At 46.0% G+C, this 288,358-nt stretch overlaps 1 protein-coding gene across 2 annotated transcripts; it reads right to left on the bottom strand.

Moving 5' to 3' along the window:
* Window positions 1-130,912: 130,912 nt before the first annotated feature.
* GGA1 (golgi associated, gamma adaptin ear containing, ARF binding protein 1) lies at window positions 130,913-267,037 on the bottom strand. 2 transcript variants are annotated; one of them, XM_078684067.1, is made up of 17 exons: window positions 266,965-267,037; window positions 250,334-250,418; window positions 249,769-249,844; window positions 245,575-245,673; window positions 244,936-245,059; window positions 243,218-243,321; window positions 242,253-242,333; window positions 241,164-241,301; window positions 238,010-238,091; window positions 235,495-235,602; window positions 234,888-235,043; window positions 234,479-234,543; window positions 222,806-222,993; window positions 193,471-193,736; window positions 170,817-170,986; window positions 170,210-170,320; window positions 130,913-132,668 (listed from the first exon to the last, which is right to left on the bottom strand). In XM_078684067.1, the coding sequence occupies exons 1-17, from the start codon at window positions 266,993-266,995 to the stop codon at window positions 132,558-132,560; spliced, it is 1,995 nt and encodes a 664-aa protein (XP_078540193.1). In that variant the 5' UTR covers window positions 266,996-267,037; the 3' UTR covers window positions 130,913-132,557. The 2 variants fall into 2 exon arrangements, with proteins under 2 accessions (XP_078540193.1, XP_078540199.1); XM_078684073.1 differs by lacking the exon at window positions 266,965-267,037 and adding an exon at window positions 266,726-266,902.
* Between the last annotated feature and the right edge of the window lie 21,321 nt (window positions 267,038-288,358).

Here is a 288,358-nt window from a genome sequence, read left to right as displayed (position 1 = left end):
CCAAAAACTCTCTTTAATAAACTGAAAACAGCTGTGGACAAGTGGCTCAAACCTCAAGAACACACTAAAGAGGAAATAATGTCATTTATCTATCTCGAGCAGTTTCTGGAAGCCCTACTGTATCCCACCCAGAGGTGGTTAAAACAGCACACTGGCCTTTCGTTGGAACAGACCGTAGAAATGGCCACTACATACTCTAGAGCCCAACCAAGGACCTCCATTTGGGAAGGAGAGAATAAACAACGTACCATAACTAACAAACAAGATAAGAAAAATACTGGCAGACCGCCGGTCGAAGTTGCTAAAATACGCCCCTCCAAACCAGTAGCGCCTACCACAAAAGGGCCTCAGTGTTTTGAATGTGGGGCTTGGGGACATATAGCCCGCTTCTGTCCCCAGAAACGGAACACTGACGAACCCATGGATGTTGGCTACCTTACACGCCATGTTATGTACACTGAAGAAATGGGCACAGGATTGTATGTAAGTCTGGTCATTGATGGGGTGCACATTAGGGCTCTCTTAGACTCCGGGTGCAGACAATCCGTCATCCAGAGTTCCTTAGTCAAACCCGAGGATGTCCTAATCCAACACCAAATACCCATTAGGTGCGTCATGGAGACGGTAAAGTCTACCCAGCAGCTTCCATAAAAGTTTGAGTGCCCGATAGGAGGGAACTGCTGACTATCGTAGGGGTCCTTCCGAATTTACCTGAGAAACTCATACTAGGAATCAACCATCCTGAGTTTATGAAATACCTTAGTTTGAAGGTTAAAAACTATACCCATAAATCCTCTGTTTTTCTCACCCAGGCTCCATGGCAAGGGGATAAAAACTTTCATTATGCCCATAGAAATGACCCTACACTCCAAATAGCATGGTAACAGGCGACCCTTCCTATTACGACCTACCCAGCTTTTCTAAAAGAAAACGATCTGCTGTATAGAAAAGGTAGCCCAACAGGTCCCACACAACTTTTAGTTCCCCAAAGTTTTAGGGAACAGGTCATGTTGTTTGCACACGCCCAACTTCTAGCAGGCCACACAGGTGCACAGAAAACTAGCCAGACCATCCTAGAGCATTTTTATTGGCCCGGCATACACGCCCAGATAACTAAATACTGTCGGGAATGTGAAGTATGCCAGCGAAAAAATCCCTATAGACCACCCGCTGCCCCTTAACAGCCTCTACCGATCATCGGGAAACCGTTTGATCGCTTAGGTATGGACCTTATTGGCCCTTACCTAAATCCCGAAAGGGTAACCAATATGCCCTTGTTGTTATCGACTATGCCACCAGGTACCCTGAGGCTTTTCCTTTAAGAACACCAAATACCGTGATTATCTGTGAAAAACTGATGGATCTCTTTTCGAGGGTGGGGTTTCCTCGTGAGATCCTCACGGATCAAGGTACACCATTTGTCTCGCGTTTGATGGGTCAGGTGTGCAAAAGTCTAGACATAACTCAAATAAGAACATCATTTTACCACCCGCAGACAGACAGATTATGCGAGAGGTATAACGGCACGATAAAATTGACCCTTAAAAAGCTGATGACGGCCGAAGGGGGAGATTGGGATGCATTATTGTCTTTGGCACTGTTTGTCATCCACTGCCAAAAACAGAGCAGTCTGGGTTGCTCTCCATTCGAACTCCTGTACGGGCAACAGCCTCGTACTCTCCTCGAGATGACCAAGGAAGCTTGGGAAAAGGAAACTCCGGAAGAAAACCAAGCTTTACTGGATTATTCAAGAGCATTGAGGACAAGGTTGTCCAAATTACGGGAGTTCGCCCATAACAACCTGGAGAAAGCTCATGGGAAGCAGCAGGTGTTCTATGACAAAGGAAAAAAATGGCGCCATCTACAAATCCATGATTGGGCTTTGGTATTATTACCCTCCACTATCCCTAAGGGTCGGTCCGAGTGGAAAGGACCCTATGAAATTATAGAGAAATTGGGTCTCACTACGTACAAACTTCGCCTTTCTAAAAATAAAACCCATATATTTCATATAAATCTATTGAAGAAGTGGCTGGGTCCTCTCCCGAAACCCAACCTCGTTGCGATAACAACAGAGACTACTCTACCCCTCCTTGACATAAATAGGGACCTACCAAGAGACGAGAGAGAGACCCAAGACTCCTTGCTTTCCTCTTTCGCTAAAATCTTCTCTGACAAGCCCGGACAGACCTCTTTAGTAGGCACTCCATCCCTTCTATACCTGGGAAGGTAATACGACAACGACCTTATAGGATTCCCGCTGCTCGACGAGCAGCTGTAGAGAATGAGGTACAGAACATGCTTGCTTCTGGTATCATAAAACCCTCCAAAAGTGAATGGTCCTCACCTATTGTCCTGGTCCCGAAACTTGACGGTACCATAAGATTTTGCATAGACTATAGAGCAGTAAACTCCATCACCCAGTTCGATTCCTACCCATTGCCACGAGTGGATGAACTAGTCGAACGATTGGGAGAAGCCAGATACATTACGACCTTGGATCTGATCAAAGGTTATTGGCAAGTGCCCCTTTCCCCACAGGACCAACACAAAACAGCCTTCTCCACACCATCTGGTCTGTATGAATTCACAGTTTTACCATTCAGCCTACACGGGGCACCTGCCACCTTTCAGCGCCTCATGGATATTGTTGTAAGAGATCATCAGGGGTATGCATCAGCATACCTCGATGACATCATTATTTACAACTCTAACTGAGAACAACATCTGTTACACTGCCAAAATGTTCTCCAGGCCCTTCAAATTGCTGGATTGCACATTAACTCAAAAAAATCCAAGGTCGCATACCAGAAAGTCCGATATCTAGGGTATCTCCTAGGAGATGGACTCATAGAGCCCCAGCAGAAAAAAGTCAAGGCCATCATCAACACCCCGTTTCCCACAACAAAGAAAGGGATCCGAGCGTTTCTGGGGTTGCCTGGATATTATCGGAGGTTCATTTCCCGTTATTCCCAAATAACCGCAGCACTCACTGATTTTCTTCGGAAGGGAATCAGAGAAAAGGACCTCCTATCACCTTCCCCCCAAGTCCTCCAGGCCTTTTTCGAGTTGAAAAAAAGCATCACCTCCAGCCCAGTGTTAATTTCCCCTAATTTCAACCGCCCCTTTATTCTCCAGACCGATGCCTCCGACACAGGTCTGAGTGCTGTACTTTCTCAGGAGACAGAGAATGGGGTTAAACAACCAGTAGCCTTTATCAGTCGTAAATTGTTCCCACGAGAGAAGAACTATCCGACTACTGAAAAGGAGTGTCTGGCGGTCAAGTGGGCGATTGATAATTTGAAATACTACCTGGAGGGGTCTCCCTTTCTTCTATATACTGACCATGCCCCCCTCCAATGGTTGTGTCACAACAAAGGGAACAATGCTAGGGTTCTTAGGTGGTTCCTGTCCCTTCAACCCTACTCCTTTGAAATTCGCCATCGGAAGGGGAGCTGCAATACAAATGCTGACTTTCTGTCCCGTGTATCTCAGTTCCCCGAACCGGAACTGCCTAGGGGAGGGATGTGTCAGAAGACGCTCACCTGGGACACGTTGAGTGAAGGGGAGGATGACCAACTACCTCCTTACGTCTCTCCTTTGTTTCTCTTACAGTCACCATGGGACAAGCTAAACCAGGATTGTAGCGGTCCCTTTAATTCAACGTCCTTTTTCTTCCGGGAGGAGCGGCCGTCTCAGATGACAGTGTCACATGCACCTATGGGAGTACCGGAGGACGAGGAAGCGGTCTTTTTAACCAATGCGGGACCTGAGGAGGACGTTGCGTTTTGGAACCACGGAAGCTGTGAGACCCGACGGAGCCAGAGAAGAATCACAGAACCAGGGGAAGACGCCGACCAAGCCTCGTTGCACCTCGAAGAGCAGGAGACGCTGGAACCTCAGAACAGCCATCCGCGAAGGGACCAAGAGCGGGAGCCGGACCCGATCCGGTACCACGAGACCGCCAGCCACGCTCACAGGGGAGCATGGCTCCCAGAGGTACGTTCCAGAGTGCGGGGCTGGTTCAAAAAGGGGTCCCCAGCCAGTAGCCATAAACTAGGGGAGGGAGGAGAGCTTTAAAACACCCCCAAAGACCTCCAAAAAGAACGTATTGTGTTCTCTCTTTTTGTTATTTATTTACACCACTTATTTTTGGCATACGATGGTTCGGGTGCTCTTCCCTCACACCTTCCCCCTCAGCACACAAGTATAAAAAAAGAGTCCAGAGTGACAGTTGTTTTTCTTTCATTTTTTGGTACCCTGATCTCCACCTGGCTGAAGTGGAGGACCGACCACTGGAAGCTCACTGCCGACTTCCTGACGATAAGGAAACGTGAAATCAAACGGACTGGTATAGATTCAAAGTTTATTTTGGACTTTTTCTTTACTTCAAAAGAAGACTGAAGAAACAAATCTTCGTAACACAAAAACGTGTGTCTCTGGCTGGAATTCCACAGTCTGCCAGTCCCCTGTAACCAGGTCCTTCACCTATACATATGTAATGTGACATGGATGTCATGCATGTATACTTATCTGTGTGTATAAAGGATAAGTGAGGAGCATTGAGGTGGATGAGCCATTGACAGCTCAAATTAGGCTTGCGCCAGATGCCAGGGGCATACCTACCATTGGTGCAGCAGGTGCAATGGAACCGGGGTCCAGAGCTTTGAGGGGCCCATTGAACTCTGACAGTGCTGCATTTTATTACCACAACAACATTAAAAGAGGCAATTTTCCTTGCTTACACTAGGGCCCATGGTATCCTTGCTACACTACTGCCAGATGTCTGGGTATGGCTCACCTTGATGTCCCCTTGGACCCTCGAACTCGACACAAGAAGAGCTTACATGTAGCTTCTGTCTGTCACTCACAACCTCAGGCACCATAAATAAAGACAAAGCAGTGACTTCTGATGTAAAGCAGGCGGGAGGAAGAGATACACATCTAATGGATGATTTGCACAATATGAAACCAGAAAATCTGAGCTCAGTCTAGGCTTTCTTGCTTTGTGTGATCCTAGGCAAATATGTGATTTTACAGAGCCTCCTTTTTCTTCATTATCACATAAAAGAGCACGTTCAAATGCTTAGGTTCTAGATGGTCGCTGAACAAAAACTTCTTGTGTTTGAATTAGTTGACTATAATGTTGGTCCATTGAAGGCCCCCACTAGTGATATTACATAAAACCACAAGACTAATCCTAGTGACCAATAATAACCACTGGACATTTGTTGCAAAGTTTACATGACAAAACATTTTCATGATTCAGCTCATGCAAAGGGCTCTAAGAGCAAACTGCGGAGGATTCTGGAGATAAAGATTTTTAAGTAAAATTTAGATCTCAGCATTTTAGTCAAAAACACAAACAAGTATTGGTAACCGTAAAATTTACAAACTTTTAAAAAGTTTAAAAGAGTTGTGTTTGCCTACTCCGGCCAGAGTTTGGCGACCAATTCCAACAGGGGGAAGGTCAGGGGGGCAATAAGAAGTATTTGGACAGTTAGCTTGGCTCAGCTCAGCTCTGGGTTGGCTCTCCCTGATAATTTGTGGGCTCCTCTAGTGGAGCGTGCGTGACACATATGGCTGTATCCACAATGGAATCTATTTTGTAAGTGTTACACCGAAGTGGTACCAGACATAGGGAGTTGGAGCGAAGGCAACAAATGCATATTGGAGGGCCCCTTTAAGACATTCCAGGAATCTGTCGGAGCGATGGTCGGACGCAGAAGCGAGGAGGCCGTATGGGGTTAATAGTGAGGCTTTTATTTGGGTATTTAAGAGTATACAGGTGGAAGGTTGGGTATCACAGTAAAGGTGGAAGCAGGACGGCGTAGTTGACAGGCGTGAGATGGGGTCTCCTTTCTTCAGGGTGTGAGAGTTCACGTAGGGTTGTCTAGTCGTCTTCACCGGTCTTGAAACCTATTACGGGTTTCTGATGTCTGTTCTGTTGGGAGAAACCTATTACGGGTTTCTGGTGGTTACCCGGTTCCAGAGACACCTCAAATAAAGAAAAGAGAGTGGCGTCAGGGTCTGTCCTTTTGTATTAGTGGTTACCGTCACCAAAACCACGGGAGTGAGTAGGGTGTTCCGGCAGGGAAGACCCTAGGTATAGCAGGGTAATGATTAGTCGGACCCGCCTGTTGTAACAGCGGTCAAGATTAAGGAAAAGTCATGTCAGGGATAGGGATGAGGGAGGAATGCAGCAGGGTAGTGATATCAGGCAAACCAGGGTGTAGGAGCGAAGCAGGCTAATCAGCTGGTGGCGATTAGGGTACAAAGCATTAAAAAAAAAATGCAGCCCGAAAATCCTACCCTTTTGGCCTCTATCGCAACGTTCCACCCCTTCCCTAAGCCCTTGTCAGCCACGTACTGCTAGTAGCCACAACTCTCCTGAGTTGTGGCGGCTCGTGCATGCTCCGGGCTCCACCAATCTTCGCTCCAGCTTTCGTCGTCTTCTTCGGTTTCTTTGGTCCCGGCGTCTGTCCCAGCGTCGGCGTTCTTCCTCGGCAGCTTCAGGGTTTTCCAGTCATCTTCTTCCGGGGTCTCCTCTGCAGGCGCCACCCATGGGATGCGTCCTTCCTTTTCTAGTAGTGATTGTACACCTGTGTAGACCTCTGATTGGTCGTGAAGCTCGTCCGTCCCGCCTATCCTTGGGCGTTGTGTTTCCGGGTCAATTGCCGAAGGCTGTGAGAGGAGGGAAGAATCGCGCGTTAGCGATGGCAATCCAGTACAAGCGTCCTCGTCAGCCTCATACCGGTAGGGAATCCAACATGTGTCCTTGGGGCTTTGTTCACGGGCGCTGACGGGGGCAGGGTCACCCTCACAGAATCCTTTGCATATGGAAGGAATTTTGGATGTGAAGGACAGAAGGCAGGAGAGAACTTTGAAGCGTAGGTAGTTTACCGTTCCCTTTCCTGGCGTGCACCAGAAGATCTATCCCCACAGGTTAACAGGTAGATAAATGAGGCAACCTCTCTCTTTTATACTCTTGTTTTGCGTTTCTCATGAGAGGAGACTCCCAGCTCCAACTCACCTTCCACCTAGCACCATGAAACCTTGGTTGGATCAGAGTGGGGTAAGCAAAAGTGCCAGAACAGACCAGAACCAGTTTTGGCGCTGAGTGGCGGAACACACAACTGCTGTCTGTAACTTTGTTATAAAGAAGGGACAATAGCTTCCAGCCAGGGTGCCAAGATTTCTCTACCAGAATCCGAGGATTCCACACCAGTTGTGACCAAGAAGCTCTCTGTGCTCCAGAACTGGAGCATTCACTGCCAGCTCCCCATGCCGGGTTCAGGACCAGAAACCTGAAAACTTCAATTAAGACTGCCAGTAGGGGCTGCCTGGACCCTGCTTCAAGCGAGAGAGATGACTGACTGCTCTGGGGGGTGCCAGAGATGCCCTGGCATGAGGAAGACACTACTCAAAAGGATAGGCCAAAGACTTTCTCAGCAGCACCAAGACCTGCACCACTATGTAATGGTGACCACTAGAAGTTCTAAAGTGCATCCGCAGCGTGGACATAACTGTGTGCCCCATGATAGAGAATACTGAGGAAGTCATGTTAACCTATGCACCCAGAAACTACGATTCGTGAAAAGAAGCCAGTCCTCAGTCTGAGGTTCCACTAGAGGAAAATCCAGAGTGCTGGATGCAAACCTACATCAAATGAGGATTGTACTAGGACAAAAGTTCTTGCTATTATGACCATGGATGGGCACCTAGCTTGTTTGAGTCGTGGGTTTGGTGACTAGGTCCCAGAAAGAAACCACGGTTCAAGATCTGTTGTGAGCACCTCATCATTCTCAACAAGTGCTGATGCCGCCTCTGCTTCCCTGTTAACCTTGCCAACACCGTAACTACTGATGTGCTCCATGGACCGAGTAGCAATTGTCCAAACAGTGGCTCTTGAGCAATACTCATACACACCATAATTGAATACCCATAAATGTACATCAGACAAACAAGAACAATTAAAGAAAAGAAACAGATAAAGAGAGGCCTGAAAGGAACATGATATCAAAGAAAGCCATGTACAATGTATAAATAAATGTAATCATAAACAAAACACATTAAAACAATTACACTCCTACACAATGTAAAACACAAAACATATAAAAAATCAAAAGACACACGATGTTAGAATAAAATAATTCTACAACAATCAACACAGAATACAATCAAAGCATTAATGTCCTCAGCGACTTAGGCCATGTTGGAAGCGTCAACGGCGTTTCAACCCCAGGTGGTTTATAGGGCCATCATCAGGACTAGACGCTTCAGGAGTGGGAAGCAGCCACTTAACACAAATTCTAGATGGCCGCTGACCAGCCGTAGGAGTAGTCGCATCTGCCCACTCTCCCTGTAAATTGAGATGGCTGTGGTGAAAGTGCAGAATGCTCGGTGAATTTGGATGGATACGACGCTTTGCAACTGGATTGCTGACCCCAATATACCGCCATGTGCTCCCAAAAGCTTTTGTGCGATCCTGGGCTTCAACAGCTGCAGCAGTAAGGGCCGGATTTCTAAGAGTCGCTATGGCGCCAAGGGGACCAAAACCCAAAGAGACAAAGGAGCCAAGGGATGCCTCGAACATCACGACCGACCCCACATCACTGCCTGGAGGTCCCGCAGTGGTGACGAGGAAACAAATAGCAAAGAACACAGGCACCGCGGAGGCAAGGGACCGAAGCAAATGGATGCCGAGGCGGCCGTGGCCGTGAAAAATACATTAAAGGAAAACAGAAGGATACGCAAACCAGCGCGATTACACTGAGCGGGAGCTCACTCAGGAGTCCTTCTCCGCGGCTGTGGTCAGTGTGGCAGGTCTCGAGGCTCATGGCGGCACTGTATCGGGCATCACCGTTCAACCAGGCAGCCCTTTACTGACGGAGGCGGAGAACACGCACGCATACGGACACCGAGCAGGATGGTCCCGATGAACGGCTAACAGAACAATCATCCCAGTGTGCGGGAAGCGAGACAGAACAGCTGCCGCCACAAACAAATCTCTGCAAAGCGTGCAATGAGGTAAGCCGCGCTGACCCCGCGCTTGAGGTCTTGGCGGAATGGGGCTTGGAGCAGGACGAGACGCAGGGGCAGGAAAGCAGCAAATCAGGGCTGGCAGGCGATGGCATGACCATGCAGCTGCTCCCTAATGCGACCTTTACCGATAAAAATATACTATAACAGAGTGGATGCTACGGGATAGGTGAAGGAATGATTGATAGGACTAACATCGGACCAAGCCCCCCTGAAAAAGAACGCAGCACGAAGGGAGTAGAGGGGTCAGCTGAGATAGAGGCAGGCGCAGAGGGCTCATTACCAGGAAGGCAGAAAGGCATCTCCCTTCTGAATGCAGAGCCAGACACAGACCTACTCCCAGCTCCTGGTTCACCGAGTGATGACTGCTTCTCAGTCAACAACGATACAGGCTCAACATCGGAGAAAGCAGTGGGAAGGGGGAGAGCTACACCGGCAGCACAGAATCTGAATCTGACTTATCAGCCGCTTAGAGCACAATTCAGAGGGCCTCCCGAAATCAAAGGGCGAAGCATCAGAAGAGCCGACCGCGCTTAAAACATAAGGTCCCCAGCAGCCCCATACAATTAGAAGTGGCAAAAAAACTAGACTGGGACTACTCTGCCACCTCTCATCTATATCTGGAGGATGGAGGAATGAGTAGCCAACAGCGTCAGCAGATACCTACTTCATCCACCACTTCTCAGGACCAGGCTCCAACTATGGATTTACTCTTCGCTACACTTAAGCAAATGCAAGTCGGAGGCCAGAACCGAAAGCAGAAGAGCCAAGCAGGCAAACAAAAAAATTCAAGGCTCCTTAAGTAAAATGAACAAACTATATGCAGAGATGGCGGGCAGGGTCACGGAGGTGGAAGAGAGGACTGGGAAACTGGAGGACGAAGTGACAAGATGGCAGGAGTTTAAAGAGACCCAGGAGAAAGCAGCAGAGGACATGCAGTGGAAGTTGGAAGACTTTGAAAACCGGCAGCGGCGCAACAACATCAGGCTCCTGGGAATTCCGGAGGGTGCAGAGGGACAGGATGCACGGGCCTTTGTTATATCACTGTTAAAGGGGGCTTTCCCTGAACTAGCAGCTTGGAACTGGGAGACGGAAGTCCAACGTGCACATAGATTTCCTCTAACGCAGAGGAAGGCCCACGCCACATCTAAGCCAGACAGGCCCAGGGCAATGCTGGTTTTCGTGGGGAACTTTCTAGTCATGCAGGAGATCATGGATAAGGCTAAACCTCAGTCCCGGTGCAACTTTAACGGAATATCTTTCTTTGCACGTCCAGACTTTTGCCACGTCACAGTAGAAAGGAGGTGGCGTTTAAGACAATTGATCTCCCCTTTCCAGAAGACGGGATGCGAAGCTTACCTGCTGTTCCCAGCCCGACTTAAAGTACTAAGGGAGGGGCAAACTAGGATGTTTTTCTCTGAGGTTAAAGCTCAGGCATTCCTATCGGAGCAAACTAGGATGTTTTTCTCGGAGGTTAAAGCTCAGGCATTCCTATCAGAGTTAAAGGAAAGAAGGGGTCTGAGGAGTTCTAATCTAGCTCAGAGGTAGCCAAAGATAAAGCTATAGGGCTGTAGTTTTAGGGTATCCGTGTGAGTATTTTACTAGCATTATGAGTTGCAGAGCGTCAGTTGGACTTTGATGGTATAGCCACAGCTGGGTGTGTTTTTTTGTGTCAGCAGGGTGGAGGGGTGGCAGCGACGTCCCACGGTCTAAGAAGCCATCACACATAGTTCAGGATTGACTTATTTGCCTGTAAGGGGGGGGGTGGGAGTCTGAGGGAGGGGGCTGGAGGGAGGGGGGACGCGAGCATAGGGCACTTTTGCAACTTTTCACGAATAAAGGCCACGGAGAGGGGTCAATGCAACTAAAGGTAGCAAGCCGACCGGTCAGGTTTTTTGTAAGAGGTGGAAAGAAGGTTTGGGTAGGTTGGGAGCAAATGGTTTAGTAGATGGTTTAGTAGGATCTGAATAAATGAATATGAACGTAAAAATAATAACGCTCAATGTGTGCGGGCTAAATGATAGGTTGAAAAGACAACGAGTAGCGCTTCTGCTTAAAAATACACGTGGAGACTTTGTATGCCTCCAAAAGACCCATATCGAGGGTACCAAGGCTTTCTTGCTGGAACAACTGAGGTTCCATCTGCTAGCGCATTCAAGGCAAGGGGCCAAGACTAGAGGAGTGGCTATTCTACCAAGGCTCAGCAATGTGACGGTAAGGAAGAAATTAGAAGATCAGTGGGGTAGGTGGGTCTTGATAGAGTGTTTGATTGGTGTGGATTGGGTTACACTGGGCTCAATTTATGGCTCTACTAAAGATGACCTAGAACTGTTTGATTTCTTAGACCTAGAACTAGCTACATGGGCCCCACAAGTTATTCTAGCAAGAGATGTTAACATCAATGGTGCAGCAGGGCTAGGCCTGGACTCTAGAGGGATATATCAGGGCCGCAAAAAGAGAGTCTGTCGTGCAATTCTGAGTCTGGCTAACAATAAGTCGCTGGTGAATGTATGGGCAAGCTAAGTCAAAAGATCCAGGGTTTACCTATTACTCTGCCCCCCACGAACTGTGTGTTAGGTTAGACTATTTTCTGGTATCTTGCTCCTTATTATCCAAATTGCAGGTAGAAAGACTTCCGCGAATTGTATCTGACCACAACCCGTTAATATTATCAATAGAGGCTGGGGCAACGCGAAGGCAGGAGCGGGGTTGGACGTTTGAGAGGGGTTTGTTGGTAGATGCTGACTATGTTAAACATATGAACTCATGGATAAAAGAATTCTGGGAGATCAATAGAGGGAGCACTGCATCAGGAAATGCTTGGGACGCTTTCAAGGTGGGGGTTCGAGAAGAGACACTTAGCTTTAGCCTGTCTAAACAAAAAAAGAGCGGTTAAGGTCAGAATAATTAAAGGCAGCTCTACCGAACAGAATCTGGCACAATGTACGATAACCGGGGAATTACTCGAGCAGGGGCTACTTGCGGTTGCCAGGGCGAAAGCAGAGGCAGAGGAAAGAATAGCAACCAGAGCAGCCAATATTTTTTTAACTCAAAGGGAAAAATGCCATGATTGTAGTGAAAGGGTGGGCCATACACTAGCGATACGGGCTAGACAGAAGGTAGCCTCTCGGGAAATTAAAGAAATAACGGACTCCATTGGGAATCTTGTTTCAGATACGGAGGAAATTCGGGAAGTCTTTCGCCAGTTTTATTGTAAATTGTATAAAGAGAAGCAAGTTAGAGACCTCAGAGAAATCCACAGATATTTGCGTGTTCAACCCAGTAATATATTATCCGAGGAGGACAGAGAACTATTGGATGCTCCTCTGGGGAAGGAGGAGATTACTGCCGCCATGTTAGGTTTACCCTCAGGCAAGGCCGCAGGACCGGACCAGATCCCGGGGGAATTTGATAAGGTTTTCTTTGAGGCAATCAAACTTGACCTAGTTAGGACAATTCAGGAGGCACAAGTAGGCGTGTCTATACCGGCTAGTTGGGCAGGCGCAGATCTAATAATTATTCTAAAAAAGGGAAAACATCTACTGAGCCAGGCTCCTACCGGCCAATAACCCTGATAAATTCAGACGTAAAATCTTTTCAAAGGCTTTGGCAGTAAGATTTTCAAGAGTCATAGGCACACTGGTCAGTACGAACCAACACGGTTTTATACCAGGTAGAGGTACTACTCAGCACATCCGAAAGGTGATCACACTGTTTGACGCCACGGAGATCCCAAGAGACCCGATGGTAGTTATGCTTCTGGACGCCGAAAAAGCATTTGATCGGGTCTCTTGGGATTTTCTGTGGACAGTCCTAAGGCGGGCGGGCTGTGGGGAGGGCTTTATCAAAGCGATCCAAACACTGTATATTGCACCCACAGCTAGTATTCGGGTGAATGCGGGTCGCACCGCTCCTTTTGAAATTACCCGTGGCACACGACAGGGGTGCCCATGCTCACCACTACTGTTCGCTATGTACATTGACCCTCTGATCCGCAAACTGGAACAAAAACCCCGGATACCCCCATTGGTAACTAAGGGGGGTCTTTGCAAGGTGCTCGCCTACGACGATGATGTGGCGGTTATTAAACCCTTATCCACAGAGGCTATTAGAGCAGTAGAGGAGGAAGCAGAGCAGTTTGGGCGGGTCGCAGGGTACGCCCTGAACAAGTCTAAAACCCAAATCATCAAAAATGACCAGGCAAAATGCACAGATTTACAGGTGGTTCAGGCTGGAGTTTATCTAGGGGTGAACATCACGGCGGAGCTCGATAAACTAGTAGAAATTAATATAAGCCCAGTAGTCAACAAGGCGAAGAAGGATCTGGATAGGGTTCATAACCTTCACATGTCAATAGTAGGGCGGGTCAATATTGTAAAAATGACCCTTCTACCCAAATTTCTATACTTGTTCAGGGCAATCCCGCTCATGTTCGATGCCAAATGGTTTAACATAATAGAGCAAATGATAAACAGATGTGTCTGGGAGCACGGAAAAACAAGAAGAGCTCTGAGATTCATGTCACTACCAAGGGATAGAGGGGGGTGGACTTTGCCTGATCTTAGATTATACTACTGGGCAGCAGCCCTTCAGCAAATTACGGGGCTTATAGGGGGGCGGAGTCTGAATCAGAGTTCCCTTCTGGGTCTGTCTCTATTTACGCACTAGTACTCGTGGATGTAGTAGAGAACGCTTTCTTGAAGTTCACCGAAACCCAGCTACTTCAAGAGGACTAGATTCAAAACGGTGATGGCAGCATACAAGGTTTGGAAGGCGTTTACGAAAAGATTTGGGTTGGGAAGATTTAACGCCTACACTAGGCTATTTCAGAACCCTACACTACTGCAGAAGATCTTTTTAGATATGGTATTTCTAGAGTGGGGAAGTCGGGGTTGAAAAAAGTAGGGGATGTGATCGGGCCTGAAGGAATGCGCCAATTCACTGAAATACAATCAACATTTGATCTCAGTTCGGGGCATTTCTTTAAGTATTTGCAGGTTAGGAGTTTCCTTTCTAGTAAAAAAGGGGGATCAAGGGGGTTCGACGAAAACATAATTTTGGGGCTCATCGAGGGGGGACATGGCTGTACAATCAAAAAACTGTATGCCGAGCTGATTGTAAATAGAGAGGACGACCTTGTGAAATTTGAATCTAAATGGGCAAACAAGCTAGGAATAGAGCAGGAGGTATTTCGGCGGTTAGTGCAGCTAGGCCAGGAAATTCTCTGCTCGGCAGCCCTCAAAGCACAACATTATAAGACCATTTATATGTTATATTACACGCCGGCAAGAATTGCACAATGGGGAGGGACTCAGGGGACCACCTGCCCACGATGTGATAGTTCAGAGGCAGATATAACACATATATTCGCCACTTGCCCCCACTTACAACCTCTAATTAAATCCATTGAATTATTCTTGGAAGGATCGTTAAGAATAGAGGTTAAGCTAACTCCAGTTAGGATATTACTAGGGTTGGCTGAGGACTCCCATCACGACTATTTCCTATTTGTTGCCATGGCCGTGCTCCGAATCTGTATTGCATCGGCTTGGCTTGATCGTCTCCCACCCACTTTGCATCAGTGGGTAGCTAGGCTGCTAAGTGTCTATAATTTAGAAAAGGGGATCTATGCTAGAAAGGGTAAGAGGGGAAGAGCACTAGGGCTACAAATATGGGATCCAATCAATAAATGGTAAGAAAAGTAACCAAGCTCCGTTTAACGTATTCAACCTAATTTAGGTGTTCAATCTTACTACTTACACTAAGCCAGGGCTTTAAGAGGGTCTAAGGGCCCTTTTTGTTCTAACAGGACCAAGGACACGGATTTATATTTTTTGTTGCTATTGTTTTGCTTTTCCTCTTTTACATGACTTAAGAATGTATAAGTAGTCTTAATTAACACGGCTTTGCTTAAGTAGTTTAAACTTTGGTCTAACCTAGCTACGGATAATGATTTAATGTGATATATATGGATGAATGTATATTGTGTTTTCAGGTGTTTGTTTTTCTTTTATTTTTCTCCTCTCTCTTTCTAATTTAAAATGTCAAAGCATTAATGTCCTCAGTGATTTAGGCCATGTTGGAAGCGTCGACGGCGTTTCAAACCCAGGTGGTTTATAGGGCCATCATCAGGACTAGAAGCTTCAGGAGTGGGAAGCAGCCACTTAACACAAATTCTAGACAGATAAAAACATGTACATGGTATTGATAAAGGATAATACAAAACTTACCTGGTCAGACCTCAAGACACACCTCGAAAATAGTAGAATTGGTGAACTAATCAGAGAAGATTAAAAATAGATTAGAAAGAAAAGAAAAGGCCATCATCCAGACAATGAGACCGAGTGTGACTAATGACATGAAAAAGTGAATTATTAAAAAGAACAAAGAACAAGAAGGAAAACCTTTAAAAAGCTGTTCAGCATGGGACTACTCCTTGTATCCAGTGAGAAAATTATTTTTAATTAACAAGAGGGTCCAAGAGCTAAGAAGAAATAGAACAGAGTAGAGCACACAATGTGCAGTGGTGCTGCCCTGCTAAACAACACGGAGTGTCGGTGGGCCTGCACCCTTTAATGACCAAATGAACAACAACTGTACTGTGCGACCTAGGAAAAGCCAAAAGAGGAGGTACGAAGCCCATACTAAGCAGGTAGGAAGTACAAAACATGAGCCGGACCTCAACCAGGCCGATCTGCCCAAAGACTTACCGCATTCCTAACGTTCTTTCAGGAAAATCCAGAAAAACTGCCAGGAACAGCTACACGCAGGGCACCATAACAGGTTGCCCCATGGGACCAGCACACGCTCTCTACACGGTAACCGCTGAAAGTTCTTGAAACATCAGTATAACATGCTGCTTCCTGATTTATTATGTACAGTATTACTGATGTATGATTGAATATACTAAGCATGGACTGGAGATTGAGTTGTTGACTTGCATTTCTCGTCTTATTGATTTCTCAGTCTCTAAGCCGCCGCCGCCACTTTGAGTAAGCCATGGACTTCTCGGATTTACTACCCTGAGAGTCAAGTGCTACTTGTGGACTCGAAAATAAGCTTCAGGCCCAGGATACCAGTGTAAAGAAGCTCTGCTTGTAAATGTCTGAGCCCAGTAACACCTATCTGCTCTGAAAATAGTTCCCACGGTGTCAGTATATTCCATTAGTTTCATCAAATTGGCTTAAATTCTTTTCTCTTTTTACGTCTGGCCTTTCTTGCCAGTCTCTCGTTTTACAAGACAGACAGGGTTGTCAGGCAGGCTATTTTAGCATAACGCACTAAAACTGAAAAGTCCACTGTCAGACAGCCCCCACACATAGGGGTTGGAGAAAGATCTGGTAAGATCAATGCAAGCTTATATTCACATTAGTCAAAAGGTACCAGATGTAAACCTTTAAGAAACTGCCAACTACTAGCCTGGCGTGAGCAAACAGCAAGAAAAAACCAGAAAAAAACTAATGGTTTACCCAGGCACTCATGAAAGAATGCCATAACAAAGCTAGTTAGTGCTACGAACCCTAACCACTGTCGGTAGCACTATATAAAATGTTAATGATATACAGCTCTGCCCTGGCTTGCAGGAGCCCTACTGCTATTCTATTACACAGATCCATCTGCAGCCCCCCCCCCCCTTCCCAGAACTGGTGGAACTGGGGCTGTTGGAGGTTCTGTGGCACCTCATAACACTTGAAAGAGTTTAAATAGAAAATTAGCAATCAATCAAAGGATGTGGCTTCAGACACTTTTTTTTCACTGGACCAACGGCATTTTTATGTTTTCAAACAAACACAGTGAAATGTCCCCTAAGCCTTTCGTGATGTGACGTTATTAGCCGCCACCCCCACCCCGTGGGTCCGACACTGCGTTGTCTACGGACCCCAACGCCCCCGCCCTGCCCCCGGGGGAGGAAGGATCCCGGGGTTTCCGTTTGCACTCGGGTGCTGAGCTGCAGCTCGTGCAGGGCGTTGCGCAAGGCCGCAGCGCGGACCGCAGAGCTCGTGCACGACGGAGGAGAGCGCATGTCCGGAACCGGCAGGAAGTGGTGCAGGAGGGCTGCAGGCCGCTGGGTGCCGGGTACGGCCCTGCGTTCTGCTAGGCACGCACCGGGGAATTCACTGGTTGAGCAAGAGAGGCGGCGCGAATCACCCCCGCCTTACAAGAAGCTATACTAGCGACCCGAAGTCTTCTCGGACACCGAGGAAGTGGCCAGCGAGCGTTACGTCTGATTTATATGGCTTTTGTGTGGGCTGGGCTCATCAACCGTATGGCCATGTTATAGATTTTGTCAAGATGTTTTTATGAGTTGGAGAATACGGAGTGCTTCAAGGCTCCTGTGAGGACTATTAATTTCAAAATATAGAAGGGAAAGTTTATGACAGCTCAGTGTCCCTGAGTTTGATATCTCTTTGCTTGGATCGACTCAACGTTGCTTACGTGGGAGCAACTTTTAAATGTCTAGGGGCATTTTCATGGCTCGCAAGTGGCTCATTTTCGAGGCTCACAAAGAGGAAAATCCATGACTGGAGGTACATTTCTGGCTTCGTAGTTAAGAGTTTTATGGTTTGTGGGGCCAACTTCATGTCTAGTGTGAGGGAAATTAGATGGCTTCCATGACGTTGGCCTATGTGGAAGTTTTCATGGCCTCGTGATCAGTTCAGAACCAGATGGATCCTACTTACTCAGCAGGGGCTTGTCGCAATAAATCTTTTTGAATATGTCCTGATGCAGCATACTGACTGAGACACATACAGGCATACACACACTTTCATTTAGTGTTTCTGTGTACAGCATCCATCTGTAGGAGGCACAGCCAGCAGTAAAAGGCTAATTTCTGCCGCAAATATTCAAGATGAGTGTCCAACTGGGAGCAGTTGGAGGTTAAATGGATCAGCACAGCTGCACCTTTACCTCTAGATTCAGCGACATACAAAGATACTTTCTAGGTGACACTTCACAAGCTTTCAAGAGATAAGTGAAGAGAGCTTGACTGAAATCGTGATGCTTAGCGCACCAGAAACCAAGGCTCCTTTCCTCCTGTTAGCCTTCAAACCTAGGCACACCGCCTTCCACTGCTTTGAAAGTAAATGTTTTTGACACACACTTTTCTTTGGAGCCACATCTTAACTCTAGGCCTCGGCAAAATGTAAATTAAGGGGCTTGATTTGCAAAATTTCAGGAGTTTCACATTAGGCTTGTTATGCGAAAGACAACATAACACAAAAGAATGGCTATGGGGAGTTTATAGACCAGTCCGGTGTATCCCCTGGAAACTTAATTCAAAGCACAATAGAAACCCTGGGTCTATAAAAAAAGGAAAGCAGAAAGAAGGCAATGCTAATGGGATATCCCTTTTATAGGACGGTTTCGCTCACCCACCCGAAGGTGGCATGCTTCATCAAAGGCCACCTCCTTGCACTCTAACCTAGTCAGAGTGTGGGCTACAAGCTCCTCTCTGAGAGAGAGGAGCTCAGAGATGTTTAATTTGGTTTGAAAGATGTATACTAAATATCCTATGTGGGACCGGTGTGGTGACGGATAGAAAAAGTCAATGTGAATTTAAAACTAGTTTAGAGGTATGCACATTATTTATTCAGGCATCCTCCAACCAGGATCAAAACCCACAAAGACTGGAATTAAATCTGTCAGAGTGCATGGGTGATCATCGGATAACATGTTTCAGCATAATGCCCTCATAGGCGTGCAGCGGCCTTCTTCAGGACCTTATGATAATTACTAACAGTGTAGATAACTTAGATAATAAATAAAAAAGATGAATATACCTCAGACTATTCAATCAGTAATCCCCTGGTCGGTACTGATTACAAAAGAAGATAAAAGTGACAGTACTCAATCATATGAATCATCAATGCATTCACCAATCGACCCTGGAACAAACTTAATTTGGAACATTAGAAACACAACAAATATCTAGTCCAGATCTAGACACAATAAATTCTGTTAAACAGCTAGATGAATCGCCACAGGAAGCTTTTGATCTCCTGATACCACTAAAAACCACACAACAGAACAAAAGAAAACAAGCACCTTGGAGAAATACAGAGATAAAAGAGATAAAACAACAAATTAGAAAGATGCAACGTGCCTGGCTCAGAACAAACCCCAATCAAGACAAAGTTCGCCTACAGAAAATTAACAGATTTTACAAGTCAGCTATCAAAAAAGCTAAGAAAAGATACTACTCAGACAGAATTCAAAATGCTAAATGCACAAATAAAGAATTCTATAAATAATTTCATAAACCAAATTGCCTAGAAGGAGCTCATCCCATTACTCAAGATTTCACAGACAAACTGGCAAATCATTACATGGCCAAAGCAGTCACATTGGATTCATACTTAAAACAAAGACAGAACACCTGCATTGACCCTAATCCAAAACACCAATCCAAGAATACTCTAATCCAGCCTCTTTGTTCCTTCCAACACATTTCATATGATGAATTTATGGGTCTGGTCAAAGCAAGCAGGCTTGTCGGCAGCCCTTCTGACCCATGTCCACTGCAAACGTTCTAGACAATTCTTCTAACAATCTCTGCTGCCACACCAGTAAGAAGAATCATCAACAATTCCTTAACTACCGGAATATTTCCAGAAGAACTAAAAAAATCATACATGTGCCCATTACTGAAGAAAACAATCTAGGACCCTCTGAACCCTGACACCTACAGACCGATAAAAATGGACCTTTCCTGGTCAAACAGATAGAAAGAGCAGCATTCGCCCAGATGCCACAATTCATTGAAGATAATGCCATACTTTCAGACTTCCAAACGGGATTCCGTCTGGCAAGAGGCAAAGACTCTGCCCTCGTTGCCCTCTGGGATGACCTGAAAAACGCAGTTGACCCCACCAGGGTTGCTGTGGTACTTCTCTTGGACCTCTCAGCTGCCTTTGACCTGGGTTGACCATGACACTCTTATACAAAGACTCTGCAAAGCTGGCATAGAGGGGACTGCTCTAGACTGGATTGCATCCTACCTTCGCAACAGAACTAATATCATCCATACCCTGCCTTTCTCGTCCAAACTGTGTACTTAACAAAAGCAGGGGTCCCTCAAAGCTCTATCATCTCACCTATGCTTTTCAACATCTACATGAAGTTATTACCAGCACTGATCAATCAATTTCACCTCATGTGCTATAACTATGCAGATGACACAGTTGTCTCAGAGAAGTGGAGCCATCTCAAATTGAATGCTTCCAAAACGGAACTCACGTGTGGCGATTGGGAAAATTATGACCCGCTCACCACCTGACCTGATGATCTGGGAACACTTCTTAAAGTACCTAAGGAAGTAAGAAACCTCGGAATGACCATGGACTCCAAGCTATCAATGAATGCCCAAGTGAAAAAACTAGCAGGATCTAGCTTTGTTGCTATAAAAACTCTGCGACTAAACTTCCCACATCTGGGATTTCCACACAAAGTCCAGGCTACCCTCTCTCTTTTTCTGTCCAAACTCGATTACACCAGTAGCCTCTACCACAGATCACCTTTAATGACTATGAAAAAACTACAACTGATTCAGAAGTCGGCTACCAGACTACTCTTGAATATCAATCCATGAGTCCACATATCCCCTGCCTTGAAAGCCCTGCATTGGTTACCGGTTGCCAGAAGATCCTCGTTGAAGCTGCTTTGTATCGCCACAAAGCGATATATATAACTGGACCGCTCTTCATCAGGAATACAATCACCAAACACATTCAACAAAGGAACCTCCGCTCTATAGTGGCACCTCGCCTCAAAATCCCAATGCACAAGAAAAAACCATGGGTGGCACATCCCTCTCTGTTAAAGCAGGCAAACTATGGAACCCTTTACCCCCCCAACGTAAGATCCACGGATAATCACTTTATCTTCAGAAAACTACTCAAGAATTTGCTTTCCCCACATAACCACCATACACAAACAGAAATATAAAGCTTATCCCTCTGTATATTAGCATTTATTTGTACTATAGATATGTACCAGGTAAGTAAAGGACATAATTAGTAAACAATAGGATATCTACTGCCCTCAAGTGATCAACATATCGTTTTCATATAACAAGTGACGTTCAAATAGAGCACATGATAAATGCAATATGAGTTTGAAATATCATTTATTTTTGATATTTTTAGAAAATTATTATTTTATCCATTTTTTCTTATTTCATTAAAAATTTTGAGACATAAATTTTATATACAAAAAAACACAAAAAAACATTTACATAACGTAATTTTGGTCGATGTATTTACATATGTAGGCAATATGCTGTTAAATATGTACCTACATATGTTATATTGCTTTGTATGAACATTTAGAATACTTATGTTTAAAAAAATAAATATTCATTAGTTCTGCTTAACAAATGTACATATTTCTGATAGTTACATTAATATATGTTTTAACATGTATATAAGTAACTGCATAAATAAGTAAATATTTTATTATAACTATCTACAATTGCTTCACTATTGAATTGCACAAAAAAAAGATTATTTTTCTATCAAATATGAACAACACTTGAAAGCCGGAGTTTATTTAATGCATCTTTGATCTACATATACTACCTTCCATTATGCATCATATACCTTCCATGTAGTTATGGATCTATATATTTATTACTTTTCTTCTAATTCAGCATATCCAATGCACTACCCCATTTCTCACCCTATACCTCTCAATATATCCTCTACCTCAACTCTCTCACTCATCTCAAACCTCTTTCTACTACCCTTTCCAATGCATTCCCCTATTTCTCACCCTATAACTCTATCAATATATCCTCTACCTACTCTCTCATTCAGCCCAAACCTCATACCACTACTATGATCCCCAAAATAACCCTCTCTAGGCTCTTCCCTACTCTACACCTCTTTGCATTATCTGATACCTCTTTTACTACTCCGATCTACCAAAAGAACCCTTCATAAACCCTTCCCTGACTCTTCCCACTCCATCTCCCTTTTACTCATCCCAAGCCTCTTCCTACTGCTTCAGTAAGTATATATAAAAAAGTAAAATAAAATCCTTACCTCTTCTATCTCTTCTATCTCTCCACTATCATTTTCAATCCAAATAACAGACTAACATTTCCACCACTCAAATTAATTTCATATTTCACTATACTAATTCACCACTATTCCTTTATGGTTTACCGAAAAAGCACTTCAACACCTCATCAGTGGTAGCAAGCGCCTTATCAAAGCAAACTTTTTTCCATCTTCTGTCCATCCACTATCCTTCTTAATCCAAATAACTGACTAACATAGCCACCACTCAAATTACTTTCATATTTCACAATATCAATTCACCACTAATCCTTTATGGGTTCCACAGTAGAGAGCTACTCGCCCAAAAAGCACTTCAACACCTCGTATGGGGTAGTAAGAGCTATATAAATGCAATTACAATACAATTACAATGTATAACTAAGCATCTCATTACTTTCCTATAGGGAAAGAGGGAAAAGCGGGGGTTCCCCTCCACAGGGGATTACTGTGGCCCTTTATGCATATCTAAACTAGATGGTACCAATACATCCAAAAACAATGAGGTGTTTGTCAAACACCAATGTATTAGCTGACCTGCTGTAGTCAGGCAAGTAACGCCATCTATACCTTGGCACAAAGCTCAAGGATACCCAGAGTCCTGTAATTCCAAAAGGACAGGGGAGAACTTTGAAACACTTGATTCACTGTAACACGAAAAACTAGTTATGGTTCACAATAAAAGCAAACTAAGGTAGGGTAGTAACGTTGATTATAATAGTATGATAAACTGGGTGGAAGTATCTATAGGGCTTTGTGTCAGTTCTTTCTTTAACCACATGAATGCTACAGCAATTCATCCTCTATGCTGCAGATCCTTGATTCCCATTGTTCATGACGAGCTCAGCTCGTCATGCGCACACAAGCAGTGTACTGCATGACGAGCTGAGCTCGTCATGAGCTTGGAAGGGGTTAAGAGCCATGTTTTGCTATGGGCTATATCTGGAGTACCAACAGACAGAAGTATCACTTGTCTAATTCTTGAATATATCCTAGAAGTTACAAGCCAAAAACTCAGTAGAGTTTTAAAAGACTCCTAGGAAATCTCGTCACTGAATCTCACGGGATGCGGTAATATCCGTGAAAGTGGGCGGACTTGGGTCCTTAGGTGCAAGCCTGTTGTGTGCAGCTAAGTAAGGGAGGCCCAATTGATATCATCATTCAATCCCCATTTGTCACTGCCCATTCTGAAAACCCATTTCTGTTCCATCTCGAATAGATACTGAGAGACATCAGGAACAGATTGAGGAATGAGAGGCTTGTCCAGTACAGTCCAGGTGAGATCATCAGCCTGGTGTTCCTCCTCTAAAAAGTGTGAAGTCAACTTAGTAACCGGTTTGTTGCACCTAATAGTGCTTTTGTGCTCCATTACGCGGATCTTCACCTTACGTGTAGTCATACCCACATACTTCAAACCACAGGGACAGGAGATCAGATATATCACTTGTTCACTAATGCAGTTGGAGTGGTGTTTCTGTTCCAAAGGTGTAGTTGTGCCTATATCAACATGTGTGCACCTACTGAGCATGAACCACATGGGAAGTGTCCCCTTACAGGTGGTAAACTCCATAAGGTGTTCTGTTGTTGGCCACTCATGGGTCTTGGTCTTGTGTGGACTAGTTTATCCTTTAGATTCGTGCTCCTCTTAAAGGCAAAAAGTAGTTTTGGAAGAGTCGCTGACCCTTTGTTAAAGATATGCCAATTCTTGTTAATAGATTTCTGGATCGTACCAGAGGCATTACAGAATGTGGTAACACACACTACTCATTCGGAAGGTTCCTTAGATGGATGCTGCTCAAGTAGGGCTTCCCGATTATTATTCCAGTACTTTTTAGTGCCTTCCATATTAATGATGGCGGATATTGGCGATCCAAAAGTTGGGATTAAAGTTTGGTCGCATGGGCCTCAAAACTCTGTATGTCCTAGCAATTCCGTTGAATCTAAGAAACAGGCCAAAAGGGAGGTTATCCCTAAGGGGCTTAGGCTGGAAACTTGTATATGCAAGTAAAGCATTACTAGCCATTGGTTTTCTATATAGCTCAGTCTTTAATGTTCCAGTAGAGGTGGAGTATTTCCGTAGGTCTAGAAAGGGAAGATGTTCTTTGCTATATTCACAAGTAAGCCTCAGGGACGAATTATGCGGGTTCGCAGTGCTTTTGTTTTGTTACAATTATTAAGCATGAAATGGGTCCTCTTGTCAAACATTGACAAAAGGAAGTATTTTGGACTAAAATATAGTGTGAAATGATGGATTTGCATTTTGTGTAAATTTAGCAACATTTCACATATTCATGCAAAAGTAAATTACACAAATTTCGCACACCCCTACTTAATCCAGTAACCAAGGGAATCAACCTGCAACATTCCCTTCTTGAAAGAATTCTCCCATTCATTCCACCACACCAGTGTGTGGAGCTGACAAGAACCCTGTATAGAAGACTTCCGAAAAAGCTTATTGTCAGAATGTAAAGGCTCTGCCTGAACCTGAAGATGTGGGACCAATAAAGTTAGCTTTGAAAGCTCTACACTGGCTCCAAGTAGATGTCCGTGTAATGACACAATTAAACTGACAATAATTTATATAGCACTCAATACAAAGTGAATGTTTTCAAAACGTAATATTATTTATTACTACTCTTATAATAACCTTAAATAACAGAGTTAAAACCTGCAAAGATTCCAAGTACATGTAGGCTAAACAAAAATGTCTGCAACAAAAGCATTAGCCCACTAGGATATCTTACTTAAAATAGAAATCTTTAAACTCCACATTACATGGCATTGGAGGTATGGATTAAAGTGGGGAATATTTTAATTTTCTAGCTACTCCCTTCATTATAACTCTGAATTGCTTTACTGGTTTATTCCCTACAACATTAATTTTTGCAGCAAGGGCTTTAACCTGCTAAATGTTTGTTCCCTATAACGTGCATTTTTGCAGCATGTGCATTAACCTACTAATATACCTTAAAATGCTGTCTTTTCGTGATTAATTAAGACAGAATAGCTTTATTCCAACTTTTTCCATACTACTAATTTCTGCTTATAAGCTTGAGTTATGGATTTTACCGTCATTGCACCAAAGGCTATGCTTCTATTCCTGTGCTTCCCAAACTTTTTAGACCCGCAATACACTTTTTACTATGAAAGCATCGTGTGGAAGTGCACTGACTTTTACAGACAAAATATTTTCCATTGAAATAGACACTAAATTTGCATGGACATACGGTTTTACAGATAAACCTATATTGCACAGAAATGATAATCTGTGGAAATCAGATTTCAGTGAAAATTTATTATTGGTGCATCACCAGGTAAAGTGTCCAGATTTGATCTGCTCCTATTATAATCGTTTTTTCATTACACTTTAAAATTACAAAAAAGTGCAACATTTTTGCTTTCCTAACTGCTGAATGTGTACAGTTAATTTAGCGGTATTTACATTTTGTTCTGCGTTACAAAAAAAAATTATATTTTACAGCATTTTCTCAGACTTCCTGTACCCTAGCAAGATTGTCACATAATTGACTTTACTTTTCTTTCTCCGACTGCAAAGTGAGAGGAGTTTTTAAACACCAATCCTGATGTTAAAAAACATAAGAGGCAGAAGACTTGGCCTGACATTTGACCTCTGTCTTTGAAGCACAGCAAATGTGACCAGAAGCAAACAGAATTTTCAGACACTGGGACACATTCAGCAGTGCCTGCACCTTGTCAGCTTTCCTTCTGAGCAGCAATGGTGAAGGTGTGGGGAGGGGACTTTTTATTTTAAGTTCCAGCTGGGCCCAAAACAAAGGCAGAAGGTAAGAGGCTATCAGGCCTCTTTTTGTTTGAGTATTCTGTCTGGGAGCTATCTAGAGCCTCACACCTAGATGCAAATGTAAAGGAGGAGAAAGAAAAGGCACATACATAGCTTGTTATTACTTCACAAGTAGTAAGAGAGGCATGGTTCTAACTTTGTTCAGTCCCTATTTATAAGAGGTATGCATGCAGTGTGAAAATGTCAGATGTGTTGGTTTGTCCCAGTATTTATTAGAACAACATGAAAGGGCAGTTCCCAACAATGTAAAGAACTAGAGAATTCCAAAAAATATAAAATACCAAGTGCCACAGACAAGCTAGTGATATTTAGATTATTTTATTTTCATTTATATTTATAGAAAAATCTCTATCAAAAGTGCATAGTACAAAAAATACATAGATCATTAAATGAAGACTGCTAATAATTCATGTAACATGAGCCCAGAAACAATAAGAATAAAAAACGGCACATACATCCCTCACTCATACTCCCAAAGACATACTCACTCCCAATTCATACATATAGACTCAACCACCTAATACAAGTCCGCTAAACAACCCGACAAAAGAAGCGCCGACGCGCGTTTCGGAATAGTGCCACAGAATGGAATTCCTTCATCAGGGCGCAATTCATCACAGTAATTTAAGCAGGGCACGGAGTTCCCAGGTATCCAAGTCAATAGGGAAGGTTCCTGTTCAAAATTTCTGGGCAGGCAAAAGCATATCAGGCCGGCAAGTCCCCAGTGTGTAGAAACGAAGAAACTGAACGGACAGTCTTAGGATGTTCAATGTCAAACACATAAGGGACTTTCAGAGAATTCTGAATAGTCAAAGCAGAATAGTAGGTTGTTTTTAAAGTTGTTAAGATAATTTCGACCAGGAGGTGTAGGTACAGATTTTCGGCGATCCAAAAAAATAATAAAATGAGCACAGTGAATACTTGAAATAGGCAACAGGCGTATTTTCGAATTTCTTTGGAGCCTCACAGCTCTCGTCTACCAATATCGGACAGGCCACCGGGGTCAGGGGAGATAGAATGGAAACATGGTCCTCGCCGACCGGATCAAAAAAATCCACACCTCCACACTGCACGGATCTAAACACCGCGCTGACACACGCATTTTTTGGAATTCTCTAGTTCTTTACATTGTTGGGAACTGCCCTTTCATGTTGTTCTAATTCATTAATTCCCTGGTGGGTTGTTCCCCTTATCCTTTTTAGGTACAGGGTCCCTCTTATGTTCTAGATATTGTCCCAGTATTTAGACAAATAACTTAAATACCACTATTCTGTTTTATTTCTTTTATAGTGATACTTATCCCAGTGCAGGGTGTCAGAGTGCTTTACATCATGTATACATTGACAATAAATCATATATGTGTAAATCAATGTACAGGTTGTGTTACATAGGACTGTGACGGTTAGAAGGTGTAGGAGTCACATGTCCTGCATTGTTTACTGTGCTATATGAGATGGATCACTATTTATGAACTGCAAGTAAAAAATATGATCTCTGTGTTAAACGTTGTAGCTACTTCCCTACTTACTTAAAATAAAAATCTATCATCTGTGTGTTACATTATGTGCTTTGCAGGAGACACATTAACCTCCTATGCTATTTTGTTTCAAAACTGGGGCAAAAAAAACACAGATCTCTCCAGCTAATGAGTTAACCTCCAGAGTTAGCATACTATTATTATTATTCAATGAGATTTGCTGTGCCCACGAAGCTCTCTGCAGCAGGTGCCTTACCCCTTAAGGTATTTTAAAATGCAGACGTTGCTGCCAATTAAGCAGAATAGATGTATTGCCACGTGTCTCCTTGTTGCCAATTTCTTTATGGCACAGTTTCAAAAAAAATTATAAATTGATGCCCAGATTTTGCGTCAGGGTTGTGTCAATTGTTAGCACAACCTTGATGCACAATCTAATTTGTTAAATCTTGTAATGCGCTCAAATGTCAATTCTTGTTATGTCACATCCTGTCAGGTCATGGGTTGTGACGACCCTTCCTGTGATGTTACGTCCGATGTCACATGCTGTGATCTCACTCGCCGTGGTGCCACTTGCATACTAACTTTGTTCGCCCACCCCCTTCTTTGTTTAGGACTTGTGCCCTGATATCAGACCGTCAGTTAACTGCCTCCCACACCCTGAACACCGCACTTCAGAAAAACACGTAGCCATACCAAGGACCCTAAATAAATACAGACATTTAAACAAGAGTTAAGCTATTAAATCCACGAGATAAGAAAGATATTACATTTCCAAAATTCTCCATCCACTAAAGGAGTTTTGGAAACCTTCCACCACCTCGTGGTTGAAATGAAAACTGCCCCTCTTCAGGTATTTATATTTTTTCTCCACTAAAGTTGTAGAACGTTGGTTTCAGGAGAGAGACCTGGAGGTATGATCTTTACATACATTTACATAAATGAATCTACATGAAATTCGTGTATACAGTGGTTATCCTGAAACTCTGGCATCTACAACTCTCCTGGACCAACGATGAACGCCCCTGTTATATTCCCAATGTGCAGTGGTGTTCTTTGGACAGATAGGGCCATCGGAGGAACCAAATTTGGCGCTTCTTCCTAACCATGTGTTGGAAAAATTAGTGGGGTATGGGAGGGTTATAAAAGAAAAGAGGTCCATGACAAGGAAAACCGACAAAGTATGGACACGGGTGCCAGTGATTAATACACTTTTCTTTGCAGCCAGCTCAGAGGGAGACTGCTGCAGGCAGCTCCAGTAACTTTCTGAAGGTCGGCGCCCTAGGCGTTGGCCCAGCTCCCCCCGCTAAAGGCCGTCACTGTCTATCCATGCACGTCTTAGTATCCTTCTTTCATGCTTCGTGTGAGCACACATCACCATTCACAAGTTGAAGTGTGGAAGTACATGTCTTGTGCAGCAGATCTCGTGCACGTCCGGTAATTCCTCTGAATTTATTCTCTGGTTTAGGATGGTCACTATTCAAAAAATATTTCAGGGGGAGGGGCACGCTTAGTTTAATTAGGTCAAATTCAGGCTCTAGACACTTGTCTCCGTGTCATGAAATAACACTTGCAGTTACATTTCTCTAATGTTAGTTTGTTTTCGACTAAACAAAGGCTAGATAAGTTGTAGCATATACAGTCATATATTCTTAAAAAATAACTTTCCTTCAATAGCACTTTTTCTGGTTGATTATCTATTTAACTGCGTGCTCCTCACGTTGTGAAAAAGCCTTCTTAAAGTACCATGCAGGGCTAGGAAAGAGGCAAGTGAGACTACTAGAAAGAGATGTAGGTTTAGGCTTGGGCAATCTTAATATAGTAATAAGTAACTCTGCTCTGGAGGATTTCTGGAAGAATTGAAGCCTTAGTACTAGTCCCCCAGGGCCTTCCCAGTGTTACTTAGAGGAATTCAATGGGTATGGGCCCCTTAGTGATGTAGAATAGGTAATGGGGCTTCCACATGGCTTAAAAATGGTCTCTTGGAATATAAATGGATTAGGAAATCAAATAAAGTATAAACTGATAAAAGAACTGGCAAAAGATAATGAGATCATTTGTATCCAAGAGACCTGGCTAAGTGGCGAGACCCCGTTAGTTGAAGGGTTTCGCCAAGTCTATTTATCCGGCAGTAAAATCTAGGTCCGGCCGCCCCGCAGGTGGCTTACTGACATTGTTATCCACAAAACTAGTGAAAAATGTACTCCAGCTCACTGTAACATGCAAATGGTTGCTTTGTTGTAGAATAACCCTAATTGCTGCTGGTAATAAGAAGGAAAATGTGTTGATTTAAAATGTATACATGCAATGGGGTTCTCAGGAGAAATGTGATGTTGAAATGGGATATTTTAAGAATGATTTAGATCTAAAGTGCACCAGAAGGAGCTGGAAAAGTGGCAATTATCCGTAACATGGCCACATTAAAGGCTTCAATCAGCTGTGGTGTCACTTATGTACCAACTGAGGAATCAGCAATGTATTTGGAAACCGAGTGACATTGTGATGCCCTTGCACCTTTTCTTTGAATAGAGTGGCGAGGAAGGGTCGAGTCCCACTTTGCCTTCTTGTGTTCATTGTTGAACTTCAACTTACTGGACGACTTTGACTGCAAAGTTGACTTCTCATGAGAGCAACCTTTGGAGAAAATCTGACCTCTTAGTTTTCAAAGTAAGCAAGACTTACAAGAGACCTGTGACCATCTCATGTTTTACAATGTACAGCTTTGCTTCCCAGATATCCTTAAGATGCATGGTATATGACATTGATATTGGGGGTCTTTTTTTTTTTTAATGAGCCCTAGGAGACCAGATCTAAAAGCAATATAGGTCTGATAAGAGGTTTTTTCACAGTTTTTGTTGTTTCCTCCTCTTGGACCTGAAAATATATAGGGGGTTTGTGACTGACATCTATTTTCTACACGGCATGGTTTGAAATCTGTAGTTTTAGGAGGGGACATCGTTCCCTAGCACAACGGATTGTCTTGTTTTAGGGTTCATCTGAACACCGAGGAAACTGGGAGCCAAGCTCCAGATCTGCATCGGAAGGCACAGAAAGAAAGGAACTGATGTCCGCGCAAAAGGATATATGCAGCTCTTCTCTGTCATTCCAGGGGTCATACAGAGCAAGAGCTGAGCTGCCTAGCGGCACGGAGGAGCATAATTGAACAGTTTTTGGATCCAGTCTGACACCTGGGAAATATTCTAAAAGTGAGAAATCTGCTGTTAGAGTATTCATCAGAAAACTCCACCAACATCACCTCTAAGCCCTATCGGTTTCCGGATGGCCCTCACATACAAAGCCTACTGACCTTGCGGACCACCATTTTTACAACTCAATCCACACCCAGCACCATAGTTTGGAAGAAGGTCTGCACTGTCTTTTACATGTTGTCTGTTTCTTCTATTGGAGTGGAGCCAAGTATTCGGAGGCGGGAAGTGTAAGCTTTATTTTACAAGAATTCAATTTCGACTTGACTGGATTAGAAAGGCCGCAGTCCACTGTTCATGGCGCTTTCTGCATTTAGTCTCGGACCTCATATCATCCCTCACAGATTCCAAAACAGAGACCTCGCGTCTAAGTGGCCCACCACCTTCTCATTTCTTTCCATGCATATTTTAATTTCCTCCATGACACCCCCCCAATGACATTATTTTAGACTCAATACACTGAATCGAATTCTTTTAACATTAACTTCCTCAAGGGTTTACCATGTTTCAAATTCATAGCTCCCTCAGAGAAAGAGGGATTTGGTGAAAATAAGTCTATTATTTCTTCCAGATTTCTCTGCTTGCATTCCTTAGGGCATCATAGACGCCTACTAGCTGTCGCTAACTAGAATCAAAACCTCACCCTGAGTGGATAAGGAAAGCCGTGAAAAGGGCATCAGGCTGACCTGAAAATAACTGGCCTTTCTTTTTGGCTCCCCTATTAACGGGAGAAGCCCAGGCCGCTTATCAAGCGGCCAATCCTACCGGCACTGCTAGCTATACAGAAATAAAGGAGGTCATTCTGGATCACCTGGGGCTTGATGCCGAAGCTTACCGGGTGCGTTTTAGGAGGGAGAAGGGTAACCCCGGAGATGCACCAAAAACTCTCTTTAATAAACTGAAAACAGCTGTGGAGAAGTGGCTCAAACCTCAAGAACACACTAAAGAGGAAATAATGTCATTTATCTATATCGAGCAGTTTCTGGAAGCCCTACTGTATCCCACCCAGAGGTGGTTAAAACAGCACACTGGCCGTTCGGTGGAACAGACCGTAGAAATGGCCACTACATACTCTAGAGCCCAACCAAGGACCTCCATTTGGGAAGGAGAGAATAAACAACGTACCATAATTAACAAACAAGATAAGAAAAATACTGGCAGACCCCCGGTCGAAGTTGCTAAAATACGCCCCTCCAAACCAGTAGCGCCTACCACAAAAGGGCCTCAGTGTTTTGAATGTGGGGCTTGGGGACATATAGCCCGCTTCTGTCCCCAGAAACGGAACACTGACGAACCCATGGATGTTGGCTACCTTACACGCCATGTTATGTACACCGAAGAAATGGGCACAGGATTGTATTTCAGTCTGGTCATTGATGGGGTGCACATTAGGGCTCTCTTAGACTCCGGGTGCAGACAATCCGTCATCCAGAGTTCCTTAGTCAAACCCGAGGATGTCTTAATCCAACACCAAATACCCATTAGGTGCGTCATGGAGACGGTAAAGTCTACCCAGCAGCTTCCATAAAAGTTTGAGTGCCCGATAGGAGGGAACTGCCGGCTATCGTAGGGGTCCTTCCGAATTTACCTGAGAAACTCATACTAGGAATCGACCATCCTGAGTTTATGAAATACCTTAGTTTGAAGGTTAAAAACTATACCCATAAATGCTCTGTTTTTCTCACCCAGGCTCCATGGCAAGGGGATAAAAACTTTCATTATGCCCACAGAAATGACCCTACACTCCAAATAGCATGGTAACAGGCGACCCTTCCTATTATGACCTACCCAGCTTTTCTAAAAGATCTGCTGTATAGAAAAGGTAGCCCAACAGGTCCCACACAACTTTTAGTTCCCCAAAGTTTTAGGGAACAGGTCATGTTGTTTGCGCACGCCCAACTTCTAGCAGGCCACACAGGTGCACAGAAAACTAGCCAGACCATCCTAGAGCATTTTTATTGGCCCGGCATACACGCCCAGATAACTAAATACTGTTGGGAATGTGAAGTATGCCAGCGAAAAAATCCCTATAGACCACCCGCTGCCCCTTAACAGCCTCTACCGATCATCGGGAAACCGTTTGATCGCTTAGGTATGGACCTTATTGGCCCTTACCTAAATCCCGAAAGGGTAACCAATATGCCCTTGTTGTTATCGACTATGCCACCAGGTACCCTGAGGCTTTTCCTTTAACACCAAATACCGTGATTATCTGTGAAAAACTGATGGATCTCTTTTCGAGGGTGGGGTTTCCTCGTGAGATCCTCACGGATCAAGGTACACCATTTGTCTCGCGTTTGATGGGTCAGGTGTGCAAAAGTCTAGACATAACTCAAATAAGAACATCATTTTACCACCCCCAGACAGACAGATTATGCGAGAGGTATAACAGCACGATAAAATTGACCCTTAAAAAGCTGATGACGGCCGAAGGGGGAGATTGGGATGCATTATTGTCTTTGGCACTGTTTGTCATCCACTGCCAAAAACAGAGCAGTCTGGGTTGCTCTCCATTCGAACTCCTGTACGGGCAACAGCCTCGTACTCTCCTCGAGATGACCAAGGAAGCTTGGGAAAAGAAAACTCCGGAAGAAAACCAAGCTTTACTGGATTATTCAAGAGCATTGAGGACAAGGTTGTCCAAATTACGGGAGTTCGCCCATAACAACCTGGAGAAAGCTCATGGGAAGCAGCAGGTGTTCTATGACAAAGGAAAAAAATGGCGCCATCTACAAATCCATGATTGGGCTTTGGTATTATTACCCTCCACTATCCCTAAGGGTCGGTCCGAGTGGAAAGGACCCTATGAAATTATAGAGAAATTGGGTCTCACTACGTACAAACTTCGCCTTTCTAAAAATAAAACCCATATATTTCATATAAATCTATTGAAGAAGTGGCTGGGTCCTCTCCCAAAACCCAACTTCGTTGCGATAACAACAGAGACTACTCTACCCCCTCCTTGACATAAATAGGGACCTACCAAGAGACGAGAGAGAGACCCTAGACTCCTTGCTTTCCTCTTTCGCTAAAATCTTCTGACAAGCCCGGACAGACCTCTTTAGTAGGCACTCCATCCCTTCTATACCCGGGAAGGTAATACGACAACGATCTTATAGGATTCCCGCTGCTCGACGAGCAGCTGTGGAGAATGAGGTACAGAACATGCTTGCTTCTGGTATCATAAAACCCTCCAAAAGTGAATGGTCCTCACCTATTGTCCTGGTCCCGAAACCCGACGGTACCATAAGATTTTGGATAGACTTTAGAGCAGTAAACTCCATCACCCAGTTCGATTCCTACCCATTGCCACGAGTGGATGAACTAGTCGAATGATTGGGAGAAGCCAGATACATTACGACCTTGGATCTGATCAAAGGTTATTGGCAAGTGCCCCTTTCCCCACAGGACCAACACAAAACAGCCTTCTCCACACCATCTGGCCTGTATGAATTCACAGTTTTACCATTCAGCCTACACGGGGCACCTGCCACCTTTCAGCGCCTCATGGATATTGTTGTAAGAGATCATCAGGGGTATGCATCAGCATACCTCGATGACATCATTATTTACAACTCTAACTGGGAACAACATCTGTTACACTGCCAAAATGTTCTCCATGCCCTTCAAATTGCTGGATTGCACATTAACTCGAAAAAATCCAAGGTCGCATACCAGAAAGTCCGATATCTAGGGTATCTCCTAGGATATGGACTCATAGAGCTCCAGCAGAAAAAAGTCAAGGCCATCATCAACACCCCGTTTCCGACAACAAAGAAAGGGATCCGAGCGTTTCTGGGGTTGCTTGTCTATTTCTGGAGGTTCATTCCCCGTTATTCCCAAATAACCGCAGTACTCACTGATCTTCTTCGGAAGGGAATCAGAGAAAAGGACCTCCTATCACCTTCCCCCCAAGTCCTCCAGGCCTTTTTCGAGTTGAAAAAAAGCATCACCTCCAGCCCAGTGTTAATTTCCCCTAATTTCAACCGCCCCTTCATTCTCCAGACCGATGCCTCCGACACAGGTCTGAGTGCTGTACTTTCTCAGGAGACAGAGAACGGGGTTAAACAACCAGTAGCCTTTATCAGTCGTAAATTGTTCCCACGAGAGAAAAACTATCCGACTATTGAAAAGGAGTGTCTGGCGGTCAAGTGGGCGATTGATAATTTGAAATACTACCTGGAGGGGTCTCCCTTTCTTCTATATACTGACCATGCCCCCTCCAATGGTTGTGTCACAACAAAGGGAACAATGCTAGGGTTCTTAGGTGGTTCCTGTCCCTTCAACCCTACTCCTTTGAAATTCGCCATCGGAAGGGGAACTGCAATACAAATGCTGACTTTCTGTCCCGTGTATCTCAGTTCCCCGAACCGGAACTGCCTAGGGGAGGGATGTGTCAGAAGACGCTCACCTGGGACACGTTGAGTGAAGGGGAGGATGACCAACTACCTCCTTACGTCTCTCCTGTGTTTCTCTTACAGTCACCATGGGACATGCTAAACCAGGATTGTAGCGGTCCCTTTAATTCAACGTCCTTTTTCTTCCGGGAGGAGCGGCCGTCTCAGATGACAGTGTCACATGCACCTATGGGAGTACCGGAGGACGAGGAAGCGGTCTTTTTAACCAATGCGGGACCTGAGGAGGACGTTGCGTTTTGGAACCACGGAAGCTGTGAGACCCGACGGAGCCGGAGAAGAATCACAGAACCAGGGGAAGACGCCGACCAAGCCTCGTTGCACCTCGAAGAGCAGGAGACGCTGGAACCTCAGAACAGCCATCCGCGAAGGGACCAAGAGCGGGAGCCGGACCCGATCCGGTACCACGAGACCGCCAGCCACGCTCACAGGGGAGCATGGCTCCCAGAGGTACGTTCCAGAGAGCGGGGCTGTTTCAAAAAGGGGTCCCCAGCCAGTAGCCATAAACTAGGGGAGGGAGGAGAGCTTTAAAACACCCCCAAAGACCTCCAAAAAGAACGTATTGTGTTCTCTCTTTTTGTTTTTTATTTACACCACTTATTTTTGGCATACGACGGTTCGGGTGCTCTTCCCTCACACCTTCCCCCTCAGCACACAAGTATAAAAAAGAGTCCAGAGTGACAGTTGTTTTTCTTTCATTTTTTGGTACCCTGATCTCCACCTGGCTGAAGTGGAGGACCGACCACTGGAAGCTCACTGCCGACTTCCTGACGATAAGGAAACGTGAAATCAAACGGACTGGTATAGATTCAAAGTTTATTTTTGACTTTTTCTTTACTTCAAAAGAAGACTGAAGAAACAAATCTTCGTAACACAAAAATGTGTGTCTCTGGCTGGAATTCCACAGTCTGCCAGTCCCCTGTAACCAGGTCCTTCACCTATACATATGTAACGTGACATGGATGTCATGCATGTATACTTATCTGTGTGTATAAAGGATAAGCGAGGAGCATTGAGGTAGGTGAGCCATTGACAGCTCAAATTAGGCTTGCGCCAGATGCCAGGGGCATACCTACCATTGATGCAGCAGGTGCAATGGAACCGGGGTCCAGAGCTTTGAGGGGCCCATTGAACTCTGACAGTGCTGCATTTTATTACCACAACAACATTAAAAGAGGCAATTTTCCTTGCTTACACTAGGGCCCATGGAATCCTTGCTACGCTACTGCCAGAGGTCTGGGTATGGCTCACCTTGATGTCCCCTTGGACCCTCGAACTCGACACAAGAGCTTACATGTAGCTTCTGTCTGTCACTCACAACCTCAGGCACCATAAATAAAGACAAAGCAGTGACTTCTGATGTAAAGCAGGCGGGAGGAAGAGATACACATCTAATGGATGATTTGCACAATATGAAACCAGAAAATCTGAGCTCAGTCTAGGCTTTCTTGCTTTTCGACATTGTGTGATCCTAGGCAAATATGTGATTTTACAGAGCCTCCTTTTTCTTCATTATCACATAAAAGAGCACCTTCAAATGCTTAGGTTCTAGATGGTCGCAGAACAAAAACTTCTTGTGTTTGAATTAGTTGACTATAATGTTGGTCCATTGCAGGCCCCCACTAGTGATATTACATAAAACCACAAGACTAATCCTAGTGACCAATAATAACCACTGGACATTTGTTGCAAAGTTTACATGACAAAACATTTTCATGATTCAGCTCATTCAAAGGGCTCTAAGAGCAAACTGCGGAGGATTCTGGAGATCTAGATTTTTAAGTAAAATTTAGATCTCAGCATTTTAGTCAAAAACACAAACAAGTATTGGTAACCGTAAAATGTACAAACTTTTAAAAAGTTTAAAAGAGTTGTGTTTGCCTACTCCGGCCAGAGTTTGGCGACCAATTCCAACAGGGGGAAGGTCAGGGGGGCAATAAGAAGTGTTTGGACAGTTAGCTTGGCTCAACTCAGCTCTGGGTTGGCTCTCCCTGATAATTTGTGGGCTCCTCTAGTGGAGCGTACGTGACACACATGGCTGTATCCACAATGGAATCTATTTTGTAAGTGTTACACCGAAGTGGTACCAGACATAGGGAGTTGGAGCGAAGGCAACAAATGCATATTGGAGGGCCCCTTTAAGACATTCCAGGAATCTGTCGGAGCGATGGTCGGAAGCAGAAGCGAGGAGGCCGTATGGGGTTAATAGTGAGGCTTTTATTTGGGTATTTAAGAGTATACAGGTGGAAGGTTGGGTATCACAGTAAAGGTGGAAGCAGGCGGCGTAGTTGACAGGCGTGAGATGGGGTCTCCTTTCTTCAGGGTGTGAGAGTTCACGTAGGGTTGTCTAGTCGTCTTCACCGGTCTTGAAACCTATTACGGCTTTCTTATGTCTGTTCTGTTGGGAGAAACCTATTACGGGTTTCTGGTGGTTACTTGGTTTCAGAGACACCTCAAATAAAGAAAAGAGAGTGGCGTCAGGGTCTGTCCTTTTGTATTAGTGGTTACCGTCACCAAAACCACGGGAGTGAGTAGGGTGTTCCGGCAGGGAAGACCCTAGGTATAGCAGGGTAATGATTAGTCGGACCCGCCTGTTGTAACAGCGGTCAAGATTAAGGAAAAGTCATGTCAGGGAGAGGGATGAGGGAGGAATGCAGCAGGGTAGCGATATCAGGCAAACCAGGGGGTAGGAGCGAAGCAGGCTAATCAGCTGGTGGCGATTAGGGTACAAAGCATTAAAAAAAAAATGCAGCCCGAAAATCCCACCCTTTTGGCCTCTATCGCAACGTTCCACCCCTTCCCTAAGCCCTTGTCCGCCACGTACTGCTAGTAGCCACAACTCTCCTGAGTTGTGGCGGCTCGTGCATCCTCCGGGCTCCACCAATCTTCGCTCCAGCTTTCGTCGTCTTCTTCGGTTTCTTTGGTCCCGGCGTCTGTCCCAGCGTCGGCGTTCTTCCTCGGCAGCTTCAGGGTCTTCCGGTCATCTTCTTCCGGGGTCTCCTCTGCAGGCGCCACCCATGGGATGCCTCCTTCCTTTTCTAGTAGTGATTGTACACCTGTGTAGACCTCTGATTGGTCGTGAATCTCGTCCGTCCCGCCTATCCTTGGGCGTTGTGTTTCCGGGTCAATTGCCGAAGGCTGTGAGAGGAGGGAAGACTCGCGCGATGGCAATCCAGTACAAGCGTCCTCGTCAGCCTCATACCGGTAGGGAATCCAACATGTGTCCTTGGGGCTTTGTTCACGGCGCTGACGGGGGCGGGGTCACCCTCACAGAATCCTTTGCATATGGAAGGAATTTTGGATGTGAAGGACAGAAGGCAGGAGAGAACTTTGAAGCGTAGGTAGTTTACCGTTCCCTTTCCTGGCGTGCACCAGAAGATCTATCCCCACAGGTTAACAGGTAGATAAATGAGGCAACCTCTCTCTTTTATACTCTTGTTTTGCGTTTCTCATGAGAGGAGACTCCCAGCTCCAACTCACCTTTCACCTAGCACCATGAAACCTTGGTTGGATCAGAGTGGGGTAAGCAAAAGTGCCAGAACAGACCAGAACCAGTTTTGGCGCTGAGTGGCGGAACACACAACTGCTGTCTGTAACTTTGTTATAAAGAAGGGACAATAGCTTCCAGCCAGGGTGCCAAGATTTCTCTACCAGAATCCGAGGATTCCACACCAGTTGTGACCAAGAAGCTCTCTGTGCTCCAGAACTGGAGCATTCACTGCCAGCTCCCCATGCCGGGTTCAGGACCAGAAACCTGAAAACTTCAATTAAGACGGCCAGTAGGGGCTGCCTGGACCCTGCTTCAAGCGAGAGAGATGACTGACTGCTCTGGGGGGTGCCAGAGATGCCCTGGCATGAGGAAGACACTACTCAAAAGGATAGGCCAAAGACTTTCTCAGCAGCACCAAGACCTGCACCACTATGTAATGGTGACCACTAGAAGTTCTAAAGTGCATCCGCAGCGTGGACACAACTGTGTGCCCCATGATAGAGAATACTGAGGAAGTCATGTTAACCTATGCACCCAGAAACTACGATTCGTGAAAAGAAGCCAGTCCTCAGTCTGAGGTTCCACTGGAGGAAAATCCAGAGTGCTGGATGCAAACCTACATCAAATGAGGATTGTACTAGGACAAAAGTTCTTGCTATTATGACCATGGATGGGCACCTAGCTAGTTTGAGTCGTGGGTTTGGTGACTAGGTCCCAGAAAGAAACCACGCTTCAAGATCTGTTGTGAGCACCTCATCATTCTCAACAAGTGCTGATGCCGCCTCTGCTTCCCTGTTAACCTTGCCAACACCGTAACTACTGATGTGCTCCATGGACCGAGTAGCAATTGTCCAAACAGTGGCTCTTGAGCAATACTCATACACACCATAATTGAATACCCATAAATGTACATCAGACAAACAAGAACAATTAAAGAAAAGAAACAGATAAAGAGAGGCCTGAAAGGAACATGATATCAAAGAAAGCCATGTACAATGTATAAATAAATGTAATCATAAACAAAACACATTAAAACAATTACACTCCTACACAATGTAAAACACAAAACATATAAAAAATCAAAAGACACACGATGTTAGAATAAAATAATTCTACAACAATCAACACAGAATACAATCAAAGCATTAATGTCCTCAGTGATTCAGGCCATGTTGGAAGCGTCAACGGCATTTCAACCCCAGGTGGTTTATAGGGCCATCATCAGGACTAGACGCTTCAGGAGTGGGAAGCAGCCACTTAACACAAATTCTAGATGGCCGCTGACCAGCCGTAGGAGTAGTCGCATCTGCCCACTCACCCTGTAAATTGAGATGGCTGTGGTGAAAGTGCAGAATGCTCGGTGAATTTGGATGGATACGACGCTTTGCAACTGGATTGCTGACCCCAATATACCGCCATGTGCTCCAAAAAGCTTTTGTGCGATCCTGGGCTTCAACAGCTGCAGCAGTAAGGGCCGGATTTCTAAGAGTCGCTATGGCGCCAAGGGGACCAAAACCCAAAGATACAAAGGAGCCAAGGGATGCCTCGAACATCACGACCGACCCCACATCACTGCCTGGAGGTCCCGCAGTGGTGACGAGGAAACAAATAGCAAAGAACACAGGCACCGCGGAGGCAAGGGACCGAAGCAAATGGATGCCGAGGCGGCCGTGGCCGTGAAAAATACATTAAAGGAAAACAGAAGGATACGCAAACCAGCGCGATTACACTGAGCGGGAGCTCACTCAGGAGTCCTTCTCCGCGGCTGTGGTCAGTGTGGCAGGTCTCGAAGCTCATGGCGGCACTGTATCGGGCATCACCGTTCAACCAGGCAGCCCTTTACTGACGGAGGCGGAGAACACGCACGCATACGGACACCGAGCAGGATGGTCCCGATGAACGGCTAACAGAACAATCATCCCAGTGTGCGGGAAGCGAGACAGAACAGCTGCCGCCACAAACAAATCTCTGCAAAGCGTGCAATGAGGTAAGCCGCGCTGACCCCGCGCTTGAGGTCTTGGCGGAATGGGGCTTGGAGCAGGACGAGACGCAGGGGCAGGAAAGCGGCAAATCAGGGCTGGCAGGCGATGGCATGACCATGCAGCTGCTCCCTAATGCGACCTTTACCGATAAAAATATACTATAACAGAGTGGATGCTACGGGATAGGTGAAGGAATGATTGATAGGACTAACATCGGACCAAGCCCCCCTGAAAAAGAACGCAGCACGAAGGGAGTAGAGGGGTCAGCTGAGATAGAGGCAGGCGCAGAGGGCTCATTACCAGGAAGGCAGAAAGGCATCTCCCTTCTGAATGCAGAGCCAGACACAGACCTACTCCCAGCTCCTGGTTCACCGAGTGATGACTGCTTCTCAGTCAACAACGATACAGGCTCAACATCGGAGAAAGCAGTGGGAAGGGGGAGAGCTACACCGGCAGCACAGAATCTGACTCTGACTTGTCAGCCGCTGAGAGCACAATTCAGAGGGCCTCCCTAAATCAAAGGGCGAAGCATCAGAAGAGCCGACCGCGCTTAAAACATAAGGTCCCCAGCAGCCCCATACAATTAGAAGTGGCAAAAAAACTAGACTGGGACTACTCTGTCACCTCTCATCTATATCTGGAGGATGGAGGAATGAGTAGCCAACAGCGTCAGCAGATACCTACTTCATCCACCACTTCTCAGGACCAGGCTCCAACTATGGATTTACTCTTCGCTACACTTAAGCAAATGCAAGGGGGAGGCCAGAACCGAAAGCAGAAGAGCCAAGCAGGCAAACAAAAAAATTCAAGGCTCCTTAAGTAAAATGAACAAACTATATGCAGAGATGGCGGGCAGGGTCACGGAGGTGGAAGAGAGGACTGGGAAACTGGAGGACGAAGTGACAAGATGGCAGGAGTTTAAAGAGACCCAGGAGAAAGCAGCAGAGGACATGCAGTGGAAGTTGGAAGACTTTGAAAACCGGCAGCGGCGCAACAACATCAGGCTCCTGGGAATTCCGGAGGGTGCAGAGGGACAGGATGCACGGGCCTTTGTTATATCACTGTTAAAGGGGGCTTTCCCTGAACTAGCAGCTTGGAACTGGGAGACGGAAGTCCAACGTGCACATAGATTTCCTCTAACGCAGAGGAAGGCCCACGCCACATCTAAGCCAGACAGGCCCAGGGCAATGCTGGTTTTCGTGGGGAACTTTCTAGTCATGCAGGAGATCATGGATAAGGCTAAACCTCAGTCCCGGTGCAACTTTAACGGAATATCTTTCTTTGCACGTCCAGACTTTTGCCACGTCACAGTAGAAAGGAGGTGGCGTTTAAGACAATTGATCTCCCCTTTCCAGAAGACGGGATGCGAAGCTTACCTGCTGTTCCCAGCCCGACTTAAAGTACTAAGGGAGGGGCAAACTAGGATGTTTTTCTCGGAGGTTAAAGGTCAGGCATTCCTATCGGAGCAAACTAGGATGTTTTTCTCGGAGGTTAAAGCTCAGGCATTCCTATCGGAGTTAAAGGAAAGAAGGGGTCTGAGGAGTTCTAATCTAGCTCAGAGGTAGCCAAAGATAAAGCTATAGGGCTGTAGTTTTAGGGTATCCGTGTGAGTATTTTACTAGCATTATGAGTTGCAGAGCGTCAGTTGGACTTTGATGGTATAGCCACAGCTGGGTGTGTTTTTTTGTGTCAGCAGGGTGGAGGGGTGGCAGCGACGTCAGACGGTCTAAGAAGCCATCACACATAGTTCAGGATTGACCTATTTGCCTGTAAGGGGGGGGGGTGGGAGTCTGAGGGAGGGGGCTGGAGGGAGGGGGGACGCGAGCACAGGACATAGGGCACTTTTGCAACTTTTCACGAATAAAGGTCACGGAGAGGGGTCAATGCAACTAAAGGTAGCAAGCCGACCGGTCAGGTTTTTTGTAAGAGGTGGAAAGAAGGTTTGGGTAGGTTGGGAGCAAATGGTTTAGTAGATGGTTTAGTAGGATCTGAATAAATGAATATGAACGTAAAAATAATAACGCTCAATGTGTGCGGGCTAAATGATAGGTTGAAAAGACAACGAGTAGCGCTTCTGCTTAAAAATACACGTGCAGACTTTGTATGCCTCCAAAAGACCCATATCGAGGGTACCAAGGCTTTCTTGCTGGATCAACTGAGGTTCCATCTGCTAGCGCATTCAAGGCAAGGGGCCAAGACTAGAGGAGTGGCTATTCTACCAAGGCTCAGCAATGTGACGGTAAGGAAGAAATTAGAAGATCAGTGGGGTAGGTGGGTCTTGATAGAGTGTTTGATTGGTGTGGATTGGGTTACACTGGGCTCAATTTATGGCTCTACTAAAGATGACCTAGAACTGTTTGATTTCTTAGACCTAGAACTAGCTACATGGGCCCCACAAGTTATTCTAGCAAGAGATGTTAACATCAATGGTGCAGCAGGGCTAGGCCTGGACTCTAGAGGGATATATCAGGGCCGCAAAAAGAGAGTCTGTCGTGCAATTCTGAGTCTGGCTAACAATAAGTCGCTGGTGAATGTATGGGCAAGCTAAGTCAAAAGATCCAGGGTTTACCTATTACTCTGCCCCCCACGAACTGTGTGTTAGGTTAGACTATTTTCTGGTATCTTGCTCCTTATTATCCAAATTGCAGGTAGAAAGACTTCCGCGAATTGTATCTGACCACAACCCGTTAATATTATCAATAGAGGCTGGGGCAACGCGAAGGCAGGAGCGGGGTTGGACGTTTGAGAGGGGTTTGTTGGTAGATGCTGACTATGTTAAACATATGAACTCATGGATAAAAGAATTCTGGGAGATCAATAGAGGGAGCACTGCATCAGGAAATGCTTGGGACGCTTTCAAGGTGGGGGTTCGAGAAGAGACACTTAGCTTTAGCCTGTCTAAACAAAAAAAGAGCGGTTAAGGTCAGAATAATTAAAGGCAGCTCTACCGAACAGAATCTGGCACAATGTACGATAACCGGGGAATTACTCGAGCAGGGGCTACTTGCGGTTGCCAGGGCGAAAGCAGAGGCAGAGGAAAGAATAGCAACCAGAGCAGCCAATATTTTTTTAACTCAAAGGGAAAAATGCCATGATTGTAGTGAAAGGGTGGGCCATACACTAGCGATACGGGCTAGACAGAAGGTAGCCTCTCGGGAAATTAAAGAAATAACGGACTCCATTGGGAATCTTGTTTCAGATACGGAGGAAATTCGGGAAGTCTTTCGCCAGTTTTATTGTAAATTGTATAAAGAGAAGCAAGTTAGAGACCTCAGAGAAATCCACAGATATTTGCAGGTTCAACCCAGTAATATATTATCCGAGGAGGACAGAGAACTATTGGATGCTCCTCTGGGGGAAGAGGAGATTACTGCCGCCATGTTAGGTTTACCCTCAGGCAAGGCCGCAGGACCGGACCAGATCCCGGGGGAATTTGATAAGGTTTTCTTTGAGACAATCAAACTTGACCTAGTTAGGACAATTCAGGAGGCACAAGTAGGCCTGTCTATCCCGGCTAGTTGGGCAGGCGCAGATCTAATAATTATTCTAAAAAAGGGAAAACATCTACTGAGCCAGGTTCCTACCGGCCAATAACCCTGATAAATTCAGACGTAAAATCTTTTCAAAGGCTTTGGCAGTAAGATTTTTAAGAGTCATAGGCACACTGGTCAGTACGAACCAACACGGTGTTATACCAGGTAGAGGTACTACTCAGCACATCCGAAAGGTGATCACACTGTTTGACGCCACGGAGATCCCAAGAGACCCGATGGCAGTTATGCTTCTGGACGCCGAAAAAGCATTTGATCGGGTCTCTTGGGATTTTCTGTGGACAGTCCTAAGGCGGGCGGGCTGTGGGGAGGGCTTTATCAAAGCGATCCAAACACTGTATATTGCACCCACAGCTAGTATTCGGGTGAATGCGGGTCGCACCGCTCCTTTTGAAATTACCCGTGGCACACGACAGGGGTGCCCATGCTCACCACTACTGTTCGCTATGTACATTGACCCTCTGATCCGCAAACTGGAACAAAACCCCCGGATACCCCCATTGGTAACTAAGGGGGGTCTTTGCAAGGTGCTCGCCTACGACGATGATGTGGCGGTTATTAAACCCTTATCCACAGAGGCTATTAGAGCAGTAGAGGAGGAAGCAGAGCAGTTTGGGCGGGTCGCAGGGTACGCCCTGAAAAAGTCTAAAACCCAAATCATCAAAAATGACCAGGCAAAATGCACTGATTTACAGGTGGTTCAGGCTGGAGTTTATCTAGGGGTGAACATCACGGCGGAGCTCGATAAACTAGTAGAAATTAATATAAGCCCAGTAGTCAACAAGGCGAAGAAGGATCTGGATAGGGTTCATAACCTTCACATGTCAATAGTAGGGCGGGTCAATATTGTAAAAATGACCCTTCTACCCAAATTTCTATACTTGTTCAGGGCAATCCCGCTCATGTTCGATGCCAAATGGTTTAACATAATAGAGCAAATGATAAACAGATGTGTCTGGGCGCACGGAAAAACAAGAAGAGCTCTGAGATTCATGTCACTACCAAGGGATAGAGGGGGGTGGACTTTGCCTGATCTTAGATTATACTACTGGGCAGCAGCCCTTCAGCAAATTACGGGGCTTATAGGGGGGCGGAGTCTGAATCAGAGTTCCCTTCTGGGTCTGTCTCTATTTACGCACTAGTACTCGTGGATGTAGTAGAGAACGCTTTCTTGGAAGTTCACCGAAACCCAGCTACTTCAAGAGGACTAGATTCAAAACGGTGATGGCAGCATACAAGGTTTGGAAGGCGTTTACGAAAAGATTTGGGTTGGGAAGATTTAACGCCTACACTAGGCTATTTCAGAACCCTACACTACTGCAGGAGATCTTTTTAGATATGGTATTTCTAGAGTGGGGAAGTCGGGGTTGAAAAAAGTAGGGGATGTGATCGGGCCTGAAGGAATGCGCCAATTCACTGAAATACAATCAACATTTGATCTCAGTTCAGGGCACTTCTTTAAGTATTTGCAGGTTAGGAGTTTCCTTTCTAGTAAAAAAGGGGGATCAAGGGGGTTCGACGAAAACATAATTTTGGGGCTCATCGAGGGGGGACATGGCTGTACAATCAAAAAACTGTATGCCGAGCTGATTGTAAATAGAGAGGACGACCTTGTGAAATTTGAATCTAAATGGGCAAACAAGCTAGGAATAGAGCAGGAGGTATTTCGGCGGTTAGTGCAGCTAGGCCAGGAAATTCTCTGCTCGGCAGCCCTCAAAGCACAACATTATAAGACCATTTATATGTTATATTACACGCCGGCAAGAATTGCACAATGGGGAGGGACTCAGGGGACCACCTGCCCACGATGTGATAGTTCAGAGGCAGATATAACACATATATTCGCCACTTGCCCCCACTTACAACCTCTAATTAAATCCATTGAATTATTCTTGGAAGGATCGTTAAGAATAGAGGTTAAGCTAACTCCAGTTAGGATATTACTAGGGTTGGCTGAGGACTCCCATCACGACTATTTCCTATTTGTTGCCATGGCCGTGCTCCGAATCTGTATTGCATCGGCTTGGCTTGATCGTCTCCCACCCACTTTGCATCAGTGGGTAGCTAGGCTGCTAAGTGTCTATAATTTAGAAAAGGGGATCTATGCTAGAAAGGGTAAGAGGGGAAGAGCACTAGGGCTACAAATATGGGATCCAATCAATAAATGGTAAGAAAAGTAACCAAGCTCCGTTTAACGTATTCAACCTAATTTAGGTGTTCAATCTTACTACTTACACTAAGCCAGGGCTTTAAGAGGGTCTAAGGGCCCTTTTTGTTCTAACAGGACCAAGGACACGGATTTATATTTTTTGTTGCTATTGTTTTGCTTTTCCTCTTTTACATGACTTAAGAATGTATAAGTAGTCTTAATTAACACGGCTTTGCTTAAGTAGTTTAAACTTTGGTCTAACCTAGCTACGGATAATGATTTAATGTGATATATATGGATGTATGTATATTGTGTTTTCAGGTGTTTGTTTTTCTTTTATTTTTCTCCTCTCTCTTTCTAATTTAAAATGTCAAAGCATTAATGTCCTCAGTGATTTAGGCCATGTTGGAAGCGTCGACGGCGTTTCAAACCCAGGTGGTTTATAGGGCCATCATCAGGACTAGAAGCTTCAGGAGTGGGAAGCAGCCACTTAACACAAATTCTAGACAGATAAAAACATGTACATGGTATTGATAAAGGATAATACAAAACTTACCTCGTCAGACCTCAAGACACACCTCGAAAATAGTAGAATTGGTGAACTAATCAGAGAAGATTAAAAATAGATTAGAAAGAAAAGAAAAGGCCATCATCCAGACAATGAGACCGAGTGTGACTAATGACATGAAAAAGTGAATTATTAAAAAAAACAAAGAACAAGAAGGAAAACCTTTAAAAAGCTGTTCAGCATGGGACTACTCCTTGTATCCAGTGAGAAAATTATTTTTAATTAACAAGAGGGTCCAAGAGCTAAGAAGAAATAGAACAGAGTAGAGCACACAATGTGCAGTGGTGCTGCCCTGCTAAACAACACGGAGTGTCGGTGGGCCTGCACCCTTTAATGACCAAATGAACAACAACTGTACTGTGCGACCTAGGAAAAGCCAAAAGAGGAGGTACGAAGCCCATACTAAGCAGGTAGGAAGTACAAAACATGAGCCGGACCTCAACCAGGCCGATCTGCCCAAAGACTTACCGCATTCCTAACGTTCTTTCAGGAAAATCCAGAAAAACTGCCAGGAACAGCTACACGCAGGGCACCATAACAGGTTGCCCCATGGGACCAGCACACGCTCTCTACACGGTAACCGCTGAAAGTTCTTGAAACATCAGTATAACATGCTGCTTCCTGATTTATTATGTACAGTATTACTGATGTATGATTGAATATACTAAGCATGGACTGGAGATTGAGTTGTTGACTTGCATTTCTCGTCTTATTGATTTCTCAGTCTCTAAGCCGCCGCCGCCACTTTGAGTAAGCCATGGACTTCTCGGATTTACTACCCTGAGAGTCAAGTGCTACTTGTGGACTCGAAAATAAGCTTCAGGCCCAGGATACCAGTGTAAAGAAGCTCTGCTTGTAAATGTCTGAGCCCAGTAACACCTATCTGCTCTGAAAATAGTTCCCACGGTGTCAGTATATTCCATTAGTTTCATCAAATTGGCTTAAATTCTTTTCTCTTTTTACGTCTGGCCTTTCTTGCCAGTCTCTCGTTTTACAAGACAGACAGGGTTGTCAGGCAGGCTATTTTAGCATAACGCACTAAAACTGAAAAGTCCACTGTCAGACAGCCCCCACACATAGGGCTGGAGAAAGATCTGGTAAGATCAATGCAAGCTTATATTCACATTAGTCAAAAGGTACCAGATGTAAACCTTTAAGAAACTGCCAACTACTAGCCTGGGGTGAGCAAACAGCAAGAAAAAAACAGAAAAAAACTAATGGTTTACCCAGGCACTCATGAAAGAATGCCATAACAAAGCTAGTTAGTGCTACAAACCCTAACCACTGTCGGTAGCACTATATAAAATGTTAATGATATACAGCTCTGCCCTGGCTTCATGGTCTTGGACTGCCGGCCACCTCCCCCCTTAACACACTGACTGAATTACCCAATTCAACCAGTCAACACATGGGGGTCTTTGGAAGTCAGGGGGTACAGGGCCCCCCCCCCCTGGCCGTATTTATTAAAATATAAAAACAAATCAAAAATTTTAATAAAATAAACATTTCTGACAATTATTAAAATGCATATTTCAGAACATTAGATTGACAACCGTTTCGACATGGTATGATGGGCTAACCTTAACAAATATCTAGTACAGCGTGTTTCCTAACCGAATCTAAACATCCTGAAAATTAAACTGCATTCTAATAATAAAGTCGTACGGCAAGGTCGCCAACCGGTGTCAGATCCTTTTACAGCTGCGCTCTCACGTTCGAGATGCGCATGCGCAACCCAGGGCACGTTTCGCCCACGTGCGCTCCCTGAACTCCATTTAACCATAACAGGAGGGCCCAGACACTCGCGCACCTTAGTGACGTCATAGTGTTGTGAGGGGTGGCTACCAGCCTGAGGAAAGCGTAGACTCCCTCCCCCGCACCCTTTAAAATACGGGATATCATATCCTGCCCCTGAAGTTCTGAGAGAGACCAATGGCCCCTCCCGCGGGCGGCCCCTTTCGTGAATGGGTCCGCCCCCCCGTAAGGACCTTAAAATGCTGCTCACCGATTAATGACCTTACCGCCAGACACACATAATAAATACGACATTGCTATACTAAAAGGGGAAAAAAGGCCTAAGGAGAAATTTGTTAATACACAGCAAAGTACAACACATATACATATACAGATATTCCTGTAAGCGGAAAAAAGGCCTAAGGAGAAATTAGTTATAATATCACAGCAATGCACAAAACATTTACATCTGCTAAACCTTCCAGTAAACGGGAAAAAAGGCCTACTGGATCAAGCATCCTATTCCTATAATCCGGCACCTTGCCAAGACATTATACCTACCATTGGCCGGCCCCAAGGTCTGCTAAAAAAGGGGATGGAGGGCGGGGAAAATTACACAGCCCCACGGTGGGGCGAGGAGCGAGCCTGGGAGCGCGGGCACAAAGAGGCCGCTTCCCGCGCTCCCCAGGCTTTTAACCCTTTCGCCGCCGCGGCCCCGCCCCCTCACCCCGGAAGTGCACAATTACTTCCGGGGTGAGGGCGCGGGGCAAGCGACCCCGAAAGGACCGGGGTGTGGGAGGGGCCGGGCCCCGCCATGCTTGCGTGGGGGCCGATTGGCCCCCCCTTCTCTCATGGTCTTGGACTGCCGGCCACCTCCCCCCTTAACACACTGACTGAATTACCCAATTCAACCAGTCAACACATGGGGGTCTTTGGAAGTCAGGGGGTACAGGGCCCCCCCCTGGCCGTATTTATTAAAATATAAAAACAAATCAAAAATTTTAATAAAATAAACATTTCTGATAATTATTAAAATGCATATTTCAGAACATTAGATTGACAACCGTTTCGACATGGTATGATGGGCTAACCTTAACAAATATCTAGTACAGCGTGTTTCCTAACCGAATCTAAACATCCTGAAAATTAAACTGCATTCTAATAATAAAGTCGTACGGCAAGGTCGCCAACCGGTGTCAGATCCTTTTACAGCTGCGCTCTCACGTTCGAGATGCGCATGCGCAACCCAGGGCACGTTTCGCCCACGTGCGCTCCCTGAACTCCATTTAACCATAACAGGAGGGCCCAGACACTCGCGCACCTTAGTGACGTCATAGTGTTGTGAGGGGTGGCTACCAGCCTGAGGAAAGCGTAGACTCCCTCCCCCGCACCCTTTAAAATACGGGATATCATATCCTGCCCCTGAAGTTCTGAGAGAGACCAATGGCCCCTCCCGCGGGCGGCCCCTTTCGTGAATGGGTCCGCCCCCCCGTAAGGACCTTAAAATGCTGCTCACCGATTAATGACCTTACCGCCACAGGCCAGGTAGTTGACACAGCCCCACGGTGGGGCGAGGAGCGAGCCTGGGAGCGCGGGCACAAAGAGGCCGCTTCCCGCGCTCCCCAGGCTTTTAACCCTTTCGCCGCCGCGGCCCCGCCCCCTCACCCCGGAAGTGCACAATTACTTCCGGGGTGAGGGCGCGGGGCAAGCGACCCCGAAAGGACCGGGGTGTGGGAGGGGCCGGGCCCCGCCATGCTTGCGTGGGGGCCGATTGGCCCCCCCTTCTCTCATGGTCTTGGACTGCCGGCCACCTCCCCCCTTAACACACTGACTGAATTACCCAATTCAACCAGTCAACACATGGGGGTCTTTGGAAGTCAGGGGGTACAGGGCCCCCCCCTGGCCGTATTTATTAAAATATAAAAACAAATCAAAAATTTTAATAAAATAAACATTTCTGACAATTATTAAAATGCATATTTCAGAACATTAGATTGACAACCGTTTCGACATGGTATGATGGGCTAACCTTAACAAATATCTAGTACAGCGTGTTTCCTAACCGAATCTAAACATCCTGAAAATTAAACTGCATTCTAATAATAAAGTCGTACGGCAAGGTCGCCAACCGGTGTCAGATCCTTTTACAGCTGCGCTCTCACGTTCGAGATGCGCATGCGCAACCCAGGGCACGTTTCGCCCACGTGCGCTCCCTGAACTCCATTTAACCATAACAGGAGGGCCCAGACACTCGCGCACCTTAGTGACGTCATAGTGTTGTGAGGGGTGGCTACCAGCCTGAGGAAAGCGTAGACTCCCTCCCCCGCACCCTTTAAAATACGGGATATCATATCCTGCCCCTGAAGTTCTGAGAGAGACCAATGGCCCCTCCCGCGGGCGGCCCCTTTCGTGAATGGGTCCGCCCCCCCGTAAGGACCTTAAAATGCTGCTCACCGATTAATGACCTTACCGCCACAGGCCAGGTAGTTGACACAGCCCCACGGTGGGGCGAGGAGCGAGCCTGGGAGCGCGGGCACAAAGAGGCCGCTTCCCGCGCTCCCCAGGCTTTTAACCCTTTCGCCGCCGCGGCCCCGCCCCCTCACCCCGGAAGTGCACAATTACTTCCGGGGTGAGGGCGCGGGGCAAGCGACCCCGAAAGGACCGGGGTGTGGGAGGGGCCGGGCCCCGCCATGCTTGCGTGGGGGCCGATTGGCCCCCCCTTCTCTCATGGTCTTGGACTGCCGGCCACCTCCCCCCTTAACACACTGACTGAATTACCCAATTCAACCAGTCAACACATGGGGGTCTTTGGAAGTCAGGGGGTACAGGGCCCCCCCCTGGCCGTATTTATTAAAATATAAAAACAAATCAAAAATTTTAATAAAATAAACATTTCTGACAATTATTAAAATGCATATTTCAGAACATTAGATTGACAACCGTTTCGACATGGTATGATGGGCTAACCTTAACAAATATCTAGTACAGCGTGTTTCCTAACCGAATCTAAACATCCTGAAAATTAAACTGCATTCTAATAATAAAGTCGTACGGCAAGGTCGCCAACCGGTGTCAGATCCTTTTACAGCTGCGCTCTCACGTTCGAGATGCGCATGCGCAACCCAGGGCACGTTTCGCCCACGTGCGCTCCCTGAACTCCATTTAACCATAACAGGAGGGCCCAGACACTCGCGCACCTTAGTGACGTCATAGTGTTGTGAGGGGTGGCTACCAGCCTGAGGAAAGCGTAGACTCCCTCCCCCGCACCCTTTAAAATACGGGATATCATATCCTGCCCCTGAAGTTCTGAGAGAGACCAATGGCCCCTCCCGCGGGCGGCCCCTTTCGTGAATGGGTCCGCCCCCCCGTAAGGACCTTAAAATGCTGCTCACCGATTAATGACCTTACCGCCACAGGCCAGGTAGTTGACACAGCCCCACGGTGGGGCGAGGAGCGAGCCTGGGAGCGCGGGCACAAAGAGGCCGCTTCCCGCGCTCCCCAGGCTTTTAACCCTTTCGCCGCCGCGGCCCCGCCCCCTCACCCCGGAAGTGCACAATTACTTCCGGGGTGAGGGCGCGGGGCAAGCGACCCCGAAAGGACCGGGGTGTGGGAGGGGCCGGGCCCCGCCATGCTTGCGTGGGGGCCGATTGGCCCCCCCTTCTCTGCAGGAGCCCTACTGCTATTCTATTACACAGATCCATCTGCAGCCCCCCCCTTCCCAGAACTGGTGGAACTGGGGCTGTTGGAGGTTCTGTGGCACCCCATAACACTTGAAAGAGTGTGAATAGAAAATTAACAATCAATCAAAGGATGTGGATTCAGACACTTTTTCACTGGACCAACGGCATTTTTATGTTTTCAAACAAACACAGTGAAATGTCCCCTAAGCCTTTCGTGATGTGACGTTATTAGCCGCCACCCCCACCCCGTGGGTCCGACACTGCGTTGTCTACGGACCCCAACGCCCCCGCCCTGTCCCCGAGGGAGGAAGGATCCCGGGGTTTCCGTTTGCACTCGGGTTCTGAGCTGCAGCTCGTGCAGGGCGTTGCGCAAGGCCGCAGCGCGGACCGCAGAGCTCGTGCACGACTGAGGAGAGCGCATGTCCGGAACCGGCAGGAAGTGGTGCAGGAGGGCTGCAGGCCGCTGGGTGCCGGGTACGGCCCTGCGTTCTGCTAGGCACGCACCGGGGAATTCACTGGTTGAGCAAGAGAGGCGGCGCGAATCACCCCCGCCTTACAAGAAGCCATACTAGCGACCCGCAGTCTTCTCGGACACCGAGGGAGTGGCCAGCGAGCGTTACGTCTGAATTATATGGCTTTTGTGTGGACTGGGCTCATCAACCGTATGGCCATGTTATAGATTTTGTCAAGATGTTTTTATGAGTTGGAGAATACGGAGTGCTTCAAGGCTCCTGTGAGGACTATTAATTTCAAAATATAGAAGGGAAAGTTTATGACAGCTCAGTGTCCCTGAGTTTGATATCTCTTTGCTTGGATAGACTCAACGTTGCTTACTTGGGAGCAACTTTGAAATGTCTAGGAACATTTTCATGGCTCGCAAGTGGCTCATTTTCGAGGCTCACAAAGAGGAAAATCCATGACTGGAGGTACATTTCTGGCTTCGTAGTTTAGAGTTTCATGGTTTGTGGGGCCAACTTCATGTCTAGTGTGAGGGAAATTAGATGGCTTCCATGAGGTTGGCCTATGTGGAAGTTTTCATGGCCTCGTGATCAGTTCAGAACCAGATGGATCCTACTTACTCAGCAGGGGCTTGTCGCAATAAATCTTTTTGAATATGTCCTGATGCAGCATACTGACTGAGACACATACAGGCATACACACACTTTCATTTAGTGTTTCTGTGTACAGCATCCATCTGTAGGAGGCACAGCCAGCAGTAAAAGGCCAATTTCTGCCGCAAATATTCAAGATGAGTGTCCAACTGGGAGCAGTTGGAGGTTAAATGGATCAGCACAGCTGCACCTTTACCTCTAGATTCAGCGACATACAAAGATACTTTCTAGGTGACACTTCACAAGTTTTCAAGAGATAAGTGAAGAGAGCTTGACTGAAATCGTGATGCTTAGCGCACCAGAAACCAAGGCTCCTTTCCTCCTGTTAGCCTTCAAACCTAGGCACACCGCCTTCCACTGCTTTGAAAGTAAATCGTTTTTGACACACACTTTTCTTTGGAGCCACATCTTAACTCTAGGCCTCGGCAAAATGTAAATTAAGGGGCTTGATTTGCAAAATTTCAGGAGTTTCACATTAGGCTTGTTATGCGAAAGACAATATAACACAAAAGAATGGCTATGGGGAGTTTATAGACCAGTCCGGGTTGTATCCCCTGGAAACTTAATTCAAAGCACAATAGAAACCCTGGGTCTATAAAAAAGGAAAGCAGAAAGAAGGCAATGCTAATGGGATATCCCTTTTATAGGACGGTTTCGCTCACCCACCCGAAGGTGGCATGCTTCATCAAAGGCCACCTCCTTGCACTCTAACCTAGTCAGAGTGTGGGCTACAAGCTCCTCTCTGAGAGAGAGGAGCTCAGAGATGTTTAATTTGGTTTGAAAGATGTATACTAAATATCCTATGTGGGACCGGTGTGGTGACGGATAGAAAAAGTCAATGTGAATTTAAAACTAGTTTAGAGGTATGCACATTATTTATTCAGGCATCCTCCAACCAGGATCAAAACCCACAAAGACTGGAATTAAATCTGTCAGAGTGCATGGGTGATCATCGGATAACATGTTTCAGCATAATGCCCTCATAGGAGGTGCAGCGGCCTTCTTCAGGACCTTATGATAATTACTAACAGTGTAGATAACTTAGATAATAAATAAAAAAGATGAATATACCTCAGACTATTCAATCAGTAATCCCCTGGTCGGTACTGATTACAAAAGAAGATAAAAGTGACAGTACTCAATCATATGAATCATCAATGCATTCACCTATCGACCCTGGAACAAACTTAATTTGGAACATTAGAAACACAACAAATATCTAGTCCAGATCTAGACACAATAAATTCTGTTAAACAGCTAGATGAGTCGCCACAGGAAGCTTTTGATATCCTGATACCACTAAAAACCACACAACAGAACAAAAGAAAACAAGCACCTTGGAGAAATACAGAGATAAAAGAGATAAAACAACAAATTAGAAAGATACAACGTCCCTGGCTCAGAACAAACCCCAATCAAGACAAAGTTCGCCTACAGAAAATTAACAGATTTTACAAGTCAGCTATCAAAAAAGCAAAAAAAAAAAGATACTACTCAGACAGAATTCAAAATGCTAAATGCACAAATAAAGAATTCTATAAATAATTTCATAAACCAAATTGCCTAGAAGGAGCTCATCCCATTACTCAAGATTTCACAGACAAACTGGCAAATCATTACATGGCCAAAGCAGTCACATTGGATTCATACTTAAAACAAAGACAGAGCACCTGCATTGACCCTTTTCCAAAACAACAATCCAAGAATACTCTAATCCAGCCTCTTTGTTCCTTCCAACACATTTCATATGATGAATTTATGGGTCTGTTCAAAGCAAGCAGGCTTGTCGGCAGCCCTTCTGACCCATGTCCACTGCAAACGTTCTAGACAATTCTTCTAACAATCTCTGCTGCCACACCAGTAAGAAGAATCATCAACAATTCCTTAACTACCGGAATATTTCCAGAAGAACTCAAAAAATCATACATGTGCCCATTACTGAAGAAAACAATCTAGGACCCTCTGAACCCTGACACCTACAGACCGATAACAAATGGACCTTTCCTGGTCAAACAGATAGAAAGAGCAGCATTCGCCCAGATGCCACAATTCATTGAAGATAATGCCATACTGTCAGACTTCCAAACGGGATTCCGTCTGGGAAGAGGCAAAGACTCTGCCCTCGTTGCCCTCTGGGATGACCTGAAGAGCGCAGTTGGCCCCATCAGGGTTGCTGTGGTACTTCTCTTGGACCTCTCAGCTGCCTTTGACCTGGGTTGACCATGACACTCTTATACAAAGACTCTGCAAAGCTGGCATAGAGGGGACTGCTCTAGACTGGATTGCATCCTACCTTCGCAACAGAACTAATATCATCCATACCCTGCCTTTCTCGTCCAAACTGTGTACTTAACAAAAGCAGGGGTCCCTCAAAGCTCTATCATCTCACCTATGCTTTTCAACATCTACATGAAGTTATTACCAGCACTGATCAATCAATTTCACCTCATGTGCTATAACTATGCAGATGACACAGTTGTCTCAGAGAAGTGGAGCCATCTCAAATTGAATGCTTCCAAAACGGAACTCACGTGTGGCGATTGGGAAAATTATGACCCGCTCACCACCTGACCTGATGATCTGGGAACACTTCTTAAAGTACCTAAGGAAGTAAGAAACCTCGGAATGACCATGGACTCCAAGCTATCAATGAATGCCCAAGTGAAAAAACTAGCAGGATCTAGCTTTGTTGCTATAAAAACTCTGCGACTAAACTTTCCACATCTGGGATTTCCACACAAAGTCCAGGCTACCATCTCTCTTTTTCTGTCCAAACTCGATTACACCAGTAGCCTCTACCACAGATCACCTTTAATGACTACGAAAAAACTACAACTGATTCAGAAGTCGGCTACCAGACTACTCTTGAATATCAATCCATGAGTCCACATATCCCCTGCCTTGAAAGCCCTGCATTGGTTACCGGTTGCCAGAAGATCCTCGTTGAAGCTGCTTTGTATCGCCACAAAGCGATATATATAACCGGACCGCTCTTCATCAGGAATACAATCACCAAACACATTCAACAAAGGAACCTCCGCTCTATAGTGGCACCTCGCCTCAAAATCCCAACGCACAAGAAAAAAACCATGGATGGCACATCCCTCTCTGTTAAAGCAGGCAAACTATGGAACCCTTTACCCCCCCCAACGTAAGATCCACGAATAATCACTTTATCTTCAGAAAACTACTCAAGAATTTGCTTTCCCCACATAACCACCATACACAAACAGAAATATAAAGCTTATCCCTTTGTATATTAGCATTTATTTGTACTATAGATATGTACCAGGCAAGTAAAGGACATAATTAGCAAACAATAGGATATCTACTGCCCTAAAGTGATCAACATATCGTTTTCATATAACAAGTGACGTTCAAATAGAGCACATGATAAATGCAATATGAGTTTAAAATCTAGTTTATTTTTGATATTTTTAGAAAATTATTATTTTATCCATTTTTTCTTTCTTATTTCATAAAACATTTTGAGACAAATTTTATATAAACAAAAAACCACAAAAAAACATTTACATAACGTAATTTTGGTCGATGTATTTACAGATGTAGGCAATATGCTGTTAAACCACACCTATAGATATGTACCTACATATGTTATATTGCTTTGTATGAACATTTAGAATACTTATGTTTAAAAAAAAAATATTCATTAGTTCTGCTTAACAAATGTACATATTTCTGATAGTTACATTAATATATGTTTTTAACATGTATATAACTAACTGCATAAATAAGTAAATATTTTATTATAACTATTTATCTACAATTGCTTCACTATTGAATTGCACAAAAAAAAATATTATTTTTCTATCAAATATGAACAACACTTGAAAGCCGGAGTTTATTTAATGCATCTTTGATCTACATATACTACCTTCCATTATGCATCATATACCTTCCATGTAGTTATGGATCTATATATTTATTACTTTTCTTCTAATTCAGCATATCCAATGCACTACCCCATTTCTCACCCTATACCTCTCTCAATATATCCTCTACCTCAACTCTCTCACTCATCTCAAACCTCTTTCTACTACCCTTTCCAATGCATTCCCCTATTTCTCACCCTATAACTCTATCAATATATCCTCTACCTACTCTCTCATTCAGCCCAAACCTCATACCACTACTATGATCCCCAAAATAACCCTATCTAGGCTCTTCCCTCCTCTACACCTCTTTGCATTATCTGATACCTCTTTTACTACTCCGATCTACCAAAAGAATCCTTCATAAACCCTTCCCTGACTCTTCCCATTCCATCTCCCTTTTACTCATCCCAAGCCTCTTCCTACTGCTTCAATAAGTATATATAAAAAAGTAAAATAAAATCCTTACCTCTTCTATCTCTCCACTATCATTTTCAATCCAAATAACAGACTAACATTTCCACCACTCAAATGAATTTCATATTTCACTATACTAATTCACCACTATTCCTTTATGGTTTACCGAAAAAGCACTTCAACACCTCATCAGTGGTAGCAAGCGCCTTATCAAAGCAAACTTTTTTCCATCTTCTGTCCATCCACTATCCTTCTTAATCCTAATAACTGACTAACATAGCCACCACTCAAATTACTTTCATATTTCACAATATCAATTCACCACTAATCCTTTATGGGTTCCGCAGTAGAGAGCTACTCGCCGAAAAAGCACTTCAACACCTCGTATGGGGTAGTAAGAGCTATATAAATGCAATTACAATACAATTACAATGTATAACTAAGCATCTCATTACTTTCCTATGGGGAAAGAGGGAAAAGCGGGGGTTCCCCTCCACAGGGGATTACTGTGGCCCTTTATGCATATCTAAACTAGATGGTACCAATACATCCAAAAACAATGAGGTGTTTGTCAAACACCAATGTATTAGCTGACCTGCTGTAGTCAGGCAAGTAACCCCATCTATACCTTGGCACAAAGCTCAAGGATACCCAGAGTCCTGTAATTCCAAAAGGACAGGGGAGAACTTTGAAACACTTGATTCACTGTAACACGAAAAACGAGTTATGGTTCACAATAAAAGCAAACTAAGGTAGGGTAGTAACGTTGATTATAATAGTATGATAAACTGGGTGGAAGTATCTATAGGGCTTTGTGTCAGTTCTTTCTTTAACCACATGAATGCTACAGCAATTCATCCTCTATGCTGCAGATCCTTGATTCCCATTGTTCATGACGAGCTCAGCTCGTCATGCGCACACAAGCAGTGTACTGCATGACGAGCTGAGCTCGTCATGAGCTTGGAAGGGGTTAAGAGCCATGTTTTGCTATGGGCTATATCTGGAGTACCAACAGACAGAAGTATCACTTGTCTAATTCTTGAATATATCCTAGAAGTTACAAGCCAAAAACTCAGTAGAGTTTTAAAAGATTCCTAGGAAATCTCGTCACTGAATCTCACGGGATGCGGTAATATCCGTGAAAGTGGGCGGACTTGGGTCCTTAGGTGCAAGCCTGTTGTGTGCAGCTAAGTAAGGGAGGCCCAATTGATATCATCATTCAATCCCCATTTGTCACTGCCCATTCTGAAAACCCATTTCTGTTCCATCTCGAATAGATACTGAGAGACATCAGGAACAGATTGAGGAATGAGAGGCTTGTCCAGTACAGTCCAGGTGAGATCATCAGCCTGGTGTTCCTCCTCTAAAAAGTGTGAAGTCAACTTAGTAACCGGTTTGTTGCACCTAATAGTGCTTTTGTGCTCCATTACGCGGATCTTCACCTTACGTGTAGTCATACCCACATACTTCAAACCACAGGGACAGGAGATCAGATATATCACTTGTTCACTAATGCAGTTGGAGTGGTGTTTCTGTTCCAAAGGTGTAGTTGTGCCTATATCAACATGTGTGCACCTACTGAGCATGAACCACATGGGAAGTGTCCCCTTACAGGTGGAAAACTCCATAAGGTGTTCTGATGTTGGCCACTCATGGGTCTTGGTCTTGTGTGGACTAGTTTATCCTTTAGATTCGTGCTCCTCTTAAAGGCAAAAAGTAGTTTTGGAAGAGTCGCTGACCCTTTGTTAAAGATATGCCAATTCTTGTTAATAGATTTCTGGATCGTACCAGAGGCATTACAGAATGTGGTAACACACACTACTCATTCGGAAGGTTCCTTAGATGGATGCTGCTCAAGTAGGGCTTCCCGATTATTATTCCAGTACTTTTTAGTGCCTTCCATTTTAATGATGGCGGATATTGGCGATCCAAAAGTTGGGATTAAAGTTTGGTCGCATGGGCCTCAAAACTCTGTATGTCCTAGCAATTCCGTTGAATCTAAGAAACAGGCCAAAAGGGAGGTTATCCCTAAGGGGCTTAGGCTGGAAACTTGTATATGCAAGTAAAGCATTCCTAGCCATTGGTTTTCTATATAGCTCAGTCTTTAATGTTCCAGTAGAGGTGGAGTATTTCCGTAGGTCTAGGAAGGGAAGATGTTCTTTGCTATATTCACAAGTAAGCCTCAGGGACGAATTATGCGGGTTCGCAGTGCTTTTGTTTTGTTACAATTATTAAGCATGAAATGGGTCCTCTTGTCAAACATTGACAAAAGGAAGTATTTTGTACTAAAATATAGTGTGAAATGATGGATTTGCATTTTGTGTAAATTTGTCAACATTTCACATATTTATGCAAAAGTAAATTACACAAATTTCGCACACCCCTACTTAATCCAGTAACCAAGGGAATCAACCTGCAACATTCCCTTCTTGAAAGAATTCTCCCATTCCTTCCACCACACCAGTGTGACACCAGAGCTGACAAGAACCCTGTATAGAAGACTTCCGAAAAAGCTTTGTCAGAATGTAAAGGCTCTGCCTGAACCTGAAGATGTGGGACCAATAAAGTTAGCTTTGAAAGCTCTACACTGGCTACAAGTAGATGTCCGTGTAATGACACAATTAAACTGACAATTTATATAGCACTCAATACAAAGTGAATGTTTTCAAAACATAATATTATTTATTACTACCCAACCCTTATAATAACCTTAAATAGCAGAGTTAAAACCTGCAAAGATTCCAAGTACATGTAGGCTAAACAAAAATGTCTGCAACAAAAGCATTAGCCCACTAGGATATCTTACTTAAAATAGAAATCTTTAAACTCCACATTACATGGCATTGGAGGTATGGATTAAAGTGGGGAATATTTAAATTTTCTAGCTACTCCCTTCATTATAACTCTGAATTCCTTTCTATTCCCTACAACGTGCATTTTTGCAGCAAGGGCATTAACCTGCTAAATGTTTGTTCCCTACAACGTGCATTTTTGCAGCATGTGCATTAACCAACTAATATACCTTAAACTGCTGTCTTTTTGTGATTAATTAAGACAGAATAGCTTTATTCCAACTTTTTCCATACTACCAATTTCTGCTTATAAGCTTGAGTTATGGATTTTACCGTCATTGCACCAAAGGCTATGCTTCTATTTCGGTGCTTCCCAAACTTTTCAGAGCCACAACCCACTTTTTACTATGACAAACGTTCGCTACCCATGTAGCGAGGGGTTGATTTTTTAATGTAACAAAAGCATCGTGTGGAAGTGCACTGACTTTTAGACAAAATATTTTCCATTGAAATGTTCACTAAATTTGCATGGACATACGGTTTTACTGATAAACCTATATTGCACAGAAATGATAATGTGTGGAAATCAGATTTCAGTGAATATTTATTATTGGTGCATCACCAGGTAAAGTGTCTAGATTTGATCTGCTCCTATTATAATCGTTTTTTATCACACTTTAAAATTACAAAAAAGTGCTAAATTTTTGCTTTCCTAACTGCTGAATGTGTACAGTTAATTAGGCGGTATTTACATTTTGTTCTGCATTACAAAACAAATATATGTTTTACACCCTTTTCTCAGACTTCCTGTACCCTAGCAAGATTGTCACATAATTGACTTTACTTTTCTTTCTCTGACTGCAAAGTGAGAGGAGTTTTTAAACACCAATCCTGATGTTAAAAAACATAAGCAGCAGAAGACTTGGCCTGACATTTGACCTCTGTCTTTGAAGCACAGCAAATGTGACCAGAAGCAAACAGAATTTTCAGACACTGGGACACATTCAGCAGTGCCTGCACCTTGTCAGCTTTCCTTCTGAGCAGCAATGGTGAAGGTGTGGGGAGGGGACTTTTTTATTTTAAGTTCCAGCTGGGCCCAAAACAAAGGCAGAAGGTAAGAGGCTATAGGCCTCCTTTTGTTTGAGTATTCTGTCTGGGAGCTATCTAGAGCCTCACTCCTAGATGCAAATGTAAAGGAGGAGAAACAAAGGCACATACATAGCTTGTTATTACTTCACAAGTAGTAGGAGAGGCATGTTTTTAACTTTGTTCAGTCCCTATTTATAAGAGGTATGCATGCAGTGTTAAAATGTCAGATGTGTTGGTTTGTCCCAGTATTTAAACAAATAACTTAAATACCACTATTTTGTTTTATTTCTTTTATACTGATACTTATCCCAGTGCATGGCGTCAGAGTGCTTTACATCATGTATACATTGACAATAAATCATACGTGTGTAAATCCATGTACAGGTTGTGTTACATAGGACTGTGAGGGTTACAAGGTGTAGGAGTCACATGTCCTTCATAGTTTACGAGAGATGAGATGGATCACTATTTATGAACTGCAAGTAAAAAATATGATCTCTGTGTTAAAAGTTGTAGCTACTTCCCTACTTACTTGAAATAAAAATATATCATCTGTGTGTTACATTATGTGCTTTGCAGGAGACACATTAACCTCCTATGCTATTTTGTTTCAAAACTGGGGGAAAAAACACAGATCTCTACAGCAAATGAGTTAACCTCCAGAGTTAGCATACTATTATTATTATTCAATGAGATTTGCTGTGCACACGAAGCTCTCTGCAGCAGGTGCCTTACCCCTTAAGGTATTTTAAAATGCAGACTTTGCTGCCAATTAAGCAGAATAGATGTATTGCCACGTGTCTCCTTGCTGCCAATTTTTTTATGGCACAGTTTCAAAAAAATGTATAAATTGATGCCCAGATTTTGCGTCAGGGTTGTGTCAATTGTTAGCACAACCTTGATGCACAATCTAATTTGTTAAATCTTGTAATGCGCTCAAATGTCAATTCTTGTTATGTCACATCCTGTCAGGTCATGGGTTGTGACGACCCTTCCTGTGATGTTACGTCCGATGTCACATGCTGTGATCTCACTCGCCGTGGTGCCACTTGCATACTAACTTTGTTCGCCCACCCCCTTCTTTGTTTAGGACTTGTGCCCTGATATCAGACCGTCAGTTAACTGCCTCCCACACCCTGAACACCGCACTTCAGAAAAACACGTAGCCATACCAAGGACCCTAAATAAATACAGACATTTAAACAAGAGTTAAGCTATTTAAATCCACGAGATAAGAAAGATATTACATTTCCAAAATTCTCCATCCACTAAAGGACTTTTGGAAACCTTCCACCACCTCGTGGTTGAAATGAAAACTGCACCTCTTCAGGTATTTATATTTTTTCTCCACTAAAGTTGTAGAACGTTGGTTTCAGGAGAGAGACCTGGAGGTATGATCTTTACATACATTTACATAAATGAATCTACATGAAATTGGTGTATACAGTGGTTATCCTGAAACTCTGGCATCTACAACTCTCCTGGACCAACGATGAACGCCCCTATTATATTCCCAATGTGCAGTGGTGTTCTTTGGACAGATAGGGCCATCGGAGGAACCAAATTTGGCGCTTCTTCCTAACCATGTGTTGGAAGAATTAGTGGGGTATGGGAGGGTTATAAAAGAAAAGAGGTCCATGACAAGGAAAACCGACAAAGTATGGACACGGGTGCCAGTGATTAATACACTTTTCTTTGCAGCCAGCTCAGAGGGAGACTGCTGCAGGCAGCTCCAGTAACTTTCTGAAGGTCGGCGCCCTAGGCGTTGGCCCAGCTCCCCCCGCTAAAGGCCGTCACTGTCTATCCATGCACGTCTTAGTATCCTTCTTTCATGCTTCGTGTGAGCACACATCACCATTCACAAGTTGAAGTGTGGAAGTACATGTCTTGTGCAGCAGATCTCGTGCGCGTCCGGTAATTCCTCTGAATTTATTCTCTGGTTGGTCACTATTTAAACAAGCATTGGAAATGCAATAGGTCTCGCAATAGAATAGTTAGACATTTTTCTTTTTGCAAATGGAAGAGTGGCGTTGCGTGGATGAGTGGCGTTGCGTGGATGAGTGGCGTTGCGTGGATGAGTGGCGTTGCGTGGATGAGTGGCGTTGCGTGTGTGAGTGGCGTTGCGTGTGTGAGTGGCGTAGCGTGTGTGAGTGGTGTAGCGTGTGTGAGTGGCGTTGCGTGGGTGAGTGGCGTTGCGTGTGTGAGTGGCGTTGCGTGTGTGAGTGGCGTTGCGTGTGTGAGTGGCGTTGCGTGTGTGAGTGGCGTTGCGTGGATGAGTGGGGTTGGAATGCAATAAGTATCGCATTAGAAAAGTTGTAGTTATTGGTGAGGGTGAGGGTGATTGAGGGTAAGGGGTGAGGGTGATTGAGGGTAAGGGGGTGAGGGTGAGGGGTTTAGGGTGAGTGAGGGTGAGGTGTTGAGTGGGGGTGAGTGAGGGTGAGTGAGTGTGAGGGAGAGTGAGTGAGGGAGAGGGGTTGAGGGTGGGTGAGGGGTTGAGGGTGGGTGAGGGGTTGAGGGTGAGAGGGTGAGTGAGGGTGAGGGTGAGGAGTTGAGTGTGAGTGAGGGTGAGGGTGATTGAGTGTGAGGTGTTGAGGGAGGGTGAGGGTGAGTGAGGGTGAGGGTGAGGTGTTGAGGGTGAGTGAGGGTGAGGAGTTGAGGGTGAGGGTTAGTGAGTGTGAGGGGTTGAGTGTGAGTGTGGGTGAGGGTGAGGGGTTGAGGGTGAGTGAGGGTGAGGGTGAGGCTGAGAGGTTGAGGGTAAGTGAGGGTGAGTGATGGTGAGGCAGAGGGGGTGAGGGTAAGTGAGGGTGAGTGAGAGTGAGGGTGAGTGAGGGGTTGAGGGTGAACGGTTGAGGGTGAGTGAGGGTGAGGGTGAAGTGTTGAGGGTGAGTGAGGGTGAGGGGTTGAGAGTGAGTGAGGGTGAGGCGTTGAGGGTGAGTGAGGGTGAGGGTGAGTGTGGGTGAGGGTGAGTGAGGGTGGGTGAGGGTGAGTGAGGGTGAGTGAGGGTGAGTGAGGGTGAGGGGTTGAGGGTGAGTGAGGGTGAAGGGTTGAGAGTGATTGAGGATGAGGATTTGAGGGTGAGTGAGGGGTTGAGGCTGAGTGAGGGTGAGGGTGATTGAGGGTAAGGGTTTGAGGCTGAGTGAGGGTGAGGGTGAGGGGTTTAGTGTGAGTGAGGGTGAGGGTGATTGAGGGTGAGGTGTTGAGGGTGAGTGAGAGTGAGTGAGGGTGAGTGAGGGTGAGGGCTTGAGGGTGAGTGAGGGTGAGGGTGAGTGAGGGTGAGTGAGTGTGAATGAGGGTGAGTGAGGGTGAGTGAGGGTGAGTGAGGGTGATTGAGGGTGAGTGAGGGTGAGGGTGATTGAGGGTGAGTGAGGGTGAGTGAGGGTGAGGGTAAGTGAGGGTGAGGGTGAGTGAGGGTGATTGAGGGTGAGTGAGGGTGAGTGAGTGTGAGGGAGGGTGAGTGAGGGAGAGGGGTTGAGGGTGGGTGAGGGGTTGAGGGTGAGTGAGGGTGAGGAGTTGAGTGTGAGTGAGGGTGAGGGTGATTGAGTGTGAGGTGTTGAGGGAGGGTGAGGGTGAGTGAGGGTGAGGGTGAGGTGTTGAGGGTGAGTGAGGGTGAGGAGTTGAGGGTGAGGGTTAGTGAGTGTGAGGGGTTGAGTGTGAGTGTGGGTGAGGGTGAGTGAGGGTGAGGGGTTGAGGGTGAGTGAGGGTGAGGGTGAGGCTGAGAGGTTGAGGGTAAGTGAGGGTGAGTGATGGTGAGGCAGAGGGGGTGAGGGTAAGTGAGGGTGAGTGAGAGTGAGGGTGAGTGAGGGGTTGAGGATGAACGGTTGAGGGTGAGTGAGGGTGAGGGTGAAGTGTTGAGGGTGAGTGAGGGTGAGGGGTTGAGGGTGAGTGAGGGTGAGGCGTTGAGGGTGAGTGAGGGTGAGTGTGGGTGAGGGTGAGTGAGGGTGGGTGAGGGTGAGTGAGGGTGAGTGAGGGTGAGTGAGGGTGAGTGAGGGTGAGGGGTTGAGGGTGAGTGAGGGTGAAGGGTTGAGAGTGATTGAGGATGAGGATTTGAGGGTGAGTGAGGGGTTGAGGCTGAGTGAGGGTGAGGGTGATTGAGGGTAAGGGTTTGAGGCTGAGTGAGGGTGAGGGTGAGGGGTTGAGTGTGAGTGAGGGTGAGGGTGATTGAGGGTGAGGTGTTGAGGGTGAGTGAGGGTGAGTGAGAGTGAGTGAGGGTGAGTGAGGGTGAGGGCTTGAGGGTGAGTGAGGGTGAGGGTGAGTGAGGGTGAGTGAGTGTGAATGAGGGTGAGTGAGGGTGAGTGAGGGTGAGTGAGGGTGATTGAGGGTGAGTGAGGGTGAGTGAGGGTGAGGGTGAGTGAGGGTAAGTGAGGGTGAGGGTGAGTGAGGGTGATTGAGGGTGAGTGAGGGTGAGTGATGGTGATGTGTTGAGGGTGATAGAGAGTTATAGAGGGTGAGGGGTTGATGTTGAAAAAATTTTTTGTTATTAAAATGTCTGACGCAAATCGCCACCTTAACGCTACCTACATTTACCAGGTTAGCGTTCTAGTTTATTTTTTTCTTTTCCCTACCGTTACGTATTTTTTTTGATGGACATTTTTTTTAGCCAATCGGAGCGCGACGTTTTTGACGTCGCGTTCCGATTTGCATACGTAATCGGTGGAATTCTCCAGAACATGGAGAATAGCCGGATGCGGAAGGCGTGTTCCTGTACGTGTGCTGTTGGTGCGTCGTATGATAGGTAAGAGATTCCCTCGACGTGTTTTTTTAATATAATGTAAAGTAGTATTGATAGTATGCATAAAATAGTTAATAATTACGAGTGTATTTATATAAATAGTGACATATTTTGTTAGCGATTGTAATTATTTTAGTTATTTATGTAATTTATATGTAATTAAGTGTTTTATTTACTACATATAGTATATTTAAGTTAACGAATGAATAGGAGTGTATTTTTAATAATGTTGACATTGTATTTTTTTGTTTGTAATATTTCGAAATGATTATTATGTCGTGTAATTAAAGTCTTGTTTTTATTATTCGATATGTAATGTATTTATTTTCTTAAAGTGTTATGTAATGTATTATTAGCAGTTGTTTGTTATTTGACGTACAAGAGCTGTTCATTGAGTTTCTAAGTACTCTTTTCGCCATGAATATTGTACACTTAAAATGTATTAATTGTATTACGAGTTCTTTTGTGAAGCTAAGAGACATATGTAATGTTTATTGATGATGTTTGCGCTGAATCCAAGTTGCGTAATATGTTTTTAATATTTGATGTAATTCCGTGTGATGAACTGCTATTGTTATATGCCTACGGCTTTTTGTGTAACTCATGACAATTGTGTTTAATCCGTCCGATTTACGGGATGAATAGTGCTTGTTTATTACCCAAGTTAAAAATAGGCTGTTTTACTTTTGTGTTTGTACATCCTAGTCCTCGCATCCTGACTGATATTTCTTCGTTCTTTTGTTGGTGTTATTTTGTCCTAATAATTGTTGGTTTGGTGACCTGAAGCTTGATAAACATCATTGCGCGTATTTTTACTTTGGTTGTTATTTTCTAGGATGTCTTTCTGTTGCGTATCTTGAGTGTGTATTTGTAGGGTGAATTAGGCTGTTAGTTTATTAGGGTGAATTAGGACTCAGGATTTCTATCTTGGAGTTAGAGTGTGGATTAGGATAGTTTATTTCTATTATTCCTTTTGTTGTTGTATGTGTGTGTGTGTGAGGGTGAGTGAGGGTGTGTGAAGCTGAGGGTGTGTGACGGTGTGTGAGGGAAGCTTGCACTGCTGCTGTCGGTGCTGTACCTGTTCCATGTGTAAGGGAAGCTTGCACTGCTGCCGCCTGTGCTGTAGCTGATGTATGTGTGAGGGAAGCTTGCACTGCTGCCGCCTGTGCTGTAGCTGATGTATGTGTGAGGGAAGCTTGCACTGCTGCCGCCTGTGCTGTACCTGATCAATGTGTGAGGGAAGCTTGCACTGCTGCCGCCTGTGCTGTACCTGATCTATGTGTGAGGGAAGCTTGCACTGCTGCTGTCGGTGCTGTACCTGTTCCATGTGTAAGGGAAGCTTGCACTGCTGCCGCCTGTGCTGTACCTGATGTATGTGTGAGGGAAGCTTGCACTGCTGCCGCCTGTGCTGTACCTGATCTATGTGTGAGGGAAGCTTGCACTGCTGCTGCCTGTGCTGTACCTGGTATGTGTGTGAGGGAAGCTTGCACTGCTGCTGTCGGTGCTGTACCTGTTCCATGTGTAAGGGAACCTTGCACTGCTGTTGCCTGTGCTGTACCTGCTCCGTGTTTGAGGGAAGCTTACATTGCTGTTGCCTGTGCTGTACCTGCTCCGTGTGTGATGGAAACTTGCACTGTTGCTGCCTGTGCTGTACCTGCTCTGTGTGTGAGGGAAGCTTGCACTGTTGATGCCTGTGGTGTACCTGCTCTGTGTAAGTAAATGGAGAGGAGGGAGAGAGTTGGAAGAGAGAGTGAAAGAGGCAGAAACGTGGAGAGTAAAAGAAAGAGCGAAGGAATATGTAAGCTGAGAGATGTGGCATAACAGAAGGATTGGTAGTGCGGGCACTGCTGCTTAGGGTTTCTGCGCGATTTGTGTAAGTAAATGGAGAGGGGGAGAGAGTTGGAAGAGAGAGTGAAAGAGGCCGAAACGTGGAGAGTAAAAGAAAGAGCGAAGGAATATGTAAGATGAGAGATGTGGCATAACAAAAGGATTGGTAGTGCGGGCACTGCTGCTTGGGTTATCTGCGAGATTAGTGTAAGTAAATGGAGAGGGGGGAGAGAGTTGGAAGAGAGAGCGAAAGAGGCAGAAACGTGGAGAGTAAAAGAAAGAGCGAAGGAATCTGTAAGCTGAGAGATGTGGCATAACAGAAGGATTGGTAGTGCGGGTACTGCTGCTTGGGGTATCTGCGACATTTGTGTAAGTAAATGGAGAGGGGGGAGAGAGTTGGAAGAGAGAGTGAAAGAGGCAGAAACGTGGAGAGTAAAAGAAAGAGCGAAGGAATCTAATTTGCGAGATGTGGCATAACAGAAGGATTGGTAGTGCGGGCACAGCTGCTTGGGGTATGTGCGAGATTTGTGTAAGTAAATGGAGAGGGGGGAGAGAGTTGGAAGAGAGAGTGAAAGAGGCAGAAACGTGGAGAGTAAATGAAAGTGCTAAGGAATCTGTAAACGGAGAGATGTGGCATAACAGAAGGATTGGTAGTGCGGGCATAGCTGCTTGGGGTATATGCGAGATCTGTGTAAGTAAATAGAGAGGGGGGAGAGAGTTGGAAGAGAGAGTGAAAGAGGCAGAAACGTTGATATGAAAAGAAAAGAAATAGCGAAGGAATCTAAGCTGCGAGATGTGGCATAACAGAAGGATTGGTAGTGCGGACACAGCTGCTTGGGGTATCTGCGAGATTTGTGTAAGTAAATGGAGAGGGGGGAGAGAGTTTGAAGAGAGAGTGAAATAGGCAGAAAAGTGGAGAGTAAAAGAAAGAGCGAAGGAATGTAAGCTGCGAGATGTGGCATAACAGAAGGATTGGTAGTGCGTGCAACGCTGCTTGGGGTATCTGCGAGATTTGTGTAAGTAAATGGAGAGGGGGGAGAGAGTTAGAAGAGAGAGTGAAAGAGGCAAAAATGTGGAGAGTAAAAGAAAGAGCGAATGAATCTAAGCTGCGAGATGCTGCTTGATGTATCTGCGGGAGGGTAGCTCCTATCACGTAGTTGGGTCATTCACATCACTACACGGAGTTTTTTTTTCTTTAGCACAATGTTTTGATCCCCTTTACTTTTACTGTTGGCAACTGCTGATGATGATACAGTGGGGAGTAAAGCGAGTACCAGTTTGACACATCCTCCATGTTGGTTGCTCCCGTGAGGCGTTGCCAATACCCCTCCCCCTTTTGTGCACTCGAAAAGTTTTGAGGGACGGTGAAGTACAGCACCAGGGATTAATGGGCACACACACATATGGCTTTAGGAATGTATAGTTCAAACTAAATGTGACAATAGACACTGAAACTAGTAGTAGGAGCTAACACATCCACTACTAGGCTTATCTCAATTTATAGAAAGAAAGGGATAGTTCACCTTGCAATAAGGTCAGGCACATTGTTCATAGCTGCCTGTGCTGTACCTGCTCCGTGTGTGAGGGAAGCTTGCACTGCTGCTGTCGGTGCTGTACCTGTTCCATGTGTAAGGGAAGCTTGCACTGCTGTTGCCTGTGCTGTACCTGCTCCGTGTGTGATGGAAGCTTGCACTGTTGCTGCCTGTGCTGTACCTGCTCTGTGTGTGAGGGAAGCTTGCACTGTTGCTGCCTGTGCTGTACCTGCTCTGTGTGTGAGGGAAGCTTGCACTGTAGCTGCCTGTGCTGTTCCTGCTCTGTGTGTGAGGGAAGCGTGCACTGCTGCTGCCTGTGCTGTACCTGCTCTGTGTGGGAGGGAAGCTTGCACTGCTGCTGTCGGTGCTGTACCTGTTCCATGTGTAAGGGAAGCTTGCACTGCTGTTGCCTGTGCTGTACCTGCTCCGTGTGTGAGGGAAGCTTGCACTGCTGCTGCCTGTGCTGTACCTGCTCCGTGTGAGGCAAAGAAAGAAGTGGGTGAAAGATGCATAGTGGGTGCAAGATGCAGAGTGTGGGTGCAAGATGCAGAGTGTGGGTGCAAGATGCAGAGTGGGTGAAAGATGCAGAGTGGGTGAAAGATGCAGAGTGGGTGAAAGATGCAGAGTGGGTGACTGAAGCAGAGTGGGTGACTGAAGCAGAGTGGGTCACTGAAGCAGAGTGGGTGAATGAAGCAGAGTGGGTGAATGAAGCAGATTGGGTGAATGAAGCAGAGTGGGTGAATGAAGCAGAGTGTGTGAATGAAGCAGAGTGGGTGAATGAAGCAGAGTGGGTGAATGAAGCAGAGTGGGTGAATGAAGCAGAGTGGGTGAATGAAGCAGAGTGGGTGAATGATGCAGAGTGGCTGAATGATGCAGAGTGGCGGAAGGATGCAGAGTGGCTTAAAGCATCGGAGTTCGCGCAAGCTACAGAGTGTGTGTGTTATTGCATGATAGTTCTATGTGTGTGTGACTATGTTGTATTAGTTGAGTGTAGTTGTAGTTGTATGTATCCTTCCTTTCCCAAAACCAGACCAGCGAAGTTCAAAGTTTTTATTTCACACCTTTTAATTTTTATTAAAAACAATAATAATTACTTTGAATTTTTATACAAAAATGAGAGATAAGGGCAACATGAGATATTTACTGCGAGATGTGGCATAACAGAAGGATTGGTAGTGCGTGCACCGCTGCTTGGGGTATCTGCGAGATTTGTGTAAGTAAATGGAGAGGGGGGTGAGAGTTGGAAGAGAGAGTGAAACAGGCAGAAACGTGGAGAGTTAAAAGAAAGAGCGAAGGAATCTAAGCTGCGAGATGTGGCATAACAGAAGGATTGGTAGTGCGGGCACAGCTGCTTGGGGTATATGCGAGATTTGTGTAAGTAAATGGAGAGGGGGGAGAGAGTTGGAAGAGAGAGTGAAAGAGGCAGAAACGTTGATAGGAAAAGAAAAGAAAGAGGGAATGAATCTAAGCTGCGAGATGTGGCATAACAGAAGGATTGGTAGTGCGTGCACCGCTGCTTGGGGTATCTGCGAGATTTGTGTAAGTAAATGGAGAGGGGGGTGAGAGTTGGAAGAGAGAGTGAAACAGGCAGAAACATGGAGAGTTAAAAGAAAGAGCGAAGGAATCTAAGCTGCGAGATGTGGCATAACAGAAGGATTGGTAGTGCGGGCACAGCTGCTTGGGGTATATGCGAGATTTGTGTAAGTAAATGGAGAGGGGGAGAGAGTTGGAAGAGAGAGTGAAAGAGGCAAAAACGTGGAGAGTAAAAGAAAGAGCGAAGGAATCTAAGCTGCGAGAAGTGGCATAACAGAAGGATTGGTAGTGCGGGCACAGCTGCTCGGGGTATCTGCGAGATTTGTGTAAGTAAATGTAGAGGGGGAGAGAGTTGGAAGAGAGAGTGAAAGAGGCAGAAACGTTGATAGGAAAAGAAAAGAAAGAGGGAATGAATCTAAGCTGCGAGATGTGGCATAACAGAAGGATTGGTAGTGCGGGGACAGCTGCTTGGGGTATATGCGAGATTTGTGTAAGTAAATGGAGAGGGAGGGAGAGAGTTGGAAGAGAAAGTGAAAGAGGCAGAAACGTGGAGAGGAATAGAAAGAGAGAAGGAATGTAAGCTGCGAGATGTGGCATAACAGAAGGATTGGTAGTGCGTGCACCGCTGCTTGGGGTACGACAAACAGGAGATGGTGACTAAAGTTTCAACCATGAGGTTGGAAGGCAGTGAAGTGAAATGTGAGGAGGCACCTCTTCAAATTGTAAAACAGACGGAGGGCATTGCTGTGGGGAGGGGGTGTAGGAGAAATGCACATGGCGGGCAGGGGAGGGGGCGGAGCGGGGAGAGCGGCATGTGGGTGTGAAGAAGCCGGGGCCTTTGAAGTGAAGCTAAGCTTCACTTCAAAAGGTGTCGGAGGAATGCGGCTGAGGGAACAGACGGCGATTGCGGCTGAGGGAACTGATGTGCACGCGCTTTTAAGCTCAATGCACATGCGCATTGAGCTTAAAAGTCACGGGCACTGCAAGGAATCGCCAGGATTCCTTGCTTCTTAGTTAAAGGTTGTTTAAGCCGCAATAGGCTCGCAAGCTCGATGCGCATGCGCATCGACAGGCGAGACCTAAAAATATTTCAGGGGGAGGGGCACGCTTAGTTTAATTAGGTCAAATTCAGGCTCTAGCCACTTGTCTCCGTGTCATGAAATAACACTTGAAGTTAAATTTCTCTAATGTTAGTTTGTTTTCGACTAAACAAAGGCTAGATAAGTTGTAGCATATACAGTCATATATTCTTAAAAAATAACTTTCCTTCAATAGCACTTTTTCTGGTTGATTATCTATTTAACTGCGTGCTCCTCACGTTGTGAAAAAGCCTTCTTAAAGTACCATGCAGGGCTAGGAAAGAGGCAAGTGAGACTACTAGAAAGAGATGTAGGTTTAGGCTTGGGCAATCTTAATATAGTAATAAGTAACTCTGCTCTGGAGGATTTCTGGAAGAATTGGAGCCTTAGTACTAGTCCCCCAGGGCCTTCCCAGTGTTACTTAGAGGAATTCAATGGGTATGGGCCCCTTAGTGACGTAGAATAGGTAATGGGGCTTCCACATGGCTTAAAAATGGTCTCTTGGAATATAAATGGATTAGGAAATCAAATAAAGTATAAACGGATAAAAGAACTGGCAAAAGATAATGAGATCATTTGTATCCAAGAGACCTGGCTAAGTGGCGAGACCCCGTTAGTTGAAGGGTTTCGCCAAGTCTATTTATCCGGCAGTAAAATCTAGGTCCGGCCGCCCCGCAGGTGGCTTACTGACATTGTTATCCACAAAACTAGTGAAAAATGTACTCCAGCTCACTGTAACATGCAAATGGTTGCTTTGTTGTAGAATAACCCTAACTGCTGCTGGTAATAAGAAGGAAAATGTGTTGATTTAAAATGTATACATGCAATGGGGTTCTCAGGAGAAATGTGATGTTGAAATGGGATATTTTAAGAATGATTTAGATCTAAAGTGCACCAGAAGGAGCTGGAAAAGTGGCAATTATCCGTAACATGGCCACATTAAAGGCTTCAATCAGCTGTGGTGTCACTTATGTACCAACTGAGGAATCAGCAACGTATTTGGAAACCGAGTGACATTGTGATGCCCTTGCACCTTTTCTTTGAATAGAGTGGCGAGGAAGGGTCGAGTCCCACTTTGCCTTCTTGTGTTCATTGTTGAACTTCAACTTACTGGAGGACTTTGACTGCAAAGTTGACTTCTCATGAGAGCAACCTTTGGAGAAAATCTGACCTCTTAGTTTTCAAAGTAAGCAAGACTTACAAGAGACCTGTGACCATCTCGTGTTTTACAATGTACAGCTTTGCTTCCCAGATATCCTTAAGATGCATGGTATATGACATTGATATTGGGGGTCTTTTTTTGAAATGAGCCCTAGGAGACCAGATCTAAAAGCAATATAGGTCTGATAAGAGGTTTTTTCACAGTTTTTGTTGTTTCCTCCTCTTGGACCTGAAAATATATAGGGGGTTTGTGACTGACATCTATTTTCTACACGGCATGGTTTGAAATCTGTAGTTTTAGGAGGGGACATCGTTCCCTAGCACAACGCATTGTCTTGTTTTAGGGTTCATCGGAAGACCGAGGAAACTGGGAGCCAAGCTCCAGATCTGCATCGGAAGGCACAGAAAGAAAGGAACTGATGTCCGCGCAAAAGGATATATGCAGCTCTTCTCTGTCATTCCAGGGGTCATACAGAGCAAGAGCTGAGCTGCCTAGCGGCACGGAGGAGCATAATTGAACAGTTTTTGGATCCAGTCTGACACCTGGGAAATATTCTAAAAGTGAGAAATCTGCTGTTAGAGTATTCATCAGAAAACTCCACCAACATCACCTCTAAGCCCTATCGGTTTCCGGATGGCCCTCACACACAAAGCCTACTGACCTTGCGGACCACCATTTTTACAACTCAATCCACACCCAGCACCATAGTTTGGAAGAAGGTCTGCACTGTCTTTTACATGTTGTCTGTTTCTTCTATTGGAGTGGAGCCAAGTATTCGGAGGCGGGAAGTGTAAGCTTTATTTTACAAGAACTCAATTTCGACTTGACTGGATTATAAAGGCCGCAGTCCACTGTTCATGGCGCTTTCTGCATTTAGTCTCGGACCTCATATCATCCCTCACAGATTCCAAAACAGAGACCTCGCGTCTAAGTGGCCCACCACCTTCTCATTTCTTTCCATGCATATTTTAATTTCCTCCATGACACCCCCCCCAATGACATTATTTTAGACTCAATACACTGAATCGAATTCTTGAGATCTTTTAACATTAACTTCCTCAAGGGTTTACCATGTTTCAAATTCATAGCTCCCTCAGAGAAAGAGGGATTTGGTGAAAATAAGTCTATTATTTCTTCCAGATTTCTCTGCTTGCATTCCTTAGGGCATCATAGACGCCTACTAGCTGTCGCTAACTAGAATCAAAACCTCACCCTGAGTGGATAAGGAAAGCCGTGAAAATATTCATTCAAGAGACTGTCCATTTTGGTTTAACTTAGCAGGTAGACTGTACACCCAGCCATCTCAGAGTAATCCACCTGCTCCTCACATCAGACAAATCTCCCCAATCCTTATGTTGCCACATTAATTCAATCTTGGAAGTGTCTCTTAACACTGTGCCAAATGAGGGCTCAATGTAGCTTCCTCCCTCTCCACAGCACCACTGGTCACAGCATGTGATTCACCGCTGAACCCCACAGGGAGTCAGTGGCATCTTAGTTAAGCACACCATGTGCTGGGAGCAGGGATCACCTCCAGGCATTAGGGTCAAGCGTGATCTGGTTATATGGCAACAAATGGATATCACCAGATGTACAATCGCTTCCATCACAAGGGTGGCCCAGCTTCCTCCAAGTCTTTCTACTGCCTGAAAAACAGGAACTGAAACATAGACTCAAATATTGGTTGCCCTTTCTCTCCATGACAGGCTACGCCCCCAGAATTATCTTTTAAGCATATAACTCACTGTATAGATGCATGCAGAAGGACATCAGCCATCTAAGCTCATTGAAACCATCATGTCAAAGTTGATTTGCAAGACAGCGATTTACCATGTTTGGTGTCCAAAAGGGCCGGATGAAGTCTTTGTGTTGGTTGCATCAAAGGCTGAAACCATCATGTCAAAGTTGATTTGCAAGACAGCGATTTACCATGTTTGGTGTCCAAAAGGGCCGGATGAAGTCTTTGTGTTGGTTGCATCAAAGGCTTGGTCTGGTTTTGCAGAGATCCTCCAAGCTAGCGTTTTTTTGTAGACGGCTGGATTGCACATTTTTCCTTTTGGTTTTGGTGTGATTTCGCTTCTCATTTAGGAGATGTGCGAGGGACGTTGAATGAGGGTGAGTCTTGAACTCAAAGACTAAACTACCAATAGCACTGGAGTATGCCCTCAAACTATTGTAGTGAGGTCTACAGTGGGAACTACAGTGGACCTTGATGTTGCCATATGTGTGTCCTAGCTGGGTCAGCATCCACCATGCTTGATGAGCATGGAAGAAACATTTTAAGATCTAAGCAGAAACATTCCTCAAAGAAGTTGTCCAACTTTGGCATCTGCTCTGGAATCTGAATCTAGACAACGGTGTACCTTGAAAGTACAAACTGAGTACCTACAGGTTGCCTTACAAATCTCTGTAAAAGGCATATTCATTAACAAAGTACTTGTTGCAGCTTTACCCCCAGAATAATAGGCCTTGGGTTTACCTGCCAAGAACGTACATACCTTCTGATAACAGAGACAAATACAAAAGACAATCCAACTGCTTTGAGGCAGACAAGCCTGGTTCATAGTTCGCAACAGGTCCATTAGTTTACAGAGTCCGACCTCCGGATGTCTTTTGAACACTACTAACATCCAAAGTGTGCAAAGACCTTTCAGAGAGCAAGGAAAGATTCTGAAAAAATGTAGGAAGAGATAAAGTCTGGCTAACATGAAAACTAGAGACCACCGTGGGACGTAAAAACAAGTGTGTCCACATAACCACATGCCCTTATGCAAGATTGAAAGGCTTGTGAGAACATAAGGCCTAAAATTCAATCCTTATTCATGCGTGCATGCAAAGGTTACCGACACCAAGAAAGCAGCCTTCCATTAAGTGAGCAGTAGAAAGGCCCTGTGAATACGTGCAAAAGGGGATCAATTTGTTTTGAAAGAATCATGTTGAGCTTTCAAGGAGAAGGTCTCCTAACTTGTAGAAATACCTTCCAGAAAGTCTTTAATAATAGAGACCTTGAAGAAAAAAAGGTTTATGAAGGAAATGTCATATATACTGTAACAGCAGCAATATCTGCCTTTAAACAACAGAACTGCAAGCTGGATCTGGTAAAAATAGAAGAGATAAGGAAGTACTGCTTCCTCCTGAAATTTTGAAGGACGGATGGCTTTCTCAAAACACCAGATGCAGAATCTTTTCCACTGAAAGCACAGGAAGCTCTAATGTATGAGTGTTTGGCTTTCTTTAAAATATCCATTTAGGCCTGAGGGATAGTCAGATGTCCTTACAGAAAGAGTTCAGGAGCCATGTCGCCATATTAAAGATGGCAAATTGAATTGCATAATCTAGTCCCTAAACATTTGGAGGTAATCCAGCCTTAACTGAAGCTTCATGTGTGGTTATTCCAACAGATGAAGAAAGCCAGTGAACCACCCTTGGCCTGGCCACTGTATCACAGTGAGGATCATAGTCATACTGGAGTAGGCCAGTTTGAAGATTATTGATGGAATGATCGAAAACATGTACTGTAACTTACTTCCCTGACCAATTGACCAGAAGACAATTTTCGTTGTTTCCTGGTAGGTGGCACCTGGAGGGGAAGACTAGGCATTTCCTGCTTTCTGCATCTGCAAACAGATCTAGTTACAGATACCCAGCAAACAGATGAAGATGAGGTGAAGCACGTGTTTCCAAACTCATAACTCACTCCTTTTTTTTCAGAGACACTCCTTCTGAATGAGTCCACTTCTGCATTCTGAACACCTGGGAGATGAACTACTGTGAACAGTAGATCTCTGACTCTGAGCCATTTTAAAACTTCATGCACTTTTATAAACAGCAGCATGTATGTGGTACATCTGTGCTTTCTCAAGTAATGCATAGTTGTCATATTGTTTGTGTGATCAAGCAAAGAGTTGGTTTTTATTGCCGGAAGAAAGGATTTGAGAGCCATATGGACTGCTCTCAACTCCAGGAGACTGATATAGCTGACTCTCTTTGCGGAACCATTTGCCTTGTAGTTGTAGATAATCCATATGTGTCCCCTACCCAACCAGGTAGGTGTCTTTTAGGAATGTATGGAGGAAACAGAAACCCTTTGTGGAGATTGTCTACCTGGCACCACCACCAAACTGATGGTATTGTTGCTCATGTATTACTTAATTTGCACCCCAACTGTCGTGGTACTGGCACCACTAATTGTTCAGACACTGCTGAAGGGGTCTTATGTGACGACAAGCATGAGGTACTAGAAAGTTCAGGATGGCATGGATCCTGGTAGTGTAGCCATCTTGTAAGCTGTTACTTGTGATTTCCTCAGATTTAAGTACTTCACACGGATAGATAACAGTCTCCCCTCCGAAAGATTCACTTTGCTGCAGGCATATATAGCACCACTCCCAACTAGTGAATGGACTGACATGGCTTTGAAGTGGACTTTGCATGGCTGACTCACAGCCACAGCTTTTTAGAATATCTAAAGTGGTCTGGAAATTAGACAACATTTTTAGAGGATTGACACTTATCAGCCAATCGTCAAAGCATGGCTAGATGAAAATTATTTTTCTTCTCAGATGAACAGCTATCGCCATGCATTTAAAAACACATCATTGGGGTTGTTCGGAGGATGAATGGAAGAATTTATGACAGAATTCCGCATGTGTTTTTCACGCACTCCTTAGAAACTCCGTCATTTGAACAAATGCATCTTAAGCACGCAGTTGTTCTGCATGCAAACCATTTTAGCGACTTATTGGATATTTGAATAGTTACATTTATTATTCCAACTCCAGTCTTGCCAACAGCAGTGAATGTGTTGGACTTTAATTCCAACACCACTCCACCATTGCGCCCCCCTAAAGCAAGTTATTGTAACGAGTTGCGTGCAGAACAACTGTGTGCTTAAGACACATTTTCTCTATTGCTGGCACTGTGAAGGCACAGCGTGATTCTGGCTTTGTCCTAGAGGACGTTTCCCCCAATGGAAGGATCTGGTATTGGCAATTATTGTTTTTGACAACAAAGCTCAGGAACGTTTTATGTTTTTGCATCATTGAAATATGAAGGTATGTGTCCTAAAGCAGTATTGCACACAATTAATAACCTTGTCTGAGTTGAGGGTTTATTTGGTGAAAAGCCAGCTTCTGGAACTTTTCTTTCTTTATATGTTGCCATTTTCAAATCGAGAATGTGTCTTAATTCATGTTTCGATCGTTTCTGGACGATGGGAGAGTTCTATAGCTTCTTTTTTCTCTGGAAGTGTGATGGTCTCTTGTCCTCTTCAGTGCCATGGAGGCAAATCTTCCTATCTTTCCTCAACATCTTCTGACAGTAGAGACTCATCTCAAAACAATGATAATCTGTGTGTCAGACTATGCAAATGTTGTGACAAACAAACTGAGCCTTCTTCCTACTGGAGGATTTTCTCATGAAGAAAATATTTTGTGGCAGAAAATAAATACTCCTGATGTCCAAACGTCAAATGAAACACTTCATGCAGAAGTTTGGAAAGATATTTCCACACAAAAGCTTACCTCAGTGCTCTAGGACCTTCTAGCTAGGAGAAAGAGAAATGCAGCAATTGTCACTGACGGGGCATGATGGGATACTGGTGGTATGTGCTCACTTGAAATAGCAGTGACGTTTTTACAGCACCTTTTAGTTGCAGCATATCCAGCTCCATGTTCTCCTCTTCTCTCAGTTTTCTTTTAAAAAAGGTTTGTGAAAAATAACCACCATGTCCAAGATACAGTTTCAGGTTCAGTCTCTCCCACTGACACCTCCCCAGAACACCATAAAAAAATGCAAAAGAAATGAATAGATTTGCATGGGGTGGGAGAAGCCCACGTATGCACCATAACCTCATCTATAGACCTACAGCTGACGGAGGAGTGCTCAATGTCACTCAATACTACCACACAGCGCAACTAGGGTATATGGTGGAGTGGGGTTCAACACATTCTCGACATCATTGGTGCTTCATGGACCAGGCAATAGCAGGCATGCACAGTTCGAAGGTCCCCTGGTTACACCTGAAATGTAGGGCATGGGGCCTATAGTCTTCCACTAAAACTACCACCCTTGCAGTTTGGGACTGAGTAGCTGTGAACAGAAGGCTTACATCATACCTGCCCGAAGAAACTTATTATTGCTAACCCAGACTTTACCTCAGGCCTTCAATCAAATCACTTTGTGAGTTGGCAACAAGTGGGCGTTAAAAGAATCAGTAGTTTGTTTGATACAGAGGGTATTATCCCCTTTGACAGATGAAAAGAGGAGCATGGACCCTCAGAATGAAACCATATATAATTCTTTCAGATCAGACACTGGGTTATTCACCCCTCCAACAGATCACACGCACACAAGCCGCTTAAAACCTTTGAAAAATTGATCTTCCTGAAGTACAAAGCTAACCCCTTAATAACTGAGCTATGCACTCTGTTAGCTCAGACAAGAAAAGGGATGGATTTTTTTATCGCATATAACACACAGCATGCAACACTTCTAGTAAAGAAACTACCAAGATCGTAACGTACTGGTGCCTATCTCCAGCCCAGATACAGAACTGGTGTCTAGAACATGGAATAATAATGGAAGGAATGCTGGGCAGGTTTGTGGGGATACTGGATAATTTCTGAAAATGTTATGGAACTGCCCATAGATGGTGCAGTACTTGAAGAAAGTCTTCGAGGATCCAAAGTTTTCAACACCCAAATTCAGTGCTTCTCAGCCTAGGTAATATTAGGTTTGCCCAATCGACTAACATACCCACTAAAGTCTCTGAAAGGCTGGCAAATCACTCTAGCTTTGGAGGCGACGCACAAGCTATCCTCTCGCTAGGGGACTCTGACAAAGTCCTGGATTACACCGCCCGTCATCACAAAATCTGGCATGTGTTCGGTATTGAAAAGTTAACACTTTCTGCAGAACATATAATAGAAACATCAAGAGGTATTTGCCCCGTATAAAAATCTCCTTATATCTGAAGTCACTGAGCTGACCTGCCGCAACTACCTCAAATTATTACATCTGATACCCCTTACAAGGGGAAACTCAGATGGCACACATCATTAGGGTGGTTGGGTGTGGGTGAAGTGTGGAGCAGTTGGCTAATAGCTTTTTGTCTATGTTGCTGGGAGATTTAGCAGTGACAGGCAAGCTAGCTCTTTAATGAGTGTGCAAGTGGAATGGCACCAGAGGAATAGGGGAGTTGTTTTATGTATTGGTTTGATTTATTTTCTTTATTTTACTTGGCAAAGCATGCCAGCCCCTGGGCTGTAGGCAATAGGTTTGTATAGTTGTTTTTCTGCTGTCTTCTGAAACTTAATAAACAGAATTGACCCAGAATAAAGATTTGTGTCAGTTTTTTCCTGTCACTAGTATCCTTGTTATATTTGAATTGGTCACTTTCAAAAACAAAATGAGCCAATCTAGCTTAACACCATGCGCGCTGCGGGTTTTCCCGCTGTGCGCTGACTTTTTTAAAAACCCGCGGTTCATGACGAGCTCAGCTCGTCATGACCGTACGAGAGGCGTACCTCAAGACGAGCTGAGCTCGTCATGAGCGTCGAAGGGGTTAAATAGGCTGTCAATTTGTTTTTCTTTTTAAAAGGAAAAGATGAATTTGTAGTGAAAAGTGTATGTTTTTATTCTATTTTATAGTATTCCATGCTTATGAATTCATCAGAGAACTCCAAATTACAAACAGGTATCTAATGGAAACTGCAGATAAATGTCCAAACATCCAAGAGCTCGTGCTTTCATTACTACCCCCACATTTGGTTTGAACAAAGAGGACAAAGAAGGAAAACAAGAAAGTCTCCTGATTCGTAAGTGGCTGGTAATTATGAACCTTGTGTTATCAACCCTCTTAGCAGACGCTAAAGGAGCTGGAATTGTACTGCTTTTAAAAGAACTGACTGTAAAAGTAGGTAATTTAAGAGGCTGGCAATAAGTATTGCATTTATTTGAATCCTACATTTCTATCATGTAACTAAAGGTCATTGATAGTTTTTTTATTTTACTAACAAAACAATAAAAAAATTAATCATTTTCTATTGAAGGACATGACATGTGTTACACACAGACAAGATGGCCGCTTGACAAAGAAGCTCTGCAGTCCTCAAGGGCCCTCTGAGATAATGGGAGCATGAAGGAGCAGTACTTCAGTTGGCCAGTAGATCTGAATGGAAGAGTAGATGAGGATCGCAAAGGTGAGTTTTCTATATGGTTGAATCAGATAGGTTGTTATTCTCTCACCAATAAGCCGTTTCTCAGTTCAGCAACTTTCACCCGCCACTTCGAACCTCCGTGCCCAGCTTAAAATGTTGGTTTTGGGGCAAAATAAGTCCTCTTAACTTTAACGGTTTCATTTATCAAATATTCCTCACCCCTGGAGGACTTCCACAAGATGATACTAAGAGTTGACCTCCATAACCATAAGACACAGCAATGACTAGTAATAACTTTCAGATTTTAATTATTGCCATTGAAACTGCTTCAATATATGAGACAAACCAAAATATTTAAACTCAGCAATGAGAAAATTCTACCTCAAACAAATTCTCTAAGTGAATATACAACTAAGATTGGGTTCAAAATGAAAGAAAAACTCTCTTAAACTAGTCAGTGAAACATCTGCCATTCTCAAACCTACAAGCTCTTCATCAGTCGCCACAGTATCAAGAAAGGAGGAATGTGGAAGCTCAAATAAAAGACTGAAGAAAGACCCTGTGTCGCCTACAAAGTCTGCTTCCATGCTTACACTAGAAGACCTATTGGAAGAAATCAGTAACCCAAAAGCCCTGATTTGTGAATACTAATACCACTCTTCACAGAATCAAAGAAATATGCAGAGCAGAGGATTACTGCTCTTTTGTGAGCTGTAATTCCCCTCCCTCCTACTTGTCTCCTGCTAGCACCAGGATGCGTCTTTTGAAGCAACAGTTGTGCTCTATACATTTTTCCTCATTCACTGACGCTCCTGATGTTCTGAGAAAAGTGGACATGATGGTAAAAAAAAAATCAATGCCCTCAAAAATCAAACAGAATACTTGAAAACTACAAATTGGAAAAACAACTTGATTATATGCAGCATCTGAAGACTAAGATATGATAGCATTCTTAAGAACAACCATACCCAAGATGGTAGGTCACGGCAGGCATGTGAACTTATTATTCAAACAGCCCACTGAATTAGTAAAAAATCCCTTCAACAAGTCCTTCTAAACCGAAATCCATTGTAGTTATTTTTCTTCAGTTCATTGATTTAATGAAATTCTTGATGCTTTGATGCTGAGAAATAAAGGAAACAAATATTGTGGTTGGGTCAAAAGGTCTTCCTTTCTCAAGACATGTCAATAATTATGGCAAACGGAAGGAAATCATTTTTACATCCACTTTCAACTCAGTTCGAATATTACCTGTTTCAAAAATATTCACCCATGTTTATTCAAGGTTTTTATAAAGATAAGCCAACCACTCAATACTCTAAAACAACTCAAGAATGTATACATACAGGATAAAAACATGTACGATAACAACATTAATAAGTCAGATCCATCTAAAGATTTTATTTCCGTTTATAAAAGTATTACATTCAACATGACTGTTTTGATTTCAATCTAGAGATTTTTTATTAAATCTGTAATGTATATCCCTATTTATATTTCTTCACAGATTTCTTGTCTTCCTGATGATTGATATGATTTTGTCAACAAGTCATTTACTGGTTGTCTTGTCACTAGTCTACCTTAAGTGTGAGCAGTGTTGTCCCCCATCTCCCTGCTTCTGATGGGGGTAAGTTCATCTAAACTACACTTAGTGCGTAATCTGTTCTTCATGTGCATTTGAAAATCTACAGTTTTCTCACATCTCTTAGTTCTCTGTATGAGGTATAATAACATTCTGGCTAACTTTCTATTTGATGCTGCAATATTCCTCACTTGTATTGTTTTTCTCCTGGATCCCAACCTTGTGGTTGAAGTCATGGTGACTTCCTAACTTATCCTCTTTTTTGTTGAGGCTCCTATTTATATCCATTTCCAACATTTCTACTTTTATTTTATATACCTCCTATAAACTTTGCCTTTTTTCTTTTTTAATCTTCTGCTTATGATGTACTTTCATGTATTTGTGAACATCATCCTCTTTCTTTTTATATTTGTTATTTGCATTGGTAATTCCATTGCTTACATTGTAAAATCTCATTGTTACTACTTGGAACATCAAGGGGCGTGCCTTGTCCTGTCCTATAAGGAAACAAATAGTCCTTGCCCATTTATCAAAAAGGAAATATGAGATTGCACTTTTACAGGAAACTCATTTTACAGAGGACCTTAACTTCTTGAATAAGTACTAGGTTGGGCTTGTTATATATCAGTCTTGCTTCACAAGTCAAGTTCAAGTAACTTTGATGCTAAAGGAAGATGGTGGTTTTTAGATTTAAAAATTAATGGGACTCTATTATAAGTGTTTTGGGTCCTAATTGTGATGACTTGTATTTTATGGGATTATATATCTGCTAAATTGTCATGCTCGGAGGTGGGGATTGTAATTAATTACTGGATGCTTTTTTGGGTACAAAATCAGCCACAAAGTAGGTTCCTGATGAAATGCAGAGAGCTGTTCAGTGATAATTTTAGGTTAATTGCCGATTGAAGAATTGTATAAATCTGATCTTTAGATTATATTTTTTATCCTTCTGTACATCAATCTACATAGATTATATCTTTCTTAGTAAAAGTCTTCATGAATCCCTGCTAATCACTGACATAGGTGCAATCTTGATCTCTGTGCCCCAGTTCTGTTGATCTGGATTTTTTATCTTGACATCCACAGTCTAACAGAAAATTGTTTAATAATTAACTGTTGCGCAATAAGACTTTTATGGGGTAAATCTGAAAGGTCAAACGTCTCCAACGACGTTTAAGTACCACACATGGCCAACCTTCCAAACGTAGATTTCTACTGTTTAAACTCAGACACCGAGATACGTTCGCATCAGATCTCCGCAGAAGGTAATACGATGCTTCTTGTATATATTTTCTTCACGTTTTACATTGCAGTTTTAATCTCACGAATTTCCAAAGAAGTAGCATTTTCAGGCAGCCATCACTCTTCCACAGTATTAGATGTGAACATTTTCTAGAGCATGTTTAGCTGTAGTGTTTTGGAATTCTCCTGGGCACCTAATTCTGCCATGTTCTTTGGCAGGCTCCCTAAGTCAGGTCTATGTCACACGTTTTTTAAATATTAACGCTCTATACTCGTTTACTTTTCAGGACCCCATCCATATACCTCGTGGTCTCTCAGGCATTGCAACGCGTTGTTGGTCACATTAATACCTCAAAGGTATGATTTCACTACATTATAGACTTCAGCTCCTTTGCACTTAAGCCTGGTTCACTCCATCTATACTAGTAACCCTCTACCTTCACAATAATTACTACACGTGTTTCTTTTCACAACATTATTGAAGCAACATTACATTCTTTTATCTCGTTGGTACATGGGTGTTATAACATGACAACACCTGATGCAGAGGGGATTTAAACTTACATCTGCTTTATCAAGACTATTAAGCAAGTACACAACTTGTCTCTTTCTAGTTGGACAGACGGGACTCTCCTTATATTATATTTTAATAACTTCTGTTATGTGGTTGTGCAGAAACATGTCAAAAAGTACATGAATTGTATTAGGATTCATGATTTGTCAAACAGGAATCTCTTGAAAAGAGTATACGTTGTTTTAGTTTTTCTTGTATAAACTGGTATACAGTGAGTCTAATAGTAGAACAATTCGTTCACTAGGAACAGTGCATACTGCAACCAGGTTCTCATCCTGTTAGACCTCAAATCCTAATATCCTCCCACATCTAACAGTAAAATCCAGTTTGGACCAGTCACTGTACCCCAAAACAAGGATTTTCAATGCAATAGGTCTCTCAACTGCGAGTTTTGGAGCTATTGGCATTGTAAATGGCAATGCCTTTTGGCATTATTTACAATACCAAAAGCATCACCTATTGCTTTGTATAGTGCGGTGTCCGTGAAGACGGCACTGCGCTCATTAAAGTAAATAATTCAGTATGCTTTTTATGTTACGTTAAGTAACTGAGGAAGTACTGTGGGGTGAAGCACAAGTTACTACTTGTGTAACGATATATCTGTAAGAGACATTAGTTAGTGATAGATTCCTTACCTTAGAATATCCTCAGACGTCAGACTGGATCTGGAAATCGCGTCGGTAGGCGTCGTCTGCGGCTCGGCGTCCGTCGTCGGCGTCGTGGGCGCCGTGATGACGTCGTCAGAGTACTTAGACGCTGCCTCCGCGTGCTGACCTCAGTTCTTAAACACAGCTTTTCCGCGCCAGAAACGCAGAGCCATGTTAAAAACCAACACTGGTGCCATTGAAACTAGGGCCCTGAAGGGGATGACCTTAACCCTAGATATCGGTTCGCAGAACGGGGAGGATGGGTGGGTCGGTAAGGAATCTATCACTAACTAATGTCTCTTACAGATATATCGTTACACAAGTAGTAACTTGTGCATCTGAAAGAGACACGTTAGTGATAGATTCCTTACCTTAGAATAGATACCCCAGCAATACCAACCCCGGTGGTGGGTCTGCGAACCAATAATTACAACAGAAAGTCCTGGAGGACGGAACGGCCAAAGAAGCCATCCCTCCGGACTAGACTGTCCAGGCAATAGTGTCTTGCAAACGTGTGCAGCGAGGCCCACGTAGCTGCCTGGCAAATGTCCTGCAAGGGCACTCCCTGGCCTAGGGCAGTTGTAGTCGCCGTGGCCAGAGTGGAATGAGCCCGCAATCCAACAGGGTGCTCCTTTTTAGCCAAGGAGTAACATGCCTGGATACACAAGATGATCCACCGAGAGATGGTCCGCTTGTGCACCGCCTTTCCCTTCTTAGCGCCCACGTAACCAACAAAGAGTTGGTCATCCACCCGGAACTGGCGTGTACGATCCAGATAGAAAGAGAGCGCACGTTTTGGGTCCAGACGGTGGAGCCGCTCTTCCTCTTTAGAGGGATGCGGTGGCGGAAAGAAGGTGGGCAAGGTGATAGACTGCCCGATGTGGAAGGCTGGGACAACCTTGGGCAGGAAAGATGGCCTAGTCCGCAACACAACCTTGTCTGGATGGACAGAAAGGAAAAGGGGTTTAGATGAAAGAGCCTGGAGCTCACTCACTCTCCTGGCAGAGGTGATGGCAACCAGGAAAGCAGTCTTCAGAGTAAAAAGGCGGAGAGGGCAGTTGTGAAGTGGCTCAAAGGGAGCGCACATCAGAAATGTAAGAACAAGGTTCAAGTCCCACTGAGGAATTACAAACGGAACAGGAGGGAATATGTGTGTGATGCCCTTCAGAAAACGATTTACAATAGGGGACTTGAACAAAGAAGGTTGACCAGGCAGCCTTAGAAAGGCTGAAAGGGCAGAAAGGTAGCCCTTGAGGTAGGCTGAAAGGGCAGAAAGGTAGCCCTTGATAGTGCCCAGAGCAGAGCCCTGCGAGAGAAAGAAGGAAGAGAAGAACCTCAGAAAGAGGGGCAGAAAGTGGATCCACAGCCTTTGCTGTGCACTATTGCGGAATAAACAGGGGTTCTGCCCACATTACCCTCAGCCTTTGCTGTGCACTATGCCACAAATCTATTCCACCTGCAGGCGTATACCGATTTTGTGGAGGGACGCCTGGCTGCCAGAATGACATTACAGACTTCAGGAGGCAAGTCAAATGGCCTCAACTGTCGCCGCTCAATCTCCAAGCATGGAGGTGGAGACTGGACAGGTTCGGGTGGAGGACCGTCCCCTGCTGCTGCGACAGAAGGTCCTCCTGAAGAGGGAGACGAACCGGGGGATCGACTGACATACTGAGTAGCTCTGGATACCAGTACCTTCGTGCCCAGTCCGGAGCCACAAGGATGACTTGGGCCCGGTCGCGCTTGATCTTCTTCAGCACTCTGGGCAGAAGTGGTATAGGCGGAAAGGCGTACAACAGACCGCAACTCCACTTGCGACAAAAGCGTCTCCGAGCGAGTGCCGCCTTGGAAATTCCAACGTGCAGAACTGATGACATTGCGCGTTCTCTTCTGTGGCGAATAGATCTAACCAAGGCTCTCCCCACTGCTGAAAGAGGCCTTGTGCCACGTCCGAGTTCAGACGCCATTCGTGAGCCATCATGCACCGACGGCTGAGCTCGTCCGCCCTTGCGTTCAGAGAACCTGCCAGGTGTTGAACCACCAGGGTCACGCCCTGATGTTCCAGCCACTGCCAGAGGCGCAGAGCCTCCTGGCAAAGGGTCCACAACCCCACCCCGCCCTGTTTGTTGCAGTACCACATGGCGGTGGTGTTGTCCGTGAACACCTGCACTACACTCCCCCGAACAGAGGGGAGGAATGCCTTCAGTGCTAGACGAATTGCCCGCAGCTCCAAAAGGTTGATATGGAGCCGGGACTCCGCCGGAGACCAGAGACCTCTGATCTCCGCCTCTCCCATGTGGCCTCCCACGCCCTGGAGGGACGCGTCAGTCACAACAACGTGCTCCGGTTGGGGAAGGGAGAGGGATCTGCCGCTGACCCAATCGCGGTCCGTGAGCCACCACTGCAGCTGTCTCGCAGTGCCCTCCGAGATCAGGACATGGTCGGATAGGTTGCCCTGATGCTGGGTCCACTGAAACTTCAGGTCCCACTGCAGAACCCGCATCTGCCACAGGGCGTGATGCACCAGGAGGATGCAGTGGGCCATCAGCCCCAGAAGCCGCAGCGTCAACCTGACCTGTGGAGTAGTGTGGCTCACTGGTTAGAGGCGGCAGACCCGGGAGCAGAAGTCGGCTCGGGACCAGGGTTCAATTCCCGATGCGGCAGGGTCGTGGACTTGGGTCAGCGGACTCGATAATTCTCACTTCGGTGCTTACTCTAATCAGGGGTTCCACTCGGCAACTCTGGGCATTAGCTTGCCTAATCTCCACAACGGCCCAATCAATTCCGGGGATGCCTGGCTCCACCTTCGGGACTCCCAGCAGGGACCATCCCACAGGGAAAGCCAGGACGGGTTCCCCAGAGTTATACAGCGCCAGGAAACCTAGGGACGGGTAGCAGTGCGCTTTACAAGCTCAAATACATGCATACCGAGACCCGGGATAAAGGCTGAAAGAGTGGAGTCAGAGCCTGAATATCCCGAACCCGCTGTTCGGGAGGATAGACCCGAAACTGCGCCGAGTCGAGAACCGCTCCGATGAAGCGGAGCTTCTGAGAGGGGCACAGGTGTGACTTCGGCACATTGATGGAGAGCCCCAGCCGGTGCAGGAGGTCTGCCGTTGTCTGGAGGTGGCTGACGACTGTCTGGGGCGAGCCCGCCTTCAACAACCAGTCGTCGAGGTAGGGGAAGACTGAAACCCCTAACCTGCGCAGATGAGCTGAGACCACCGCCATCACCTTTGTGAACACCCGTGGGGCGCTGGTAAGGCCGAAGGGGAGCACGGTAAACTGAAAGTACTCGTGGCCAACCGTGAACCGCAAGTAGCGCCGGTGGGCCGGCAGGACGGGGATATGGAAATAAGCGTCCTGCAAGTCCAATGCTACCATCCAGTCTCCTGGGTCCAGGGCAGCAAAGACCTGAGCCAGAGTCAGCATTTTGAACTTCTCCTTCCGGAGGAAGCCGTTGACGTTCCGTAGGTCCAAGATAGGGTGTAGGCCCCCCTTTGCCCTTCTTGGGTACCAGAAAGTAGTGGGAGTAGCAACCACACCCTACTACTGGCCCAGGAACGCGCTCGATGGCCCCCTTGGCCAAGAGGGCCGTAACTTCCTCCTGCAGAAGTCGCAAATGATCCGCCGATACACGGTGGTTCTGCGGTGGCATGGGTGGAGGGGTCGCCTCGAAGTGGAGGGAGTAGCCCCTTCGGACGATTTGCAGCACCCACCTGTCCGATGTGACAGTGCCCCAGTGGAGGAGGTGATGGCGAACCCTGCCCCCCACTGGCTACACATGGGCCTGAAAGCACGGACTAGGAGGGTTTTGAGGCGGATGCTGCTGGGGAAGGTGTGGACTGTCCTCGCCGTTGTCCCCGACCGCCTCCACGGCGGTTTCCACGGCCGCCACCACGTTGGTTATTACTCTGTGGTGCGTGGCTGGCAGCACGTGTGGGTACACCCCTTCCTTGGCCACGAAAGGAGCGAAAGGCACCCGTTTGCTGGCGCGGGGCCGAAAGGCCCAAGGATTTGGCCGTAGCCCTGGAGTCCTTAAAGCGCTCAAGCGCATGGTCTGCCTTGTCGCCAAAAAGGCGACGGCCATCAAACGGCATGTCCATGAGTGTGTTCTGGACATCAGCTGAGAAGTTGGCGGACCTCAACCAGGCGTGGCGACGAATCGCCACCGTCGTTGCCATCGCTCTGCCCAGTGAGTCGGTGGTATCCAGTCCACACCGAATAGAATAACGTGCCGCATCTCAGCCTTCCACAAGGGCTTGGCCAAGTTTAGCCCATACCTCCAACGGGCCTTCTGGCAGCACGTCCGCGACCGTATCCTACATTGAGTGGGTGTAACGGCCCAAGAGGCATGCGGTGTTGGAAGACCGCAGTCCCAGACTCAGGGAGGAGAATACCTTATTGCCGTATTGATCATACCTCTTGGATTCCCTGTCAGGCGGAGCCGACGGAAATGCGGTCTGGGAATTCGAAGCCTGAATAACCAGGCTCTCGGGGGTGGGGTGGGTGGACAGGAAACAAGGGTCGCCAGGGGACGGGCGGTGGCATCTGGCCACGTTCCTATCTACAGGCAAACCTGTAGCGGGCCTGGACCGAGTGCCCAAAAGAACGTCGGTCAAGGCCTCATTAAACGGCAGCAGAGGCTCAGCCGAGCTTGACTGCGGTTTAAGGACCTCAGTGAGGAGGTTAGTCCTCACGGCCGCGACGGGGAGCTCAAGGCCCAAGGCCTTGGCTGCCCGCGTCAGCACCACACTGTAGGCTGCCCCCTCCTCCATAGCCACGGTAGGAGGTGAGACAAAACCAGTGTCCGGCGAGGTATCCAGACCACTGGCATCCCCAAGTCCAGCTGTCCGGTCCTCCTGGGACTGACACTCCCGTGTCCGAGGGTCCTCAGACCCCTCCCAATTCTCCTCAGCACCCATCTCCTGATATTCAGGGGTGTCAAAGGATGGGGCCGGCTCATTGAAGTAAAAATCTCCAAACGACGTAGAAAGCGGCGCCCAGCGACGCCGGAACCGGAGCAAGGGAGGCATCGGGGACGGCGCTGCCCGAAGACGGCGCTGCCCGAAGACGGCGCCGGGAGTGACACCTGAGGGACCGGCGCCGGGGAGGTCGTTCGGTCCACCGGCGACGACCCGGATCCAGTGGGGGCCTGTGGCGCCGGGGCCGAAGCACCCGACGGCGTCGGGGCCGCAACACCCGACGGCGTCGGGGCCGAAGCCCCGACCCGCTAGGGCCCCCAGACGGGTCCGCTGGGCCCGAAGGCGCCGCGGAGCCCGCCGGGGGAGTGAGGGACCTCATGGCCATGAGGAACCGCTCGATCTGCTCCGGCGTCACGCGCCGCCCAGGGACCGGAGGGTATGGGGACGGACGCGACGCCCGCGACTCTGAAGGAGCCACGTGGGCGGTGTCACCCGAACCCCCGGCCGCATCGCGGAAGCGTCGGGGGCAGTCGGAAGAGCGATGACGTCTCTTCGACTTCTTGTGCTTACCCGACGACTTCGACCCTGAGGAGTGATGTCGACTCCCGGAGCTATGATGGATCCGCTCCCGCGACCGGTCCCTCGACACCGTCCGGACCGGGACCTCTCTCGGCATGGGGCCGACTGCCGGAGTTCGAGTCGCTTGCGGGACCGCTCCCGCCAAGCTTTCGTAGTCAGGGCCCGGCAGTCAAAACAGGTCTTGTCGTCGTGGTCGACGCCGAGACAGTGGAGACACCGACGGTGAGGGTCGGTGACCGACATCAGTCGGTCGCAGTCCTCACAGGGTTTAAAACCTGGCATCCCTATCGGCACCGTTCGGAGTCGAAGACTCGAAAAATGATCAAAAGGGATCAAAAAAGTTTAGTCAAAAAATGACTAAGGTACCACTTTTTCCGGATCTGCGCTGCTGGCGCGGAAAAAAGAAGAACTGACGTCAGCACGCGGAGGCGTCGTCTAAGTACTCCGACGACGTCATCACGGCACCCACGACGCCGACGATGGACGCGGAGCCGCAGACGACGCCTACCGACGCGCAAGGGTACTGCTACGCAAACATTTCCGGATCCAGTCTGACGCCTGGGGATATTCTAAGGTAAGGAATCTATCACTAACGTGTCTCTTTCGGATGGGAATCGTAGACAAAGCAGTCAGCCACAAAGAAAGATGAAGAAGTAGTGGGCCTTATTAAGGGAGCTGGGGAGTTAGTAGAGTAAAGGCGCACCGTAAGACATTAGGAGACGAGGGAGGGAAAAGAGACAGCTCGTTTAAGGAAGAGAAATGTCAGGCCAAGTCGCGTTATTTTTCTAACTATTTGTTAGAAGTGCCCTCAAGGGACCTCCGGGACCGTTTGTTTTAGTTATAACCAGGCTCATTCACAGCTCAAGTTGCAGAGCCCAGCATCAGGGTGCAGAGCCAACGGGCCACATATACACACGCACAGGAAACTCGAAAGCAAGAAGACCACCTGGATGTCTCTACCTTGTTCCGAACAGTCGGGGGGGGGGAGGGGAGTGTATGTCTGAGTGTATATATGTATATATGTATATATATATATATATATATATTACCTACTGGCAGTCGCCAGTAGGTATATATAGTTAGGATTTTTTTGTCTCTGTGGCCATCCTTTGGGCTACATTGGGGCTACATTTGGGCTCTAACATATATACCCTATGTAGAATAACTTTTGGCGTTGCTGGACGGAATTGGCACTGGAATATCTTGAGGAAAATGGCACATTTTGTTTCTGAGCGTCCCCTGACAATTTGGGGGGGGTTTCGATCAATCAGCGGTGGCGAGAAAAAAGGGGTGGGTCCCAAAACGTGTTTTTAACATTGAGTTTCCACAAATCTTGGCAAAATTGTAGGGACTGGTAGCCCGATGTGCCTTTGCTATGTCTCAAGATATATGCTCCAGTGGTTTTTACGAAAATTAACTTTGAAAAATATATATTGGGCTACATTGGGCTATATATATGTTAGAGCCCAAATGTAGCCCAATGTAGCCCAAAGATGGCCACCAGAGACAAAAAAAACCAAATGTAGCCCAAATATCAGCCAGATGTAGCCCAACTATAGCCCAGTGACAGAATGTCCCAGAGTGTTCTAAAGAACAACTAGAGCGCTAACAGTCTTACTTATGACAAAAGTATGGCACACCTGAAGTCATCTTGATTGGAATAAAGTGTTAACACTTAAAACATTTAATTTGCAAAGGAACAAAATGAGGGGGTTCATTTTGCCATAGAAATTATGATTAGTGCTGAAGAAAGAAAAATTAGGGCACATTTTGAGTGACTTCTCAAATCCTCTTATATTTCATTAAAAAAATTCTGATATGCAGTCCCCCAAGATGGCCAACAGAGACAAAAGAGCCCAAATGTAGCCCAAATATCAGCCAGATGTAGCCCAACTATAGCCCAATGACAGAATGTCCCAGAGTGTTCTAAAGAACAACTAGAACGCTAACAGTCATCTTGATTGGAATAAAGTGGTAACACTTAATACATTTAATTTGAAAAGGAACAAAATGAGGGGTTTCATTTTGCCATAGAAATGTTATATGTACAATCCCACATTATTAAATAAAACACTGTGTAAAGTGAAGAATATGACTAGGGAAAGTTTGCTATGTGAAAAAGAGAACAAAAAGCTTGAAACTGGTAAATTTAGACTAATCACCCCATATTCATCGGAAGCTAATCATTTAAAATCTATGCTTAGAAAAAATTGGCACATTCTAAAAACCGACAGTGTCATAGGTGAGGATGTCCCAAGCTTTCCCTTAGTCACATTCAGAAAATCTAGATCTATCCGTGACAAACTAGTACATAGCCACCTTGAAAAAATACCCCCTAAAACCAACACCTTGAAACAGATGAGAGGCTTTTTTCCATGTCATAAGTGCAAAGCTTGCAGCAACAGTAAAAGGACCCTTACATATACCATACAAGATACTGGTAGGGTGAAAAAAATCAGCAAGTTTATCACTTGCAGTACACCATATGTTGTGTACTGCTTAGTGTGCCCCTGTGGACTCCAATATATTGGAAGTACAGTACATCCATTTAAAATCAGGATACTGGAACACATGAGGGCCATTGATAAAGTGGATCAAGCCTATCCTGTGGCAAGGCACTTTGCCGATAAACATAAGAGTGACCGCAATCTATTGCAGTGTTATGGTTTAGACCTAGTCCCTGACAACATCAGAGGGGGGGACAGGCTTAGAAAACTCCGCAGGTTGGAATCAAGATACATCATTGATCTCCATACCAAAACGCCCTGGGGTCTGAACAGTGGGGAAGATATGATGGTACATATAGGCATCTGATATAATCTAAACGTGTACCTAATATGATATATAACGAGTAGGGTGGAGAATATCGGATCAAAGAGCCAATACTGAACATAGACTACAAAGTGGCCGCCATACCAGTGTATATATATTTTTCTGAAACTGAGAATGCATAATTGTCTACATGTAAATACATATGTACATAGGGTTTCATCCTTTGAATAAGGGATATTAGCAGTGTAAATAAGAGAGGATTAATTTTGAAGTATTTTGGTGTCTTTCAAGTGAACCATTTCCGAGTTACTTTGGTGTGGTTTGCATTTAAATGAAAAATGTGATCAATGAATGAATTTGATTTCAATTGCTCGTTTATGTAAATTGCTGTTTTCGATATGTAAATAGTAACAATGAAAAACGCAAATGAAACAGGGGAATATTAAGAAAGTGTCTTATGGCTTAGAAAATGACAGATGGTTGATTTGCTTTGAATATGCAATTTGAAATGTTGGTATAAGGAGGGAGAATTGCCGATACACGGCTCTATTCTTTTTTGCGTTGACACATGAGTTAAGTAGACAAATAGCACGAGGCAAGTGCTTGGGATACAGCTATGAATTTTCAAATGTATCACTGGTCTATAAGACTCATGTTTATGGAGTATGGACTTGTTTTGCAAGAAAACTAAAATGCAAAAGCATGTTTATAGCACAAACGATTGTAAATATGTAAATACACACCACTCCAAGATGGCGCTGGCTATTACCAGCTGGCCTGTTGTCCTTCCTTTACCTAATTAATTGTTAAAAACAGGAAGCTGCTAGAGAGTAACTGACATTGAGAAAGGCAATCTGCCGAAACGCGAGGGCGTCTGTCACTGCAATAAAGCAACTGTCTGAGAAAACTACCCCGGAGTGCGGAGAATTCTTTGTCCTTAGACGGAGGAGTTGGAGCAGCAATATATATATATATATATATATATATATATATATATTACCTACTGGCGGTCGCCAGTAGGTATATATAGTTAGGATTTTTTTGAATAGGGATTTCTGAAAATTCTATGTTGAATAACTTTGGCGTTGATGGACAGAATTGGCTGAAATTTTCAGGAAAATGGCACATTTCGTTTCTGAGCGTCCCCTGAAAATTTGGGGGGGTTTCGTCAAGCGGGGGCCGAGAAAAAAGGGGGGTCCCAAAACATGTTTTTAACATTGTTTTCCATAGGGCGGTTGGACTCACTTTTAGCTCGAACGGCTGAATGGATTTTTATGAAACTTGGCAAAATTGTAGAGACTGTTTGCCCGATGTGCCTTTGCTAGGTCTCAAGATATGTGCTCCAGTGGATTTTGAGAAATTAACGTTCAAAAAAATATATATATCTGTGACAGCGTCCCGGTTAGCGCCTCGGTTCGCGTACCAGACGCGTAACGGAACTTCGCGAGGAGAAGCGGATTGGCTCTCCGATGACTGTCAACATTCTAAACAGTCCGGAGCGGCCGCCATCTTGTCTCTCGGTAGGATCGAGAGACAAGAGGTGGAAATAAACGAAGGGGGAAATGAATGAAAGGGGGCAAGGTAGACCCCTCCTGACCCCATAGGATTGATGTGGGGGCTATTAAAGGGCCCAGCGGGGCAAAAAAATAAAATACATTTTTTTTCGATTTTTCGCGGTGGAAGCGCTACCCGGTACGCGAACCGGGTAGCTCACCGGTAGCGTAACGGGTGTCCGCCATCTTGTGTTTTGGACTAATTTAGTCACAAGATGGAGGATAAACAATGTTGGGAATGGGTATAAGGGGGCACGGGAGACATATCCTGACCCCCTAGGTTTTCTGAGGGTGGCTGAGGAGGCCCATATATGTAAAAAAAAAAAATTTGCACGGTTAGCGCCCGGTCCGCGCACCGGGTAGCGTTCCGGAAAGCGTAACAAGGGGAAAACCAAGGGAAATATTAAAATAATATTTTAAAGTGCTTTGAGGTAGGGTAGATCTGAATAGAGCTGTTGTGTTGTGTGGGTGATGTAAGTACCAACATGTAGGTACCAATGAAGAGTCTAAAATTCAATGTACACCGTCTCCTCTGTAGATATTTTGTATGTTCTAATATGGGTTATTTAAATGTAAATGTGTGGAAAAGCACTTCATGCTTTAAAGCAATTGTATTTTTTAACTGATTGTTCTTTCCTCTTAGTCCTCCTCTTTGTTTTTTTTCCCCCACACTCTTCTTCAGCATGATAGTTGATAAATTCGTTCCCTCAAAAAATTTATATACATAAAAAAATTATATTAAATACATATAAAATATATTTTTCCTTTAAAAGAAGAATACATTTTACAGCTTTTGATATTTGCTATTAAAAAACCATTGAAATTCACTGAAAAAACCATAGGTTATAGACCATATATAGTTAGGAATTAGCATTTACAAAACCTTGAAAATTCTATATATATATATACACACATTTATACATACACATATAAAATGCTACCAGTATGCATCTGTTCTTGGCATGTAGAGCTGCAGATTCTCACACTTAGCATTAGATCGCCATCTGGTGTTGGGCTCGGATGATTGCATGCTGTCGTTGTCTTGGAAGAAGTCTTTGTAGTCACGAAATAGGTGACTCCTCCATTGGACAATAGTTCGCATGGGCATCTACTCCATCCTTAGATTGTTTTTCGCCATGATGGGAAATGATGGAGTTAGTAGACAGAAAAAAAGTCCATGTGTGTATATCTAAGTAAGATAGAACTGGAACAGATACAGGTCCCGGGAGGTGGGTGGGCGTGTGAGAACCTGCAGCTCTGCATGCCAAGAACAGATGGATATTGGTAAGTAACATTTTCCGTTCAAGGCATATGAGCTGCAGATCTCACACTTAGCAGAGACTATACAGCAGTATCTCCCCTAGTGGTGGTCACCTGTATCAGTTGCAGTAGTTTGAAAAATTGTTTTGAGGACAGCTTGGCCTACAGCAGCTTGCTGCTTGGCTTGCACATCACACAATAGTGTTTAGTGAAGGTGTGTATTGTAGACCATGTTGCTGCCTTACAGATGCCTTCTAGGGGAATGTTCCCTAAGAAAGCCATAGAGGCTCCTAGCTTGCGTGTAAAGTGCGCTCTAGGAGGAATTGTTAATGTGCGTTTTGCTTTTTGATAGCATATTTAGATACATTTTAGAATCCACCTTGCAATACCAGCTTTGGAGATGGGATTGCCTTTATGTGGTGGAGAGAAAGATGCAAACAATTGTTTTGTTTTGCGAAAGGATTTAGTTCTGTCATTGTAATAAACAAGGGCTCTTTTCACGTCTAGGGTGTGTAGAGCTCTTTCTGCTACAGAGTCTGGGTTTTGAAAAAACACTGGCAACTCCACTGATTGATTAAGATGAAATGGAGTGATGACTTTAGGAAGGAATTTTGGATTTGTTCCGAGGACCACTTTGTTACGATGTAATTGTAAAAATGGTTCCTGTATGGTGAAAGCTTGAATCTCACTTACTCTCCTAAGAGAGGTAATGGCAACTATGAAAGCTGTTTTCCATGTGAGGAACTGTAGTTCACATTTGTGTAAAGGTTCAAATGGGAGTCCCATGAGCCTGGTAAGAACAATATTTAGGTTCCACACTGGAGAGTGTGGTAACCTAGGAGGGATGATTCTTTTTAATCCTTCCATAAATGCTTTAATTGCAGGGACTCTAAATAGTGACAAATGTTGTCTGTTTTGTAAGTATTCAGCAAGTGCTGCAAGATGTAAACCTATAGATGAGTATGCTAGATTACATCTTTGTAAGTGCAGTAGATAGAAAATGATATTCCGGATGAAAGCATCCAGTGGGTCAATATGATTATTGGTGCAGTAAATGGCAAACCTTTTCCATGTTGCAGCATAGCAAGCTCTAGTAGTGGGTCGTCTGGCTTCTTTAATGATGTTCATACAGTCTGGTGGCAGGTTAAAGTAACCAAACTCTAAGACTTCAGGAGCCAGATCACCAGATTCAGTTGACTTGGATCTGGATTTCTGATGTCTCCATGGTTCTCCATTAACAGGGATGGGGACAGGAACTGGTGCGAGTTCTAACAGTGTTGTGAACCACGGTTGGCATGCCCATGTAGGAGCTACTAAGATTAGTTTGAGAGACTGTTGTCGGAACTTGCGTACCACTAGTGGGAATAGTGGGAGTGACGGAAAAGCGTATGCAAATCTGCCTGACCAGTTCATCCATACCGCATTGCCCTTGGACAACGGGTGTGGAAACCTGGCGGCGAAGGTTGGGCATTTTGCGTTATCGTGTGTGGCGAACAGATCTATGTCTGGTTGGCCCCACTTTTGGAAAAATAGTAGGAGAACTTGTGGATGTAGCTCCCATTCATGAATCTGTTGTGTCTGTTGACTTAACAGATCTGCAATCTGATTGTACACTCCTGGAAGGTGTTCGGCTAAGAGATATATTTTTTGTGGAATGGCCCATCTCCAAATGTTCTGTGGAAGCTGGGACAGTTGCAGAGAATGTGTGCCTCCTTGTTTCTGTATGTAGTACATGGCTGTCATGTTGTCCGTCCTGATCAAGACAGCTTTGTTTTGTACATGTATTTGTAAAGATTGTAGTACTAGGAATATTGCTAGTAGCTCTAGGTGATTGATGTGGAGCTCTTTGTTGAGTGGTCCTTCTTCCCTGAGTTGTATGTCCTAGTAGATGGGTTCCCCATCCTGTGAGTGATGAGTCTGTTAAAAGTACTATCTGTGGAAGAGGTTTGAGGAATGGCTGCCCTTTGGACAAGTTTTTGGTGTTACACCACTGCAGAGAGCGATGTGTGCGGCTGTCCACCAACACCAGATCTGTAAGTTGTCCTTGAGCATGATTCCACTGATGTGCTAGACATTCTTGTAATGGACGCATTTGAAGTCTTGCATATGGTACAATAAAATTGCAAGATGCCATCATGCCTATGAGTTGCATGAACACTCTGGCTGGGGGAGAGTGTTGGGCTTGAAATGTTGTGACTAAGGCTTGAATGCTCGCTATCCTGGCTGGACTGGGATAAGCTAGAGCTGTAGAGGTGTTTATTGTGGCCCCCAGATATTGGTGTATATGAGAGGGCTGGAGATGCGACTTGGTGTAGTTGATCGTGAACCCCAAGTTGTGTAATGCTTGAATGGTATGGTGAGATGTGTGTTGAACACACTGACTGAATGACTTGGCATTTAACAGCCAGTCGTCTAGATATGAGATGACATGGATTTGTTGTCTTCTGAGATGTGCAGCTACTAATGCAAGGCACTTTGTGAACACTATGAGTGCAGTTGTCACCCTGAATGGAAGGACTTTGAACTGATAGTGTTGTCCGTCTAGTACAAACCTTAGATACTTCCTGTGAGAAGGATGTATGGGAATGTGAAAGTAGGCGTCCTTGAGATCTAGTGTGGCAAGGAAGTCGCCTTGTTGTAACAGCGGGAGCACTTGTTGCAGAGTGATCATGTGAAAATGATCTGAGTGTATATATAGGTTGAGGGGCCTGAGATCAAGAATTGGTCTTAGTGTCCCATCCTTTTTGGGTATTAGGAAGTATAACGAGTAAACCCCTGTTCCTTGATGTTGTAAGGGAACAATCTCTATTGCGTTCTTTTGAAGCAATGAGAGAACCTCTTGTTTCAGTACAGTGAGATATTCTGTGGAGATAGGACGCTGCCTGGGTGATATGTGTGGAGGGGTGGCTGTAAGTTCTAGGCAGTAACCATACTGGATAATTTGTCTCACCCACTTGTCTGTTGCGATGGAATTCCAGACAGGTAGGAACTGTGCTAATCTCCCCCCGACTGGAGTGGGATGTTGTGGGGGGAGCGGAAGGAAGTCACTGTTTTGTGGTGGGAGAGGTACGATTGGTGTTGTTACCTCAACCTCTTCCGGTATTGCTGTTTCCTCTGTATCCGCCTCTAAAATATCCTCTATTAGGGGATGTTTGTGTAGCGGCTTTAAAGGAAGAGGAGTTGTCTGCTCCAATTTGTTTGAACGTTTCTCTGTAGAAGGAGCGACGAAAAGAGCCTCGTGTTTGTGGGGACTGCAAAGCGCCCATGGATTTGGCAGTCTCAGTGACTTTTTTCATTTTATTTAGTGCAGTGTCCACAGCCGGGCCAAAAAGTTGTTGTTGGTTAAATGGCTGATTAAGGATAGTAGTCTCGGCCTCCTGCTTAAAACCAGAGATGCATTGCCACGATTGGCGTCTAAGGAGAACACTGGTATTTATTTCTCGAGAGGAAGTGTCTGCTGCATCAAGTGCACATTTTATTGATGCATTTGAAATTAGTATACCCTCTTGGATTAGATCATTCGCTTGCGTTTTACATTGGTCAGGCAAATGTTGTAGTCAGGTTTCTAACTGGTCGTAATGGGCTCTGTCATATCTTGTGAGCAGTGCTTGGGTGTTAGCTATGCGCCAGGTATTGATTGCTTGGGCAGCTATTCTTTTACCAGAAGCGTCTAGCAGCTTGGACTCTTTATCAGGAGGTGGCGCCTCTCCTGATGTTTGGGAGTTAGCGTGCTTTCTAGCATTGGAAACGACCAGAGAATCTAAGGGCGTCTGTCCTTTAATGTAGGCAGGATCTGCAGGGGCAGGCCTATACTTCTTTTCTATTCTGGGGTTTAGAATCCTGGCATGTACGGGATGTTAAAATACTTCAGGGGCATGCTTTATGACTCATTTAATCATGGGTAATATTTGTACTGACTTTTGGGACTGTTCGAAAGTATTATTATTATTTAAACAATTTATAGAGCGCACAACTACCCGTGGGTGTCTCGGCGCTGAGGACGTGTGTAGACAATAAGCAGATTGCTATTATTGAGTGAATAATCAGGTCGTTAGTAGCTTCCTGAAAGAGAGCAGGGTGGGGCAGGCTTTGATTTGTGGGGGAAGGGAGTTCCATAGCTTAGCCGTGGCGACAGTGAATCTTTTGTCTCCCCAGGAGACCTTGTATGTACGGGGAACCATCAGAAGATTGGCCGAGGAGGATCGTAGGGTTCTGCGAGGTGTGTGGGTGGACAGGGCTCTCCTGAGATAGATGGGGCCAGCGTGATGGATTGCTTTATAGGCTATGCATAGTGCCTTAAATTTGATTCGTTTGGGAATGGTGAGCCAATGTAGCCTTTTCAACACTGCCGAGATGGATTGGTGCTTGGGGGTGCCTGTGATGATCCTGGCGGCAGCGTTTTGTATCAGCTGTAGTTTGCGGATTACTTTTTTCTGTGTGTTCAGGAGTAGACCATTGCAGTAGTCTATTTTAGTCATTACCAGGGAGCTAATCAAGGTTTTTCCTGTGTTAGAGGGAAGGAATGGCAGTAATTTCTTGATTACCCTTAGTGTATAGAAAGCGGAGGAAGTAATGGCGTTTGCGTGGGCTACGAAGGAGAGTTTGTCATCGAAGATGACGCCCTGGTTTCTTACTTACTGTACTGAAAGTGGGGGAGGACCAAGTTCAGGAGGCCACCAGGAAGGGGACCAGGTGAGGTGCAGGTTGCCGAAGATCATGACCTCCGTCTTGTCTGAGTTTAATTTTAAACAGTTTATAGCCATCCAGGAGCTGATGGCGATCATGCATGTTTGGAAACTGGCCGTTATTTCTCCTCCATTGTTGTTGATGGATAACACCAGTTGTGTGTCGTCGGCATAGGTGGTTAGCCCCATCCTATGGGTTTTGATGGTTTTGGCCAGGTCCGACACATAGATATTAAATAGTGTCGGACTGAGGGAGGATCCCTGTGGCACCCCACATGGGAGAGTGAAGGAGGGGGAGTTGAATTTTCCGAGGCTCACAAACTGAGAGCGGTTTGACAGGAAGGAGGCAAGTAGTTCTTTGGCCTCGTGTGTAATGCCCATCTCTGCGACACGGCCGATCAAGGTGGCGTGATCGACCGTGTCGAAAGCAGCCGACAGGTCCAGCAGAACTAAGAATGCTGTCCCGTCTTGGTCTCTTGTGGCTCTGATCTCATCTGCGGCTTTGATGAGTGCCGTTTCGGTGCCGTGGCCTGATCTAAACCCGAATTGCGATTCGTCGAGGAGGTTATTTTCCTCAATAAAATAGGCCAGTTGTGTGTTCATTAATTTTTCGAAGATTTTGGCAGGGAATGGGAGAGCAGTGGTCGGTCTATAATTGTTGGTGTCTAAAGGATCTAGGTGCTGTTTTTTGAGGAGGGGTTTAAGGAGTGCCCTTTTCCAGGTTTCTGGATAGATACCTGTATAAAACATGGCATTACATATTTCTGTGAGTTTAGGTGCTATGAACTCTGGGATGAGTTTGGCTACAGGGGTGGGGCAGGGATCCGTGGGGGAACCGGACTTGATTATGAGGATAAGGTCACGGACTTGTGCGATGCCAATTTGATTAAACTGGGTAAAGGAGGGAGTAGTGTTTTCATTGATGATTGGAACTGTCAAGGTGGCATTTGATTGGGATGCAAAATTATTGTATATGGTGCTGACTTTGTTTTGAAAGGCCCTAGCTAGAGAGTTACACAGTTCTTGGGTTGGGACAGGTGGGGGATTGGCTTTTGAATCAGAGAGTTTGGTAACTACCTGAAAGAGGCGTTTGGTGGAGTCTTGAGCTTTTTCTATTTAATTGGTATAGTATTGACTTTTTTCTGCTGTGATAAGGTGTTTGTATTGTAACAGTGCTGATTTATATCGGGCTTTATCATTTGGGAGATAGTTTCTGTGCCATTGTCTTTCGATGTTTCTGCATCACTGCTTTTCTAACCTTAGGGATTCTGAAAACCAGGGGGCTGATGCGATGGTTCTGTTCTTGGAGAGGTTTTTTATGGGCACAGAGGAGTCTAATGCATTGCTAAACCAGTCTATGTAGTTGGCGGAGGCGAGTGATGGATCCGGGTTGGCATGTAAATGGATGCCTGTAGCTGAGTTTCAAGATGCTGCTGGTCTATTGAGCTCCACGCTTTGAATTGGGAGGCGTATTTGCTAGGAGGTGGGGAGGGGACAGTGTTGGTTTGGAGAGTGAAAAGGACTGCCCGATTGTTCTGTCCAGGTGAGGGGGAGAGTTTTACTTACTGCTAATTTGGCATTATTTGTGAAAAGTCAGTCTAGAGCATGGCCTGCTTTATGTGAAGGGCCGACGACCATTTGGTGGAGGTTAATGGATTCTAGTTCTGATGTTAGAATGGTAGTGTCAGAGTCTTTCAAATTCTCCAGATGGAAATTGAAGTCTCCCGAGATTGTGAAGTCGGATTCACCAGCCGCTGGTTCGAGCAGGCTGTCTAGTGAGGAGATTAACTCTGAACGTGGACCAGGGGGGCGATATAAGAGGATAGGCTTTGCATGTGGAGGTAGGGATTGCCTCTGTCCTTACTAGGTAGTTATCACGGTGTATAATGGCCAGTCCACCTCCTCTTTTGTGTACTCTGTCTTGTCTGACTACAGAGTAGCCTTCGGGGGTGGCGACGCAGAAGTCCGGGCCAGAAGCTGGGTCGCCCCAAGTTTCCGTTATGTATACCATGTCTAAGTTGTGTGAGGTGATGAAATCCGCTAGTTCGCCTCTATGCTTGGGGAGTGACCTCGCATTTATAAGTGCCAAGTGAGTAGTGACCTGTTTGGGGTTAGACGGTCGAAGTCGAGGTGGGCTCTCTAACGGGAATATTCACTATGAAGGGGCATGAGGTACAGCTATAAGTAGTGCATTTATCTGGGGAAAGGGAGTGTGACTGGGTGCAACTGGACAGAGTAGGATCGAGGCCAATCTTTTTTAGTTGGTGTCTAGAATTGGAGTGCTTGGGTGTGTCTGGAAGGTTTTGGACAAGGGTCTTGGCCCTAGGCCCGGCCGTGGTGCGGACGGGCGCAGACGGGCTTGCCTTTGGCGCGCCCGCTGCGCGTGTCCGCTGCGCATTTGAAAGTGCATGGCTTAAGTACTGGCCGGCAATCAACTAGACTGCTGCCCGTAGTCCTGGCGCCTGGGAACCACTTCCGGTTTGCGTATGCCTCCCTCCACACAATCGGAAGCATCCGTGGTGGACCGGGGAGAACGCAGGTAACCTTGTGGTAGCAGGCTGGGTGAGTTTAAATGGAAATAAGGATGCGGCGCAGCATGATTAAAATGAAAGATTAAAATTCAGTGGTGAAAGTAAAACAGCTTAAGATCTGAATCAATTATCGCGCTGTGGCAAGTATAAGTGAAGCCCTTTACCAGGCGCTTCAGGAGCAGGTCAGGATCACCATAAATCGGTCGGCAATATTACCTAGTCTCGTGTCTGCTACGTACTTCAAGTGCCAGCCTGAAGTACTGGCCGCCAATCAACTAGACTGCTGCCCGTAGTCCTGGCGCCTGGGAACCACTTCCGGTTTGCGTATGCCTCCCTCCACACAATCAGAAGCATCCGTGGTGGACCGGGGAGAACGCGGGTAACCTTGTGGTAGCAGACTGGGTGAGTTTAAATGGCAATAAGGATGCGGCGCAGCGTGATTAAAATGAAGGATTAAAAGTCAGTGGTGAAAGTAAAACAGCTTAACATCTGTATCAATTAGCGTGCTGTGGCAAGCATAAGTGAAGCCCTTTACCAGGCGCTTCAGGAGCAGGTCAGGATCACCATCAATCAGTCGGCAATATTACCTAGTATCTAATAAAAAGTCCTCTTCTGCCTCGTCTGAGTGCATTGTGACACCATGATAGATGGCAGCCCTATTAATTACGTGTCTAAAACCAATATTGTCTTCTGGAGGAGATGGTTTTGAGGGGTATGTATGTGGACTTGGGACGTCCGGTATGTCTTGTAGACCAGGGTACTCCCAATCTGGTGGGTCAGTTGGGTACGTGAAAGGGTCATCTGGGTCACCCCCTGCCCCCATGTCATCATCGTTATGCGGAGGTGTATGAGGTGGAGAAAAATGAGGAGAGGTTTGAGGTGCAATAGGTTTAGGTAGCGGAAGTGGGTTAGCAGGGAGTATAGGAGAAGAAGGGTGCATAGGCGATGTAGCAGAGTCCTTCTACACAGGCACTGGAGGAACAGGTGCTGTGTCTAACTTCCTCTTTCTATATGGTCCAGTGGTGACATGTCCTGTCTTTGGATCAATATAGATCTGTGTCTGCTTAGGATCAATGGGATCTGGATGAAAAAGCTCCTCTTCCTCAGGAACCGCTTTCGGCGCCGATTTTTTCAGTTCCGAGCGGGATTGGTTTGTCTTTGTCCGTAGCCTTTGTCCTTAGCCTTAGGAGGCGGTATAGAGTCCTTTGGTGTAGCTTTTGGCTCTGAGGGTTTTGGTTTTGGAGCCGAAGCTGAATGTTTCGGTACGGAAGCGTCCGAAGCCGGTTTGTGTACGGGCTTGGGAGTTTTCGGGCCTGGTTTGTCTTTCAAAGTCGAAGGCGTCGGAACCGGTTTCAGAGCCGGGACTTCTTTTGGTTTCGTTGACGAAGGTGCTGGTGGGATTGGGACATGCGGTTTGCTCGGTCCCAGGCTACCGGAAGGCCTTTCTATTTTCTTCGGAGCCGGGCTCGAAGGCGGGGCTCCCGAAGTATGTTTTCGGTAGCGACTGGGCCCAGGAGGTGGAGTGTTGACCATTGCCTTTGATTTTGGTGGGGGTGGGGTAGGGGTAGGGGCAGTAGTACTCACTCTTTGACCGGGAGTAATGGCGTCATCGGAGTCATCTGCCTCTGACACGATTTCGAGATCTTCGGAATTTTCTTCTGGGACATCTGGGCCTTCATCAAAGATGTCCACAGGTTCCGGAGCTGATTTTTGCATGATGTGTTGACGAGCTCTTCGATCTCGAATTGTCTTCTTCGATCGAAAAGATGCGCAGGCTGGACAGCTGGACTTGTCGTGTTCCGGTGATAAGCACAGGTTGCAGACCTTGTGATGGTCACTGTGCGGATTTTGCTCCACACTGGGGGCATTTCTTGAATGTGTCCATTCCATGAGCTGTAGGCCTCACACCCTGGATAGGCCTAACGGCCCGCGTCGACGACCAGAATAGAGTTGATGAATTTGAGTCAAAGGTCGAGATGTTTAGAAGTTAATTTGAAGAGTTTTTTCGCTCAAACTACTTAGGAAAGTAGATTTCAAAACGGAACGGAAAAGTTACATCCGAACCCAATGGCTTAAAAAAACAATGTAAGGATGGAGTCGATGCCCATGCGCACTATCGCCCAAGGGAGGAGTCACCTATCTTGTGACTACAAAGACTTCTTCCAAGACAACAACAACATGCAATCATCTGAGCCCAATGCCAGTTGGCGATCTAATGCCAAGTGTGAGATCTGCAGCTCATATGCCTCGAACACACACACATTATATATATATATATATATATATATATATATACATATACACATATACACACACACACACACACACACTTTGTTAACACCAGACCTGTACAGTAGACGAAGCACTTGTCCCACCAGTAACCACGTTATGGAGCCGAGCCCCTCGTCATCACTATACCGGGCCTTCCATTTTTCCAGCCACTTAGTTCCCCGGCACAGTGCGCCACACATATTTCATAGTCACGTATCTAGTCTTCTACCATGGAAGCTACTAATGCCTAGTGCTGTTCTATCCAGTTCTCAATTCTGAAGGCATCACAAAATTTCCTTTAACCTCTAGTGCTTCACGTTATAAAACGAAGATACATAGCCAAAATAGATTTTAATCCCCAACATTACTTAGGACCATAGAACGACCTCCGTGCTTTTGGTTTAGATTTGTGAGGTTTACGAAATAAAAAATTCGACATTTGTGAGTAGGATAAATGTGTGTTTTATTACGGGTGTGCGAATACGTGTTTATTTTACGATTTACTATGATGTATGACTGAGGCTGTAGATCTTCCCGAAATAGTACACACACACATACCCCAAGCTAGGAAAATAGTTGTTTTTTAAAGGTTTCTAAGATTGAGCCTCATAATGGGTTTAGTTGCAGCACAGCCCTATTGTAGTAAATGCACAAGGAGGCAAAGCAGCTCAGAGAGGAATGCTAAAAAGACCACCCCTCCATCCTGCAGCACACTATTCTCACTCTGCATGACTAAGCAAGGAAGACTAGTCGCCCTGGAGCTTTTTACTTTCTCATGAACAATGCATTTCAAAGATCACAGCTACTGGCTACCTTCACCACTGGTGACTGTATTTTGGTCTTTCACTGGGAGCGTAAAAAAAGGACTGACAACGCAAAGAGGCTGACAGCCAAAGCCAGATATGTTGGCTTTACCAGTGCTTGTTTTTAAGGTGAGGTGCACAAGCTGATGTCCTGGCGTTTTAAGTCCACATGATGGCCACAGCCAGTGTTAAACTACCAGTACTTAGCAACGCATTTTCAAGGGGAAATGTGTCCAGGGGCCTAGTTCTACTACACGCAGTGCAATGCAATAAGGAGACAGTTCAACCAACAGCTTCCTCCCCACTATAGTATAGTTATAAATATTTGGAAGAAATCTCTAGCAATTTAGATTAAATCAACAATTCAAATAACAGTGAAAGAAGGCAAAACATGAATTAGTCAAATACAGTACCTTAATATTTCCTCTTTTATTATAGAAATATCAGTGTATCCTTTTCTGTAAGAATATAAAATGTTTTAAGAGGATCTTTTTTGTACAAATTCACAAACAAGTATAATTCGCCTGTAGGGATTTGATGTGGGGAAACTTTCAAAGGTTTGGGCCATTACGGTTTACGAACACAAGGGGGGTAGATGTTACTTAAAAGTCTGGGTCACTCGTCCCTTTATCGAAAAAAAAAATCGCTATGTCTGATCCACAGAACAAAGTGGGAGGTAGAGAAACTGCAATATATAAAATGTAAAAACACTGGTTCGCCAGCACTTGCATTATTGTAATACGTAAAGCTCAGTTCTGTGTGCGCACAGTTGTGCTATACAGGGTCCAAAGTATACTAGGGTCCCTGAACTATAAAGAGGGAGGCACACGAGCAGAAACTCGACCCACGGGGGAAGTCCTTACAGTCTAGGCACAATTTATCAATCTCAAAACATCCCTCTTTAAAATATTAAAACGGACAAGATGTTTTAATCAATCAGTTTGCTGGAGTCATTTAAGTGACCCAGTTTCTGACCAGAGTATCGGACCCAGGGTCAGAATGGGCCGCTGCTGCCGCCGTGATCCTTGGCAGGTCTTCATTGCACAGACTGAAGGAGTCAAGCCCTCTCCTGCAGCAAACACGAGGTGCTGTCTCCTCAAAAAGGAGGTGCTTCTGCCTTGGTGCCACCCTGAAACCCAAGCAGAGGGCGGGAGTCTCCCCATGGGGCCTGCAGTACACAGAAGCGCAGCTGGTGCGTGTGGGCTGAGGCACACAGAGAGGGTGGGTGGTGGGGGATGACTTCAGTAATCAGACCTCGAATCTGAGCCGCTTTGGTGGAACTTAAAGTTATGACGGGGCAGGCCCGTGAGATGGAATGTGCACGGGAGCTCGAGGGGCAGCGATGACGCAGGCATATCTTTAAAATATACATTAAATGATTCGGAACAGCTCGTCTGCTTCACGGCTGTACTGAAGACTTTTCTTAACTGCAAGTTTACATAAACATGCAGATAAGAAAAGTCTTCACGACAGCCACAAAGCAGGTAATGGTGTCGGGAGAGGCTGTCCAAAAAACGGACAGGGTGGCACCCAAAAACACTCCTTTCCATTGGGAAGCCTGACATTACCCAATGGAAAGGAGGGGCGGGGCTTAGAGACCCTTTTACAAATCTTACATATACAAGATCTCTCGCAGAGGCAGAGCAGGGCTCTGCCCTGCCACGCCCACGAGACCTAAAAATCCAAAGATAGAAATCTGGCAGAACAAGGAAAATGCTACTTACCAGTGTGTATCTGTTCTTGGCATGTAGAGCTGCAGAGTTACACACTGCATAGATGGCCACCTAGTGTTGGACCCGGATGTTTGCAGTTGTTTTTGTCCTGAAAAGTCTTTGGAAGTCACGAGATAGGTGACTCCTTTGGATTACACTGCGCATGGGCATCGGCTCCATCCTTAGATTGTTTTTCGCCAGCAGGGAAATTATGGAGTTTTGTAAGAAACAGGAAGGATGCTCATGTAAACTGTATCTAATTAAGATAATACTGGAACCGACAAAGGTAGCCGGGGAGGCAGGTGGGCGTGTGTAACTCTGCAGCTCTACATGCAAGAACAGATGCATACTGGTAAGTAGCATTTTCCGTTCAAGGCATATGAGCTGCAGATTACACACTGTGCATAGATTGTATAGCAGTACCCACTCTTAGCGGCGACCACCTGTACCTGTTGCAGTAGTTTGAAACAGTGTTTTGAGTACAGCCTGGCCCACAGTAGCTTGTTGTTTAGTTTACACATCTACACAATAGTGTTTTGTGAATGTGTGCGGTGTAGACCATGTAGCTGCTTTGCAGATGTCATCTAAGGGAATGTTCTCTAAAAATGCCATTGAAGCCAATATTTTTCTTGTAGAATGGGCTTTAGAAGGGATAGATAATGTACGTTTAGCTTTCTGGTAGCAAATCTGTATGCATTTGACAATCCACCTGGCTATCCCAGATTTTGATATGGGGTTGCTTTGTGTGGTGGTGAAAAAGACACAAGTTGTTTAGTTTTATGAAAAGGTTGTGTTCTTTCAATGTAGCAAAGCAATGCTCTTTTGAAGTCTAAGGTATGGAGAGCTCTTTCTGCAACTGTTTGTGGCTGGGAGAAGAATATGAGCAGCTCTACAGATTGATTGAGGTGGAAGGGCGAAATGACTTTTCTGAAGGAATTTAGGATTGGTTCGGAGAACAACCTTATTATGATGCATTTGCAGAAAAGGTTCTTGAATGGTGAATGCTTGTAGCTCACTAACTCTTCTCAGAGAAGAAATAGCTATTAGGAAAGCAACTTTCCAAGTTCAGAATTGCAGTTCATATTTATGTAAAGGTTCAAAGGGAGGCCCCATTAACCATATGAGAACAATGTTTAAATTCTACACAGGTGAAGGTGGTGCTCTGTGAGGAATTATTCTTTTGAGGCCCTCCATTGAAGCTTTTATGGCAGGTACTCTAAAAAGTGATAGATGTTGTATATTCTGTATGTATGCTGCAATGGCAGCAAGATGCAGTCTAATAGATGTGTACGCTAAGTTACATCTTTGGAGGTGTAGTAAGTATCCTATGATGTGTTGAATAGACATCTAGAAGATTGATGTCATTGTTATGACAGTATATTACAAAACGTTTCCACTTGGATGCATAACATGCCCTAGTGGTAGGACGTCTAGCATCTTTAATAATGTTCATACAGTCAGGGGGAAGGTTAAGGTAACCGAACTCTAGGACCTCAGGAGCCAGATCGCTAGGTTGATCTGAGCTGGGTCCGGGTGTCTGATCTCTCCATGGTTCTGGGTTAGGAAGCATGGAGACAGGCATAGCTTTTGGTGCGGTACCACAGAAAGTAGCAGCAGTGTGGTGTACCACGGTTGTCTGGCCCAAGTTGGAGCAACTAGAATGAGAGTTAGGGAATATTGCTGTAGTTTGCGCACTACCCGTGGAAGCAGTGGGAGAGGTGGAAAAGCGTACGCAAATTTGCTGGACCAGTTCATCCATATCGCATTGCCTTTGGACAGCGGGTGTGGATATCTGGCGGTGAAGCTTGGGCATTTGACATTTTCGTGGGTGGCGAAGAGGTCTATCTGAGGTTGTCACCACATCTGAAAGAACGGTTGAAGAGCTTGTGGATGAAGTACCCACTTGTGGATCTGTTGCGTCTGACGGCTTAACAGATCTGCTTTGGTGTTTTGTACCCCTGGAACATGCTGGGCTAAGAGAAAGATGTTTAGAGGTATAGCCCATCTCCACATCTGCTGCGCTAACTGAGAGAGCTGCAGAGTGTGTTCCTACTTTTTTGTTTATGTAGTACATGGCTGTCATGTTGTCTGTGCGGACTAAGACAGCGTTGCCAAATATCTGCTTTTGGAATGCTTTTAGGGCTAGAAATATGGCTAGTAACTCCAGGTGGTTGATGTGGGGTAACTTTTGTTGTGGTGTCCACCTGCCCTGCATGGTGTGATGCAGTAGGTGAGCTCCCCAGACGGAGAGCGATGCGTCCGCTGTCATGACTATTTGAGGAACTGACTCTAGGAACGGTCATCCCTTGGAAAGGTTTTTGGTGCTCCACCATTGCAGAGAGCGGTGCGTCCGACCGTCTACCAACACTAGGTCTATTAATTGACCTTGAGCCTGGTTCCATTGTCGTGCTAAGCACTCTTGAAGAGGACGCATTTGTAGCCTTGCATGAGGCACTATGAATGTGCAAGAGGCCATCATTCCTATGAGTTGCATGAACACTCGAGCTGGAAGAGTGTGTTGCAGTTGGAATTTTGTTAGAAGAGGTTGCATATTTGTTATCCTGGCAGAAGGATAAGCTAGCGCTGTTGAGGTGTTTATTGTGGCACCGAGATATTGTTGTACTTGGGACGGTTGCAGATCGGACTTGGTGTGGTTTACTGTGAACCCCAAGTCGTGGAGTTATTGGATGGTGGTGTGAGTGTGTTGTACACACTGACTGTATGAGCTGGCTTTAATGAGACCGTCGTCGAGATATGGGAAGATGTGAATGTGCTGTCTTCTTAAGTGTGCTGCCACTACTGCTGGGCACTTGGTGAATACCCTTGGTGCCGTCGTGACTCCGAATGGGAGTACCTTGAATTTATAGAGCTGACCGTCCAGTACAAATCAGAAAAACTTTGAGCGCTCTGTGAATCGGAAGGTGGAAATAGGCGTCCTTGAGATCTATAGTGGCAAGGAAGTCGTTTTGTAAAAGGAGAGAAAGGACCTGCTGGAGTGTGACCATATGGAAGTGGTCTGATTGTATGTACAGGTTTAGTGGTCTGAGGTCTAGAATGGGCCTTAGAGAGCCGTCCTTTTTTGGGATAAGAAAGTACAGGGATTAAACTCCCTTGTTTTGTTGATGTGGTGGAACCAGTTCTATTGCGCTTTTTTTTAGGAGGAACATTACCCCTTGCCTTAACAGAAGCTAATGTTCTTGTGACATTGGACGCTGTTTGGGTGGGTAGATGTTAGTTTGAGACAGTAACCTGATTGAATTATTTGTCGCACCCATCTGTCTGATGTGATGTTGGTCTAGACCGGAAGGAATTGTTGTAATCTTCCCCCAACTGGAGTGGAATGTGGTGGGGGAAGTGGAGGGAAGTCATTGGGCTGGGGTGGAGGCAGAGCGGGAGTTGTTAGTTTTGCCTCTGCCTTTGTTGTTGTTACCCCTGTAACCCCCTCTTTGGTAGCCCCTTCTGTAGGGGGATTGGGTAGGGGCTTTGTAGGAAGTAGAGGGACTATCTGAGGAGTAGCCTCTGGTGGTGCTTCTGTAGGATGAGCGACGAAAGGAGCGTCTGGGAGCTTGCGACTGCAAGACACCCATAGATTTAGCTGTGTCTATATCCTTTTTTTTTTGTTTTTTTGGGATACGTCTACATTAGGCCCAAATAAGTGTTGCTCATCAAAGGGTTGATTAACTATGGCACTTTGTACTTCAGGTTTGAAACCTGAAATGCGTAGCCAGGCATGCCTACGCAAAAGGACACTGGTATTAATCGCCCTTGAAGCAGTATCTGCTGCAGCTAGGGCACAACAAATAGAGGTAGTGGTGATGGTTTTACCCTCTTGTATAAGTTCATTGGCCCTATTTTTGTACTTATCTGGAAGGTGCTGCATTATGGATTCTAATTCATCATAATATGCCCTGTCATATCGTGCTAATAGTGCCTGAGTATTGGCAATACGCCATATGTTTGCTGCCGGTGACGCTGTTCTTTTGCCTGAGGCGTTAAGGAGCTTAGACTCTTTATCTGGTGGGGGAGCCTCACTTATGTTTGAGAAATGGCTCTTTTGTGGGCGTTGGAGACTACAAGGGAGTCTAGTGGTGCAGGCCCTTTAATGATAGCTGGATCTGAGGGGGCAGCCTTATACTTCTTCTCAATTCGGTGGTTGATGATTCGAGCCCTAACTGGATCTTTAAAGACCTCTGGCGCATGCTTTATGACCCCTTTAAGCATGGGTAAAATTGAGGTGGACCTTTGTGTGGTGTCAAAGGTATCCATAAGGAAATCGTCTTCTACTGGGTCAGTATGTAGGCCAACCCCATGGTTTTGGCCAGCCCTATGGACAGGTTGGTTAAATCCCATAGTGTCCTCTGGTGGGGAAGACCTGGAGGGGTATATGTCACCTGCGGCATGTTAGGGACGTCCGGGGTGCTATAATCATCCAAAGGGTCAGGTGAGCCAGGAGGACTAGGATTATCTAGTGGCTCATCATCTGCACCCCCACCTGTGTCATCAGAGTTGTCATCCCCGTTATTATTATCTTCTAATGGAGTAGGAGATGGTGTAGGGGAGTGATGTGGCAGGGGAGGAGGTGGTGGTGGTGGTGGTGGTGGTGGAGGAGGAGAAGGGATTCTTAGAGGAGAAGTTGCAATGTCCGTCTTCTTAGGATGAGGAGCTGGTGCTGGTGTGTCCAATGGTCGTTTTTTAGAACTCAAAGTCAATCGACCAGTTTTGGGCTCTTTAACAAGAGTCTTTTGTGTAGGATCTGGATGAAATAGTCCTCTGTGGGAGGTAGATCCTTCGGTGCAGATGTCTTTGGTTCCGTAGGCTTTTTCGGCACTGAACCGGTAGCATCTTTTGGCTTTGAAACCGGCTCTTTTGCAGTGTCTTTGGCCGGTGGAACGTGTGGTTTTTTCCTCCTTAACTCCAAGGGAGTTCATTTGGCAGTTTGCAAAGCACTGGCAGCCCTCTGGGTTTCATGAGGTCTGCACAGCGGCAGGACGAATCAGTTGCTTCATGAGGGTGGGGTGCAGCAGGCAGGCTGGCATGGCTGGCGCCAAATCAGTGGTGCTCCTCGGGTCAGTATCCTTTGCCCACTTCATCTTTTGGTCCGTAGAAATCTAAAGTCTGGGTATCAGGGGGTCCCCTAAATACTCAATGTGGGGTTGTTAAGGGAAGTGAGGGGTTGCAGCCAATGAGCTACTTCCCCTTGGGGTCACTACACCCCCTAGATGACCACTTCCTTTGGGAAGTGAGCATCACCCTGCCCCAGAATTCCTAATTCCACTACACACACACACACAAGATGTATTCACTTCCAGCAGGCCCCCCTCTACCAAGACCCGACGCCTAAGGACACCTCTGCACTCTTCGTCCCTGGCCAGTGGAGAAGAGAACCAAAGGTAGCCCCACGTCCCAGAGCATCGTGAGGTCTAAGTCCCCCATTGGTTTGGACAATTGGCCTCCCAGTCAAAACCTGCAGCCTCTTTTCACAAAGACCAATCCCCATAGACTTACATTGAGCACCCGATGCTGTATAGCACCACTGCACCCGGCCGACCTAGTGCCGCTGGAGGTGACCTGCCAGTGCTGCCCCAGACCTTGCCCAATACTCTTCTTAAATCCCGGAGATTTGTCTTGTAAGTCGCTGTACTCTACCTGAATGCCATACTTGTTTTTCCTCGGATAGGATAACATTGCAGCTTCTAAAAAATGCGGTCAACTTTTTAAAACGTGAAAGTATTTCTCTGGCAAAACATACTTACATGATCGTATTGATTCTGGTGCCTAACACGCAAAGATACATGGTATTTTTTACAGATTGGTTTGGATCTCTTTCTTGAGTTATGCGCATCATTTATTAACTACTGTGTGTATTTGCAGAAGTCTATCACTCCTTTCAGATAAGCCTAAGGCTACTCACCCACACTACCCTCTAGAAGAGCACCTTGGAAATGCTAGAGCAAGCCCCTGTCCACTCATAAGGGAATACCTGAACTTGTTGCACGAGATACCTTATTTTGGTATATTATATACACAGAGTCCTACAGAATTCACAAGAATTTTTTGACATCCTTTTTTCCAGCCTTTCTAGTGCACTGCCAGTGTTATATGTAAACCCCAGCAGAACTGTTATGCAGGAATTAACTTTGTAATGCCAAAAAGAGGCCAACTGTGATTGGAGACTGCCTGGTTGGGACGGGTGGGGTGTGGAAAGACACAAAAGAAGGACCTGGCCTAGGTGTTAGCTAACACTTGCGTTAACAGAGGAGGCCCCTATGAAGTTAATCCAGCTCCTGGGCCCAACCCTCCCGATCTTCCTGTGAGGGGAACAACACACCCCCATACCCATTACATTTTTCTCTGCCTTAGGATCAGTTTTAAAACATCTTCAAAAGCGAACTACAGTCTGGAAGAAGTGTGAGAATATATGTAAATGTAGCCTTCAAGAACGTCAGGCTGGGGCAACTGTAACTTTCGAACAGTTACTATCCTTAGAAACAGTCAACATCATGGGAACCATCCACTGCGAGGCCCGGACAGAACCTTGCCCCCACCACAACTACAACATGGGTGCCTGCCCAATCAGTGAAGCACTCACCCACATCCTTAACATCTCAATCAGCACCCCCTCATTCCCAGAGGCCTGGAAACAGGCAGCAGTGAATGCACTACTAAAGAAACCTTCTGCAACCCACTCAGCTAGCAAACTACTGCAGATCTCCCTACTACCATACCCAGACAAGGTCAAGGAGAAAGCAATCAACAAGCAACTCTCCAACCACCTCTACCAACACAAGCTCCTGGGCACTACTCTATCAGGCTTAAGACCCAATCACAGCCCTGAGATTGCCCTTATTGCAACCGCCAATTACATCAGGATGATCCTCGACTGAGAAGAAACAGCGGTCCTCATCCTGCTCGACCTATCAGCGGCCTTTGACACAGTCTCCTACTCCACCCTGATCAGAAGTCTTCATGAGACAGGCATCCTAAATGGAAGAACACCAAGCAAGCATGCCACCCTACATGTCAGAAGCCAGGAACCTCATATGTGGAGTACCCCAAAGATCAGCTCTGTCTGACCTTGTTCCAAATCTACATGACCCCAGTGGCAGACATCGGATAGCACAGCCTCCACTTTCTTGCCTACGAAAGCGGCACCTGACTGATACTCTCCTTTAAGGACAAATCTCCTGTGGAAAAAAAACAACGTCACCACCTGCATGTCAACAGTAGCCACCTGGTTGAAATCCAACTGCCTCAACCTCAATTCAGGCAAGACACAAGTTGTGATTTTTGGACTTCACCTGGTGGCTGGCAAACCTCAGACCCACACCAACCTCCACCGCCCACACCGGAAACTTAGGAAGCATCCTTAATGCAAAGCTCGAAATGACAGCCCAGGTCAACACTGTGACCTCCACTGCATTCACATCCTGGGATTGCTCTGAAAAATCTTTAACAAGAAAACGGTCAAAGGGGCCTTCATAACCAAGAGACTCAACTAAAGCAACACACTTTTCGCTGGAATCACCAAACAGGTCCTGAGCAGTCTCCAAACCATCCAAAACGCTGCAGCAAGACACGTCCTCAACCATCTACACTGCAACCACATCACATCACATTTCAAGCATCTTTACTGGCTCTCCGTGCACAAGCACACTCGTATCAAACTCCTCACACACATACAAAGCACTATGTAGCACGTGCCCCGCCTACCTCAACAGCCACATAGACTTCCACCAGCCTCCCAGGCACCTCCGCTGAGCCAGAATCTTACCAGCCCACGCACCCCACAACTCAAAAACAGAGCAGGAGGTCACAGCTTCTTATATATTTCCCACAAAACATAGAACAACCTCCCACAGCACATCAGAACCTCATCACCGCTTGAGTTCCACAACAAGCTGAAGACATGACTTTTCGAATAAATCTCCTGGGAGACCACCGCCTACCTACCTGCAAAGTGCATGGATAACCTCACAAGTGATTAGTACACTATCCAAAAATGCATAACATAACATTTATTAAAAATCTGACATCTCCATTTAATTGCACTTTTAATAACTATTACAAATAGGTGTTTAATCATTTTTCTAGGTAGTTCCATTCTAAAGATGCAGTATTTGATATTTAATCTGTACTCTGAATTTCTACATAGGACAGCTAGGACTGACACAGCAAAAAAAAATTGCTTTTGGGTACTAGTCACTGTGAGGGCATGTTAATATTACATTTCTACATACCCTATTTTCAGATACCAGGCACCCTGCCTCGTGAGTAACAAGGCTTCCATAGGGGGACTTATTAATATTTAAAAGTGAGGTTTTGACCTGTAAAAAGGGTTTGACAAGTTGAATTGAACAAGTTACTTACCTTCGTTAACGATATATCTGTAAGAGACATAGATTAGTTATGGATTTACCTTAGAATTACCCCCAGGCGTCAGACTTGATCCGGAGAATTTTTCTTCAGCAGTACCTCTGCGCGTCGGTCGACTCCGTGTTAGTCGTTGGCGTCGTGGTCTCCTGAATGACATAGCGGTATCTACTTAGATGCCGCCCCTGTGCACTGATGTCAGTTCTTTACACACCATAATCCATAACTAATCTATGTCTTACAGATATATCGTTACCGAAGGTAAGTAACTTGTTCATCTGAAAGAGACTGTTATGGATTCCTCACCTTAGAATAGATACCCCAGCAATACCAACCCCGGAGGTGGGTCCGCGAACCAAGTTCACACCAGTAAATCCTGGAGAACTGAACGGCCAAAGAAGCAGTCTCTCTGGACTTGGCTGTCCAGCCAGTAGTGTTTGGTAAACATGTGCAATGAAGCCCGCGTAGCTTCCTGGCAGATGTGATGAAGGGGGACTCCACGTCCCAAAGCAGTAGTGGCTACCGTCGCCCTGGTGGAATGGGCATGCAACCCCACTGGAGGTTCCTTTTTTGCTAAGGAATAGGAGATTTTTATGCAAAGAACGACCCATCGAGAGATGGTTTGTTTTTGCACGGCCTGACCTTTCTCGGCGCCCACGTAGCTAACAAAGAGCTGATCATCCACCCAAATTAGTTTTTTGCGATCCAGATAGAATGAAAGCGCATGTTTTGGATCCAGACAGTGGAGTCTCTCCTCCTCTTTAGAAGGATGCGGAGGCGGAAAGAAGGGGGTCAAAGTGATGGTCTGTCCTATGTAGAAAGCGGTAACCACTATTGTGAAAGACAACTTTGTCCGGATGAACAGCGAGGAAAGGAGCTTTGGAAGAAAGAGCCTGAAGCTCACTGTGAGCAGAGGTGATGGCAACCAAAAAGGCAGCCATTTAGAGTCAAAAGTCTTAGAGGACATTTATGCAGCGCTCGAAATGAGCGCACATAAGGTAGGTCCGAACCCAGTTCAAGTCCCACTGAAGCATTACAAAAGGAATTGGAGGAAACAAGTGAGTAATGCCCTTAAGGAAGCGATTTACAATAGGGGAGTTGAAAAGAGATGGCTGATCAGGAAGCCAAAGAAAGGTCGAGATGGCCAAAAGATAGTCTTTCAAGATGCCCAGAGCAGATCCCTGCTGGGCCAAAGAAAGAAAGAAGAGAACCCCTGAAAGGGGTGCAGAAAGGGGATCCACAGCCTTTGCTGCGCACCATGCCACAAGTTTGTTCCATCTACAGGGGTATACCGTTTTGGTGGAAGGACGCCTGGCTGCCAAGATACCATTACAGACTTCGGTAGGAAGGTCGAAAGCGGTCAACTGTCGCCGCTCAATCTCCACGCAAGGAGGTGGAGGCTGGGCAGGTTCGGTGGAGCATCGTCCCCTGCTGCTGTGATAGAAGATCCTCCCGAAAGGGCAGTCTGATCGGAGGATCGATTGCCATGTGCAGAAGCTCAGGATACCAGACTCTTCGTGCCCAGTCCAGAGCCACAAGAATGACTTGGGCCTGGTCGCGCTTGATGTTCTTCAGTACTCTGGACAGAAGTGGTACAGGCAGAAAGGCGTATTGAAGAACGCAACTCCACTCGCGACAAATAGTGTCGCCGAGCGAGTGCCGCCTTGGAAATTCCTTCATACATAGACAAAGAAGAGGAGTACGGAGGAATTAATATCTTACTTATTTTCAATGTAGGGCACAATTAATTACCCTAACAAATATATATTTCTACACAGACCTTTTATCAAAATTAATTCAACACACATACATGCCATGGGACCGATCTTTGACCCTAAATCATTCCAAAATACGTAAATACAAAAACATACAACAATACATGTACATATGAATAAAAAAATAAAAAAATTATATATACAAAACTCTCTATTACCAATACCCCAACAAGTTATTTGATAACTAGTGTTCACACATTCAATCTGGGTGATATACTCAGAGGTAGTCTTTACAGGACCTGAGGTATAACACCTCTCGATCCATTCCTCTCTATGTGCTGCCATTATTACTTTTGGATTTAAATAGAGAATCCTCTACAGGAAGCTGTTGACGCGGACGTGTTTCAGCCGTCAATGTCTTCTTGCCTCCTCAGGACAAGGGCAATGAAACCAATCTAAAATATCCATAATAAATATAAATGTAGGTTATCCACATCTATCCCATGTATTACACACAGTGCGCTGGGTCACTGTGCCAAGTGAAGAAACGGAAAGAAATTAATTAATACAAAATAGTAGTGCCACCGATTCCGTGCATAACAAACAAAAGATGAATGAAACTCATGAAACAGAGGCTCTCAAGTAGTCTGTGGACATGCTCGTGGGCAGCCTACCCCTACATGTGCTCCCCTGATGGTCACGCTGCCTGTACAATCAAAGAGCATTCCTACAATACTGGAATATGAAGCTAAGGTTGCACTTAAAGCACCTTCTTCGAACAGGGTACAATCCCTAAATCCAGACACCCTTACCCGGGTCGAACCTCAACCCGTGGTGAAGTCACCTATCAATATAGAAAAAGAAATATATATGTTGGTCTCTTCTCTGCTAGATACTATTAAACCTGGGTCACATATATATATATATATATATATATATACACACACACAGTATTCCAAAAGGTAATTATCTCTTCTGGTGGTGAGCGTATGCTCCTAACGAGCCTTCGTCTCCCGAATAACAACACCCTTTCCTAATAAAACGGGATAAAGCAGGGCCAAAAAAGAAAAAACGTGGACACTAAGCACAGAAAGCCTATACTCTGGCTCGATGCGGGAACGAAAAGAATAACACGGAGAATAAATCAAACTCACCAATTGGTGAAGCAGTCTGCAGCAACAGAAATCTCGGTCCTCTCCTTAATAGCAAATACACATGTGCCAATCCGAACGCAGAAGAAACATCTCTTTAAAGACAGGCCGGCTGGTATGACCTATTGCATACCGCGTCAGCTGCGATAAACACAGTGAACAGACTCAATAAAGTCTGTATTGTCAAGGTACCTCCGCTTCCCTCGAGTGTTCGAGGGCTGGCAACGGCATATCTGGAGCAACTAAAATCAAACCGTAAACACTCGAAAAGTCAGTATCATAACAAATGATGAATGTGCCTTGTTAAAATATTCAAATCTAATACTCCTGTAATGTGTAATCACTCTGGGGCGGGCTCAAAGTCCTAACATTGTGACTGCATATACGACACTGGACTGCAAATCGGGAATGAGATTACAACAAAAAACAAAATACTGAATCAAAAGTCTAGGTCAAGTGAACTGCTCAAAACACCTCGTATTATTAAAAAGATGTGGTGTAGTTCATATTCGTTGCATGCATCACCAGTGGAGTCACATGCTCTAAATCACAACATGATAATGATAAATGTCTCGGCAGATATATATCTCTCTCCCATAATAGAGACAGCCAGTTGAAGGCAGCCACAAAAATACACAGACCAAATCGATGAAAAATCGAAACATCTGGGTCTTCTCAGTACATAACAATGTCTATGGAACAAGGGGAGAAAGGAAGAAAAAAAAATTCCAACGAGCAGAACTGATGACATTGCGTGTTCTCTTCGGTGGCGAATAGATCTAACCAAGGCTCTCCCCACCGTTGAAAGAGATCTTGCAACACCTCGGAGTGAAGACGCATTTATGATCCATCATGCACCAGTGGCTGAGTTTGTCCGCCCTGGCATTCACAGAACCTGCTAGGTGTTGAACCACCAGGGACATGCCCTGATGTTCCAGCCACTTCTTAACATAGGGTCCACGACCCCAACCCACCCTGTTTGTTGCAGTACCACATGGCGGTGGTGTTGTCAGTGAACACCTGCACTACTCTCGATTTGACAGAAGGAAGGAATGCCTTCAGTGCAAGATGGATCGCCCAAAGCTCCAGAAGGTTGATGTGGAGCCCGGACTCCGCCAGAGACCACAGGCCTCATATCTCTGCCTCTCCCATGTGGCCGCCCAACCCCAGAAGTAATGCATCTGTCACCACTGTGAACACTGACTGGGGAAGGGAGAGGGAGCTGCCGTTGACCTAATCTTGGTTTGTGAGCCACCACTGCAATTGGTGTGCAGTGCCCTCTGAGATCTGAACGCAATCAAAAAGATTCCCCTGTGCCCACTGGAACTTCAGGTCCCACTGCAGAGCCCACATATGCCACCTGGCATAGTCCACCTGCAGGATACAGGAGGCCATGAGGCCCAATAGCCTCAGGGTCATTCTGACCGAAACCCGGGATAGAGGCCAAAAGATCGGACTCCTTGCCCGAATATATCCCGGACTAGCTGTTCGGGAGGATAATCCCGAAACTGCGCTCTGTCCAGAACCGCTCCGATGAAAAGGAGCTTCTGAGAGGGAATCAGGTGTGACTTCAGCACGTTGTTAATGAACCCTAGCGAATGCAGGAGGTCGGCCATAGTCTGGAGGTAGGAGACGACAGCCTGGGGCGAGCCCGCCTTCAACTGCCAGCCGTCGAGATAGGGGAAGACTGGAGCCCCTGACTGGTACAGATGAGCTGCGACCACCGCCATCATTTTCGTGAACACCTGAGGGGCGCTGGTAAGGCCAAAGGGGAGCACGGTTAACTGAAATTGCTCGTAGCCTACCGTGAACCATAGGTAACGCCAATGGCAGGAAGGGGATGTGAAAATAAGCGTCCTGTAAGTCCAACGCTACCATCTAGTCTCCAGGGTCGAAGGCAAACAGTACCTGAGCCAGAGTCAACAGATCGAAGCTAGGATGCAGGCTCTTGTCCTTCTTGGGTACCAGAAAGTAGTGGAAATAACAACCACAAACTACTTCTGGGGCAGGAACTCGCTTGATGGCTCCCTTGGCCAAGAGAGCCGTGCGTTCCTGTTGGAGAAGGGCAAAGTGATCCTCCAACATGCAATGGAATTGAGGTGGCATGAAAGGAGGGGTAGTCTCGCAGGGGAGAAGCCCCTTCGGACTATCTGCGAAACCCACCTGTCCGATGTGATGGTGAGCCAGTGGTGGGGGTGATGACGAATCCTGCCGCCCACTGGTGAATGGTGGCCCTGAAAGGTCGGACTAGGAGGGGTTGGAGGCTGCTGCAGAGGGGGCGCTGGTGGACTGGTAGCCACTCAGGGCGCTAGGGAACACCAGGGGAGAACAGTGGTACAAAAGTACCAGTTTGCGCCGGTCCAGATGTCTGTCGACGTCGGTCTGGCTCCATGTCCACATCGAGGGGAGGGCCGAGGTAGACGTCGACGTCGGCTGGGGAAACAACTCTCCATTAGAGGGGGCGGAGGTGTCGCCACTGGATTTGGTGCTGGAGGAGGTGTCACGAGGTCGACCGGCGCCGATCCGGCTGACTACCTTCCGCTTCCCGCGTCGCATCGGCCGACGGTTGGGGAGAACACGAAGAGCAATGGTGCTTCTTCGCCTTCTTGTGCTTCGACTTACCCGAAGACGAAGACTTCGACAAGGAGTGGCTGTGATGACCCGGCGACTGGTCCCGCGACATCCCTCTCGAACCGGGACCTCGAATGGCGTGGAGTGGACAGCTGGGCCTCGAGAAGCTTTCGGGACCGGTACTGCAAAGACTTCGGGTTCATTGCCCGGCAGTCGGAGCACGACTTCGGATCGCGGTCGCGCTCCAAACACCAAAGGCACACAAGGTGCGGGTCTGTAACCAACATCAGCTTGTAAGCCTGGAAGACGGTTCGAGGACCGGACATCCCTGCGTGCACCAGAAGTCGACAGAAAGTCACAAAATGAGAGTCAAAAAGTGATTTGAGGTACCGCTCTCTCCAGATCTGCACTGGCTGGCGTTGAAAAAGAAAGAACTGACGTCAGCGAGCAGAGGCGGCAAGTAGAGTCGACCGACGCCACCCACCAACGCGCAGAGGTACCGCTGAAGACAAATTCTCCAGATCCAGTCTGACTCCTGGGGTAATTCTAAGGTGAGGAATCCATAACTAATTGTCTTGTTCAGATGCAGTTTTTAACTGCTATGGTCTTTCTACACTGGTAGGCCTGAAGCCATGTTTGCACTGCCTCTGTCGTGGACAGCATAATAGGTGCTGCAGTCCAAAAGTGGCACTTAACTTCCAGGCCCAAGGTACATACCTTGTACCATAGACTAGGGTCTTATAGCTATGTTAAATAAATTAATTGGAGTGTGCCAATTCAATCAAGTTTTAGGGGGGAGCACAGGCACTTTAGTACGGGATAGAAAGAGTAATCAATCAATCTCGGTTGGTAAGGTGCAACTGACCACCCGTGATGGTCTCAAGGCATGCAGGGGTTGAATCGGGGGCTACGTTTAGTGCTAAGGTCACCCGAAAAAGCAGGTCTTGAGGTCCTTCCTGAACTGAGGCAATGTGGGACATTGCCGGAGGGGGAGGGTGTTCCAGGCTTTGGCTGCGAGGTAGGAGAACGGCATTCCTCCCGTTCTAGCCTTGCTGATACGTGGGATAGTGGCCAGTAAGAGCTGGGCTGATTGGAGGCGTCTTTTGGGTGCGTGGAAGGAGAGGCGGCTGTCAGGTATGAGGGTCCGGTGATGTGAAGGGTGAGTGGGTGAGGATGAGTGAGGGAGAGAAGAGTAGAGTGAGGGAGAGAAGAGTAGAGTAAAGTGCACATTTATAATGCCTGTAAAAAACAAAGGGTAAAGCAAAAGGTGAAAAATATGAGGGGACCATTCAGAAAAGACGGATTTCCTACACAAGGGCTCAACATCCCCAGCATGCAAACAGCTTTAGTTAAACAAAATGCAGAAAGTGTCACACGTGACATGGAGTCAACTATCAGTTGGGTACAATAATTTGAAAAAAAAATAAAAGGCAAAGTATGAATAATAATTTTGATCACAATTTCTCATAAGCCCCTGAAAGTTCCTCACACATTGTGGCTCCTATACTATGTATTTTTAATTACACACATGGATTTTATTGTAAGGAAAATCTATCAAAGATCAATGCATTTCAACTATTCTTCTAAAAAGGACCCCCAGTAACCAGCGATCCTATATAAGCAGTTTTGTTTGCGTTGAATGTTTTATAGCTCATAGATTTATTGCAGTACATTAAAAAACACAGTGCATATAAACTGTATTATATATGTTTGAGGGTGTGCCGTCAAGCCCCACTTAATTTCTCCAGCCTGCTTGCAATATGTTTCATGGATAAACGTGAGAAAACATGTTTGGCAATTTTCAAGGCCCCATACTAAATTATTTAATGCGAGGGTGGTGAAGCACTAAAAAAGTTTTACGACCATTGGCATACAAGCATCATCTTCCATCTAAGGAGCAACAAATGACATATAAATAAGTATTTCTCTCTTACAAAAAGTAACAGACTCTCTTCATATGTATTTCTGGTACATGTTGCTCCAGTTCTACTCCCTCATGTCCTTTCAATGAAATCAGTCATACTTGCTCAACACTGCTTGTGAATTAGAAGAGGCACAATTATGACTGGCTACATCCAAGTGTTTGCTGTACTTGTCTAGCGCACCCAAGGTCCCTGGGTTTGCAGCACATGAGTGTTGACGAGATAACTATGGAGTCTCAGGACCATGTCCCATAATGTTATAAGGATAGCAGTGAAGCCAATTATTTCTGCTCTATACCACTAGTCACTGATCTAACTTTCACAAAAGAACTAAAGTTCAAGTTACTTATGATCATACTTTCTGGTGGATACTAGATTTTTCAGCAGATACAACATGTATGAACGTCATTTATGTGGCAGGCTGGATTAAAAATGGTTCCCCTCAGAAATAGCTCCCTAGTCATGCTAAGTGGCACTGCTGTGGTTCCAGTCACAGATTTGCTTCTTCACTGGACATAATGACAAAGACAGACGTAAGTCAGCTTGCCATCCTTTTTCCACACTCTTCAGAGGCAAGGCGATGAAGATATGAAAACCAACAAAGAATGCCAAAAAGAGCAGTGCACCACAATTTCTAATTGGGAACATTCTTGCATATTATTTACATTGGGCCATATCATTATTCAGGTACCAGCCAGAAAAGAAAACAATAGAGAAATGTCAAAATGTCAGCCCTCCAACACAAGACAAGAGGTGGGTGGACGATAAAAAGACTGGCGATAAGCGAGTTTATTGGCAAGAAATTTAGTAAAGGGTGCTTTTTCCAAACAATTCCTCATCTTTTAGTGAATCCTTTGCAAACATAATTTTAGGCGGTAAGACTTAGGGATGATCTATACCCCCAAAAAAACTCTGAAGAACTAACATAGCAAATGAGGTTCACTCCTTGCTTGCCAAACCTAACAACAGTGCTAACTGAACATCTGTGCAGAAGCCAAAGCCACAGCACAACAAATGTCAGATATTGAAACTATTCTTGCAAAGGCTGAAGAAGCAGATTTTGCTATTGGCATGAGCTCCACTAAAGTGTCCTCCTTTTCAAGGGCATAGCAGATCATAATCTTAAAACACAGAAGAATCCATTGAGAAAGTATATGCTTTTAAATAGCTTATCCTACATTCTATCTGCAAACATCGGGTTGTCAACATGCACATCCTTGGTCCGGTCTACAAACCATTTCATTCCCCCTGAAATCCGGGTCTACAGAGCCTCTCCCGATTCTTGGTCGGATACATAGGAGGAAATATCATAGGCAAATCAATAAGATATAACAGATGAAAAAGAAAAGCTTCCTATTCTAACAAGCATTTGCAATGCAATAGGTCTCGCATTAGGAAAGTTTGAGCTATGGTATTGTAAATGACGATTTTTTTATTTATGTTTTGTTTTTGAAAATAGCGAAATTAATAGCTTTGTCATTTACAGTGCCAATAGTTATAACTTTCGCAAATGTGACACCTATAGCATTTGTAATGGAATGTGTTGTATTTACGTGACTTACATGTATTGATATTACAAATAACTATGGCTTTTAATTTTTTCAATAATTAATACTTAAAAAAAAGTTATTGTAATTTATAATGGCAATAGCTTAAATTTTTGTAAATAACTTGTGAAGATTATGTTCAGTGTGAGGGCGGTAGTGTGGTAGAGTGAGGGCGGTAGAGTGGTAGAGTGAGGGTGGTAGAGTGAGGGCGGTAGAGTAGTGTGTGAGGGTGGTAGAGTGAGGGTGGTAGAGGGAGGGCGGTAGAGTGAGGGCGGTAGAGTGAGGGCGGTAGAGTGAGGTTGGCACGAGTTCAAACATAATACAACTGGACAGATGTTTAAAGAAATCTCAGAGTTTTTAGCTCTGGGATTTCGCCTCCCCTGGCCACAGGAGATGCCCAACAAAGTGGGAGAGATGCTTTGTTTAAAGCCCCTTGGTCCCAGGAGAGGAGGTGATGGGGCTTAAAAAGCCGGGTCTGGACCCTGGGCTACATGCCAACTATAGGCCGATTTCTCTTTTGCCTGCTCTAGCTAAGATAGTGGAGAAGCATGTGCACACTGTGCTCTCTACTTTTCTGGAAACCCACAGTTTGCTGCATTCCACCCAGTCGGGCTTCCGGAGCAACCTAAGTACCGAGACGGTGCTTCTAGAGGTCAATGAGGCTATTAAGGAAGTGCTGGACGCCGGAGGAAGAGCTATGCTGGTAATGTTAGACCTGTCGGCGGCCTTCGACACCGTCCCTCATGAGGGTCTCCTCAGCAGGCTCTATGAGATCGGTCTGAGAGGGACGGTGTTGAGCTGGTTTCTATCTTATTTGGCTGGCCGCCGACAGGTGGTCTGGGCCCCTCCGTACTCGGCCAAAGTACCACCTCTGGAGGTCGGAGTCCCGCAGGGCTCGGTGTTGAGCCCGACTCTCTTTAATATCTTTTTGACCCCTCTGGCAGTGCTGGCTGAGTCTTTTGGGGCTTACATCCTGTCATACGCCGATGATACTCAGCTCCTTTTCACTTGCGGGAAGGGGGCTGAGTTTGACGAAGAGGGCACCCGGGGTTGCCTTGGGGCTGTTTTCGAATGGTTTCAGCGAAACAGCCTCAAGTGCAACCCTGATAAATCAGAGGTGCTCTTCTTCGGGTGTCAGTCTGACCCGAATTGGCAGGAGTGGTGGCCGGTGAATATGTTCCCTCCTAAGTCATCTTCTCTGATTGTCAAGAACTTGGGGGTCAGGATTGACAACGGCTTGACACTTAAGTCCCAGATTCTTGGGTTGGCCGGCACCTGCTATGGCCTCCTTAAAATGTTACGAAAGTTTCTTCCCCTGCTCCCGTTGGCGCATAGGAATGCTACGGTCCAGGCCCTTATTGGTTCGAGGCTGGACTACTCAAACGTCTTATATTTGGGTTTGCCCGAATATCTTCTCCAAAGATTACAGGTGGTCCAGAACTCGGCGGCCCGGGCCATTTTTGGCCTGCATCGCCGAGCTAGAGCTTCGGACCTTTTACACTCCTTACACTGGCTGCCTATCCGGAAGCGGATTGTTTTTAAAGCACTTTCGCTGGCGCATAAGGCATTCCATGATGTGGGAGCGGTATACATTCAGAAACGGCTTGCCTTTTACAAGCCGGCTAAGACCTTAAGATCGGAATCTCTCTGCCTTGCCGTTGTTCCTGTTATCAGGAAAGCGCGGATGGGGGGGGTCGTTCTTTTAAATGCTTGGCGCCCCAGCTTTGGAATGCCCTGCCTTTGCCGCTTCCCGGTACATCTAATCTGCTGGCCTTCAGAAAGGGTCTGAAGACGTGGCTTTATGGTCAGTAATTTGCTCTTTTCTCTCCTTGTGCTTGCCCTATGCAGTTTGTTGTGGGTTTGAAAGCGCCGGGACACTCTTCGGAGTAGCCGAGCGCTATATAAGACACCCATAACATAACATAACATCTTGTGTGCGGCCAGACTTGCGACTGCTGGGCGGCCCTTGACATGAAAATGAAAGTAAATAAGAAACCCAGGTGATCTGTTAGAGGGAAGGCCCCCACTATCGCAAAATGCTACAACGGGGTAGTGGGGGCTCCACACAATCGCGCCAGAGGCCTCAACACAGACTGTTCCAGCCAACACAACCACCCCATCTCCAGGGCTTCATGTGATCCGGTAGGTGCGAGTGGGGCCACCGGCACTCTTCTTTGGGGAACAGAACTCATTGTTAGTCATTAGTCTTTGACCCAACGGTGGAAAGAAAGAGGGAGAGAAAGACAGACAAAAGTGGCAAAGGGAGAACGCAGGGATGAAAAGGAACCCAGGCGTGTCCAAGGTAGGTGCAGGAAAGGTATACTGGTGGATAAGCAGGCATGATGTGACATACAGACTAGAAGGCCGTGGCATTTGGCAACCCCGACATTCTGCAACAGCGCCAGCAAGATTATTAGAAACATGTTGGAGCTAGGACGTATTCTTCTCCAAAATAAAGCACTGCCCACCTCTGACTGAAGCTTCCTAAAGATCAAGCAATAAGTCTCAAAGACTGCACCGTTCGAATATAAACCCCCCTAACATGAGGGAAAACAGAAAGTGAGAGACACCCACTGCTTTCATCACCCGTAGAGGAACTAGAAAAATGCAGTTATCTCACAGAGAGCTACGCCGGTAAGGTGTCATCGCATGGAACAAGGACGGCATGGGGTCATCGCATGAAGAGGAACTGTGCACATGCTCTCGACGCGGGACGACAAAATGCACACAGCCTGCCAGTGCATGAAGAACACCTGCTGCATAAACAGGAAGTACTGAACGCCGTCATTACACAAAGATCCATTACTGACTGACTATCATCACATAAATATCAACTATGGGTAAAAAGCGCATTGGGAAAGCACTACACACAATATGGTGTGGATCAATATCGGGAGCTTGCATGGTCAGGTGAGGCTGCAGTCTGAACAAACCCTGGAGGAGAATGTAGGCCTGGGACGAAAACACTCATCACTGCTACCGGGGCGGATTTCCAACTCAGCACATTGGTAAAAGCTCCAGATTGCCTCCTCCTACTCGACAGCAAGTGAAGGAAAAGATAACAGAAACTACCCACAGAAAGAGCCCATTCCGGGCCTGACTCGATTAGGGCCCTGGGTTCAATAGGTTGCACTAGTGGTCAAAGTGCATTTTAAAAAGTATGGAAACTGTGAAAGAAAAAATGGGAAAGTAAGGTTGAGACTGTGTTTGCTGTGGCGGGGGAGAGGGAGCACATTCCTTTCAAGTCTGATTGGAGGGGGGGCAGGGGAGCGGCTTGGGAGCGGATTCCTTTGAAGTCTGATGCTGAGGCTCAGACAAATGGTGGTGTGCGAGCGGCTTCCTTTGAAGTCTGATGCCGAGGCATGGTGTGGGATGTGCCTGGCGATGATGTGCACGCGCCTGCCTCACATGAACTGTGCGCGATCCGCAGCTAGGTAGACTTTTCGGACTGCTTACTATAATCTCGCTTATTCAATCCCTAACGGGATAGAATAGGCGAGACCTAAAAATACTCTACAGCACCAACCTGTCCAGAAAGAACATACTATAGTGCGCCTTAAATGACAATGCCTCAACTTCGCCAACTCTGTAAGCCAAATCAATGTCACTCAAGAATTTTAAACACAAACATGCTCTGAATTTAGTTCTCACTTTTGTTATGGCATCACCTTCTTAGTTAGATCCGATTGAGGCAACACGAAAGGGGGTTGAAAGGTGTGATTTAATCCTTTCAGGAAACGGATCACCAAAGAAGTGTGAAGCAACAAGGGTTGTTCTGGTAAGCACAAGAAACTATATAACCCTTCACCATGCCTACAGTAAGAGACATAGCAACTCTAAATACCAGATTCTCCTTTTCCAATTCAATGTCATGAAGATAACCTGCCCTCCGGTCTCTTCATTTTCTGGATGACTTGCGAAATTGGATCGAGGAAATATGTAACAAAGATTGAAATTTCAGTGAATCAGGAAGGCATCTCCTTAATTGGAGAACAAAACACCTAGCACTTTCTGTTGAAAGCCGGACGAGGAATTCTTGTGTTGAAATAGGTGGAATTGCCCACAGTTTTGCATTCGCCCATCAGTGTTTGTTGCTAACTGATCTGGTAGTCATCTAATAGAGATCACTATATCAATGCAACATAAGTAAATCTTCAAGCAGGTAAAAATGCAACATGTTAGGAAAACTTAAAATCAAAGGAAAAGACATATGTAGGCATGGTGAATGTGTAGTTCTGTGTTGTAGTAGTTGTATTTATTGTAGGTGATATAGCGTTCAAGTGAAGTGCACGTGGTGGAGGTTACAGGCTGCCAAGGGCGTACAAAGTGATGTAAGTGGAGGTTTGTGGTGACATAAGTGGTGATATATATATATATATATATCCATGAATGGTATAGGTGATATTTAGTGCAGACTAAGATAGGTTCAAGAGGATCAAATACGTGTCAAAATATCCAAGAAACAAAATGTACAATGAATCTGAATGGAACCTGTGTACATGGTGATCAATCTAAAAACCTGGCTCTAGCCATCCTGAATCTACAGTGGACAACTGGTGTTGTAGATGCAACTGTGGAGGTAATGTTATCCTGTAATGTGTGCCTGTGAGGGTATGAGTGTACCATGCAAGTGACGAGGTGGTGGTGTATGTACCCTATGGGGGAAAAGGGTGGTTAGAGCAGACAATGGGAAAACAGGCACTTCAACAAAAAGCTATTATAGACATGAGGTAAACAAGGATCCACTGCTACAGTTAAGTGTCTCCTCTTACAACGTGACCAGCAGAATACTGGCTCAGGAGCATCTATTTGCATTAAAAGAGGATCCGTAGCACATGCGTATGGCAATGTGGGCAGCAAAGCACTTTTCACTTGGAGGCAATAAATATGATCCAGTTCACCACCTTCTGTCATAGGGCCCACTCTTCTTATAACACCAATCTGATAGCTAGCTCGCGGAGCTAGAGCTTCACTGACAAACCTAAATAAAAAAAAGATAATCACACCACATCAGAGGAGAATATTGATTTTATTACACCCCATAAATACATTATTAGCTTGCTGTTTCTTTTACAGACGTTATTCCTTCCTTGCACCTAATCAATCGAGGAATACATATTATATACAAGGGCAGAAGGCAAGGGGTGGCGACGGAGGAGGAAATAAAAATTAAAAATAAACTTACAACGCCCTATGCCTCCTACGCCACCCAGTGCCTCTTAGAAGAAAAAAATAGATTTATATATAATTAGGATTTGGTATAAGACACAGTGGAATCCCATCACAAAGTGGGGGCGTTGGAAGCAGTCATGGACCAAGAAACAGGATGTGGCAGTTGCAAAGCCAAGATGGGCTTCTATAGGCCAACCCTTCTCAATTCCAGCCACCTACTAGGTCAAAGGTTAAGGAATCACAAAGATTATTAACTTTGGAAGGGTAAATGGATGGCTGACAGTTGGAATCACCCATTTTCTTCCATTTGTGTGAGGGGTAACCACAGCAAGTTCGAAAGTCAGGTGGACCCCAACCTTCTCACATCTTCAAAGTCTTCTCACTTCGTCTAAGTTCCAATTTATGCCCAGTGCCCCCACAATACCGAAGCATGCATGCTTAAAGGCCACAGGGTTGCACATAGGCTCCCTAAAATGAAAATGAGGACTCAGGGTGCAGAGAGGACTACTGATGGGAGCTATCTGGGCAGTAAAAGAGAACACTGTGCAAACGAGGGAGGAAAGGAGGTGAAGGAAGCTACTCAATGCAGGGTAGAAGAAAGAATTCTTGGGTTCCGTGCTCCTCCAAGAGCTGTGTGCTTGTTCTATTAACAGATCCTGTAAGGACTAGTGAGTATGGGTGGTCACATGATGGGATTGAGGCGGCTCTGGTCTTTGTGAGTCTTGGGATTCAGCTGCAGAGAGAGGTTGATATTGGTGAATAGAAAAGGCACATATAGCCTTCCCTTCAGCAGTGATAGGATAAACTGGTTTAGAAAATACAGGGGTTGGGTCGAAGACTAGGATAAAGAGTTTCACTGGACCATGCCACCGTCATGCTTGGTCGCAAACAGTGGGGAACAGGGACTCCGAAGCTATGAAGCTGGCCGGCAGATGGTACGTGGAAGGTATACCCACCAGCATCCCCAAAATGTATATATGACCACCAACCCACATGAACATTGCCCAGCATCACGCTTAAACAACACCTGAGAAGACTGTGCCTTTCCTCTCCTCTCGCAGCTTTGCTCACCAGTCACTGTTTACCAGAAACTGAGGTCATGTTAGGGGGGATTTTAAAGGGAGGTCAAGAGAATATCAGTCACCCCTACGACTTGGTAATTGGCTTTAACAGCCTTTATATCCAGCCTAACATAGCCACAAGAGAGCAAGATGGCGGAAAAATCTTCACATTTCCACAGAACAGGCTGTTACCGCCCTCTTCTGACCCTGAGCTTCCCGGGTCAGAAGCAGGAAAGGAACTGAAGTGCAAATCCAATGATTAAACAGAAGACATCTGAGAAGGCTCTAGCCACCACCCCAAGAGGGAGGGGCAGACCCCAACCCAAAAACTCTTGCGCTAGCAACAAGGCTCCCTGGCCTCCAGAGAGCGCTGATGAAGCATTGTGTTGACCTTCACTCTTCTTCTGGGAATGTTGTCACAGCTATAGTGTCCCCCAAGTCTCTGGCGGGGGAAATTGGTCGACGTCACCCATCTCGTTGAACGTCTGGTCACCCATAGTAAAAGTCAACTTGTACCGGAGACGCACCTTCTCCTGTGAAGGGTGATTAGACAAAAAAGAGTAGGTGATCAAAGAAAACAGAGCCATACGAAGGCAAACAATAATATAGGATTTACAACATCTGAGCAGAGAGTGTTATCAGATAAGAGCAAGACATTAACACTGAGAGAAAGAAAGATAGAAGAGAAGGACAACAGAGGGAGAAATCTTCATATGAGGGGGGCAAGACCATTAGAGAGCTGGGGCGGGACTTGAGAGGATTAGAAAGAAACACTATAGGCGGGGAAGACATTGGGAGAAACAGGAATAAAACAAGTTACTTACCTGTAACTTTGGTTCCCCAGTATTGGTAACTTTCATAGATTCCCATGCTTTGTATCATTCCCCGTCGTCGGAATGGGAGCCTCGGTAAATAAAAAATACCATACTAGTAAGCACAAAGTGAAAAAATAGGCCTAGGCCTCATCTCATTTTGTAGCTTATCCACCTCTTTTTGTAAAAGAGACCAAATTCTTGCAGTAGCCAATCAATCAGAGCAGCCTCACCCCATAGAACCTTCCTGAGAGAGCCTGAGAGCCTCAGATTTTCGTAGCCGTTGTGAACAGCAACATCATTGGATAATAAGGCTGAGCTTTCCCAGGGGAGGAGGGTGGGCGCATGGGAATCTATGAAAGTTACCAATACTGGGGAACCAAAGTTACAGGTAAGTAACTTGTTTTCTTGCCCCAGTATTGGAACTTTCATAGATTCCCATGCTTTGTATCAGAATAGCTAGCAGTAAAGAGAAAAGCATATTTTGTCATCTGTGTACCTGTAAATGTCATACATAATCCTGATAAGAAAAACAGATACACATTTGCATCACAAAGCAGAACAACAACAAGTAATACAAAATAGGAAGGCGGGATAGAAAGGAAAGCTCACCGACTTATTGGAAAAGGTTCCTCAAGACCGCCTGGCCCACTGCCGCATCCTCTTTCACAGAAGAATCCAAGCAGTAGTGGCGAGTGAAGGTGTGGACACTGCTCCATGTCGCCGCTCTACATATGTCCTTGATCGGGACACCTGAGAAGAGAGCCACCGATGAAGCCACTGATCTCGTAGAATGAGCACAAACTGCTCGCTGAAGTGGTTTTCCCCCTTCTCGATGGCAAAACTGGATTGCACTGGATATCCAGCGGGAAATGCAGGGTTTAGAAATTGGACAACCCTTTCGTGGAGCACTATATGAAACAAAAAACTGGGAAGACTTCCTGAACAGTCTTGTGCGCTCCAAGTAGAACTTGAGACATCTGTGAATGTCCAAAGAATGCAACGCCCTCTCTGCTGGCGTGGAGGGCCGCGGAAAGAAGGACTTTAGGATCACCGGCTCATACAGATTAATTTCTGAGGGGACCTTAGGAATAAATTTGGGATTTGTTCGTAGGATGAGAACATCATTTTTAAATTGCAGAAAGGGTTCCTCAATTGTGAAAGCCTGGAGCTCACTAACTCTTCTAGCCGATGTCAGGGCCAAGAGAAGAGCCAGTTTCCATGAGACAAACTTCATGTCAGCTCTATGAATAGGCTCAAACGGGGCCTTCATTAGATGTGACAGGACCAAATTAAGATGCCAGGCTGGTGGTGGAGGCCGGACTGGTGGAAAAACCCTGGATAAACCTTTCAGGAACTGTTTAATGATCCTTGCAGACCAAAGGGAAGGACCTGATGATGATCGTCTAAATCTAGAAATGGCCGCCAGATGTACCTTTACAGAAGAAGGAGCCAATCCAGACTTTGCAAGAGAAAGGATGTAAGGCAAGAGTTGGTGCGGTGCAGAAGTATATGGGTGTAGACCTTGTCTCTGACACCAAAGGCAGAATCTCTTCCACTTCGTCCGATAGGTTTTATTCGTACTAGGCGCTCGGGCCTGGGCCAAAATGTCTTTACATTCTCCTGAAAGATTCAAACCCTAGAACTCTCTGAACTCAGGAGCCACGCTGTCAATTGTAGTGACTTCAGGTCTGGATGTAGAACCTGCCCGTGAGACATTGTTAATAGTGATGGAACAGGCCGCAGGAGAATCGGTTTATCTTGGGAGAGAAGAAGAAGCTCTGTGTACCAAAACTGCCTGGGCCATGCTGGTGCGATCAGAATCATTCTGCATGGCTCTGCCTTGAGCTTGCGGATCAGCCTCGGGAATAGCGGAATAGGAGGAAAGGCGTAAACAAATGCGCCGTACCAGGCAATCAAAAGCGCATTCCCCAAGGATCCCTGATGGTGAACCCTGCTTGCGTAGGACTGGCATTTGGCGTTCTGAGGAGTCGCAAACAGATCGATGGTTGGGGTCCCCCAACGTGAAAACAGTTTGTCCAGAATGGTCTGATCCAGTTCCCATTCGTGGCTGATAGTCTTTTGGCGACTCAAAGCGTCCGCTGTGGCATTGAGCGAGCCCGCCAGATGTTCCGCTGAAAGAGTGATATTGTGTTGGATCACCCAATTCCAAAGCTTCTGTGCTTCCTTCGAAAGGGTGCAAGATCTCGTCCCGCCCTGCTCGTTTATGTAGTGCATGGCTGTGGTGTTGTCTGTACGAACCAGCACTGAACGGTTGCGGATCCTTGGAAGGAAAGCCTGTAAGGCTAGACGAATGGCCATAAGTTCCAGTAGATTGATGTGGAACTTGCCTTGGACTGTGCTCCAATGACCACTGACTTTCAGTTCTTGGAGGACCGCTCCCCACCCCTCCATGGATGCATCTGTTGTCAATACCATGGGAGATGGTGGAAGTTGGAATGGCAAACCTACTGAAAGATTCTCTTTTAGCAACCACCAAGCGCCTGCCTTTCGCATTCCTGGTGTGATCACTATTTTGTCGTCGAAGGAGCCTGTCACCTGACACCATTGTTTGTCCAACTGTTCCTGTAGTGGAGGCATTCGCAGCCTGCAGTGTGGTATCAATGGTATGCAGGATGAGATCGATCCGAGAAGCGATTTGTATTGGCGAACTGACAGAAACTTCCTTGTCTGTAGGAGGCAAGCTGAGGAATCAGTTTGGTTTGGCGCTCTTCCGAAGGAAAAGCCAGGCAGCACTCCGTGTCTAGGATCGCGCCCAAAAACCTTGCTGTCTTGAGGGGCGCAAAATCGATTTCTCCTTGTTGAGCCGAAGGCCCAGCTGCTCGAACAGTTGACTGCAGCTCGTGACTGCTCTGGACGCTTCTACGAACGAAGGAGCCTTTACCAGCCAATCGTCCAGATATGGGAAGACTTCGAAAGACTGCCTCCTGAGAAAAGCTGCCACAGGAGCCAGTACCTTTGTAAAGATCCTCGGTGCGGACCGGAGACCAAAAGGCAGTACTCTGAATTGAAAATGGCTCTTGCCTACTGTAAACCGAAGATATTGCCTGTGAGCTGGATGAATGGGCACATGGAAATAAGCATCCTCCAAATCTAGGGTTGCCATGAAGTCCTCTGGATTGAGAAGGCGGAGGATGTCCTGAAGAGTGACCATCCTGAAGGACAACTTGATGAGATAAGTGTTGAGCTGCCGTAGATCTAAAATCGGACGCCACCTCTCCTTCCGCACCAGGAAGAACCGGGAATAGAACCCTTTCCCCCTCTGGGAATGAGGCACAGGCTCTATCGCCCCCTTGATGAAGAGTTGGTGGGCCTCGATACGAAGAAGTCTTAGATGTTTGGGTGTAATGGCGTCTGGAGCTCTCGTTGGAGGAAGATCTTGAAACTCCAACGTGTGTCCGTCCTTGATGATGTTCAGGACCCACTGGTCTGTTGTTATGACCTTCCAGCTGTTGAGGCAATGGGCAATCCTGCCCCCCACTGGTGTTAACGAGGGTACAGGAACAGTAGAAAGAGCCACATGGCCGCTATTGTCTCTTGGTATTATCTCTCCTCTGTTGCCCCTGACGTCCTCTCGGCGGCTGGCGAGAGAAAGACCCCCTCTGTGAATATTGGGGTTTGTATGACTGGCCAGGTTGGGAGTTGGAAGAATAGCGGTGCTGATTGCCGCCTCTGTAGGATGAAAAACCTCTTCCTCTTGCCCCCTTAAAGGGAACTTTGCGGTATTGTAATGTTCCTAAGGACTTGGCCGTGTCAGTATCTTTCTTTATGCCTTGTAGGGCGTCATCCACATGTTTGCCAAATACCATCTCTCCATCATAAGGCAGATCCAGAATTTTGTTCTGTACTTCCTGTCGAAACCATGTGGCTCGCAGCCAACCCTGGCGTCTTAAAACTGCTGAGCCGGCTAGCGCTCGGAAAGCCGTGGTTGCTATATCCATAGCGCAGTTGATTACCTCTGAAGAGGCACGCTCCCCTTCCATCAAGATCTTTCTGACCTCGTCCTTAGACCCATCCTGAAGTTCTTCCACAAACGGGGAGAGGTCACACCACATCTGGCGATCATATCTCCCTAGAATCGCCAAAGCATTAGCCGCCCTAACGAGGAGGCTGGCCATTGCGGAGAATCTTTTTCCAACATTGTCCGGACGCCTCCCCTCTTTATCAGGTGGTGTCGTTAGCGGCGTGGATGGATTCTTTGATTTACTCTGTGCGGCCTGGGAGATAACCGAGTCCGGTTTTGGTTGACCTAGAAGACCTGCCGGGCTGCCCTCCGGCGCCTTATATTTTTTCTCCAGTCTGGGGAGTACTGGGAGGACCGTGGCTGGATTGTACATAGCCTTTATGCCTTCTGACCAAACATGTTCAATGATGGGGATTGAACTAACTGACTTCCGGAATGGTTCTTTGAAGTCATACAAAAAACAGTCAGATTGAACTGTGGTAACTGGAAGACCAAATCTCTTGGATGACCGTTCCATTAAATTGTGAAAGCCTCCAATATCTGCTGGAGGAGAGATTGCGGTATCAGGCCCTGTTACGTCTGGATCTTGAAGGTTATACTGATTCCAGTCCATATTCTGATCTTGGCCAGGGTCCCCTTGTTGATCCACATCTGAAGAGGCATTATCATCATCAGTATTATCCCTAATGGCAACCACCGCTTGTGGATGCTCCACGGGCATGCGAGGCCTCTCTTGCTGGTCATAATAGGCTTGTGGAGCATAGTGATGTTGCTCCATTTCACCTTCTTCAGAACTGAACTCCTGTAACTTGACTTGTAAGTCAGATGGGCTATAAGCCGGCCCATAATTGCTATCAGTCTCCTCTTCAGAGTCCTCATCAAGCAATAACGTAGGAGGCAACTGCGAAACTCGCCTTGGTGATGTCATTTCTGGTGTTATATGTCTCTTTTTCTGAGAAATGCCAAGTTTCCCCGTCGTCGATGACGTCGTCGACGGGATCGTCGTCGACGGTGGAATCTTCATGGACTGTTTTGTCGAAGGAAGCGCCGACGAAGAAACTGTGCTCATCGTCGAAGGCTGAATCGTCGACGGGGAGATGGTCATCGTAGAGGATGGTTGGAGCGTCGCCGGAACCGTCGACGAACTCGTCGTCAGAATCATGGTCGCCGGCGTCGTCGATGTTGTCCTCGTCGTCGTCATCGCCGCCGACGCGACCCTCATCGTCGACGTGGAAAAAGTCAGCTTCGTCGACGACGAACAGGCATCAGGCGTCTTAAACACCGTCGACGGTGTAGATGCCGTCGTCGTAGCTGTCGTCGACGAGCCCGTCGACTAGGCCAGTTTTAGAGACAAGTCTTTTTTGACAGGAATCGTCGACGTACCTGTGGTTTTCACCGTTGACGAACTTTGTTTTTTGTCAGAAGCAATGTCCTGAGGCGTAGAGGAAGGCTTTTTCACCCCTCTTTCCTTCTCAGAGGGTGGTGAAGTCACAGGGACGATCTTTTTAGCCTTTTTTGAAGGTGGCAACTCCTCAGGCTGTCCCTGCCTCTCCTTTTCACCGCGGTGAGGAGATTTTAGGGAAGCAGGCCTATCAGACCTATCAGAGGTCCCGGGCAAGGCCTTGACATGGGGCTCATCAGATGTAGTAGGGGGAGACCTATCCCTCTTCTTTGATTTTCTTGATGACACCACCGAAGAGGACCCCTCACTGTCTGAAGACAGAACTCCCTTGCGGTCCTTCATTTTTTGTAGCCAAGTCAGCAGGCGGCCTTCTCTGTCCCTCAAGGTCTTGGTGGAGAAGGTTCTGCAAATCTTGCAGTCAGTGGCCTTATGATCCGGATATAAGCAGTATATGCAGTCTTCATGTTTTGTCTTCAACAAATAACCTCTTTTTAGAGCAAGTAGCACAGGCTCTAAATAGTGCTTTCTTCTCTCTGTCAGACATGACGAAAAAACAGGCAAAAGTTGTAGAAATATACTCAGAAGTGAAGAAAATTCAGCAGAGCTCAATGGAGACTCCCTTGCACAACGTGCGGTAGAAAATCGGAGGCTCTGAGGCTCTCTCAGGAAAGTTCTATGGGGTGAGGCTGCTCCGATTGGCTACTGCAAGAATTTGGTCTCTTTTACAAAAAGAGGTGGATAAGCTACAAAATGAGAGGAGGCCTAGGCCTATTTTTTCACTTTGTGCTTACTAGTATGGTATTTTTTTTATTTACAGAGGCTCCCATTCAGACGACGAGGAATGATACAAAGCATGGGAATCTATGAAAGTTTAAATACTGGGGCAAATTGGGAAAGCAGGACTTGGGTGGAACAGAACATGGGAGGGTGGGGTAAACAACCTTGGGTGCAGTTGTAAGTTTCAGCATAGGGAGACAGGGATGTCTGATGGTTAGAAGGGAGAATGGGACATTATGGTGGATATAGGGAGCTCAGACTTGGAGACACATCAGATGGCAGAGACAGTGATTTGGCTAGAGAGAGAGAACAGATTCATCTGAAAGGATAGAGGTTCATACTTGACAGAGCGTCATCTGCTGGGGCTATATTGTCACTAAGGGAGAGATGAAGACCAGTTTACAAGAGTGATAAGGAGTGGCAAAGAGAGAGAGAAAGGCAATAATCTGTGAGTGTATTAGATGATAGCAATAGTCTTTACAGTGGAGCAAGGCTCATCGGCAGCGGGGGTAGAAACATTCTCAGAGAGGAGACCCATACTTTCTCTGTTCCTTTAGTTATAACTCGGGAGGAAGGCGGCCCTAGTCTTGACGAGTCTCGTAATTCAGCTGCAGAGTATCCCTGGAGGGATACTTGTGCCTGACCCTAGATAGCCTGTCTTAGACAGTACCTTTTCCAGTCTAAAGGGTTTAGAACCAACCCATAAAGAAGGACATTAGCTGGCAGAGCTCTAACGAGGGATAGGAGACAACTTCCAAAGCTGATACAGTGAGGATTACATGGCCCAAATTACCCAAATGTATTCACCTTAGGTTAGATTGGAGGAAAGGAAGTATGGACTAGCCTAAAGTGAAACAAACCTCTACCAACCAGGCTACAGTGGGACCACACAAGCTTGTCCAGAGCAAGAGGAGACCGGAGGAGCAGAACTGGTGGTTTTGTGAATTCTGTATGACTGATATCAGATGGGCTGAGACAGGTTTGTTAAATGGTGATGCCTAGTACACTAAGGCAGCTCAAAGGTTAGGTTAGTTTGTATAGCGCATGGCTACCCCAGCAATGGGGCATCCCAGCGCTGCGGACGAACATAACAAATCAATTGTATGAAAAGAGAGAGTGTGATGGTGGCTGCCACTGCCCTACCACTGCCATACAGATTAGATGGTAGAAAATAACCAAGTTTTAATTAGTTTGCGGAAGTGCTGCTGGTTCGTGGTAGCACGTACTTGTAATGGAAGAGCATTCCATAGAAGTGGGGTCTTGTGTTTAAATGAGCGTCCACCCGCTCTTCTCCTGCGAACCCTCGTGGTGCAGGCCAGATGGAGATCTGCAAAGAGGAGATCGCGAGTCAGGGTGTAAGGGGTGCAGAGTCCCTGCAGAATTTGAGGGCCGCGTCCGTGGAGGACTTTGTGGGCTACACATAGGGTTTTAAATTGGACTCTCTGTTTAACAGGTAGCCAATGCAGCCGGGCGAGAGCCTTTGAGGCAGAGCAATGTTTTGGCAAGGCAAGCAGAGTACGAGCTGCCGCATTCTGAGCCCTTTGAAGTCTCTTAATGACCGTCAGATTAGAGCCCAGAAACAGAACATTGCAATAGTCCAGATGTGAAAGGACCATAGCTTGGACAATTATCTGCCGGGTCGGAGGTTCAAAGAACCCAGAATGGGCCTAAGGGAGCGAAGGCGCCCAAAGCAGGTGCCTGCCACTTTTTTTGCATGGGAGTCTAAAGAAAGATCCTTATCCAGCAGAACTCCAAGATTTTTTACTTCCAGCTTCGGGGTTTTTAGACAAGCCCAATATGGGGGGCCACCAGTGTTCCACCCACTTCTGTGGATTCCGGCCAACTATGAGCAGCTCTGATTTAGAAGCATTAAGTTGTAAACAGTTGCTGGATAGCCAGTTGGCAATGGCCATAAGATCCTCACCAAATTTAGCTTGGTCTAGCTCAGCGTAGTTAGAAAAGGTGAAAATAAGCTGGGTATCATCAGCATAAGAAGTTAATTTTATCTCCCGTTCTTTGGCTAATATGGCCAGGGGTCTAACAAACGTTAAACAGCGTAGGGCTGAGAGCTGACCCCTGAGGGACCCCACAGCTGAGGGGGTGTCTTCCAGACGAGTGCGGAGCGGCAAGCACCTGGAAGGAACGGTCTGATAGAAATGATGCAAACCAATCCAGGGCGCTGCACCCGATCCCGATCTCCCCAAGACGTTCAAGCAAAATCCTGTGGGAGACCGTGTCGAAGGCCGCACTCAAATCCAGAAGAATGAGGGCGGAGGTATTGCCCAGATCTTGTGCCACCCTCAGCTGTTCAGTGACTGCCAGGAGGGCTGACTCCGTGCTGTGATTGGCTCTAAAGCCATTTTGGGAGTCAGCTAGGATATCATTAGTTTCCATATATTTAGTCAAAATAGCATTCACGTGGGATTCCGTACCCTTGGCTAGGTAAGGCAATAACGATATAGGTCTATAACTTTCTGGCCTTAGAGGATCCAAGGTAGGCTTTTTCAAAAAGGGAACCACCTTAGCATGCTTCCAAGAGCAGGGCACCGTAGTTAATTGGAGAGATTGATTAATCAGCTCATGGCCCTCCCGCAAGATAGAGTCATGATCCAGTCTAAACATCTCAGGTTTGACCGGATCATCTGGAGAGGCGGACTTTACTTTACTGGCAAGAAGTTCCAAAGCTTCCTGGGAAAGCAAGGGGAGGGTTAAAAGGGAGTGAGATCGAACAGATGAACCTATAGTGTCAGGGGTGTGTGGCCCGAGCATTGGAATTTAAGGCATTATAGATACCTTTGACCTTTCCTATGAAAAAACAAGCTAGCTCTTCACACTGCGTATTAGATTCTATTGTGCCATCAGTGGCCTCAGGGGCTTTGGACAAATCCTTTATCAATGAGAAGATGGTTTTTGATCGATTAGTACTAGAATTGATCAAATTGGTGTAATACATGGCCTTGGCCTTTTTTATCCGTTTATGGTACAATTTAGTGGCAGATCTATAGCTAGCTTTTACTACGGGGTCATATGAGCGCCTCCCACTTGCGCTCAAGGAGTTTTTCTCCTTAACGAGTTCCTCCGAGTACCAGGGATGGGACTGGTCGCGGTAAGGCCTAGACAGCTTCTTGGGAATGAAGTGGTCCAGTGCATCAGTGATCCATTCCCTGTAGATTTTATCAGCCTCCTCCAAATTGCTAGACCATACCGGGCGTGTAATTTTCAGTCTAGCTTCAAATAAGGCACAGTCAAGTTTGTGCCATGAGCGCCGTAAAAGGGGAGGGAGGGGCTTGAGTCCAGGGCCAGGGGGTATCCCTATGGTAATGAGAATAAGATGGTGGTCCGTCCAGGTTAACGGAAGAGGTGTATGTACCGTTATGTCACAAATGGGGGTCTAATAAATGTCCAGCAGAGTGGGAAGGTCCCTTAACCAACTGAATTAGTTGGCAGGCTTCTAAATCGCCCAAGAAATTCAGAATGGCGGCAAAATCAAGACTTTCAAGATGGAGATTTAGGTCTCTAGGTGTAGGCAAGAGCTTGTTTGGAGGAGAGTTGTTATAGGTGCACCAAACTCTCCGAATTTCTCCAGGAATAATGCATTTGCAATTTGCGACATCCACAATGGAACCATCATTTTGTGCTGGCACACATTGTCTTACTTTGGCACTATGCACAAAATATCCTGGTCCCAAACACATACAAAATGCAACATTCAGCTACATCACACACTATTAGGTAAACACTATCCGTACTTTACTGGAGAGGCGCCAGTAGGCCCTTCGTCACCAGGAGCATAGGTATGAAAGGCATGTGCCCCGTGCCTATAATCAGTTGCCACCAACTCTACGTCAACCCATAGTTGGGTGCGACGGGGCAAGGGCCTCCTTTACTATGGTTGAGGTTACAGTTACAGTGCATTCTTGAGCCATTGTGCATTGATGGACAAGTTACTTACCTTTGATAACGCTTTATCTGGTAGAGACATGATCTAGCCGCAGATTCCTTACCTTTAAACTCCCAGGCATCAGGCTGGATCTGGAAGATTTTGATAGCAGGAACCCTGCGCACCGGTAATTGGCGTTGGTCGAATCCGTGTGATGTTGGCAGCGTCCGTGATAGGTGTCCTTGTGATGTTCGAGTCATCAATATAACCACCACTCTGGTGCCCTGACGTCAGTACTTTTCACAACTTTTCCATGCCAAAAGCACGGTGCTATGAAGTGACTGACCAAGGTGCGTTAAAAAAGAGCCCTGACACTAAAAAGAAATCCGCAGTGCGGGGAGGATGAGTGGGTCAGTAAGGCATCTAAATCATGTACCAGATAAGGCGTTACCCGAACGTTAAGTAACTTGTCCATCTGATAGAGACATCTAGCCGTAGATTCCTTATCTTTGAACAGATACTCAAGCAATACCTACCCCCGAGATAGGACTGCGGAAGAATTTTAAACCAGGAAATCCTGCAAGATAGAGCGGCCAAACAGGCCCTCCTGAGAATCCAGGCAATAGTGTCTGGCGAACGTGTGCAGAGATGCCCACTTGGCCGCTTGGCAGATAACAGCAATTGGAACACCATGCTGGAGGGCCGTGGTGGCTGCCTTAGCCCTGGTGGAATGGCCCCCAAGGCCTTCATGAGGCTGTTTCTTTGCCAAGGCGTAACATATTTTGATACAGAGGATAACCTGTTGTATAGCGTTTTAGGTCCTTAGTGTAATTTTCCCGATTCATGCCCTTATATAGGTATAAAATATCGTATCCTAATATAGGCATAGAAATCATAACCATATTAAGACATAGCTCAAGTAGTTTGGAGCAGTTTGAATATCTACTTGCCCGACACGCCCTGCAGCAGCAAGAGCCGAAGGGAGCCGACCCTCCAGCTGACGCACTGAGAGACGCTGTATTTTCTCCTGCCGAGAAATCCAGCTCCAGTGTTTCCAGGCTACCCTTGCGGGTTGCTGGGAAATCGAGTCCTGAGAGAGAGATACCATATCTCCTACATTCTAAAACCAAGGTACGGAGCTGATTAGACCCTAAGAGAATTCTTGGATTAGATTCTTGGCAAAAGAATACTGAAACTAAGCTACACCTCACTTACTTCTTCCCTTGTACTAGACCTAGGTTAGGTACACCGTGGTAGGCGTATTTTAGAAGCACCAGTTGAGTACTTTTAGTCATTATTTATCAATGTATGTATTTTATGTATTTTATGGCTTAGAAACCATATCATGCTTTTACAGTATTATTTTATAATACTCTTCGTACTGTACGCATTGTACTTTGCAACCAGTATTACGATTGTAGCAGTTCATTTCCTCTGCATGAGAAAGAAGACTGTTCAATAAATACTTTTATTGAAAACGCCAGTCTCTCTTTTCTCTGCACCTCTCGTGAAACGAAGCATGCACGATTGACTGAGTGAAATAACTGTCTATTGTTTCCGCGACTCTAGAGATATATTTCTTATTCTTGGGAAACAAAGTTGTCATGTTTTAATCGGTTGTCAGAAACGAATCCCTTCTTGTTAATTCGAGAAAGTTTCTAGTGACCTCTGAGCTAGCTGGCACACACACAATTAAGTCTAGTATATTCAGTAGAGACCTAGTCTACCTCAGTCCTACGTCTAAACTACAGGATACACTATTCCAATGCGCAGAGCCTATTGGGAATATAGGAACTACACTACATGGCGCCCAACGTTTGGTAAGGCGATAATTTAACGCTAGATACTAGAGTAACTCAGTCGTGCTTTTCACACAGACCCCTTTTTCCCGTAAAATACTCCAATAGATGTGGGTTAAAGGATAAAATATCCGCTTTAAACTGAGTAGGACGAAAGAATCCTATGTATTAGTTTTTGGTTTGTTCAACGTTGAAGGATACAGTGTTCCAAAAGAAGTGCACCTAATCTTTGTTTCCTTGAAACTTGTTCTGCAACACTTCCAGTCAACAAAAATGACGGATAGTGACGAAGAGTTAGAAAGAGTTGCAGCAGCAGCTCAAGCAGTTTTAGATGACACAACTCTCCAACAAAATGACCCGGGTGCTATACTAATACCGGTAAATATAAGGAAAATAATTACTATAAAACTCATAGAAAATGGGGTATCACCAAGAGGTGGTAAAGTAATATTTGTTATAGAGGCAAATGAATATCGGCAGACAGAGGTATTCTATTCATGGATTCTGTTTCCTGCAGCAAATGCAGTAACACACGAGTTACACTTCTATAAATTAGAGGAACCACCAGCAGAATACGTTCCTTTCGAGAACGTTGGAATTCCACAAACTTACCAAGAGCATCAGCTCTGGTTTAATGGCGCCCTACAACATCAAAATCACATTACCAGGCTCGGTCCACTAGGTAGACCAGGAGCCACACGGACGGTACTAGCCAGCTATACACCACATCCTGACATTGAAAGAATGACAGCTCCTGAATTGTTTGCTCAGCTACAACAACTGATTAAAATACACAGGCAGTTGCTTCAATATGTCATGTGGACTTTAACAGTCCAACCAGCTGTAAGAATTCTACAGCACATCCCTCATCAAGGGAACACAAACAAAATTACACCACAGACTATACAGTCAGTCATTGGTAAATTACCCGCAAAACCGGAACAAATTCCATTCTGGTTAGCTCAGAAAATTACTCAAATAGAGGCAGTATTTCCTGATAGTACACCTCATGAGAAACACAGGATTCTAACAACCTGTTTACCAATGGGGATTGCACCACACGTAGAGGACTGCGACACATGGGGTACAGTCTTTGCTTCAATCTACACTAAAACACATGGTGTCCCGTCTATGGCGGTAATACCAGACATTCTAAGACAGATTCAAAATGAATATGGTCCAGAACCGGCCTTAAATCTGGGTATGAAGTTACTGAAAGATTTCAAACAGGTCTCGGCTATACTATTAGCCAACATCAAAGGTGAAGCAGCATCAGTGGCAATCCGCCAAAAACTAAAAGAAACAGATATAACAGAGTAACCATTTGAACTTGCCAGAATGATTGAAAAATCATATGAAGAACTAGGTAGAGATAGATTGGGTGGGAAACCAGTAAAACCCCAACTAACTGACAATCCTGAAAAAGTTTTTATTAAAAATAATATCACCACTACTAAAAAGAAGTGGGAAAACAGCAAACAGACACTTCCTAGAGAGAAGCGTTTTGAGTCCAGAGGAAGGTCTCCTCAACAGGAGTCCTCTGAAAAAAGGTACAACCTCAGAAATAGGGATTATTTGAGAAAACCTGATAGATATCAAGATAATGATACACGTTCCTCTCATACCTTTCAGACTTCCTTGCAGAAATCCGAAAGAAGAGGACGATCAGAACAAAAAGAAGAACGAGTGAAGTCCAAAGACGAACAACACGTTCCAAAAAATAAGAAAACTCAATTCACCAAAAAGAAGGTAGCAAGTCTAAAGATCAGACATGCTGAGGATCTTGAGGACACAACTCAAGAACGGGGAGTGGGCCCAGACAATGCTTAACAGCGCAGCAGAGGTAACCATAGCTCGCAAGATCCTGAAGGATCATCTGGAGACAGTGGACTTGAATGAAAGCATCCAAGTTGAAACTGCAGATACCAGGGTTAGTGTACCACATAAGCTATATGAAGCAACATTCCGGATGGAGGGGAACAAACCAAGAAACATTAGAGCACTCTTTTGGGAGAAGCTCTCTAAGGGTTATGACAACCTACTAGCTGAACAAGACTGGCCACCTGAATTGGTCAGGGAGTGCCCACATGACGAAGATTTAATCATGCCAGCCTTCTCAAATCACATTCCAATTCATAAAAAATACACATATGCCAGGAAATGGGCTGTAGCCCAGGCCCCAGCATTATACAAAAATCATGTAGGATATGATGAGGATTGCCCTCACCATAAAATCCAGTTGAAAACTCAACCAATAATGAAAAGGCAATATCCTGTAAAACAGAAAGCTAAAAAACAGGTCAGGGAGGTTTCAAATCAACTTGAATACCAAGGGATGATTGAAACATGCACCTCATCAATGAACAATCCTTTGTTTCCCGTCTCCAAACCAGACAATTCATATTGTCTAGTTTTGGATTACAGACATCTAAACTCTTGTTGCAAAACATTTGCAGTACAAAATGCACATAGTGCAGCACTGATGAATAACATTGTGCGCAAAAAATATAAAACTACATTAGATATCTCAAATGGTTTCTTTTGTCAAAACATTGCACCTGAAAGCAGATATTTGACCGCTTTTTCAATAATGGGGACACAGAGACAATTTTGCCGTCTCCCCCAGGGATTCAAGAATAGTCCAGGGTTATTTTCAGCCAGAGTAACAGAGTTACTACAAACGTACGATGATGAGGCATTGACCTATGTCGATGACATCTATCTTACAGGCGATGATTTGGACGTGCACTTGAAAAAAGGGAACACCATCATACTGGGGTTCGCTTCTGAAGGGTATAAATTCAATTTTAAGAAATCACGAATTGCCCACCTCAACGTCCTATTCTTGGGATACGAGTTATCAAGTGAAGGAAAAAGCCTAGAAGCAAACTTCTTAGAGAAATGTACGCTGCTCCAACCTCCAAAAACGCTGAAAAACTTACAGTCTATTCTAGGTTTCCTGAATTTTGGAAGAACTTCTGTTCTAAACTACACAGAAAGGGTACGAAATAATCAAACCTGATTTCAAACCTACTAATTGTGCTCCTAATGAATCATTAGTTGCATCCCCTTCAGACACACAGAGTTTGGGTTCCTCCCAAAATTGAGGACTCCACTCAGTTTTGGTCAATTCATGCAATTTTTTCTTTTTATTTAAATGTTATAGTTCATGAGTAATTTGTTTGAAATTCATTTAACATTCCATTGATTTCAACTCAATATTCTTTCGTAACATCATTGCTTTCCTGGCTCCTATGCATTTCGGGCTCTAGACAGCCCTTCCTTAGGGAGCATCACAGTTAATTCAAAGATAACATAACCACGTCAATCTGTCAAGTTTCAATAAACATTACAAAATAAAACAATATACAGTAAGCTTCATGCAGTAAGCTTCAGTGAATATGTAACACGCATGTATTAATGCCAGTGTTCTGTTTGTAATGTGCCCGTGAAAGGTATGTGTTGAAAATGTGACCCGAAGGCATGCCGACTGTGTCGAAACAAATTACTTACATGTCTCTTTAAAGCAGGGGCTCGCGATTCTGAAAAACGAAAAAATACGCAAAAACTATATTAAATGCCCGAGTGCGGTTGAATCTAACCTCATGTATCGTGGTCCGAGCATATCTTGCTCACCTTCTTAATCAGTTTGTGTCCAAATCATTCAGGATCGGACTTTCGGGGACGCTGGTACGCAGGAAAGGTGGTATGCTATTCTAAATAAGTGTTCCTTGGATCTGATTTTATTAATCATAGAGGAACTATCGAGCATCTTGAAGGATTTAACCAAAGAAATAGTAGAGGTGTCGAACGAGTTGACAAACATGATGTCTGAGGAAGACTGGTCAAAGACCCTTGAAGAAATAAATGATCAAATCGCAAGGCACTCTCGTGAAATTAATGAGAGAAAAATTAGAAAATTTAAGAGGGATACCCTCGATTATAAACTGGGTGAAGTTTATACATGGGCGGAAGTCTATGCCCAGAGAAGAAGGAACCGTCCGTATACACAGCACACTGACACCTCTTCATCAGGTAGCGACACATCCAACAGAGCTCAAAGTGAAAGAACTCAAACAACATCCAAAGTAAGAGAAACACCACAGACCGAGGAATCATTGACCGCAACCACAGCAACAACTAGTGATTTTTTAGACGAAGGCCAGTTGCAAAAAGGAGACCCAGGAGGGGAAAAGGAAAAAGAAAAAGAGCATCCCAACACAAGAAGGGCCACCATACCGAAGAAGGACAAGGAGAAAAAGAAAACAGTGGTGAAGGTCAACTAGTGATTAACAGATCTGATCATGATTTATCAACCAATGAGATGAAACTATGCAAAAGGGAACTTCTTTCGTTCCCACTACTGACACCGACTCTTTGGAATTGGAAGTAAGCTTCTTTAAGCTTATGAGGAAACTGAGACTAAGGCATTTTTTCGACAACATTTTACCCAGTAAGGAAGAATCTGAATCTGATCAATTGAAGGGGTTGAGACCAAGCAGTACCTTCCAAGCCCCTGTCAGTCATAAGACTTTAGACTTGTTCGAGAAATTGGTCAAACAGGATCTTGGTAAACTAAATTACAAACGCAAGAACGTGAAGAACATCACACAAAAAGATTCTGACACATTGAGGAAATTAGCCAATAACAACAAGATAACCTGCGTTAAGGCAGACAAGGGAGGAGCATTAGTTATCATGAATTCAGCCATGTATGAGTTCAAGGTCATGGAACATTTATCTGACGCCAATACCTATATGAAGTTGGATGGCAATCCAACTGGGAGATATACAAAAGCATTGAAATCAATAATTGATAAAGCTCATGAAGCTGGAACAATCAACGAAAGAACCAAGAATTTGCTCACAAAACAAAATCCCAAAAGCCAGGTCTTATACATGATTCCCAAGATTCATAAGAACTTAAAAAACACTCCCATGAGACCCATTGTTTCAACACGTGACAGCTTACACGAGCCTATTGGCCAATTTCTTGACAAATATTAGCAACCCACAGTTAAGAACATGCAAACATACATCAAAGACACAACAGATTTCTTGTTGAAATTACAATCAGTCACAGTAGAACAGGAGGAGAGCTTAATTCTATGCACAGCTGATGTCAACTCACTGTATACTTCGATCCCGCACTCTTCAGGAATAGAAGCCGTGGAACAAGCCATAGTCAATACCAATCTGGAGTTACCTATGCAAACGTTTCTCATGGAACTAATGTTGTTTACCCTTTACCAAAGCTACTTCAAATACAACGAGGAATGGCATCCACAACTTGTGGGTACTTCCATGGGCAATTGCGCCACGCCGGCGTATGCTAACATCTTCATGAAGGAATATGAAGACACATTCTTTCACAAAAGCAGTGGCGTGATAACATCAAATTACTGGTCAGATATATTGATGATATTTTCATCATTTGGAAGAATTCTGCAGAAAAATTGGAAACAGCCTTAACTCAACTCAATGCCCTAGATGAACGCATCCAACTGACTTGGGAAATTTCAAAACAGAGAGTGACATTCTTAGACGTAGAAATCCTTTTAACAGAAAAAGGATTAGAAACAGACATATACCGCAAACCTACAGACCGGAACAAGATGTTACACTACTCAAGTTTCCACCAGATGTCACTTAAAAAACATCTTCCTTTCTCACAAATGACAAGGGTGAAAAGAATAACATCCGATCCTCTTAGGGCTAAGCAAAGAATAGAAGAAATAGGTTTCAGATTTCTTAATAGAGGTTATCCAGAGAATACAATTGACGAAGCAAAAGATCGCGTACAGAACAAAAGTATAACAGATCTACTAAAAGAACACACGAAAGTGGAAAACAAAAGGGTCGTGGTGGTATCCAAATTTTCTACTCTCAGTACACGTTTCAAAAAGATAGTCAGAAAACACTGGACAATCTTCATCACTGACTATTCATAAATACAATCGCCATACTGTAGTTTATGTTGCCTTTTGCTACACCCATTTCAGAAATACACAGCATTACTTTTTTGAACACCTGTTTTCCCAAACCTTCGCGGTGTAATTGTTATTTGTTATTTTTCACACACATACTTTTTCACTTTATTACGTGGCCTTCACACAATTTTTTTTCGCACTTGTTCCCGTACCACATTTAGCCTGTGCATATACTTTTTTAAAGCATCATCCACAGTGGTTCCACACAGCGTAGTCTGTCTTTCATCTTTTCTGCCTCCAACATCACCTGATGTAGTAGGCATCCAATCGCCAATACTCAATTTTCACAAACACGGAAACGTGTACCAGCGTCCCCGAAAGTCCGATCCTGAATGAGTTGGACACAAACTGATTAAGAAGGTGAGCGAGATATGCTCGGACCACGATACATGGTTAGATTCCACGGCACTCGGGCATTTAATATAGTTTTTGCGTATTTTTTCGTTTTTCAGAATCGCGAGCCCCTGCTTTAAAGAGACATGAAAGTTATTTGTTTCGACACAGTCGGCATGCCTTCGGGTCACATTTTCAACACACACCTTTCACGGGCACATTACAAACAGAACACTGGCATGAATACACGCGTGTTACATATTCACCGAAGCTTACTGCATGAAGCTTACTGTATATTGTTTTATTTTGTAATGTTTATTGAAACTTGACAGATTGACGTGGTTATGTTATCTTTGAATTAACTGTGATGCTCCCTAAGGAAGGGCTGTCTAGAGCCCGAAATGCATAGGAGCCAGGAAAGCAATGATGTTACGAAAGAATATTGAGTTGAAATCAATGGAATGTTAAATGAATTTCAAACAAATTACTCATGAACTATAACATTTGAATAAAAAGAAAAAATTGCATGAATTGACCAAAACTGAGTGGAGTCCTCAATTTTGGGAGGAACCCAAACTCTGTGTGTCTGAAGGGGATGTAACTAATGATTCATTAGGAGCACGTTTTGTTTACATGTTTATGACGCCAAAGACGGAAGACGTCACCCTTGGAGCACCGCATAACGAGTTTATCTTTATTTTATAACTTTTGTGAAGAGAAAAGCAGAACAATCAGGCTGTGCACCTGCTTCAAACTTTATTTTCAAACCCACTAATTGGACACAAAAACACACAGAAATTTTGCGTTCAGTGCAAACAGACATGTTAGCAAAAACACAGTTACACACACGCGACTACGTGAGCAACCCAGTGATCCGAATCATCCCAGGGAGATGCGGATTCACATACCTAACCTTTATCGATGGTGAGACGGTACGAATAGCATACAAGTCACACTTGTACACACAAGCTGAAATGAAATTCACTTCAACAGAAAAGATACTGACAGCGGTTCAGACTGCTGTAGCAAAAGAAAGAGCCCTCGCACAGGGTAAACGCATTAAAATCATTACACCTGTACCTGCCTTAGAGGCAGTGACAAAGGCAAGCATTCCAAATGCTAAAGCTTCACATCCGAGATGGATACAATGGGTTAATTCTCTTGCTGCAACAGATGTTGAATACGTTTTTGACCCGTATTTGAAAACACAAGAATTTCTACAGTACGAACACGAATGTCCTCTGCCGACCGAGATTCTGCCGCTAGAACATTACGGATGTATAATCTATCCAGACGGATCAGCACAGCCCCCAATAGGGGGTAAACAAGCCTATAGTGCTGCATGCGCAATTGTTAAAGGTCGTTGGCGCGAAGGTAAATTTAGACCTATGGTCACAAAAACTCAATCTCTCGGAGACTGTACAGCTCAGCGAGCTGAACTACAGGCTTTCAAGATGGCACTTGAAAATACCGATCCCGAATTCCCCACACTCATAGTGTGCGATTCGTATTACTGCGTCCAATCTTACAATGAATACTTGCAGAACTGGGTTCAGAACGGCTTCAAAGACGCAAAAGGTGGCACAATTAAGCATAAACTGCTATGGGAACAAGTAGTTCTTTTGCAAAAGGAACTACAAAAGACTCACGTGATTCATACACTGAGTCATCAGCGTGATTGAGTTCACGTTGCAGGGAATTCAATGGCTGATGAGGCCGCGAAGGCAGCTGTGCAAATGGCTTCCGTAGCTACAATCGCTCGAACAAAAAGAGAAATAGATGGTGAAACATTGCTAGCAGTAAAAGCCTCAATGAAAGGTAGCTATGCAGCATTACCTCTAAACTATCCACTTACGAATACATACATAATTGATGCAAACTCCGTTCCTTTTGCTCAAATTCCTGGAGTGGGGGATAGATTAGTTTCCATCCTGAGGGAAATGCGGTAGTGGAAAGAAAAAACCGTGACCTAAAGCAATCTATAACAGCAGGGTATTAGGTTCAGGTGACGGGTGGGTCAAACATCTAAATAGTGTCCAACGTCGTCTTAATAATCTGCCAAGAAATTCTCTGGGGGAAATCAGTCCATATGAATTATTATTTGGTACTAGAATGCTAATCCAGGATCTTGATTGTCAAACTTCAGTGGTGGAACAGAAACCCTTTGATATCAAAGACCGTTTGGCTGTTTTACAGGACTTAAACGAAACGAGAAGAAGTCTGAGTAACACAACACAAAGTCCAACAACCACTGAAGAAAAACCACCTGTCACAGCAAGACCTGTCTGGATTCCAAAGATTGGGGATCTAGTCAGGGAAAAGATTGCGGTAAAGAAGGAATTTGGGCCTTCTTATAGAAAAGCAGTACCTGTCTTAGCAATTCTTGGAACAAGATCAGTGTTACTACCGCCGCTTGCTGGAAAAAGGGAGAACAGAACAGTATCAATTGACCTGGTAAAACCACATCATGTGGCCGATAATAAGTAGTAGGCCCAGTGGACTCCCAAGAAGTAGCAGACGACCAAATCTGGCTACTATTCAAGAGGTTCAAACTGAAAGACTTATCACCTTTGATAAATCTGCAGTAAGAAAAGAAGGACTTTGCAACAAAGCCATGGAATTCGTCCCTCTTGATACCCAAATATCAGTTCGTCAAGAAACTCCTGTCTACAATGATGTAGCATCTGACTATACAAACATGTCAAAGGAGGAAGTAACTCCAGAGATTTCAAAGAATCCGGATGCGATACCAACTCTTGGCAGAACTGCCGCTGGCTATTTTATCAACTTTGATAACTTTTCTGAGGAACCAGAAATAACGTCAGCAAATAAACATTTTAAAGAAAAAATAACAGAACTCTTTCATCAACTTGATAAAACATATCTGGTTTCACCATGGGTTGAATTTTGGATTGTGTTAGGTGTACTTTTTCTCCTGTTCTGGCTCATTCTTGTTTTAAGTTTGGGAAAAATGATAGATGGAAAATACAGTACAATGGACACAGCAAGTAAGAACATAAACTTGTTCCTGCAACCTTACAAATCATCTCATTGTGAGCGAAGAGACCTGTCATCAGTGAACATCACAGCTGTTCCTATACCTGGTGGTATAGCATGGGACACAACTGATTATGACATTTATGGCCCGGTGGAACTGTTAAAGATTCCACGCCAGTTTAAGGTTTCTTTGAGTGACTTTGTCTCACCCAGCACATTTTCTGATGATTGGGACTTTGAAACTGTTAATAATATGATGTCAGATTTAGAAATGTCATCAACATTTCAAAAACAGTAACACCTAGAAGGTTCAACAAGTTATGAAGAACTATATTGTTATAATCATTATGGTCATCATTACTTGCACAAATCTGCGAACCCTAGGAATGTTTTTTTCTTATGATCAACAGGAACATTGTCCTACGCCAGCAAAAGGCAGCTTTAAAACATTTTATGAGATATTTCCATACTTCTCAGGTTTTAATATGACAAATCTAGAAACGTTTTATTTTAAAAATATAAATAAGATCTTGGCTTAGCTAAGATAAAATATTTAAACAAATCGTCCATACCTAAACCCACACCTGCCAGTAATGACACTGCAGATGAGGAGGTAGACGTAAAACAGATTTTACAACACAACAGAACTAATTCCGATTGGAAAAAATGGTTAATCTGGCCCATAGACACGAATAACTGTCCAGATAGATTCAGGAACAAAACAGAAGGGGTCAAAATGAATAGGCCAGATCCAAGATACTCCCTGAGACAACATCCAGGCATAGTCACCACATACAGTGTAGGAAAACTATGCCTTGATTGGCTACAGAAATCCACACTTCCAGAAATTAAACAACACTTGACTTTACTTGAAGAAGGCGTTGACTTATGAGACTTTTTACTTGGGCCTCGTAAACAACGTCAAAAACGTTTCATATACGCCGGTATATATTCTGCTTACAATGAAGCTTGGAAAATAACGCAAATGGACCCTGCAGAAAAAATACGAGGAATTGATCGTATTAATTTAGAGAAAGCACTCTCTGTAGTAGACAATGGGTTAACGACTCTGTCCTCCGGAATGTATTCTTTGGACAACATTATATCATCTGCCATTGACATAATAGAACAGGATTTTCTAATGTTACAACATGGCCAGTCTCAATTGCGTTCTATAATGCTACTGGGCTGGAAGTTGCAAAATCTCCGTTCAGGCTATGTGCCATGGCGTCTAATCAATACCACGTCATTGTTTACTGTCTTTAACCTCACAGATAAACTAATCTCTCTGGCACAAAGAGGAGCAGACTATAGGGTGCTGAGCATTGAAAAACTGGAAAGATTACCATTAACTGTTTCTGAGACACCTGTTGTTGAATGGATAATACATGGCACCATCACGATACCAGTGACGATTTTCCAATTTCAGTATTCTTTACAGCATATACCAGCAGGCCTGTATGAAAGGTTGGGTAAAGGATACATTAAGTCAACCTGGAATTTACCATACACACACAAATGTTGGAGTGGGGGAAAGGAGGTATTTCTTAGTACAATTTTTTTTTAAATTCACTAAGCCGTACACTTTTATGTGAAGGTATTAATTTACATGGAGCCTGCAAAGGTTCTTTAAATAACCTTTCTTGCCACATGCACAGTACTCCAGCGGCCGTGATAGACCCGATTTTTAGGAAGCTTTCCAATGGGAGCTACATTATGCTCAACGATCTCAGCTGTTGTGGCATGTTGCCAGGAAAAGCCTATCTGGTTAGTGTGTCGGTCAGGGTCACCTGTTGTATGCAAGTATTGTATCCAAAAAGTCATACAGACAGGGAGACGGCGTTATGGCCTTCACTGAATATCTCTTCTATACGAATTGATACTTTAAGCAGAATGAAAGTCATTCTTTTGCAAAAAACTGTGCCACTGACCTCGTCTAGAGAAACGTATGATCTGCAAGTTGCAAGGACTTCTGCAGAGATACATGCATTATTATCAACAAACTGCCCAGTACATTTCTCAGAAATGTTAGGTAAAATCTTAAACATGTCTGATACCAGTGGCATCGCACATGTATTTAAGACGATCTTTTCTGGACTGTTTTAACACCATTCGAAGCAGTCCTCGGCATTTCTCCAAATTTCGTGCACTCCGTGTTCGGCGGTCTGCCTCTCAATTTGGGACTTGTAGCAGGAATTCTATTTTTGTTTCTCCTGCTCTGATATGGTAAGTCCAGTCACCAACGATACCCAGACTACAATGGAACGGGCTCTCCTGGCCATGCGGTATCGTGACAGAATTACACAGATTCTTGGCTTGGCTCGTTTAAGAGATCTGAATACCATTTGGTTCCTTTCATTCAGAACCTGTTCTACGATGCCTGCTTTGCGGAGAAGAATGCGTGTTAGACATCTGTCTTACACTTCCCATCAGCACTGCCAACGGATGTTGACACTTTGCTGGGTCCTGTAACGACTCGTACGTCGTGTTGCCCCCAACGGCTGCCAATCCTGATGACAGCATTCATTGAGGTCTCACCAGCGAATCCAGCTATTGGTGAGATACGTGGAACAACAGGCACACAGGTACCTTCTACATCGAACATTGCTAATGCGAATGACGCTGATGGCGATGCTTCACATCTATGCACATTTGATCTACTTGATGAAGTAGTTCAACTTTCACCAACTGTGGTAGACGGTTTCTTTGCCAGCTTAGATGATTTGATGTTTTCTCCCGACAACAAGAATAACTTTTGAAAGTGCACACAGCGTTCCATGAAATTCGGCCTTCGGTTTTTCAAAACAAACCCTCTAACTTGGGAACTGTATGTTTTGGCAAATCTGCATTAAACATTTTTTTTCCCTTTTCAGAATAGAACTTTTTCCTTGGCACAAAGTAATCTCCTTAAGGTAGAATTATTCTTAGAGAACAAGCAATTCATTTGATACTTCCTATAGACAAATATTTGGCATTATCTCATGAACACGATAACAGTTTAAATATTATGCTATGGAATGGTCTCGACCTTTTTTCTTCTGTAAATATAGAGCCATTTCATAACTGTCATTTCATGTTTCATTTAGATAGCATTTTTTAATGACAGCTATTGCTTGTAAAATGCGTGCAAGACAAATATTCATGTATGTGTATAAACCATGTTTAATGCATTTCATGTATTTTGGGTGGGATTATGAACACATGCTTTAGTTATGTTTTTTATGCTTATAGATTTAGTAACATTAGACATAATACGTGGAGTCAATGTCAATGTCAATGTCAATGGTACTTATAGAGCGCGAACAATCATCCTAAATAGGATATCACGGCGCTGTTATGACAGAAGTGGGTAGTGGCAAATAACAGGGTCATCATTGTAATTTAATCTGATTTGGGGGAAAGGAATGTTTTTAATTGCCTTCTAAAGGACAAATGACAGTCAATTAATCTAAGTTCCATAGGCAGTTCATTCCAGCTATTTGCCGCCAGGTGGAGTGGGTGTTGCATAGCGTTTTAGGACCTTAGTGTAATTTTCCCGATTCTTGCCCTTATATAGGTATAAAATATCGTATCCTAATATAGGCATAGAAATCATAACCATATTATGACATAGCTCAAGTAGTCCTAATACGGCTCAGCTACTTCCACTAGTTCCGAAAATCTACAACGATTTCTTGGGAAAACCCGCCTTCAGCAGTCAGGGACTTCCCCCTGCATGAATATTAATTTATCCAAGAACTCATGGAGTTTTCAGAGAATTAAGTTTCTAATGACGTTATTATGTCCAATCTTACGTCAAACTCGGCATCTTCAAGGTATAAATATGTCCACACTTGTCCAAACAAACACAGGTTGGTTTGGAGCAGTTCGACTATCTACTTGTCCGACGCGCCCTGCTGCAGCAAGTGCTGAAGGAAGCCGACCCTCCAGCTGACGCACTGAGAAACGCTGTACTTTCTCCTGCCGAGAAATCCAGCTCCAGTGTTTCCAGGCTACCCTTGCGGGTTGCTGGGAAATCGAGTCCTGAGAGAGAGATACCAGATCTCCTAAATTCTAAAATCAAGGTACGGAGCTGATTAGACCCTAAGAGAATTCTTGGATTAGATTCTTGGCAAAAGAATTCTGAAACTAAGCTACACCTCACTTACTTCTTCCCTTGTACTAGACCTATGTTAGGTACACCGGGGTAGGCGTATTTTAGAAGCACCAGTTGAGTACTTTTAGTCATTATTTATCAATGTATGTATTTTATGTATTTTATGGCTTAGAAACCATATCATGCTTTTACAGTGTTATTTAATAATACTCTTCGTACTGTACGCATTGTACTTTGCAACCAGTATTACGATTGTAGTTCATTTCCTCTGCATGAGAAAGAAGACTGTTCAATAAATACTTTTATTGAAAACGCCTGTCTCTATTTCTCTGCACCTCTGGTGAAACGAAGCATGCCCGATTGACTGAGTGAAATAACTGTCTATTGTTTCTGCGACTCTAGAGATATACTTCTTATTCTTGGGAAGGAAAATGCTACTTACCAGTATGCATCTGTTCTTGGCATGTAGGGCTGCTGACATTCATATCTTAGCATAGATCGCCGCCTAGTGTTGGGTCCGGATGATTGCACCTTGTTGTCCTGGAAGAGTCTTTGAAGTATCACGAGATAGGTGACTCCTCCCCTGGACTACAGTGCACATTGGCATCTTCTCCATCCTTAGATTGTTTTTCGCCATTGTGGCAAAGATGGAGTATAGTAAAGTATGAGATGGCCATGCAAAAGAGAATTCTGCAGCTGCGACAGGCACCGGGGAGGAGGGTGGGCGATATGAATGTCAGCAGCCCTACATGCCAAGAACAGATGCATACTGGTAAGTAGCATTTTCCGTTCGAGGCATGTGGGCTGCTGAATTCATATTTTAGCATAGACTGCATAGCAGTATCATCTCTAGCGGTGGTCACCTGCACCAGCTGCAGCAGTCTGGAAAAGAGTTTTAAGGACAGCCTGGCCTACAGCAGCTTGCTGCTTTGTTTGCACGTCTACACAATAGTGTTTATTGAAAGTGTGTATGGTAGACCATGTAGCTGCCCTACATACGTCTTCGAGAGGGATATTCCCTAGGAAAGCCATGGATGCCCCCATTTTACGCGTAAAGTGTGCTTTTGGGGCAACTGAGTGCGTTTAGCTTTTTGATAGCATATTTGAATGCATTTAACTATCCACCTGGCTATTCCTGATTTTGAGATGGGATTACCTTTATGTTGTGGGGAAAAAGCAACAAACAGTTGCTTTGTTTTCCTAAATGATTTAGTCCTGTCAACATAACATAGCAGAGCCCTCCTTACATCTAGTGTGTGTAGGGTTCTTTCAGCCACTGACTGTGGGTTTTGGAAGAAAACTGGCAAATCTATGGATTGATTGATATGGAAAGTGGATATGACTTTTGGCATGAACTTAGGGTTAGTCCGAAGTACAACCTTATTTGCATGTATTTGCCTGAAAGGTTCTTGAATGGTTAGTGCCTGTAGCTCACTCACTCGCCTGAGGGAGGTAATGGCAATCAAAAATGCCACCTTCCATGTTAGAAATTGTAATTCACATGAATGGAGGGGTTCGAAAGGAGGTCCCATAAGTCTGTTAAGTACTATATTTAAGTTCCAGACTGGTGAAGGTGGGTGCTTTGGAGGGATTATCCTTTTAAGACCTTCCATAAAAGATTTGATTGGGGGTACTCTAAATAGGGACAGGTGTTGTCTGTTCTGGAGATATGCTGCTATAGCAGCAAGATGTAGCCTTATGGAAGAGTATGCTAGATTGCATCTTTGAAGATGCAAGAGGTAACAGATAATGTTTTGGATGGACGCATCTAATGGATTGATTTGGTTATTATTGCAATAAATTACAAATCTTTTCAATTTAGCTGCATAGCATGCTCTAGTAGTTGGCTGTCTTGCCTCCTTAATAATGTTCTTGCAATCAGGAGGCAAGTTAAGGTATCCGAACTCTAGGACTTCAGGAGCCAGATCACTAGGTTCATCTGATTGGGGTCTGGGTGCCTGATTTCTCCATGATTCTGAGTTTAAAGATGGGGCGAGAGGCGCAGTCTTTGGTGGGGAACTACTGAAAGTTCTAGGAACGTTGAGTACCATGGCTGTCTTGCCCATGTGGGAGCAACCAGGATCATTGTGAGTGACTGTTGCCGTACTTTGCGTGCCACCAGCGGAATCAGTGGGGCTGGTGGAAAAGCGTACGCAAATCTGCCTGACCAGTTCATCCATATCGCATTGCCCTGTGACAACGGATGAGGGAACCTGGCGTTGAGTACCATGGCTGTCTTGCCCATGTGGGAGCAACCAGGATCATTGTGAGTGACTGTTGCCGTACTTTGCGTGCCACCAGCGGAATCAGTGGGGCTGGTGGAAAAGCGTACGCAAATCTGCCTGACCAGTTCATCCATATCGCATTGCTCTGTGACAACGGATGAGGGAACCTGGCGGCAAAGTACTGGCATTTTGAGTTTTCGTTCATGGCAAACAGATCTCTCTCTGGATGCCCCCATTCTTGGAAGAATGGTTGGAGAACTTGAGGGCGAATCTCCCATTTGTGTAGCTGTTGGCTGTGTCTGCTTAACAGATCTGCTATTTGATTGTCTTTCCCTGGCAGGATTTCTGCTAGGAGAAAACTGTTTTTGGAAATTGCCCACCTCCATATGCTCTGTGCTAGGTGAGACAGCTGTGGAGAGTGTGTCCCTCCTTGTTTCTGGATGTAATACATGGCTGTCATGTTGTCCGTCCGGATCAACACAGCCTTGTTGTACAAGTATTTCTGGAATGCTTTCAGTGCCAGAAATATTGCTAGCAACTCCAAGTGGTTGATATGCAGTGTCTTTTGTTGGATTGTCCAGAGCCCTTGGACTGTGTATTAAAGTAAGTGGGCTCCCCAACCTGTCAGTGATGCGTACGCTGTTAGTACTACTTGTGGAACCGGCTCTTGGAACAGTCGCCCCTTGGAAAGGTTTTGTGGGTTCCACCACTGCAGAGAGTTGTAAAGGCGACTGTCTACCAACAATAGGTCTTTTAGTTGTCCTTGAGCTTGGTTCCACTGCCGTGCTAGGCATTCTTGCAATGGACGCATTTGAAGTCGGGAATGAGGGACAATGAATATGCAGGAGGCCATCATGCCTATGAGCTGCATGAACACTCGAGCTGGCAAAGAGTGTTGTGGCTGAAACTTTTGAATGAGAGTCTGCATGTTGGCTATCCTGGCTGGATTTGGATATGCCTTTGCTACTGAGGTATCTATTGTAGCTCCCAGATATTGCTGTATGTGGGAGGGCTGTAGATGTGATTTTGGGTAATTTATGGAAAAACCCAGACTGTGCAGCAGCTGGAGTGCTTGAGACGTATGGCTTGCACACTGCGCGTACGAGTTGGCCTTTATGAGCAAATCGTCGAGGTATGGAAACACGTGGATGTGTTGCCTTCTGAGGTGTGCTGCTACTACCGCTAGACATTTTGTAAAAACTCTTGGGGCTGTAGTCACCCCGAAGGGGAGAACTTTGAATTGATAATGTTGACCTTCTATTGTGAACCGGAGGTATTTCCTGTGAGCTGGATGTATAGCTATGTGAAAATATGCATCTTTGAGGTCTAATGTGGCAAGGAAGTCGCCTTGCTGGAGTAACAGGAGTAGTTGTTGTAGAGTAATCATTTGGAAATGCTCTGAGAGTATGTATTGATTTAGTGGTCTGAGGTCTAGTATGGGTCTGAGGGATCTATCCTTTTTGGGAATTAGGAAGCATAGAGAGTATACCCCTGTTCCTTGGTGTTGAAAAGGGACTGATTCTATTGCTCCCTTTTGTAGCATGGACGCGACCTCTTGTTGTAACAATGTGATGTGTTCTTTGGACATAGGACGGTGTTTGGGTGGTATGTTGGGAGAAGTAGAAGTGAGTTCCAGGCAGTAATCATACTGGATAATTTGTCTCACCCACCTGTCTGTGGTAATGGAGTTCCAGACTGGTAGGAATTGTTTGATTCTGCCTCCGACTGGTGTTGGATGGTCTGGAGGGAGTGTGATGAAGTCACTGTTTGGCGGCAGTGGAGGCTCTGGTGTTATTGCCGCCACGTCCTCTGCTCTTGTTATCGTTGCCCCTCTAACCTCCTCTGTTGGAGCCTTTATTAAAGAAACTTTGGGTGTTGCTTTTGTATGTAGAGGAAGTTTGTGATGTGTTGCCTCTTGCGGAGCCTCTGTAGGAGGAGCGACTAAAGGAACATCTATGTTGTTGAAACTGAAGTGCGCCCATAGACTTAGCAGTTTCGGTATCTTTTTTCATTTTGTCTAAGATGGTATCTACTGCAGGGCCAAACAGGAAGTCTTGGTTACCTGGTTGGTTGAGGATGGTGGATTGCACCTCGTTTTGAAAACCAGAGATGCGCAGCCACGCGTGTCTGCGTAGTAATACGCTAGTATTAATGGACCTGGCTGATGTGTCAGCTGCGTCAAGCGCACATTTAATGGAAGCATTAGTTATAAATTTGCCTTCCTGTATGAGGTCGTTAGCCTTAGCTTTAAAAGGATCTGGCAGGTGTTGCAGTAAACTTTCAAGTTGATCGTAATGTGCTCTATCATAGCGTGCTAGTAGAGCTTGTGTGTTCGCAATCCTCCATGAATTAGCAGCCTGTGAGGCTACTCTTTTGCCTGAGGCTTCTAATATCTTAGACTCTTTGTCAGGAGGGGGAGCATCTCCTGTTGTTTGTGAGTTAGCTCTCTTTTGAGCGTTTGCTACTACTAGTGAGTCTAAAGGCAACTGGGATTTAATATAAGTAGGGTCTGTAGGGTCTGCCTTATATTTCTTCTCAATCCTGGGATTGAGTACACGCGCTCTGGCTGGATCTTTGAATATGTCTGGTGCGTGTTTTAGTACCCCTTTTAACATAGGAAGTGTCCTGACATTTTTCTCTGAAGTAGGAAAAGTGTCAAATAGAAAATCTTCTTCTATTTGGTCAGTGTGCATGTCGACATTGTGGTATTTTGCTGCCCTATCCAGCAGTTGGTTAAAAACAATGGTGTCGTCAGTAGGCGACGGCTTTGTAGGGTATGTGGAGGTGTCTGGGATGGGTTGTGGGTCATATGGATCATTCTGGTCATCCCATGTGTCATCCTGTGCATCAGGATCCTCTGGTTCATTAAAATTATCCTGAGGATCTTCCCCCATGTTATCTCCATTATTATAATCTGAATGTGTAGGAGAGTAGGGCACAAAAGGCATATTAGGAAAGAAAGGAGGAGCAAAAGGCTTCGAGGGAGATGTCCCGAAGTCTTTTTTCTTTGGAGGAACAGGGGAAGGAGTGTCCGTGCCCAATGGTCTCTTTTTCCGGTGATAAACTGTAACGTGTCGAAGACTCTTCCAGGACAACAAGGTGCAATCATCCGGACCCAACACTAGGCGGCGATCTATGCTAAGATATGAATTCAACAGCCCACATGCCTCGAACACAAAGTTGTCATGTTTTAAGCAGTTGTCAGAAACTAATCCCTTCTTGTTCATTCGAGAAAGTTTCTAGTGACCTCTGAGCTAGCTGGCACACACACAATTAAGTCTAGTATATTCAGTAGAGACCTAGTCGACCTCAGTCCTACGTCTAAACCACAGGATACACTATTCCAATGCGCAGAGCCTATTGGGAGTATAGGAACTACACTACAAATCCAGCCTGATAGGGTCCTCTTTTGGACAGCACGCCCCTTCTTTGCTCTCAAGTACCCTACAAAGAGCTGGTCATCCACCCAGAACTCTTTGGTGTGATCAAGGTAGGACGATAACGCTTTTTTGGCGTCCAGAGAGTAGAACGCTCCGGTTCCTTAGAAGGATGCGGAGGTGCATAAAAAGCGGGCAGAGTAACAGACTGTACCAGATGGAAGGGTATTACCAACTTAGGCAGAAAAGATGCCCTAGTCCGGAGTACCACTTTGTACGAAAAGAGGGTCAGGTAAGGAGGCTGTGAGGACAGTGCCTGCAGTTTGCTCACCCCCCTGACAAGAGGTAATTGCCACCAAAAAGGCTGTTTTGATAGTGAGCAGCCTTAGAGGGCAGTTCGGCAGCAGCTCAAACGGTGTGCACATCAAGAAAGTAAGGATCAAATTAAGGTCCCACTGTGGCATAATAAAAGGGGAAGCGAGAAACAAATGGGTTAACCCCTTAAAAATCTCTGCACAAAAGAGTATTTAAAAAGTGAAGGCTTATCTGGCAGCCAAAGAAAGGCAGATGGGGCCGAAAGGTAGCATTTCAAAGTGCCCAGAGCAGAGCCCTGCTGGGACAAGGAATGAATGAACACGAGAACATCTGACAAAGAGGAAGATAAGGGGTCAATAGACCTTTCTGTAAAATATTTACAAAATGTGTTCCATCGGCAGGCGTATACCGCCTTCATGGAGGGATGCATGGCTGCCAGGATCACTTCACAGACTTTGGCAGGAAGGTCAAAAGCTGTCAACTGTCGCCGATCAATCTCCATGCAAGGAGGCAGATAGTGGACAGGTTTGGTGGAGAACCCTCCCCTGTGACAGAAGAACCTCCCCAAGGGGCAGCCTGATCGGAGGATCAATGCTCATTGCCAGAAGCTCAGGATACAAAACTCTCCGTTCCCAGTTCGGAGCCACAAGAATGACTTGTGCTCGTTCGCTCCTGATCTTCTTGAGCACTCTGGGCAGGACTGGGATGGGCGGAAAGGCGTACAGGAGGCCTGAGCGCCACTCGTGACGAAAGGCATTGCCAAGCGGGAGCCGCCTTAGAAAATCCAGCGTGCAAAACTGCTGACATTACACGTTTTCTTCGGAGGCGAACTTGCACCACCTCCCGATGAATACGCCACTCGTGAACCTCAAGGCACCGAAGGCTGAGTTCATCCGCTCTTGTGATCAGAGAACCGGCCAGATATTGAACCACCTGGGAAATGCACTGTTGTTCCAGCCAAGTCCAGAGATGCAGGGCCTCTTGACAGAGGATCCGGGACCCCACATCGTCCTGTTTGTTGCCGTATCGCATGGCGGTAGTGTTGTTCGTGATCACCTGAACCACCTTTCCCTTGATGGATGGTAAAAAGGCTTTCAGTGCCAATCGGATCGCCCAAAGCTCCAACAGGTTGATATGGAGCCAGGCTTCTGCCAGAGACCAGTGTCCTCTGGTCTCCACCTCTCCCAGATGCTGCCCCATTCCAGAAGAGAGGCATCTGTCACTACTGTGAGATCTGGGTAGGGAGAGGGATCTGCCTCTGACCCAATCGCAGTTTGTTAGCCACCACTGCAGGTCTTTTGCAGTGCCCTCCAATATCCGAAAGAGGTCGCATGTGCCATCTAGCCTGGTTCATAAGCAGGATGCAGGAGGCCATGAAGCCCAACAGCCTCAGTTTCATTCTCACCGAAATCTAGGATAGAGGCTGAAACATCGGTTATCATAGCCTGAATATCCTGGACTAACCGCTCGGGAGGATAAGCCCAAAACTGAACAGTGTCCAGAACTGCTCCGATGAAAGGGAGCATCTGAGAGGGAGTCATGTGCGACTTCGGCACGTTGATAGTGAACCCCAGCAAGGATGTTAGCCGTAATCTGGAGCTGGGAGAAGGTCTTTGGGACAAGCCCGTCCTCAGCAACCAGTCGTCGAGATAGGGGAAGACTGGAACCCCTGCTCTTCGCAGACGGGCTGCGACCACTGCAATCACCCTTGAGAACATGCGAGAGGCATTGGTGAAGTCAACAGGGAGCATGGCAAACTGAAAGTGGTGGTGGCCCACCGTAAACCACAGATAGTAACAATGGGGAATCTGGACGGGACTATGGAAATAGGTGTCCTGCAAGTCCAACGCTACCATCGAGTCACCCGGGTCCAGAGCAGACAGGACCTGAGCGAGGTTGAGCATCTTAAACTTCTCCTTCTTGAGGAAGTAGTTGAGGGCTCTGAGGTCGAGGATAGAATGAAGGCCTCAGTCCTTCTTTGGAACCAGGAAATAGTGGGAATAACAACCACAGCCTATTTCATGCCCAGGAACCTTTTCTATAGTTCCCTTGGCCAAGAGAGTCTTGACTTCCTCGCGGAGTAGGACAAAGTGATCCTCCATCAGCCGACCATAAGCTGGAGGCATGGATGGAGGGGTAGTCTCAAAGGGGAGGGAGTAGTCCCTTCGGACTATTTGCAACACACACCTGTCATAGGTGATGTCCTGCCAGTGGGGGAGGTGATGGTGTATCCTGCCACCAACTGGACATGTATGATCCGTTGGGATTGGACTAGGAAGTTTTGTGGTGGAGGAGGGGATTGTGGCTTGGCTCAAATTATGACTGCTAGCACCTCGAGGTTGGGGTGAACCGCGCCCACGGCCTCGCAGAGATTGCTGAACTTGTGCGGTTCTCTGGCCAGAGTAAGGTTGTCGCAGTTCGAAGCCCCTTCTGTAGCCACGAAAAGGAGCGAAAAGCAGATACAGGCCGGGATGTTGTGGTGAGGCCTAAGGACTTGGCCATAGCTCATGAGTCCTTAAAACGCCCAAGCGCTGATCTGTCGTCTCCAAAGACAAGGGAGCCATCAAAGGGCATGTCCATAAGATTTGCCTTGACATCCCCTGAAAATCCAGACGTCCTCAGCCAAACGTGGCATAGTACTGCCACTGTTGAGGAAATGGCTCTACCTAGCGAGTCTGTTGTGCCCAAGCCACATCGGACGGCGAACTTAGCTGCATCTCCCCCGTCTGAAATGGCTTGGGTGAGCAAAACCCGGTCCTCCTCCGAGACTCTGGGCAGCACCTGCACAACCGTATCCCATATTGAATGGAAATAATGGCCCAAAAGGCATGTGGTGTCCACCGACTGCAATGCAAGACTGATGGAAGAGAACATTTTCTTCCCAAAGCTTTTCAGTCTTTTGGATTCCGTGTCGGGGGAGTGGAAGGGAACGCGTGACGGGAAGTGGAAGCTTGGACCACCAAGCTTTGTGGGGTAGGGTGGGCGGTGAGGAAAGCTAGTCGCCCTGTGCAGGGCGATGGTGGCGGGCAATCATTCTGTTCACAGGAGCCCCTGTGCTGGACTCAAACCAGGTGCCCAGAAGAACATTCATCAAGGCCTCATTGAAAAGAAGCAAAGGTTCCGAGGTGGTCCACTGGAGCGGTGCTTGAACCTTCCTCTCGACCGAGACCAGGAACGAGATCGTCGAGGCGACTTCTGTAGCACCGGGCCACGATCAGCTTTAAGGACCGCTCCCTGAAAGGCTTCGGCGCCATGGACTGGCAATCTGAGCACAACATCCTGTCGTGGTCGCGCTCCAGGCACCAGAGCACACTAAGTGGGGGTCCGTGACCGACATGGTGCAGTGACAGGCACCGTATGGCTTGAACCCCAAAGTCTTCTTGCTAGACATCCCTAAGCACACCAAAAGAAGTCGACAAAGAGTCTAAAAAAGTCTGCCAAAGAAATGACAGGGGGTAATCTTTCCGTAACGGATCTGCGCTGGCTGGTGCGGAATGAAAAGAACTGACGTCAGCACGCCAGAGTGGAGGTTATATTGACAATACGGAAGTCACAACGACAACGAACACAACGTCAACGATGTCACGTGGAGTCAACTGACGCTACCTAACAGCGCGCAAGGTACTGCTTTCAAAATCATCTGGATCCAGCCTGACAACTGGGAGTTCAAAGGTAAGGATACTGCGGCTACATGTCTCTATCCGATTGTGAACGTCACACAATCACGGAGTGCCTGGGACTGGCAGATTATCGATTCTACCAGAAGAAATAAACATAGGAGATGGGGAAAAAAAAAATCACAATTCTCTTTGGTAGGCTTTATACTGGGAGAACATTTTTAAAGAACCTCTTGTGGAGGGACAATCCCAGCTATCCTGAACCATCGGGTCAAAGGTTGTGTAATTTAACTCTTTCATCTACTATTTGCCACACGGTAAATTGGATGATTTTGAGTACTTTTTTGTAATAGAAAACATGGTTACAAAAGAACAGGAGAGAGTGATTTTTCAATAGAAAGGTTGAATTTAGAGCTGGCAATGATCAGTATTAAGCATTAAGCTGGGATGGAGTTCAAAGGCATGTTGTGAGATACTTTTTCAATTGAATTTACTCCAGGCTGCTTCAAGGCAAAGAGTATGGGAATTAAATTTCCATAAGGAAGCTTACTGACCATGCCAGGAGGTGGTGAATAGAGAAGAAATGCTCACCAGCCAGGCTAGCGAATCACAAATGTCTAGAAAAAGCTGGGTATTCTATTTAGAGGGCTGCAGATCTTGGCTGGAGAATACGCTCAGAACCTTTTGGATTCTACAGACTTGCTTCCAGAAGTAGATCAGTGTTCAATAACCCGCTCTGCTCTGATCTCAAGCAGCAGTGATTCAGAACAAACATCCATGAGGAGCATGTGACGACAAGATCTTAAATATGGTTACTCTTTAAAAACAGAAAACGGTTGGGATTTCCAGGTTTAGTTTCACTGTCTGTCTGCTTATCCGTTCAAGGAGTAAGTGAGCCGATGAGAGTACAGTGAAAACTTTTGGGTGACTGCCACCAAAGGCAAGCCTGTGTGGACTGTGCTCTTCTTCTATGATTTAATGTGGATTAATAGTGATTTCCATTAGGCACAGAGAACCATACACACTATATTTGGCATTTTTATAAAGCATTGTTGAGTGACTTCCAGGCCCGTCAGACAACTGGGACGTTTGACATAAGGCCACAGGGTTGCACAATTAAAAAAAAAAATAAAGACTTTGGGTGCAGAGAGATTGCTGATGGTGTTAAGACAGTAAATGAGGGACCCCACCGTTGGCTTTACAGTGTGTATGTGCAAGACAGAGGGATTAATAAGACAAATCCCTAGGGGACATAAGAATAGGAGAAAAAAGTGAAACAGTTGGCTCAGATGCAGAAATGCCTTGTTAAATGGCAAACAAATTTTTTTGACTGTCTTTTGTAATCTTCCTTTGAATCGGGCATGTTGATTGAACTATTGCCAGCTTTTATCTTAGCACATACACCGACGGCATTAAAACAGTTGCAGTCTGATGTCACACACACCTGTCATTTCACTTGAAACTAAATGTATTCTATTACAAAGCACTTAACTATTTGGTTCAACAGCAATGTTACATTTTGGCACCAAAAGAGTAGCTTATTAGACAATATTATGCATGTCATAGACTATAGAACCAAATCACCATCTTTGTTTGTTTGTGTGGATGTCATTTTTTTAAAATATAAAATGAACATTTGACTTTTCCAGAAAGCCATCAATGCCCACCTTTTATCGATGTGTACAGCTGTTGCATCTACCCTAGAAAGTCACATTAGACAGTCTTTATAAACTCTCAATCTCTGTAGCAATGTCACTGAGGAAGCCATCATGTCTGTGGCATGGAGCAAGGCAAAATGACGAACAAAGGTGTGCCTCTTTCGTCAACATCCATTTTCAGTCGACAACTCACAAACATGCCCAAATTCCCAGAATATGTATTCTAAACATGTGAACACTGTGCATGTGAATTCTACAGCTTGCCGTGGTAATTAAAAGACAACCACACAAACAAATGAAGACTGCAGTAGAACTTAAAACTGTGCTATTGTCTCAAGTTTAAGATGAAAACTAGTGTTTTACAAGACCACATACAGACACTTGTGAGCAGAAAAGGAGATGAATTCACTACAAGAGCTTGCTACAATTTTCATTAGAGGCTTAAGAGAGGGTCAGTATTAAAGAAGAGGATAAAAATAGAGAGGAGAGAGGACAATCAGTCACCTGAGATATTGTTTTAGCTGAGAGGAGAAACATAGTCCCTGATGCAAAACTGTGTGCATTCACCCAATCTTCAACCCCAATGGAATCACATGAACACCGAGCCCTTCTCTGCAGTGTTTGATGCACCATGACAGCCATGTAACAACAACACACAGACACTCTTCATAGCCCTTGCTAAGCATGGGTATACGTTTGAAAGGATAATGCATCCAGTAACTCTAAAATTATCCTGGAGCACAGCGGCTCTGCAGTTCTGCAACTTTGAGTCTGTTGTTCAGGGCATTTCAAGACTACAGACCCTGTTTACCTTCTGTGGGTTTGCCAGCAGCAGCACCTGAGTGATAGCAGAGGGAGGCACAAGGGGGCTGAAGGCTGGAAGTTCTGTCCCTGAGGGGGGCTGAAGCTTCACCTTCATCACCTGCAGGAAAATAGAAAGAAGTGAGGTAAGGAGGGTGATAACAAGGAGGCTGTGAATGAGAGAACAATGTATAAAAGAATTTTAAAAGGATAAATAGGAAAAGAAAGAAATTTAAGAAGTCGTATAAGATGGTAAGAAAATGAACAAATAAATGAGAAAGCACAATTGAAAAATAGCAATAGCATAAGTGAAACTGGATGACGTGAAACAAAATAAGAAAGGCAAAATGGAGAAAGGAGGAGAGATATTGGAAAACTAAAAAAGACAATGGAAAAGAAGAAAAACAAAATGAAAAAATAGGGAAAATAAGTATTAAGCAAAAAGGAACTACTATACATTAAAGGAAAATACCAAGACAAAATTTAGAAAAAACCAAGATACAAACACAAGAAATTAGAAACAAGGACAGAAGAAAACAAATATAAAGAAAAGAGTAAAATGACAAAATTGTAAAGAAGACAGGAGTGAATGGCCAAGAGAGGAGTGAAAATAAAACCTTTGGGACCGCAGCCTGAAACACAATGTTCTTCACAGGCACAGGGGCAGTGCTAATCATGGAGATTACAACCACCAGCACGTCCAGTCTCCCCGGCGGAGAGTCCCGGGCAAAGTGGAAGAGTACGCGGAAATTGCTGTTGTCATACACTGTGACAGGAAGGATACTACCTGCAAGACGGAGGAGATGAACAACAGGGGCTTGTTAGAGTAGAGTGGGACATAGGATGAGACACAATCAAACTTAAAATGGGGAAAGGATTACTAGGTGAAAGGTATAGGCCACAGTGAAAGAGGAGACTCCCAGCTCCTTGAAAATGTTCGAAAACTGAATAGAAGTCGAAGGTGCGCTACAATTAAATTAATAAATGATGTCCACTGGAGAAAAAATATTTTTTGTTCAGATTCAGAACCTTTCCTTTTGTAAAATAAATCAAATGTTTGGCTTGCACTGAATAAGTTTTATATTTTATTCATTTTTTAAAAAGAATAATTACATTTTTGTTCTTTCTTTTGTTATGGTGGACAAACATTTGGGTGTTCATGAATTTAGGTCTAATTGTTACAGGTCTTAAGTGTGAGAGTCATTTTGTTGCACAAACAGGCTATGATAGACCTTACTATCAATAAGATAGTCAACACAAATGCGTGCAAAGAGGTAGGATATTCATAATCTAATTTTTACCACATAAACTAGTGTATCTGAATTATAAAAGAAATAACAGTTATTGCCAATGTGGAAAACATATGGATAATTGGCAGTTAAGGCTTCCACTCATCTGATTTTCACACATAAAATAGATGGGGAAATGTACTCTCCGGTCTGCATTTATGTTTAAAAATACAACAATACTATATCAGGTCATCTTTTAAGTGAATTTCCAAGCTATCAAGCTTGACTTGCAAGTCAATTTTAATTCGGATTGAAAGAAAGGTTTAAAGTTAAAAAGAGGGATGAGATATTTCCTTAAATAGCTGCAGAGGTACTCATGTGCCTATAGCATACAGATAATAAATTAGTGCATTGCTTTATATACAGTTGCTTACATAGATGACTTCGGACCAGAATCCAGCTGTGAACGTGCACTTATCAGTTAAGTAAATGTGGAAATACACTTGTTTGTCTACTTTTTTCAAATCACAGAAAATAAATATGGATAAATGCAGTTGAAACAAACAAAATCAATATTGACAAATGAAGGCGGAAATCTTAAACAAACACTATAAAATTAGAAGTCCCATTTGCAATTATTTCAGGTACAACTGACCGTTTCTTCGGTATCAATAGACTGTTTTTTGGTCTGGGTTTTGACTGCACAGCTGTCACATAGACCTATTGCTTACAGAAAAACCATTCAGTGTGATTTGGGTCGGGTCCGTTCCTAGCTTTTTTCGATCAGGATCTTTCAACCACTGGCTTGAGGTAGTGTCAATCAGGTCTAGGCTTGGTCCACTGGAGTATTCATCTCTCAAATAATGGTATTGTCTGTCTCAGTGCATCTTTCTGAGTGCATGCATTGAACTGCATAAGGAACTACTTTCCAACTATTCTCCTCCATCTGCTCTTGATGACTCCCTTTTGTCTAGCTCTAATGTGCTAATACAGTATACATCAACCCATTAAACTGAGATCTACTGGCTATGCCAATTCCTATTTGTTTTTCCTCTAAATAATGGTTTATGATAAGGGATTGGGCCTGTGAGATGACTATAAATAAGGAGTAGTTTCTGTCCTGTAACTCCAGTTCTGTAGTAGGGGTATCTCTGTTATAGTCATAATCTAGTGAATAGTCCCGCCCATGTGCGTGGACCCCGGCAATCAAAAATAATCTCTTAAGTTGTCAAAAAATGCAGAACTGCAAAGACACTTAAGAGAGAATTTAAAGACAAATAATGCAGCCTATATCCACAGGCTACACTGTCCAGTACTTCAACTAGAAATTCCACCAAAACACCCACACAAACAGCACAGTCTGCCCAGTTTCTTCCACAGAGAAACTTGCCTCTACAAGTAAAAGCCTCTGGAATGATAGAGAGAAAGGCATGGACAGACAAGCCCCATAGGGTGCCATTATGTGGCTTAAATAGGATACTGTGCCTTTAGGAGAACTTTCCAGAACTTCTCCCAGTATCCCAGAATGCACAGCAGGTCCCATTTACTTTCAGTTCTTTTTGAAGGCGTAACACGCCAGACCTGTAGCATTCCTTACATGAATATCTTTCTTCACCGGGGAGGAGGGCGGGCGCTTATGACTATAACAGAGATACCCCTACTACAGAACTGGAGTTACAGGACAGAAACTACTCCTTCTGTAGTAGGGGATCTCTGTGTATAGTCATAATCTAGTGAATAGAATAGCAAGCCTATCCCCACACCAAGCGGCGGTGGAGAACAAGAAATAACACCACTATTGTGCGAACAAATTTCGCAGCGAAGCCTGCCCAACCTGAGCGTCTGCCCTGGCATCAGTGTCCAGGCAGTAATGCTTAGCAAAGGTATGGACCGACTTCCAAGTGGCCGCCTTGCAGATTTCTGCAATTGGAACATTACGGAGCAAAGCTGTCGTGGCAGCTTTACCCCTGGTGGAATGAGCCTTAGGTTTACCCCCTAAGGTCTTATTAGCTTTTTGGTAATACAGCTGTATGCAGGACACAATCCACCTAGAGATGGACTGCTTCGAGGTCGCAAGACCCGTCCTGACCGATCCATAATTGATAAACAATTGGTCTGACCTACGAATATCTTTGGTTTTATCCAGATAAAATTTCAACACCCTCCTAACATCCAGGGAATGTAAAGACCTTTCCGCTGGAGATGAAGGATTCTGAAAAAACGTGGGAAAAGTTATCGTCTGGTTGACATGAAAATCAGAAATAACCTTGGGAAGAAATTTAGGGTGAGTACGCATAACAACCTTAGCAGCATGAAATACAGTATAAGGTTCTTGGCAACACAACGCCTAAATTTCACTCACCCTGCGGGCCGATGTAATGGCCACGAGGAACGCCGCCTTCCAGGACAGGTGCTGCAACGAAGCCTTATGAATAGGTTCAAAAGGCTCCTTCATCAATCTGGACAGCACCACATTCAATTCCCATGAAGGCGAAGGAAGCCTGACAGGAGGGAATACTTTCTTCAAGCCTTCCAGAAAATCTTTGATCACAGGGATCTGGAAGAAGGAAGTCTGTGAAGGGCATTTCCTGTAGGCAGTCAATGCAGCGAGATGAACCTTAATGGAATGAACATTAAGGCCAGACTGCGCCAAATGTAGAAGGTAAGGAAGAATGACATCCTCCTTGCACGTCGTCGGGTCATAGTTCTTTGACTTGCACCAGATACAGAACCTCTTCCACTTGTAAGCATAGGAAGTCCGAGTGGAAGGTCGCTTAGACTCCTTCAGTATGTCCATGCAATCTTCGGGCAGATTCAAATGGCCATATTGCACTATCTCAGGAGCCATGCAGCCAAGACGAGAGGTTGGGGTGCAACATCTGTCCCCCGAACTTCGTGAGAAGGTCCGGCCTGCACGGCAGCCGTATGTGAGGAAGGAGAGACCGGTGAAGCAAGTCAGTGAACCACCACTGCCTGGGCCATTCCGGAGCAATAAGTATCATCCGCGCCCTGGACCGGGCCAGCTTGATGAGTACAGCCGGAATCAGGGGAATGGGTGGAAAAGCGTACAGAAAGCTGTTCGACCAGTTGGTCCATAGCGCATTCCCCAGCGTCCCCCGCTGGTACTACCTGGAGGCGAAGTCTCGGCATTTGCTGTTTTCGGCGGCGGCGAACAGATCTACGTCTGGAGTCCCCCACCTTGCGAAGACTTCTCCTAGTACTTCGTCGTTTATGACCCATTCATGGTTTTCCTGGAGCAGTCTGCTCAGTGCATCCGCCTGAACATTCTGCACACCTGGCAGATGAGTAGCCGTTATCGTCAGTCCTCGGGCCAGAAGCCAATGCCAGATCGCCTGCGCCTCCTGCGACAGGGTGCGCGATCTCGAACCCCCCTGCTTGTTGAGGTAATACATCGTGGTCGTATTGTCCGTCTGTACAAGCAGAGAGTTGGTCTGGAAGGGCGGATGAAAGGCCTTCAGCGCCAAGTGAACAGCTCGGAGTTCCAGGAAATTGATGTGATACGTGGCCTCCATCGGGACCTTGTTCCTTGAATTTGTAAGTCTCCGGAGTGCGCCCCCCAACCTTGGAGAGAAGCATCCATCACGACAGTCTGAGTGGGAATGTCCTTGTGGAATGGGACCCCTCTGAGGAGATTCTCCGCTGAACACGACGACTTCAGAGACTGAAGAGCATGCAGAGACAGTCGTATCTTGTCGTCCCAAGATCCTTTCCTCTGATCCCACTGGTCCTCCAAGCACTCTTGCAACGGTCTCATGTGCAGTCGTGCGTGTGGCGTTAGGAAGATACAAGAGGCCATCGATCCCAGTAGAGAAGACACCGTCCTCACTGTTGTAGATGGAGTGATCATAAGAGCCTGAGCCTTCCGAAGGAGTGATAATCGTCTCTCCTCCGAAGGAAACACGCTTGCTGACAGCGTATTGATGGAGGCTCCCAAGTACTATATGCACTGGACCGGAGTCGGGACAGACTTGGACATGTTGATGTGCAACCCCAGCTAGTTCAAGAGAACGCACGACTTCTGGAAGTGTGCTTGAGCTTCCGAGAAGGAGGCGGCCTTGATCAACCAATCGTCCAGGTACGGGTAGACGAACACCTTGTTCTTTCTCAGGTGTGCCGCTACCACCGCCATGCACTTCGAGAATGTTCTCGGCGCAGACTTCAGTCCGAATGGCAGTACTGTGTATTGATAATGATTGGCGCCAACTTGGAATCGCAGGAACTTCCTGTTTGTGTGTGCAATGGGCACATGGAAGTACGCATCTTGTAGGTCTATAGCACATAGCCAGTCTCCCTGTTGCAACTGAGGATAGATCTGATGCAACGACAGCATGCAAAACTTTTCTCTGCGAATCCACTTGTTTGCCTGTCGCAAGTCCAGAATGGGCCTGAACTCGTTCTTGTCCTTCTTGCGAACCAGGAAGAACCGGGAGTACAGACCTCTTCCTCTTTGAGACCGAGGTACGTCTTCTATCGCCCTTTTCCTTAACAGGATATCGGCCTCCGCCTGGAGCTCGCGCAGCTGAAACTGCGAGCTGACCGGTGGAATTGCTGGAGGCGGGCTGGTGAAGCGAAGACTGTATCCATTGCAAACAATATTCAGCACCCACTTGTCCTGAGTAATTTTTCTCCACTCTGCCAGAAAAAAATTGAACTCTTCCCCCCACCGGAGTGGGTAACGGATGTAAGGGAAGTAAGCGCTCAGGGCCTAGACCCGGCCGGGCCTTTAGTCGCTGTTGCCGACTGTTGGCCACCTCTGCCTCTCTGGCGCTTCTGGAACGGTCTTCGGAACTGCTGCTGTTGTTGCTGCTGCCCCGAAGCCTGGCCACGCCCTCTGCCCTGTCCACCGAACCGTCTCTGGAACGGGCGGTACGATTTCTTGTTTTCCTTGGGCTTTTTCAGACCCACAGCCGTGAGCGTTTCGGCCTCCGCCTTCATGCGGGCCATTTCGTCATCTGCATGTTTCCCAAACAGGGTTTCGCCAGAGAATGGTAGATTGGCAACCCTTTGATGTGCGGCAGGTTTTAGCGACGTGAGGCGGAGCCAGGCGTGTCTTCTCTGGTTAATCCCATGGCAGAAGCCATGCACCGCCAGTAAGGAAGAATCAGCTGCAGCACTGATGACCTGATTCGCCACCAACATCCCCTCATTCAACACCTCCTGGAAATCTCTCTTGTCACGAGGCAGAAGTTCCACAAACTGCTGGAGGGATTCCCAGAGGGCTCGGTCATACCGCCCCAACAAGGCCGGGGCACTCGCAGCCTTCATGGAAGTCGCCGATGTCCCACAAACCTTCCTCCCAGCCGAATCCAGCCATCTAGATTCCTTATCTGGTGGGACTGTGGAAGACGGAGTGGTGGCATGTTGTTTCCGAGCCGCCGTCACTATCACAGAGTCTGGAGGGGGTTCCACCCTTAGAAAAGCCGGATCCGAGTCGGGAGACCGGTATTTTTTCTGCAGTCTCGAGGGGGCCGCCTTAGTCACCGCTGGGGTGAGAAAAAGGTCCATGGCCGATTCCTCCAGGCCCGGTACCAGTGGTAGTAATGGCCTAGACAGATGTTTCTGGTGAAGTGTCTCGAAGATCACCGATGTCTTGGGCGTGGGCACCGTCAAAGAGATGCCCAATTTTGCTGCACCTCTCAAAAGGACATCATGAAAGGACACCAGATCGTCAATCGGTGACACCCTTTTCTCCGGTGACTCCGACAAAGTCGGAGAATAGTCCCTGGTCCCCTAGGACCTCGTCTGAGAACGAGACCTGTGCCTCCTGTGGCGTCGTCTCGACCGCGTGGATGACCTGTTGCGCGATCGTTCCCTCCTCCTGGAGCGAGAGCGCGATCTCCCCTTTCGTGGACGCTCCGCAGGCTTCCGTGGAGGCGTCTTCCTTGGCCTATCTTGGGGTAGTGGTTTCGGAGTCCCCTTAGGCGGTGTAGGGAGCGGAGGCAGTGACACCGACCTCGGTGGAGGAACAGGAGATATCACCGACCGAGGAGCAGGCCCACGTGGTGGAAGCGGTGTTGGTGGTTGCCCCGCGGGAGGAAGTGGCGGAAGAGGAGGATTGATGGGAGGATCCTCTCTAGGTAAAGGAGGCGGGGGCGTCTTAGGCCGAGGTGGTGTATAAACCACCGAGCCCGGTGACTTCTTCGGGGGAGGTGACTGCGAATCAGCCCCTCCAGTAGGTGACCGCCGCCTCCGGCGTCCTCCACCAGACCCAGCATGGCTTCTGGCGCCAAAATTCCTTCTGCGCCGCTTAGGAGAGCTGGAAAGTCTCGACGTCGAGCGTTGCTTTTTCGGCGTCGAACATCGCCTCCGTGACTCCGGCGCAAACGCCGCTTCCGCGACGTCGAGCGCTTCTTCCTCGACGCCGAACGCCACGTCCGTGACGTCGAACGTGCCGTCCTCGACGATGAGCGTCGACTCCTTCTCGGCGCCGACCGCTTGTTCGAGGTCCTCGACGTCGACCGTCTGCTCGACGGCGACCGGCGGTGTCGCTTTGACGGCGAGCGCCGATGCCTGTCGGTCCTTCTTCGACGTCGATGACTCGACGCTGACGTCGACGACGACGGTGACCTCGACGGCGGCCTACCCAGGCCTTTCGACGTCGACTTCTCACACCGTCTCGCCCCGGGGAGATGGGGAACACACCGTCGTCATCCCTCTCGACGTCGTCGTCGATGCAATCGACGTCGACGGAGACCGGGACCGTTGAACAAGTTACTTACCTTCGGTAACGATATATCTGTAAGAAACAGTAGTGAGTATTAGATTCCTTACCTTAGATTCCTTACCTTAGAATATCCCCAGGCGTCAGTCTGGATCCGGAAAATTTTGCGTAGCAGTACCCCTGCGCGTCGGTAGGCGTCGTCTGCAGGCGTCCCCTGCGGCTCCGCGTCGTCGGCGTCGTGCGCCGTGATGACGTCGTTGGAGTATATAGACGCCGCCTCCGCGCGCTGACGTCAGTTGTTTGCACACAGCTTTTCCGCGCCAGAACACGCAGAGCCATGTGAGAACTAACACTGGTGCCATTTGAAACTAGGGCCCTGAAAGGGATGCCCTTAACCCTAGGTATCAGTTCGCAGAACGGGGAGGACGGGTGGGGCGGTAAGGAATCTAATACTAACTACTGTTTCTTACAGATATATCGTTACCGAAGGTAAGTAACTTGTTCATCTGAAAGAAACAGGTTAGTATTAGATTCCTTACCTTAGAATAGATACCCCAGCAATACCAACCCCGGTGGTGGGTCTGCGAACCAATACAAACCTACACCAGAAAGTCCTGGAGGACCGAACGGCCAAAGAAGCCATCCCTCCGGACTTGACTGTCCAGGCAGTAGTGCCTCGCAAAGGTGTGCAGCGAGGCCCACGTAGCCGCCTGGCAAATGTCCTGCAAAGGGACTCCCCGGCCCAGGGCAGTAGTAGCCGCCGTGGCCCGAGTGGAATGGGCCCTCAGCCCAACAGGAGGCTCCTTCCGAGCCAAAGAGTAGCATGCTTTGATGCACAGGACGACCCACCGAGAGATGGTTCGTTTCTGTACCGCCCTTCCCTTCTTCTCACCCACGTAGCCAACAAACAGTTGGTCATCCACCCGGAACTGGCGTGTGCGATCCATGTAAAATGAAAGCGCACGTTTTGGGTCCAGACGATGGAGCCGCTCTTCATCCTTTGAAGGATGCGGAGGCGGGAAGAAGGAGGGTAAGGTGATGGACTGCCCGATGTGAAAAGCAGAAACTACTTTGGGCAGGAAAGAAGGCCTAGTCCTAAGAACCACCTTGTCAGGATGGACGGACAAGAAAGGAGGTTTAACAGAAAGAGCCTGGAGCTCACTCACTCTCCTGGCAGAGGTGATGGCAACCAGGAAGGCCGCCTTTAAAGTGAGAAGACGGAGAGGACAGGAATGAAGCGGCTCAAAGGGAGCGCACATCAAGAATGTCAGAATGAGGTTCAAGTCCCACTGAGGCATCACGAACGGAACAGGAGGATACATGTGCGTGATGCCTTTCAAGAATCTCAGTACAATAGGGGACTTGAATAAGGATGGCTGATCAGGTAGCCTTAAGAAGGCGGAAAGGGCAGAAAGGTAGCCCTTGATAGTGCCCAGAGCAGAGCCCTGCTGGGCAAGAGAAAGAAGGAAGAGGAGAACCTCGGAAAGAGGGGCAGAAAGGGGATCCACAGCCTTTGCTGTGCACCATGCCACAAATCTTTTCCACCGGCAGGCGTATACCGACTTTGTGGAGGGACGCCTGGCTGCCAGAATCACATCACAGACTTCAGGAGGCAAGTCGAATGGCCTCAACTGTCGCCGCTCAATCTCCACGCATGGAGGTGGAGACTGGACAGGTTCGGGTGGAGGACCGTCCCCTGCTGCTGCGACAGAAGGTCCTCCTGAAGGGGCAGGCGGATCGAGGGACCGACTGACATGCTGAGTAGCTCGGGATACCAGTATCTTCGAGCCCAGTCCGGAGCCACAAGGATAACTTGGGCCCGGTCGCGCCTGATCTTCTTCAGCACTCTGGGCAGAAGTGGTATAGGCGGAAAGGCGTACAACAGACCGCAGCTCCACTCGCGCCGAAAGGCGTCGCCGAGCGAGTGCCGTCTTGGAAACTCCAACGCGCAGAACTGATGACATTGCTCGTTCTCTTCTGTGGCGAATAGATCTAACCAAGGCTCTCCCCATTGCTGAAAGAGGCCGTTCGCCACGTCCGAGTTCAGACGCCATTCGTGATCCACCGAGCACCGACGGCTGAGTTCGTCCGCCCTGGCGTACAGAGAACCTGCCAGGTGTTGAACCGTCAGAGTCACGCCCTGACGTTCCAGCCATTGCCAGAGGCGCAGAGCCTCCTGGCAAAGGGTCCACGACCCCACACCGCCCTGTTTGTTGCAGTACCACATGGCGGTGGTGTTGTCCGTGAACACCTGCACTACACTCCCGTTGACAAAGGGGAGGAATGCCTTCAGTGCTAGGCGAATCGCCCGCAGCTCCAACATGTTGATATGGAGCCGGGACTCCGCCGGAGACCAGATGCCTCTGATCTCCGCCTCTCCCAAGTGGCCACCCCAGCCCTGGAGGGACGCGTCCGTCACAACCACGTGCTCCGGTTGGGGAAGGGAGAGGGATCTGCCTCTGACCCAATCGCGGTCCGTAAGCCACCACTGCAACTGTCTCGCAGTGCCCTCCGAGATCAGGACATGGTCGGACAGGTTGCCCTGATGCTGGGCCCACTGAAACTTCAGGTCCCACTGCAGAGCCCGCATCCGCCACCTGGCGTGATGCACCAGAAGGATGCAGGAGGCCATCAGCCCCAGAAGCCGCAGCGTCAACCTGACCGAAATCCGGGACAACGGCTGAAAGATGGGAATCAGAGCCTGAATATCCCGGACCCGCCGTTCCGGAGAATAAACCCGAAACTGCGCCGAGTCGAGAACCGCTCCGATGAAAAGGAGCTTTTGAGAGGGACACAGGTGTGATTTCGGCACATTGATGGAAAACCCCAGCTCGTGCAGGAGGTCTGCCGTCATCTGAAGGTGGTGGACGACTGTTTGGGGCGAGCCCGCCTTCAACAACCAGTCGTCGAGGTAGGGGAAGACTGAAACCCCTAACCGGCGCAGATGAGCTGTGACCACCGCCATCACTTTCGTGAACACCCGTGGGGCGCTGGTAAGGCCGAATGGGAGCACGATAAACTGAAAGTGCTCGTGGCCTACCGTGAACCGCAGGTAACGCCGGTGGGCCGGCAGGACGGGGATGTGAAAATACGCATCCTGCAAGTCCAACGCTACCATCCAGTCTTGTGGGTCTAGAGCAGCCAAGACCTGAGCCAAAGTCAACATCTTGAACTTCTCCTTCCGGAGGAAGCCGTTGACGTCCCGTAGGTCCAAGATAGGACGAAGGCCCCCTTTGTCCTTCTTGGGCACCAGAAAGTAGTGGGAGTAGCAACCACACCCTACTTCTGGCCCAGGAACGCGCTCGATGGCCCCCTTGGCCAAGAGGGCCGTAACTTCCTCCTGCAGAAGTGTCAAGTGGTCCCCCGACACACGGTGGTTCTGCGGTGGCATGGCTGGAGGAGTGGACTCGAAGGGGAGGGAGTAGCCCCTTCGGACGAGCTGCAGCACCCACCTGTCCGATGTAATCGTGCGCCAGTGGAAGTGGTGATGACGAACCCTGCCACCCACTGGCGTCACATGGGCCCGAAAGCTCGGACTAGGAAGATTTGGAGGCTGCAGCGGGGGGAGGTGTGGACTGACCTCGCCGCTGCCCTCTACCGCCACCACGGCGGAAACCACGGCCGCCACCGCGCTGGGGAGCGTTCTGCGGCGCGTGGCTGGCAGCACGCGTGGGACCGCCCCTTCCTTGGCCACGAAAGGGGCGAAACGAACCCTGCTGCTGGCGCTGGGTCGAAAGACCCAAGGACTTGGCCGTGACCCTGGAGTCCTTGAAGCGCTCAAGCGCGTTGTCCGCCTTGTCACCGAACAGGCGACTGCCATCGAAAGGCATGTCCATGAGGGCAGTCTGGACATCCGGCGAGAAGTTGGCGGATCTCAGCCAAGCATGGCGACGAATCGCCACCGTCGTGGACATAGCCCGTTCCAGCGAGTCGGTCATGTCAAGACCACACCTAATCGAATACCTCGCCGCGTCCCGGCCTTCAACCAAGGCCTGGTTGAGCTTGTCCCGCACCTCCTGCGGGCACTGCGGCAGACACTCCGCGACCGTGTCCCACAGAGAGTGGGTGTTGCGGCCCAAGAGGCATGCGGTATTACAAGACCGCAGTCCAGCACTCAAAGACGAAAAGACCTTCTTGCCAAATTGGTCATATCGCTTCGATTCCCGATCGGGCGGAGCCGACGGGAATGCGGACTGGGAAGTGGAGGCCTGGATCACCAGACTCTCCGGGGAGGGATGGGTGGAAAGGAAGGCAGGGTCGTCCGAACACGGACGGTGACGCCTGGCAACGTTCCGGTCAACCGGTGCACCGGAAGCGGGCCTGGACCAGGTGCCCAAAAGGACATCCGTCAGGGCCTCATTAAATGGCAGCAGAGGCTCCTGTGGGCACGACTGCGGCTTAAATACTTCGGTGAGGATGTTAGGTTTCACCTTAGCGACGGGGAGCTCAAGGCGCAAAGCCTTGGCAGCCCTCATCAGGACCACCGAATAGGCAGCCCCCGCCTCCGACGCCACAGGGGAAGGAGAGACAAACCCAGGGTTGGGCGACTCCTCCAGACCACTGGCCTCACCTAAGTTACCTACCCAGTCCACGTCATACTGGCAGGCTCGTGACAAAGGGTCCTCAGACCCCTCCCAACCCTCTCCATATTCGTCCTCATCGCCATAGGACGAGTCGACGATGTAAACCGGCTCCTCGGAGCCAATGGGCCCCAACGGCGCCGGACTCGGCGTCGGACGACGCCGGTCCGACTCCGCGTCAGGAGTCAGAGAGGGATCGGGGGTGGCGCCGCGCGGCGCCGGCGACCCGACGCCGGCCGGAACCGACGGCGGAGTCACGGCGCCGCGCGGAGGCGGCACCACGGGTTGCCCCAACGGAATCGGCGCCGGGGAGGCCGGAGGACCAGCCGGCGACGACCCTGAAGGGCCCATCGGCGCCGGGGCCGGAGCCGCCGGCGGCGCCGGGGCCGGAGCACTCGGCGGCGTCGGGGCAGGTGCACCCGAACCGCTCGGGCTCCCAGACGGGACCGACGGGCCCGCAGGCGCCGTAGGCCCCGCCGGAGGAGACATCGCCCTCATAGCCATGAGGAACGCCTCAATCTCCTCGCGCGACGCGCCTTCCCCAGGGACCGACGGGTATGGGGCAGAGGGCGCCGGCGACCCACGCGGGGCAGGGCCACCCGAACCCCCGGCCGCATCACGCGGGCGTCGGGGGGAGTCGGGGGTACAATGATGACGCCCCGACCTCTTGTGACGCTTACCTGATGAACCGGAGGAATGGTGGCGACTCCCGGAGCGCTCATGGCGGCTCCGCGATCGCTCCCTCGACCGCTCCCTCGACCGCTCCCTCGACCTCCGACCGGACCGGGACCGCTCTCGACGCGGGGCCGACACTCGGAGTTCGAGCAGCTTGCGGGACCGCTCCCGTCTAGCTTTACCTGTCAAGGCCCGGCAGTCGACGCAAGACTCGACGTCGTGGTCCGCGCCCAGACACCGGAGGCAGAGTCGATGGTGGTCGGTGACCGACATCATTCGGTCGCACCCGTCGCAACTCTTAAACCCGGGCATCCTACCGGCACCTTGAAGAAGAGTGAAAGTTAACAAAACTAGGTCAAAAGACCGGAGTACTGCTCTTCGGATCTGCGCTAACTGGCGCGGAAAAAAGAAGAACTGACGTCAGCGCGCGGAGGCGGCGTCTATATACTCCAGCGACGTCATCACGGCGCACGACGCCGACGACGCGGAGCCGCAGGGGACGCCTGCAGACGACGCCTACCGACGCGCAGGGGTACTGCTACGCAAAAGTTTCCGGATCCAGACTGACGCCTGGGGATATTCTAAGGTAAGGAATCTAAGGTAAGGAATCTAATACTAACCTGTTTCTTTCAGATTGCTGTGCTTCCTGCCTCTGGGGAGGCCCCCAGAGGCCTCAGCAGAGGCAGAGGGAGCCTTCCCAGACCCACCTGCAGCCTGCAGCGGTCTCTCCTCTAGGCCTTGAAGCCAATTCTTCAGCCTGTCCCTCAGGGTCCTTGTTGAAAAGGTCTGACAGATGTCACATTCTTCAGGGACATGTGCTTCAGGGAGACAGAGTATGCAGACGTCGTGTGGATCAGTCTTGGCCTTCTTCCTTCCACAAGCTGGGCACTTGTCGAAGAGAGCAGGCATTTTAGAGCCCTAAAAAGCCTGAACAAATACACAGGAGTGAAGGGAAACACCGAGTACACAAACTGAAAACACTTTTAAAGCAAAAAGTGCACAAAATTCCAATAAACCCTTGAAAAAGGGAGAGCTCAATGCACCAGGGTCCTGTTAGCAGGAAGAAACTGGGCAGGCTGTGCTGTTTGTGTGGGTGTTTTGGTGGAATTTCTAGTTGAAGTACTGGACAGTGTAGCCTGTGGATATAGGCTGCATTATTTGTCTTTAAATTCTCTCTTAAGTGTCTTTGCAGTTCTGCATTTCTTGACAATTTAAGAGATTATTTTTGATTGCCGGGGTCCACGCACATGGGCGGGACTATTCACTAGATTATGACTATACACAGAGATCCCCTACTACAGAACCTATGCTCTATGATGTTGATTCAAAGTGCTTTCCTAATTGAAAGGATCACCAATTTCTTTTGTCACATTGAAAGATATCACAGCTGTTAACTACGCTATATGAACATGGTGGCAACAGGTTAGGGATCATACAAATGATAGAAGTGTTCTACACAAATGCCTTGCAGCAGAAGATAACGAACAAGTTATTTACTTTCAGGAACATGCTTTCTAGTGGATACTGTAACCAGACCTTTAATTGGAAGTACAGATTAGGGCTTCTGGTGTGATTGGTTGCTGGACTAGTTGTGGAACTAAGAGTAGGGTTAGGCTTTCTATTGGAAGTAAGGACTAGGGCTTCCTGTGCCATTGGTTGCTTGGACTTGGGTAGGGACTACTGGTAGGGCTAGGGCCTATATTGGACGTAGAGATCAGGGTTTTTTAACTGATTTGGTGCTTGGACTAGGGGCAAGATTGGCTGTAGGGTCCTGGTCTAATATTGGTTGTAGATTTGTAGGGCTAATGTTGTGATTGGATAGTGTTAGGGCTAGGTTGCGTACACCATTGGATAAGGAGGTCCGAAGTTGCCTGAGGGCAGAGTGTCCACGACCAGCCCTGGAGGGGAAAGTTGCATTCACCACGAGGTGGACCCTAAAATGGCCACCTTCTTGGCTAAATTAATCCGTGACCCCAAAAAGGGTATTGATCGCTCATCGAGGGCGTGCCAGGATAAGCTCCTGGGCACACAGGCCCCTCGGCCAAATATTTTAGACATGGCCGAGGATGCCAAGGCCTCCGGGGCTCTTATCTCCCCAGACACTCTTTCTAGCTGGGCCCAAAGAGCAATCATTTTTATAGGGAATGCCAATGCAGCAATTTCTACAGAACGTATTGATCAATATAGATCCAAAGCTGGGAGAACTGGCCACCTCAGAGGCTGGTCCAGTTGCAGAGGGTAATCTCTTCGGAAACCCCTTTGTGAAGGAATTAGGCAAATTCGTAAATATATTTAATTCATTGGATAAGGCCCAAACATCCATTAAACACATCTTCACCATGCGTGTTTTTGGCGCAGCTGGTCATGCCAGGGGGTGCTCGACCAGCCGTCCATACAACAGAGCCTCTTACAAGTCGGCTGAACCCCATAGAAGACAGTGGCAGGACCCAGAGAAGTTTGGAAACTTCTACCCCACCAGAACCTACCCCCGTCGTAGGGGTGGCAGAGGAAGAGGAAACAGCTCCTACAATACTCATCAAAGTAAGAGTGCAAAGTTCGGGTGGTGAACCTAGGGGGAAGGTTGCAGTTTTGTCTGCACAATTGGTCTTTGCTCACCACCGATGCCTGGGATTTACAGACCCTAAGAGGGTTCCAAATAGAATTTTTCAACATACCAACTCAATCGGTTCGTCCAAAACCTCTGGTGTTCCCACAAGAGCAGATGGCTTTGATAGATCGGGGATTGCAGATCTTTTACAGAAAGGAGCGATCCTTCCCTCAGCCTTACATCCTCCAGGTTTCCTCAGCAACATTTTTCTAGTGGAAAAGTAGAATGGGTGTTACCGCCCAGTGATAAACTTCAAGGAGTTACATGAATGGCTAATATATCGTCATTTCGAAATGGAAGGTATTCACCTTCTCAGGGACCTTTTGCAGAAACAGGACTGGATGGTCCGCTTGGACCTCAAAGACGCGTACCTTACGATTCCAATTTCACCTCCTCACAGACATTTTCTTCAGTTCCAATGGAATTCTCAGATTTTCGAGTTCGCCTCCCTTCCTTTCGGTCTCTCCTCCGCTCCGTGGCGCTTCACCAAGGTGATGGTGAAGCATCTCAGAGCGAAGGGAATACAATTAATAATCTATCTGGATGACATTCTCATTATGGGTCAATGTCCCCAACGCCTGCTCTTTTAGCTGCAACAGGCAGTAACTCTTCTGGAATCCCTGGTGTTTGTGGTCAACGAGTCGAATTCAGACCTCATTGCTTCGCAGAGGATGCAATTCCTGGGTTTCAAGATAAATTCAGTTGAGGCAACGCTATCCCTTCTGTCTCGCAAGCTATCCTAGATCAGACACGAGTTAAAATGTACGCTTGCGAGACCCACAGTATCTTTACGCCACCTAGCCAGGGTGGTGGGCCTTCTATCCTCATCAATTCAGGCCATATTCCCAGGACCCCTTCACAACACGGCCCTTCAACGCCTCAAGGGCTATTACCTACGCAAAAGCCTTACCTACTCCTAATTCGTACCCCTCTCGGAGGAGGCCAAAACAAAGTTATAGTGGTGGATAGACCATATGGAGGCTTGGAATGGCCGAGCCATTTTCGGTTCTCAACCCGATATGGTTATAGAGTCAGACGCCAGTGGTTCAGGTTGGGGTGCCCGCTGTGGAGAAGTCTCTACCGGCGGAAAATGGTCCTCTGCTGATCAGGATCTTCATATCAATTGTCTGGAGTTGATGACAGGCTTCTTTGCGGTGAAATGCTGGACCAAGAGCAGGGTCCAATGTTGCGTCTTACTCAAGTTGGACAATGTAGCAGCAGTCCGCTACATCAACCATTTAGGGGGGATGAGATCCACTGCTTTGTCGAGTCTGGCGCGCAACATCTGGGACTATTGTCTGTCCAATCAGATATCTCTGTCGGCGGAACATCTCCTGCGTTCATCGAATCAGGTAGCGGACTGGTGCTCCCGTTACTGGAAGGACACCAGCCTGTGGAAACTTCACCCCAGGGTATTCAGGGAAATCCAGAACCTCTGGGGGCCTTTTTCCGTAGACCTATTTGCCTCCCAACTGAATGCCCAGCTGGAACAGTATTACAGTTGGCGTCCAGATCCGGAAGCAGCGGCGGTGGATGCATTCCTCCAGGATTGGAGTGCGGAGCAGGGCTCGCGCTTCCCCCTTCCCAGGTGAGGAGACAGCAGGCAGACTTAGTGGTGATCACCACGTTCTGGAGGTCACAAGCCTGGTTTCCAGTTCTGATGGAACTTTCCTGGGATTTTCCAATCCCTCTACCCCCGGTCAAGGTCTCCTCAAATATTCTCATGGGAATCCCCATCACCCCCTGGTCACGGGTGGTCTCCAGTTGATGGCCTGGCGGGCAACAGGCAACGTTGGAAGGTGCCAGCCATTTCGGCAGACGCTGCCGCGTTACTCTTGAAGTCTTGGTCAGAAAGCACCAACAAGAGATACCTTTCCGCGTGGTCCCGCTGGGGGAGTTGGTGTCTTCGACAACAAGTGGATGTTGTCTACGTCCTTAATTTCTTAGCCTCTTTGGTGAAGGAGGGTCTGGCCTATAGGTCGATCAATGCTATCCGTTCAGCAATTTCTGCAGGTCATCTCCCAGTTGATAATCGCCCGATTGGCGAACACCCTCTGGTGTGCAAACGTTTGAGGGGTATCAGGTTATCCGTTCAGCCAGAACCTCGTTATTCTGTTCTTTGGGATGTTAACAAAGTTTTAAACTTATTCCGTTCATGGCCATCTAATAAGTACTTGTCTAGGAGACAGTTGTCAATAAAGCTAGCAATGCTTTTGTGTTTGATATCCTGTCGCAGAGTTTCTGATGTGTGGGCACTGGACCTTTCGGGCCGTATTTTCACCCCTGAAGGGGTTACTTTTAATATTTCTAGAAGAACCAAATGCAATTCAAAGTCTGTGTCTTACACTGCTTTTCCTGCTGTCCCTAAGTTATGTGTGGTCAGAGCGCTCAAGGCCTACGAAGTGGCAACAGTAGATATCCGCCCACAGGGCGTCAACCAATTGTTTATCACCCTCACCAAGCCACTCGGTGCGGTCTCGTCCCCTATGATTTCGAGATGGGTTCCCTGGGCAAAGCAGGAGGCAGGTATTGATACTTCCCGTTTTGGGACTCATTCTGTTCGGGGTGCAATGGCATCAAAGGCCTTTTCTTTGGGAGCGCGGCTGGAGGATATCCTTAACGCCGCAGATTGGGCTTCGGACTCCACCTTCAAGAGGTTTTACTTTAAACTAGTGGTATCACTGGGATCTTTGGTGGCGATAAGCTTGAAACTAGCCTAATCTGAAGCCTACGGTCCTGCCATAGAATGAAAAATGTCATAGCTATCGTGCAGAAAATTTCAATTCTATTAAGGATGCGGAGGCGAGGATTAGCCCACCCTTTCAGTAGAACCCACCCAGAACACCTACGTACTGATGATGAGTAAGCCTTTTGTGTTTTGCTTTTGGTCAATGAGGGTCCAGAGAATAGTTCTCATCACTTGCATTTAAGTTGTCACTGTTGTTTGAGGATGGTTATGCTGTTACTCATTCCTCAGATTTACATCTAGCCTTGTTTGTTTTGGGTGCGGACACTGCCCCCCCCGCAGCCCCCTTGATAGACTGAAGCCTGCTAACCCCTCACCCCCCCTCAGCGCCTTGAGACCCTTACGGATGAGTAGTCGCACTTAACAAACGCCTGGTTGATTGATTTGATTGGCAAGCAAGAATAGTCGAGGACTGGCCTGATGTGGTCACAGGAAGAAAGAGGAGGATAGAGCGTCCTCGAGGGAAGTTGTGTGGTGCCCCTGTTCAGGACTGGCTGCCTCTGTTGGACTCTTGACTTTCATTTTCCCTATGCTTCATGGGAAATGTAGTTTTTTATGTTTATTGTGATCTTTTGTAAAGCTGCTGGAGTTAATAAATGGAGAAAGTTGGAAGCCTAATCCTCGCCTCCGCGTCCTTAATAGAATTGAAACTTTCCTGCCCGATAGATAGGAAATTTTTAATTCACTGAGAACTTCAAGCCAACCAAAGATCTCTGATGTTGATGAATTAGTTAACTGAGCTACCAGAACTAGCTAGGTGCTCAGAAGATTTTAAAGTAAGATACAATCGGACTGTAGGGCAGGTGCACTGGTCATTTCAACCTAAGTTAGTGTTTTTTTGGGGGGTCGGGCCCAGTTTATTAGAGGAAGACTGACTCACATCACCGTCAGTACCCAGATCCTTTGATTGTGAGAGTAAACAGACTACACCAGTCCTCAATCTTTTTTTTTCTGCCTGTTATTGAGGCATCATGGTCAGTAGCCCAGGGCGCTATCTGGATGTGGATCTAACCACTGCCAACTGTTGCTTAATCAAGGGCAACCTCAGTTTGGAAAACTACTGTTAAGCCACCAGTCTGGTCTCTGTTGGCAGGATGAGTACGGTTCCAAATTAAGCAAACTGTAATTGGAAGAATCAGTGATTGTGTTCAGATACCTGGTGAATGTTAAAACAGAAGATTTATGTCCCAGTTCTTCAAATACTTGCAGTTTGGACACGCGCTGACACCTCATCTAGAAGGTCTAGAGTCCCTTCCCGACTTTAGTCCAATAGAGGCGAAGGTGTTTATGGGGGAACTACCTGAACGCAAGATCTCTCGCATTTATCAGACGCTAGTTCATCATTGTTCCACTGACCTACAGAGGCTCAGGACGGCATGGGAAGGGGATGTGGGCGACCTGGAGGAAGAGGACTGGGCGGAGGCACTGGCAAACCTGCGGGGGGCAGCAATAGCTACATGCCTAGGACTGGTACAATTCAAATACTTCCATCGTGTATACTTCATCAGAGTGCGCCTGTGGAGGGCAGGAATGATTCGCTCCCCTGAGTGTCTCTGCTGTGGGACACATGAGGGCACGCTTATGCATACAGTCTGGGGTTGCCTTGCGCTGCATCGATTTTGGAGGGGGGTATTCTCCTGCCTGTCGGAGTTGTTGGCATGGGAGCTTCCCCGCACGCCGCGATTGGCCTTGCTGCATGTGATGGAGGGTATTGGGGCAATAGATATCAGTGTCACCTGTTGCTGCTAGGTCTTACGCTGGCAAAGAGGGACATAGCCAGGGCATGGAAGGCGCCCCAGGCTCCTCCATTGGCTGCATGGAGGAATGGGATTGACTTTTTTATGGGGCTCGAGCTGCCGATCTTTATTGCCGGGGGATGCCCCCGTAAACATTTTAAGATTTGGAAAAGATGGGGGACTACCGAGGGCTGGAACTTTACCCGCCACCGTAGGGGGGCGCTCTCTTGCCAGTCTGATAGGTGGGTGGAGTTTGGGATTTGCGGGGTGTTTGATGGACTCAGTGTGCTGTTCCGGAAATGTAAACCTTTGTTAGTGGTGGCATAAACGCAATCGGGGGAGGGCGGGAGGCGGTTTGTTTGGTTATAAAAGTCAACGGCATTATTGTTGATCCATTGATGTGTGCAGTAGTCTCCGGGTTGTGGAGCTATGCAATAGATGTGACCTGTGACAAATAAAATCTGTTTTAAAAAAAAAACCAGAAGATTTACAAGAAAAAAACCAGGAGCGAATTCCTCCACACATACATTCAACACTTAAAAGAAGCTGTCGTTTTTGTCAGGCAGATGCCTGTGTTTCATTTTCTTGGGTACACAGATACTGATGGGGAACTGAATAAGTCAGTCAGGTTTTGCCACCAAAGAATGCTACTGACTAGAAAAAAAATAATCTCTGAAGTTTCAGCCCATAGCCTGCTGAGGGCTGGATCTGTAATAGAAACCTCCAACTTGGCCTTCGGTATCAAATGTACAGATCAAAGCATGTTTGATTACCAAATAAGAGAATATCTACAATATACCAGGAGGCTGCCGTGTATCTATTGTATAGTTGAATTGGACATATTTACGTTATGTTAAGGAGGTACCTGGGTAGACGGGGGCAAAGTCTCCAGCTGGGGAATACGGGCCAAGACTGCCAGTATTGGAGTAGGACTTCGGTGACTGCTGACGAGATGTCCTAGGAGGTAAGGGAGGAGGTGGCGTGGAGGAGGTGGAGGTGAAGTTGAAGGGAGGAGGCGGCAGAGGAGAAGCAGCTTTGCCCTTATTTGGAGGGCAGCAGAGACGGAGAAGTATCTAATGGCAGGAAATCTTCCACAACAAGTCTGCCCTTCTTTGGAAGCTCTTTCCTAAGGCAGAGATCTTGCATGTGCATGGGTGGATAAGCGCCCAAGAATTGTCCTTTTCTCAACCTCTGAAGTGGGCGACTTCAGAGTCGACAGTGGTTTCAGCTGCAGATGCTTTGGTGCCGAAATTGCTTTCGATCTCAATGAAGGAGCCGGCTTTAAAGGTTTGGAGCCGATGGTCATTCTTGGACTTGAGGTTTGCCGAGATCACTGCCTCTAGAAGGATCTTTTCTCGGCCCGATACCTTCTGTGCCCACCAACACTCAAGGTCAGTAGCCTTCCTGAAGGTGGTGGTGGCTTGGGCACAGGGATTGAAGCCCGCCTCTCAGAGTGGCAGTGTTCGACTCGATATGTGGCCATTTCTGTACCCAGAGAGAGGCTTGGGAGTCCTAAGTACTCACATGAGCCATGGTTACTCAGATTAGGGCCAGAGACGACCTGGGTGGATGGAGCATCCTCAGATGCCCCTTTCCCTAACCCCATAAGTTATTCAACCTCTGGCTCCAAAACTTCAGAACTGATGATGTCAAGGCTGGGTTGTTGTGCCGAAAGGTCAGACAACTCAGTCGATTCCTCTTCTTTGGCACTAAGAGAATCAGCCTCCCTAAAGGTATCAGGCATTTATATAAGAGATTTTGACATTCTGCTGTGGGCCCACTATCTGTCTTGATGCTGACGCAGAGTTTTCTTGCTGCAGAACACCAATCAGGAGTTGCACGGCTTTTGTCATGCTCCGGAGAGAGGCAAAGATTGGAGAAGGCATAGCGGTCGGCCCAAGGGTATTTAGAACGACACTGTGGGCATCTCTTGAAGGGTGTCCGTTCCATTACCTCAAATATATCTTTGCTCTCCGAACGTAGTCTGGAGAACGTGGTGACCCATAGGGCCTTGAACCATAGTCGCTTGATGACCACGAACTGGAAGAGTGGATCCGGCACCATAAGGAGAACAGCACTGAAGAATTTGTCGTAATGGGATGAAAAGCAACAGACTCTGGGCCCACTACAGGAATCGATGAACCTGTGGAGATCAGGAGTAACGCTAGTTCATGTCCGAACCCAATAGCGGAAAAACACAATCTAACAATGGAGTAGTGCCCATGAGCATCCACAACCAGAGAAGGAGTCATCAAGACCTGGTGACTCACAAGGCTTCTTCGAAGAAAAGCAAGTTGTAATTGTACGACACCAACAGTAGATGGCAGGAGTATGCAGAGCATATGTACTTATAGCCACATATCCTACGAACACCATATTTTCTGAAGGCGAATAAAATCACTACAAGTCTGCAAACCTATAATTATTCCCAAGTCTATATTCAAGACCTACTGGCTAGGCTAGGATCAAAATGTTGTACCAACATTGAAAAACCTCTGCAGAAATTCCAAATGAAATTAACATTTCCATCCTCTAAAGAGCCAGTCTGAAGAATCTGATTCTTCTTCATACTCCAACAGTAACAGACCCTGCTTGGAGGAAAAGCAATGTTCTCCAGGATATAGACTGAAACTTACTGGGTAAAAAGAGGACAATGATTCTTCTTCAAACTCTTTCAGTGCCTATTTGTGAATTACACCATAATAAGTAGTTGAGCAAGTCAAAGAAAACAACAAAGGCAAACTGAGCATGTTCCAAGCGTTCTGAAAGCCTGTTTGTTCGGTTCCCATTAACCAGAAGTGGGCCAGCTTATGCCATGCCCCACAACACAGCAAGCGGAATTGTATAAGCTGAGACAGGATGAATGATATTTTGAGGGTCTAAAGAATGTTTCTTTTGTTGGTCCCCCATTTTACTAGAGCCAAGCAACTACACCCTTCCCTCTTTTGTAAAGCCAACCAGGCTCAAAATGCTAGAGCTAAACTGTGCAAGTATTTCCTTTTGCCCCTTACTCACTTGGCTTGATGGATTCCAGAGGCACAGTCACATTTGCCAGAGACATCTCGCCGTTCACTGAAGGTGTGCCCATTCCTGGTGACTCTGTTCTGGGCAGAGGCAGCTGGCTTGAAAGCCCACTTGGTCCCAAATTGGGAACTATGGAGTTGTGCCCAGGGGAGGAGGAGTTGTGCAATGGTGGGGTCACCCCTGTGGTGATAGGTGGTGTGCCTGAGTTTGTTTTGTTCTGGAGGTCACGTAGTGTTGGTCGTGGCTGCTGTTTGTCCCTGAAAGAGGGAGAACAAGTCACTTTTCAATTCACTGCAACAATGATGTGCATCTTTTACAGTCATTAAGATAACAGCCAGGTGCCGCAATATTACAGCTCTCAAGGTTTGAACTGATGCACGTTAAATCTAAGTCACCTCTTTACCACTGAAAGATGGCTACATCACCAGACAAATGTGTTCTAACCAACAAAATACATTTAAGTTAAACTATCTCTAAAACGAGAGAGAGAGAGAGAGAGTGTGTGTGTGTGTGTGTGTGTGTGTGTGTGTGTGTGCGTGTGTGTGTGTGTGTGTACATGTTTTCATCGACCAGTTAAATTAGACTTCAGCTAAAGCAGACTTGAGTAGGTAATTTAGATGTATTCTACCACACTGTAGGAAGCTGGCTCTCTATATAGTGCACAAAAAGTACATGGAAACTTTGCAGAGAGTCCAGGAAACCCGGGAGAGGGCGCAGAGGGGGAATGAAAAGAAATATATGTACTTTTGTCGCCGCTGCTGCAAGCCTCTCCTCTGTCTTCCGCTGCACGCCTCTCCTCCGTCCTCACTCTGCAACGGGAAGCACCCAGACTCTCCCAGCCAATCACGATGTTGCAACAGCAGCGTTGTGATTGGTCTGAGCAGCCTGTCTGGATGCTCAGGCAGTGTCTGGGCATGCTCTCCATCAGGCTGTGCAACACAGCTAGGTGAAGACCATGCTAAGTGTGCAGGACTGTTTGGCGGCCCAAGAGGATCGGCCAAAACTTCATGCACACATAGGGAGTGCAAACCACTCCTTCTCCCTCTGACGGCGGCAAGCCCAGTCCCACCCCACCCTAACATTGCTTTCAGGGGCACAACAAATTAAAATGATAACGTCCTGTTAATATCATTTAATTTTTATTTTTTATGCTGCTTAAAGAGCAGTGGGGTGATGCCTTAGTGGAGGAGCCGCCACTGTTACAGGGGCTAAAATAATAATCCCAAATGCTCTCTTTTGTGGTAGTGTTGGCAAGCAGTTTAGGCTCATCAGAGGATAGGGTTGAGCATTTATTACACATAGTAAGCGAGACACACACTCAAAGAAAACCAACACCAATTAATAAAAATAAGAGATTTATTTATTTATTTTATTTATTTTGAAAGTTTTATATAGCGCGAACAAGATCTTTGCAGATATCAGAACGCTTTACAGACGAAAGGAACAACGTGTGAGTAAATAACAATTGGGGTGGGGAAGGTACATGTGGGAGTATAGTCAGCCAGATACATCAATAATGATACAAGTACAAATAATTGATAGCGTAAACACTCAGGCAGGTCAATAACACGAGTCATACAAAAATGCAAAAAAGATCAGTAGAACTGAATGGTACAACGTCTGTAAATATCATCCCCAGTAATAATTCAAGTGTATTTAGCCATGAGGATAGCTTTTACTTCTTTCTTAAAGAGTATGGTAGAGGAGATGAGCCTGATTTCAGGGGGGAGTGAGTTCCAGATCCTGGGTGCCATTCCTGAGAAGGAGCGTTTATACGTTTTTTCCTTGCGGAATCTTTGGGGCTTTAGCAGGAGATTGTTTGTGCCTCTAGTGTTTCTAGAGCCTCCGGAAATCGTCAGCTTCTGGGCGAGGTATCCGGGCGAGCTCAGGTGGACAGTCTTGTGCGTGATGCAGGCGATTTTCAGATGAATTCTGGCTTCAAAAGGCAGCCAGTTCAGGGCTCTCAGGTCAGGGGAAATGTGTGAGTGTTTTTTTGATCCGATGATGAGTCTCGCTGCAGAGTTTAGAGAAGCTCTTATGGGTGCCGTGGTAGTTAGGGGGAGACCGCAGAGGGCAATGCTACCGTAATCTATTCGAGGGATGACTAGAGCTTATACCGCAGTTTGGAAATCTTTGGCTGGAAGGAAGGGTTTGAGTTTCCTTAAGGTATTGATCTGGTAGTTCGCCCCCTTAGTTGCTTTGTTGATGTGTTCCTGCATGTTGAGGTTGGTGTCAAGTGTTATGCCTAGAGATTTTGCCGAGTCCACGATGGTGGGATGAACATTGAGTGCGATTAGATGTTTAAGCCAGGTTTGAGTGGTAGTGATCTTCGCAGGAGGTGAGATCAAGAGGAACTCTGTTTTAAGAGCATTGAGCTTGAGATGATTAGCGGCCAACCATGATTGGGTGCTTCTGATCGTTGAATTCAAGAGCATAATGTCTTTGGGTGATTGTACTTTGAGATAAAGTTGTGTGTCATCGGCGTACATGTGGAATTGAACATTGGATGCTTGTAGTAAGGTGGTGAGAGGTTCCATAACTAGGTTAAACAAAGTTGGGGATAGGGAGGATCCTTGTGGGACGCCTAGCGATACCGGTATTGGAGAAGACATCAAGTTGTTACTCTTGAATTTCTGCGTTCTGTTGTGTAGAAAGGACGTGAACCACTTGAGCACAGTTCCAGATATACCCATTCTTGTGTGTAATAGATCGAGTAAGTTCTCATGTTTGACGGTGTCGAATGCAGAAGAGAGATCAAGAAGGATAAGGAGGCAGGTATCGTTTTGATCTAGGATTTGGAGGGCGTCGTCAATTATGTGAATCATAGCAGTTTCTGTACTGTGGTCCGCTCTGAAGCCTGATTGATGAGGGTTGAGTAGATCAAACTGATTAATGTGTCTAGTCAATTGAGTTTGTGCGCATTTTTCCAGCAATTTGGCAAGAGTCGGAATATTGGTAATGGGACGGTAATTATTTAGATCAGAGGGGTCGGCTGTAGGTTTCTTTAGTAGAGGTGTGATTTGTCCAACTTTGAGGGAGTCGGGGATGGTCCCTTGTTGAAGTGAGCTGTTGATAATTTTAGTCCAAAGTGGGAGGAGCGACGGGGTAAGGTCTTTGACAGCGTTGGCAGGAAGGGGGTCCGTGAGGTGATTGGCTGGTTTCACAGTGCTGAGCAGTCTACCAATTTCTTCTTCCGAGATGTGCATATGAATTTATACACCAAGATAATCATAATAGTTAAGAACTTTCATATAGTGAATTTTCAAGGCTTAGAAAATGCACTCTATTTTTTCTTTAAAGCAGTAATGTTATCTATTCTATGGGGGAAAAACATATACTGCATTCAGTCACTTGGCAACAACTTACAGGACTGTTCTTCTGGACTTAAGGTAAGTATGGGGCAGGGTCCAAGGAAGCACTGGGTGTCTGGGTGCAGAGGTGTTTTTCTGCATCGGGCACCCTGTTTAAGTCAGTGGAGAATGGTACCTACTAAAAGATGCTGCAAGCAGGGACTGGGGGCCAGTCCAGTAGTACCCACAGGGGGGCTCAAGTCTTGAGGGTGTTGGGTACGCAGGGAAACAGTCGCTCAACTTGGACTGGGGGCTTGTGTGCAGTGGGGCTTTGGCCAGCTGGCACACGTCACTGTAGACTCTTGTGGTTCTCTATTCCTGCAGAAAGAGGCTGCAGGTGGCGACTGGGAGACCAGTCTGGCCATTCCCAAGGGTGAGTTATGCTCTTGAAGGTCTCAGCACCACGTTGGCACCATCGCCTCCCTTGGAATCGAGCTGTGGGGCATGGGTTCAGGGGTACTTGAGGCATTGGGTCGCAGTCGGTCAGAGACTTACTGTAAATCATGGTTACCTGGTTAAGTGGGGAAGCAGGGCAGCAGGGCCACTCTATGCTGGCCTGCTGGATCCCGACGTCCCTTGACAGTAGGTGTTGCTTTGTGATGTTGAGTCTGGACTGGACCACCAACAAGCCTTGGTTGCTGCAACTGCTCCGGTATCCAGGGAATTGGTGCTAGCTGACTCCTCGCGTCTCCAAACTTGTCAAGGAGACAAAATTGACCTGGACGACAAAGACCTTTCTCCTGTTGCACTGCTCCTTCACGGAGCCCAATGGCTGGCAACACGGTGGACCAGCAGATGCTTTGCGGGGACTGCAGATGCAGGGAAACAGCTCCACTACCTCAAGGGAGATCTTTCCCAGTTGTTGATGGGCTGGGCAGTCCTCCAAGACTTTTGGGGAGGTTGTTCAGCATTTTGCAAAGTCAGTCCAGTGACAGTGTAAGTGCAAGAAGCCTGGCATGGCTTTGTGCCAATCTTTGGTGCAGGTCTTCAGTTCATGCTCTCTTCGGTCCTTCTTTCTTCCTCAGTTCCTAGTAGTTGAATTTGATTTCCCTGGTGTCAGGGGGCAACCTAAATAATCAATTTAGGGGCATTAATGGGACTGAAGGGTAGTAGCCAATGGGCTACTTACCGCTCGGGTCACTACACCCTCTAGATGAGGGAGTGGGCATCACAATGGTGGATGTTCCTATTTTTATGTTTACATCAGGCTGCCCACCCTAGAGGTGTGTCCAGGGTGGCAGTGGAATACGCCTCCGGCATAGCTAATTTCCCGCCTGTCCTGGTGCCAAATGGGCCTCTGGGCAGGGGGTGGCATCCTCCAGGTGTGGGGGACCCAAGCTTGCATATCAAAGGCAGTGCGCTCTTTGAAGTTGCCACCAATCCTTGTTAAACATGCATAATCAGGATGCATTTAACAAAGTATGATGATTTGGATCTTAAAGAATGTAACACAAAGCATTAGGCTTTCATAAGAAATAGGATAGAGAAAGAGTTAAACAAGTAGTGGCGGCAGAATTGAATAACATAAAACCAGAAAACCTTGCATCAACCACAACCCTCTGGTCTTTCCGCCGCTCCCCGCTGCCTCTGCCTGACGCCAGAGTCTACAGTCTTGCCTCCTGCCGCAAGACCCAGTTCTTTCAGGTTCGGGGTTGTGGTCCGCCTCCTGGTGCTTAAGCTGATCTTGTTAATTGGTTTTAGATTTGGCATTCATTATAGTCACGTTTATTTAGGTCCTCTGGTTTGCTTTTCGGTTTACTTTTAGTCTTTCTATTTACGTATTCATTTTGTAGTTTGACCCTTCTGCTCTCCCGTCGTTTTGCTTTTCTGCCGGTTCCCCCTCTAGCCTCCCACCTCCCTGACAGACCCTCCCACTTCCCAAGGACTACTTATGCAGGCTGCTGTACGGCCCCAGTGAGCAGTCTTGAGCCCCCTGGTCTCCACGCCGCTCTACCCTGTCTCTGCCTAGCGCCAGAGTCCTTCCAGGTTAGGGGCTGCAGTCTGCCTACTGATGCTTGTGCTGATCTGGGTAACTGGTAATTAATTTTGGATTTGGCATTCATTATAGTAATGTTTATTTAGTTCCTCTGGTTTGCTTTTCAGTTTAATTTTAGCCTTTTTATTTACCAATTCATTTTCTAATTTGACCCTTCTGCTCTTTTCTTTCCCGCATGCTGGTCCTCATCTCCAGACTCACTGACCGGCTCTCCCAAGGACTACTGCTGGCGCTCCTCCTCTTGCTCCCCAGGGACCCCTCCAACGCCAAAACAAAATTCTGCAATGCAATGACCAGCACTGACAGACCATGCACACAACCTCAGCATCATCCTCGACAGCCAACTGACCACGAAACGACAAGTTAACCCAGTCGCCTTATCTGGCTTCCACACCCATCGCATGCTCAGCAGAATCTTCAGATGTATCCCATTCAACACAAGGAAGACTGTCATGTAGGCCCTCCTCACTAGACGCCTCTACTACAGCAACGCTCTCAAAGATGGAATTTCCACCTAGCTCCTCAAAAGACTCCAGACCATACAGAACACCGCAGCCAGACTCCTCCTCGACCTCTCCAAACAGACCAGCATCAGCCCCCACCTCAGAAACCTCCACTGGCTCCCCATCCAAAAGAGATGCCAGTTCAAGATCCCCACACACATACATAGCTCTACACAAGCAAGGACCATCCTACATCAACCATGGACTTAACTTCAGCCTGCCTGCAAGACACCGGCGCTCTGCCTCACTTGCCCGTGCACCCACCACATCCATCATAGCTGCATAATGGGCCATTCCTTTTCCTACATCGCTGCCAGGACCTGGAACGACCTGCCTCTCCACCTCCGTACAGCACCCTCCCTGGCGGACTGCAGAAAGAAACTCAAGATGTGTCTTTTTGACAGAGACACAGCACCCCCCAGGGCTCAGATACTCCTAGGGGTGACAGTGCTGCGCTATACAAATATTGATTGACTTGAACATATTGTGCGATCCTAGCTAATTTGTTTTTTTCACAGTGCCTCATTTTCCTTCCTCATCACAAGAACACTTTAACTTAGGGTCACCAGAATTGTAAAGCCAAAAACGGGGACATCTCACAAAAATAGAAGAAGGACTACAGTTTTACTTCAAGCGAGCGCACCGTATGACAGCGCTCCTCAGCACAGAATTACAGAACAAGCACAGAATTACAGGACAGGTAGTTTAGACCATATATAAAATAAAAATTTTAAACCCAGAAGCTTGCCTGTTAATTAACTTGCTTTCTAGAAACAACTGCTAACTCTTCCTGCTTTGTACAACATAAAAAACACCTCCCACCGTTTTCAGCTGACCCTCTCTAAAAACCGGGACAGGAGCTAAAATTCCTGAAATCTGTCTGGACAGCTGGTGGAAAACCGGGACCGTCCGGGCAAATCGTAGACGCCTGGTCACCCTACTTTAACTACAATAGTTCAGGATGTGCGCTGCACAAAAACAAAAAGCCTGTAATGTTAATTTATAGTGTCAGCCTAGGCCACATATAAGAGGCAATTGACAACGGACTTAACTCAATAATAGCATTGTTGTCCGGGCAATAGTCGAGGGGAATGAATGCTTCCAAGTTCATGACTTGAAGCACTTCTAACTATTGTCACTTAATGCAATGGTATATGTTAATATACTAAACTGCAAGAGGTTGCAATGGCTACATTATAAAGAAAAACACTATTCGTCGGTGCTCGTGCTCGCCTAAGTCGGGCTGAGGAAGGAGTGTGGCTACTCAGTAACGCAGCAGTCACTTCAATCAGCGTTTTTCTTTTATTTTTTAAATGACGGCGGCGTTACAGAGTAGCCACACTCCTTCCTCAGCTCGACTTAGGCGAGTACGAGCACTGACGAATCAATCTCGGTGATTCCATCGAAGTAATAATTTATGGCAAAGCTCTTTGAACTAATGAGACGCAACTGCAGTGACAGCGGCTGAGCGGAGGAAAATTACCTTGTCCTCAGTTTTGTTTGAAATTTATCAAGATTCGCAAGCTCCTTCCTTTTTCGTGTAATTGACCAGGAAGATTTCATTCATCTACAGGTTGATTCATGATTAGATATTCCTTATGGAATAAACAGATTACACTACAGTTCATGTCATCTTCCTGAAGATGGTCTAACAGATGTATATGCCAACAAGACCGAAATATCGACAATTTCATCTATGTCCTTATTGTTTGATTTCTCTTCAGAAATTGATTTCCGTTTTATTCGGACACAGTGCTCTGTTAATGTTTTTCATTTTGGAATAGATATTTACATTAATGACTGAGGTATTAATAGCACAGAATCTGTATGTAAGCCTCGAGCATTTTTGTTTTGCTTTAAAAATTAATTTGTACCCTTCAAACTTTCAATATATAAATTTGATTTATGAAGAATTTACACCCGTTTTGCTAGTATCTTTCATAGATCATCTGTGAAGGAATGATAATTAATTTGTAGATTGTCTAACTATAGGATACCACTTGGAACCTCAATATATCATTGCATGAATTATCCAACAGAGTGTACTTAAATTAATCCCTTGTAGGCACCTTTACCTGATAATGTTTGGGAGATAGCGTGGATTCAAAGTTTATACTGCTGTGTCCACTACAAGGATCAGCAGTTGGGCCAATAGTCTTATAGCAATAAACTTATGTGGCTGTCCACGAACAGACCAGTTGGGTAAGGTGCACCGAGTTGTCGGTGTGATCTTCAACTGCCCCACACGGTCAGTGTTTATTTCAATTCAGACAAAGCTGTATTTACTTTTGCAGATGGGCTAGTCAAGCTGTGCTTGGTACTGGGGATTGTCCAGATAGAACTATCAGCTGTTCCTCCTGAGAAGGGCGGCACATGGCAATTTGTTGCATACTGAAGATCACTTTGTAACAACAAGAATCATGTGCCAGTGGTAGTCAAGCATCAGCAGCGCAGCTATTCTCCAGGCAAGTCCGTAGTTGGCAAGAGAAGTACACTTAAGAAAAAACAAGACCAAGTGCTGAGCAGGAGATATGTCAAACAATGCAGACCATGTTCGTTAAGCAAAACAGACTGCAAACTACTGGTGCAGACTCGGGAACTAATGAAGTTGTAAGACAAACCTGGAGTTAGGTTGGCATTGGATTTAGGGGAATATACTCTATTGTCGGCCATTATTCTGGTTATTGGAGGAGTAATTTTCTGATGATGTGACTACAGGAAAAGTGGTTAAATGATTCTCAGTCCATGGCCTTTAGAGCGTTACAAAATGGCTGAGCTTTCCACTACAGTAGAGTGTCAGTGACCTGGAACCGAAACGAGATGGAATACATGAGACATTTTGGATGAGCAGGCAGTGAAGAAACAAAATGAAACGACCTAGGAGTTACTTACCTTCGGTAACGCTTTTTCTGGTGGATACAGTATCTGCTTGTGGATTCCTCTCCTTATGAATATTCCCTGCGCCAGCATACCGCTGAAATTGTTTCCTAGCTCTCTGCGCCAACGAGGTCGTCATAGCGTCATGGCTCCGCAGGCGACTCCGCATGACGTCACCGGAGCCATAAGAAGAACACGTCGGCGTGATGACGTCAGTTTCACCCATTTTTTCAGTGCCACTGAGGCAAACGGGCGAACCGACCATAGAGACCAAGTTACATAGTAGACAGAATTCATACAAATACACTCAGTGTATAATGAGATAAGAAAGCTTACATTTCAAATAAGTCAACAATGGACAAATAGAGGTAATAAAGACTTTAGTACACAAAAATACATAAAAAAACAAATACCTCATCTTTTAAGGATTAAACGGGTGGACAACGGGGGGTGGGTGGGCCAGTGAGGAATCCACAGGCAGATACTGTATCCACCAGAAAAAGTGTTACCGAAGGTAAGTAACTTGTTCTTCTGATGGATACATCTGCCTGTAAAACAGAAACACCCCTAGACAAGGCAGAAGTAGACGATTTAGCCCTGGTGGAATGAGCTCTAATGCCTACAGGAGGCTCCTTACCAGCCAGGGAGTAGCATATCTTGATGCACAAGATGATCCATAGGGATAAATTGCGCTTGTGCACCACCTTGCCCTACATACAACCAGCATATCCAACAAAGAGCTGGTCACCTTGACGGAAGTCCATTGTTCTGTCCAAATAGAAGCTAATCGCCCTCTTTGGATCCAAACGATGAAGTCTTTCCTCCTCTTTGGATGGGTGAGGGGGTGGATAGAATGTAGAAAGTGTAATGAACTGACCAAGGTGAAAGGGAATCACCACATTAGGCAGAAAAGCAGCCCTGGTCCTGAGTACCATCCTTTCAGCATGTATGGTCAGAAAAGGAGGCTTTGAACTCAAAGCCTAGCGCTCACTCACCCTCCTGGCCGAAGTGATAGCTACCAGAAAGACCGTTTAAAATGTCAAAAGCCTCAAAGGACAACTATACATAGGTTCAAACGTAGAACCCATTAAAAGAGTTAACACCAGATTCAAATCCCACTGGGGCATATTAAAAGGAGTGGGAGGAAACATGTTTGTCAGCCCCTTAATGAATCATAAGACTATAGGAGACTTAAATAAAGAAGGCTGAGCAGGTAAACACAAAAATGCCGACAAATATTCTTTAACAGTGGCCACAGTACAACCCTGCTGGGCCAAATAAAGAGAAAAACAAAGAACATCAGAAAGAATAGCTTTTAAGGGATCAACAGATTTCTCTCCGCACCACTTAACAAATTTAGACCACCTGTAAGAATAGACAGACTTGTTGGGAGTGTCGCCTGGCCGATAGTATAACATCCACCACGTCAGGCGGGAGAGAAAAATAATTCAAGTTGCCCCATTCAATCTCCAGGCATGAAGGAGCAGGCTCTGGAGGTGGGGGTGAAAAACGTGCCCCTCCATCTGAGAGAGGAGATCTGCCCTGAGAGGGAGACGGAGCGGGGGGTGCGACGAGAGGTGAGGAAGGTCCGTGTACCACACCTTCTTGGCCAGTCCGGGGCGATTAATATAACTTGGGCCCGGTCTTGGCGAATCTTCCTCAGACCCGAGGAATCAAGGGTATGGGAGGAAACGCGTAAAGGAGTTGCGAGCTCCAACTCAACTAAAATGTGTCCCCCAAAGCTCCCTGCCACGGAGACTGCAGAATGACGGGCAGTGCGCGTTCTCGATAGTGGCAAACAGGTCCGCCCGAGGAGTTCCCCATGTCCGGAAGATGTGATTAACTACCTCCGGATGAAGCCCCCACTCGTCGGCGGAGAGCTGTCGACAGACAGTCTGCACACACGTTCAGCACCCCGCAAAGGGAAGGGAGAAAGGCCTTGAGTGCCAAACGTATTGCCCGCAATTCCAGAAGGTTGATGTGAAACAACCTTTCCTCTGGAGACCAAAGACCCTTGATCTCCAGATCCCCCAGATGTGCACTCCACCCTAGGGTAGAGGCATCTGTTATCACTGTGGCCACTGATGGAGGAAGATGAAAGGGCTTTCCTTGAGACAGATTGCCCTCCACGCTCCACCAAGATAGATAGGCTGCAGCTTCTCTGGAGATCTTTACAGACTCCCTGAGATCTCCGTTGTGCTGATACCACTGCCTGAGGAGACACCACTGGAGTGCCCTCATGTGCCAGCGTGCATGGTTGACCAGCAGGATGCAGGAAGCGAACAGACCGAGCAGGCGAAGGACCTTCAGAACTGGAACAACCGCTCCATTGTAAAACAAGGGAATCATATCCTGAATGTCGAGAATCCTTTGTGGAGGAGGGAAAGCTCGACACAGTGGTATCCAGTACCGCCCCTATGAACAGGTTGCGCGGTGAGGACACCAGGTGACAATTGGGTACATTTATCGAAAAACCCAATTTGTACAACAGTTGGGTTGTAACCTGCAGATCATGACGCACCATCTCTGGGGACTGTGCCTACAAAAGCCAGTCGTCCAGGTAAGGGAAAACCGGATTCCCGACCTCCTGAGATGGTCAGCAACCACTGCCATCAACTTGGTGAAGACTCAAGGTGCGGTAGTAAGACCAAAAGGAAGGACAGCAACCTGGTAATGTTGAGACCCAACCGTAAAACGGAGATACTTCATGTGCGACTTCAGGATTGGGATATGAAAATGCGCATCCTGTAAGTTGATGGACCCCATCCAGTCCTCTTGTTGCAGCGCCTGAAGAACCTGCGCTAGGGTAAGCGTCTTGAACCTCTCCTGCTTGAGAAACAGATTCAAAATTCTGAGGTCCAGGATGGGGCGTAACCTGCCATCCTTCTTGGGAATCAGGAAATACCGGTAGTAGCGACCCTGACCCCTCTCCTGCTCTGGAACCACCTCTATTGCACCTTTCGGTAATAGGGTAAGATCCTCCTTCTGAAGGAGAAGCAAATGATCCTCCGTGCAAAACCCCTGACAAGGAGGGTAAGGAGGAGGGAGTTCTCTTAAGGGGAAAGGCGTACCCGTTTTCTACAATATCTAAAACCCAAAGATCTGAAGTTATTAATTTCCAATCTTGTAGAAACAGGGTAAGCCGCCCTCCCACGGGACCCACATGATCCAGGATGGCGGATCTAGGACTGCTTTCCTGCATTACCAGTAGGGGTTGGGGAAGTGGAGGAGGAGGAAGGCTGACGTCCGGCTCCACAAAGGCGACCTCAGCCTTTACCCCTGTAGCTCTTATACAACGGATTTTGCTGCTGCTGTTGTTGTTGTTGCTGAGGCTGCCTGGATCGTCGAAAGGAAGTCCTCTCAAAGCAACGGGATCTTATCAATCCATAGCCTCTTGATTGAGTCTGTAGACCCAAAGATCTTGCAGTATCCTTTTTTTTATCAATTTTATTTTCTAAATTTTCCATACATTGTCAAACAAGCATTTACAATGCAACGGTTTCACCTTTGTAAAAGTTAGAGCTATTGGCATTTTAAATGACAAATTTTTCATTTATGTGTTGGTTTTGAAAACAGATAAATAAATGGCATTGCCATTTACAATGCCAAGAGCTTAATCTCTCGCAAACAGTTAACATGATTAATAATAACTAACCTCCTTCTTATCAAAGGACCAAAAACCCTGCCTTAAGTTGCAGTCATTAAAGAGCTTGCGGACAATTAGGAGCTCTCTGAGTGATGGTGTGTGTTTTGTAGGTGTGTGTGTGTGTGTGTGTGTGTGAGTGCACGTGTGTATTGCTGACATGCAATGCTCACATTCAATTAGGAGCTCCCTGAGTGATGGTGTGTGTGTTTGTAGGTGTGTGTGCGCATGTGAGTATGCACATGTGCACGGGTGTGTGTGCATGATCATTGTGTGAATGAACGTTCACGAGTGTGTATTAATGTGCGCATGTGAGTGAGTGTGCATATGCATGGATCCACAAGGCATGAAAATGTATGTGCCACTCTAGTTCGTAGTGCTGATACTAAGTAACTGTGAGTACCGGCCCATTTAAAACACTGAATAAACGTGTTACCAATGTTTCCCTGCATGTTCCATTTATTCCTTGTATGCAACAACGAGTAGAAAGGAAACAGAAAACAAAGAACGTGGAGACATTAACATTAAGTTGAAACTTAAAAGAAGCTGGTTTTTTTGCACGAGACTCCACAACCAACATTAAAGTGAACAAATTAAACCCAAGCTATCAGAATTACATGCATTTAAAACATACAACGGAAAGAACACAAGATATTAAAAATAAAGTAATGCTTATAAATGCACAATATTATTACTGCAATATGCGAACATGAAATCGCAGATACATTGTTGACACAATCACAAACTCACAACAATACAGAAGTCACAAAAGAGTACTGCAATGAATTTATTATAGCATCTTCTAGGCTACACCTTTACTGCCCAACCATCCACCCTCTGTCGAGTGTCTGGGATGTGGGGCGAAACTAAGCTGCCTTCTTACTGGAAGGAGTATATTGGGATTGAAAGAGGAATGGTATCACTCTTGTTTATCATTGTGGGGGCGAGGCAAGTTTTTTTTTCATTTTAAATTGTCCTCTACCTTCATTTACAAAGTTTCACATACAGAATACTAATTTAAAGTGTCGGAAACTTCAAGGGAGGGGGGGGGGGTATTTGCTTTCGAAGAGAGTTAAAGAAAGTGAGCAGAGACAACTAAAACTGTACTGATTTATAAAAATACCAAGGAAAGATTTAAACCAAAGCCACATGTATAACTAAGCTCATCTTCTATAATCGCTATATGTAATATGCATAGATACATGAAAACACATTCTGCATTCCTATGAGGGCGCAGCATGCGGTAGATGTAGGGTCAACGCACTGTAATATGATGCATGTTGTCCAAGATCACACGTTAAAGTCAAGCCAAGTTCAGAGGGTCTCACAATCTAGACCACTCAACAGCTCTCCCCCAAAATAATTAGATTATACGTGACAAATGTCATTTTCTTGGCCTTTGCAACAGGGGGTTAGAGGTACTCTCAATGAGAATTGTTTTTCACTTTTTGAATTTCTTCAAATAACATATTCCATTGACCGCAGATTACATTTGAAACACATATCTCGTATGCACACACGGACCAGACCATTATCTGTGATGCACAAAACGTGAAAGAGATATCTGTATTTTTACTTCGACTCTTGGAATATCGGTTTGTGCCTTGAGTACTAACAGTCCCCTATACATTCGTGCAACATCCGCTGACACGTGCTTATGTCCCACTGTAGAGCATCCACAGCCTCATGTTTGTCGACCCTTTGAACTAAATTTCAATGCATCGGTGGCTTTAAATTATGGCCCACGAATTTTGCTGCATAAAAGAAAAGCACCCGTAGAAAATTCCTTTTAGAAAACCATGCATGCTCAGCACTTCACCGTGCATGCTAGAGACAGGGCTGTTTATCACTAGAACATGAGTGATGGAATACAAATATCTTATTTTACCATATTTTGTGTTTTATAGTCTTGGTGCACTGCACACGTCATTGTAACTTCCCTATTCATCGAATGAGAAGATGTGTCAGGAAGTAGCTGCCATGTGCAAACAACATACTGTAGTCCTAAGAAATATTAGCTATGTGCTGAAGAGCTGAGTCTCAGGTGCTTTGAACAATCGCTGAGCACCCTGGGATTAGTGGTATTTTATTTCCAGCAGTAAGCAACTTCACCAGAGTCACGTGCCCCTTTGTCGAATCAGTGTGAGGGCTCCGGGAAATCCTGCTATTATTCCACCCATTCTATGTGTGGTATCCCCTGAGCAACAGAACTTCAACTTACAGACCCAAATATTACATTACAATGGCCTAGACAACTATCTTAGGCTCGCTTCATCGTGCACGAGCTCGGTCTTTGTGAAGCGGTGGCAACGACGGCACGTGCTAGCACCGTCTTCATGGAAAATATAAGCACTCCTGGGCTCTTGCTGCTTGTTACATAATAGGAACCCTGTCTGTGCGTCACTCAAGCAGGGGACTCCCTCGGTCTGTTCCCTATCGTGGAAAACTCCATTAGAGAAGGAAACACGTATCTGATGATCACAGGTCACCCTGAGTTTGGCCTCCTCCCTCGGCGACGCCCCAGGAGACGAGCGTGACTCATTAGGACGTCAGTGGAACAGAAGTGCATAACAAGCACCTATGGGCACACGAACAGCGGGAGGGGGGACGGACAGCGGGAGGGGGGGCGGACACGGACAGCGGGAGGGGGGGCGGACACGGACAGGGGGGGGGCGGGAACAGCGAGTACTTAAAGGGAAACGAGTGGGAAGGGCAGGGCCGGGCTTCAGCGTGGGCAGCTCTGGAAACAAGCATTGAAATGAAATAAAAACAAGCACCTACAGGCACACGGACAGCGGGAGGGGGGACGGACAGCGGGAGGGGGGCGGACATGGACAGGGGGGGCGGGAACAGCACACGGTCAGCAGGAGGGGGGGGCGGGAACGGGCACTCACCTGGACTTCTTCCGGCGGCCGTGGTCGTCATGGAATGACGAAAACAAACACCTAAAAAAAAAAAAAACGAAACTCCGCCCACCGCACGATGACTATGCAAAAAGGGTGGAGAGGGAAAAAATCTCGGGAACGCCCCCGAATCTGGTCCGGGCTTGACGGACAGATACAGCTTCCAATGGCTAGCCTACATTTATGGAGCTAGCCAATGGAAGCAGGGGCGGGACTAAGCCCCACACTGTAGGGACATAAGATTTCTCCTGGGCGGAGCTAGGAGCTCCGGCCCCAGGCGAAACCTAAAAATAGGTCATGTACAACAGAGTAACAGAGATATAACTCCCAACCACCATTCATATACCCCCCCACCCTCTGCCCTTGCAAAGTATTTCAGATGAATCTAGTACGATGAGAAGCACACAATTGAAGATTTCAAAATAATCCTGTCCAATATTTTAACATTTGTTACAGTGTAATACAGTGTCCATATAGGGCCATAGTCCAAGGTCCACAGTCCACGCACATATGACCGCAGGAGCTCATATATCCACACTCACTTCGTTATCGGTTTCTGCCTCGCCCTGCAGCATAAGATATGCCTCTAAAGGGCCCCATATATCTCTGGGCCGGGATGCCACTGGTAACAGTTCAGCATATGTAGTATGTTGCTCTTGACAATATAGTAAATCCGCCATCCACTCCTTAAATTTCGGGGCACGACCTTGTCCCCCACCTGCATGCCACCCTCCATTTGGCTAACAGTAGCGATATAGCTATGAACTTCCTGTGCAGCATAGGTATCTGTGCTGTGTACCCCAAGAATTAGAGCAATGGGTAACTTTCTAGTACGCTCCCAGTCATGTCACCCGACGCCGTTAGTACTTGCTCCCAATATGCTAGTATGGACGGACACTCCCACCCTAAATGTGGGAATCCTGCACCCGACTGTCTGCATCACAGGCACCTATCTGTGTCTACCAAGTTGAACCGCAATTTCCTCACCGGTGTATAATATAGTCTATGTAGGTACTTATATTGTATAAATTCTCAACCTACAACTGGACGAGATTTGCGCCGTTTGCCCACAACAATATCGCCATAGTTCATCAGTTAATTCCCGCCCTAAATCGTCATTCCAATGCCCTCGGGACCGGCTGATTACTCCCGCCCTATGCACCCTGATGCTGTTGTAGAGCCCTGAGACAAGATGTTTCCCATTCGCGGACCTCAACATGTGATGCAGTGGAATAAGGCATGCTGGTTCGTGGGGGAAGCCTGAGAGAATGGACCGCATCCCTTGCCTGAGTCGAATATATAAGAAGGTGTCTAAAGGCGTAGGTTGTAGTCCTGACATTAATTGGTCAAGGGAACGAAACGTTCCATCTTGGAAGAGATCTTCCCATGTGGCAACATTTGCGCGCTTGCACAAGTCCTGGAAGCCTCTTTCCTGCAACAGCGATAGATCAGGATGATATGTCAACTGATGCAGCGGAGAGTAAAGAGGAGGCAACTCAAGCAGCGCTGCTATCTGCTGCCATGCATCCACCGTACCTGTGTCAGTAGTAGGCGGCGTCGCCCTCGCTCGAACAGGCCCCTGTATTATACCATTCAGTGGTATCGGGTCGGTAAGCCGGTCTTCAGCGGCTACCTGTGGCATGTAGCAAGGAGGGTGTATCCAATAGTAAGCATAATGAGCCCGTACACTTAAAAAATAGATCTAAAAATCTGGCACATCAAAATCCTCCTGTTCATAAGGCCTCGTTAGTACCGACCAACTAAGCATCGCCTGTTTCCCCCCCATAACAGTTGGAGCAATTCAGAGCACCGTTTTAAAAAAGAACCGTCCCGGATCATAGGGGATATTGAGAAATAAATAAAAAAACTGAGGCAGTATGACCATTTTAATAAGGGAGGCTCGTTGGGCAATTGAGAGGGGCAATGATATCCATTGAGTAATATTAGTATTAAGGCGTGTTATGGACGTACCATAATTCGCCCGTATAGTGTCATCCTTATCCCTGGTCACTTGAATACCAAGATACCGCAGCTCCGAGTCACACCATTCTATCGGAAAGTCAAGTGGGAACTGCTTTACCGCCGGTGTAAGAGGAAATATCTGAGATTTTCCCCAGTTAATGCCTATGCCAGACAATCAACCAAACCGGATAAATTCCCGTAATATTAGGATTAATGTTCTGTTGGGGGACCCTGATATGAAGCGTAATGTCATCCGCGTATAGCGAGACTAGGATTTGTCAGAGGCAGCATTGAAAAGCTTTATCTTGATGTAATTGCCGTAGTCTACAGGCCAAGGGTTCTACCGCTAAGGCAAAGAGGAGTGGGCTCAGTGGGCACCCCTGACGAGTTCCCCTTGAGATAGCTATGGGCTGGGACAAGTGACCATTGATCAGTATCTTAGCCGTAGGGCGATGATACAATAAATCAATCCAGGACAAGTATACCTCAGGGAAACCCATCCTACGCAGCACCCCATATAAATAGTCCCACTCCACTGAGTCAAACGCCTTAGTGGCATTTAAAAAAATGCTTGATTCCGGTCCAGGGAAGACATGGCTCGGCAGTTCGGGCTGGACTGTTCCCATCAGGCACAGGGTCAAGACTGATTTGGATATGGCCATGTCTGAACTGGGGTGGCTTGGTGAGCAAAATAACGATGGATTAAACCCAGATCTGTGACTGGGGTTGAATCATTTGCCATTGTGCAACATTCCGTCCATCATCTTGTGTGTTTTGCTGTTCACCCTATGTGGGAAGGGTATGCCCAGACGTCGGTCCCGTGCTCACTAGGCCACTGGAGTCAAGCTATCCTGGTTGGTGAAGGCTGATAGCCAGAAACCGGTCCTAGGATGCTTGATTCTGGTCCAGGGAAGACATGGCTTGGCAGTTCGGGCTGGACTGTTCCCATGAGACAGAGGGTCAAGACTGATTTGCATATGGCCATGTCTGAACTGGGGTGGCTTGGTGAGCAAAATAACGATGGATTAAACCCAGATCTGTAACTGGGGGTGAATGTTGCCATTGTGCAACATTCCGTCCATCATCTTGTGTGTTTTGCCATAATATCAATATAGGCCTTGCAGAATTCGGTCGGAAGGCAATCCGATCCGGGCGCCTTCCATTTCTGAAGCTGCATTATAGCCTCCCTAATCTCGTCTATCTCAAACGGGATACTAAGGAACTTACGCTGCGTATCCCCCAGCCATCCTAGCAACACGTCCCCCATATATTCCTCCAAATCAATGATATCATGCAGTTTAGAGGTGTAGCATGCAGTGTAATGCTCTGGAAATGCCTCCAATATGTGTGGTGTATCCCTATGCAGCGCCTTGCCCGCTTCCTGAATTTCCAGCACATGTGTGTTAAAGAGAGGGCTCCTTGTCAGTGCAGCTAACACCTACCCAGGTCTTTCACCTTCCCCATATGTACGTGCCGTCCAATAACGCCCCCGGAATTTCACCTCCCTGTTTGCAGCATCCTCATATTCAGTTAGCATCTGACGAAAGTCTTTCAGCACTTGTCCCACCTCGCCTCTCCCCATCCGCCTCTCCAACCCTTTCAAAGCTTGCTCCAGCTTGCGTATTGTACCTTGTATATCTCGCAATACCCCAAAACTCTTAGATATGCAATGTCCTCGAATTGTTACTTTACATGCCTCCCATATCATTTCAACACTGTCGACAGAGTCTTTATTCCGGGTAAAAAAATCTTTGATCTCCTCACCTAGCTCTTCTCGAAAAACGACATCCAACAGGGCTGTAGGTTGAAGCTGCCAGCATGGCAGAGGCCTATCATACCCCGGTAGGGACAATGAAACCTTGAAGGGGCAATGATCAGAAAAAGTCCGGGCCAGATGCACAACATTATTGACAGTCGGCCCAAGACCTCTGGTGAGTAAACAATAGTCTATGCGTGACCAGGTACCCATATAGGACGTGAAATGTGTACCCTCACGCTGCAATGGATGACTGTATCTCCAACTATCAATCAGCCTACCCTCCATCATTATTCCCTGCAGGACCTCCTGCGCCCTAGTATAATGCTGTGAGCCTGCATTGGAACTATCTAAGTGCGGATTTAAAGCCACGTTAATATCACCCCCCCCAGATAATGTGAGTTGACCCAATCGCTAGAATCTTACCCCATATATTGGTGAAAAATTCGGGGCAATCTGAGTTAGGGCCATAATAATTAGCTACTGTGACGGTATCTCGGCCCAGGCGCCCCCAGAGTATGACGTATCTCCCATGCGAGTCTTCCACCACCCCCATTCGTTCTAAATGTATAGCCTTACTACAAAGTATGGCCGTGCCTCGGGCATAAGGAAAATAGGAGGAGAACACTCGGCAACTTGCCCAGCGATTAGCAAATGAGATTGTGGTTCTTGGCGGGATATGGGTATCCTGCAAAAGCGCTATTTGAATCGGTTGCCTATCTAAGTAAGCTAAAACCTTCCTCTGCTTTCTCGGATACCCGAGGCACCGGACATTCCATGAAAGCACCCTAAGGGTACCACCCTCCTCCTGTGCCATTAAGCCAATATTCCATCACCTGGTCTGAATATAATAAATGTGTACATTCCATCTCCCGTACATACCACAAAACAGTAGTGGTGGTGCACATCGGCATACCTGCATCACTGTGACAATGAACGTCCCCTACTACCCCCACCCTCCCACTAAAGCATCCCAATTATGCTAGTAGCAGACAACCCTCCCCCTCCCAACAAGCCCAGATCTTACCAAAGAGGCCAACAGGGCCTGCTGCCATCCTCTCAGAACCAGAAGAGAAGAAAGGCCCAAATAAAGGAAAAACAATCATGGGGTTCTCCCTAGGGGGAAAATGCGCCTAGGTGGCCCACGGATACCCTTTGCCAGCCCGAGTGCCGCATGACTCGCACCAGCACTCTAGGTCTAACTCGAGGGTGACCGGCAGTGCATTAAAGTCTCTTGCCCTCTGAAATATCTGCATGTCCCTGGACAAGTAGTGGGTTAGCATAGAGTCTCATCCCACAATCCCATTATTGTTTATTCCACTGGCCATGTCCATGAAGAATGAGGTGTGTCTTCACAATGCAGGACAATCATGTGCCTAAATCCTCACTCTGCATCCGGTGACTGCGATCTAGAGGAATCCTCCGGTTCATGTCGCGATCTTTTCTGCTTCTTTAGCTGTTTCAGGTAATCTTCTACTTATTGTGGAGTAGTGAAAAAGTTTTGCAATCCCTGGTGTGTAACTCGAGCAGGGTATAATAAGGCATAATCTATTTGAGCTTGCCGGAGCTTTTGTTTAACTCCCAGAAATTTGTGGCGCTCCTCTTGCACATGCAGCGTGAAGTCCGGGTACATGGTGAAGGTAATGCCAACATAGGACAGCTGCTTTTCCTCCCGAGCCACTCACAGAGCAACGTCTCTGTCCCTATAGTTTAAGAGGCGAGCAATGATGGGCCGAGGGATGCTGCCAGGAGGTGGCCGCGGTCCAAGTGACCTATGTGCTCTTCCACTACAAAGTGAGGAGATAGCAGTTCAGTGCCTACCACAGCTCTTAACAAGTTCTCGATGTACTCCTCCATCCTTCCCGTATTTGTACTCTCCGGAATACCTAAAACACATATGTTATTTCTCCGGCTCCTTGCCTCTATGTCCTCATTCTTTGCCGTGATGATCTTAAGTAATTTATCCATTTGCGACGTTGCCTTCTTCAGCTGGGCAGTGGTTTCCTCCACATCAGAAACACGTTGTTCCGCTTCTTTAATACGCGTCTCGTGCCCTTCAATGGTGCGCACGATGGCATCCATTCAAGTTGAGACCGTGTCAATTTTATCAGCCATGGTCGCGAAACCCTGTCGGACCTCAGCAAGTAGCGATTTGAGATCATCTCCCTGTGGCTGGGGGTGATCCTGCCGGGGGGCCTCCGCGCCACCATCGTCCTCCGCCTGCTGCTGTTTATTTGTCTTTTTAGCATCAAAATTGAGTCTCGGTTGAAAGGCATCCAGACGCCCCATCGTGTTCCTGGGCCCAGCAGTGGCTCCCCACCTAGTTGGCCCCACGAGTCCTTTAGCAGTACAGAAGTCACTATTGCCTCGCCACTCCACCAGTGGTCAGATGTATTGAGCAAAGCACCCGTTGCTATCCCACCGCAATTGAAGGAAGGACGTCTGGAGCCACCAAGCCACCCAGCAACCACCACCCGATGATGGCTAAACTAAGGGATCCACACCGATCAGGCCCACACCTCAACAGTGCAACCCCGGCGCAGCCCTCTGTGGCACTCCGCTCACCAAGTTTCAAAGCAGCGCCACCACATCCAGTCAAATGGCCACTCCTCTCCACCGCTGTCTGCCAGGCAAAGAAGAGCGCCCCCCCCTGAGCCAGGAGCAGGATATGAAGGTCGTGACCAATAGTAGGGATGACCTCCGCCAGCCAGCGCAGCCGCTACCACAGCCGCAAATGTCAACCACAGGGTTCTCCAATGTCCAGCCGAACTCCACCACTAGAAATGAGTAATGCGACCCCTCCGCCGCCGAAATATTCTGCGTCCAGCACTTTGCTTCACTCCTCCTCGCTCTCCAGAAGTCCTCCTGGAGGCATTAGCAGCAGCACCGTCCACAAGGTCACAGTCTCCTCCCTACTACCCTCCGTTATATAGCCTCATGCAGCGCCTTTCCTCCTCTCACCGCCGTGCAAAATCAGGGCAGCAGTTGCAGCGCGATATCTCTCACCTGCCGGCGCCGAGTAGAAAATGGTGGCACCCTCCACAATGCACCCACAGCCGCGGCCCACTCTGTCCGGCAGATATGTGGCAAGGAGTCCCAGCCACCATCAGATGAGGCACACCCGCCGGTATCACCTACAGCAGGGGGTATCTCCTCCCGCAGTGGTGGCGCAGGTCCAGGCAGGACAAGGTCCGCTCCAGACATCCCCAAAATGGCTGCACAGCACAGCCCTAAGACGGAGATCACACCACTGCTGAAGCCCTGGAGACTACTTGCGATATCTCCGTGGTGCTGTCCGCATCTTTCCCTGCAAGGAACCTCTTCACAGGGGGGTAGCTGGCGGCAGGTGGGGCCAACGATCACGTAGCTCCTCTCGGCAATCCCTTGCTCAGGCCCAGCCGCCACATGTGAGGCAGAGACCTCACGTAGCTAGCCCTGACGCCCAGCAGCTCCAGGGCCAGCAGGGAAAACCCTCGGCTGCGCCCTCTCTGCACTCGCACCTCAGACAGCCTCCGTGTCAGCACCGCCGCGGCACCGGAGGCAGAGGACTCGCCCCCCGCACCGTCTCCATTATAAACGTGGACAAAGAGCCGGATTAATGTCGGATTTCGTGGCCGGTCTGCAGGAGCCTCACTACACAGCGGCTCGTGCGCCACCTAGCCCCCCCCCCCGCCTCCCTCCCCCCCAGATCTTGCAGAATCCTTACTTTCATTAAATCTCTGCAAAGCAGAGTCCACCTTTTCTCCAAAAAGCTTGGCACCATCAAATGGCAAGTCAACAAGCGCAGCCTGCACGTCGGGAGAGAACCCCGAAGATTTCAACCAGGCGTGCCTCCTTGTAGCAATAGACGAGCCCATGACTCTGGCAACAGAATTTGCGGTATCCAGACCAGACTGGATAACCTGGCGAGCAGCTGCTTGAGCATCCACCAGCACCTCACTCAGATTCCACTTGTCCTCCTTAGATAACTTAGGGAGAAGCTGTTTCACAGAGTCCATTAAAGCATGAATGTACCTGCCCAAGAGACAAGTGGCGTTGGTAGACTTTAATGCCATACTGGCTGAAGAAAATACTTTTTTTGCAGACTGCTCCAACCTTTTAGAATCCCTGTCCGCTTTAGCCTGCGAAAACGCACCGGATGACTGCTTCGAGCAAGAAGCCTGCCCCACCAGACTTTCAGGAGAGGGGTGAGAAGAAAGGAAAGCCGGATCACCAGGAGCAGGACTATACCCTCTCGAGACGGTCCTCGAAACTGCAGGAGCCGAAAGAGGATTGCGCCACACCTCAAGTATAGGCTCTGTAAATGCATCATTAAATGGCAAAAGAGGCTCAACCACTGAAGAGGGAGAATGAAGCATTTCATTGAGAAGTTTAGGCTTATACTCCACCACAGGAAGCTGCAAATCCAAAAGTTCTACAGCCTTCGAGATTACTGAATGATATGGAGCAACATCCTTCTAGGGAAAAGACTTTTGCGAAACAAAATCACACTCTGGAGAAGTGTCAAGCCCACTTGCTTCACACAAGTCTTCTAACACATCCTCTGTGTCATAAATCTCTCCTTTCTCCAACTCTTCATCCCGATACCGCTCTTCTTCCAACAACCTCTGCGCCTCTCTCCTCGAACGCAACTTCGGTTGCGGCATCGGCTGCACCACATGCGGCGTCGGCGGAGCCACATATGGCATCGAAGGCTCTGGAATCGGCGTCGAAGGCGGATCCATAAACGGAGCTAATCCAATTCGGGAAGCTTCACGGGATGGAGCCGGAGACTGTCCATACGGCGTCGACATCTTCGGAGCCAGAAAAGACCAGGACGACATCGCTGGCATGAATGCCATTAAGGGGGCCTGAGGATACGGATGAGGCACACCCAAATTAAAAGCCAAGGGACCCATGGGACCCGAAGGTGCTCCAGAGGGGTAAGAGGGCCTGGTGAAAACACCACACATCGCATTTAGAAAATGCGAGGGATCTGAGCCCGGCGTCGAAAACTGAGGATAAGAGGCCGGACCTGGCTCAGATCGAGGTATCTCAGAAGCCGGAGCCGCTGGAGTCACAGGAGGATCAACCCGAGCAAGGGAGCCGGATTCGAGGGTGAGAATCTCGGCGTCATAGCCTGCTCTGGAGGCCCCTTATAGAAAGGAGAATGAGCCGGACTCACCACAGGAAATACTGAAAGTGAGGGGGAAACAAAGTCCTTTTCTCGACATAGAGGAGCTGGAGAAGGTGACCTCGACACCACCGACTTCGAAGACCGGCGTCGAGAAGCATGTCTTCTCTTCTTCTTGCATTTCTTTTTGGAGTCGTTCGAAGTCGAAGAACTAGATTTTGGCCTTTTCAACTCTTCTTTTCTTTTCTAGCTTTGGCCATGTAGAGTGTGACCTCTCGCTCCTTTAATCCCTTCGGATTCATCTTCCTGCACGCATCCCTCGACGTCATGGTCCGAAGACGAACACCAAAGGCAATCGTCATGCGGATCAGTAATCGACATATGTTTACCGCATTCTCTGCAAGGTTTACTCCCTGACTTCCTCGGTGCAGACATCGCTACAAAGAAAGGAAGAGATACAATAAAAGACACAAAGTATCCAACGAAGTATGGAGAGTCCCAGAAAAAAATGTTAGCGTCGACAGCGTGGAAAAAAGGGAACTGACATAATCACGCCGACGTGGTATTCTTTAAGCTCCGGTGACGTCATGTGGAGTCGCGTGCGGAGCCATGACACTATAACGACCTCGTCGGCGCGGACAGCTAGGAAAAGATTTCGCTGGAATGCTGGCGCAGGGAATATTCATAAGGTGAGCAATCCACAGGCAGATGTATCCCTCAGAAATATAAATAACCAAGGTGCAGTGAACCAGTAGAAGGTAAAAGTAACAGAAAAGAGTGAACAAGTAGAAGAATAAAGGAGCAGGTTGCACTTTCACTGAAGAAATATGATCAAAAGCAATTAGTGATCAAAAAGATGAATAAAAGAGTTACAATTAGGAAAGAATGGGTCTTTTTAAACACAACGTCCTGTCACCTGAGAAGCAAGAATCAGAGGAAAGAGTTCTCAAATCAGGAGGAAGAGTGGAGGCAGTTACAAAACAAGCATTGGAAATGCAATAGGTCTCGGATTTATTTGAGTTAGAGCTAATGGCATTGTAAATGGCAATGTCTTTTAGCCATGTGTTATGGAGTGTATGCATGTGGTGTGTAGTGGAATTATGTGGTTTGGATTGGAATTGTTCACCCTGCACACTCACACACTGTTCACCCTGCACACTCACACACTGTTCACCCTGCACAATCACACACTGTTCACCCTGCACAATCACACACTGTTCACCCTGCACAATCACACACTGTTCACCCTGCACACACACACTGTTCACCCTACACACACACACTGCGCACCCTACACGCTCTCACACTGCTCACCCTGCACACTCACACACTGCTCACCCTGCGCACTCACACACTGCTCACCCTGCACACTCACACACTGCTCACCCTGCACACCCACACACTGCTCACCCTACACACTCACACACTGCTCACCCTATGTAATGCGAAAAGACCTAGCTCTGCCCTTTGGCCTGTGTTGTAATCGTACAGTAGGTTGTGAGAAGTTGCGCTTGATTGGTTGAGGCGTCCCCTCCTTTCTGCTCCCCTCACAGAGGGCTGGCTGCCTCAATGAAGCTCCCAAGACACGTGTTCAGCTGTTCTTTGTTTTAGCTCCTGTGTATCAGTGCACTGTGTAAGCGCACAAGCATACCCTGCTCTCTCTGGAACAGTCACTCGGCACTCTGCACTCTGCACTCCTCAACACTCTGCACTCCTCAACACTCTGCACTCCTCTGCACTCTGCACTCCTCTGCACTCTGCACTCCTCTGCACTCTGCACTCCTCTGCACTCTGCACTCCGCACTCAACACTGCCCCTGTCCTTAATCTCCAGAACCCACATGTATGCAGAGTCTGGTACAGAGCCAAACATTTTCTGGTACAGAACGGATGCAGAAATTGTCTTTTACAATGTTTAAAGACGGAAAGTGGATCACCAGGACGAAACAGACTGTACCCTAGCCGGAGGGAAGGAAGCCCCTTGTCCAGACTCACACAACGATACCCCACAGAACTGCAAAGGTGAAAGTAGACGTCTTCAGACACTCCAACGATAAAGAGCTCACACACCACTTCTAACAGCTCCGTCACTTAGACAGCACTGCAGAACACACAACCCCGGCCACAGCACGCACCGCGCGCGGCGCTACTTAAGACCATTGGTCGACCGATGCACTTATGACATTTCACTGAGCTACGACCGATGCACTTATGACATTTCACTGAGCTGCAAACACACGTGTGCTGCAGGGCCTATTCCCAGTTCCTGATAGGGTGGACACGCGAATAAATAACTTTCATATTTAACTGGGTAATAACGTGAAGCAGAAGATCCCGTCCTCTCACACGGAGATCAGGCGCATTTATTTCCAGCTTCAATGTGAACGTAAACAAACGCTGATCTCGCGCGAGGCCTGTGCTCCTCAGTGGCATCTCGGGGTGCACAGAGGTGTCTGGGAAGCTTTGAAGGCGCTTCCTCCGCACAGGACGTGTTTGTACATAAATGTCTTACGCTCCCTGGAGCCGGGTCCTCTCCTCGGAGTTGCAGGGAAGCGGACGGTGAATCATAAATACCCACGTTGAGGGAAGATTCCGCGCCCCGCACCGTAACCCAAAATAAACTAGACAGACTCCATACATTAAACAAGTCAAACCGAAACCTAAGAGCCGCGCGCGTGAGCTTCTACCGTAGACAGCTCACGTCGCGCGGCTCTTAGGTTTCGGTTTCCAAGGCGCATGGCAATCCCAAGGCGCGTGTCGGAATCCGACTCTGCCATGCGTCTTAATGGTGCGCGCGGCCACCTCTTGTCTCCACTCGTTAGGTCTCGGCTAGAAGCTGACACGATCGCTATGGTTCTCTGCGAGAACGCGCTTCGCGCGCTTCTAGCCGAGACCTAAAGAGCAGGTTGGAGTGGTGGAGCCTGTTGTGGTTAGGCTTCTTTAAGAATAAATCCTGTTTTTCCCCAAATAGATTATGCAGGTAATTTGAGAGAGCAAGCGTATCAAACAATTCTTGAACAGCACTGCTGAAGCAGATCTAGGGTCCAAACAGAAAATCTATTGTTTGTGGGGGGAGAACACTAGGTGTGGCACTTGACTCAGAATAACATTACACAATTTTTATATGTGGTTTTCAAGGAATAATGCAAAGTGAGCATTAAAGATCGGAAATTATGTGACAATTCAGGAGCATTTGATGGATAACCTTAGAGACGTGGAGTACACATTGTTCACAATACAGTTCAAGCATAGAAAGTGAGAAAAAAGGTGTCAGTTTGAAAAAAAAGTGAAAACAACTGTTGGATTGTTGGCACCAGAAGACACCAACATTGTAGTTCAACTCATACAAAGCATGCCATTTCAACAGACACACCACAAATCACAGAATAATGCCCATCTAACCCACAAGTCACCTTCTCTTGAACAGAAACGTCCTCCAGTATGCATGGCCACCTTCAAGCTAGGATTCATCTCAGTAGCTTAGCAGCATGCGACTGATATACATGGCCTCATTATCAATATAGAAATGATCCACAAATCAAAGTGACCAAAAACGTTGGGGGTTTACAGAGAGGATTGCGTACAGCCTGGTGTACACTGTAAGTTAGAAAGACTAGCAGTTAAATGCACAATCAACACAAATAGCTGCATAATCATTGCAACAATACACCAAATGCCAATTACAATTCAAAATCCCTGAATGAAATCCTATCCCTGCTCAACAATTGGAATCCCCCGCATCTAAAATTCTGCTGATCAGTGACTTCAACATATTGATTGACAGACACAATATCAGACCTGATTGCAAGCAAAAATGCACTTCAATGCATTCAGGCTGGTAATGACCCAACCCATAGAACGGATGTCAAACTTGATCATCTTTACACACAAGATTGAACTTCCATGCTTTAAATCCAACGTGAAATCAGTCAGAACATTCATGTCCTCCATGAAGTTATGGTGGCACTCGCATCTACAAATCATAACTGAATTGACATCAAGAACCAAAAAACATCACAAAGACTTCAATGAGTTAAATGTCGACATTCTGTAGATCTGTATATTGAGAATAGTTACCAAACATCACTCTCTTTCGTAACAAGAGAGCACCAAAGAAGCAGAGAAAACGCAGACAAAGCCCCAAAATGACCAACAATTTGCAATGTAACGATCTAGTTATACAAAATAAACAACTAAACCTTGAGCTTTTATGGCGTGAAGGAGTTTGTCAGAATATCATTATGAAAACCCAAAAACGAATTTTAACACCAACATTCATAGGTTAATAAACCACAATATTGACATTCTGAGCATCAATGAAAAAATCTGACCAGTATTGAAGCCCCAAAAATATCCCTTATGACATAGCAATACTGTGAAAACCTATTACAATGTTTGAATCAAATTTATAAAGATCTGTGATGCAATTGTATATTACCCTCTATCATCTCCACACCTTTAGTTCTACTTAAAGCACTGAAGAAATCCTTGTCTTCAACCCAGTACACGGGGAGGAAATATCCATTTAGCCTCACAAATCAAAGAAACTAAGCTGCCAGTGGAACCACGCCTTCTTCTCCCTGGCCAATGACACGACCACCTTCATTACTCCACCCTGCAAACGGGCACACATATTTGCTAACGGAAACATGCAATTATCACCCCTCTTCTAAAGAAAAGCACAGCCCTAAAAGACATAGCTAACTACTGCCCAATTTCTAATCTTTCACATGCTAGCCTAATTCTGGAGAACTTGTGTTTTCCAAACAGAGTTTTATTCTGTACCTTTGCTGTTCCTGAGCGCTAGGTGGAAGTATTACCCAATTTAATGGTATTCAATGTAAGGATATCTAAAGGATGTCCTTACCAGGATTGGACCTCCTTCCCTAGAGAACACTGTATATGTCAGTGGCGAAGCTATAACTCAATGAGTTAACTTGCTGCACAATGCGTCACCATGACTTGCCACTAGGTGTCACAGGGGCACAAGATATTTACCTTTAGCAGGATCTCAGACAAGACTGACCCATCCATGGGATGTCACTGGCACACTTTTATCTATCTGTTCCCTTTGTAAGCTTCATCCCTGTGATATGTAGTAACTAAACAATGGCAATATCTCATTGACAGCAAGGGTGCAGACCCGTAACTGGCATATACATTGGACCCATTCCCAAAGTACTTTCCATTTCTAACTCAGTATTGAAGCTGTGCACTCTCTTACCACCGCACTTGCTGGGAATCTGGGGGCAAGGATTGTTGGAGAAGAGTCTTCCCTAGAAGGTCTAGATCTTCCAGCGCCGCTGTCCTGCTGGGTGCTGCAGGTGCTGTGGGGGGCTCTGTGAGGGTTGTAGGAAGCCGGGATGGAAGTATTGGTGCAGCTGTTGTCTGCAGCTCACTGCTCTCCGATGACTAGTAAAGAGGAAATGAGACAAATACATTAAATGAAATATAGTTGACACAGGGAGAAAATAAGAAGGGTGACATAAAAGTAAGGATAATCTTCCCCCCAAAACGTTTTAAAACCTCATTCCATTTTCATACTTTAAGTAAAAATCTGTTTCCCTGAGCGGTTAACCCCTTGCATGCTCGTGACAGCCGGGAGCCGTCACGCGTCACGGAGGGCGTGTGCGCAGGACAGCTCCCGGCTGTCCAAATCCTGCCCACTTAGTAAAACCCCCGGGCGAAAATTTGCGCCGCATGCAAGGGGTTATGGGTGCCATTTTTAGGTCTCGACTAGCGACGCAGCGCATGCGGTGCGCGCTCCTGGCGAGATCTATTGTCGTAGCTTTAGCTTGCGAAGCGAGGGTGGAAGTTCCAGCTACGCTTCTTATTGGCACGCCTTCCAAATCCGTGCTTTGGTTCCTTCCCTGTCTTCGTTCGGCGTGCCTGTTGGGATCGGGCATGTGCACGCGCCCGGACTGAAGATGTGCACGCGTATGCTATGCGAGCACGTCGCGCTGCTTTGTTGCATTTGATATCTCTTGCGAAGGGGGACAGAAGAAGTGCACGCGTACGGCATGTCTTTTGCTTGAAGCGTTTGAGCAGAACGCGCGCATGGCGCGCTTTCACTTTTGGCAAGTCACCTGGCATTGGTAGGGTTGATGCACGTACCGCAAACGTGTAAAGTGATCAAGCTGTCAAATTCGACCACGGTTTCTTAACTGGTAATCAGCCTCACCAGATCTCTCTCTTTCACTTTCTCCCCTAATCTCCACTCTGTTTCTCGTTCTACTCCACCCCTTCTCTGAGTCATGCAACGTATATAAGAATTGTTAAAACCTGAAAGTGTCACTTGTTGTCCATGGGAGGAAGTGTCCACTTCATGGTGTATGCACGTTTCGTTTGGTGCTCGCTGGGTCCACAAACCAACTCCGGCAACATGACTATCCACATCGTTGTATCGAAGAGGGTGAATATTCAGTCCATTTTCTACAGGGGATTCATATTGGCATAACAGTTTGATTTTCACCGAGTTGTGGTGATGATTTCAGGTGGTGTGTTTTCTGAAAACGATAATACTTAGTGGGTGTAAATGTAGTCAATTTACAGATTTGTTTGTCCACGAAGTAAAGGTGAGTGTGCAAATAGGCTTTCTTAAAAACACAATATATTACTGCTCTTTCGTCATAAGACTAAACATCGCTTTCCACAGCATTCTTACTACCTCCACCGAGCATTCAGATACCTTCCCAATCGACAGAGTCAGAGACCTCTGCAGCGCGTTCATTAAAGGCTGAGAAAGGCTAACGACATCCAGTTACGTAACCAGAGATTCTCAGACTGGTGGTTCGGAGTTATACGCTATATTGCTGCGCCGTATTTTTACCCAATAGCACCAGAGATCTCAGGTATTCCAACTCTACCCATGCGTTTCCCAGAAAGTACAGTTTGTCTTTGCATTCTGGAACTTGTAGACAGGTGGGACTACAAGTCCCAGAAAGCAATAAAAAAACGCAGGTTGGATTGGATGGGCACTGACCCAGGAAATACTCAGCATGCCAAGGTCTGTAGTTCCCGGCATGCCAAATGTTGTTGATTGAAACAGAAGTTCCCCCCTCTTGACATAAGGAAGGGTGATGGCTGTGAGCCCTCCAGGATTATCAGATAGATTTGTGCCACAAGGATACAGTCTTGTGTTTCCCGTTAGCATTCAGAGGTATGAAGTGTGCTGGTTGAACCGAATCAAGGCTGATCTGCTAAATGAGAGCTCATATGTGGAAATGTGCTACCACAGAGCCATTTTTTAATTTGGATTCCCTGGTCCCTCTCACTCAAAGCATTGCAGCAATGGATCACAGTGTTGGGTTTTCGGCATCTTCTGGACTCTCGTCACAAGTCCACCATTTGCCAGACAGCACACTGGCACTTCTACATTCTAGGGCTTACACTCTGAGGTGCTACATTCCCATGTTCACTAAAATGTGGATGCAGCCACAGGGCGGTAAAGAAGCCATGTCATTTCCAAACTGCATCCAGATGTGCACACAAATGTGCACACATTTAAACCCTGCTACATTTTGTGATAGCTTAAGCTGCTTGTAATACTTCATACTTGCTAACCGTAGCAATTCAGGAAGTAGGCTGCAGCTGTTTTTTCAGCAGAACTATGGCCTGCGGGTGTTTCAGTCATCCTTCTAACTGCCTTACAAAAGCTGTATAGTGAAGTCATTGAAAGGTCAAAGCCAGCTCCCTGCACAAAAGGGGAATTATTGACACTGATCTGAAATTCGCATGGAATTTGAAATACATACCTGGAGTTACTAACTGACTGCACTACACAGCATTAGTGTGATTGCTGATGTGTTAGTGAGGTTAAGGCTGGCCTCAGTGCTCAAACTTCACTTATTAAATCATGACATTTAATTTTGATGAACCCGGTAAGTCACAAGTTACTCTTGTTTTCTCTGCTCTGGGTCCAGTGTCATGTGATGTAATTTCCTGTGATGTCCTCATCGGGTCTAAAGGTCAAGTGAGGTCATTTTTATCCTAATAGACATTTTGAAATTGTAGAAATCTGCCCTGTCACAGAAGGTGGGCAAGTGTTATTAATTTCAATTCAATGATAACTTTATTTCGGTCGATGACCATAAAAGAGCACATAAAATACAGACCAGCACAAATTGTTAAAACAATAAATACATTAAACATTTAAGAAGAGAATTAAACTGCGAGTTATCAATGAAGAAGAACGATAACATTTCATAATTGCTAACATTTAGGTTAAAAATGTTTGCCTCCTACGCCACATACTGAGTAGGTATCGAGATACAGCAAACACAATGGGGGGATGGGTGTCATAAGTCAATATTCTTAATGCCTGGATAAAATGTAGAAATTTGAGGTTCTTACAGATTAGAATCAGCCAACAATTTCTAATTGCAGAATAAGCAGGACAAAAAATTTCAATAAAGTAGAGACCTCCGGGGCCCTGTACGGGAAGGCTGGAGTGCACCGTGTGAGCAGTCCCTTCTCGTGGGAATTGAGATGCGGGTTTCACGATGACTGGAGAAGTGTGGCTCAATGGTTAGAGTGGCAGACCCTGATGCAGAGGTCTAGCCCGGGACCAGGGTTCAATTCCCCGCCTCGCGCGGGTCTTGGGCTCAAAAAATTCCACGGGCCTGATAATTCTCGCCTCGGTGCCTATTCCAATCATGGAGTCCCACTCTGCAACTCTGGGCAATAGCTTGCTTAATCTCCACAACGGCCCCCACAACGCTAAGGATGCCTGGCCTCCACCTTGGGGGTGCCCAGGAGTGGACACCTCACAGGGAAAGCCAGGATGGGTTCCACAGCGGTATTCGTACAAGCGCCTTGAGACCCTTGCGGTTGAGTAGTGCGCTATACAAGTATCAATTTACATTTACTCACTTTCCTGCCACTTCAAACTATGGCATGAAAGTGAGTCATCGGTTTTCAGGTGAGTCCTCGACTGGTAAAGTTAAGGTTCCGGGCATAGACTCAGGGGTCCCCCAAGGTCAGGTAGGTACAGTTGGTAGACCCTCAGCGGCACAGGGGCAGCCGGGTGCAGAGGTAGTTAGGCCCAATGTTATCCAATGAGAGGCAGGGGGCCTTCGGTTGGTGGCTGCTGGCTAGCAGGCCACGCGGCTGTGGGAGCTGGGCTCCTGGTCACTTGTTTAGGGCAAATGGGGAAGTAGGATAGGACAAAGGTTGCACTCCCAGGGGCACCGGGGCGGCGGGGTGCAGAGTGCTTTTAAGCCGTTGGGCGCTCAATGTTATTCAATGGGGATCTTCAAAAGGGAACAAAGGCTGCAGGCTCGGGGACGGTGGGTCTTCTGGAGCGACCAACACTTCGAGGGGTAAGTTGGGATCTTGGAAGATAGGTAGGCACCCAGGGGTTGGGGACAGGGGGCTGTGGGGCGCCGGGTGCCGGGGTGTCTTTTGAGTTCGGGAAATCTTACCCCCTGCTGGTCGTGGTCGGAGGGGTCCTTTGTCCTGAGGCTGCAGGCATCGTCGGGGTCGTCGAGGAGGGTCCTTGGGCACTGGATTCCAGGTCAGAATCGCCAGGGCGACGTCCTCAGGGTCTTGATTCACTCCAGCACAGGCCAGGCTTGGCGGGTGCAGAGTGTGTAGGGTTCGCGGTTCCGGGCTGATGCCAGGGCTTGTTACTTGCTTTGAGGAGAACCACTGCTGGTGGGAGACCCAGGTAGTCAGAGTCACAAGGCAGTCAGGTCATCTGGGGTTTTTGAGGTTGCTGACCACTGGATATGCCGGGGTTTAACAGGAGCAGGTTTGAGGGTCGACAGGTCGGTAGGGCTGGGGCCAAATCAGTTGGGGTCTTCCTCTTTTTAGCAGCTGCACAGCAGGTCTTCGTGTTCCTTGATCTTCTTTCTTGTTTCGTAATCTGGATCTGTGGAAAAAGGTTCAGGATGCCCCTAAATACTACATTTAGGGGCGTTACAGGTAGGGCAAGGGCAGGGACCAATGGGTCCCTATCCTGGGGTTGGTACACCCCCTAGCCTGCTCCTCTCCTGTGGGAGGGGGGCAGGAGCCTAGCTGTGATTGGGCAGGGCTCCCCATCTTCAAGACGGGGTCGTGCATCACCTCGCCTCTCCCACCTGAGGGGTGGAGTTGGCACAGGCTGGCACACCCCCCTTTCTGGCGTAGGTTTTCTCGTTAGTCTTCCAGCCAGAGTGGGGGTCAGAACTGGTGGGGGGCCAGTTGCTGAGTACAGCATGTGGTCTGGAGAAGCTCTCAAAGGCGGAATGCCTTTGAAGCTTCCCCTGCCCATCCTGGGGGAGGAAGCCTGGCACCTCGTCCCAGGATGTGCATTGTTGAAGGCCCAGGAGAGCGGGGAGCTCTCCACCCAGGGGTCCAGCAACATGTCTGCTGTGTGGCAGCCTAGGCAGCCTCTCAGACAAGACGTGGATTGTAGGTTAGGTTTCAGGGGGCATCTCTAAAATGCCCTCTGTAGTGCATTTTACAATAAATTCCACACTGGCATCAGTGTGGGTTTAATGCGCTGAGAAGTTTGATATCAAACTTGTCAGTGTTCAGTGTAGCCATTATGGTGCTGTGGAGTTCGTAATGACAACCTCCCAGCACCATATACACTTAATGGCATCACTGCACTTACAGTGCCCAGGAATGGCCTTGGGTACTGTAGGGGCACAGGGCTCAGGCACCTGTGCCCACACCACTGGTACAGGGCACCCAGCTAGAGGGGTGGCTGATGTATGCCAGGGCAGTGAGTTTGTGGGCAGGACACACAGGGATGTGTGCCATGTCGACTCTTAGCTTAGTTCTGCACGTAGACACTCAGCCTGCACAGGCAGTGCGTGGGTGTCAATGTACAGGGCCCCAAGGGTGGCACAATAAGTGCTGCAGCCCTTAGGGGTCTTCTCTGGTCACAATGCCCTGGGTAACTGGGGTACCATTTACTAGGGGCTGGCATGTGGCCAGAGATGCCAATTGGGTTTAGGCTTTAGTATAGTTTTTAGGGCAGGAACACAGGCCCTGGGTACCTGATTGGACCTAGGGCACACCAAGGAAAAGTGCATCAGGTATCAGGCAAAAAGTGGTGGTGGGGGGGGGGGGGTACTGCAACAGAAATTCACTTTCTCACAACAGGATTATGTTTTTTTGTTGAAATTGCCCCTGGTATGGTAGATTGTTTCATAATAGACCACGAAATATCTCATATCATTTAATAGCGCTCTTGTTCTATATCTAGGAAACATGAAAGTCTGAATCGGCCGTACTCGGTTTTCAGTCTTACATACCTGCCCTAGGTAAAAAATAAACATTATCATATACAATACCAATCGCTCTAACTCTAATAATTGTGAGACCTATTGCATTGCAAATGCTTGTTAATACATCCAGTGCCAAGCACGCTGCAACAAGGCTGGCACTACGACTTTTCCAAAATGCTCAGCAAAGCTTTGACACAACAGGCATGGCGACCCGAACTGTTTCTTTCAGAAGGTGTTCACCAAAATGGGCAGAGCAAGCTTGTGGGTTCATCAAGTATTCGTTTCCCATGAATGCTAAGCAAGGTACTATGGCTTTCTGAACTGAAGCTTTCTTAGAATGCTCATGAGTCTTCAAAACGCACAGTTTTACTGTCCCTATGACCTGTGAATTGCTGATGTTTCTATCACTAAATTTAAACGGCATTCAATTTACCAGGGTTCCCAGGATGAAGGGTGTGTTGCCCTCTTCTGGATATCAGCTCAAATAAAGCAGGACATAGGGGGGAATGCATGAAAAATGTACTATTGTACACAGTTTACTTGTTGGATACCCTCCTGTGTCTCACATTAAAGAGGGGGACAAGTGACCAACAGTCACATCAAGAGCTTTTAAGGAAAGGCTACACTGTATTTATAGTTATAATCAATCAATTATTTATTTTATTTACTTGAGTTTTATATAGCGCTGGCTAGACCCGGAGGTATCAGAGCGCTTCACATGAGGAGAGTTACATAGGTTACAAGTTACACATTGTTACAGAAGGTACATCAATAACAAGTTACATCCGTTGGTTCAAGGCGTGTAGGGGGTAAGGGGGTAATGTAAAAGGGGGAGGGAGATTAAGCAGAGAATTGACAGAGGAAAAACAAAGCAGACAGTGGGAGAGAGATTCAGGGGAGAGAGGAAAGGAATGGAGGAGGTAAGCTAAGAATGAAGGAGGGAAGAGGTGGGGAGTAGGAACAAAGTGAGGAGACGAGGAAGTAACTGTGTCTGATGTCTAGCTGGGTGGGAGACGGCTCCCCGCGGTAAAGGGATAATTCCCAGTCTTCCATTTTGTGTGATTCCCATGTCGCGATGGACTCGCTCAGAGGGGTCGTTGAGACTCCAGGGCATAGATACTGGATCCCTCCCCAACAACGGAAGAGGAGTACTTTGGTCATGTGCACACTTAGAAGAATGAAGGGAGGAGGGGGAGGGGGTAGAAAACTCAGCGTGAACACAGTGTCCGACTTCCGGCAGGGTAGGAGACGGTTCCCAGTGGTAAGGGGATTAATCCCAGTCTTCCACTATGTGAGACTCCCTTGTCACTGTGGACTCTCTCAGAAGTGTCTCAGACTCCAGGGCAAAAATGCTGGATCCATCCCAACAAGGGGAGGAGGAGTGCTTTGGACAAGGGCATACTAGAGGGGGGGCATTGTAGGGAGTCAGGTTGGTAGGGTTAAATAGGTTACAAGTTACACATTGTTACGGAAGGTACGTCAATTACGCGTTACATCCATTGGTTCAAGGCGTGTAGAAGGCTAAGGGGATAATGTAAAAGGGCGACAGGGAGGGAGGTGGAGTGGACCATAGGCACAAGGATAAACAAAGCAGGCAGGGGGAAAGAGAGTCAGGGGAGAGAGAGGAAAGGAATAGGGGAGGCAAGCAAAGAATGAAGGAGGGAAGAGGTGGGGGAGGGGGTAGGAGACAAAGCAAGGAGACGAGGAAATCCAGGCTAGACCAGGATGTTATTACAGTGCTTTACATGAGAAAATAAACCGTGTTACAGCGTATTATCAATTTCAGTTACATTACAGTAGATCCGTTGCTAGTGCATTCAATAAACATAGAAAAACAAGATGAGGAAGAAAACAATGTCTGATGTCCAGCTGGCCCCTCTGTTGACCTTTGGGGACCACACAGGGCGTAGACCTGAAATCGCCTGACCAGTACCAAATTTGAAGATGGGTTACGTGGCCCAACTCCTGACACAGCGCTAGAGTGGCTGATTATCAATCATGGGACAGGCCCTACTGACACCGACGACTGGAATGGAGTTTCTTTGTTGTAGCGTCTCGTGCATCAGGAGCAGCCATCTCTCTGAGGCAGGCGGCGCCACCCCGGGGATAAATATATGGGGTATGCAAGAGGCTCAAAATGGGCCCCAGGGACTTTCTTGGTCAACGGCTCACTACACGCGAAGGGCGGGCGGGGGGAAAGGATTCACCCCAGTGCACCACGCAATGTCCTCAGGAAAGGGTCTAGGGCCTCAGCACCACCTCTCTCACAGGCTTTCACCGCACACACGGGGGAATCGCAGACCACCTTCACACGCCGCCAGAGCCCTTTTACCTTTAACACGCTGAGTCAAAGCGTGGGGGAGCCGGGCGCCAGGAGCAAGTACAGCAGGCCACGAGGGCAGTCACTGCGTAAGATCAATTCTTGCAACCTTCATGTCCTATCTATTGCAGGTTCATCAGGATTACAAGCTATGGTATCAGATGTTTAGTACCTTTATAGCTTGCTAGGACTGAATCTTCGGAGAAACACTTTCTAGTGAACACTCTAACTGAAGAGTCTTTACCTTGTGAATCCGCCCAGGTGCCAGACTGTGTCCGAAAACTCTTGCAATAGCAATGTGTGCTAGGCCAGAAAGTTGGGGGTTTAATCAGCATGGACAATCTGGAGGATCCTAGTTATGAAATGACTTAATGCCAGTAGGGTAGGCAATGTCATGTCAGGTCTCCTAGAAGTTCCAGATGCCAACTTAAGGACAAACTTTAGGAGTTTTGAAGAATTACCTGGAGACAAGGAGGAAAAGGATTATTGCCGCTCCCGTCTTCAACTCTTGGCACTGCCCCTGCCTTGAGTGCCACAAAAAGTCTGCAATGGTAGTTAGATGAGTTCTGACAGCTGAAGAAGGTGGAATGTGAGGCCCTTAAAGATCCCCCTGTATTTTTTTTTACTGCTAATGAAATTGACGGGCTGGTGTTAACAATCCCAAGGATCGAGCCATAGATTTGCTGTTTTTGAAAAGCTGCAGAGCAGCTTCAGATTTTTCTCCATAAGTCTGGCCCCATTAAAGTACACATCCATCAATGCTTAATAGATGTCTCCAAAAAATACAGAGGTGCACATCCAGATATGTTCTCTGATAATGACACTGGTGCCTATTGCAGGAGCAACTGAGAAAGTAGTGCACAGTCCAGAATATAGAATCTGTTAGTTGCATCTTGTCCATCTTGACAGTTTGTGCAAAGGTATTAGACGGGTCATCAGGCAGAGCAGGAAGAATCGCATGAATCATGTCCCATAGAGTGCGCCAGATGGCATTCAAATACCGCAGTGCTACACTGCCCGAAGAAAAAATCTTTGGACCCATAAAATCAATTATCATTATCTTAGATTCCTTATCTGGAGGGGAAGCTGTAAAGAAGTTTGGTTTTATTTGCAAGTGGGGATCTGTTCTCCAAAGCTCTCCAGAGTGTGATGCTGCTTCAAGAACGTAAGATCATCAGGCACTATCCTATGACGCCTTGCAATGGGCAAATATACCGCCAGCAGAGAAATGGTTTCAATCAAGCTGGCAAGTCAAAACATTGTTAAATGGCAATAGATGCTTCAAAGTGGAAAGTCCAGATTACAAATTATTTTGTCAGCAGGTTGCCCTTAGTCTTCTCATAAGGGTGTGGTAGATTTAACAGTTCTGCTGCCCTTTGAGCAACAACTGTAAAACATTTACTTTCTTGGGTTGTGGCCACAAAGGTGAATCTTTGGAAGAGTCTACGGAGGTATCTAGTCCACTAGCCTGCTATACGTGAAGACATAAGCCAGCAACAGAGCAAAGACGAGGTTTCTGCCTCATCATCATGTTGGACAGGTTGAAAACCTTGTAGGCCTTCAGAGTTAGATCCAATATTAGCCTCCATCAGCTACCTAGGCCGAGCTTTTGGGGAGGAGGGGATGAACTCTAGTCAAAGCATCCAGCTCAGCACTGATGTAGGAACAACTGACAAAGCCTGCTCAGTGCAGGAGGAGGATGTCGACTTGGTGCCAGAGTTGGAGTGGGCTAACTTTGTCTGAGGTCAGCCAGTGTCAGGGAAGGACTCACTGGTGGAAGTGCAACATGGGGCCTGCTGGGTCTGAGAGGCTAGAAGGTGCACAAAAGTGAGTCAAGATAAAATTAAAGATCTATAGCATGGCCTACTTGAAAGTCTAAACCTGCTGAGGAGTTTATGATGGACAGGCAAACTCATAACGCATCCACTCCAGATTTGTCCATCACGTCCCCAAAAAAAAGAAGCTAGCATCGTCTTTTTAGAATGACGACTGCAAGACCTCACCTGATAACAGGAGCATCTGGGGCTGCATTTCACAAAGTGCCCCGGGGGGCCTAAGAGATGTTTGCCCCAGCGTTGCGCCCCTCTGGGGCACCTTGGGTCCGCAGATGCTTGGGCAGCACCTTCTGTAATACTGAAAGCACAAGCGCACATACAGCGCCAGTGCATTCTTAAGAGAGCATTGCGTCACTTGCATGGGGGCCTGTCCCCATGCAAATGAGGGAACCCCTTTGCCTCTGCACCCACACCGTATTATAGACACGGGCACAAAGGTGTTGTCAGAAGGTGCAATGACAGTGTGCCACCTACAAAGGTGTTAGTTTTAGTGCATCCCAATAGCAGCCCTTTGGAGGGGGAAAATGGGGTCCTATGGACCACTCAGACATCTCCTTGCAGGTGGTGCAGTCACTCAATGCACCAGACAGCAAGGGATCTCTAATCCCCTTTAAAAGTGCAGGTGGGTTGTCGCCTGCACAGTGAAACACGGAGCGTCTGCTTCAAAGCAGCTCAGTTTTTCACCTCAATGCATTACCCCCGGGATATCACGAGTTTCCAGCTTCCCTGGGGGCAGCGCAATCAATGTAATGGGGCACACTTTTCCTGCTTGCGCCCCTATACATAACAGGGTGCCTGGAGGTTGAAGAGCCATGTTTACTTTTTCTCCATTTTTTTTTACTGGTCTCGCAACTTTACCTGAAGAAGGCGGCATGGACTGGAACCAGCTATGCCATCTGGATTGAGAAGGGCTCAGCTGCTTATGTTCAGCAAAAGGAGAGTTTGGATTCTCATTACCCAATGGCTTTGGGATGCAGCAGGGAGCATTTGTCACTGGACTTGTGCCATCTTTGATGCAAAAGCACCACAGATAGACTTCATGCCAATCTATGACCAACATTGATTTCCAGCATGTGACACTGTTTGAAGCCTATGTTCTTTGCGGTAGACATTTCGACACACTGCCAAAATAATTTGAACTGAAGGGACTTTAATAAGAAGCAAAATCGGTAGGACCTGAGCTACTGAGCCATGTTAAAGGGCATGAAAAAAAGAATAGACACCAGCGCGCAGGAGGAACACCTTTATGAAGCTCATTGTTGTCAGTGCATCAGGATCCAGTCTTGTGCATCGGGTGATTCAGAAATTGAGAACCTACAGTTAGAAGTATCCATCAAATAATGTTCCTTTATGACTTACCCTTAGTCGTCTTGGTAATTTGAGTTAATGGCAGTTCCCTTCTTGTTTTTTTTTTAGTATCACGCCCAAAGACCAGCACCTATAGGTAATTTGATTTCAACTCGTGCAAGTTTCAAGTCCTACCCTGCACCACCAACAGCCTGTCTCCAAGCCCAAGACCATCCTACCTGAAAGGTATTCCATCCTCCAGAATCTGTGATGTTCTGACTAGAGGTGGTGGGGTCGCTAATTCCTGTAAGGAGGGCAAACAGACGGACATTAGCGGGGCCGCAAGTGAAGGGAAACTGACCCAAGAAAGAGGGAAGGACAGGCTGAAAAAAAGATGCAAGAAGTATGGTATAACATAAGCAAAACGAATTTGGAAACAATGGACTAGTGGGGGAAAGGAGAGGGGGCATATAAAGAAAGGTAAGAAGAGTGAGAAATAAGAGAACTAGAAAGAGATAAGGAGACAACCTAAAGAAGTTCAAAGAGGAGAATAGAATGTGGGTAAGAGACTGAATTTTGAAACATGGAATGACGTAAACTGAGGCAGGGCATGATTGCCATCTTTTGGCTGCCAGGGACAGATCTTACCCAGAGACATGAGCTCATCATCCAGCAGCGATGCGGAGGCCCCATGCTCATGGTTGGATGTTCTGTGCTCTAAAGAAAGAGCTGGGAAGGAAGGGTATGTGGGAGCCCCAGTGGGCAGATCCAGGCCTGAGAGATCCAAGAGAGCAGAGGAGCTTCCTGGGAGAAAAAAAAGGAGAGTCACTGTTATCAGCAAGACTGGCAGAGACCAGGATTGTGAACCATTCTGACCTTACCCATGAAAGACACAAAATACATATTCCTTTCATCTATTTCATGAATCTTGTTCCCTCCTTGACCAGCTTGGCCCCATTGCTACCCTACAACAGATCCCCAACAGAGGAATCTAGGTTTGAGAAACCTCCAGGAAGCAGAGAACGTGCCTACAATTAACATCCTGTGAAGAAACCCTAAGCCTTTCCTTCTACTCCTGGCTTACTCAAACACTAATTCTCCAGAGCTCCCTCTTTCCAGATTCCTTCCAGAAAGATCTGCAACCAGTTTTCCCCCACTCTTAATCAACGCTTATCTCAGCATTCCCTCTGCACCAGCCTGCATTAAAATGTCGTCATCCTGACAGTGACTATCCCAAACTCAGCAGCACTCTCACCTGGGATGGCGCTATTAGATGTTTCACCATTAATTTCTTCCCCTCGCACCACTTGTCGGTACATGTTGATCACCTGTGTCAGACTATCGTTCGCTTGAAGGATTTCGGCTGAAATGTAAAATCAAATGATCATTTTAAGAGACCTGCGTGTCCAACAACAGAAGGTACTAGCAACAAGAACACGTCAGCCACGTGTCGCCACCTTCAAAAACTCAGGAAGCCCAGAAGGTAAATAGCCATCTATTGGGTTTGAAGAACAGAGCAAAGTTGGGATGAGGCTGAGGGAGAAGGGGGAGGGGGGAAAACATGAATTCATGGCAATTGAACAGGAAAATGCATTACAATGTCCATGAGGGTGAGAAGGGGCACCAGTACCTCTTCCCTACAATGCAGCAAAGCCACAGATTAGTTCACTGTTACACTGCCACAAAGGGAGTGAAAAACATCCATTGGTCCAATCATGTGTTGCACATTTTAGAAACGTGGGTGTTCCGAATTTAAAAAAAAAATGGATTGAGAAGATCTCCAACACCCACATCCCTACAGAAATCATCTCACGTTTGTTTTCATCTCTCTGTCTGCAGTGATAAGGTAAGGGTATCTCGTCTTCGCATTTTCTATGCAATTCAGTGAGATGGTGCACATGCATTGGGAACAGCGAGACTGCAGAGACCTTCGCAAGCCTCTAAGAAGGTGTGATAGAGAGCAAAGTTGTGACTTTGTACTATTCTACAAACTTGTGTGTGAAGTTTGAAGCATGTTAATGCTTGCATATTCAAGCACATGTACACACATTTAATCCCCCATTCCTTCTTTTTCTTTAGGAAAAATTAGAATAATAAAAGTCAAACCCAAAAAATCAATTGTCAATTGCATAGGACAGTGCTTACCAAACTATTTAGAACGACAAGCCAGATATTAAAATGACAAGCTTTTGCAACTCATGGCTTTAATGGACATGAGGCAGGTGATTTTTTAAATATAACTAAGCAATATGTGGTATCACACTGTCATTTACTGACAGCACATTTTCCATTAAAAAAGGTCACTAAATTTGCACAGACGCTCAGTTTTACTCATACAACTATATTGAACAAAAATAATGTGCTGGAATCAGGTTTAAGTGCATATTTATCGTTTGAACATCACCAGAAACACTTGTATTGATTTGTATTGACCCTATTAAAATCTTTGTTTTCATCTCACTTCAGAATTACAAAAAAGTGCTTAGTTTTTGCTTTCCTAACTGATGAATGGAGACAGTTTATTTACAGTTATTTACATTTTGCTGTGAGTTACAAAAAAATGAAATCTTACAGCCTTCCCTACAGTGGCGTTACGAAACTTTAGGGAGCCCCCCTGCAAAGTACATGGAGGGGGACACCCATGCTCCGGACCTCGCTAGGTCTGGAGCATGGGTGTCTCATGGGTGGCTATGGGCCCGCCACCACTTGACAGTGCCTGAGGGGGCCCCTTGGAGTTTGCCCCCTGCACAGAAGGGGCTGTGGGGGCTAATGTTATGTCTCTGCTTTCCTAGGAAACATTGTTACATAAGAAACTTTACTTTTTTAATTGAAAAGTTACAGGAATTTGTAAACACAGATCCCGGTATTCTTTGGAGCACAGAAAATGTGACGATATGCACAGAATTTAAAAACATTTTATTTACTGCTTGGACTTCCACAACTCACCAAAAAATTGGCTTGAGTTCCACTGACCCATAGTTTGGTTAACACTGGCATAGGATATTATTGATATCCTATGCAAAACAAAAACAAATATGCAGATTATTAAAAATGATAATCGGAAGCATAAATAGATTTATGCATTTTGTTTTAGCTGATAGAGAATTGTTCTGATAAGCCATGTTTTTTTCCACATTTTGGCATTTCACAACCACATAATACACACCCTAATATATACCTAGGGTGCAATAGCCTAACCATTATGTTGATTTCTGAGATGATACCTAGAGCAGAACTTCTTTGGGTACCTACGTCCACAGAATTGCGTAGATGTTCGAAAACCCAAATGTAAAAATTCTTTCACAGATAGGTCCTGACAACAATTGCTACTTCTACAGTCTGTAAACAATATTACTTCACACAAGAAGAGGGAATGGACAGGAAAACAAGTGGATCACCTTGAACGTCACAGAAAGCCATTACATAGAGCTGTGTTTGCATTAAGGGAAATCAGCATTTAATATTTTGCAGGTGTGTAACTCGAGTGAGACTGTGGGGCACTGGTCCGCCTCCAAGTCATTATTCCTATTGGTTTATGGTAGGCATTACAATTTTCAACCCATTCTCATTTTAAAATGCAATTTCCATTTGGCGAATTGCTGTGCTCCGTTTAATTTCTTTTTAAGCTCATTCGAGCAGCAGAGCCTTAATATCAAGTGTAACTGAGCAACATGTTCAGTCATTACCAGAGAGTCTGCCATGCAATGGAATGGCCCAACAGAGTTTGAAGAGACAAAAACACATGCCAAAGTCAGACAAACTGGGCTTACCTAAAGCATCATCGTTGTCCTCAGTGTCACTGGCCAATCGGAAGAGGGTGGGTCTCATTTTCTCGCATCTCTGGTACAGTTCCTGAGGATGAAGGATAAAAGGCATTTAGGTAGAAAGGCATCCTGAGATAGGATGGAGCATTTTGGGAGTCAAATGAAAATTATATGGTAGGACAGCAGGTATATGCAAGCATTAGCAAAATGTATGTATGTAAGTAAGTATACCCACAGCGTAGCTGTTTTTAGAAAAATTGTGATCACATCTACACTGAAAGCCAGGAATTGAGCAACAGGAAGTCTTCATTCCAGAGTTCTCTGCTATGCATGCAATCATGCGCCTCTGCCGGTAGGGTTCCAGAAACTGAATACACATGTTGTTAAACATCTGTTAGACACAATGAGGAGACCACCCAGTAGACTGGGGATACTGAGCCCCAAGCATGGTGGTTGAGGTCGTTTGCCATTGGTGTTGGGGCAGTGACATACTATGGCTCTGCAAACTGAGTTAAGCCCAGACCTTTCAGCACTTGACTTCCAGAGTAACGAGGGTGAGAAGTCACAGGCTTCCCGGGGAGGTAGAACTCGACAATCAACCAGCATGCAAAAGAATATATTGTCCAACCTAGTGTTAGTAGTTTGGGTAAACAAAAATACTTTAATAACACAGCGTTACTCGATACTAAATAGGACAATTAGGAAACTGCAATACAAGGTTACAATTTTGTTCAGGTGCAGGTCCTACACACTTATGTACTCCCGTCCGCTAAAGGGATTTCCAACATTGGTAATCCCTGGCATCAAATCAGGGACACAACGCAAGCTAGGCACAAGTGCTATCACTTACTCATCATCAAGGTTTTACCTTTCCCTTCGTGCGATGTTTTCATGCCCTGCAGTTCTGTGGTTACATGCTAACGGCAGTGGGAGTGCCGGGGGTGTTGATGACTGTGCAGCAGTCCTATTCTGACGGAGACTTTTAATCTGTCGGGCACAGCATGGTCTTCGCCGGAGATATGGATACTTCAGCGACCTCTGTTTTTCAGGCTCTGCTGCAGCTTACAGCCTTCAGCAGTTGAGGCCTCTCTAGGCTTTGGACTGGAGGGATGCAGTTCAGCAAGTATGGCATCTGGGAAGATCCACACTTTGCAGATGGTTTGGGCAGTTGAAACCTCCAATACGATTACACTACTCTAGGGTACAGGAGCATTCGGGGTCCAATAACTATGGCAGCAACACTAGTCTTTCTGCCCCGGTGGACTGCCAATTTCACTCAGTGGTTGCTTTGAAAGGATTGAGGATTATGATGAGAACCGTTTCAAGAGACCAGGACCACTCCCACGCATGGCTGTATGCTTTCTCTGGCTAGTCCCACACTGATAATCTTCTCCTGGACAGTCATTCCTCCTGCAAGGTCAGGCACACTCCTTACATCTTTCAGCAGGCAGGCAGTATCCTAGGCATACCCTCAGCTCCTCCAGCAAAAAGCAGAGACTTCAACCTGGCGACTTTTAGGAGGCCGTTAGTCGGGAAAACACCATTCCTCGTCACTCAGCAATCCTTCAGGTAGTCCCTTGCTTGGTCAAGAAGAACTTGGTACTGGACAAAGTGTGGTGGTTTGGGTCTCACTTTTATACTCTCCTAGAGAGGGGATGTGGATCCATTGTCTGAGGTTTTAAAACCAATTTGTGTCAGTTTTCTTTCAAGTGGCATTTTCAAGGCGTTCTCCAGACACAGACTTTGTGCTAAGAGATGGCCCTCCCAGCTGACACAAGTGAGGATGGCTCCAAGTAGGAGCAACGCAAACATGAGAACAAGGCAGTGTGACTTCTCTGCACTTGGCTGTCATTAGCCTTTCTGAATCGGAGACAGAAAAAAGAGAAGGCCCTGAACAACAGAAGCTACGGCCCCACCCATCACCTCCCTACCATCTATCAAATAGCATTGCTCAGGAAGAACTAATCAACAGTGCTTTGGTAACAAGGCCTTCATGTAATTTCTAAAGGGAGCCCTGTCTTAATCCTCTTCACGTCAGTGCCCTGGTCCTTTGCAATGCAGGTACACACACTTCCCTTTTGGGGGAAGTTGTCCTCATCCTCTATTTGCGCCATGCTAAAGCAGGCCCGGGTAAAATTGAAACCGCAGTCCCTATATAGAAGGTCCCAATTCCCTTTTTGTTCTGTCCATAGTATTGCATATGTTTTCCTGTTTTTAGATTCTCATCCTTTGCCTCTGAATACAAGGTGCCTCATTCTCAGATTTATAGATCCTAGGCACTGAGTATGTGGTAGTTTTAAAGAGTTCTTAGTTCCAGATCACGTGTACAACACCTTTATTCAAGGATTCCTCAATCTTATTTTAGTGTTGGAGGTCCTCGTTCTCAGATTCCTTGACCCTGTCGCTGTGCATGAACTCTCATTTCTCACATCCCTCTGCTAAAAGCATGGTTTATGAGTTCTACGTTCCCTAGATTCCTTAGCCCAAGTTCCTGCGTAGGAGGTGCGCATATGCCGATTCCTATACTCCCGGATTGAGTATAAGCTTCACATTTTTATATTTTTTTCCAGATCCATTCGAGGTCTACATTTGCAGATTCCGCCCTACGGCCTTTGTCTCAGGTCTTGTACTTCCATTCCTCTTCTACAAGTCTGTATATGAGGCAGTAATTCTCAGATTGCTCCGCCCCGTCGCTTGTGTATCACATCACCTGCCTCAGACTAATTCACTCCAGGCATATCCATATTATGTCTCTTGCCTGTTGAATATGTACACAGTGACATATGTTGCCCAGGGCCTTTTGAGTTCCCCATTCCCCAATTTCTCCACCACAGGCATGAGGTCCACTTGCTCATATTGATTCAAGAGGTCCTTCGCATTAGGTTTCCATTCTCATTCCCTTTCCTCTAAACCCAGAGTATGAGGATATTGTTAAACCTCATGTTTTTGATTTACTGGCTCACCTAAATGAGGTCTGCCTCGCCCTTACCTACCGTGCGTTATGTCCTACCCCCTTAGAAGGTCTCCTAATAACTCTTGGGTGCCATTTGCCACTTCTTTACTCTCACACAATTGTTATTGCCATCATGGTCCCTTCTTTACTATTTTACCTCCACGGTCAGTGGTGTCCTTGTGTGTGCTGTGCTGCCTTCTCACTCACCTTCATGAGGTCCTCGTTACCCTCTGAGGTCTCCCCTTGGGTATAGGAGTTCAACATGTCGGTTAGCAGTGAGACATTGTTGTTCACTTCTTCTATGGCATTGACCCGTTTTGAAATCTTCTCCATTCGCTTTTGATCCTGAAAGAGTCACAATGTTGACAATTAGCAATATTTTCAGTCATGCTTCCAAACCTACAATAGACCAAGGCACAACATAAAAACAAAATCACGCTGAGCTTTGAGGACACAGCGGATATAGTTAAAATGAAATAGAGTCTGGTGCAACAGGCTGTTCTGTCTCTACCCTAGTACGCCCATAGATCCTTTTCACTTTGGCATTGCCTAGTTTTCAGTAAGAAGGGCCTAGGGAAACGGTTCTCCTCTGCTCTCACACCCATCCTTGGGAGTTCAGCTCAGCTCCAGTTGGCCTGACATTTGTCTCGGGTCTGTTTGGCCAGCTGATGGCTCAGCTATGGCCAGCCCTGCTTCCGTTTAATCTGTTGTTGTGTGGCTTGCTCCTCATGAGTGGTCATCCTGACTTGTCGCTCAGCTCCTGGTTGGCCAGTCTTCTTGTTCAGCTCTGTCAGTCATACTTTTGGTCAAGCTAAGGTCATATAGCGTGGGGCTCAGGTCTGGTCTGCCCTGCCTTTGGCTCTGTTCTGGCCTGCCTGGCTTACACCCCATGTCTGGCCTTTGGGGCTTGTGGTACAAGTCTAGTCAGACTGGCATGAGCTAAATTGGTGATGGCTGCTCATTTTCACACTTGGAAAGGGGAGGGATCCCAGGTCTAGCAGCCAATGGACTGCTAATGCAATCGAAATGCAAGTCCTGGATCAACAAAGACACATAGGGTGATCACATGTAAGCCATTACAACTCCCCTGAAAGGGTCTTCTGAAGAGCAATGTAAGGGAGGTGTTTAAGAAGGATTCCAACCAACAGATGTGTTGTGTGGTCAAATACTTAATTTGTTAAAACGATCCATTGACCTTTTGACACAAAATGTCCTCCTAAATAATCCGAACACCCTCCAGTAAATGTAGGAACTGGACACAGAATAATCTTACAGACCACCGTGGAAAGCACTTACCTCCTGCACCATCTCCTTGATGAGCTTATTAGCGGCCCGGAGATCCTCAGGGTGCGAGCTCTTTAGTAGGCGCGCCAACATCTGCAATAGAAGAAAGCAGAGGGAGGCAGGCAACAGTGAAATATTTGTGGCATCTTCATTGCATTCACTGTACTGTACATTTTAACCCCAGGTACAGGAAGACTCTTGTATCTGCATTGCAAGGAAAATATCTATGTTCCCCCTCCACTCCCACTATAGTTTCCAAATTCTCACATTAGTGAGGACCAGGCGATAATAACTCTCCAAACCTTACCCCCCTTGCCCCTACACCACCATCACACCTCCACGCTTCATGCCTACAGAGCCACAACTCTGCTGCTCAAGCTCCAGTTCAACCAGACAGGCTCTTTTTGCACCAAACATGGAAGGCCAGCAGAGAGAACAAGCTGCCAAGGGCCCAAACTTGCTGCTAGCAGAGAGTATATTGAATTCTCCATCCCTCTGAATCACCATTTTATCTATGGTGAACACACTGTTGCATACTACTGGAAGACTATTAACGACTAGTTTACTCACTGGATACCCACTCCACTACCCTTAAAAACGCAAGATCCCCAGTGAACTTTTGTTTAAACTAAATTCGGATTCATTGCAGGAACCTCTGAAACAGTCTGTTTTACACTACCTTGAGTTGAACTGAGGCCAATAAAAAGAAAGGGGCAGCACTAAACATATTTCATAAGAGCAACTAAATAGGTGCTCCATTGCGATTCCTTCATCTACCTTCTCCACCATTGGAAGGGCAGGGGGCAAATCAGGTCAACTTTTGATACTCCCGCTTTCAGTCAAACCCACCAGACTGCTTTTTGGTTCCCCTTCAGGTTATGGATCTTCACCCCCAAAAACCTGAGTTGGAATGGTCCAATAATAACCCACATACTGCCTCTACTCTCTTCCAACAAAGACCACTACGATTCATTTACCTTAGATTTCTCGTCATCGTCAAAGATTGCATTTCGTGGCCGCGGGGGAGGTGGCGGAGGGAGGAGCACATCATCCTGAAGAATGGGGTCATCTTTCAGGATGCCTATAATAAAAGGTTCATTCTATAATTAGTTGAAAAGGCATGAATTAAAAAGGACTTACAAGATTGAATAGGCAGTCATTTTGGGGAATGAAAAGCAAGGTACCTGGTTCCTAACAACAGTGCAACCTCCAGACTGTTTACAATAGCTGGCACTGGCAATGACATTCCAGAAACCTCTCCTGCTTCCACTGGGTGTCTTGGCCACATGCAAATGTGCAAAGGAGCTATATCATTTTATTCCTCCCTGAAACTTTAACAAGGTAATTCAGAATTCCTTGTGTTTCTAACTTTGAAGACTAGACTACACCTGGTACTTTTCTTTTCTAGGATTAGTTTAAAAACTTTTCTAAATTAAAATCTTTAACTTTTCAATGTTTGTGTCTGTTTCATTTTTGAGTGACTTCACTTAGTGAAAGCCTTCTAGTCCACAAGAATAAAAGATAGAAGAGTGCGTTATTTTATGAGCTGTGGCAACACCTCATATTTTAGTGCAATTCTAAATATTTCTATGGAACAGTCACAAGCAAGCCCTGAGAAATTGGCAGCACTCTGCAAAACACGAGTGACCCTGTTTAAAATAAATTGGCTCCTGTTTTGTGGTTCTTAAGAGTAAATTCTATGCGGCTACCTCAATCAAATATATTTTTCGTAATTGGACTTCTAACTAAGACTGTGATCAATCCTGTGACAACTTTGGAGTTGAGATTCAAATCATCATGTGGAATACTAGGACACACTGAAGAAGAATACATATATCAAGTGGACTTTAAAGACTGGCACACAAAATTGGGCGAAAATATATTTGAAATCGGATTGATTAAATCCTGGAGTGCGTGGAATGACAGTCCATGAGTTTTTGATGATTGATTTTCTTGAAAGTGTTGGTTTTAGAAGGTGTATTAAGAATAACTCAAATGAAATGTGGATATATAAATTGCGATACCATACAGTAATGTGTTTCAAGAGAAATGCTGCCCTAGTTTGGTGATTTGTATGGTGTGACCCGTAATATGTTACATGGCTTAATGGGTCTGAGCAAGTGCAGGGCCACAGGACGGGAGTAACAAGATTTGTTTTGGAAGAATAAACTAACTAGAATTGACTAGAAATTGTTATTGTTCCTACTTCAAACTGTTATACACAAAAATGCCAAATGATGGGCAAAGTCAAATACCCCAAATTCACTGTTACAAGTGGTCACTTCGGAAACCAAGGGAAAACGGCCTTTGTATTATGCTCTAATAACTATAAAACTTGCATAATGCAACTTCACACTTCTACATTTCAAAGATATGTCACACTGGCTTTTATGAATACATTTCTGAGTGAAGTTCTAAAATATGTACATTTCCAGCGTCTTTTCAACTCAACTTATTAAAAGATGTGCTGCCTTAATTACTTTTCTAATAACATGTCTGTATGCAGGAAGACTACGAGAAACAGAATGTTTCCGTAAATGCAAGTGTGAATATGCCCCCTATTTAGACAGTACTGTAGAATTCTGGATCTCAGTAAAATGTGTTATTGCTGCTATAAAAGGCATACCGCAATCACATAAAATTATGAATCTATCAATACAGTAGGCTCACGGAGAGCCAAACAGTAACTATTCACCCTGTTTCTTCAACATCTGATAGGCTTCAGCAATCTTGGCCTCATCCGGGAGCCCCAGGGTCCAGCTGTACATCAGCTCCAGGATCTTAGACTTCACTTTCTCAGGAGAGCGTCCACCGAGATACTAAGAATGAGATAGGCCAAAGCGATGGTTAGTGTAGACAAGAAATCCCAAAATATTAAAAACAAGTAGAAGAATAAACACGGATGGGAGCAGGGTGTCTTACACAGTATCAAGAATAAAAACAAGGGATACAAAAGTGAGAGTAAGAGCATGCTCCAAGGTACTAAGAAGGTGAACATTATCAAGGCCAGATTTGAGCGTTAACCAAGATATTCAAGAGGAGAATTAAAGGAAAGCAAGGCTAGAATTAGAGTGTCCTCAGGGTCTAAGAAGGCTAATGAGAGTAACAAAGCAAGAATTAAAGAATTTTAACAGGTAGGGAGATGAGAAATAGTGCTCAAGGACAGGGTAAGGCCACAACAAGGGGCTGAGAAATATAGACATGTTGATGAACCACATGAGGTCTGAGACCCTAAATCGTCATGTAACAAATATCCAGAAACTCATGGCTGATCATCTTGTCCTACCCCTAAACTACTACTGGAGCCATTTTCCACAGCAAAAGACCTTCTTACCTTGGGTGACACCACCTTGATCAGCTCATTGAGGAAACGGAATTTCCCAACTTCAGTATGGAATCTTTTGCCGCAGCTCTTCATACAGGTTTCCAGCACCTGGGAAAGAGACTCAGGATGATAGGGGCCCTGAGCATATCCAAATGCTTGCCATGGGAAATCAACACAGACAACGAGAAGACAATGACACAGAGCAGGTTCTTTAGGGGAACTTCAACACATCCTGCCCCCTGCTATCTCACACATTCACAAGCACTCATTAGCCAAGCAGAAAGGAAGAGAGACCAAGAATTGTTCAGTTCTGGAGTTAACCTCAGCATTTGACCCCTCCAAAAGCACATCTACAAAACGACTTACAAATGCAGCACTTGATAAGAGAATCCAAAACAGGACCAGAAAAGAAGAGGAAAACCTCTATATACTACGCTACCTCCAATCGTCCACATTGGGATCCTCTCACTCGCTTAATATATGAAAATGGTGACAACAGAAAGAACAGGATTAGAAGCAGAGGGGAGCCACAATAGATATGAAACAGGATGCAACATAGTTTAACTAACCACAAAGTCACCGAGCACATTAGAAAAATACATTATCTAGGCACCCCTATAGCTTAAGCAACCTCCCACTTACATAATCAATAGCTTGCCCAGCACCTAGGGCTACCAGGAGGAAGGCAAACAATCTCTCTTCACCGTCACTCAATGTCTCTATTACACAATCAGACATTCACCCAACAAAGGAGAAAAGGGATTAAAAACGGGCTCAAGATGGCTGGGGATCACTAGAGCACTTTCTGCTCATAACACAAACAAACTGGCTGTGCAGCACTAGAGACACAAGAGAATGAGAAACAGTGGCATGGCATAGCACTGGAATCCAGTTGCCATGCTATGGAATGGTATGGCTGAGGTTTTTGGCAAGGGGAAACAGAAAGTGTGCAGGTAAGATATATGTAGTATGACGAAACTTTTGTGAAAATCGAAAATCCTCGGATTAGTTGCAGAACTGCCAATGCGGGAAGACAATCCGCAAATGGATGTACCTCCCCACGCTATCGGGTGGAATTTTGACCAGTATGGCACTCCCCCACTCTTCTACAGATCATGCGCTTACTGTCTCTATATTGTGGAAGTGTGGATTAAATCTTAATCGCAGTCACAGGGGGGCTGCACAGTGCCAGTTTAATCCCCTGAAGGGCCATTAGAAAACAGATTAAGAATGCTGTCTGATTCAAACCACAGAAGTTCGAGGTTAGAACTAGTGCAATGAAAACTAATTAGGCCCCCACAATTCTACAGCTGCACATCGTTTTAAGTAAAGTGAAAAGAATTTGCATCAGCTGATCATGTGTAGCCGTTTATGTTTTTTGTTCGCTAAACTTGACTTTGCAACAAACAATCACAAGGCAGGCTGACGCCTGATTTGGCACACAGGCATTCATGCCTTTCGTCAGTGGTGCTACCCATCTTCAGTGTGGTGCCATGGAAACATTTATTTTGACCTAAGATTTATCGTATTCCACTAAAACAAATTTGATTAAAAAAACCTTCGAGACCCATTTCTTAAAGTATCCCCTTTCAGAAGGCCTTCTGCCACTGATGCAAAATGTGGATGTGGCAGGAGAATGGAGAGGAAGGAGTCAGCCAATATACTAAATAGCAACCCAGGAAGTCAAACACGGCCACCACATGCTGCCAAAAATGCAGTCTCCTCATTTCCAACCGAACAAGGAATGGGATAAGGTGACTTAAAGCAACCAGATGCTACTACGCTCTGGAAAAGTACCCACCCAGGCTTCTGAAGAAATCGAGCAAAGTCAAACATAACCCTAAGTGGGCAGGAGGTTGGGTGGGTGTATGGGTGGAGGTACCGGGTGGTTACACAAATGTAAATAAATCACATAACCAGAAGAAGTTGGTACCAGCAAAGAAATTGCTCCACCACCCAGTATAGGCCCAGGAGGACAAAGTGTAGTGTACATTGCTAACCACAGTTGGTAAATTTCACTGGTTATGCATGTCTGATCCAGAATCATAACTTTGAAAAACCACAGTTAAAAGTACTTTATGGTTCAGCGAATGCAACCCAGGAGAACTCCTTTAAACTGCAATTTATAGTATATAAAGAACCCCCGCTGCCCCCTGTCCAGCTTCTGGTCATAGAGCCTGCAGTTGACTTGTGATGCATTAAAACAACTTTACCTCCTGGGTTGTGTGAATAACTCTCAGACATCCATAAGCTTCTCCACCCTCCAATTTGACGTCTTCATTTTGGTACTGTGGTGCAGCAGAGGATGACCCTGCAATCTCTTCTTGCATTTATGGTGCAAATGAAACTGTGAGAAACAGTATCACCTTTTCAGGCCTTCTAATTCTCACAAAATGAAGGCTGTCCCACTTGTTGCCAGGAAAAAGGGTTTTTTCTCTGCTGGAAGGTTAACTGAACTTTCAACCAATGAAAAGCTGTGAATGATCTGCATTTTGGAAAATAGACTACGGACTACACCAAACATCCTCGGATAACAGAGAAGTCCTGCCCTCACTGCTAGGCATGAAGTGTCAGTAGTCTTACATTAGCGCTTTTGGACTTATCGCATTAACACAAAGTTGAGTCCCCTATGAAAGCTAGTCCTATAGTTGACTCTGAAGCCAGTCCACAATTAGGTGGAAATTTGTATGAATTTACATTTTACCTGTTAAATTTTTAACAAGGCCTATTCCCAGGCCTCATATTCGACATTCAAAAATAAAACTCGTAGTCTGCAACCTCAGTACTGAAAGTGTAAAATATAAAGGAGGCCCCTATGTGGGGCCATTACTTTTTTATTCGAAGAACTCATCGAGCCAGAGCACTTACCACACAAAAAATGTTGCTCATACTCTGCACCTTCTGTGTTGAGACCATGAATTAAGAAAGGGAGATCCAAAGCAGGTCCATCAGTAGCATAGTTTGCTGTCTCAGTATAGAGGCCACAGATAACGGGTGCCATTTTGTTTCTCGCAAGTCCACGCTCCCTGAAAATATTCTACATGCTCCAGAATGTGACAATATTTTTGGTTTTGCTCTGAATCTATGGGGGGACCCACCATGGCTTGGGCAGCAAGTGTTGTTAACACTGCCCCTTTAAGCAGCCTTTTACATTTATTTCAAGACTTTGCGGCCATGCCACGCATACTGCAATGGCCACTGCATAACATTTCCTCTTGTGGCCAACCAATTGGAGTTTTCAAGTCTGGGGTCTCAGTTTTGAGTTTGTGGACAAGAAAAGGACGACTGCACCAGAAACTTCCCACTTCTAATGGGAGAACTTTATTTTTTGTCAAGTTCAGGTTCAAGGGTGATCCTTGTACGGTTAATTTGTACTCTAACTAAAATAGCGAATATATATAAAATCATTAACACCTTCAAGCCCATTAGGCATATTTTTGCAGGACAAATCTCTCAAAACCTACTGAACAAATGAAATCAAAACAACAAAAGCAAACTTTCAGAGTAAGGCTCCATGTACATGCCAGGTTTGGTGTAAATCTGTTATGCGTTTTTAGCTTTAGCTTTGAGCAAAAAAAAAATCTTATTGGACTAAAATCGGAAAACTGTTTTTTGACACTGCTTTTGTTCCCTCGCTTAGAACTACACAAGATTTTGCACACTTGACCTTGCCTACCAATTATAAGTGAGTTCCAAACTTTTGGCAGATTCATCCATAAGGACACAATGTAAAAGATAAACCCAAAAAATACCTCTTCAATGGAAGATTTGGCTGCTAATGTTTAACATACTGGTTTGCTGCCTTTATACTAGTCCTATTTCTTTCTTGCTTTTTTTAAGTACCCTACATCCAATATCGCAAATATCAAATTAAAAATGTAATGGGTGAACTTTATTCACACTCCTTACTGGCACGCTTAAAAATAAATCTTTTGGGAGGCTTATTATCACCTTACTCAAAATCTACATCTCGGTTTACATTTTAGTCAGACACACCCCCAGATCATTCATTAGGATTCTCACACTGCATTGCAATATCAAAAGCCAAGATACCCTTCCAAACACCAGGGTACATAAAAGCTAGCTCTTGCTTCTCTATGGACCAGCCTTTTCAGTCAGATGTCGAGTTCTGAAGCATCTGTTAAATTCAAAGTGGTAAAAACAGCAGCCAGGATAATCTTATCCATCTTGGCAGGTTCTTACCGTTAAGGCCTGGACTGCTTCCCATTCTTGTGGTGATTGGATCTTATGTGCCAAAAGCCGAGTAGCGAGCTGAGGGCTGGAACATAAAAGCACTAGATTAGAACACTGGAAGAACCATTAGCATGTGCTCTAGAAGGCGACATGCTATGTACATTGAAGGAGACTGGTGAAGTGGAGGCTATTTACCTTGTCTGGAGGATTGTCTAATTTGGCATGTAGAGGACTCTATGTATTATAAAGGAGGTGTTCAGATTTTTACTACGTCATTGGAGAGGATCTTTGCTCCATTGTGGGTAAGCGTATATAATTCGGACTTGGATCTTGTGCTCAAAACATGGACTTAATGTTTTCCAAGAAGCTAACCCTTGCATTGACTAGGTAATGTAAATAATTTACAACAGGGATAGTGGTCCGGAATACGCCATATCCATGTGCCTCATGGGCACAGTCTGGCGCTGCACTCAAGCAATGTCTATCCACTTAATGCAGTCTTTAATAGACCAGACCTGCTATGGCACACAAGCATGGCGGAGTCTAAACCCCTGGTACAATGACAGCCTCTCACCCTTCCAACTCTCTGTTAAGTTGCTCGCAGAAGGTTTGAATGCTGTCCCAGTCCAGCTCCTTGTTTAGTGGGTTGGTTGCTCGGTCTGAAAGTAGAAAACAAAAAATTACAGCAGGCGACGATGTGTGCCCAACCAAACCATGAACTTAGAAAGGTTTCTAAGGCTATAAATTGTTGAATGAGTAGATGTTCAGCACACCATCCAACCCAAGGAGCCATTCTTCACATTTTTCAGTGGTAGAGTAGCGATACGGACATTCAAAGACATAAAACAATTACTCTAGACTAGGATTTACAAAAGATGTAGATACATCTGCTGGGGATGCACTCTGGGCCTTTTTCAGGGGCACAGCAGTAAAAGCAACCATGAGCTGAAGGTGTGTAGTATGTGGATTTATGTAGCACAAAGCAACAGCATGATGTACAGTAGACTGAGTACACTGCACCTGGTGAAGGACAGGTGGGGACGGGGTGAGGAAGGGGTGCATTGCTGGATGTGAATGCATAAGGAGGGGTTCTTCATTTCCCGGATGAGGTGTTTTGAGTACAATAATACACTGAGGATTTCTTCACGTAACACAACTAATATTTCTGGATAAAGACAGTCAGGAAAAAAGCACCTTAAGAAAGGAGTAAGACTATTTGTAAAGCAGACTGCGTGTGAGCAATAGGAGTACCCATACTTTGGGGTTTCCTAGCTGCCCCCACTACTCGTCTGTGTGCACACCCATAACTTTAGTCATGGAATCAGTGTTCGAGGCAGGGTGAGGGACAACATCAGGGGTGAGTTAGGTATTGGACATAGTCACAAAAGAGAACCTGCTGGAGCCGAGGATGACAAACTCTCAGGGCACAGATATTCACTTTGTGAATCAATTATAAACATAATATTTTCACCAAGTAAGTTGCCAACCCTGTTGCAAGTTATTAAAGTAACTTGGGCATGGCCACTACACATTAGCAGACTGCTTTGCAAAAGAGAGGTAAGTGTTCATCACAGTAGAAAGACCATTTTGGTTAGAAAATGGCGTGGTCACCTTCCATTAGGGCATAGATCAGGCGTGGTTAGCATTAGAGATAACATGTAGGATATTGCCCTATTTGCTTCCAGTAAGGAAGTCGAAAGATGCCGTCTACACCACTACCTACCTTAAAGAATCCATAGTGCAGTAAGATACGTTAGACTCTTTGAAGCTAAATTTGCAGCGCCAGATGGAATTTTAACAACCACGTTCATCCAACACATAAATAATCAATCGGTTTCTGTCGGGGAGAACATGTGTTCGAGAAAGTTAATCACCGCTGATGGCAATTATAATGCTGTGTACTATGTTTTTTAAATGATTTAGATTTTTCCAAATTGTTACAATTTTTTCTCTGCAAACACAATACTGATTTAACATAAGTGCGTATATTAAAAGATTTACTCAGTGAATGAAACGTTTCAAATACCTTTGAGCATTAATGAATTGGAGTGTTATTCTCAACACAACACTACACACGAATTACATAGTTCTGTTGAACTGTTCATGTATAAATGTATAAGCACTTGTGCTAGTCATGCCACTTGGGTCAATTTGATTGCAAGTCGAGATTTCTAAAAAGCTTTCTTTGCTTAATTTGTTGAGGATTTTTTTAATTCAAAAAGGAACTCCATAATCCCGATGAATGTGTGTATATAATTAGCATGCTTGCTTTCCACAGAATGTTTAATAGCCTGTGAATTGCTTACGAAATATCAATTCTTTCCATTTATTTGAAGTTTAAACGTTTTCCGTTTCAGTTAACAAAACAAAAACAAAGCAGTTACATTAAGTATAATGTTTGCACAGGCAAGTACATAACCATGCAAATGAACTCATGACTCATCTTACCAGGCATCCCACAATGAGGACAAGCAGGCCATCTCATACAGAACAGAGGGTCTGATATCCCAAACCCCTCCACCCATGTCTTTGGCTTACACTCGATAGCATTCACAAATCTAGGCTCCTGCCAACATATTGGCTACAAATCCATGCTTCCTGTTTGTGTCGAATACCCACCATCTCGAACATCACCCAACCAGCGCATCTCCCAAGTGTGGTGTATTTGCATTGCTTCTACTGAGTAAATATCCCTGAAGGGGATAACATACGTCTGCGAGAAGTGTGTGGCAACAGTGTTCAACACATATCCATTGCATTTCGACAATGTACCCAGTCCGTCAACCAAGCCATCTGAGGGGACGCTGGATCTCGCCACGAGGAGATAGCCACTCTTCTCTTGGCTAATAGTAGTGTTATGGCTGAGAAAAGCCTCGTAAAAGCTGGACTTTGTTAACCACAGGGGGAGACAGGCCACAGTTCTATTAATCATGCCAGAGAGTGTAGTGAAATGAGACGCTAGGATTCTAGCAGCATGGGACACGTCCAAGTCAGGTGTAGAAAAAAAGCCACAGCCGGACACAAGCGAAGGCAGTCTGCGTCTAAATCCAATCTAAATAACTAATGTATCATTGGGGTATAGTACAGTCTATGAAGCTATTTGTGTTGCATTACCCTATGTCTACTTTGTAGAAAGAGGGCCCTTGTCTTGGAGCAAAGCTAATGCAATTGTTAATCCGATGGTGTCATTCACAGGATCACAGCTCAATGTTTCATGGGAGCTTCTGTCCCCACAACTCTAGAGTTAGCCACAATGTTGTATATATGAAAGATTATGTGCGGTAGCAAGGGAGAAACAACTTGCTTAATAGTGCATGCTGTATCTGAGGTTCACTCAGGAAGGAAGGGTAACTTTTCTAAAATCTAAAAATACATCTATTGAGGTTGTATTTACTACCTCTTTGAACTGAGGTAAAACAAGAAAGGTGCTGCATTGTTATCAGTCTCCCTTTTTAAGCAACCCAACCATGTGAACTGCGTCTGCACTTTATACTGTATCGCAACAAGCAAGTAGGGGTTATCCACCACCAATAGGTCTGGTGAATACAAGAACACAATAACAATGCAAAGCCTCTGCTCACTGCCATCCAATGCCAGTCCATACATGCCAGTGTTTAACTGAAACGAAAGCCTAATTAAAGATCTAGCTATTGTGGCTTTTATCAGAAAAGTGGATGGATGCTACCTCTGCTTCTACTGCAACATAGAACAAGAGCGACTCTGTGTGGGACCAATAATAGGCAAATATTTCCTCCACCACCCAGAAATACTATTATTGGTTTGATAACCCACCCCTAAAATAAAGTGCTGTCACTGAGTTCCAGTTCAAAAGAGGCTGTACCGCTGTTCACACTCGTTTTATCAGAATTGTGTGTACGTTCCATAAGAACATATTTGTCAGAAGAATTGGTATATCAAAAAAAGTCAAGCTGTTTTCCAATTCACATTGTGACCAATTTAACTCATCAATGTGTGATGTAATACTGCATGACAACAATCTGCCCAATTTACTTCTTCCTTACACACACACACACGCGCTCTAAACGAATTCCGGCCTGAGACAAACCTGTCCAGGTTGGGTAAAGTTCTCATGAAATAGCAGTCACACAGCTAAACAAACAGTGAACAAAACAAATTCCTTCCACGGGCAGGGAATGTAATAAAAAGTAGGCATTCTACAGATGAAAAGATGGCGGTCCCCATGTCCTATGCAGATCTTCCTCTCTACATTTGCAACCGGCTCGGTAGGATGTGCCCATAGAAACTGAATCACTCAAATTAATGGAAGAAGATGTTGTCAATCCTACCGAACGGTAATTTTGAGCTTCAACAGGTTAGTACCCTTGCTGCAGCACAAAATTAAGGCATGCACAGGTTGCGATCCAGCTTTAGATACACTATCAGCTAAATAAACCCCTTACTGCTTCAGGGATCTATCTGAAGGTGTTAAATATTCTAGAAATAAGACTAAACTTCAAAAGTGGACTACTGTTCACTGTTTTGTAATAGAATTTGTACCCACTTCCACGCTAAGATTATTTTCTTAATAGTTTTTTAGTTGATTAGTTAAATAAATTAGGTGTCTCTTTCAAATACACTTTTTAATTAGGTCTCGGCTAGACAGCGCATGCACTGTGTTGAAGGGACAAGTTGTGTTCTGTGGGCTTACAGGTCGCCCATCTCCTACCATTGGCAAACTTCAGCCTTGCTGTCATTTTTACGGATGCCATTCGTCATGCGCTTTTCTTGTGTTTGGCCCTACAACAGCACATGGACCAAGTACATGTCTCCTTACACTGCTCCCGGTTTGCGGAGCCAATTTTTTCTTTGTTTCCAAGCACTCCATAGGAGTATTTGTGTGTTCAGCCCATCTCCCTTGAACCCATACCACTATAATGCATGCACATGTACACAGACTAATGCATTTCTTTAAAAGTTGTTAAAACACTAACAGCACTTGTCTTTTTGTTTTTATTGCACAATCCGATTGCTCTGAAATGCTCGCTTTGTCATCTGTCTTGCTATAGCGCGAACACAAGCCAATTGTATTGGAGCGCTTTAAGAGCTCAACAATTACATTACACAGTGACACATTAATTTTTGTCGTTGATCCTGTTTTAATTAAGGTATTTTCCCCCCATTGTTGCTTGCCCATCCCCTCTTGCTTCACTACTTGACCCCTGGTATTTGTTATTTATAAAGCGCACTGTGACCAGAATGGTATCCTGGCACTAATATTGCTAAACTCGTTGAGGAAAGCCAGAGATAGGGGAAAGGGTGCCGTAACAGAAGTCAAAATGTCCTCCCAATATTAGTTACGGAAGCGCCAAGTTTAAAGGGCCTTCCTGAACTTGAGCAGGTCAGTCCGGGATCTAATTTGAGATGGCAACTTATTCCATAACGGTGCTGCTTTAACAGTAAAGGCAAGTCCTCCTTGGCGCACTTTGCTAAATTTTGACAACAAAGGGAACCAAACAGGACAATATTTAATGGGGTCCAGTGTACGTGTCCGAGAGACTAGTCACAAAGTAATGTACAAAGTTCCCCAAGTGGGGTGGTGGAGAGCTAGAGTATGTCAAGTGGAGCGTGGAAAGAGAAGGATAGGAAAAGCCAAAGAGGGGAATACCCTTGTTGGGACTAAAACCCTCACACACCTAGCAAGCAATATAACTACAACCCCCTGATCAGGTCAACATGTTTCATGCCCGGATGGCAATTCGTCAGGACCTTAGTGGGACGTACTACACAGTGAAAATAAATAAATATATATATATATAGGGTGTTCATACAACCTTACGCCTTGAGGTCATATAGGGGCAGGCAAGGAAGTCCTGCTGAGAAGGGGTGACCCTAAGGGAGATCATAAGATGCCCCGCAGTCTGCTCCAGTGGGACCTGCACGTGAAGGTCAGGAACCCGGATAGCGTGCGGTCAGCGCCGCTTACACCTACCCCCACCGTCTGGTCAAGACAGAGCAGCTGGTTGTAGGTATATTGCTCAATACTACCTGTAGCATTTATCTCCCCTCCCACCATTTTAACCAAGGGCGCCAGCCACGTTAATAAATTCCATTGTGGACTGACCCACCTTTTTTATTTTTCACCACACTTCTCACGACTACACCCCTTTTTCCTCCCCGCACACCCGCATGCATCATATGGCTGGGAAAAAAGATCTCCGTTAAAGAGCCCCTTTATGGGTGCCCGTCGGACATTGCAGCGCCAGTCCGACGAGGAGCAAACCCATATGATGAAGCATGACATCTAGCTTGCTAGGTGTGTGAGGGTTTTAGTCCCAACAAGGGTATTCCCCTCTTTGGCTTTTCCTATCCTGCTCTTTCCATGCTCCACTTGACATACTCTAGCTCTCCACCACCCCACTTGGGGAACTTTGTACAGCACTTTGCTAAATGTCTGTTCTTTGACAAAATTGAGTGTGGCTGAGCGAAGCGACCTTTCTGGGGTGTATTTCCTCAGCCTAGAATGCAATAGCTTTGGACATTTTGCAGAGCTTTGAAAACAATACAATGAAGATCTCGAAGAGCACCGGAGGCTGAGAAGTTCTGAGGTCTACTTAATGTTAATTTGGCTGTGACTACCTGGACTCGTTCCAATTTATTTAGCAGGTAGCTAGAGGCTCCCAGAAGGAGGGCTTTACAATAGCCAGGCCTACTGAGTGCTACGCACCTGGGTATTAGGGATCTTGCTTGGGCAGGTAGCATTGGATACAGTTTCCTGAGACCCCGAACAAGGGTGAAGCAAACCCCAATTACTCCACTCACATGCTTCTCAAGTGAAAGATTTTCATCTAGCATTGCTCCCAGGTTCCGGACCATCATTAAGGCACCACCTGGGGTTTCAGTGGGCAGAGGCCAAAAGTTGGAGGGTACAGACACTGGGATTTTAGTGGGAGATCAGCAGAGGAGCTTGGGTTTGCCTCCATTTAGCTTCAGGGAATTTACACTCATCCAATTAGAAAGGTCTAAAATGCAAGCCTGAAAATTACTGATCGAGTCCAACTGATCGTTGTTAAGTGAAAGAATCAGTTGAGTGTTGTCTGCATAATTGATTACTTCGATCTTGTAGGACTTGAGAGACATTAATCGCTTGATGTAGACACAGAAGTAAATTGGACTAAGTGAGGATTCCTGAGGGACGATATTTTGAATTGTTCTGAATTTAGAGCAGGAAGGGGGCAAAGCCACAGCCTGACCGCAGTCTTGTAGATATGACTTTAGCTACTTTGCCAAGAGACCACCAACACCCACTAAGGATAGTCGAGAGAGTAGAGTGTTGTGGTTCACCGTGTCAAAGGCTGCCGACAGGTCAAGGAGGAGAGTACCACTGAGTGCCCGACATCTGTCATTCTACGCATTTTATCAGTGGCACAGAGCAATGCAGTCTCAGTGCCATGGCCAGGTTGAAAGCCAAATTGCTCTTCCCCTAACCTTGAGTGGTCCTTCAAAAACTGGGACAGAATTTTACTGACGTGCCATTCTAGTGTCTTTACTGGAAAGGGAAGGAGTGAAATTGGTCTGTAGTTGGCCAAGATTGTAGGATCAGCTGAGGCTTTCTTTAATAGCAGCCAGCCTATAGCTTTTTTCCAGCATTTTGTCATGACAAAGATTACAACAATTTGTCTTCCTATCTTTTCCACTGCTTCGGAGGAAGGGGGTAGGGAGAGGGGATCCAGACTTGACTTAGCTAAACAGTATGTTAAACACATCTATAGGAATTGGGTGAAAACTGTTTCGCTTTACTTTAGAAAGTTGGACTGTGGTAAGTCGCTCCGAAGATTGGGAAGCTCACTGAATCCACTATTAAGGTGGGTGGCATGCAGGGTTGCAGCTTATATTGATGCTAGAGCCTCTATGTAGTTCGTAAGAGTTTTCGATATCTTTTAAAATCAACCTAATTTTAATTTAAAAAGCTCTGATAAGTCAGCACATAGCTTCTGTGATGATGTAATCTCTTGTTGAGAGAGGAAGGATTTGTGAGATTGTGAAGGATTTCAAAGATCTTTTTAGTTTTATTAGAGGGAGCCGAGATTAACCCACAATAGTAATCATCTTTTACTTTCCTTACTGTATTTTTATAATCATTTAAGGATGTCGATGGACAGATCTTATCTTCATCTAGATAATGCCCCTGCCATTTCCTTTCGAGTTGACTACAAATTAATTTTGCCTCTTTTAATGTGGTATTGTACCAGGGGGCGGACAGACAATGGCGAGGGTTTTGGATCGTAAAGGGAATCTGCTTATCAAGTACTTTTAAAATCGCACATTCAAAAATGTGGCAATTCTTTTCTGTAGAGTCTGAAGGGTTAAACGTCTTTGAAAGATTGATATGATCCAGGCATTGGAAGTTTATGCCAAGCTCTAATTTTTGATCTATACATAGCAGTTTTCTTAAGACGCCCCACTTTACCCACATGTAAGTGGAAGTTAATAAGTGAATGATCTGACCAGCAGAGGAGTCATTTCCCTCACTGATATTCAGTCTTTCTGAGGAGAATGCGAGGTTGAGAGTATGACCACCAATATGTATGGGGCCTCGTACCAACTGGTAGAGACCAAGGTTCTCACAGGAGCTGATAGTTCCTTCTATGCCAGGGGTAAGTCTCCTTTTCCCCAGAGGTTGAAATCCAATAACAAGAGAATGTTGGCATATTGGTTATAGTATCCAGAAAAGGAGAGTGGGATGAGCTTGGAGTGCATAGCGGCCTATAGCATAAGACCCCAACAGCCACATTTCCCTTTTGCCCCTTCAACTGGAACCCTAACATTTCAATTTCAACTACTTCATCTGAGGGGAAGACTTATCCCTTGCTAGACTTGGCATCTTTTGGTGTGTTTCCCCTGAGTTTTTGCTTTCCGACCTCCCGGGTTTGACTCTGTTTTTGCTGCTGTAGTGTTTCTGCGCATTTTTCTCACTGCTGATCAGTGATAAAGTGCAAGTGCTTCTATGGTAAATTGTGTTAACGATTGGTGTTTCCATGATTGGATATTTGATTTACTTGTTAGTCCCTAGTAAAGTGCATGGAGTGTGCCAGGGCCTGTGAATCAAATGCTACTAGCGGGCCTGCAGCACCGATTGTGCCACCCACGTGAGTAGCCCTGAAAAGGTAACTCAGACCCGCCATTGCGGAGTCCACGCGCAGTTAACGGCCATGTCGACTTGGCCAGTGCACACACTTGCTAGTCCCTCACCTTCCCTTTTCTTACATGTCAGCCACCCCTAAAGTAGGCCCAAGGTACACCTGTGGGCCGGGTGCAGTGTATGTGAAAAGGTAGGACATGCCCTGGTGTGTGTGGCATGTCCTGATAGTGAATTATGGCCAATTTTGTTTTTCGCTATTGCAAGGCAACCTGTTCCCCATAGGACATAATGGGGAGTTTGTTTATAACATCTTATAAACATAACTGGCCCGGGAATTAGGTAGGAAAATACAGTTTAGTTTGCCTGAACTCAGAATCTAAAGATGCATGTTTTAGTGAAGGTGATTTTTACATTCTGTGTTTGAAAATTCCCCTTTTAGAAAGTAGGTCTTTTCTTGCTCAGTCATCCCATATGCCTCTGCTGGAATGTGTGTTGCCTGTCTGGGTTTTGGATGACAGAAGGCTGGGGAGCAGAAGTGGCTTCAGATAGTCTAGGTGGGTCAGGCAAGGGCTGAATAGACTTGGGCTGCAATTGGGGAAGGGGGAGGAGATTTCCTGTTCTGCCTCTGAGCATGCCGTCTCCACCTCCTGCCAGGAATTCACACCAGAGAAGGCAGAACTGGTTCTGGCTGGGCACAGACAATCTCAGCCTAAGAGATCAAAGGATTTTGGGATATAAATATTGGAGCCCGGACCCCTGACTTTTAGAACTCTTTTGGACCAAGAAGAATGCCAAGAAGAAGAGCTGGAGAAGCTGTGAGACGGAACTACCGCTTTGCTGTGTTGGCCTGCAGTGGCTGCTTCGGTCTTGGGCAGTGAAAGGACTGGACCGAACTTTCTGCAATCTACTTTTGTGAGTTTATCCAAGGGCTTGAGGTAGAACTTGCCTTGCCCCCTGTTCAAGAAGTCTCAGGAACAGCAAAGATTTCAAGCTCTTATGCCCTTAGCACTGGGGACTGTGTGTTTTGTGCTGCAACAGAAATAGAAGCAACCTGACGACGTCGACGACGCTGCTGCTGACTCAGTGTCCTGAAGGCACCGCAGAGGGCAACGACGCACCGTGACCCTGGTCTCACCGACGACACCTGCTGGCGCCGCCACTGAGCCGCTGCTCATACCGCGACCAGTGGGCAAAGCACTCCGCACCGCATCGCTTCACAACTACTCCTTGGTATCCCAGACGCCGACGTCTAAATCTATGCCGCTGCTTGCACTGTGGTTCGAGGGCACTGCTCGTAAAGTTACTAGACGCACAGCCCTCATCCCGCACCGCAGCCTTGGCCTACTGACGCCGGCGTCATCGACTCCTGTTCGTCAGCCGACGATGGCGCTTCAGCCTCTGCTTGCACTGCGACCTGCCAGCACCACCACGAGCAACGCATTCACTTCGCAACACGACCGTGGTCTCACCGATACCGCCATCTGACGCCGTCACTGAGCTGCTGCTCGCACAGTGTCCTGAGGGCACCTCACGCTGCACTGCACACCAAAGCACCCGACCCCAGCACTCCTGACTTCCACAGAGAGGAGCTCGATCTGCAACGCGTGTGACTTCGAGGGCCCAGATGACTCCTGCACCGACCTCCGGAACAGACGCCTGCGGACGCCGTGCTTTCGGAAGCTCAAAGAGAGGTCGCCGACATCCTGCATTTCTTCCCGACACCGTAGCTGGCCCGCGACGCCGCAGTCAGCCAGAACTGTTTGGATTTGATTGTTCACAACTCCGTGACAGCCCCGGATGGAGCTATCGACATCAAGGAACTGTTTTGCAAGCATATTTTGATAACTGAAGATTTTTAAGTACTGTATTGTGGATTTTTATCGTTTTTGGCCTTGTCTTAAGTATATAAAAATGTTGGATATTTTTCTAAACTGGTGTGTTGTCCTTTTGTAGTGCTTACACTGAATTACTGTTGGTTATGTGCAAATGCTTTACACACTGCCTCTAAGATAAGCCTGACTGTTCCTGCCAGCTACCAAGGGGGTGTGCAGGGGTTATTTTAGGAGTGTAACTCCCTTATCCTGACTAGAGTGGTGGTTTCTGCCTGGCTTTGGCACATACCCTAGCCTACCAAAAATCCCTTTTCTAACATCTTCCTTAGAGAATACCAATTCCACTCCTAATGGCTCGAGGTTTATGAAAACTTTTGAATCCATCTGGGCAGGCTCTGTCAAGGTCAATAGCAGACTCTGGGGTGGTCCATGTCTTCGTGATAAACAGAAAATCAAACTCTCCAGAGTCAATCATTAAATTAATTTCCTCTGTATGTTTTGGAACAGATCTCGCTTTCAACAGACCACATTTAAAAAAACTTGTAGGCTCTGTTTCAACAATATTGCTTGCTATATTAACTTTGGCAACTGTGGAACCTAAAAAAGGCTACTTACTGATATGCAGCAGTTTGTTGCTGTGTAGGCGATCCTAGTGTGGAGGGATGAATTCCCACTGGCAGCGTGGCTGGCCCTGAGTGCGGATGGGCTTAGACATTATATTGTACATTGGGAGATGAAGTGTGTGATGCTATAGGCAGTGGTGCACAAATGTGCACTGGGAAGTATTATGAAGTACTTACTATTGGCTTTGACATGCCCTCATGTATCTTGAATTCTGACAGGCAGGCTCCAAGATTACTCACGTTGTTTAGGCTATTCATGCTCAAGGTTTTTTGTTCTTGGAGATGGTTTCCTGTACTTTCGTAAGCTTCTTTAGATAAAGGCTGGAACACATAAGAGTGCAGAAGGAATGTGAGAACTCTTTTACCTTTGGAATGCTTGCATGGAGAATGGCCAACTCCAGTAAGTTTCCTTGGCGCAGAGCGCCTCTCAGAAACTTCTAGTGTGCATTGAGATTATAAAGCTGGGGTTTGTGGACTTGGAAACTGGGATTTGTTCAGGAATCTGAATGGTGACGGACGCGTCTACTTCAGTACAGCATCCGTTCTAGGTTTGCTGATTTTCTTGACCATGGCTCTGAATGCCCCAGTCTAGAGTTAGGCAAGATTAAGTTTGCAGCCAGTGGCGTGTTTTATTTTTGATTATTGACATTGTTATGTGCGAGTGTCTGTGTGAACATTCAAGTCTCAAGTGGTTATAATCATCTGAGGTGCTTTCATTTTAGATGTGCGAGTGTCTGTGTGCACATCCAGGTCTTCAGTGGTTGTCATCCTCTGATGTATTTAGTGTAAATATCTTTCTGATTTCTTGAAGCGGACGTCCTTATTATTATCTGCTTGTATTTTAGTCCATATTACAACAGTTGCATTTGCCTACTTTTAAGTGAGATATTATTGCTTGCACACATGTATATCTCTATATACATTTGAATGTTGTTCATTTGGCATCTGGAAAAGCCTTTCGGTTAGCAAGTGTTGCACAACTAAAACACTGTGCCTAATTCTGAGAACAGTCTTCTGATGTGTTTCATTTTATGAGAGTGAAACACCTTTCCTGGTAGTGTTTTGTTTTTATTGCTTCATCATGTTTGAGCCTCTGTGTGGGAAGGCGGTATTTTCTATTATTTGGGAGGGCGAAGCAATACAGATGGGCAGGTGAACTTGGTTTGGTTGACGCTTGTGTTGATCCGGTGGCACAGGGCCTCTTTTTTTGCCACTTTGATCTGTCAATGGTAGTTGCTGAGGGCTGATTTAAAGATGAGGTTCTTGGTGTGGAAGGGTTAGAGCAATTATGTAGCAAAGAAAGAGCAGATTATGCGACACAGAAAGGCAAATTATAATGCATATTCAATGGCACATTTATCTAGCTATTTTTACATTTTGATCATTGATAGAAAGTTCATCTCTATGCTACAGGAAAGCAGTAATACAAAGTCAGCAGATTCTAATCAGATTCTCAATCACAAATAAATATTGATCTCCATGGAAGACAGGAACACCAATACAGTACTTTTTACCTCCAGGAGTAGAGTTGCGTGGCCCAAATTCACTTTTTTTTGTATTCCCTCTCTTAAGTTTTACCCTAAATTTGGAGTAAATGTAAGATTTCTTTTGTATTTCTAAATCTCAAGAAGGTTCAGGAACACAAATGTTAAAGCTGTGCAAGTCACAGCTTTCCATGAGTACTCACAAATTTAAGCATTTATGCTATATTAAGTGTACCATGAGCACAGTTTATGAATGCATAAACAATTAGAAAAAGTACAATTCCATATTTTCTTTCATCCCTGGGAAAATATTTTCTCCATGGAGAAACCCTTTCTCAAGCACCCCTACAAATATGGAGTTTTTCCCTTCTCGTCCCCAGTTTGGATGGGAACACAGTCCTGTCCTGAAGGTGTAAATCTCAAACAGTATCCATGGTGAATGTGCCTTACAAAAATGATTGACTACCCACAAACTTACAAGTGTGTGACAGTTTATCTAGTTTCAATATATTCATGAGCAGACTGCCTACTCGCCACCAAAAATGAGGTCTACTGGCAAGTAAAAGTACTCCATACCAGTGTAAACAAACATTTGTGAGTAAATACAGATAGTGAATATTAAAAATTGGCACATTTAAAAATCAAGGGACCTGCAAACCTATGTTCTACAAAGGTACTCAGTGAAATGGTCCTTGTGAAAAACATATAGTATACAAGGCTGCACTCAGCGGAAAACAAGCATATATGTACGCACTTCTTGTGACTTTTGGTCTGTGATCCAAGTTAAGTTTTAGAACTTTTCAGTTTTTGATTCACCATGTAAGCTTTTGACACACCTGTTTCCATGAAATTAAGAAATCCTACCGAAAACAATAATGTCCATATCTCAAGCATTATGTATATGTCTTACTATGAAGCAGCATGCTGGAGATTAAACTAAACTCAAAATAACTGATGTTTCGAGAAAAGTCCCTTGAAATAGCAGGTGCTTTGGAAACACTAAACATGTTTTGTATAACTAGTTAGAAATATTTCACTGGGAAGTAAAGAACCACTCTCTTAACGGTGTGTAAGGATTTTGCTTCCTGATGCATAAAAAAACCCTTCCCACTTTACATCAATTGGGGACATTAACATCTCAATAAAACACTCACGCCTAAACACCTGAAGGCAGCAATCAACTGCTAAAAGTTGAGCTGTAAACTTCTAGGGAGTCCCTGGTACAGGCTTTTTAATACAATTTGAAGAAATATTTTTTGCTAAAATGTGCAAATCAAGCAGGAAATAGAGACTTAATAGTCAAGTTCGACAAAACCATAATTATGTGGAATAGGCTGCAGCATCATGTACTCCCATGTAAATCCTAATGACCACTGGGCTAACTGAGAATTTGGCAGAATAAAATATGTAACTGTGGATACATTATTTGTGTTATCAATGGTAGGAACCTAGCGATAGTGGAAAGGTTAAAGTAAAATGCCAGAGTCACACCGATGTGGCATGCACAACCAAGAAAGCGAGGAATATTTGAACCCATGATTGCTCAAAGGCTATGCAAATCTGTGCGCTGCTGTCTGAGGTGAAACATGGAAGACATCACTGTTCTGAAGACAACCTAACACCTGTGTTTCTCTGCAGTAAACATTTACAATTTTGTCTAATATCTTCCCTGAAACACACTCATACCTTAAAACCTACCATCAGCACCAAACTCTCTTCTGCAGTTATAATTCCCTGCCCAATACTAGGTACTTCCATTGGCCTCTAGTCTTGTTTCTCTATCGATTGTACCTACAGCCATTTTTAATATAATGTGCAGCGCATATAAAAAAAATATAATCAGTCGCAGAGCACCGCACTGACTTCAGATCAGATTTATTTTATTTACTTGGGTTTCATATAGCGCTGACTAGACCCGGAGGTATCAGAGCGCTTCACATGAGGAGAGTTACATAGATTACAAGTTACACATTGTTACAGAAGGTACATCAATAACAAGTTACATCCGTTGGTTCAAGGCGTGTAGAGGGTAAGGGGGTAATGTAAAAGGGGGAGGGAGATTAAGCAGAGAATTGGCAGAGGAAAAAATAAGCAGACAGTGGGAGAGAGATTCAGGGGAGAGAGGAGAGGAAAGGAATGGAGGAGGCAAGCAAAGAATGAAGGAGGGAAGAGGTGGGGGGGTAGGAACACAGTGAGGAGACGAGGAAGTAACTGTGTCTGATGTCCGGCTGGGTGGGAGACGGCTCCCCGCGGTAAAGGGATAATTCCCAGTCTTCAATTTTGTGTGATTCCCATGTTGCGGTGGACTCCCTCAGAGGGGTCGTTGAGACTCCAGGGCATAGATACAGGATCCCTCCCCAACAAGGGGAGAGAAGTGCTTTGGTCATGTGCACTCATGGCACCTTTGAATAGTACAGAAATCCTTCCATGGCTGTGCACCACGCTACTTCTCTCAAAATGTTCACCCATACAACATCACTGGTGTCCAAGAAAGACCTCCATGAACCTCTTGCACAAATGATTCACAGGAAAAAAGCCAACATATTAAATAAAATAAAAAACTAAAACCCCGGGGGATCTCCTGAACTCTCATGTTGGGACTTAAAGGGACATTTTTAGGGTTCAGAAAAAAATGGCAGCCCACCACAAAGCTTCTTATTCACCACATAACCAAAATAGTCAGATGCCTTAGATAGATGCTTGCCAAGTGGGATGAGGCATTTCCATCTAACCTACATTTGTCAAATTGCACACCATGCTACCACTTTACAACTTTATGATCACTCATAAATATCTGGCCCATATCATCACGGACTACATTTAATTTTGTGAAATTCCATAAACACAAAGCAAATGCATAAGAACAAAAACACGTGAGTGGCTGTTTGTGGGGCTTTGTGTTTTGCCCTGATATTATGGGACGAAATAACTCTTCACAATAAAATGTGTCAATAGGACTCATTTTGTGCTAAAATATCGCACTAAACGACATATTTTAGTTTCATGTAATTGGCCTAAATTTTGCATAAGAACACGAAAGCAAATCATGCTCATTTTGCAGACCCCTAGGGATTTACTTCCACCTTTATTTCCTAGAGCTCATAGGTAATTTTTGGGGAGTATGAAGCTCTTGAGCAAACCTCTTAAACATTACATGTCTGAAAGGAAACTGTGCAAAAAATCAACAATAACCGCTTAGTAAAGAGTAGGATAATATGTTTGCAATATAACCGTAACAGCACCACATAAAACATTAGAGCAGGGAACTAAACTCAGAAGAGAATACGTGACATAACTAGGGCATCAAATTATACACTATTATAGGGAGCACTGACGCCAAATACATCACTAGAAAGGAGCCTGAGACATCACAAATAGGGCTACGACATCTCAGAGAGTAAGCAACAAATAGTCGCCGTAGACCTTAACAAAGGGTACTGATATATCCGGTCCAAGATGGGCAGGGGAGAGAGGAAACCGCACCATCACCAAAAGCATGGGCAATGACAGAATGATGAAGCTACCGCCATAACTAAGAAAATAACAGACATCATAAATAAGAGACTGCTGTCTTTTCCAGCGGATGAGAAGCAATGACATCACAAAAAGGAACAGAAGGCAGTGACATCACCACGAACGCCAGGGTGAGGGGGCAGTGACATAACCACAAATGCCAGTGATCTCCATATGTGGGGCAAATGGCATCGAGAAAGATTAAGGCAGGGAAATCACCAAGGGAAGAAGAGACAGTTACGCCACAAAAATAACCAGCGAAATGAACGGAAAGGGGGAGAAGTACACCCTAGAAGGCACCAGTGTCATCTTCAAGGGAGGGGTCAGGACACAAAGCGGAGAGGGGGCAGCGACGTCACCAAGAATGACTCAAAGCAGAATGCAGCTACTGAAAATAGTAAGAACGGCAAATACCATTTTCAAACGAAGTTTACGCAGTGGCATGGGAGCAATGACATCACCACACAGAGAAGTGCCAGAGCAACACCTACAGAGTCGGTGACATCACGTGAAGGGGCCAGTGACATCAGCAAAGGTGTCACAGACATCTCCAAAAGTGATGTGTCTCCTATTCTGACATCACTTCCGGGTGCTAGTGACGGCAGCACCCCCACCCGTGACGTCACTATGGACCCGGAAGTTCCCACACTCACTGATCCGCGACTCCAAACTCTCCTCCTCCATCTCTCGTGATCCCCTAGCCGCCACCGCCGCCGACAGTACAGGGAAACAGACAAATCCCGCGAGACTTCCGGATCCTTCCATTCGAGTCTCGCGTCATCTTACTAGTAATACGATAGACATAAAAACAGGCCTGCCTCTTCTTTGCAAGGCCATCTTGAAACCTCTCTCCTTTACACCTCATTTGGAACTGTATACCGTTTAAAAATGGCTGACTTAGGAGAGCAAATCCTCCTATTCCAGGATGTAAGCTATTGGATTGTCTGGGTATGCAGACGCCATATTATAGAGGAGTGGATTTATATTGAGAGGTGCTTAGTTACTACAAAAGTTTATTATTAGGCGGGACTGTGTTGTTGGCAAAGAACTATGGCTAAGGCGAACGGATTTGCAAAACTAAAGCAAGGACAAGTCTGGCATTGAAGTAGGACTAACAAGCAATTGCAATACAATAGATCTCGCATTAATTAAATTTGAGCTATTGGCATTGCTAAATATTGCAACAGAAATTGCAACAAAAGTCTATAAATTGTAGGCCAAAAAAGTGTATTTATTTTTGTAGCAATGGTGGCATGCTGTGCTTTAGACAAATATGTTTAAAAGTAAAGTGCGCCATACTGCGATTGCTACAATAGTTAATTGTGGATGCGTTAACCATTGATGTGTGCAATGATGGCTGGTGGTGTGTGTGCCTGTAGAAATTGTGCCTGGTGGAAGTGTGCACTGCCGGCTGGTTGTGTGTTTGCCTGGTGGAAGCGTGCACTGACGGCTGGTGGTGTGTGTGTCTAGTGAAAGCGTGCACTGACGGCTAGTGGTGTGTGTGTCTGGTGAAAGCATGCACTGACGGCTGGTGGTGTGTGCCTGGTGAAAGCGTGCACTGACGGCTGGTGGAGTGTGTGTGTGTGTGTGCCTGGTGAAAGCGTGCACTGATGGCTGGTGGTGTGTGTGTGCCTGGTGAAAGCGTGCACTGACGGCCGGTGGTGTGTGTGTGCCTGGTGAAAGTGTGCACTGACGGCTGGTGGTGTGTGCCTGGTAAAAGCGTGCAATGACGGCTGGTGGTGTTTGTGCCGGTGAAAGCGTGCACTGATGGCTGGTGGTGTTTGTGCCCAGTGAAAGCGCGCACTGACGACTTATGGTGTCTGTGTCTGGTGAAAGTGTGCACTGACGGTGTGGTTGTGTGTTTGTGTGGTTGTGTGTGTGGGTGTGTGGGTGTGTGGGTGGTTGTGGGTGTGTGGTTGTGGGTGTGTGTGTGTGGTTGTGTGTGTGGTTGTGTGTGTGTGGTGTGTGTGGTTGTGTGTGTGGTTGTGTGTGTGTGTGGTTGTGGGTGTGTGTGGTTCTGTGTGTGTGTGTGTGTGGTTCTGTGTGTGTGGTTGTGTGTGTGTGTGGTTGTGTGTGTTTGTGTGGTTTGTGTGTGTGGTTGTGTCTGTGTGTGTGGTGTTGTGTGGAACAGGGTGCTGGTGAGAGGTCTCGCTCATGGTACTGTAAGACCTTGTGAATGACCTCTAGGCACCTGTATGAACAGGATGCTGGTGAGAAGTAAGATTTATTTGCAGTGCAGTCTCAATGCACCATAGGCACTTGTATGGTAAGCGTATGATGTTGAGAAGTACCGAATGATTAGCACTGCATTTCGAAAGGCCTCTTGGCGCTTGAGTGAAATGCGTGCTACGAGAATCACCGATTAATTAGCCATGAAACGAAAGGTCCTCTACGGGCAGGGACAAATTGTGTGTTGGTGATAGGGAGAGAATTGTAATATTTTTATGGAGTTTTATATAGCTCGAACTGGACCCGAAGCACCAAGGTCGAGAGTGAGCTCATGGAACAGCGGGACGTGGATTGAGTAAATTACAGTGGTAGGGGCGAATATATTTAACGTGATGTGGCACAAGGAGGTTTTAACTATAACATTGAGGTTTAAACAGCACACTGAGGGCCACTCCGAGGCACATACGACTTGCGCCAAAACTAAAAAGAGTTTCTATACCTGCCCACTAGGAAGCAAAGTAACTTCTCTATTAAAGTTATGATTATTAAAAAAACATTTTCTTTACATGCACACGGATTGCACATTTGGGTTCTGGCATGTTTTTAGGTCTCGCCTATCCCATTCCGCAAGGAATGGATAGTCGAGAATTATAGGAGGCAAAAAAGTTCTCAAACCATCGGGCGGATTTCAAACAGTTCACGTGAACACAAGCACGCGCATTTCCCCACATCAAAGCCATCAGCCTCCCTCCCACAGGCTTCCCCAGCGTGCGCAGTGCGCGCTGGCCTCAATTCTCCTCTCCCCTAATTGCTTTCACGGCCACTTCAAAGGGATCCTTTCCCGGCCGCTTTTTAGGGCCCGGCTTGAGCAGATTCGTGGGCGTTTCTTGCTTTTTTTTAAGCCCCGCCCCTTTAAAAATCGTCATTCAGAGGTGGGCGTTTACTTTTTTTTTTGGGGCGGTGCTTTTCTTTTGCCATTTCCCCCGACCGCCGCCGGAAGATGTCGTCCTCAGGTGAGTGCTTGCTGTCCCTTCTCCCTCGTTTAGTTGTGCTGCCTGCCCCCCCCCCCGCGTTTGTTGTGCTTGCTGTCCCTTCTCCCTCGTTTGGTTGTGCTGCCCGCCCCCCCCGCGTTCTTTGTGCTTGCTGTCCCTTCTCCCTCGTTTGGTTGTGCTGCCCGCCGCCCCCGCGTTCGTTGTGCTTGCTGTCCCTTCTCCCTCGTTTGGTTGTGCTGCCCGCCCCCTTCCCGCGTTCGTTAAGATACATCACTGAAAGCCTCGCTGCTCCCCACTAAAATGTTGCTGATGCCTGTTCCATCTTGAAATAAAATGAAGGAAACGACAGCACCACCAGTCGCCGCTGAACACGCTGCTCTCTTAGCTGACAACGCTTTTGCTCCTCACTAAACGTTACTCCCCCCCCAAACGTTTATTCTGTCTTTCGAAAATAAATTAATAGTTTTAAATAGTTAGTCATGTTAGACATTTTATTTAAACACGCATTTTATTGTAAAATAAATCATACACCGTAGGACTTTAAAGTGCACTTTTTATTGTAACCATAAATAATATTTCAAATTTGTCCATGATTGGCTAGAAACATTTTGAGTAGTGAATGGTAAGCCTAGTCGACAATGTTTTTGGTTTTCGGCATTAGCACCACTAAAAGATGGCAGTCCCGTGTAGGCTAAGTCGTCTTTCTTCTTGGTCTAAAGGAGTGGGAGGAGTTTGACTGTGTCTCTCAAAGTTCTCGCTCTAGTTTGTGCACACGTGTGTGGGAGTGCAGCAGCAGCAACAGCATGGAGTTTGAGGAGCTGGGCATCAGGGAGGAATGTGGAGTGTTCGGTTGCATCGCTGCCGGAGAGTGGCCACCCCAGCTAGATGTGCCCCATGTCGTCACCATGGGGTTGGTGGGACTGCAGCACAGGTAAAGAGGCATTGCGAGCACGCTGCCGGTGTCAGTGGCTTTTTGGAAGACACATGAGGGCACGTTGTCCATTCTGCATGGAAACAAAGCTTGACACACAACTGGGGCAGTTTGAAGAGAGGCTTAATAGCAGAAAGGGCAATCTTTTTGTTTCCCTGTTGATTTGGGTTAAAATATTTTTTTATAATTAAAGCGCAACTTGGGAACTGCTACAATTCTTCCTCCAAACTTTGGGGAGGGGTTCACGTAATTTTGTATTTTGGAAATGTTTGCACGGTCTTAAAAGCTATGATGCTTACCACCCCATCAGCTAATGCAGTCGCTTCTGCGTGTGCAGTGTAGCCCCGTAATTGTGTTTTGCACGATAGGGTTATTTGCTGTTGTAAAACTCCATTCTCGCTCCTACGTTGCTTTTGAAAATGCAGGAGACACAAAAAGCTTTGTGCAAACCAAGAAAGACACCTAATGCAGTTTGAAAAAGGCTGTTTTGATTAAATAGGTATCCATTTCACTGTATACAACCCTGGCACACGCCCCACACAGGCTATTTTGGCCTTACAAAACATTAGTGAAAACCCGTCCATTGGTCCCCTATCCTGAAACTTCCCATCTGTCTCCCACAGCGCACCTGTTCATCAGTGGGAGTCCAGAAATAATCTCCACTTGTACGCACCTGTCTCATCTAATACAAACCTAATGAATATTAACCAACATGAACAAGTGACGCACACCAAGAACCAACCCTTCCCCATAATTTCCTCAAACATCGGGTGTTCGGGTACACCAACTTGGCAACAGCTACTGTATGTACGGCTCATGACACGTGCGCAAAAGAGAGGGGTCGTTCACATCCCTGACTTGCCCTATTTGGCCCTTACCACTCGCCCAAATAGCTGGGGTTGTGGAGTGGCACCTACTATCACCCGCCCGCACACCCAACTCCATTCTACACTATGTACTGACAGATGTATTTTAAATGCATCAACAACTAGAATGTTATTTCTAATACACATTTTAAACATCCTGGGGGTGCAGGGGTTGGTTATGCAGTATTGCCACAGTCTGTTGTAGCACAGGAACATGTTAAATGCACGTGAGCAGTCTATGCTTTCTATGGGGTTTCTTTAAAACATTTGCAGTTTTGGTGCGTTGTGGTGTAGATTTGCCCATTTCATCTTGTCTGTCAGTTAGATAAACTAATTTGAATGTTTAATCACTTAACCTAAATCAGAGAGACACCATCGGACCTACCCTTTTTTTCAATTTCTTAGCTGTAGTAATTTCCCTGACTAAATACATGGGGGGAGAGGACATTTGTTGCTGACCAACTCACAAGGTCAAATACTTTAAAACAGTAAATGCCTCCCTTAAAATGATGTGTACGTTAAAATGTGTCTTCTGCAAAACATGTTTGTGCGTTGTATGAGAAAGGAATGAATTGGGAGCCAAGCCAGTTCATGATCTCTGGTCTCTCCCAGTCAGTGCCTCTCCTTGCCCTCAAGTACCAGCTCCACAAACCCATCAACAGTGCCAGCTCCTCAGTGTTTATCAGTGGTATTGCTGTGTGCACATCAGCGCCAGCTCCTCACTCTACTCGCCAGTGCTACCCACTCACTCTTCTTACCAGTGCCCTCACCTCATTCTTCTTTTCGGTCCAGCTCCTCACACTGCTGTCCGCTTCCTGCTCCTCATACTTCCAGCCACTGCTAGGCCCTCCCTCTGCCCACCTATGTGAGCTCCTCCCTTGAACACCAGTTCTTTAACTTCCCATTAGTGCCAGTCCTTCCGTCCACCTGTGACAGCTCTGTAGCCTGCAACCTGGTGACAGCTCAGCAAATGTATGTATTGCGACTTATATAGCGCACGTATCACCCGAAGGCATCAAGGCGCTTGCTTAGGGAACCCGTCCTGGTATTCCCTTGTGAGATACCCCGGCAGGGTATCCACAAGGTGAAAGCCAGGCATCCCGCCGCGAGGGGCCGTAGTGGAGATTAAGCAAGCTATTGCCCAGAGTCACAGAGTGTGACCCCGTGAGTCGAGTAGGCACCGGAGCGAGAATTGTCGAGTCCGTGGAATTTTTGAGCCCGAGTCCCGCCGAGGCAGGGAATCGAACCCTGGTCCACGGCCGATCTCAGCTTCTGGGTCTGCCGCCTCGAACCACTGAGCCACGCTTCTCCACTAGCAAGCTACTCACTATTGTGTGCTACTTCCAGTGCCTACCAGTGCAGAGACTGATGCTACCCACAAGTGACAGAGCCGTACACTACCCTCTAATGTCAGCTTCTTTCACAACTGACCAAAATCTACTGCTCGCAATCCTAACCACTGCCGGTTCCTCACACTGTGCTCGTGCTTGTGCATTTTTAACTGCCCACCTGCGACAGCTCCTCACACTGTTCACCAAGGTCAGCTCTTCATGGTAGCCTCCGGTGCAGTCTCTTCATACTGCTCACCGTTGCACACGCCTAGCACTACTGACCAGACCGGACTTCCCACAGTTCCCTCCAGAGCCATCTGCCACACAACCCACCGGCGCCTGTTCCTCTCACTACTCACATGTACCGGCTGCTGATGCTACCTACAAGTGCCAGATTGTCACTACTTCCAAGTGAAGGATCCTTCTTGTGCCCACAGTTCCTCTCACCATAATACTCACCGGCTCCTCAAGCTGCACATTTCTGTCCACTTCCCAAGCTGTATATCAGACCCATTCGCTCACAATGCCCATATCTTTCAGCTCTTCTCACTGAGCTTCTGTATTAGCCCCTCACAGTACTCACCAGTGCCTGCTCATCATCCTGCCCTCAAATGTGCTTCACACCTATTCTGGAAGCTACTAGGGCAGTTCAGGTTCTGTGATTCATCCGTCCTGCTCATTTCGGGTGGCAGGGATTTGATACTGATTTTTCTCTTTTTCTCTCTCGCCTCCAATCTCCACTCTCTTTTCTATAACATTATCTTAATTTCCTCTTCTGCCCATCATTTTGGTCTCTCTTTTATTTCGCTCTTCTGCTCGATAAGAAATGCGTTACTTACCTGTAACAGCAGTTATCCAGTATTGGTGTCTTTCATAGATTCACATGCCTGAATCATTCCCCGTCGTCGAGATGGGAGCCCCGGTAATAGAAAAGTAATGTCCTATAGACATACATAGAGAAAAATAGGCCTAAGGGCCTTGCCTTAGTAGCCTATCTATGTCCTTTTGTAAAAAGGACCAAATTCCTAAAGGTAGCCAATCAGCTACCACCTCCCTCTAGAACCTTCCTGCCAGGAGCCTCAGTCTCTCAGATTTTCGTACGCACCAAGCTAGGTAGACGTAACATATGCTCTGTAGTGAGAGATGAGCCCTTCCTGGGGAGGTGGGAGGGTTGCATGTGAATCTATGAAAGACACCAATACTGGATAACTGCTGTTACAGGTAAGTAACGCATTTATTATCCAGTATTATGGGTGTCTTTCATAGATTCACATGCCTGAATCAGAATAGCAAGCAATACATTATGCACATATGCAATGGAATATAACAGTCTGAGATAATACATATCATGTGACTAGATACCATCAGTAATATAAAGAGTAAAGTAAAGAAATGTGCATACCATTGCAGGACGGTGGGAAGTAGGAAGGCTCATCTTACTGGAATAGATGGCGAAGTACAGCTTGGCCCACAGCTGCATCCTGCATCAGTTCCGTGTCCAGGCAGTAGTGTCTGGTAAAGGTGTGCGGCGATTTCCAGGTGGCCGCTCTGCAGATGTCCAGAATCGGTACTCCAGCGAATAGTGCTGCCGATGTGGACACAGCTCTCGTGGAATGTGCTCGGACTGAGGAATGTAATGGACGTCCGGCTTTGTCATGACAAAATGCAATTGCTGCCGATATCCATCTGGAAATGGATTGTTTGGAGAGTGGCATGCCTTTTCTCGGCCTGCTGAAGGCAACGAAAAGTTGTTTTGTCTTTCTGATATCTTTCGTTTTGTCCAGGTAAAATTTTAGACATCTCTTAATGTCCAAAGAGTGAAGAGATCTTTCAGCCACCGTGCTTGGGTTCGGGAAGAATGAGCGAAGCACAAGCGGTTCATTGAGATGGAAGTCCGAGGGGACTTTAGGAATGAAACGGGGGTTGGTTCTTAAAATGACTCTGTCCTCTCTAACTTGCAAGAAAGGATCCTGTATCGAAAGAGCTTGACTCACTGACTCTTCTGGCTGATGTTAAAGCTAAAAGAAGTGCAGTTTTCCAGGAAATGTATTTGATATCAGCCCTATGGATAGGTTCAAATGGATGCTTCATTAATTGATTGAGTACAATATTCAGATGCCACGTTGGTGGTATTCGTCTTGGTCTAGGAAAAGATCTGTAAAGCCCTTTAAGAAACTGTTTTATCAGTCTGTTGGACCATAGTGAAGGACCTTTTGAAGACCTTGTGAAGCGTGAGATTGCTGCCAGGTGTACCCTGATGGAAGCATGCGCAAGACCTGCTTGGGCCAGATGTAGGAGATAAGGCAGTATCTGCTCTGGAGTGATCCTGAAAGGATGTATATTGTTGTCTTTACACCAAATACAAAAGCGTTTCCATTTCAAGGAATAAGTTTTGTTCGTGCTAACTGCTCTTGCTTTAGCTAGGACTTCCTTGCACTCCTGCGGGATGCGTAGGTGACAGAATTCTCGGTACTCAGGAGCCAAGCCGATAATCTGAGAGATTTCAGATTCGGGTGGAGTATCTGGCCTTTGCACATCGAGAGTAGAGAGGGATGTTGATGCAGTTGGATTGATGGTCGGACTGAGAGGCGACGGAAGTCCGCGAACCAATGTTGTCTCGGCCAGTATGGGGCAATGAGAATCAATGTGCAATGCTCCATTTTCATTTTCCGGATGACTCTGCTTATCAGGGGAAATGGCGGAAATGCGTACGCAAACACGTTGCGCCATGCGATGGAAAATGCATTTCCTAATGACCTCTGTTGGGGATGCCAACTTGCGAAGCTGTGGCATTTTTTGTTCTCCTTGGTGGCGAAGAGGTCTATTTGCGGTTTTCCCCATGCCGAGAAGATGTTGTCTAGAACTTGTTGGTCCAGTTCCCATTCGTGGGACAGTGACCTCTGTCTGCTGAGAGCGTCTGCTATGATGTTGTCTTTTCCTGGGACATACTCCGATGTTAATGTGATGTTGTTGAGCAGTAGCCAGTTCCAAATTTTTTGTGATTCGCGAGACAGTGTCAGCGAGCGTGTCCCTCCCTGCTTGTTTAAGTAGTGCATTGTGGTCGTGTTGTCCGTCCTCACGAGCACTGCTGAGTTTTTGATGCGAGGGAGGAATGCCTGTAGAGAGTGAAGGACTGCACGTAGTTCTAGGAGGTTGATATGCAGAGCCTTCTCTTGCTCCGACCATCTGCCGCTGATTTGTAAGTCTTGAAGGACTGCACCCCATCCTTCGAGAGATGCGTCCGTCGTTATGACGTGTGGAGTTTCTGGTAACAAGAACGTGAGACCTTTGGATAGGTTCTTGTTCTTCATCCACCAATCCAGCGTCTCGGATATTTGTCGAGTGATGACTATGTGATCCTCGAAGGAATCTGTACATTGGGTCCACTGTTTGGTCAGGGCCTCCTGAAGGGGGCGCATTCTGAGCCGACAGTGAGGGATGAGTAGTATGCAGGAAGACATCATCCCTAGAAGAGATTTGAAAATCCGTACTTTGATGGTTTGTTTTGAAGATATTGCGGTAGCTAGAGTCATGAGTTTGTGTTTTCTGTCTTGAGACGGGAACGCTTTGGAGGAAATGGTGTTTATAGTGGCCCCCAGGAATGTTATAATCCTGGTGGGTTGTAAAGTAGATTTCTCGAAGTTGAGAGTCAAACCTAGGTTCCGGAAAATATCGAGACAGGCGTTGGAAGACAGCTGCGCGTCTGTGAGAGACGGTGCTTTCACCAGCCAGTCGTCCAGGTAGGGGAAGACCTGGTGATTCTGTTGTCTCAGGAAAGCTGCCACAGGAGCCAGGCACTTTGTAAAAATGCGTGGCGCTGATTGGAGGCCGAATGGGAGGACACAAAATTGGTAGTGGAGACCTGCTACTTCGAATCGTAGGAATTTTTTGTGTCGTCTGTGTATTGGGACATGGTAATATGCATCTTGCAGGTCCAAAGACGTCATAAAGTCTCCTTCCTCCAGGGAACCTAAGATTTCCTGGATAGTCACCATTCGAAACGATTGGCTTTTCAGGAAGGCATTGAGCGCCCTGAGATCTAGAATGGGCCTCCATTTCTTCTTTTTCTGTTGGATTAAAAAGAAGCGGGAATAAAATCCCTTTCCCTTTTGAGCTGATGGGACTCGCTCTATTGCTCCCTTTTTTATCATGGAAGAGATTTCCTTTAGTAACATACGAAGGTGTTTGTGATGATGTTTGTGAGGAGGAGTTAACGGTGGGATGGAGTTGAATTCCAAGGTGTGACCGTGTTGAATTAATTGTAGTACCCACTGATCTGTCGTAATCGATTTCCAATTGTGGAGGAAATGTGTCAATTTGCCTCCAATTTTGAGCGGACAGGACGGTGGGGGGACTGGCTGCGGGAAATGGTCATTGTCTTCCGCCAGCCGTTTTCTTTTGAGATTTGCCCCTGAAGTTCGATCTCCCGTAGGAGGTCTGACGACTTTGTTGTTGCTGTCGCTGCTGATATTGTGAGCGATTTTGATTGTATGAGTATGTGGATTTTCCTTGATAGGATCCTCTGTATGTGGATTGTCCTCTTCCTCTGTGCCCTCGAAAGGACTGGTTTCTGAATTGTAAAGTCCCGAGAGCCCTTGCAGTGTCGGTGTCTTTCTTTATCGTCTGCAAGGCTTCATCTATTTTTGCTCCAAATAGTTGTTGTCCGTCATAGGGCATATCTACAACTTTGGTTTGGACCTCTTGTCTGAAGGATGTCGCCTTGAGCTATCCTTGTCTGCGCAAAACTGCGGCGCCTGTCATGGCGACATCGACAGCTGAATCTATGATTTCCGATGCTGACATTTGACCTTCATGAAGGAGTGCCTGGACCTCATCTTTCAAGTTGTCAGGTACGTGCGTGAGATATGGAGCAATATCTTCCCATAGTTGCCTATTGTATCTGCCTAGCAGAGCAATGGCGTTGGCCACTTTGACCGTCATGGCTGACGTTGTGGAGAAGCGTTTGCCTATGCCATCTAATTTCCTGCCCTCCTTGTCTGGTGGTGCTGACAGTGGCGAGGATGGGTTTCTGGAGTTCTTCTGGGCGGCTTGAGTGACGACCGAATCTGGTTTAGGATGTGAATTAAAGCAAGTGGGTGCCGTTGACGGAGCCCTATATTTTTTATCCAGTCTAGGGACCACTATTGAAACAGATGCAGGTGTTTGCATGAGTTGTAGCCCCTGTTCCCAGATGTGATCTATTATGGGATTGGACCTTGCCTCTTTCTTTATGGGATCTTTAAAGTCATATAAGAAACAATCCGTTACTTTTGTTTCCATTGTCATGTGAAATCTAGTGGCCGCTCTCTCTATTAAATTGTGGAATCCACCGATATCCACTGGTGGAGAGTCTGACGTGCTGGGTTCCGGTGTGGCCGGAGAATGAGCAACGTAATCTTCGTCATCTCTGTTTTGAGAGAGGTCATCTCTAACCTCACCTTCCTCAGGAGGTTCGTCGTCCTCATCAGAGGATTGGATGTTGTGAACCTGTTCACTATCTTGAGGAATAACCAAAGGCGCTGGTCTTGTCCTTGGTGATCTTTGCTGTTTGGAAGATTCTTGAGAATTGTCTTTTGAAGGGGTCGCTGACGATTCTGGGAATCGTTTTTTATAGTCTGTGATCAGGAATTGAAGATCAGTGACTATATCAGCCGGCAATACGATCATTGGAGTGACTCGAGTATGTACTTGAGCCTGAACAGTTTCCTCTGTAAAAATAACATCATCTCCGTCATCGTCAGTACTCTGGCATTTGACATTGAGATCTGACGGGCTAGTAGCTTGTTCGAATTGTTCATCATCTGATTCGTCATCTTGTAGTATGCGAGAAGGGAGCAGTGTTTGAACCCTACTGGGTGATGTTAAATCGGGCGTAATAGGGAGTTTGGTGACCTTTTTTGATGGAACTAACTCCGCTTTTTTCCATGGCATCGACGATGTCGTCGTCGACGAGGTCGTCGTTGGTGCCGTCGACGGTATCGACGTCGATCGTTTTTCAAGCGTCGACTGTCCCTTCGCCGATGAAGCTGTCGTCGACGGAGCGGGCGTCGACGGTGCGGCCGTCGACGATGTCTTCGTCGACGTGGTCGTCGACGGTGCCTTCGCCGTCGTCGATGTGGTCGTCGACGGTACTTTCGCCGTCGTCGATGCGGCCGTCGACGGCACTTTCGTCGTCGGCGGCGTAGTAGCCGTCGACGGTGCATTTGTCGTCGGCGGTGCTCCTACCGTCGTCGGTGTCTTCGTCGACGATGCGGTTGGCGTCGACTGAATTCTCGTCGACGATGTAGGTGTTTTTTGTTTTGTCGACGTCGACAGTGATGACGACGGAGTTTTGACAAACGACTGCTGCTTTTTAATAAGTACAATCGACGATATTGGCTTACCCGTCGTCGACGAGTGGGTGGTCGTCGTCGTTGAAGTCAAGGCTGACGATGCCACCGTCGTCGAGACTGTCGTCGTCGATGTGGAGACATAGTTCGTTTTTCTTGAAGAGAACGTCGTGGAAGTAGACGACGAGGACTGCGATGGCTTTCTGAAGGTTGCAGCATCCTTCACAGACGTGTCAGATCTTGCCTCAGAAGACTTTGAAGCAGTCTTTTTGTGAGGGACGTCTGAATGGCCAGGGGAAGCCTCCCTTGGCCTTTTCAAGGACAGTTTTGAAGAAACTGAAGCCATTTCACTGCCCTCCGAGGAGAGCACCTCATCATCTCTGGTTTTGAGTCTGTTTAACCAGAGGAGCAGTCTTCCTTCTCTATCCTTAAGTGTTTTGGTAGAGAATGTTCTACATACCCTGCAGTCCTTTACTGTATGGTCAGGGTAGAGGCAGTAGAGGCAAGTCTCATGCTTGTCGTCGACGTGCAGTCTCTTCTTGCCACAAGAAGAACAGGCTCTGAAGAGTCCTTTTTTCTGTTGTTCAGTCATAGTTGAAGTATAATCCAAGTTTTTTGAAGAAAAGGAGAGAAATTGAAGAAACCTGAGGAGAGCTCAGGTGGGGACTCCCTAGCACAACGTGCGGTAGAAAATCTGAGAGACTGAGGCTCCTGGCAGGAAGGTTCTAGAGGGAGGTGGTAGCTGATTGGCTACCTTTAGGAATTTGGTCCTTTTTACAAAAGGACATAAATAGGCTACTAAGGCAAGGCCCTTAGGCCTATTTTTCTCTATGTATGTCTATAGGACATTACTTTTCTATTACCGGGGCTCCCATCTCGACGACGGGGAATGATTCAGGCATGTGAATCTATGAAAGACACCCATAATACTGGATAATCTACTCTTTCAACCTACTTCTGGAACCTTCCTTCTTGCTGTCGTACTATATAGACTGAGGTGAACTGATTACAAGAGGCCCTTAAACAGCCACCTGCACCTCCAGGCCAAGTGTTGGCACAGAAGAGACGTTCTATGGAAGGAAATAGGTAGTAACTGAGAGACCCACATTTAGGGCTGACCTAATTTTACCAACAGGTACCAGAGGTACTCACGTTTTTACTTAGAAGAATGCAAGTTTAAGTTGTGCACCTTTTCCACGCTTTAAAGCTAGTGGCTCTGATTAAAGTTGGCACTGGATTTTAATATTTCACTTCTGTTCTAGGATTTTCGTCACGATAAAATACACTGAACATAATCTTCACAAAAGTTATTTACAAAAGTTTAAGCTATTGCCATTATAAATTACAGTAAATTTTATTTGAGTATTAATTATTTAAAAAAATTAGAAGCCATTGTCATTTGTAATATCAATACATGTAAGTCACGTAAATACAACACATATTGCATTACAAATGCCATAGGTGTCACATTTGCAAAAGTTATAACTATTGGCATTGTAAATGACAAAGCTATTAATTTCGCTATTTTCAAAAACAAAACATAAATAAAAAATGTGTCATTTAGAATACCAATAGCTCAAACTTTCCTAATGCGAGACCTATTGAATTGCAAATGCTTGTTTATTTCCCTTTTTTGCTGTTGTGACATATGAAATAAATAAAACACAAAAATCTATAAATAGTACTATGCATAGCACAAAACTATTGCCTTTACTAGAGTCTGTTTCGAAGCGCTGCAGCCACAAATGATTAAACCTGATTGGCAGATTTTTACAGGAGCAGAAGACCTTGCTAAAGCAGAAACTCGGTCAATAGTTTGGATTTGTGGCAGTTGCACATGAGAATTATAACATCAAAGTGGCCGCTTTTGTGGCGCCTGCTGTCTGTTTGAAGGTGAGAAAAAAAAAAGTGCGGAATTAAAAGCAGAGTGAGGCCAGCAAAGGGAGGGGCAGGGCTCCCAAATGGAGCAGGGAGGGGATTGGGGGTTCTTAGTGCTTAGTGAGGTGTGTCAACAGCAGCACTGTGTGTGGGGGAATGCAGCGTGTGCTGTAGTGAAGTGAATCCAAGCACAGGGTTTGCATGTAAACAGCGCCTGTGATTAGCAACAACAACAAAAAATGAATGCTTTTTTAGGTCTCGGACCGAAGGCTGCGCTTGCGCAGTCTCCGGTGTGACATTTAATGATTTGGAGTATGGGGGCTTGAACCCGCCTCTCTCCTCCATTCTCCTCCATTGGCTGGCTTCCTAAACGGAGGCCAGCCATTGGAGGAGAAGGGAGTCACTCCAATAAAGCCCCGTCTCTTTTGGATTCGGGGCGTGTTTTTGGCGTTCTTTCACCCTGTGACTTTACCCGTCACTCAGAACGCCAAAACACGCCCCCATTCCGAAATTTTCGGCCGCCATTTTGCTGCTCTTAAGATGAGGTCGCCCACTCCCGCTGTCCTCGTTCCCGCCCCCTCCTGCTGTTCGTGTCTTTGTTCCCGCCCCCTCCCACTCTCCGTGTCCTCTTTCCCGTTGTATCCCGCCCCCCTCCCGCTGTCCGTGTCCCCTTTCCCATTGTATCCCGCCCCCCTCCCGCTGTCCGTGTCTTTGTTCCTGTCCCCCTCCCGCTGTAGTGGCCTGCGCTGGCAGCGATCTCTGCTCTGTCCTGCCCTGCCGGAGCTGCGCAGGATCCTCCGTACCAGCGACCGGCCGTGACTATGTTCACTCTGTGTGCGGCCCCAAAGGCTCTTCCGCCGCCATATCGCCAAGGGAGTAGCCGGCTGCTAAGAGGGTTTGGCGAGGCCTACAGTGCTCGTGAGGTGAGGGTGCAGCACCTGGGGAGGAGTAGACTCGGGCTCATCTGAGGCAGTCGACCAGCAATCGGCATGACGCCTCGTGAAAATGGACATCTGGTGCGTGCTCTGGGGTATTTAGATGGAGGAGGTTCAAGAGATCTGAGACTTCTTGAACATAGATGTTATGCCACTATCCTCTATTAATAGTTTGGTGATGGCTTCTTCAGGGGGTAAACACAGGATGTTTAACGAAGTTTTTGAGTCACCGCTAGTAGACGGTATGAGTGGAGGTTGCGCCTGCATGTCTTTTTAGTCGCATAAGCATATGTACTGATATGTATGCTTACACTATGACACACTTGTGTATGCTTGTCAACACTGGGTGCATGTGTGTTACCTAGACGTCAGGCCCTTTTATTTTAATTTGCAGGACACTAGACAGACGGCGCTGTCCTGATAAGACCTGCGGCTTGATTCCACTTGGGTTGAAATATTAACACTCTCACAGGGTTATCAACCACCACAATCGAATCAAGGCTATGGTGAATTCGAGATGATTCGGTGTGTGTGTGTCATGAAATATGTAGACACCCTGAGTATGTGGTAAATATTGGTCACGCACTATGCTCCCGCCCCCTCCTGCTGTCCGTGTCTTTGTTACCGCCCCCTCCCGCTGTAGTGGCCTGCGCTGGCAGCGATCTCTGCTCCGTCCTGCCCTGGCGGAGCTGCGCAGGATCCTCCGTACCAGCGACCGGCCGTGACTCTGTTCACTCTGTGTGCGGCCCCTGAGGCCCTTCCGCCGCCATATCGCCAAGGGAGAGCCGGCTGCTGAGAGGGATTGGCGAGGCCTACAGTGCTCGTGAGGTGAGGGTGCAGCACCTGGAGAGGAGTAGACTGGGGCTCATCTGAGGCAGTCGACCAGCAATCGGCATGACGCCTCGTGAAAATGGACATCTGGTGAGTGCTCTGGGGTATTTAGATGGAGGAGGTTCAAGAGATCTGAGACTTCTTGAACATAGATGTTGTGCCACTATCCTGTATTAATAGTTTGGTGATGGCTTCTTCAGGGGGTAAACACAGGATGTTTAATGAAGTTTTTGAGTCACTGGTAGTAGACGGTATGAGTGGCAGTTGCGTCTGCATGTCTTTTTAGTCGCATAAGCATATGTACTGATATGTATGCTTACACTATGACACACTTGTGTATGCTTGTCAACACTGGGTGCATGTGTGTTACCTAGACGTCAGGCCCTTTTATTTTAATTTGCAGGACACTAGACAGACGGCGCTGTCCTGATAAGACCTGCGGCTTGATTCCACTTGGGTTGAAATATTAGCACTCTCACAGGGTTATGAACCACCACAATTGAATCAAGGCTATGGTGAATTCGAGATGATTCGGTGTGTGTGTGTCATGAAATATGTAGACACCCTGAGTATGTTGTAAATATTGGTCACGCACTATTCTCCCGCCCCCCTCCCGCTGTCCGTGTCTTTGTTCCCACCCCCCTCCCGCTGTAGTGGCCTGCGCTGGAAGCGATCTCCGATCTCTGCTCCGTCCTGCCCTGCCGGAGCTGCGCAGGATCCTCCGTACCAGCGACCAGCCGTGACTATGTTCACTCTGTGTGCGGCCCCTGAGGCCCTTCCGCCGCCATATCGCCAAGGGAGTAGCCGGCTGCTGAGAGGGATTGGTGAGGCCTACAGTGCTCGTGAGGTGAGGGTGCAGCACCTGGGGAGGAGTAGACTGGGGCTCATCTGAGGCAGTTGACCAGCAATCGGCATGACGCCTCTTGAAAATGGACATCTGGTGCGTGCTCTGGGGTATTTAGATGGAGGAGGTTCAATAAAGAAGAGAGGCCTACAGGTGCTCAAGCTAAGAGGTGAGGGTGCTTGTTGGGGGCTCTGTGTGTGTGGGGGGGGCTCTGTGTGTGGGGGGAGCTCTCTGTGTGTGGGGGAGCTCTGTGTGTGTGGGGGAGCTCTGTGTGTGTGGGGTGGAGCTCTGTGTGTGTGGGGGGTAGCTCTGTGTGTGTGGGGGGCTCTCTGTGTGTGTGTAGGGGGGGGGCTCTGTGTGTGTGGGGGCTCTGTGTGTGTGGGGGGGCTCTGTGTGTGGGGGGGGCTCTGTGTGTGGGGGGGCTCTGTATGTGTGTGGCTGTGTGTGTGGCTCTGTGTGTGTGTGTGTGTGTGGCTCTGTGTGTGGGGCTCTGTGTGTGTGTGGGGGGCTCTGTGTGGGGCTCTGTGTGTGGGGCTCTGTGTATGTCTGTGGCTCTGTGTGGGTAGCTCTGTATGTGTGTGTGGATGGCTCTGTATGTGTGTGTGGCTCTGTGTGGGTGTAAATGCAATAGGTCATGCATTTGCGAGCGATTAAGCTATTGGCATTGTAAATGACAATGCCATTTACTTAACGATTAAGCTATTGGCAATGTAAATGACAATGCCATAAAAAAAAAAAAAAATCATGAGCAATGCCAATAGCTCTACCTTTAATAATGCCGAGACCATTGCATTGTAAATGCTTGTTAATGGTTGTCCTCAAAATCCGACATTGTTTTTGAATTTGCCCATGTATGTTCTGGTACACAACGGCTGTAGTTAATGTTCCTGCTAGGACCTACATCACGCCATTGGATTGAGGGTGCACAACAGCTTAGCATAGTATATATAAAAGATTTTTTTTGTGGGTTTTTTTCAGTTCTGAGACTTGTAGTTTTGGTTTTATACTTGTTTCAGCCCTGCCAAGTACCATGAATCAGGCGTTAGACTAACGAATTTTACTGCATAGCTGCCAACGTTTCAGATTGTTTACGTGTGACCTTTTCATTATTTTAGTGTAATTATTAGGGACATTCAAAGACTATAAGTGACACTTTCTCGCTATCAAAATCAAGCAATGAAGACGAGGGAAACATATAAATATCAGAATTTACACCCATTTGAGCAACGAGAAACTCTAAGATGTTACTGCTGCGAAGCACTAGAAAAAGAAGGGCTCTCCATGCTCCACAGTGCGTGGGGCCTATCATTTACTAATCCTGAGAGGAGAGGGGGGCCTTACTAGTAAGGAATACCATCAAGACCCTTGTATAAAATTTAGGGTAAATATTGTTATGCACTCCATGCTTTGTGGAAACAAATATTTTTTGATGGGTAATGTGTAAAACACAAAAAAAACATAGAATGACAAAAATAAAGTTTTCTTGAAACCAATTGAGCGATATTCAGAGGAGCTGAATCCCAGTAAATATTACATACACTTTGTTTATTTAACCATCACAGTGCTGGGAAAGTTTCAGTAAGGTGGGGGTCCAATGAACTCTGAGTACCCGGGCTGTTTTACGGCTGCCGTCCTCACGCTCATCGAGCTGAGGCACAGTGTTTGCAGTGACCAGGCTGTCTTTTGCAACAGGTCTGTTGTGTGGCATATGGTTTACTATCATCAGCATGTCTCAGCCAAAGCAAGTCGGGCCAGGGGTCTCTCCCTTGGCTCTTTTATGAATCTCAGGGCGGCTGCAGCGATCGAGAAATGGAAGTGCATACCGATCTCCAGGGAGGGTTCTTGTCAGTTCAACAAGTAGGGTTGTGTTGGGGGAGTGCACAACTCCAGCACCATTCTTTTCTCAGGCACCAGCGTCTTAATAGAGGTGCATCAGCATGGGTACACTTTTACTTTAACCCAATCACTGTTGAAGGAGGCCCGAGGGTGTGGATCCATGAGACAGGATGCTGCATAAAGTAAGGAGTGCCTTCCCTTGTAAATCATCCAAGAGAAAACGGCTGAAGGCCCCAGTGAGCTGGCTCGTCAGAGAGAACTGTGCATGCCTTAGTGTAAAGTGCAAACTTACTTAATCAAGCGACACTGATACCTCTGATTGCGTGACAATTTTGGGGACTTGCTATGATGTGCAACAAGTACCAAATGCGTTATACTAACGCGAGATGCATGTGACTTGGCAGGGCTGTCAGTGTGGTGGTCCGCATCACCACACTGAAATGCAAAGTCACGCATAATAGCGCCTCCTGAGCTGTCAAGCAGGATCGCTAGTTATGCACCATTACACTGAAACCAGGGCCGGTCTGGAAAATTTTGGAAAACGACAGACAAAATGGTGAATTTGACAGAACATTTTTCATTACATATTAAATTGTATCAACTTTCAAAGCACAGTAAATAGTAGATGATGACCTTAAAGAGCAGCAGGTTACCCACCCAGTCACATGTACCCATAGACATTCTTTCAGAGAGCACCAGAAATAGACACGAGTAGTGAATCAGAGAAAACAAAGTAAAAGTGAGACCAGCCCCCACACGGTGTGTAGCGAGTAAGCGCTGTGAGCAACCACTGTATTGAACTTGTCCCCCCATAACCAGACAGAACACATGCAACAATAGTATTGTTAGTTTCACTCACACAGAACTGCCATTGCAGAGCCTATAAGTACAGTATGGCCAGGAGTGATGCATTTTTTCAAATGGCTCCCAATCAGCACCTGGAAAACTGTTATGCATGCACTCATCATGAGCAAGCTGTTCTATGGGAATACCCTCTATGCTTGGATCAACAAAAAACTCATCAGAAGGCTGCAGACCACTCGGAACTCTGCAACCTGAATCACTTTCAACCTCCCACATCACATTCACATTGCAACACACCCGAAGAAGCTCCAGTGACTCCCATACACAAAGAAGCACAATTCAAACTACTCACCCACACTTTCAAGACACTACATAACACTGAACCGACATACTTCATCAATCGCATCTCCTTTCACAAACCTTACAGACACCTCTGTTTGTCTGGGCTCCTACTTGCACACATCCTGTGCCTACGAAAAACCAGATTCAGTGGTCAAGCCTTCTCCTACATCGTTCCTAAAATGGGGAACTATATGCTGCTACACATAAGAGCCTCCTCCTCACTTCTTGAATTCCACAATCAGCGGAAGACCTGGATTTTCAAGTACTCCCACTAGACTCTAGGGGGCATATTATCAAGAAATAGCATTAACATTATCGCCGCTTTAGTAGCAGAAAACTGCCGCTAAAGTGGCGATAATGGGCTTGATAATACGCCCTTGTGAATTCCCATAGAATGCCATGTTCTGGTGTGAACATGGGCTTCTATGGGCATTCTCTACGGCGTATTATCAAGCCCATTATCGCCGCTTTAGCGGCAGTTTTCTGCTGCTGAAGCAGCGATAATGTTAACTCCGTGCTTGATAATATGCCCCAAGGTGTGGCTAGACTGACCTGCTCAGGGCCAGGATACTCTCACAGGTGAGAGTGTGATTTCAGAATCTGCATAACATAAAGACAGAGAGCAGATACAGCGCAGACAACAACAGCACAAACCTCCTTTCATGCACACAAAACCTTCACAGCACAGAAGCAACAGTCCATCTGCCTCATGTGCTGCATCCACCCAAGCTTCACTCACACATGAAACAGGTACAGCCTGGGCAACTCGATCTCCACTTGTCCTCCTTATAACAAAGCTAAACCCACATTCCACTGAAATCTGGGGGTTCCACAATATTAAGATGATACTGTCCAAACTTAAACACAACAATTCATCTTACATATACAGCAGGCATATCGCAGAAAGCATCAGCACAGGCTTCCCGAGAAGAGGAACAGGTACGGCATGGGCAGCAGCACTGCAAGCTTCATACACATTGCAAGCTCCATACACAGACACACAGAAATGCTCTCCTTTACCCATCCACACTTTGAACTTAATATTAAATATATTGTAAGTATTCTCATTGCCTTCCAGTGGCTGTATTGTGGTGACCCTTCTGTGTGCCTGGTTTTGCTAATGACATTGGACAAGCAGATTTCTCTCAACACTAGGGGTGTGCGAAGTTCCAGAGTTGGTTGACTTGCCATCTCATCCTTCTTTTTTGTAAAGTACGAACTTGTGATGTTTGATTTAAAAAAGGGGACTTCAGAGACATTTTTCAGCAGTGATGGTCTATGAAGGGTATGGGTACAACGGCACTGCTACGCTGCCATACCAGTCTACGTTTCTACCACGCCACAGCCCTTTCTCCAGCCCGTGCCCACTAGATTGCTTACTGCACATCATCTACCTGCCTCTTAGAGCCTCCCTACTAAGCTACTGTGGGTAAAGTCCCCTCTCCAGCGCACCATCCCTTAGCTCCAGGTGTATTGCAATTGCCTTTCAAAAGCACTTACTACCATTGATTAAGGCGCTTTACAGCGAGTAGCATGTTACTCATCTCCAGAACCCATAGTGGTTAAATGCAGTGCTTAGTTGGTTATTATGCTTAGTTCTCCTTGCCACAGCCCCAACCCCTCGTCTATGCTTCTCAGGTCTCTTGGTTGCAGAACAGTCCAGCTCAGCAGCCCTTGGCAAAGTCGAAAAACATCACCTTGTTACATTGAAGCAAAGTCTCCAAATTCTCTTGACTTTGCAGGTGAAGATTTTAGCTTTGTCCACCTCTGCTCACCACATGGAGTAAAGTGCAAAGAGAAAAGAGGGGTGTGGCTTCAACGGACGTCATTGGCAACACCAGGTCCACAAAATGGTAAAATATAAGAAGGTAAGAAAATGCAAATACGAACATTTTACCAACCCTGACAATCTTTAAAATGTGTGTGAGAGCGGGAGAGGCCGTAGAAGAGCAACGCCTG

This window comes from Lissotriton helveticus, chromosome 1_1 (assembly GCF_964261635.1).
Source record: "Lissotriton helveticus chromosome 1_1, aLisHel1.1, whole genome shotgun sequence".
In the NCBI taxonomy this organism is placed as follows: Eukaryota; Metazoa; Chordata; class Amphibia; order Caudata; family Salamandridae; genus Lissotriton; species Lissotriton helveticus.
The sequence above is the reverse complement of the archived record's forward strand: the minus strand, read 5'-3'. Positions and strand labels throughout refer to the sequence as shown.

Coding starts and splice junctions, on each gene's coding strand:
- GGA1 (XM_078684067.1), bottom strand. CDS start 266,995: ATGGAGGAGGAGAGTTTGGAGTCGCGGATCA. Junction 193,737..222,805: donor GATTCCCAGCAAGTGCGGTG/GTAAGAGAGTGC, acceptor TCCCTCTTTCAG/GGACAAACAGCAGCCACGAC. Junction 170,987..193,470: donor TCTGGAATCCATCAAGCCAA/GTGAGTAAGGGG, acceptor TCCGTCTTGCAG/GTAGTATCCTTCCTGTCACA.